The sequence below is a fragment of the Lipophrys pholis genome (genome assembly GCF_963383615.2).
Source record: "Lipophrys pholis genome assembly, chromosome: 7".
Lineage (NCBI taxonomy): Eukaryota > Metazoa > Chordata > Actinopteri > Blenniiformes > Blenniidae > Lipophrys > Lipophrys pholis.
The window spans coordinates 12,556,454-12,828,527 of NC_137638.1; the positions used below are offsets into that span (position 1 = coordinate 12,556,454).

Genomic DNA, 272,074 nt, shown 5'->3' on the forward strand with positions numbered 1-272,074 from the left:
AGACATTTTATCTTCATGAGCAGCTTGTTTTTTATTTATATATTTCTATAAATATTTGCTTGGGTCTCTTTAGAGCTGTGTACTTTATGGAGTTCCCCAGGTTTTTTTTTTAAATTTTTTTTTTTTACTTTACACATTTTCTCAGCATATTCTTTTGAGAGACCTTCCTGAGATGCTTTGTCCTTTAGGCCACCGCTGCCCCTCTCCTGTGACCCTGTCCTTTCATTTTTTATAGAGCTGAGCTTCTGGCTGTGGCCCGTGCTACAGCATGTATGGCCATGACAAGCCACCATGAATTCATTAGAATATCTTTTGGAGACAGCTGATGGCCTTTAGCAGCGCCGCCCTGCTATCTCATCACACTAATCTTCAATTAACTGATGCAGCTGCTGATGCCATTTAATGTGGTTTTCCTTTCTGAAATGGTTGCCCGTGCTGCTTTTTGGTGTTAAGTGTGATACTGTCGATGTCAATTTAATTTCCCCCATGACTTCCAGTTCACACAGTCTTGATATTATGAAAGATTAATCGGCAAAGGACGTTTATAATAAAGAATAAATACAGGCATGAAGTCAGCACTGAAACTATTGTTCAGGCTGAAGTACACAAGCACACACACACACACACACACACACTCCACGCACACACAAATGCACATTGACACTAAGTGCAAAGTGTTTACTTCTCACATGTTAATTCTGAACAGCTTTTGGAAACACATCAACAGCTTTTTGACACATTCCAATCATCTGTATATCGTTTATTTTTTATTTTTTGTTGATCCAGAGTTTAGTCATGAATTCAGTCTTTGTGTCCACTGAGAACGAAGAGGTGACGTTTCCAGGAGCGATGCCTTCAATTCGAAAGAAATGAGACGTCAAATGTTTAAACATTAAACATTTTTCAAACCCTTATCTCCAGAATGGCCGAAGAATATCTGTTCACATAGCAATAGTAGTGTATCCTCTCCCTTATTCTCGTTGTTTCTGTATACATTTGTCCAGATCAGATCTTTCATAACCGCTAATGGTGCGTTCATTTGGAAAAGTCCCACTTCTCTTTGGAAAACGTGCAGCTGAATGCTGCCACAACTGAAAATCTTCCGCTCCGAAGGTAGAAAGTTTCAGTCATTAAAGTTAATGTGACGAACTCTCAACACAACAGCATTTGTGCTTCAGCACAAGAAATGAGCACCCGCTAATGATGCACTGTGTAATTTATAAATCTCATCTATATTATGGTGAAAACGGCCAGATATCTTTAGGCAGATGTAACTATCTACCTACTACAAAATGGCAGTATTTCTATATGTCTATAGCAGGTCTATCACAAAAGCAAGGTTTATATGTAATATTGATATTATAAGCATTCATTGTGTCAAAGTCCATGTTTTGGCTTATATTGGTGATGATAATGTTGTTTGGTTAACTTACTGCAGATTTCTTTATGGGGCACCTTGTTAGCTGTCGCGTGAAACCTCCCAAATTTGGAAATGGGACTTCCCCAACTGGAAACTTTCCAAGGTCCCAGATGCATAAACACACCATCAGTAAATGTACGTTAATGGTACAGGTAGTTAATCCCTACTGAGTCACTGACAAAAGCAACGTGGGAGTCCGTCAGGCTTTACAGTGACGACAGGATTAACCTGATGGACATCATATGAGAAAATACGGGAGAAAATTTATAAACTCTGCAGGATGGAGAGCAGAACACCCTGTATGTTGGCGCCACCAACAGACAGCCTCTCCACAGGAATGCATAGAAAAACACAGTGATGGCAGGACAATGTGAAGAGTCAGTCATGCATTAATTCAGCCCCGTGCCTCTCACCTGATAAAGCACAACGAGGTTTTTGGTTTGCGCCACTGTTCGTGTTCCACCTCCTGATATTTTCTGTCACACAATGCGGCTCATTCCGGAAAGTTTCTTGTGGTAATAGTTCTGACGTTTTTCATCCGTACAAACACTGTCCTGTATATATAATGAACTCCTCCTGCTCTGCACTGCTCTGAAAAAAACGTGTACCTCGAGGGAATGTCAGCTTTCGTCAAAGTACCTCTCAGTCATCCAACGCAATATCAAAAATATCATCTCTTTAAATGTTAAAGTCTCTGTAGAAAAATGCCTGAAATATATTGATATCAAACATGTACATGTATTTTTTCTTGTATACAAAGAAAATTTGATGCAAATTATTACTTCTTTGATTAACCTTTAAAGCTTTAACTCTGCCACACTGTATTTCATCTCTGAACGCAACTGTGAAAAAAAGGAAGAAAATGCAGCCTGCATGGCACCAGTTGAGCAAACACATTTTAGATGCACAAGGAACATAATGTCTGGACACAGATCAGTGACCACATCATCATTCACTTCAGAGCGTGAGTCTTCCCAAAAGTACACTGTGGCGGTGCCATGCGGCACATACTGACATGATGTAATTTTCTCCTTATCTGCTGTCCAGCAGAGCAGGCGGACCTGTTGGGCTCTCCAGACACAAACAATTACAATTCTTAAAAGGCAAATTTCATCGGTTGAGTGGAGCTATTGATTTCCATCTGAGTATGCACACAGCAAAAGTCTGTGTAGACATCAATCAAATACTGGCTGACATCATTTCACCCCATCTTGTACGGCTTCATCTGACCCCACCGCTACACTTTTGACGATGATGACAGGGTTTCAGCTGTGTTCTACGCCGTGATTTAACCTTTTATGTCGACAAAAATATCCAATCCACAGCCATAAACTCATCTACACACAGTGAGTGCCCACCCTGCCTCTCCTCTCCCACAGTAACACAGCTTGGACTGGAGGTTGTTTAGCACTCAAACGTCCACAGACTGAATTGGACGTTGTTGATTGAGAGCCATTAACCCTTTATATAAAACAAGGTTTGGTGCTTGGCCTCTTGCTCGGTCTCCTCCCTCCCCGATCAACCAGGGTCGGTGACTGTGTGAAGCGAGCAACCATTCCACTCGTAGCTCGAGTATCTCAATGGGCCCTGCAGAGGAGAAAGAGGAAACACATTAGCGTGAATATCTAACTGCACAGAGGAGAGCCACTTGACAGTGCAGTCACAGCACCAACAATAGCTTTTCATCGAGCAAAATGAAAATATGCCAAGGTATCATTGCCCAGACACAAGCACCCAGCAACACATACACAAGTCATCAAAGTTAATAGGACTGAACCGTCTGTCACACTTTCCTCCGAGGATTAAAAACCTTTTTGCGAAAACACAATTGCCTACCCTTGCACAGCTTCTTAAATAGCTGCCTTTTTTTTTTTGGTGGTCTATTCACTTCTGCAGCGGTTCAATGAGCAGAGGACCCCATCTGGGCCTCTTAGAGATTTGATGCTGTTGTTGAGATATTGTTTACCTTCCCTAAGTAAGGTGCAGCTGATGCCTCTAACTTTTAACAATCTCCAAAGGAGCATGAAATCCTGAGATTAAGTTTGCTTCACCACCAAAGCTTTCTGAGTTGCACTGAGCCATTTCATGCCCTTTGACTCATTCCTCCACACATGGCTGCATGTACCCATGAGTATCTTTTTGTTCTTTCATATACCTTTAAACACGGGCACATGTCTCTTTTTATTGCTCAAATGTGAGTGTGCGATGCACGCGCGCGTGCCCACTCGCTTTCCCACATCATGACTTTGTCTGAGTCACTGATAAACAAGCGCCACGACGAGCCAGCATTCATGGAGAATGTGCACCAGATTTACCTCGGTAAGCGAGCTGGTGTTTGCCAATGTAGGTCATATCTGCTTTGTATTCCAGTGAACCCTACCTACAGTGTCTCCATTACAGATGTGAGGCGTCTGGCACGCAAGTTTAAAAAACGATGGCGTTTCATTTTGTGTAATGCGTTTCCCTGTGACATGCCGTTCTGACTGATCACAACACAATGTAACTATCTGATTGAGGAAAACAGAAATCAAAGCAAACGACGCACGCAGAATGGGGATGAGCAAACAGACAACTGTGGCTCTTGGCAGACTATCACCACCAACAATCAGACAAAGAAACAACAGCTAATTAATATTCACTGACAAAATGTGTGTCTCACTCTGACACATTTATCCAGTTTTATCGCGCGCCGTGCGCTTGCCAGGTTGGAAAATGGGATTGAGACAGTGCAGTCAGTGGAGGTGCTGAAAGCGCACGTATTACTATTGTGTCGCAGGTAACATGTTTACATTCTCAAATGTGCTGTAACGGCTTCAATCAGGCTTTCACATGCAGCAGATTTTGAAGGAATTATGAAAGCAGCGGGTTTAGTTGTTTTCCTGATCAAATTTGATGTCGCCCAGGTGACGCGAGCGCAGCGTGGTGCTTTTAATCCGCAGCACACAAGGTAAAACTAAAAGAGCAGGGAGAATCTTTTCAGTGGATGTAATGAATATTCTCATCCACGGAAGGTCATTTGTAATTCAAAGGTACAAAGTGGGGGATGCAGAAGTTTTACAGCTCGTAAAAGAAAAAAGAAAAAACAGTAAACTTACTCATTAAGCATGCACAGGGGCATGATGCCAAAGGTGTTTTCTGTGCAGTGTTTCAGATATGTTTTAATAATAGCTGCTTCACCCACATGGACACAGAGGTGCATGTGCATGAAGAGATTGTTATGCATACAGATGCTGGTGAGTGGGAGGGAAGCATCATCCAAAGGGAAAAGGAGCAAAGACATGACGAGAGCGAGAGAGAGAGAGAGAGAGAGAGAGAGAGAGAGCGAGAGAGAGAGAGAGAGAGAGAGAGATGCTGTATGGGCTAGATCTGTGTGCTGTAGGGAGTAGGTCAGTGTGGTTGACTCAGTCCTGACTCACGATGGAGGCGGTGAAGATCCACCTCCTCCCTGCCCATTACAACCTCATCTTGGGCCTGGAGCACTGAAGCTCAGATAGCCTTCACAAGAACAGTGAAAAACTCCTACACCAGTGGTCAGAGGAGCTGCGGCTTGTGTTACAACAACAGCCTGATAATGTACAAAACAGCAAATTGAAAAGTGTCTGCGGCAGGAGCCGGTCAGCAAACTGTGAGGTGTGGCTCAGCGTAATTTCACCACACAGTCATCTCAGGGTGCTTCTACATGGTAAGAGAAACCCCTGACAAGAAATGCAAACTCCAGGAATTTAAAATGAGTTGCAAGATAAGCAATGTGTCAACACCCATGTTTGGAATAATACTTTTTAAAGTTACACATTACTGCCTCTGTCCTGTTCCCTGAGTTGACTGTTACTAGCTTTTATATACAGTAGCTATGATTCAACCCTAACCCTATCAGACTTAAATAAAGATACTGATCAATTCCAACCTAAAAACTGACCAATGTGCACCACTATTTGACTTTCATATTACTTATTTTTTGCTTTTAAACATACACTGGTGAACATTCACTACAAACCAGAGTCAACTTTTATACTTTTTGGCACAGCGCAATTAAGTATGTTACACCATTAAAGAATAATTTGATTCTCAATCTAGTAGAAATCATTTTAACCAAAGTAAACTCTGACATCTTTGATTAAATAAAAAAAAGAAAAAGGAGGCAATAATCATCCAGATGTTGACAAACTATGAAAGTTTTTTTCATTTTATATCGGTCTGGAAAGGCAGACCATCAAGTATCAGAGCAATATCAGCTGTAATTTCTATTACATCACAGTCTACAAATGCTGAAATTATAAATTATATAAAAAAAAGTAACAGTCATGATTTGAAAAATGGCATTTTGATCTGTAAATCTTGTACACCACAGCAAGGTGTTTTGCTTCAGAGGGGTGGTGAATGAAATTACATATTTAAGACTTTAATTAAAAAAGTTATGAAACTAAGTCAGAAAACACTTCGGCTGAGCTCACTGAAGTCTTCCAAAACTGCTGATGCTTTTACTTTTAATAAGTTGTTGTCTTCATCGTATAATGCCAGAATGTGCTGTGTACGGTTTTTTTCTTTGTTTTGGTGAATGTCGCACGGTAACAAAAGCCCTGATCAACTGCATCTATTGCTGACACTTTCAGCACTCGGTTCACTTTTACTCACAACATGGATGTGTGTGGATGGCGGCTGCCAGACTCATGGGCATCCACTGAAAATACAGCGAATGTTCCCCCGCTTAAAAGCAATCATCAAGTGGATAAACACGCGTCTTCAAATGCTTTCACACAGCATCGCAATGCAGTCTCACAAAGAAGCGTCCACTACCTCAGCGTTAGCCTGTTTACTATCGCACTCTCTTCTTATTCCATGTCTGTGCCCTCCATCTGCAACTCACTCGCTCTTTCTTGTTTTTCTCATGGCTGCATATCCACTGACCCTTGATCCAGATGTTGAGATAGATTGTAAAACCTGTGGTCTGAATTTTAGATGGCGCGACATGCCCTGATCGTCTTGGCCTTACCCTTCCACCCTCCACAAACTACGAGTGGCATATATATGAAATGTAATGCTTTTGGAATAAATCTTGCCCCGGAAGCACACATAATAGTTCTTTTTACGCACCTTTACCGTTGTATTTCTTTCATTTTCTCCCGTCTACGTGGCTCTCCCTCACTCTGTTTATTGTAAAGCGGAAAAAAAACAAACGTGTAGAAGCAGTTCAGAGTTGTGTCAAGGCCAATGTTGGTGCAAAGGCTCTCCGAGGCAGAGCTGTTATCTCTTGTAGTCTATTCCAGCTAATTAAGGGCATTGCTTGCAGGAAGGTGCTATTATTCTCATCTGGCTGTGGGGTATGGTGTCTTCCCAAGTCTGCCAAACTGACATGTGCTTTTATAAACTCCTATACAAATACAAGCACGTGTTTTTACGACACTCGCAACTGAGATGAAATAAAATGTCAGATCAGCCTCCTGTGCATGTATTTCTAAAGCACATACAATGAAAACTACTCAAGTGTGCTTCTGTAGAGAAGCTAATAAAGTGAAGACGACAAACTGCTCACATAGGATCATATGATACCATATAATGTCTAATTTATATTCCCCGGAGGAAATAAAGCTTAGCATTTATTGTGCCTGATTCACTCAACCCAAGAGCTGAATTAATCAGCCTGTTGTCCATTTAGTGTCGTAGTAATCATATAGAAGTGGTGCAGATATCCCAGAGGGCGGTAAGAGGATGTCTACTTAAAGCGGGCTTGTATAGCTAAACATGGATTATATAAGAAAGTGAAGTACAGCATTTTTCAATTAGAATTTCGCTGTAAAGACACCCGCTGACACAAATCAAAATGGCAGTGGAGGCAGCTCACACTTCTCCCTTTCCTCAGCCCACAACTCGTCTCTCATTTTCTCTTCTTTCCTCCAATCTGACAGTCTGACACGTCAGCAAAATGGCACTTGGAAGGTGGTGAAGGCAGAGGTAGTATGAGCTCACTTGTCTATCCATCAGGCCTAATTGTTTTTCTAGGCAGGTATGCACAGAGGTATGGCTCTCACCACCTGTCTGCAGTGATCTTGATGTATTAGTATACGCCATAACAGGATCATTCCCATACAGTTATTTGCGTTTGTGTAGGTGTCAAGAGCATGGGAAGATCTTTAGGGGCTTTGGATGAAATCTGAGGCAAGCAGAGATTCGTGTTTCATGAATTAATCAGAGCTTCTCACTGAATAAAAAAATAAATAAATCTGAGGCTCATTAGTACCAGCAGCTTCTCAAAGTACACAATTCAGTTTTGGTGTTGTCAGCCATTTTTTTGGGGAAATGACTTCTTGTGTATTTCTCAGTCCGACGCGGCACAAACTGCACACAATCATCTTCCCATGTACACACATGAATATACATAAACAAATAGACTTGTAGCCAGACAAACTCACAGATATGCATCAGTGCACACATGCAATTGCTCTCTGTTTTCCTTCCTTTGTCTTCCTGACAAACACGCTCATAGTTGCACAAACACTCACCGGTTCTTCTTCATCTGTGCACGTGTCCCGGTGCCCACGGCGGTGCCTTTCTCTCTATTTCCCGCACTTTATCCATCTTTATTGTTTCTCATTCCCCAGCCCGTCCTCCCTGTGTTTGGATAATCCAAAGTTCGACTGGAGCAGAAAGCGCTCCTAAAGTAGAAAACATTATGAATGATTCAAAATGGTTATGTTAGAAAGAACATTGGGGTTCTGTGTCAAACTGTGGTGGTGGTCGATTTGCGTAAGATTGTTTTCTGGGGCTTGAGGGAAGGTGTGTGAGGAGGCACGCAAGGTGGAGAAGTGTGTGTTGTCGGTGGGAAACTGTGGCTGACTGAGAGGCCGCCGTTTTCCAACATTAGTTCATGAGAGAAAACATGAGGAGGAGGAGGAGGAGGAGGGGAGGAGGAAGAGCAGCAGTGCACCGGGCTGAGCCTCAGGTCGTTCAGCTCAGCCTGTAAATGCAGTTCTGTTTCGTCCACATCATATTGGAGGTCACAGTCCGGGCAGTAGCCGTGGTACTGGACCTTTTCGCTGAAACGGACACGCTCGCGAGGCTCCCTGCCGGGGGCCTTGGGGCATTTGTTCTTTTCATGGCGGAGGAGAGGCATAGGCCTGGGCAATGTTGGAACAAGACCTGTCTCAGGGATCCCGCTATCATTAGAAATGAAGCACGGTGTACAAGAGAATAAATCCCTGTTTTGTTTGAGTGGGAAAATACCACCATTCCTTAATAGAGACCCGTTAGCCTTGGATATATTCCCTGATAACACTAACGTCGGATGAGGCAGATTCTTCATGTTGTGATCCTCGGCTCTCAGAGGGGTAAGTCTCGGTGGCGGCAGGGGCGGGTGGGCTTTCTTGAGCACAGTTAGGACTGTAGACGGATTGACGGGAACCGGGGTGAGGGGCGCAGGTGTTTTGAAGATGCAGTCATCAGGGAAGAGCTTCATTTTCTCCAGGCTGGAAGCAGTGGTTGTGGTGGTGGTGGAGCTGGAGCTGGAGTTGAGTGTGTCCGTCTTGGAGCTGTCCGTCATTCCGTCTTCCTCCAGCTGCAGATCGCAGGTCAGGGTGTCAATATCATGAACAACCTGGTGACAAGAAGACAAAGTGTCACTGTGGCAGCTGGGGACAGGGATAATAAATAAATGTGGCACAAGAGTAAGAAGTCTTGGAAAGGAAAAGGACAAGAAGCGAAAGGTTAAAAGCGTTTCAGTCAAAGGGGCTGGTCTTATGATATCTATAGGGAAACCTTTATGAGGACACTGCATTTCAGATTTAGTAGATTTGATATGGATTAGGATATCACAAAGATTGCATCCGTACTGTGGAGAGAATGAATATCACTACAATTTATGAGGTTAGCCATGGACCATCCACATTCTGACCAAAGTGATGTACGAAAACAAGCTAATGCACCAGTAAAACTCAGAGAATTAATAGTGCCAAACATGTCCTGTAAAGCAAGAATCTCATTTAGAATATAAATCCAACGTTAGGAAAGAAAAAAGAGAGCAAAAGATAAAGACAGAGGGGAAAAAAAGATTACAAGTATTAAAAAAGCAGACTATTGGGCTCCTTTAATGTGAAATTTGTATAATAATGTATCCAAATAAGGAAATGAAATGAAAAGTTTACACTGTAGAACAAGATTTTGAAGGGAAAAAAAAGATAATAAAAAAGAAAAATGATATTTTTCCACAGTACAAATAAGGTTTTATTATTACCGATGTATTTATACTACACACTTAGATCCAGAGATACCTTATTTGTTCTCAAAAAGGAAATTTGTTTTCCCGGATATTTGGTTTGTGGGTTTGACTTTGGTTTGACTCGCAATAATCTAAATTGATAAAACACATTCTCAGTGTACAGATATGCACAGATAACTGCAAAACAAAAACCTGTGGTGGGAAATGTTGAATGATACATACACTTCTCCCAGGAGGAGACACAGATTGAGATGTTCTTCACTTGAGTCCGGATACATGGACAACAATGACCTGGTCAACATCAAAAACTCTCTTCACTGGAATAAAAATGAACAAGAACAGATTCGGATTTTATAAAAATAAAAGCTGTCCATTATACCTTGAATGTTGCTCATTTTCTGTTTCACACATATTGCATTTAAGTCATATTTGCTTTGTGGTCAAACTTTATTCTGTTGTCTGTTCAGTCTTTTTTCTTTATTTGCTTGTGATGGGCACCCGACAGAAATGTCACAGCCTCGGTGTTTAGTCCAACGTTTTGTTTTCCCAGAAGTCACTATTCCCAGCTTGATTGCAGTGTTTAGTGAACTTTAATCTTATTTCATCCATTCATCTTCCTAATCTGGATCTATCTGATCTTCTTGTTTCACATAAGTGTGTTTGTGGGCTTGTACTACGTACTTTATTGATTCATTACATCCTTTATGTGACACCTGTGTATCTGTCTTTGTGGCTCTCAGTTTGACTTCAACGTTTCCTTACAGTGCCGGCTTGTATATCCGTTGTTTTAGTTAAGACTTTTTTGTTCTGCGATTAGGTGTTACTTTGCTTGTTCATGTCCGTTGCCATGCCAACTTTTGTGAGTGTTGGTCAAGCAGTTCCCTTTAAATAAAGATTGTTTTTTGTTTCAGTCTCTTTAACAAAAAAAACCCTGATAATTTTTTGAGTGGTATTGTTCCACTGATTTAAAGTTTCAAAAATCCAGATACTTGTTTCACAATACAATATACAGTCGAAACTTTAAAACTGTATGTGAGCACATTGACATTGTGTTCGTTTTGCTACTTCCCACCTTTGGCCGGCACCAATCAATGATTAACAATCAGCTGATAGAAAAACTCAATAGCGATACACTGTGCTACCATCTAAAAATCTGAAGAGCATCTTCTATACAGACAACAGGAACTTGCACTTTCACCAGATACCCGCACTATCCTGTTTATTTAGTTTTTTGTCCATGGTGCATAAACAATACCTCGAGGCTCGAAGGGTTTAAATTACATATACACGATATAAAAAATGTTTGAGGAACTTTTAGCAACGGGGACTGAATATAATTATAGTGCTTAACTCTGTTGGGAACTACCAAATGATTTTCAGTAATATCATGTCTGTGTTCATTGGCCATTTTCAGATCCCTAGTCCAGAAATGGCCCTCTGGAGAATGGCTCCTTCCTTGTTCTCTTCCCTGGCTGGAGTGGTTATTGCTTTGATGGCCAGAACTGGAATAGCGTTTTGCATTTTAATAATGTCTGCCTGATTATTGAGGATCCAGCTCTCAATGGGTCTAAGTTGAGCTGGGAAAGGCTAACGCCATTGTGCCGAGGTTATAATAATGCTAAAATCACCAAGAACAGAAACCTCACCAGAACGGAAAGGCAACATAGTTTTGTTTTTGCAAGATTCATTAAATAGTTACAACAATGACAAAGTGCCTATGTTCATTCCCTGAATTAGTGATGCTCATCTCACAGCACCCCAGCTCACTTGTCTACTTTAAAACACAATTGCTAGTATCTGAGGGTTTAAAATGCTTGTCCAAACAGTGGCTTGAGTAGAAGCTGGGAGAGGAATGAAGAGAGTGATGAGGAGAGGGAGAGGAGGGAAGGAGCAACTGAAAGGCGGGAGTTAAATAGAGAGAGATAGAAGTCTGGAGTGGAGGAGGCAACACAGCTGAAGCCTCCATGCACGCTCTAAATGGATAATTTGTTGGGACACACGCAAGAGGTAATACCAGTATCCCAGTGTGCAGCCCCCGCTGTAGGCCAAGCAGCCTCAGCGGCTGTGCCAAGCATCTGGGCAGGGTCTCTCCTCAGAGCCAGACTCGGCTCCAGCCCTGACTGTGAGTTATAACAGATAACTGCATTTCAAACGGATTATACCCCAAACACTGGCTTTGATAGTAACACCCCCCCAAGGTATGTGTTTAGTGTGTACTGTGTCAGAATAACTGATCCTCTACACAATTTCCTGGAAGCTAAAAAAAAAAAAGAAAGAAAGAAAGAAAGGGGGGGAGAAAAGGAGATAAAGAAAGAGAAAGTGAGCACATTACAAGAAATCACAATAGACAGATTACAATGCCATCTTGTTCTCATTTATCTCTGATGGCTGCTGTGTAGACATTGTGAACTGATGAAAAACACAAAAGAAGTCTAATTTAGCTCAAGTTCAAAAAAAAAAGAAAAAAAAGAAGCAAAGCAACTTGTGCATAGAAGCAAAATGAGACAGCTGCTGTGTGGACGACCCATCCATAATGTAGGAACCAGAGGCTGTACCGAATAGAGATTTATTAGAGTGACAGCTTGTCATGTTAAGGTGAGCAGCGTGGCACAGCAGGGTGGACGCCTGGTGTGTGGTGAGCAGTGCAATGTAATCATAAGGGCAGGCAAGACTGTGGGTTCTCAGAACTGGAGTGGTACCGTGGGATTCGACATTACAATTGTTCACGAAAAGAAGGAAATGTTACAGAGGGACAGATTACATTTATTATAATAACTTGTGGGTATTCAATTATTTAATATCATCTTATAAATCTTGTAAAGAGATCTCCTCCGAGTTACAATCAGCAGCCCTGTCTCTGCATCTGAGATTTAAATGTCCAATCAGACTGCTCAGAGAGTTTTGAGCTTTGGGAGAGCAAACGCAGATGACAAGAGATAAGGCAGGGATGAAGATGGGAGTCTGAGATAAATAGAGCCATGTGGTGCATGATAAGGAGAGACAAAGGGGTGATGAAGATTAGGAAACGGAGATATACCAGAGGAGATTGAGAGAGCAAAAAGCAAAGACCACTTCTCCATTATTTGGAGATAATTCACAGCAAACAACAGTCAGCATTAAGATGATGAAACGCAATGCAAAAAGCGCCTTCCTGGTTGAACCAACTTGTCCATTAAATATTAATCGTGATTAAATTTTTCTCACTTTCATCAAAGCTTGTGAGTCAGGGTGAAGGCGCTGTCCTGTCATTTCACACCCCACATCCTCCTGTGCCAAATGTCTTTCATGTTGGAGATAATGATCACATACATTAGTGGGCAGGGGGAGGAGCACAGTACGTGTGTGAGTGACTATGGGGTGAGAGAGAGTGTATGTTCCTATGTGTGTGTGTGTGTGTGTGTGCACAGCCGTTTCCAGGCCCCAGAGAGCTGGGTGACAGCATCCCATCTCCTCTCAGACAAGAATGCTTAGAAAGAGCATTCCTCAGCACAATCCTGTGGACAGCAGAACACATGGTAAACTCCTATACTCCCTCCACACAGTGTTACCTCTTTCAGCTCTTTGGCTACATCCTTCAGGTCCCCCAGAATGGTTTCCAGATTCTCCACGATTGTCTTGATCTCCTTTTTCACTTTCACTTTGGAGACTACTCCTTCAGCCTCCGCATTTGGTGTCCCTGACATTCTTTAGTTTGTGGCACAAGCTATTTCATGAGGGATCTCGAGTCAAATCCTGCGGGCAGCGCGTCGCCACTTTGCCAGCGCATTTTTTTTATTTTTTATTATTGTTTCTTCTTATTAGTGTCAGTCCTCCGCTCCCTGCACTTTGGCTCCTACATCACGGCCAGGACGGAGCGAAGTGGCGTCGGGCACCATCCAATACCTACCAGCAGGCATGCGCAATAGAGTGTAACACAAAAAATAACGCTTGTGTCCAAATATTGTCTCATACTGACCGGACAAACGGCGCCCGTCTACAGGTTTGTGCACCTTGCGCGTTTATGTCCAACCACAACAGAAAATGACGCGCCACGGATATCCTTCACGTCCACAGAGCGCTAAATTCAACATTTTCAGGGGGAAAAGAGAACGCGTAAAGACAAACGTCCCGACTTCGGTGGCAAATAGAGAAGATATGAGAGAAGCAGCAGAAGAAAGAGGAGAAGGAGGAGGAGAGGAGGAAGAAACAGACGTCTATCCACGCCGTCACGCCGTCGCTCCTTATTGTAAAGGTCCATAATCCTCAGGCATCGATATTATGGTAACGCACTCCTCCTCTTCCCCCCGAAAAGACGCGTCTGGTGACGGTACACCCGCAAAGGACGCCAGGTAACGACACGCCAGAGGCACTTTTCCCCGAAAAAACACCTCGTCGGTTTCATCGTGCCTCCATCGCAGCCTCCTTGGAGAGTCTGAGCATCCACCGTCCGAGCGCAGAGGAGTCTGTCTCTCTGTCTCTCTCTCTCTCTCTCTCTCTCTCTCTCTCTCTCTCTCTCTCTCTCTCTCTCTCTCTCTCTCTCTCTCTCTCTCTCTCTCTCCCTCTCTTACCTTTGCATATGAATTTTGTGGAAGTGCTCGTTGTGCGCAATAACTTGATTACCACTCATTGCCGCCCAATAATTTCATGACAGCCTCAGTATCTGAAGTCAGAGATGGATGAGACCAGATGTACCCACATAATTACCATGCCACGTGATATTTCTACTCCACTTCCTCCTTTGTAATTAAGAGGTGAAATCAGACCCATTTTAATCTATACACTACAACTAATGTCTCAACTGCTTTTGGTCTTAATTCCATCACAGGGCCAGAGCATCGGACATACACACATCTACACCTAACTTGGAGCCATACCGATGAACCTCAAATCTGGGAGGGAAGAGACACTGGTATTCAGAGAAATCCCACATGCAGGGGAGAACATGCAAACTCAACCAAGAAAGGTGTCCAGCTAACTGGTTCTGATCTCAAGTCCACTTCTCTAGTGTCTAGTCTTGGGCACCACTGTCCCATTATATGAATGCTTTAGATTTACTTGCATTTCTTGGCATACAAGGTTCTGTGCTTAGAGGTGCTGGCAAGGAGCAAGACATTTGTGGTATACTGTCTTTCTCAAAGAAACCTAGGCACGTGGTCAGAGTGACATGAAAATGTTCAGACTGCTCTCCTGGGGTTTACAAGATGACCTGTTGTGCCAATTGAGCCATAGCTGCCCCAGATAGGTGACCTGTAAGAATACAGAAATGGCAGCCATCTGGTTGGAGTTTAGAGTACAGCTAAGGATAAAAGAAGATAAAGATTAAAAAAAACAAACAGGAAAATATTCATTAATGTGGACCACTATATAGATGTCAGAGAGGTGGTCCAGTAGGAATTATATGCAATAGTCTCTCTCTCTCTCTCTCTCTCTCTCTCTCTCTCTCTATATATATATATATATATATCTCTCTCTATATATATCTATCTATCTATCTATCTATCTATCTATCTATCTATCTATCTATCTATCTATCTATCTATCTATCTATCTATCTATCTATCTATCTCTCTCTCTCTCTCTATCTATCTATCTATCTATCTATCTATCTATCTATCTATCTATCTATCTATCTATCTATCTATCTATCTATCTATCTATCTATCTATCTATCTATCTATCTATCTATCTATCTATCTATCTATCAATCTATATATATAGAGAGATCTATATATCTATATATATATATCTATATATATCTATATATATACATACATACATATATATAGATAAGATTGGAACTGTGATCCTTGACTCAAAAACCTTACTCCCTACTATGAGTTTTTTTTGTTATTCTGTGTTATTTCACAGAAGAGAAGACCAATTACTGAAATCTCTGTTCCCTATTTTGTTTGAAACATCTTGGAGAACATCTAATACAGCAGACATTTTTTACTCTGAAAATGAAGTATTCTGCTGATTTAAAAAAAAAGAAGCTCCTATTTGGTCTTTGCAAATGTGGGTCAATAGGAGATGGATTTGGAAATTATGTTTTCCACTGAAAAGAAGTGAATATAGAGAAGCAATGACCAAATAGATAGGGTTTCTTTAGTTAGTTCTTGTCAGTACCCAACTTATGGTATTTTGACCTCAGTTTATACCTTTTAAGGATTTGTTTCAATACACAAATGTATAAGTATGTAGCTAAATTTAGTCAGTGAATTTTCTGTGTCTTAAATTAGGTTTTCATTAGGAGTTTTACTATCTAAAAAAAAAACCCCACCATGGCACGGTGGTTAGCACACTTGCCTCATAGCCAGAAAGTCATGGATTCAAATATTGGCCTGGCCTTTCTATGTGGTGTTTGCATGTTCTCCCTGTGTGTGTGGGTTTCCTCCAATAACATGTATGTGAGGTTAAGTGGTGACTCTAAATGGTCCCTAAGTGTGAAGGTAAAAGTGAATGTGTGTAGATGTCTGTCTCTCTGTGTTTGCCCTGTGATGGGCTGGCGACCTGTCCAGCATGTACCCTGCCCTCACCCAAAGAAATTGGCTTTCAGCAGAAGAAGGATGGAAAACCAATGAGATCTCAATTTCCTGGGAGGCTCTGAAATTGATACTTGTTCAACTAGCATTAACTAAAACTGTAAGTCAAAGTAGACTGAGTGATCCTTATTATAATGTATAGCTTTTTCGTTTTACTCTCACATTATTATATTTTTCAAAAAAGTGTTGGTATGTGTTTTAACATGATGTAGATCAATAAATGATTGTGTGTGCAAAGGAGCATATGATGTATTGATAGCAAATAATATGAAAGATAACGTAAAGATGTAGGTTAAAGGGTTAAAACAACATGTAATATTGACATTACGTCACAAAACCCTGGCTTCCGATTGGCTGCTGCCGAGGAGGCGTGCTCGTACACCCGGAAGTGTCACAGTTAACTTCAGACTGCCTCGGAGCTGCTGCAGCCGCTTCGGTGTCTCTTCTGTCTCCTACAAGCAGCGATATCTCCAACAATGTCCTTGTCCTTTGAGGGAAGAGTCGTGCTCGTCACCGGGGCTGGAGGAGGTAGAGGAGCAGTTTTCACGGCTCTCACAAGCCGTTAGCTTTTCTAACTTTAGCTCTTTGTGCTAACCTGCTAGTTGAGAGTTTATGCGATAAAAGTCAGCAAAGAGTGTGATTAAAGACAACGCAGGGTTATTATGTATGTGTTTGTGCAGACTTTTACCTCCAGCGGTTAATGTCACGACTATCTTTGATTCGTTGCACATTTGTAATGTTATCAGGCTTTGTTTAAACCCCACTGGGGGCAAAGTGCAGCCGCTGCAGTGGTTGGAAAGTGTGTGAAAGGGCGCCTGCAACAACATGACAACAGTGCTCGTTTAGAGGCGTGTTTTCTACACTGATGTCCCCCCCCCCTCTCTCTTCTGTCTTCTGTCCACAGGCCTCGGCAGAGAATATGCCCTGGCTTTTGCTGAAAGGGGAGCCTCAGTAATAGGTACAATTATAAATATATCCATCCTGAGATAGAATGTAGATGAGCAGTTTAATAGCAGTACAGTGAAATACCATTTTGATTTGACCTCTGTTTTGAAAGTTGAGTTGTCTTTATTGCCCCTCTTTCTTTGCATTTAACCCATCCTATATTTGACACGCTGCACTTTTTAATTACTGTTCTCTTTTGTGCAATACTGTATATGTTATTCATTTATTCTGTGCAATAATAGCATAATCTGCTATATTTCCAATCACTTCATTACATACATCAACATTATCACGCACAAATGTCAAACATTGTCACTGTTATTGTTTCTTTTTACATTATTGCCACTGTCATTATTGATTTTAATAATGATTATTCATATTATTTTTGCCACTCTTTTATTAGTGTCCAGTTGCTGCTCCATCATTACAAATTTCCATGTCGTGGGACAAAGGATTATATTTTATTAATAGGAAATCTTAACTACACATTCTAGGAGCAGTTGTACTGCCAGAGTGGCCACAGGATTCTCACAGTTTGGACACAATGGCTTACTAATGCTGTTTTAGAAAGCTAGACCTTCCAAGATGTAGGAGATTTATATGGTTACAGAGTATTTTTGCCACTTTAGTTCACTGAGCCTTTTCCTTTGAAGTAACTAACTTCCTAATTTGAGGACTCCTATGCTAAACGATATGCGTGTGACCACTGTATAAAAACAAGTATGCTTCACGCATTAGTGACTTTTAGCTGTGAAACATGAGCTCATAAAAGACTTGCAGATCATCAACAGAATGACACACTGTCACAAATGAATGGTTCAAAACCTTAGATTGAAGTATCGGTACGCAGATCCAATATACCGACACTCATGAACACTTGGTCATCTATGGTCTCATGGTCACTCACATGAGAGAAATGGGGCAATGAACTCCATATAGCGAGGGGCAATAAAAGCTCTGGTATACCCTGCATGGCGGTATAGAAAAATGTTAGTGATACTGAGGGATGATGGATTTGCATCAACTATACCTTAAATGTCTTTAAACATTTCTTATAGTGACATTTATAGGAGGCATGTTGATTTTTACACTGTGTAATTGCAGCTGTCAGCGAGAACATCTACCCACTGCCAAACAATAACTCTGTATGCCGTCCGCCACAAACCTGCTCTTAACTCTGACAAGGATTCAGGCCACACTCATCTTTTAACCTAATCACTCGTGGAGAATTGCAGAACTCACCCCATTATTGCTAATCTTTTCCTTCTCGTTGCAATAAAGTGAATGACCTTGGGGCAGATACTAAAGGGGGTGGAAAGAGTTCTGCAGCCGCTGATAAGGTGGTGGAGGAGATAAGAGCGAAGGGAGGAAAGGCTGTGGCCAACTATGGTGAGAAGTTTGGACTATCTTCTGTCTTGACTCTTCGCCCGCTGTTTCTCTATTTGCTTTTGTTTCACACTTTGTGCCTTGTAATATTTATTTATGTGGTTTATAACGGTCCACTGAAAAACAATATTGATTCTTGTCAGTTCGACACTCTCGCTAATGAGGCTGTTTGTGAGTGTTGAAGACAAATATATCCTGGTTTCTTCTCCCTCATAGCTTCATAGAATGCATAGAGTGCTCAGTAAACACACTTTACATGCACTCGTACTGAGAATGTGAGGGAGTCTTATCGACTTCTGAGTAAAAATGTCTCTGTTCTTTTGTTGATTGTAACGTTTTTGTTACAAAGATCCTGCATGTTGTGTCTGTCTAGCAGTCAAACCCCAACCTGGATCATGTCTATAAATAATCTTAATAGATGCTTTATGGAGCCCTGTTTCATACTATTTAAAATACATTGCTCATCAGATGTTAAAAAAAAAAAAAAAAAAAGATATGTTTGTCCTTGTCACTCACCCACAGATTCTGTAGAAGATGGAGAAAAGCTGATCCAGACTGCGCTGGATTCATTCGGAAGAATAGGTGTGTGATGTACACTCATTCTTATCCAGTGGTCATGAAGGCTTGTACTTTCACTCTGTATGCAAATATTAATCATCCCGATTAGAAGGTGTTTGCAGTGTTATTACTGTGGTTCATTAAATCTGCCCATATGCCTTTTCTTGCAGATGTTCTTGTAAACAATGCCGGGTAAGCCGTTTCACAGCAATAATCACACCTGTTTGTCGTTTGGGTTAATCACACATTCTTTTAGAATGATCATTTGCGTTGCAGTTTCCATATTAATGGGCGAGTGGGCTGCAGTTTTCATGCAAAGGAGAACTCTTAAGTTTTGGCTCTCGCTCTGGAAAAAAAAACTGAAACCCTTTTATGCTCTTCTTTGCCAAGGATACTTCGTGACCGATCGTTTGCCAGGACGAGTGATTTGGATTGGGGTAATTAAATTATGTCTGATCCATACATTCACCTCACCTCACTCTCATTAACGCATCTGTTGGTTCGTTTGGCTCGAGGTTGTGCTGTATGTGGAGGAATATGTTTGTTTTTGGTCAACTATCTTATGTTTGAAAAAGCAGATTGTCTGTGTGGGAGTTGGAAAATTGCACTGCAAACTGGACCTGTTCCACGCTGTTCCAATGTAAAACAAAAAAACAAAAGTGTGTAAGATTTGTGTGTTGGAGTTTACTGTGGTATTCCTCTTCCTCTGCTCTCCAGACCTGATTCAGAGAGTTCACTTGAGAGGCTCCTTCCTGGTGACTCGAGCTGCCTGGAACCACATGAAAAACCAAAAGTTTGGCAGGTGGGAAACACAAACACGTCTCGTCGGAACTATTGACGTGGGTGAAAACTGTGTCAACCTGTTATGACGTGGGTAGGATTTTTATAGATCGAGCAATCTTACCGGACCCAGACGGGCTATTGTTAGACTGTAAAACAAAAAAGATGCATCGGTATCGCATACTGTGTGATAAAGGCTGACTGAGACACAAGAAAAAGTACAGAAAAATGAACATTACATGGTTTCACGAGTTCAGGGATATAGCTAACATCCGTACAATATTCATTTAGTTGCATGTCACTCTTTAATATGTCTTGCTGGACTGGTTTCTTGATATAATATTTGAAAAAAAGAAGACACACTTCTACAGCAACAACTTCTGTGTCAACCACTCTGTTTAAAATGTGTTTTCTGAAATTCTTCACCTCTGGCATCAGAAGCAATGGATCCAATGTACAGACAGTACGTATCGACTTAAAGCAGAGACATAGCCGATACAGTTCAGAACACACGAGCCTGTATACAGTTGCACATTTTGCATAATATGAAAAGCACTGCACATGTGTTACTGCAGGTCGCATGGCGCCCTTTACAAGAGCACGCAAGCCGCTCCACGTGAAAGCTAAACAACAATAGCACATAAACTCTGAAGTGACATCCAGTAGAAAGCTTCATAGTTGCAAAGTCGCTTCTCACCGAGCAGAAAACTGTAGCAAATAGTGCTGTCGGTTTCAAATCAAGGTTTTCGCTGTAAAAATATTACGGTTCATTGTTGAGAGACGTCATTCCAGATTTAGCCATGTGTTTATTTCAGTATTTTGCTGCGCTCATAGGCCGTTTTAAAATTCAATCTCTGTGCGCAGTCACCCCAAACAAAAGTTTATGGTGCATTGAAAGGTAAAGCCGAGGCTTTAGGAAATGAAAAGGCGACAGCGTCACGGCTGGACTCTCTTGCAAAGACATATTCGTCATCTGCATCTGGTCTCTGACGCAACCTTTTATAATGGGATGTAAAACGTGAAAGATTCACTTTTCATAGTGGTGCTTGATTTTCTCAAAGGGGATCTCAGTAATCGAACTGTAGCCGTAAGCTCATAAGTTACCGATTAAATTTTATTTTTATTGATGAAAATATCTCATCACTGCTCCCCTGATGCCTATTGTAGTGTTTCTACTGACTGGTGTGACAGCAAGTTCCACTTTTCTTCGGCCGTTAATGCCATTGATGCTTAACCTCATTACTGTTGTATGAGTGAGATTTCCATAAAATCCGTAAGTGCCAGGCTTTGTGCGTGCTGTGCTTCAGTATGTGTATTTCTATATGGACACACATGCTGATACTCGCACTTGTAACGGTAAAATGTATGGAGAACCTGCCTGTCCATCGTCCTGTAGTTTGCAAATGCATATCCTTTCGTGTGTGCGGTCTGCCTAAGTCTCCATAGCAGTGGATTAAAAAAAACATTTTTTGCCTGGGGTTTTCTGTGGCCAGGATCATCATGACGACTTCAGCCGCGGGCATCTATGGCAACTTCGGCCAGGCCAACTACAGCGCTGCCAAACTGGGCCTGCTCGGGCTGGCCAACACCTTGGCCATAGAGGGTCGCAAGTACAACATATACTGCAACACTGTTGCTCCTGTTGCTGGTTCCCGCCTCACAGAGACCGTCATGCCCCCAGGTAATCACAGTGGGTAAACAAAAGAAACCACACACAGTTTGTCCATACTGGTTTGGAAAGTGGGCCCACAGACGGCAATTTTTTATTTATTTATTTTTTTGAACCAACCCTTCATCCCCCATTTTTTTCTTTTTAATCATAGCTGCATAATGAAATGCCCATGTAATGTTGATTTACAAAATTCGAGACAACAGCACTCCCGTTTGACATGCAAATGTGTCATATAATATTCAAGAGCTGTGTTTTCTTTGCTGTTCCAACAGCCATGATGAAATCGTGCACCCTGTAAGTGCTTTAAAAGTTTTAATGTGTCAGCCTCTGATTTAAACGGGCGGCACTGGCTCCCTTTGTTTCCCTTTAGGTGTTAGCTGAACTTCCAAATATTCACTCAGAATGTTCTGAGTTCACTAATGAAAAATGTTATCTTATATGTTTTTAATGTCAGAAGTATTTCTCATGGCAGACTGTCACGTTGATAACTCGATGCCTGAGATAAAGACGTTATTATCGAACATTCAAGATGATCTCAGTGACCCTAAAAAGTGAAATATTGTCTCTGCCTGCTGGGCTTTGAAAGGGCTTGAGCCAGCACATGACGACTGAATCTTTCTCGAACCCACCAAGCTCGGTATGTGTAAACATCACGAGCATATTGTCACCGCTCTGCGACCGCAGCTCTGTTGACAGGGGGTATTAAGTGACAAATTAAAGGGATGGCTTTGCTGCCCTGCTGTGCTGGTCTACAGTAGCATCTGTCACACCGCACCGCGCCAACTGTCTCAGGAAGGCCTCACCTTAGCAAATGACTCGCTTCCATATGCTGCCTTTCACCGACTGCCACTTTTTTTTAAAAAGACAAACCACAGAACTCCTCTTGCGGTGTGCAGCGGAGTAGAATGGCTCATTCCTTACCACCAGGGTACGGATATTTTCAGCACACATATGGTGCAGGGCGTTAAATCTTTTACAGTTCAATCAAGGATTTAAAAGCTCGCACTGTGTTTGACATCTGACTTCATTCAAACATGTTTAGTAATGTGGTTAAACCTTTATGGACTAAGGGACTGTACTTGGTAATGGCCACGTTTCTTTCTTTTTTTTTTTTTTTCAAATGTGAATCGATAAAAGTCTTAGAATAAAGGAAGAAATGTCTGCGTTAAACATTGAGATGTGTTTAATTCAGGAAATCTTGAGTTATGAGTGTTGGAGAACATTTCAAAGTATTTAAACGAGTGTCCTATAAAGAGTTACTATTTTGAATACTCTTTGGATTTTCTTTCTACAGTTCGTATACATGTCCAACACTATTATGAAGGTGGCTCACTGATGTTTCTCTTGTATAAATCTGTATCTTCGCATATGTTGTACTAACTGTTCTGCCGATGATCATAATTCCATATATCTTCCATCAAGTGGTGCATTTTCCATTTGATTTTGCTGAACGAGGAGCTGCAACATGTTTTCAATGATCAACAAATGAGACGCTACGTGTTATGACGCTACTGTGTGTAAGCTGTGTCGTAGGAGGACAAAATGCTGGAAGCTTGTCAAACATCTCGGGCTTTGTAAATCTCATATTCACATTATGAATGAAACAAACATGGCATCATACACTAACGATCAGCGCTTAGTTGCCCTTCAGTGCAGTTGTAGGACAGATGCAGTGCGGCGACGGCAAGATGCACTCAATTGTCTGTGCCTATGTTGTTTTATTTAGATCTGGTTGCAGCTCTGAAGCCGGAGTACGTTGCTCCTTTGGTCCTCTGGCTTTGTCATGAGCAGTGTCAGGAAAATGGAGGATTGTTTGAGGTATGTAGGGAAAAAAACACACACACTTTTTCTCAGTGAGACGAGTGCAGTCCCGCTCTCATACCCTCACTGTATCTCCCCTCCTCTGTCTTTGTGAGGGGTAACATACTACTGGCATACCCAGTTTCCATGAAGACACAATATTTTTTTTTTTAATATCTGTGTGTTTGCTCGTGTTTCTTCTCCTCTTAGGTCGGTGCTGGCTGGATTGGTAAATGTGAGTTCATTTTTATTTTATTTTTTCCCCCTGAGGAAATGTCTGTGTGCATTTATAATATTCATTAACCTCTGGTTCACTAGTACTGTATGCATGTGTTTGTTTGTTTTTTTTTCCTCTCCCTCCTTTCACTATGCAGTGACCCCTTTTATTTGTGTGTGTGTCCATGTGTGCAGTGCGATGGGAGCGTACTCGAGGCCATACTGTGAGACAAAAGAACAAAGCCGTGACTCCCGAGGCAGTCAGAGACCACTGGGACAAAATATGTGATTTCACTGATGCCACCAGGCCTGCGAGTACACAAGGTCAGTGATGCAAACTACCAACTCAGGCACTCCGTAACCTACAAGTGACATGTGCTAATGTTTATTTATTTATACTTGTATAAATAAAATAAAAATACATGGGCATTGATCAGACTTCTTCTCTTGTTTATGCGTTTGAACCAATGTTCATCATTTTCAACAGTGAACTAAGATATCCATACAAAATACACAGTAAACACCGTTTGTGATTTGAATATGGCTTCATAATTTTCCACACTAATACTTTGTGCCGGGCTAAATGTACCGTGATGCATCTTGGATCACTCGTGGTACTTTCCATCTCCAGCTTGGACCTCACCAGTAGCTTGTAAGCTCTATGAAAGATTCAAAGCGGCGGCAGAAATGTCCCAAATCGTCTATATCGATGATGATCTGCAGTGAAGATGCGTCACTTCTGAAACCCGCGATGTCCAATGTGTAGTCTGCGTGTGGGTCTGTGATTTGTTTTCTGCATTTAGACTTCAATTAAACTTGAACTGAACCTCACCCGAGTTAATTACATGGCCCGAGACTTGCTTTTCATATGGACACGGTTCTCTTGTTTCATCTGCTCCAGGGGTCACACTTCCACAAATAGATTGCGCAAACACAATAATTGTATTTATTAAAATATTAAATTAAAATTAAGATAATAATTGTGTAAAGATTTTTTGTGATATTTTGAATTGTAAATCATCTAAATCCTGATAACCACATGTTTGATTTTGATATGTGATGGCGTCCAGATCGTTTTAGAGAAAACCCCCACAAAGAGTTTAAAGCCACAACTGAGTGGAGCACAGCGTTTGAACTGATTTGAATCATTCTATAGTGATATCAAACAGCCCCATGCACACAATACTGAAGTCCAGTTTATAAAAATAGTTTGATCTTGAATATAAAATCCCACATTGTGTAAGAAGTGGATGGTTTGATTGCTCTGGACTTGACGCTTTCATTGTTACCAAGGACGGTCGACATGGACTAGCCTGCTGTCTCCCCCTACCATGAGGCAGAAGAACTGCCTTCAAACTATTTTATAAATGTAACTCTTTAATTTCTTTGTTTATTGAATATTTTATTCTTTCCCAGATGGCAGGCGAGGCTCTCCCACCCCCTGCTTCTAATGACTTTACGTCACTGTTGCATATAGGATAACTAATGAAGTGGCTGAGTGTATATTATCTACGTATGATCCCAAAAAAGGTGAAATTTTATGCATTTTGCTGTGATTTTTGGAGAACATGGCTATTTCTTCCCAAAGCAGTGACCGCACAACTCCCGCCTGGAGATATGTTACCAAGACTGTTTTCACTCAGATCTTTTATAGTGGCCCGATCACACTTCCCCACTTGTTTGACTTGTTCTTTGTTGAGTCAGAATAATTTCAGCTGCAGATTGTTGCATATCTCCAGTTTGGCCTTTGGCTTTTAAGTAGGCGGATCTGCTGCTGCTCTAAGGGAAGTGTTATCTTTCGTGTTTGAATTGAAACTTTTTCGGTGGAACAGATCTCCAGCTTCTGAACAGGGATATTTATAAAAAATGCAAACAACCCTCGTCTCCTGTGGGTTTCCTAAGTCGAGAAGCTGTAATCGCGTCATGCGAAGAAGCTCGGTGGATAAAGTTGGGTTAAACAGGATATGGAACGTCGCCTTAAAATCGCTCAGTGCAGTTTCCTTACAGAAAGTCTTAAAGCTCCCTACAAATGTGCCAGTTTAGCAGCAGAAGTCAGAGAAGTCCTGCAGTATTGTTAAAAACGTTTTGAGTGTTAAGGACACTTTTGCACAATCAGTAGGCAAGTGACTATTTTGACCTTGTCCTGATTTTTAATTTTTAACCTTTTTAAAAAAAAATATTTTCTGTTTATTAAATTCACTTTAACAGATGAAACTAAATAAATGTGGTTGACCTGACTTTTGCTTAAATGTTCAGGTTTGAACTTTATTACGCTCGAGTGCTGTCGTTAAAAATTACAAATGAATTGTCAAAAATACCAGCTGCTTAATTATTGTGCATACAGTTTATTATTTCTAATCTCTGTCAGTTCCCCCAAATATTTCAAATTATTACCCATTTTAGTGGGTTAATTTTGTCCAGAAATAACAGTTTGTGGTTAACTGGTCTCTCCAAATTGACTGTAGGTGTGAGTGTGTGTTTGTAGGGAAAGATTGGCAACCTGCCTTCGCTGTTACTCAGCTGGGATCAGCTCCAGTCCTCTGCGATCCTGAATTGGCTAAAATGCTATCAAAGATAAATTGACTTGTATGTCCACAAAAAGATGCTGTATTATATTCTATTCCGTACAAAATTGCATGCAATGACCTTTGTGAACGATGCATAAACCTGCTATAGGTACAGCAGTATATTGTATAAAACGCATTGATTGTATTAACTTTAAAGTCAATTATTTTAGTGAGTCCTACCTGTTTTCAAAGTAATCTCAACCTAAAGTGAAAAGAAAAAAAGTCAACCTTTGGGAATGTAGACTAATCTTTTTAAGGGTTTGACAAATGCCAGTTTTAACGTGTTGATGTGTTTCATTGGTAGATTAGAAAAAGAAGATTAGATCGTAAGTCTGTTAGTTGTTATTTCTTAACTTTGTGCAAAGAGTCACTGGTGTGATGAGCTTCTTGGGGGGTGGAGATTATCTGAGCAAAAGAATTGAATATTTGTAAGAGAGACCAAGGCACATGGTCAGGGGTAGTCACCATTTAGTCACGGTCTGACGGAGCTTTTGTGCTGGCGAGAACCTTCTGCATCAACGTGAACTCAGCCTTCAGCCGAATGAGTCCTATTACTATCAGCTCATCTGTATTTACTGTGAGTTCGGTACCAACAAAGAGAGCGGACCAGATGGTGTTAGAGATCAGGCGAGGCAGAAGGGAAGAAAAACAATGACGAGTATAAACAAGTGCAGCTTTGCTCCGGCAAGGTCTCATGCGAATTAATTGGGTGGTAAATATTTATTATTACTTCTCATCGCCTCCTTCAGCTGATGCACGCTGGCTGATCTATATTCGAAGAGAGGGCGACGGTGTTAACATTAACTGTACGGGAGCGACGCTCCCACAGGGTGCTTGCTGGTCTCATTAGCATGGCTTTGTAGTGCCTCTTCATTTGTAGCTTATCACAGAGACTTGTTGCTGCCTCTGTTGAATAACTGCCTGCCACTAAGTGATGGTAATGAGTGGTCGTGGTTTTTCCTCAGTCGGATCCTGTTGCTCACTTGTCCCCTCCTGCCGTCCTCATACGCGCTGGCTGAATCTCTCGAGGCATTCGCTTCTTGTGTCACCTGGGTGAATATAGTTGTTGTCTATTTTTAGGGCTGAGACCGAGAGAACGCAGTGAAAACTCGGGTCTTAAGTATGTAAACAGAAGTAAACAAGAGCAGTGGTCTGTCCTTAACGCACCTGGATCTCGCAGCGGTTTGTTTTGAACAGGGACATGAATCAGCATGCGGTTGGATTAAAGTCTGTACCATATTTCAATGGGATTTTCTCAAAAAAAAGTATTAGGATAATATATTCTAGAGCTGTCATGGAGGGGGGAAAAAAATGCAGGTTTCACTGTCGTCATCTTGACGATTACTCATCACATCGAACCCTGAAAGAACATAGTCGGTTATATGAGACTCTGTCTTTTACAGCCACAAAGAAACCTTAATGTTGGTATAATTTAAGATGACGGCATTCACGTTGCCGTTAAAGTATGGGAGCGGAGGATCATAGTTTAATCTCTGCAATAAAAATCTAGCTCAAGTAATACTTTATATGAAATCCAACCATTGATTCTTAATAACGTGACATTTAAACAACCATTTGTGAGATTTTAAATGGAACAGTTGTACTGTCTCTCATCTAAATTTTGAATTATGTGCTCAGTTTTCCCCACAAAATGTTGGAATCTGACATTCGGAGATATTAAACATTATTCTTTTCAATATCAAGAGCTAAATGACAACATCGATGTGTGTTTCACTCTTGTATTTGAAATGGGCTCCTGACGTCGGCTTCAAATTTCAGAGTGAAAATGACTGTTTCTACAGACGAAACCTGCTAATTAGTCCTCTTCACAAAAAACACCAATAATAGATTTTCTTTTTTTTTCTTTGAGGAATGCAGCTCTCTGCGCTGCGGGCTGCTAATGAGATCTGATTGTAGTTTTGGCTCCACTTTTATCTTCAAATGAGACGTGTGAGAAGATCACAGTGTCGAGGCGTGAAGTTAACTTGCCGAGCATCAGCAGGCTCATGTTAGCTGGCTAACACAGTCCTTAGGTTTGAACTGCTGATCACTGCATGACCTGGAGCATCGTAGACTTGAATGAAGGCACAACATAATTACGGCTCCTGCTTTTATCTCTTTCTCGTGTTCAGAATCTCTGCAGTCAATGATGAGTGTGCTGTCCCAAGTGGAGTCGGATGAAGTCGATGCAAATCCAACGGCGGCAGCAGCCTCTGCAGCCGGAGGATCAACCGTGAATCCTGTGAGTACCGATGGCCGTTTCTCCTCTTTAAGATTAACGATGAGGTGTGGAGGATTTGCACAATGGAGACCGTTTAAAATCTGGATATCATAAACGGTGGAGAAGTTACTGGTATTAAAGGCAGGACGGATCTAAAACGACGAGACGTACTTTAGTTGTACGTGTCGTGTTGGTTTTAAAATATTCTGTCCATTTATGTTTGTATCAGGTTAAATTTAGGACAAAATTTAAATGTGTTCACATACTTCTTTCTGATGTTTTTGTAAATTGTGTTCTGAATTAATGCTGTGCTGTGGAAATGGGCTGAAAGAATTCTAGAGTGCTGGTTTTCTCTCAAGCTGAATGAACAGTAGCTCCAGCAGATACTATGTGTATGACTTGTCAACACTTTCCTACGCATATTTTCAGTTACTTCACATCTATCTGTCCTTTTTTATTTATTTATTTATTTTTTATATCCACCTGATTTTCTTACACTCAGTCATTCCTCCTACGGTGCCTGTAGTGGCGTCTGTAACGGTTGGCTGATGATGACTTTTGAAAGCTCGGAGCTGTAAACTCTGGCTTTTTTTGGAACACGGCAACTCATGACTCTTTCATCCCACCACACTGTGTTTAGTCAGGGACAATAATAACCTCCCATAACGTACATAAGTACATTGATGTCTCCTGTAAATGTGCAGTGGTGACGCACCAAGCAAGTGCCTGCTCAGATTAGCTTTCCGAAGGCAGCGCGGGGAGAGACGTCGGCGCACAACGGCGCTCCGATGGCTCCCAGGATAGGCGCCCCTTCACTTTACTCCGTTTCCCCACCAGCATATCACAGAAAGGGAACTAGTTAGCAGCTCACATATGGCTGAGTTGTTTAAATAAAACATGGAGTCACAAGTAGAATTACATCACATGAAATAGTCATCCTGAGAAAACAGCCATCAGCTTCTGTGAAGCTGCGACAGTCGGGCTACTTTTCCCAGATATTTCCCCCTCTGTTGACCGAAACCGCCCCTGTAAGATTGGGTTGTTGTTGCAAAGCAAACCCTTTGAATCGCACAGCTCAGAAAATGAAGGTTTATTGAGGGGGAAGGGATTGTTTACAGACTGCTGAAATATGACTTTCTGATGATAACTGCATAAAGAAATATCACTAAGCACCGCGCTGATGTCTTAATTAAGCACGTAGGGGTGTCCTGGTGGCCCGTGATTACACTGCACTGTTTAACCAGCAACTTAACCCATTATTAGAAAGACTTAAGCCACCCAAATGTTAAAAGGACCTCCATGTATTCAAGCTTGGTTTTATTTTGATTATGTAATTTAGCTCCTGGGTCACAAGCTTGTCTTGATAAACACTAATATTAAAAAAAAATACACATTTATACTAACATAATATGCTTGGGCCACACGGGAAAAATGCAATAAAGGAAACCCCAAATGTTTTATAGCGCAAACATGCGTAAAATAACGTATGCTGCGGGATAAAATATGTTGGCGTGCGTGTGCATAAAGCAACTCTTCCTTTTCACTTCCCTGGGAGACATTCGCTCGCAAACCTGCTTCTATGATATCATGCTTCAGTACCTACAATGTTAAATGATGTACGCTCACCGCCGGTTATCAGTATCCTCTGTGTGTGTGTGTGTGTGTGTGTGTGTGTGTGTGTGTGTGTGTGTGTGTGTGTGTGTGTGTGTGTGTGTGTGTGTGTGTGTGTGTGTGTGTGTGTGTGTGTGTGTGTGTGTGTGTGTGTGTGTGTGTGTGTGTGTGTGTGTGTGTGTGTGTGTGTGTGTGTGTGTGTGTGTGTGTGTGTGTGTGTGTGTGTTTTCCTGGACAGGAGATTTAGAGCAGAGTCACACTGTAGCCTCCAGACAAACATCACCATTGTGTCCTCGACTGACTCCACTTTGTGGCCTTTGTGTGTGTGTGTACACACACACACACACACACACACACACACACACACACACACACACACACAGTTCATTGGAGTCGTGTCCTCGTCCTTGCTGTGTTATGTGGTGCATGGTATTGCTTAGGTTTTGGCACGCTCTGCTTCTGTGCTTGTATTTATGTCGTGTCGTGCACCTCTCCCAACGCAAAACTGTCCGACATGCCCTGCAAGTAGTTTCACTTCATAGTTCAGCTGAAATGTCACAGGCAACACTTATTATGTAGCAACACAGATTGCACTCGTTGCATCAACACGTCTATGGAAAAATCAATGAGAGAAGGAACATGGTATCTTTTAAAAGAAGCAGTCTTTACTCTCAGCTTGGTTCACCTAATAATAAATGGACAACCCAGAGAGTAGCTCCACCAAAGTCTTATTAAAACACAAAGGTATAAAGTTGCCAGCAGGTTTTGTTTGGATCCATTTAAATGTCATGTGTCTCATTTGAGAATTCAGGATGTATTATTATTATTATTATTATTATTGTTACGAGCAGGAATATATGTCTTTTGAGAACAAATATTAAAAGCAAGAATTGCATGACTAAGCTATCAATTATTTCACTGAAACTAACATTTTATGGCCGTAATAAAATGCACAATGTAGCTTAAACTCTGTCAGGAGACCTGAGGATCCCACACTGGGTGAAACTGAATGAAACTAGTGGTTAATCCCAAATGTTAAAACTTAGTCTAGCGTTTTACATTTTCCCCGCACATATGGCCAAGATGGCTTGTCTTACTGAAATGTCGGGGCTGTGGACTTGTCAAATGTGGAATGGGGGACTAATAACACTTAATAACTAGCTGTTCTTCAATATTATTGTGTTTTGGGGCTGAGAAGAGCTACTTAACTCTGTATGTAGGGTCTCTGAAGCATAAAGAAAAACTTCATACCTTCGCTTACATTCTTCAACGCATCAAACACGATTTACATGCATGAAGTTAAGTCATCCACCAACACAACCCCAGCAGGAAGCCCAAATATGGGACTCATTTATAACTCCAACTTCATTTTCATCCTCCATTTCCTCAGCTCTTTAAGTGACTAACTGCCTCCCACCTACACATTCCACCGCAGAGGTTTCGCTCCTCACTCCGAGCTTTAATCTGTGGCCATATATGAGAGCATTTATTATTAAGTCCTCGCTAAGTGGATGGGTTATAAAAACACTATTAAATGCAGTTTTAATTAAAATAGGCCAACAGAGACCCTGCTTTATGGAGATTTCCGACCAGCTGATGGTTGGTACTTTACGGCGTGTGAATCACGCCGCTCTGCCGGGCAGTATTGTTCTGAACAATATCTCGGCGCTTGTTACGATGAAAAATGAGCCACTGCAGGACGACTGCAACTGCAATCCTGCCACAGACGCGGGTTTATGTCGTACTCTGCAGGGTGTCTTTCAGTAAGTCGTTGCTTGGGTGTAATGATGCTAGTAAACATAAAGGAGCCAGCTGAACTGCAGCTTTCCAGGCATTTCCTGCTTTATTGGATTCATTCTTTTAATGTAGTTCTAGAGCTAGGCGATTCGGCCGAGAAAAAACATCCACAATTTTTCTTTTTTTAAATTCGAGTTTCAATTTTCTTTCTCAATGCACTCAAAAATGACTGCAGGCATCTTGTATATTATCAAAGGTGCAATTTTTTTGCTGTAATTGTCCTCGGAGTTAAAATGCATATAAACAATCCAGTGCTTCCTCAAGGAATTTTTCCATGGGGCGCATTTCCGGATGTAGAGACGTCTCACGGAGATCACCGAGAGGTTCGCGCAGTTTATCACAGAGGATCGTCAGATCTGGCCCTTCACAATAAGATGCATCAGGTTTTATGTCCTCTTTTGGCAAAATATTTTCTTTTTATTTATCTTTAATCATAATAGTTTCAGGATTTTAAATGAGCTTTTATCTAAGATGTATTTGTGCTTAAATCTAATGCTATTTTATCTAAGTGTAAAGCTACTTATATGGATTAGGTATTTATTGCAAAATAAAATCTGGTGTTTTTAAGAGTTTGATTGCTTTCCTAGTGAATTGTTTTAGGGGATAATTATTATTCTAAGTGCAATGCACGCTTCCAGCCACTCATTGGTGGAACCAATTCAAACGTGGCTCAGTTCCTGGCCTGCCCACGCTGGCCACCGCTCAACGTCGGGATCTGGAGTAGTAAAATTGTGCTGATCGCTGAGAACGGGCCGGGCGGTCTGGCCCAGGAGTACAGCAGTTTGTGAACTGCTGATTCTTCCCAAAATCCAGGAGATCCCACCGGTCCTCAAAGTAATGACTCCTCGCAGAATCCGATGTCTGTTCCTGCTCACTCTGAACAGAGGAAGACTTTCCTTCAATACTTTCTGATACAATGTTTTCGCATTGCACGTTTTTTATTCAAAGTTTTTATGTCTCCTCACTGTTGCATCCTTCCATACAGAACAATAAATTAAATATTAATATTACCAATACAACAATACCAATACAAACAACAGTCATGTGCCAACGTGAACAATGAAATGAGCTTTGGCTCCTCTATTAATTTCTCATTTTGATAGTAGCCATAAAATATTTAATGCAAATGGTGAACACTTTAAAAAGAAAAAGAAAAACTGTCAAATCAAGTGTCATTGGATCAAGACCACATTGTTCAGATGAGTAAGCGGTTTCAACATGCCAAAGGGAGTTCATAAAGTCTTTTTTTTTTAAACTGGCTCAAACTATGAAGTTAAAAATTAATGGAGTGTAGAGATGGGCTGCTGGGTGTTGTAGTGGTTCGCCCTCCTTCCTCGGTGAGAATAATCCCGATTCTGGGCTCATTGGCCTGACTGTGAGGAGTTTGCATGTTTTTTTTTCCTGTGCACACGTTGGTGCTTTCCCGGGTAATCTGGATTACGGCCCCTGCTCTCCAGTCTAAAAAGTATCCTTCATTAATTATTCTTTACCACTTTATAATTTATCTGTCTCTCTGTAATTAGAGCTATTTTACCAGATACGATTTAGAGAGCCAATAAAAACAGATGTTGCTTCTAATGCTTTAGGAAAGTCTCATAATTTACTCTCAGCTACTGTAACATGACGTCCTAAAGCATTTTTGTTTAGCTCTTATTTTCATGTTTTTTTTTCTCATTCATCTTGACCTTTTTTCATCTCTATTGTCTATTTTTACACTTTAAACCTGAAGTTTTTTGGGTTTTTTTTTTAAAAGGAAAACCATCTGACTACTTGAAATACCCGGAATTTCTGCCATTGTTGTAGTTATATGCACAAATAAAATTTCCCTGATAGTGTAATGAGGGTTTTTTTTTCCCCCCGATGCACTTGTAGATAATTTGCATGAAAGAACAGCTTCTGGACGATATCCACTGATTAAAATTGGATGGCTGTGATATCACTATCCTCAGCAAAGTCTTTTTTATTACATTTTATGCAAAGAAAGATGGTTGTTTATCCAGCGGTGGGTACTGGAATGATCTATGAGTGCTCTTTTGTTCAGGTGATATTAACAAAATCAAACTTGCATAAGCAGTGATTGAAGTCGTAAACTATTTTAAATACAGGGTTTGTTTTTCGCTCCTCGCTGTGTTTTCTGGGCTCCTAACAAACGGACCCATCTGTAATGTTGCACTATAAAAAGTGTTTTTAGAGTTTGTAAGCCCCTGAGATCGATGGTCTGCCTGTTTGTTTGCAGGATTTTTTTTTATCTGTGTGCGACTAAACATCCTGGTTTATTGTTATGTGCTGTAATTCACTTCAGTTTTCCCTGTTATGCTCAGGCGCTGGCAGTGGGACAAAAAGTATCGACGTCCACGTTTTCCTTCAACCACATTGAGTGCATTCTCTACGCTTTGGGGGTCGGCATGTCCACAAAGGACCCGGACCATCTCAGGTTTGTGTTCGTGGCTTTAAAGAGACGGCTTATGTGCAACTATATTAAATAAGATATACTCGCTGCCTCATTTCTCACTCTGACCTGTTTGGAGCTCAAATGCTGGATTCTCTCCACACTGGCCTGCGCGGCCATCTGTGCCGTTATTTTTTCCGTTGCCTTCGTATGTAAAGTGTCCCCCACGTGCTGCTTCACAGTTCACTAACGCTCACGTTTCCATGTAGGTTCTTGTACGAAAACCATTCAGACTTCAGCTGCCTCCCCACCTTCGGGGTCATTCCCGCCCAGGCGGTCTTGATGGACGGCGGCCTGAGCTCGGTGCCCGGATTGGACGGAAACCTCACCCGGGTTAGAGAACGTTTATGAACTCTGTCGACTTTCACGATAGTGTTTCGTACATATGTTGATGCATATTTGTATCCATATGGTGTATTTCAGTGTTGCATGCAGGCACCCACGCACACACACACACACACACACACACACACACACACACACACACACACACACACACACACACACACACACACACACACACACACACACACACACACACACACACACACACTCTGAGTTAAAGGAGCTTTAAGACCTTGATTCCAATGTTTACCACATCTGTTGTAATGTCTTGTGTCAGGTGTTGCACGGGGAGCACTATCTGGAGCTCTACAAGCCTCTGCCGACTTCAGGTATTTCCTCTCCGATGGAATTGCACAAATAATTTCCGGTATACAAGCGTGGATCAATGTGGACCTTAGGCCTATTTGAATTTAGTAGATATTTTGGGCTATGAACAGATGAGCTCTGCAGGTTTGTTAAAGCATTTTTAGGATGCAGCCAAGAACAGAACCTGAGATATTTGTGGATTTCTGTGTTTATTCTGAATAGAGCACTTTTCTTAACAATGGCGTGATGTGCTCGGTGAAGAATGAGAGCAACGACTGCACAAATGTTACCCAGAATAAATGAAAATATAAATGGTGCTGATGTTACACATACAAAGATCTTCCAGATTGTTAAAAAAAAAAAAAAAAAAGAACGTACATGCCCTCACACAGCAGGTCAAAAGATCAGGGAAATACTCCGAAAATAAGCTGCTGGTTTTTCAGCAGCCTCAGACATGTGGGCCAGGTTGCAGCGGATCATGTGCTGGCTTTATGTTCGAGTTCGTGTTTTTGTTTTTCCCAGATAAATCCCAGACAGTCCATCAGAAAGCCGAGAGGGTGAATGAACTTTGTACTGTTTGTAGAGATATTTCAGAGGCTCCAGTACCCATTTGCATATGATGTGCAGTATTTCGAAAAGATTTCCAACCTACTTTGACTCTCTCTGGAAATATAAAACACAACAACAGGCATCCGACTGACAATTGGGGGGGAAAAAACACATCAGAATTGCAGGTGTTGTAACGGGAACGTGTGGATTATTCACCGCCAGGGAAACACTGACAGGAAAGTATGAAGTACAGTTTAGTAGCTGTGTTGAGACTAAACAGGGTTTCTTTTTTCCTAATTTGTCTTCAGGCACACTCAGGTCTGAAGCCACGGTGGCAGATGTGTTGGACAAAGGCTCTGGAGCTGTTCTCCTCTTGGATGGTGAGAGTTTTTTTTTTTTACTCTTCAAAGTTCACAACTTCCATCGTTCCTTCAGCTTCTGAGGTATTCATTTGTATTCATCACTTTAATGCGTCTTTTCCTGAAAGTTGCCTCTCAGTCTGAATTAATACAAGTTAATTTCCCGTCTGTGTCTGCGGGGGCTGAAGTAATGGACTGAGAACGGCTCGTATTTTTTGTTTGACAATTCCATGGAGACGGATGATATTAGTAGCACTCTGATCTATAATTAATCCAACTTAAAACAAATAACATGGGACCCGAGGTTCCCTGAGCGCCCGCAGATGGGACTTCTATGAAATGTCCTTTGGCTCTGAACCACGTCTGTTAAACGGTGAATACGACGTTCTTTCTGGAATGTGAGGTGGAATTACCTCACATGGCCGACCTGCAGAAGGCCTTCATGTCCACCACAAGCCGAAGAACAATGGACTTTTATTGTGAATTGGATCCGACACCTGCGAAAAGTTCTCCTTGATTTGTCGTCGCGGTGGCGGTTTTGGTCTTCCGGGTTTCTGGCTTCGTGTTATTCTCGCTGTTGGTTGTTACTGTGACGCCGCGGACGCTCTCCAAGCTCATTCATAATAAAACAAAGAAGATGAATCCGCTGCATTTAAACTCGGATGAACTGATTTTATTCAATAAGACGTAGCGGAGTCTGAGTGGACCTCACTGAAAATATTCTTGGATTTCACCAAATTGTTTCTGTTTTTTTTTCTTTTCTTTTACAAAACTACATTTAGGAGACGTATAACACACCTTTTAACTGCAAAACATTTATTACCAGAACAATATGAGATTATGTGGATGAGTCATATTTGCTTCGTCTCTCGACAAAAAAAAAAACATTTTGCAAAAACAGCCTCATTTCTGGAGACTTAAGAACAACCTGAAAATGTTGATTTTTTTTACCTGCTAAAGAGAAATACGTGAGGTGCCAACCTCTCGCTTATTTCATTGAAACACACGTTTTCAGCTCACAGTTGTTTGTAAGTGTAAGAGCAAAACGTTCGAGTCGGGCTGCGGGAGGAACATGTGGCCAAGATGTCTGATTGTGGTCGGCGGTTATTAACTGATCCAACGGAGCGGTTTGAACTTAATCCGACATTGGTTTTGTTTAATGTCTGAAGTCCTTTATCTCCTAAAAGAGAAAGCTTCATGTTTTCCTCCTTGAATTCACTCACTGCAGACGTCATAACAAACTGTTTACGATCAAATTAACCTCATAACCTTTTGCTCCGATTACAATCTCAAACTCCTATTTCACTCTTAGCAGAGCATAAAGGACGGCTCACGTCTGGAAACTCAGACTTTTTCCTGGTTTAATGTAGAATATTTCCCTCCTGGGAGTTTTGCCGCTGTGCACATGCATTTCGAGTTCAAGTAACATTCCGTGTGCGAGACCACACTCGTGAGACGGCATTACTCTGCGAAAGGTGTCTGTGTAGAGCAGGCCGGTTTTTCATTTGTGACGCTCTGCAGTGAACACTTACAGCGGAGACGAGCTGGTGTGCTTCAACCAGTTCTCGGTGTTTGTGGTGGGAGCTGGAGGCTTCGGGGGGAAGAGGACTTCAGAGAAAGCCAAAGTAGGTTTTCTTCTCCGAGCTGCACAAGGACAAGGGCGTCATGGCTGACGGTCGTCTTCTCCTCGGTGACATTTTTGAAATCAAATCAGTGTCTCCCTCCCTCCAGGCCACAGTGCCGCCTCCTGACCGTGCGCCAGATGCTGTGGTGATTGATTCAACCACAAGAGACCAAGTGAGTGTGTGTGTCTGCGGGTTTTGGTGGGGAAGGAATCGGCCACGTCGACGGTGACGCGCGGCTAAAAATAGGACACCTTGTTTTGGACCTGGACGGTGGGATAAAAAAGACGAAGTTTGGGTACAAATGGTGGAGGGGCGGGGAAAGTGTTGAACAAGAATGAAGAAATGCTGACTGACTATGATGCAGCAAAAAAATGGAAAAAGGGGAATTACCAAAAGAAGAGAAGAAATGTCCCCGAAGCAATTTAAATGACTGCAGCTGCTTCACTTCAAAGACATTCTTATTTTAGGTATCTCTTCTATTGCCTTCATAATAATTTAATTCCATCCCCACATCGGTGTAAAGACGTTTCAGGGGTTCATGAATTAGATATTGAGCTAAACAATGTCTGTCTGCCCTGCGGTTCCAGGCTGCCTTGTACCGTCTGAGCGGAGACTGGAACCCGCTTCATATAGACCCCAGCTTCGCAGCCATGGGAGGTCAGAGTCCGTACATCCTCCACCCTCGCCGGAGCTCCGTCCCGTCAGGATAAAATCCTGAGTTCCGGTGTGTCCGGGTTTCGATCTCACTCACACGTGAACTTCCTCTCTGGCCAGGCTTTAAGACTCCCATCCTGCACGGCCTGTGCTCCTTCGGCTTCGCGGCGAGACACGTCCTCAAGCAGTTTGCAGGAAACGACCCCTCCAGATTCAAGGCCATCAAGGTGAGCGCCGCCCGCCGCTTCAGGCTTCATGCTCCTGAATGATCCTCGTCTCATTTTAAATCTCTTCTCCTGAGCTTGTTTCCTCATCTTTTCAAAACAAAAGGCTTTGTGTTCTAAAGTGCATCGATACCCTGTGGTCCGTCTCTCTGATTGGCTGGAGTACCAGCAGCTCAAAGCTAAACTCCTTGAGGTTTTCACAGTTTTGAGACGATCCCAGTTGTTCAAAGCTCCAGTTGCCCAGGAGATCAACGATGTAGGACTTGGTCTGAGTTTCTTAGCGTCTTTTAAAATGGCCACATTTTACTGAGTGAAGCCTGTGAGCTCGGGTCGTCTGAGATGTTTGATCTCCGTCTCAGACGGTCCATTTCTCTTGAGCACGTCCTTAAATAGCAAGTTACTCCCAGAGATGTTGGAGCATCTTGTGTAGTGTTACACAATAATAATGTGGAACACATCCATCATAGCCGACAGGTTTATTGAGCCGCGGTTTGGATCCGCGAGTTCCAGCGGAGGAAACCCGGTCACACGTTCTGGTTCGTCTCTGTTCAGGTTCGTTTTGTGAAGCCGGTGTTGCCGGGTCAGTCGCTGCAGACGGAGATGTGGAAGGAAGGAAACCGAGTTCACCTGCAGTGCAAAGTGAGCGCTGGTTGCAGTCGTCATGAGAAATGAAATGGCTCCTCCTCTTCCTCCTCCTCCTCTTCCTCCTCTCCGGTCCTAAATGGTTTGTGTGTTGCTGCTCGTCCATCAGGTGAAGGAGACGGACGTCGTCGTGCTCGCCGGCGCCTACGTGGATTTACACGGCGCTTCAGACGCGCCGCCGGAAAGCCTCACTCAGGTACTTGGATCTGAAGATACTTCCCAACATCTCCGTCGACAAAACGACCTTTGTCCTCGAGCGTTAAAAGTGGCCAGGTGATGGATGTGTGTGTGTGTGTGTGTGTGTGTGTGTGTGTGTGTGTGTGTGTGTGTGTGTGTGTGTGTGTGTGTGTGTGTGTGTGTGTGTGTGCAGGGAGGCAGCCTGCAGAGCGAGCTGGTCTTCGCTGAGATCGGGCGTCGGATCGAAAGCGTGGGCTCTGAGCTGGTCAGGAAGGTGAACGCCGTGTTCGGCTGGGAGATCACCAAAGACGGCAAGACCACGGCACAGTGGAGTACGTATAGAAAAACGATCCAGGCTCACGTTGCAAGAAGACCGACATTATTGTGCCGGTTCCGTAGACACACCCCCTCCCAAAGTGTGCTGTAGGGTGTCACTAATGTCAAAAACACAAAACATCCAATCAGTCGAGCAGCATGTGCATCTGAAAAAAAATGGTTTCATTAAAAGTTAATAGTTTGAAAGGTTTCATTCATTTTTCTTCATATTTCTGATTATGTCCCAAAAACAACAACACAGACATCAAATGAGTTTTCATATATAAATAATGACATGAACTCATTGATTATATGTGTAGCAGGTGAAACATTGCAGATACACAGATTTCAGTTTGAATTCTGGGGAAATTGACTTTCCCTTCTATTCTGGATATTGAGATCGGTTTGATTTTAGAAGTGAGCGTCAAAATAAAACCAGCCTTGTCGACTAGTCCACGTGATCACGCTGCCGTTTGTCTATCAAACTGAATTCTCGCTGCTGGAGAGTTTCAGGATGTCTTGTGTGTTTTTCAACCACCGAGTGATGAAGCCAAACTCTCTTCTTCTCCTCGTCCTCGTCCAGCCATCGACCTGAAGAACGGGAGCGGCTCCCTGCACAGAGGACCTGGCGGCGGGAAGGCCGACGTGACCATCAGCGTGTCGGATGAGGACTTCATGGAGGTGGTGCAGGGGAAGCTCAACCCTCAGAAGGTGGGGAACGAACCGAATAGACCGCGATCCTGTACGTCGTCCTCGTGTGACGCCGTCGGGGGGGAAATGAAATACGAGCGGAGCGCGTTCTCGTGGTGTTCCTGTTCGGGGGGGGAAGAAGATGGAGCGCGTCTGAGTCTCACTGTGATCATCATGTCATGTCCTGTTGATTTTCTGCGGCTGGAGCTCGTCGCTGCGGTCACTCTGACACCGACACATTTCTCACACTGTCAGAAAATAATCTCACACTGTCGATGGTCACATGGCCTTCATTTTAAGAGCCTGGCTCAGAGAGATGACTCCAATCTCCCGTCTGGAGCCGCCACACTCGCACAGCCTCCTCCATAACACTCCGATTGATCGGCTCTGAATGGATCTGTCATGTGACATTGTGAGTAATTAACCTCTGCTTGAAAACATGCTTTGTGAGTTTCTTCCTGAAAACCTGCCAAAATACTTTCATTTAAATAAAAAAGAAGCCATTTGGTCAAAATCCCGCCATCTGTCCGAGGCGAGCGTCGCCTGGCGTACATAGTAATTAAAGCTAAAGTGCCTCGGAGGGGCCGCTCGGACGGTAACGACTCCCCGCTTGATCTCGTCATGTCACATAAAAGATGGGAGCCATGATCCATCAAGCGCGGCTCAGAAAGCACTCAGGCCCGGTAATCAATCGCCGCTGCTTGTTATGTCTGGAGCATCTCATCTGTCACCGGCAGTGGCCGTCGTCGCGCTGGATTGATACGCTTCCCGCGGCGCCCGGTATTGATCCGAGGCCCGCGTGCGCTGCAGGCGTGCGCTGCAGGCGTGCGCTGGGGCGGGGTCTTCTCCCCGCCACGATGAAAGGAGCTGCCGGAGAAAGATTAGTCGGCGGAGTTGAAAAGTCCGCAGCTAACTTGTCATCGAGGGTCACCTCGCAGCCCCGCCGTGTCATCGATTTCAGACGAGCGCGCTGCCGGTAGTCCGGTTCACCCGCTGAAAGGACTCCATGAATGTGAATTGCGTGTCCATTGTTCCGCCGCCAGAACATCTCGTCGCTTCATGGTTGCGTCTCGTTTCATTTGTATGACGTGTTCGCCGCAGGCGTCGTGGCCCTCCTTCACTCCCGGACTCAAGACGACCGGCGGCGGCGGAGCAGAGGAGTCATCGTGTTTCTTCAGGAGAAAATACTCAACTGTGTCTCTGTTGTCTTTGCAAGGCCTTTTTCTCTGGCAAGCTGAAGATCCGAGGGAACATCATGCTGAGTCAGAAGCTGGAGGTCATCCTGAAGGACCACGCCAAGCTGTGAGCTCCTCAGCCAACCAATCAGACGTCTCCAGGAACTAATCGACCCGTCAGCCCTCGTCTGTCTGCGTTTCTGCTCCTGATTCCCTATCTGTGTGTGTGTACACTTTAAACACTTTACATACCGAGTAAATAAAACGTCTGAATGAATAAGCTGTAATCTTTAGACTCCAGGAAGTCAGAGAGGAAACGGGAAGGTTCTCAGTCTTTAGCAGAACGTTAGTCCTGGTTATTTACTGTTGGTACAGTCCGTCCTAGACAAACATTTACAACGGTTTCAATGTTACATCTTTTAATTGTGACGATTAACCCGCCAATCACAAACCGTTTTGTGTCTCTGATACTGTAATCAGCCGGGAGCAGTCATTAATACAGATTAAAGTCATAAATAACTTTTGATAATCATGAAATTCTAATATTCTTTGAAAATAAAAGTCGTTCAGAAAAACTGACTGGTTTTCTTCTGTTTGAAGCTCGATCGATGCGATAAGGGAGCGAGTGCTCCTTTATTGACGGATGACCTCGACTGTGAGATTGCTTTCATGCAACAGTTCCATCGATACGTCGTCTTCACCGTTTCTCCAGTGGATGAAAAGCAGATTCCACCGTGAACAGCTCAGCAGTGACGTTCACCAACACAACAATTCATCTCGAAACGTTTTATAGAGTAGGAGTGAAGTACAGGATTCAGGAGTCGACTTCCAAAACCCCAAAACTACTGCAGATTTGCAGAAGGTTGTTGGTTTTAATCGATTCATCGTGACACACAAAGGAAATAAAAAAAATAAATAAACGTGCTTTGATGTTACATAACTCTTTTATTACATCAGTACATGTACTTTATATTATACACTGATTTATACAATATCTTCATTATAAAATTAGAATCATCTGATCAAATTCACATTTGCAAGATTGAGGGGAGAAAAGAAAAGAAAAGAAAGCAAGGAACTTTTGGTGTTGTGGATTTTGTTTGACGTGCTCATGCAGCAGCTCGGACCCGAACACCTCGTCCAACTGAAGCCGATCCAGAGTGTTTGATTAAAAACCTTCTCCAGTGTCTGCAGGAGCGCTTCCTGTTTAGCTTTGTACAATGGTTTCCTGGTTTCACGGTTTCCTAACACTTGTGACGAGGGGGATTTAAAAAAAAAAAAAAAGAAAAAAAACCAAACAGTAACCCAACAATCAGACGACATCTGCCTTTTGATCAATCAGTCTAAAATCCTACACACGTATTTCATAAATATACCTGTTTATACACAATATTCTTCATAAAGTGGCTTTCCTTCACCTGCGGCTGATTATTTATGCAGGGAAGCTTCGCCGATGTATTTACAGAACGCCGACAAACCCTGAAATCAAAGCGAATGTTTTCCTCTTTCCTTACACCGCAGCCCGACGAGGGTCAACGGCCGCTGAGCTTAATGGATTACACTCCTCGATAGGATTTTTAATCTAACTTAGATTACATCTTCTGAGCGTGTAGTGATGGCGATTGGATGAAAAGAAAAGTTCTTCCTACAAATGAAGAGAACAGCAGGCCTGCCGCTGAAAAGAGAAAACTACAAGGCAAAGCAAAGCGTCTACGTGGCCGGTGTGTGTGTGTGTGTGTGTGTGTGTGTGGAGTCCATGAGCGGTTGTGGTCGCTGGAATAAAACACTTGAACAAAAGCAGAGCTTCTTTTCAAACCTGCTTCACCCCCCCCCCCCCCAAAGTGTCCTGCTACATCTCAGAATAAAAAGGGACTGATCGCGGAGTCCCACAGGGTTTTGTCAAGTTAAAGCTACTTTGTGCAGCGATACTTCGATGTTAGCGGGGCCGGCGGTTACAGGAAACCGAGTCTGGTTGGCAGAAGTTCAGAGATTTAAGGACACTTAATAATACCGATATACTGTAGTAATAACGCCACTGCTCCAATCTAGGCCGGGAGAAACAAACACTGCACTATAGAGAGGATTAATATCTGATCGGCAGACACTTTTATTGTGGTTCTGCTTGGATCTTTTGTGCATCACACTCGTTTAGCTTCACGGATTTGTGCAAATACACACAGAGAGGTTTGGTGTGTTGAGGCAGTCCGCATGTGGAGAGTCAAAGCTGTGACCAGAGTTTCAGTCTGCAGCAGAAGGTCGAGGAGGAGACCCGACTCCGCTCTGCGGAGGGATTGAATTTAGTAAAAGAAACTTCTAACACAGCAGGTAGAGAGGCGTGTGTGTGTGTGTGTGTGTGTGTGTGTGGGTGAGCTACTTTGAAGTGAACGAACAAATTTCCCCCAAACTGCTGGCAGGATCTGACAGCCGGTAGTTTCCTTCAGCGCGGCGCCTTCTTCCTCCCGCGGGATCCCGGGATGCAGCGGCGGAGGGTAGGAACTGTGTTGTGCTGAGCGAGTTGACCAGAGCTGGACGGTCGACCGACGGGAACCGAAGAGGAGGTGGGATGAAGGAAGAAGCTCGTAGGTCCAGTCTGGCCTCGCCGCCGCTCCGTCTCCAGCTTATTGTGCCAACAAAGAAGGAAAAAGACGGCAGCCTGTGGCGGAGGACCTCCGGCCCGGTTGTTGGGTGGATCCCCGGCCGTCACCCTGTAGAGCGCCCGTTGGGTCTTGGCTCCGCCCTCCCGCGGCGGTTCCATGGTTCCCGTCTATATGAAGAAGCGCACGTCGTTCTTGAGGTTGTTGTTGTTGTTGACGCTGAAGCGGTTGGGGAGGAGCCTCAGCTTCATGGTGCCGTCGGCGCCGCAGGAGAAGATGTGGTTGGCCGGCCCCACCTCGATCTGCATCACGCCGGTGCCCAGGTTCCTGAAGAGCGACTGGCGGGCGTGCTCGTTGGGGAAGGTGTAGAGCGGGCACTGCGTCGCCAGGCTCCAGATCTGTGGACCGGAGGAGACGGAGGACACGTTACAGCCAAGGCAAAAAAACTAAACAAACAACTTATGATTTTAAGAACTAGAAATGCTGCTTATTTATAAAAAGTTTTTTTTTATTAAGCTTGTTAAGCTCCAAGAGTTGTTCCAATAAAATAAATAAATCTACTGTCGCTCTCAACCTTGATGACAACAAAACGTCTATGTTCAGTAAACAACCGTCTTGTTTCGCTGTCCTGCTGGGATCAAGACGTCCAGAGGACAGTGTGGAGCGTCTCTGTGACGCACGACAAGCGAAGGTCAACAGCGACGCTGCGATTCGAGGGGAAAAGGAGTGCAATCCCAACTCCGGATAATGTTGGACTTAATTCATCCTGATCATAATATCCTGGAGAGAAGCATGGAAACCTTCGTCACTGGCGTCTCGTTGTCCCTTTTTTCCTCACAGACCGTCTTCCTCCCATCAACCCTCCACATCGCTTTGAATAACACGATAGAACTCCTGTTCTCGTAACCTTTGCTGAATGCTGCCGGGCTATTTTTAGATGTGCCGGGAGAGCCACGGAGGGACAGCGCTCCCGTCCAGACCGAAACGTCTCCACAACTCCTGGAAAACCTCGCTGCACGCCGCACGGCCTCCGCAGGAGACAGTTTTCCTTCAATACATCCTGCGGCTGCCAGGGCCGCGAGCCTTCTCCTCTACGGTTCTCTTTTATTCAATCTGCTTTGGTTTTCTCTTCATCCGTCCTGGGAAAAGGCCTCCCCTTGACCCCCGTAATGTTCCTGCTGCTCCTGCTCCACCCTGAGCGGAGTCACCGTCACTCGAAACGTCCAGTCGCTCCTTTACGTCTCTGCTCACGTCCCAAACGGAGGTCGACCACCAGTCAGATTGTGTTTTCATGACTGTGGACACTGTAACTCCACAACCGGTGGACCACTCAAACGTCTGGAGCTTTGCCGTGTGGAGAAAAACAAGCTGCTCAAGATTCAAAGCGTCGGCGAATTGATTCGATGTTAAAGGATCAAACAAGAGTTCCAGGTTTGAAGTCCTTGTTTCTTGTGTGCACACAGAAGAAACACGATGAGGAAAGTTCTTAAAAAAAAAAAACAGAACTGAAGCAAAACGCCCCGTAAAGAAAACGTCACACGAGAAGAAACGTCCAGATCCTGAAGTTCACGTTTGATTCCGTCACCAGAGCTCAGTTTCAGTTAACACATTCAGATTTTCTGCATTCAATGAATAAACCCAAAGATTTGAGGTCACATAATAACTTCTATGTATCTGTTTCAGTCTGGTTCAACCTGGGGGCGAAGGATTCCAAAAGGTAAATACGTTTAATCAAATTAAAATTCTATATTGTAGAAACTTGCTGGCTTCACAGGAGGTCAGGTCAGATTTATTTGACCGGCCGCATCAACAAGTTTGGCTTATAGACTATTTATAACACCCAGAAGTTAAAAAAAAAAACCCTCCCAGAAAGCAGAGACGGAGAGCTTTAGGCTCAGATGCTCGTTACTCCACGTTGCACTTGTTCTGATGATTGAAGAGCCTTCAAATCAAATCCATTCTAATCCAGGCCTCTGAGGCTTACTTCTGGTCTTAAGTAGGTTGAAGCACATCAGTCTAAACATTGTACGGTGCACTGGCAGTAAAGTTTTGCATCGTGTGACGTGAACAAGCCCGAGGATGAAGCGGCGGACCGGCGCCGCCGCGTTTGGTTCCTTCACAGGATTTTGCTGACGATGAAGAGGAAAAAATATTGAATATCAGCAACTTGCTCCAGCCGCAGACGAGCGGCGAGGATCCAGCGAAGACGACGACGAGCTCCCAGCGACTTGCATTGTTTGATTTGTATTCCCAGCCTGGGAGCTTTATTATTTGATAAGGCATTTCAGAGACTTAAGTCTGTATATATTAGTTAATCCGACTGTCCTGTGGACTCTCATCAAACACTTCCCAAAGCTTCGGAATGTGCAGCCCAATCATGTTCAAACTCCAGACAGCCAATATACAATTAATGACTTCAGACGAGAAACATCACACGCGGCTTCGCCGGGGATTTTTTTTTTTTTTATTTTTTTTTTTTTGGGTGAGCAATCATCCTGAATGAAAGCGGTTCGACTTTCAAGCAGATGCACCGTTGCGTCTGCGTGCTCGCGACGCGACACTTCATCCTCGCAGTGACGGCTGTGCGATCGGCGCCAACATACTCAAGTGGAGAAGATAAAAGAGCTGCGGTCCGAGGGAATCTATCAGCAGACCAAAACCCTTCAAAAAGCCCTCCCTTTGACTTTCCCGGCGCCACTCTGCGTTCACCTTAAAACCCCCGCTCGCCATCAGTCCGGAGCAGGTGGGTAATCAGAAGTGACGCTGGTTTCCAAGTGACACTGACGGGTCAGTCGAGTGACGGCGGGCGTGGAGGAGAGTCGGGCGCACCTTCACTTCGTGTGCAGGAGACGAGCCAAAGTATCTTTAGGATTACTGTTCCCCACCGAAACGCTCATAGAAAATGGACGACTTTTCTCGAAGAGACTCGCACGTACAACTTAACAAGTCTGTTGGCAAAGCGTCTTGCCCTCCACCAACAAAGTGCTGAGAGTTATTCATGGATTCTGAAGATATTAAGCCCCTCGCCCCACATCAGCAGCATGCCTCTCCAAATGTCATATTTATTCAAGGGAAATGGATTTAACGGGCCAGACGAAGGCCCGGCCAGTCACGATACCTTAATGTTGCCCTCAGCCGAGCCGCTGATGAAGCAGTCCTCGGTGGGATCCACCGCCAGCGCCTTGACCGGTGAGTCATGGGCCTGGAAGCTCTGCCGCTGGTGCCGGTGGGGCAGCTCCAGGATGCTGATCCAGCCCTTCCTCCCGCCCGTGATGAGCAGCTGCTGCCGGGGCGCCATCGCAAGCACGGTGGCGCCGGACTCATGGCAGCAGAAAGCTGAGGAAGAGGAGGGGGTGGAGGAAAGGAAAGGAGGAAGAGGAGAGGGATACATCAGGCAGGGAAAGGACAGTGGGACGCTTTTCATACTGGGGAGGACCCGAGGGAGTATTAAACTACATTTAGAATAAGACACATAAATACTCAGTCAGTAAGACGCGTTCCATTCCTGAGGATTTATTCTGAATAATCAAACCATTCCATAAGTGTGGAGGAGCATGTCGGAGGAGTCCTGCAGCCTCCATACTGAGGCAGTAACGTGACTTGGTGGTGAGGCTGGACGCTAACAAGCTGCTGAGAAGCTTTTTATCCCTTCAATCTCAAAGGCTTGGGGTGGCGGTGAGGAGGATGCAGGACGGGAGGAGCAGGCAGAAATGATTTGTGTAAATAGTGACAAAGCAGGATACTTCTGCTTTAAACTTGTCATCTTCTAAAATAAATACTGATGCATTTTGAAAATATATTCCATTTAGACGACATTTTGAAGCGATGAATCACGAAATAATAAGTAGTATAAGTCAGTTTCACACTTTTCCCACAGATTTAAATAGGAATAAATCGCCAAATATTGTGTTCTATTCTTTTTAAAAAAACGAAGCTGAAATTGACTCTTGTGTACAAACAAGCTTTAAAATATTAAATGTCATGAGCTCACGAAGGGTTAACGTGTTAATCGCTGAATGAATTCGACGAAGCCGGTTTTGGTTGAAGGAAACCTTTGATTGGCGCGGCGTCTTACCGTGGACGAGGCTGTTAGCAGGCGTCACCAGAGTGTCCCACAGACACACGTTCCTGTGGAGCCACAGAAGAAGAAGCACAAGGACATTCATTCCACCACTGTAATCACCGGGCCGGCTGCTGTCGGCTGCAGCGGAGCCGCGACTAATGAGATGTGGCGTCGGACTCGGTGGGGAAGCGGGAACTCTGGGGGGGAAATACCGGCTCGGAGAGCGTCGTACCTGTTGTCGGTGGAAAGGCCTGCAGTCGCGATGAGGGAGGAGGAACCCACAAAGACAAAGTCGTGAGCCGTCTTGTTGTGGCACTGCAAGGTCTGGCGGAGAGAAATAAAGACGGCGGTTGGTAATAGAGACGGCGACACCAGATGACGGGCGAGGAAAAACAAAGGGGAGCCGGGGGGAGGGGCGGGGAGATTGGACTGGATGAGCTGAGACCATCTTACCAGGTACGGTTTGGGTGCATTCCCACTCGTGTTGGTTTGCCAGAGACTCAACGCTCCATCGGCGTCCACGATACCAAACTGAACACACATGCAGGCAGCAGATGTCAGACTTTCCCGCCATCAAGTTAAAGTCTCCCTTGTTTATTTACAGACTGTCGGCTGCTCCCCCGTGTGTTTGCACAAGCACGGAGGACAATCACTTGGTCCCGGTGATCTGGACTGTTCCTAAAATATCCTCCCAAAACACGTCAACGCCCTTTATGAGTCCGAGCACCGCTTACATAACTGAAATCAAGTGAGCCCGCGTGTCTTATCTTCCCTGATTTTGTTCCTCAGAAGCATATTTCACTCTCCTGGCCAGAACCGGCAGATAAGATAGTGCTGGCACAGGAGAGGCACCATCTGAGAAAATGATTAGCTCCAGGCGAGAGCCTGAGTTCAGAGCAGTTGAATCACTCAGCTGAAGAACAATATGTGCTGAAGCCAAACTCCCCACTGTGGTTTGTGCCTGACTGGCAACGCTGCGAGAGGGAGAGCGAAAATCTACTGAATCGGATCACTATGCAGAGCGAAGCGCGGTCCCGCATCAGAACGGTGTTCGACCCCCTGACTATAACAGATATATTCATGTTGTGCCTGCGACCGCCAAACCTTGTTTCCTTGGTGGTTGAATCGTATCCTGGTGACTCTGGAGTTGCCCGGACTTCTGAAGCAGATGATCTGCTGGGAGTGACCCCACTCAAACATCCTCACGCTGCCATCCTGGGCTCCCGTCAGGTCTGACAAACGGGAAAAGAAAAAAGAAAAGAAAAAGAAATTTAAAAAAAACATACAGAATCTGGCAACGGCTCAAGTCTCAATCCCAGCGAGTTCCTGGGGTCTCAACAGGAAGCCCTGGCATGGCCTCGCTCCCAAGATCATCCGTTTCATAATTGATGGAGGGAACCGTTCATCTTGAATCGGTTTGACGGCCGTTTTCACCACCTGCTGGGAATTACTCCACCTAAACACCTCCCAGCTGTTACGCTGCTCTGCAGTTTGACCGGAAAATACAAGGTTGTCGCGAGCGAGCTCACTCAGGCTTTTCTGAAACCGCAGCAGCTCTGGGACCAGGAGAAGAAAACAGCATAGCTGAACATGAGAGAAAGTTTTTGCCGCCGCCGCCGCCGCCGCCGCCGCCCCCCCCCCCCCCCCCCCAAGCCAGTTTTTAACTCAGGCTATGATGACTGAGCAGCAATTTAAGAGGATTCTCCTCTGATCTACCGACAGACGCCACAGTCCTACTTACAGTACGGCAGTGTGGGATGGGAGGTCATTCTTCTCACGTTGTTTATATTTCTCTTGATCATCTGGGAAAAGGAGAGTGAAAGAGAGGAGGAGTACAACTCAGAAGAGTAGAAATAGGACTTCGTGATGGTAAATCTTTTTTTAAAAACAGGTATCCAGTCATGCAATGTCCAAGTTCTAAAGAATATATTCACGGTTTGCCTTTTCAGTCAGTTAAAAAAAAGATTTGGACTCTTTGGGACGTTTACAGACATATTCTAAAGGATATTCATGAATGGCTTCAAGTAAAATGTAAATGTAAACAAGTAAAATGGGCCACAGAGGATAACCTATCTTCTCACTCCCTTAAGAACGTACCAGAATATTTTAGATTTCATGCAGAGCAAAATAGTTGCAACATGACTGTATACTGTCATTTACTTTTCCCTCCCGTGTTAAATGTAGCAGAAAGCTATTTAGTATTTACTTTTGCCATTATATCTCCTCATCCGCACAGCTGTGGTCAGACAGTGAGGTCTGCTGGACGTTTCTTATGCAGCTGAATCGGGTCAGACCAGGTTTGATCTCCGTTCTGGTCCAGAGGAGCCAGATGTGCTCATTTGCAGGTCATTTATTATTCTGCAGATGTTTGAACCTCCTTGAACATCCGCTTTCCTCTTTCAACTAATCCAAGTCCACTGACGTCCAGCTTGGCTGGATTGTAATTTGACACCAGTATCATTGTCTCGCTGCTCTGCAGGAAGTCATCACTTTGACATTGGGACCCAGAATCCCACTCAAACTGTGGACATCGTGGCTGCGAGGGAAATGTCTTTAACAGTTACTCCACCTTGTGTCAATTCTTATCTCCAAAATGGAAAACCTTTCCTCATCGTTATTCACCCAGTTCTGAAAACTGGAGCTCAGCTTAGTTTGACTTCCCGTCTCACCAATTCGTCTGCGGTTAGATCGCAACACCGCCACCTAGCAGGCAAAGATGGGAAACATTTGAACTGTGGCGTTTGTCTTTTCAAATTGAGGCTCTTAATGTAAGACAACACATTCCTACAGTATAATATATCATGAATGCAATAGTCCCATCTCTGCCTTAATATCTAAAGTCCTATAACATTGTAATGCTAGTTTCAGTGTGCGTTTAATCTGGGCTGGTGTCAAATGTGACGAGAGACGGGAACTGAACGAATCACATGAGAAGTCTTTGAAAAGTCGACCAACACAGGTCACAGAAAAGAAGGGACGTCAAAGTGCTCAACCACCGATGTTCAGGTCACATCGGTACAAAGCTGAAGGCAAATTTGTTTTCTTTTTTGACAGCTGAGCAGACGATTTGACTCCTGAACGTCATTAAATGCGATTGGAAGCCGTGGGAACGCGCCTCGTCGTGTGGATAAGCCTTCCTGTGACTTATCGTCTCATCATTTATTTAATAAACTTGATTGCCTTCTAAACCACGAGCTAATAATTAGCAGTCACACGTAACACCGATCTCAAGGGGATTCATTAGTGAACATTTAAAGATGTTTCATCTATTATCATGGGGGAAATAATCACTTTAAAATACTGCCGCTCGGTTACTTTTTGCTGTGCTCTGTTATGACAGTTGGCACACACACACACACACACACACACACACACACACACACACACACACACACACACACACACACACACACACACACACACACACACACACACACACACACACACACACACACACACACACACACACACACACACACACACACACACACACACACACACACACACACACACACACACACACACACACACACACACACACACACACACACACACACACACACACACACACACTAACAGCAAAGTCTGCCAAGTGTTTTATTTACTATTGTCACAGGATCTGTTTTGTTCCAACCTTGAGCAAACGGCTCGGAGAAGTCATTACGATGCCGAGTGGCTCCCACCATCAAGCCAAGGGATCGAACCGGTTATCGTCAACAGACATGACTCATGTCGACTTGATTCAAAGACACTGCTGCAGCCACACTCCAACCAATCTCCCTCCCCGCGGCTAATGCCAAGTTTCTCTGCCGAACAGCTTTCACGCACTTTCGCACAGAATAAACGGGAGATTTAAACTCTGTCGCACAAGCTGCAGCAGCAGACAACATCTTTAGTTTTTTTTTTTTGTAAGTCAATGAGGGGATTTAATGTTAGTAGTCATGTTGCTTTTGGCGAACGGGGCGCAGACAAGGATGAATTATTAATTTAAGTCGTTTAAACTGCTTTGAGGATTTTGCTTTGAATACAAAAGGAGGGCAGATCCAGAGCAACAGACAACATCAATTAATTCCAGAAAAGCAGCAAGGAGCTTTAATAAACACAAAGCTTACAGGCTGTACACACTTTATACCACATCGGGGATTGATCAAGCTCCAAATTTTAAAGCAACAAACTTGCATTGATCTACAATTGATCTACAAATCAGCACATATTGAGTCAGAATGAGATTTTAGTGTCTCTTCTTTTCATCTCATAAACATTTTTCTAAATCTAAAGAAATTGTTGAAGGCAGAGTTTTAAATAAACGTCTATGAATGTGAATCTGCCATTGACGCAAACTTGATTTACAGCGACAGGTATTCTGGGAGTTCAATCTGATTTTAAGATTGAATTGTGTCGTTTGAGACTTTACTACCAGCACTAAATGATTAAAGACTCTTTGTTTGGTTTGTGGAGCTACAAACTTTGATCGTTTAAAAATAACATACAATCTATCAGCAAATAATGCAACCATTGCCACATTGTCTCCCACGTGTTTGAGGTTATTTGATCACTCCAATTTGCCCGTAGGTGGACGTACGTGTGTGTGTGTGTGTGTGTGTGTGTGGTGTGTGTGTGTGTGTGTGTGTGTGTGTGTGTGTGTGTGTGGTTGTCTGTCTTGGACTTTTGACCCATCCAGGATGTGCCTGTAGTCACCTTCACCATTCACCCATTGCCAGTTGGGACTGGCTGTTGCCAGATGATAGATGAATATGAGGAAGCAAACCGTTCGTCTTTTTTTTAGTGACAAACCAAAAAAAAAAAAAAAGAAAACTGAGCATACAACACGAACAGAATCACATGATTTAAACAGAAGCAACACAGAACTTTTTCCACAACTGGTAATTTCTACCTCATAATCAAGTTTTTGTTAGCTGATTAATTAAAAAAGTGGAGCTATTGAACTGTAGCAAAATATTTATATGCGACGTTAGAAGACCTGTGCTGTAACAAAGTCCTCATTCTATCGACGTGTACACAAGCTGTTGCCAGTCTTTGTTGTGAAAAGATTTGCAAATAAAGACCAAGAGGTTTGGTATGACCATTGCGAGAACCTTCACTGGGTTTTGGGGAATTTATTGCATCTGATTTAAAAGCCATCACAAAGAGTCAGGTGTGGAACTCACCACAGACGCCCCTCTGCCCGTCTGCATGCCTCCGAGCCACGGCACATTGATGGGGGTCCCGGGGCTGCTGTGGGTGTACGGCGTCGTACCGTGGAGGGTTGCGAAGTCGTCGCGCGCATGGACCACCAGGAAATCATCCCCGCCGACACTACAGACAGAAACATTAGACACAAAGAGTTGTGCACAAAGCGCCTCAGGAAGCCATTTATATTAAAAGGGACTTCTCTCTGCAGCACGACTGACAAACAAGCGGCGAGAGCTAACTTTAGAACGAGGAAGAACAAGGAGTCCTGCAACAGATGGTGTGGCTCTGATCTTATAAACAAGAAGTCAGTCTGGCATTACATGAAAAGACAATTCACAAAGTGTGTGCAAGTGTGCAGAGTTAAAATTTTTTATTTTTTATACATATATGCATTCTGCACTTATCCTGTAAACCAATAAAATCCTCAAAACATTCTCACTTACTCTCAACGTGCCTGTGACTTCTGCACGGTGCGTTTATTTTAGAGACAGATTCTCGCCGTTTGAATTAGGGAGTGGGAGGTAAAGTTATTATTCTTAGAGGTAAATGTTTGTGCAGTTTTCGAAAAAAGAGATTTCTCCATATTTCACAAAGGAGCTACAAAATACATGCACACATCTTTTACCCCGCAGACACACTGTGCAATACAGCAGCCATGTCGTCGCAGGCGTTCGGGTGAATCGTCGCAACTCCGGCTGAACTCACAGCTGGTGGTCACAAGTACATCCAGTGTATGAAAACGTACACACAAACACAGTGGTTTCCTACCCTTTGACTTCAGCATCATCATCATCGATCCATGTCAGAATCTGTGTGGCCAAGATGGATGACACATCCAACTCCTGAATGTCATGGGTGGAGGCCATGACTAAACAATTGCGGTTTGCCTGAGAGGAGGAAGCAAAGGAAAGGAAAGGAAAGAAAAGAGAGATGGGGGAGTGAAAAACCTGTTCAGTCTTGAGGCGTGTGTAAAATCAGAAATGTTAGAGGGTCCAAGGAGCGAGACAAAGACTTCTTTAAAGTCTTGGCAACCCGTGGAGCACTTTCTCTTTTGAGGATAGCTGAGGAGAAGCCAGTACCGCTGCTTAACTGTGGATAAATGACCAGCCAAGGCTGTCAAAGTCTGAACCTGGCCTTCTATCGAACAAGGAAAACAAACATCACAAAGGCCAGGGCGATGGTGTAAGAGTTGTACCAGCAGCTAAAGGAATTCAAAATGTATCTCGCGGTTAAATTTTGGTGGAGAGTTGTTACCAAGCACAGCTGGGCTAAAACTACGTTAGCATTTAGTTATAATCACCTCGGAACCAACGTTTCAGTCTAAACTGATTGGAGCCACTGCCAGCTCCTATGGGGACCTTATAAAGTAAGTGTATTTTTGGCTGCACCCTTTTTCAAAGACTCACTTAGGAAATCGTTGATCAGAGCAGTTTCAATGGAAAATATGTAAAAGGACGATTTGCAGTTATTACAGACACTGAGGTATGCAGCTTAATAGATAATTGACATTTATCAGTCAACAATACTTCAGTGTTTACTGAGTACAGGCAGTTTGTGCTCATATACCCATGTCCAATAGACAAAATTGTTTTAGCTTGAAATTAACACACTGCCTTTCATAGTAATGACTGAATATCATCAATAAACAAACAGAATCAGACTCATCATATTGAATGGGAACGTCTTTGACGACCAATTAAGTCGTCAGCATTTAATCCGTCTCTCTTCTCTCAGATATTTGGCGTAGTTCAGTCACTTGTAGAGGTTTTTTACCTTGTTGATGGCGAATGCCGTGATAATGTCAGATTCCTTGTGGATGATGCGCGCTTTCCCTCCAGGGCTGCCCAGATCTGACTCAGTCTGCAAACAACAGAAACACCAACGTTACAAAACACGCAGATCGTCACCATGAAGACTCAAAACCATTACAACTTTATCAGACACTTCATGCAGACAAACAACTGCCAGAAATCCCCTTCATGTGAAGGGACTGATGACCCGACAAGATCCATGAGGAGGATTAGGAAATTCAGGAGTCAAAATGAGCCCTCTCAGAGTTTTCTTCACTTTGTTTTTTTGTGTGGTTCACGGTTATGAGCTGTTGTTAACCAGCAACATAAGTTACTGCCATTATGCAGAATTGGGGGGAAAAAAACCCCTCTTGAGTACACACTGTACTATAGAGGCCTTCAGGGATGCTGACGGTAAAGAGGAGAATACTGTATGCTGCTAAGAGATGATGACACCTATTCAAAATGAGAGAAAGATCATTTAAACACGAGTCTGAATTGAAGCCATTGGTGCATTTATTCAAAAGGAAAAGACCATGTCTTTTATGTCGTTTTCTGTCCCGTGGAACGACGTTAAACTCGACTCGCAGAAATCTAAATGCGGTGGTTTGCCATTTACGGCGATCACATAATCCCCGTAGGACGCAGATTCACTGTGACAGCATTGGGCCCCATTAATCAGAAGCTATTCAGCTTCATAGCATGTCCACCGAGAGACTGGGTTAATTAACACTGCGCTAAATGGAGAAAGCTCTAACGTGGCAGCTTGCACAGCGAGAGCCCGAAGATTAGAAAAACCTCCACGAAGCATCCGTGTACAGTGCAATTCAAAATTTATGGCTCACATTCGCATGAATATTTAGACAGCTAAATGTAAGATTAATATCAAAGTGACAGGAGCATTCGGAGTTCGTGGCCCTTAAAGAACTTCTACTGTAATTCTGCCACGATCCCAGTTTAATATTTGAGATTATATATGGCGAATCACATTTACTGCTCTGCTCCAGGAGGCGACTATAAGAAACCTAATGCTGCTCCATTCACATGGCCAACCACTGGTACGACTCCTCCCTCCTGTTGTACAGTACAGTACAGTGCTGAATCTTTCATGAGGTGTCACATGTGCACAACACAGGGGTCTTGTCAAATCAAAAGTTGAACACACATTTTACAAAACACACAACAAAACCTCTGGAAAAAAAAGCCAACCCGAACTGCAGGCATCAAAGAGTTGAATCAAAGCAATGCCGTTGTTTTGCTTGATAATAATGTCTGATGTTTTGAAGGACGATACTCAGATTATACACTGTGATGATAAACTGTGATCAAACAACTTTGAAAAACTACAAAAAACTTTAGCTGGTAATTGTAAACAAATGCAATAAGGAGGAACTTTTCCAGTCGGTTCGTCCGTCAAAACCAGCTCTGCTTGTTTTCCTTTCAGATTAAAAGGTACAATAACAAGCAGAATTTTTATCTCAGTATCTGTGCCAAAGGGAATACTTCTCCTTCAAAGTCTGAAGAATAAGCAAAGGTTGTTAAGATCCAACCCAATCCGTAGTATTATATCTTATTGAAAATCTTCCAATTTGTCAAGCTTTGGAGAAGACACTGAATCCTCTCCCACTCCAATAAGCAGCAATTGATCTGAAGTAGCAGTACCTGATTGTTTCCTGTCTCGTCCATCCCTGAACATTTCATATTGTCAGTCTGGTCCTCGACCGACTTTATATGAGCGGCGAAGTGGCACACGGCGTATACACACACACGCACAAACACATGAAACATACAACAACAAGTGGTAAAACATGCAGACACACAGAGACTGAATTATTGTGGTGTTAATCAAACATGGTGTAATTATATGAATTAAAATGAAATTATCATCATGCAACTGGAGGAAGTCATAATACGCAGGAGTCTGCATGCAGAACAAAAACACCACAAGCGCAACAATAAGGGATGTAAAAGCAATACTGCTGAAGTGTATCTGTGGGTCATTACGTGTATATAGAAAATTTTATTATAACAAAATAGTTGGTGTTATTTTGTGAACACAATGAGCTGGCGACACTTCCTGGAGATGTCTCATGCAGCGAGTGGACGTGGTCGAGACCGCAAAGTACCTGACTTGTGCCGGGTTTCTTAGTGAAGATGTTTCTGATAAAGGTCTCCTGGACTTCTTCCTGCTTGACCAGGAACAGCCATAGACGTTTGACGGGCAGCGCCGAGTGGTGGCTCGTCCTGAAAACAACAACAACACCACAATGCTCCAGGAATTTCGAAATGGATCACAAGTGTCATTTCTGCTTTGAACTGTTTGTGATGACCTGGAAACTTTACATATCTGAAGCTCAAGGCGGGACAAATAAAATATACACAGTTGTTTTTCAAAGAACAGTGAATCCCTGCTGTATGCACTGCACAGGTCTTTTGAAATTCTGCCGGAATAAATCCGAGTGGAAATACATGTGTAGTTTACACAAAGCTTTGTACAATATATTGGAATGAAGGAGAAGTACAGAACTTTTGTTATTGTGTATATATGAACTCATCATGGCAAGAAAGATCTGCTCCACAAAACATTTTAAGGCTTTACAGGCTGATAAATGTAGAAAAATGCTTTCAAAGTTTATGATCCTGAGCTCATTCTGGTACCTGAAGGGCGTGTTGGACGGCTCAAACAGGGCTTTGTGTCTGAGCAGGGCAGGGCCGGTTGTGGCCGTTTCATCCTGGAAATGAGTGGAAATGTACTTTGATGGTGGGCCCCCGAAGATCTCCAGCCTTTTCTGAAGCACCTGCTCCCAGCGCTGCAGCGTCTTCAGCACGGTGTGACACAGTGGAGATCCCACAGGCAGATCTGTGTTCAAAGGCAAAAGCAGACGCACACAAACAAGGAGGCAATGAGGTTAACACTTATCTACATCCTGGACGGTGGTGCGTCAGAGGCTTTGTGGTGTGGGGCAGTGTTTACCTAATAGATCATATCCTGCCATGGGGTAAAAGGACTTTAGGTTGACCAACACCAGCTGGACCATAGCCAGACGCATCAAACACCAACTAGAGAGTGAGACGGCAATTACAATTCAGATTAGAGTTCTGAACAGGAATACTAAAAGTCACCATCAAAGACATGAAAGGCATCAAGCAGTACTCAGACTCAATGTGAAGAGGAGTTCAGAGGCTGCATGAAAGAATAAAGGTGCACAAAAACACACGCCGAGGGTCGAGCGCGGCAGACTGATGATGAGTCACTGGACGCAGCAATATCAACTCAGATTTGTGTCATTACCTGTAGGAGTTGTGATTGGAATGCTCTCTCTGTGGAGAATTGGGGTCAAACACATCTTCATATTCATCCTCTTCATCATATTCATCTTCACTGTCTTGGCTCTCCTCTGAGTCATATTCGATTCTGTTTTCGTAGGGCGGCAGCGAAGGCTAAAATGGAAACAAACAGCAGAGAGACACTTTAAGATAAATGAAAACACCCAATGACAAAAATAATGTTTTTCTTTTAATGCTAGGTGCTATGAAAGTTGAATAAATATTTATTTCACAGTACCATTGTGGGATTAGGAATATCTAACATAAATAACTCCAGATATGGAAAATATTCCAAATAAAAACAATCTATTCAGGACAAACTCCACCGAGAGACCTCAAGGGCACTGGTTTGTCTCAGGGTGTTGGCGTCGGGGGTTACCTTGGTGATGAAGTAGTCCCAGATGCTCAGCTCTGGAGGGACAAATCGCTCTTTAAAGACAGAAGTAGCTTCCTGTTCCACAACAGGACAGTGCCTGGGACTGGAAGGTCCCTCCCTCTCTACCCCAGACTCTTCTTTGGACCCGCCACGTGACGAGAGGAGCTTGAATCGTCTCGACTTCTTGTCGGAGCCACTTGGGGAGGCTGCGTTGTTGATAGATATAGTTAGATGGCTCGCTCAGCTGCCATCAAACACCTACGTACTTGCTAATGTTGACACTGCCTGCAAGAAGCAGCCTGCAAAACCTCAAATAAATTCCTAAAAGATAAACAATACTTTAAAATTCTTGGAATTTTAGCAAATGGTTTCCATCCGATTTTCTCTGCCAGTCATTAGAGAGCAGCACAGACAGTCTGTGAGGCTAACAGCTGTCACACTTCAGGTTAATGACTTCACTGCGGTCTACAGATGGGATTCAACTCAATTTAGCAGGACTAATTTGATTTGGGTCACCTCCAAAAAAAAAAAAAAAAAAAAAAAAGCCATAGCCACAAAACCCCCCGACATAATCTACAATAATCACCTGGTGGGGGGGTTCTTGTCGGACTGTTTGGTTTCGATATGACAGGCGTGCGGGCGCCTCCACCAAACACCGTCACCCAGAGCTTGCTGTTGAGGGGGTGGGCCACGATGCGAAACAGCTCGTTGCTGGAGTGAGTGGCCAATCCGTGAACAAACAAACTGAGGAAAACAGCAGTCAGGATCTCGCACAGCAGCACGGCCAAGCCGGGCTGGCTCTCCTCACCTGCTGAGCTCAACAGGCGGATCAGAGAGGCAATACCTGAGGGGGGTGGGGGTAGTCGATGGGGGGGGGGGGATGAAAGCAAAAGACAGACCTTGGTCATTAAGGAAAGCAGTTAAAGATTTAACATGGAAAGATACTGTAGGACAGTCAAAATATGTAGTTTTTGATCGTACTGTGGTAACATTTTTTTGAGTAGTTCAGAAAAATAATGCCGTCTGTTATTTCATGCTATAAACCGTAAACACACACAAAGACCCACATGATATTACCATGACAACAACCACAGGCAAGATGAATGTTTTGAACCAACCCCACATGCACAATCCGACTGATGTAAAGTCTCTGAAGTGCAGCCGAGGCATAATAATACACAGCAGCCAACATAAACACTTCCCCCACTTTCCTCAAGTTTAATGTTTTGATTTGCAACGTTCCTGCAATAAAATAACTAACATGATTCAGTCTATTATTGGTGCGATGATTACAATCTCTATTTCTGGTACTTTGAGTTTAACTATGTAAAGACCGTGGAACAAGCCACTCTGCTCTTGTTTGTGTTGCAGACTTGTGACAGAGCGTGATTATTCGCTGCCGTCTGATGTGCGTTCTGTCACCAAAGCTGCCCACATAAAGTGCAAATGCACATTTCTCTGAGACGTTTGCCTCCGGGGCCTTCTGCCACATAGAATTATGGTAAGGAAAAGATGACAGGGGCTGAATTTCTGTTAAGAAGGCTTTCTCAGTGGAAGCCCTGAAGGCAGACATTACCCACGTGCCAACTGCACAAGTAAAGACAACAACTCCCATGATGCCCACGCTGTTGCACAACTAACGCCGTCTTTGTTCTGGTTTTGCCCGAGAGGGCCCCGTTGGGATGAAAGTGTGTGTGCACTGTGTGTTTAAACACTATGGTGACATGCCTGTTTAACCCTTTATCAAGGCTGTGACTGTGTCTCGCAGTTTCAGCATTTATTGTTGAGATGCATGTAGGATTTCAAGATTGACAATGACTGATGTTGCCGATTTAATTTTTCATGAAACCATAAACACTGTTGTGTTTTACTCCCACTTGATGTATTTCCTTCATAAAAAAAAAATAAATAAAAATTTGAATAAAATTAAATAGAAAAAAAATTATCTTATAATAAGCCACAAAAATCTATATATGCTGTGCGGATATCAGACAAAATACATGAATATCTCAGATTTTAATCTGTTTCAAACTGGTTTCATGAGATGTAAATGACATATTATTTATTCATGAGTTTAAAAAGTGACATATTAAAGTAACCAAATCTTTAAACATCCATTAAGGTTTTACATTTTCAATATCTAAGGTTGTATGTCCTATAAATATTATGCTCCATTAGTGAGTCTTAACCAGAGCTGCTTGGATTACTTCATGGCCTGCTCCAAAGTGCATGACAAAATCAAACGCCCGGCAAGGAATTTCTACTCCTAATACAGGAAGTCAGTCGTCACAAAAGAAGAAAAAGGTTTTATTTTGGCAATTGACGCAAAGGCAGGCTCATTAAGAATCCCCTTTCATCTTAGACTCGGTACCTGTGATATCGGCAGTGAATGGATGCATATATTAACAAGCAAAAAAGTTTGCTTTGAATTCATTATGACTCAATGTGTGCACTGTGCATATTTAGTATGAACCATAGCGAAATAACAGAGTGCGGTCTTCAGGGACCGGGGACATCTTACAATCGGACCAACACAGTATCTGAAATGATGTTTCCACCTTCAAATGGGCTTTAAACTGAAAACCAAGGGCATACAACTTTTAAGTTGGTGGCGTGGAGAACAAGACGTTCCTTTCAAATAACTGAAAAGTGAACTTGTTTCGGTTGATTTACCTGGCCACTGTGCCGGAGAAGTGTTGGGCTGGACGGACTCGTCCATGCTGACGGTTCGGAGCGGCTGCTTCTGCGAGAGCAACACGCTCTGATACACGGTGCCGGTGAAATGGTTCACGTGGCTGAGGGGGGAAAACGAGCCCCACAGAGTTGGTACGACAACACAGAGCAAAAACATTTATATTAAACATGAAATGGCAGCGCTGAAAAGAGAAATTTTAAAATGTAGGGTAGCCGTAAATACATAATACCACATTGTTTTTCCACTTTAAACTTTTAACTTGGTCGTGAGTTCTGAGCCGTTTCGCAAGGTGGTGAAAAACTGAGGTCGTCTGTCTTAACTATTCTGTTTGGTAATCCGGCTTCCTGATGAAGAAAACATCACTACATCAAGCTCTCACATCAAGTGGCTTTTGGAGAAGAAAAAAAAAAAAAGGATGAACGTAGGGGAGAAACTTAACTTTTTTCTTTTTCTTTTTTTTAAACCGAAAATGTGGAAAGCTTAACCCTCCAGAGAGTTTATTACCTAACACTTAGTAAGACCCTCTTTTCAGCTTCTGTGAAGTAAACCAATTAGATCCTCATCAAAAAGAATTTAAAAGGTAAAGAGAACGTCATTCAGAGGAGGGAGGAGCAATCAGACCCCTAAAGTGATGAAGACACAATTAATACACGAGTGCAAGCAGATAATCCGACGAGCATTTAACAGATCGAGTTGACAGGGTTAGTTGTGCTGTGACGACGGTAGGAACAAAGAGCCAAAGATTAATCAAGACATCGTCGACTTGACAACGCTCCCTTTCTGCAACCGACATCCACAAAATTCTAAATAGAAAATAAATAAATCACACTTACACTTACTCGGGAGAGAGAAAAAAATAAAAATAGAAGAGAAACTTCATCAAACCTCAGTAGCGACACACCAGGAGAGTTTATGTCGTGATTAGCATAAGAAAGACAAAAGTTAAATTAGAAATAGCTCAGTTAATTTAGTTCGACTCCTCTGCTCCAAACAGTGTGTGATGACGGTGTGTGTGTGTATGTGTGTGTGTGTGTGTGCGCTAATGAGAAGATGCAATAGCAATTCCTCACTTAAGAGTTGAGTGAAGTCTGAAATACCAAGGTCAGAGAAGTTGCCCGGAAAGAATGATAAATGTTTTTGCTCCTACTCAGGAAACAAACAAAACAAAAAAATATATAAATAAATAAAAAAGGAAAACTCCTTCCTTTTGTCGAATAATTTAAATGATACAAGCTGTGTCCTCTGACTGCAGCTCTGTGGCTTAAGGTCCCAGTTTGGTGACGCATTAGTTCAAATAATTCGGTACATCATCAAACAATCTGGCAGAGCTATGACAGGAACCCACAGAGCAGCACAGCTGTAAGCCAAATGTGTTCTTCTCAGAAAGAATCCTGTAATCATACACACACAAACACACACACACACATGCGTGCGTTCATTCATCAACCCAAAGTTCGAATCCTACCGGGTTGTTGTCAAAGTGATCGGGAGATATGCTACATGAGAGTCTTAAATAAACAATGTTAGTCCCATCTGTCAAAACTAAAAATCTGATTAAGAATTTACAATAGGAATGACAAACTGCAGCCTGCCAGCTTTCATAATTCATTCCCAACATGATCAAAACAGACAAGTGACTGTCACATTCCTGCTCGGGATACATGCAACACTTCGTTCTTTATGCCTTATGTCGTAAACACTATAGCACATTGCAAAGCCAGAAGTAAGAACAGACCGAGATCATCTCAAAAAAGGGGCTTTCTGCCTTTTGGTGTTACATTTGTTTTCGACCTGAACTTTACGTGGGCATTACCTTCTCATTATTAAGTAGGCTCGAGTACCAGTAGTCGTGTCCCTTCCCTATTATTTCTTATTATTCTGCTCCAATAAGCCTAAGAACCCTGACACACGCACACACACATTGGGGAAGCGGAGGACACCATTAAAATATGTTATTGCGAGCAATTTGGTTTTGACCCGCAAGAAGGAAAAAATAGAAGCCTTAAATTAAATTAGATTTGACAGGTTATTAAATCTGCATTAACAGAAAGTGGTGGAAAATCACCTACAATGAGCTGAAAACATTTTGATTCAGTTCATAGATTTTCTTTTTGAAGATTAAAAAAAAAAAAAAAGAGTTGAAAGATCCCAGAGCTTAAGCTTAAAAAGTCATAACATGGCAGTGTAGTTTGTTACTAACAAACAAACAAACAACCTAATAAATAAATAAATAAATAAATGCAACATTCACCTGTAGGTGTGTCCATCGCACAGACACTGATATATGCAGGCAGACAAGGACGCAGCCAATGTGTGCATCACAGAGATCTGGAAAAAGAATGAAACAATTTAGTTTAATGAGGTTTGTTTTTGTAACAGACAGCAGCTTTGTTCAGCTCGCCAACATTTTTGGATTGACGGCAAAACAGCCTCATGATTTTGTTCACTCATATCAGACTCAACTGAGAAGTTAGGCAGAGGTAAAAGTCGAGTAAATATTCAACTTGTATGAATCTGTTTGATAAACATTTAAGTTACATATCATCTGCAAAACTAGAAACAAAACTGACGAGTTTAATTCCGACCCAAGTGTAAGTGTGTGTACACAACAGTGCAGGCTTTTGATGGACAAACTTGTCTGTGCATGTCGTCTCCATCAACATTGCAGAAGGTCGCCTCGTTTCATTGAGTCCTTGAATGACTCTCCCAATAAAACGAAATCAAAGCTCCTCCAGTGACATAAAAATGTAAATATTTTTGTTCCGATTAGGCCGAAAGCCTGCCTCACCTCGTTGTTCACGAAATCCGGGTGTGGAGGGGAGTCCAGTGCATTGATGGTTTGCAAGATGTCGTGGGTGAGATTGGTGAGGTAGACCATGGGATTGGCCACCACGGTTTTCACGCTGGCTGTACAGGCCATCAGGAGAGGGATGGAGGAGGGCTGAGAGCTCAGTGTCACTGCAGACTGAATGGAGTCATCCTGTGAGCGGAAACCAGAAAGGAGCACGTCGAGATCATTACGGCAGATCGAATGCCGACACATACGCGCAGAGAAAGACACATTCGAAATGTCACACTTGAAAAAGTAAACTTAAAAATAAACGGTGAACTAGTCTACTTTCTTTTTTTAGAGGAAAAAAGAGAGAAAGCTTAAAGAGAGCTGGGAACTGAACGTTACTGCCTCGAATCGCAGAGACAGCAGCCGGTACCCGAGTTGTAATAAAGACAAGATGAGCCAACTGCTGGAAATGTCATGTATGCTTTCTGCATAGGTTTTCCAGCGCGTGCGTGAATGGCAGTTCAAGAGCAACACATTGACAGTGTAGGGGCACCTGGTTTTATGTGTGTTAATCAGATTCCCAAAGATGTCTCTCCGTGGATACCACAGCAGGCTCCTGTTAATCACCTTTGATCAATCACGTTCACTTGTCAGTAACCCCCTTCAAAGTGGATCTACGCACCGACTAAAGTCGAGGCAAAGCGAGATACAGAAATTTCCTCGACAACAACGAAGGAATATGACAGCCCTGGGGGAAAAAATCTGGAACCAAAAAACCCCACAAATATCTATTTTATTTCAAAATCCAAGTGGTTGACTGAAAAAGACTGCCAGTGCCCATCCACCGCGCTAACATTCAAGAGTGCTGCTCCCGTGTCAACTCAATGAGTTGTTTACCTTTTACAATTTGACTTAGTCAGCCCCCCCTTTAAACCTGTCAGTGCATTGCTGCTGAGCAGATAATAGCCAGTGCACATTGTTCTGGGACAGACAACGTGTGTGTCTTGGGAATGGGCTTGCATTAACACAAGCTATTCAAATGGCTTCTTGTTGGCCTCTCATGCATACATTGCTGCTCATCTGCTCCCGATTCTGCCCTTCAAAGAGAATATGAGAGCAGTTAAATAATGTGGAAGCTCCACACGCCAGCACAATCTCACTTTTTTTTTTTCCTTTTTTTGCAGCTAATGGTTATTACATTCCAGTCTTTTCTGTTGCACAAACATTTATTCTGTCCAGGTTGTTTGTGATGTTCTTATTCAAATAGCATCAATCAATATTTTAATCATTAATGTCCCATTTAATTCGTTTTGGCAGATATATTCAGCATCGGATCATTTTTCAGCAATTACCAACAGATATTATAGCAACGCTCATTTATATCGCCACTGTCAAACAAAATGTCTACTTTTCACATCACCGTGACATACAAGGGCACGACAAGTGCTCATTAAAAGTTGAAATAATATTTGAAATCAGGGAGACACTGATTGCAAAACATTGTTGGGAAATAAAGTTGTAAAGACTTCATTAGTAATCTGTCACTTGATAACATTTAATGATTTTGTTTACTTAAAAAAAACCCACTTTTACTGCTATATCAAAGGAAGAAACTACAGTATGAGAAAATTATCCATTTAGCAAGCAGAATTATAATCAAGAATTAATCAACAAATTGCCCAGCAAGTGTCAAAACAATTAAAAACAATGTTTTAATCACTACATCATCAACTTTGTTTAGTTTGTCATTGGGAGCAGCTAGAAAGAGAAGGGTGTCATGCCCTGCTTCTCAGCGGCCCTCGGAGCATGGGTGGGTGGGCGTCAGGGCGCGTTTTAATTACCTGGTGGGATTCCTGAAGCAGCAGTATGAGCTCCATTCGTACCGACGCCAGGCCTCCTCCGTGAGAACCGTGCAAGCTGCAGTAGCTTAAAAACATCCTCAGTAAGGGCTGATTACTCTGCAGCCAGTGTCTCCTTCTCCTCTGGCCTTCACCGTGCGGGCTCCCAGGCTGGGAAAACAGTTTGGTTTTAATCTTTTTATTGAACACTCTATTCTGCCAATCTTACCAATTCAGCACATGTTTAAAGAAAAATGCTAAAAACAACCATTTGTCGGCCGGTAAACTAATTTGGACAGTTCATCTGTTCGCTACTGAATTGAACATGCAGAGCATGATATAATACAGCAGGTTAAAAGGGTTTTTGCACTGCACACGAAAGCAGGTTAAACAAAAGGAAATCCAGGGAAAAAAAGGTTGAAATAACATTTTTCCTCCCAGATATCCTAATTGAACATTGTGCTTTTATTTACTGCTTCATTCAAGAGGGTCACACTAATTTCAGCTTGTACAAGCTCCTGACAAATCTAAAGGCAGCCATCTTCACCCACCTGCTCCTCCTCCACCAACCCAGAAGCCGGCGCATCGCCGTGGACAGAGAGTTCTGGCAGACAAGGCTTATAGCTGCAGCAGTGCTGGAGAGCCACCACCTGGGGGATAAAACACCGAATCTTATCTCAAAATGTATTCATCAAAAGAGAATTTATCATCCGTGAGTGGGAGACGGAGCACAGCATTTTCCCAATCACCAGAGAAGATGAGAAAAGAACAATTGTGTGATGTTTGTATGCACGGACAGTGCACCGAGATGTTTAAACAATGAACATGAAGGCAGCCAAGGTGTGTGGGAGTGATTCAAGTTGGGAAAGTTTTGAGTGGATGCATCTCTGCAGCTGGAATAATTTTCCAAGTACAGAGCAACGCTTACATGCAATTAGCATCGTTCTGAACCCCGAGATGCCCTCTCTGTTTCAACATGACACGTCAGGGTGTATTGCTCACACAGTGGTTGAGAATTTAACCCCGGTTATATTGAGGGTCCCTATTGTGTGGCGTTTGAACGTTCTCACCGTGCACACAATCTTAAGACATGCATGTTTAAATGATGACATTGAATTAGCTGAAAGTGCAGACTGTACAGTGTATCTTATCCTTAAAAAAAAAAAAAATAAATGAAAAAAGATAGATGAATTTGTACCTCTCTTTCTAACCAGTGGTAGAGCTGGTAACGGAGCTTCCCTCCATCGAGCTCATACCCCGTGGACAGCGTCCTGAGCTCATTGGTCATTATCTTTAAGCAGGCTGCAAACTTTAGCTGGGTCACCAAGGCGTCTTCAGAAGGCGCAATAAAGTCGTTGCTGTCTTCGCTGTCCTCTGCAGTCGCAGTTTCCACGGGCTCATGCGTGTCCTGAAACACACTGCTGCTGTCCGCTGTTTTGCCACTCTTGTCATTTTTAGCACCTTCTTCGTCGTCTTCTTCTGCTGCTGCTGCTTCATCACCTTCGTCTTCTTTGTCACTGTCCCACTTCAGCTCCAGGGCCTCATCAGGAAGGGTCAGGGATGGCTGGCTCCAATCAAAACTTAACACAGAGTCTGACTGACTGTTGGACAAGCTGTTCCCATCTGACTCAAAGCCATTGAGAGCCGGCTGTGACCAGTCTGGGTCTGATGTCTGACCACTGAGCTCGGCAGTGATGCCCGTGTCGTCCTGATGGTTGGAATGTTTGCGGACTTTGGGCATCTTGGAGAGGACTTCTAGTGCGAGCATGGGACACCCAGCGTGCAGGTGAGCATAGGCCGCCGTGAAAAACAGTCTCCTCTCATCCAGGCTAATGGAGTCGGCTCTGCGGCCCTCAGCAGTCAGGCCAACTTTGGCCTTGTCAGAAGAGGCAAAATGCCGGCGGAGGAGGAGTGGGTGGGTGCGGAGGTACGTGTAAAAGTTGAAAACTTCGGGGTTACACGTAGACACAGAACCTGTCAAGGACACAAAGAGTCAGAAAATTGTCTTTTGAGAGTGCTAGTAGCAAAGAAAACTGCCACTGTTACTTTGACCACAGCACCTAAAAGGAAAAGCTGTATTACAGGATCAGCAACCCAAACAGAGCTGGAACTAGTCTGAGTGGAGGCCTGTAATTATGAGAGCACTTATAAATGACAAACTGAATTGTGTTGACACTTAATTGTGGAAAATGGTAGGAGCAGGTCGTTCAAAAACTGACACTTATATTTTGAAAGCATGACGGGTAAAAAGCTGAAGGATGAAGTTCAGTCCTGTTTTTTTAAAACTACGGTTTGGAAATGTCGAACAACCTCACAACTCGTAATGAAACTTGAGGTCGTGAAGGTCTGAACATCTTTCTTTGGCAACAACAAAACAGGATTCGCAACTCACTTCTCAACCAGTATACTGAAAACCACAATCTTTTAAACGCTTCCATTTTTTAATTCAAGAATGCTTCATCGAAACTTAATTTCTATGTCCATTGTTAAGGCCTGCCTTATATATTTCCTGATTAAATTATGTTTTCTGTTCAGTGTAATGAGCAAAGCAGTTACCCATACTGTCAAAACAAGACCTGCTCAAACTGTTTAAGGCGATCATGTGTAAACAGTAGTAACTGTTTACACCTGTTGAATTGTATTTGATTACTCTAAATTGTGTGTCTCAGTGTGATTGGCCTTTGATACTTGCCGCCCTGTCTAGGGTGTACTCAGCCTTCACACATAACCAGGTGGAAGTTGTATTTGACTGTGTCCAGGGTATCTAAGTATTTTTAATGAATATTTTATGGAATTAATTTTTTTTTAGTAATTTATAGTAAAACTACCCAAAGCCAATTCTAGCTCAATTCATTTATCATAATATGAAAATTAAACACCCCAAATTATTATAGATATATTTACATAAAAAATTACAAATAACATTTCCATAATAATAAATAATATATGGGGAGTAATGCTTTGCAAAACCAAAAGAGCTCAGTCCTCTCTATACAGTTACTTTCTCAGTGAACCAACAGGAAATCATCATCCTCAAAGAGATGTCACACTCTGGCTTGAGAACTACAATAATCCTGAAGTATATTTTCCAGTAGTATTGAAGCCCATGTTTACTTCACGTTTACTACATTATAATTTAAACTGAAATAATGGCAGCAGTATTTGAAATTTGCAGTGTGCTCATCATCATAGCAAGTATAACTATATTTGGGAAGCAGTAGTTTAAACATTTGATTAAAAAGCTAAACTGAAATAGCAATTAAAACCCTGCAACAGAATTCAAGGAAATAGTAAAAAAAGGCAGAAATGGTTGAAAGATCCTGAGAAAACTGATAAAGAGCATAATAGATCAGCACCAGCTGACGTACTGTCAGATTTGTTTTCCATGAATCCAGAGCTGCTGCCCTTAGAAGAGTGCATGAGCAGAGTGTCCAAAGCTCTGCTGTAGTCCTCCAGGACCCAGTGAGCCATGCTCCGCAGGAACGGGTCCGGGTGGGCCACAATCTGAAATGCATACAAATTACTATGAGCTGGTTTTCTGCAAAACATCAAAATCAAACAATAGTAGATTCAATACTAAATAGAAAAAAATTTAAGTAAAAAAACAACATGAAAATTCAGAAAATATGCAGTTTGTCCCCCCAATGCGGGCAACAAAGAAACAAAAATCTGTGCACCTGTTTGTCATGTCCCAAAACGTGTCTCTGGAGGATCTTTTTGTAGGTGGCCGACGTCTCAAACTCTGACTCATACAATCTGGAGATGACCAAGGCCAGCTGCAGGTCCTGCATTTTCTCTAAACACACCTGAGAAAGGACAAAAAGAATTCACAGTCGATTAGCATTTCATAATGTTCTCTGCTGCTGGAACAGAGCTGAATGGGACACGACATAGTAAGGCAGAATCATGCATATTCTGGATGCACAGTGATCCGGTTGAACATAATCCTCTTAAGTTGCAGCTTTCATGTTTGTTGTGTCTATTAACAGGGAATGGAAAGAGCCAAAAAATACAAGAATAGAAACCTGTGCTTAAGGAAAAGAAAAATGTGTGTGGATAGTTGAAGTTGTTGTGGTTGCTCCAAACTGCAAAGGTGTGAGGGGAATTTCAATGAGACCACCTCGCAGCCAGAGAGGCTGAGCAAAGTCAACGATAGTCCTTTGCCGGGTGACACTCATTTCCATAAACTGCTCTGTTCCAGTTACTCATGCAGATGAAATAAGGTGACTCATTGCTTCAGGGGGTTTCCAAGCAAAAATAACCCTGATGAATGTAAGGTTAAACAATCGAGATGACCAGAAGCACCTCTTCTGATACGGAGTTGTACATTATTATTTCTCGACGTAAGTGTGATAGATTATAGCACAGCGCATTAGGGATGAAGTAGAGTGCTCCTTTTACTTTGATAAAAGCGACATGACACTGGTTTATGAATGTGATGGCACGTAAGTGGAAAGAAATACCACAAAAAAGTAGGAAAGACAGCAGCACCCAGGGGTCAGCTATTCACATCAATAATTCTTCTGTGAACTGAACTAAAAGCTTCTGACAAAGACATTATCTGTGAGAATGAAGGGAATTGTTTTAATAATGAAAAGACAATAGAAATACTGTTGTCGGTCTGTTCTTCTGAATATATGTTCTCTGCTTCGTACTAAATCATGAATCTCTGCCCTTGAATTGACTTGTAAAAAAACAAAAAATGACAAAGATAGTTTGTAAATGAAAATGAGAAGCAGACTAAGAACAAGGTTTCTAATTTGGTGGTAGCAGGTTGGGAAGCGGCAGTGCACTAGAAGGAACGAGTGCTTCTCCGAAATACCGCCTTGTGTCTATTTTCCACTTGCCTCAACAGCATCCTTCAGGGAGCCGGCTAGAAGGAAAAAGGCTGCCGAGTGTTGGAAACGCTGCTTCCCGAGCAGAGAAAAGGCGTTTTTCAGAGCTGCTTTCCTCCACCGGTCTTCGCTGAAGTTGTTGTGGAAGAAATCTGTCATTTTAGCATTCTTCTGAGACCTGCAGAGAAAAATGTTACAGACTCAAAACAACAATCTCAATGTCACTGATCTTCAGTGCTATGGCGGAAGTAAGCGTGGGGCACATATTGTGATAACTGTAGCTACCCAAGCTCTTCAGTATTTCATATGCAAAATATGTCTGCTTACCTGTACAATCCCCAAACCACTGCCTTCTTTTTCAGCGCAAGGTAAAATATAGCTGCATCCAGAGGATCATTGTTTCTCTGAAAAGAAGCCTTGGCAACCTGACAAAACAGAAGGGGAGAAATGCACTCAGCTAACACTACAGCTCCCTCGCCTGTAACGCATTTCCCACAGAACAAGTCGTAGCTTTTCAGAGTTGTTCATGCTTGGTCGAAGTACTGCATTTCGGAACAACCTCTGCAAAAACTGCAATTTCACAAAGGTGAGAACATTTCAATTTGCAATGGCAATCGTATCACCCTCACATTAATCACATGCATACACAAGATGCAGACAGATGCTTGGCGTTTTTACTTTGTCATCATCCGCTTAGCTGTTTGTGCTTTAATCTCAAGAAATCATTCACTGACAAACGACGTCCTTCGAAGCTGCTTACCTTCTCTATACACCGGCGTAGCTTGTTGGTGCTGCGCAGCCACCAGCCCACGCCCATCGAGCGTAGCTCCGGCCAGGTGGGCTCGCCTTTCTGCAGGGCGGGCAGCATGTGCAGGAGCTCCTCCTCCGCCTCAGAGTGGAAGGCCCAGGCGTAATGACAAGTCGAAAGGCCTGCGGAGAGAAATCCGGAACTCCATTGACCCACACGGTGAAATTAAAAACGATTTGACAAGGGCAGTAGGACAAGGCGTCACTATCAAGGGTAAATACAAGTCTCATTGAGGTAAACACTGCAAGCTGTGAGTTTCCTCTAACAGCGATTAGTGTTGTGCAGCTGCTCGTTGAAGAGCTCCAGGAGAGCAGGCATTGCTCAAAGGTAACCTCACTACAGTGGTTAAGGAAGATGAATAGCGTTCAGTTCGATAGCTTTGCTTAATGGCACGGTTATTAATTCCCAACCGAGATCATTGGTAATCTGTCACACACATTATAGGACTCTCAAGAGTTACTGTCCCGTCAAACCAGTGGACGCTACAGGCATCTATTGAGGGGGAACCGGAAATCAAACCTCACAGAACTAGGCAATAAAGTAAGATTTGGATTAGCTGATAAGAACCTGGAGGATGCTACAACTGGGAGGCATTAGTTATGACGCTACCTGTCTCATGTGTGGCAATTATGAAACACCATCAAAACACTTTGCAAACAACAACAGCAGCAGCAGCAGCAGCAGCAGCAGCAGCAGCAGCAGCAGCAGCAGCAGCAGCAGCAGCAGCGTACCTTGGCGCAGCAGCTGTACTCTGTGTGCCGGAGGCAGCGAGGTCGACAGGAAAGTATGAAGTCTGACAGCCAGCAGGAACTTCAAACCACACTCATCCAGCGTTTCTCCCCCTGAAGAGTGAATGACAGTGTGACTATATATATATATCAAGACAGAACAAAAAGCTCACACACATTTTTTAATGTTTGGACTGAGCATGGTTTTTCAGCAGTACCTTTGCTCTTGCCCTGGCTGCCCTTGAGGTCTGTGCTCGTGGTGGCGATGGTGTCAGCCAACGCCATGAGAGACATTTGCTCCATACGAGTTAATCCTGGCAAGCTGGAGTGGAGGAGGTGGCTGGACAGAACCTGGGCATGTTCTGGGCCAAAGTAAGTGGGGCTGTACTGCGACAGGTCAATGACCTACAAAACGCCAATGAGACAGAGACCGTGGATAAAGTTCACAGTGCAAGATGAAAACATTTTTCAACATTACCTTGTCATTCCGGAGCTACAGAGTATTGGGTTTTAAGCTGCAACGTATGCAGCGTTGACCAAAACGATTCAAATCAAACTCAACATTTTTGGATTACAATCATTTTAAGATGCGGGTATGAATGACATCTGACCTTGTTCCCCGTTTCCTCTTGATCACTTCCAAGAGGATCCAGGTCCACTGTGCTGGGTGCGTGAAACAGCTCATCATAAGCATCAGTGTGGCTGGAACCATGCCCACTGTCTCCACTCACACTGCCTACTTTATCTGCAGAGAGGCACACAACAGAGCTAAATTACACAAGACTACAGTATTTTGTAACAAAACCCTAAGAAAAACTCTCCCCTAAAGAGGAGACTGCAGATTAACTCAAAATATCAAAGTGCTGGACACTTTTTACTGTATGCATGTTTTCTGCTTTCATTCTTCTCAACGGTGTAGAAATCCCAAAAGTAGGAAGTGACAGATATTCTTCAATCTTAAGGCGGCGCAGCTAAAAAAAAAGTAACTGCATGTCAAAATACACAAATGTTAAAAAGAGGCCACCTTCAGTCTGAATTCAACAACATCAACTGTACTATGAGTTATTTGATGAGACAGCCAGAAGATGTTTTATGAAGTTATTTGGAGAATCAAATACAATTCATTTTAGTTTTATGTTGTGTAAGGAAGGTTTTTAGATCAGCACGGAAAATCTTTTGAACAAGGGTGAAGATCACAAGTTATTATGGGGGTCAATAAACAAATACAATTCATAAGCAATTCTTTGAGGCCCCACCATTGGATTAGAATGAATGCTCCAAGAGACTTCAGCAATATAATTAAAAATGATAGGAATGTTATTGCAACACTTTGGTAAAGTTTAAGAGAAATCTAAAGAAGCAAAAACAGCCCCGAAATACAAACAAGCAAAATACTCTCCAAGGTCAATACCTTTGTTTTCATGATGAAGACAGATTCACATGATAACTTTTGCAAGAAAGGTAATATTTACAAATATTATTTTAAAAAATGATTTTCAGATTTAAATTTCTGAAAGGAAACATCCTTCATTTTTGTTCAAGTTCAGACAGTTCAGTTTATGCACTCACTTTTTTCAGCACCTTTCTTTGGCCTATAGGTACGACTGAAACAGTACTAATGTTTTATTCAATTCCGGAACTGTTTGTTCTTTCACCACATGCCGTACACCCACCAGGTTTTGGTGTATCCTCATCAGCTGCCAGAAGGGCGTAGAGAGGCATGGGAGGGATGGAGCTTATCTCCGTGTAGTCGGAGCTTGAGTTCTCGGCTTTGCTGAACATCTTTCGGTCCCTGGCTGTGCTGCCTCCAGCACTGATGGTGCGAGAACGCACACGTTTCTCTGGATTGCTGGTGTTGTCTTTGAGGGGCACAATTTCTCCAGCGATGCATTTCACAAGGTGGGAGAGGATAGCCTTGGCACGATGAACCTCAACAAATACGACAGTAATGCAAAATAAATACGGGGCAGGTGAAAATGCAAACAACACAAGCTTTACTTCAGCTTAAGCATTTGTGTGAATAAAAAGCATTGGGTGAAAAAAAAATTTCTCCATGCATGTAAAGAACAGATGTTTACTTTATTTCACTGACCTTTCCTAGGTCCATAAGCTCCAGTAACTGCACGGGGTGGTACTGGGGCAAAGTGGGAAAGAGTTGGTGAGCTGCTTCAAAAAGCCCCGAATCTTCCATTTCAAAAGGGAGATCGTAAACCGTTCTCTTCCCGCTGAGTTTCTGAGCGAGGCTCATCATCGATCTTGTCAGGAGCTTTTTTGGAGGGGCGAGCAGTGAATTGGGTGCCCCGGGGCTCAGACCTTCCTCCTGACACTGTCTGACTGCAGAGATTATAGAGGAAATGCTGCTGCTGATGTCTGTGTCTTGGCCAACCGTGGCAGCGGGTTTGGTTGGTGCGGGCGGCTGCCACTGAGAGTAGACATGCATCTCACAGTCCATCCCCACAACCAGAATCCCATCTCGTACCCAGGAGAGCGAGACAGGGATCGGTAATGACCCTTCAACGGAGGAGACCAGGCTGACTGATCGGAGCAGAACCAGGCGAGACGAGCTTTGTTCTTTGCTGGCATCAGAGGACAGACCCAGTTCTGGAGGCTTCCCAGAGAGGCGGCCGTACATATAAATCTTTGTCCCAATACCAATGGTCAGAACATGAGAACCATCTTCTTGAGAGACCCAGTCCAGGTGAACCAGGCTCTTACTAGTCGAACCCAGACAGTTCTCGTTGGGTATACAGAAGTCTGTGTTACTTGAGATATCTGCACTTTCTGTGGTGGTGTTGCTAACAGCGTAATTAGCTATGGGATCCGGAGTGTCCAAGACTATAGTCTGCTCAAGTATCCACTGAGAACCACCGGTGGACTCGCACTGGAAGATCCCGATGTGGACCAGTGGTTCTCTGCTGCTTGCTGGGAGTACAGGGAGAGATGGGCTCGGCTGTACAGTTAGGGTCGGCATCACACGGGTGTTGGTGCTGTTGTTGTTTGCGTGTGGGGAGGATGCTGAGGTAGGAGGAGAAGTCAGCAGTCCATGAGAGTTTGCCTGAGGTGTTGAGTTGAGAGGCGTGCTCGGCATTTGCCTGTAGGCAACAGCAAAACGTCCAGTGTGGCAGCAGCTCACTTCCACGGGGTGACCTGGCACGCTGACTGCGCTGCTGTTGGGAAACCTCTCCTCCACCAGAAGAGGCCACTCCTCCCACTGGTACACCCAGTTGTCCATGTTGGACGGTTCGGTTGTTGCTACGTTGCACCTCCAGAAACGCACCTTTTCATCAGAACATGAAGTGGCAAGGAGGAAAGGCACCTGGCCAGCTGGCAAAGAACACGATGCACTCAAGTGACCTGAGAGGAGAAACACTAGTGTTAGCATAAAGCTATATTCTCATCACTCTTCTTCTGAAATGTTATTTAAACTGTAGTGTTATGGACAAGTCAGAATTTCACAAAGCTTAATTGTAACTGAGGACTACTTCTTCAGAGATTTCAAAATACCTTCTCACAGCTTAAAAATTCTTTATCCTTCTGAAAAACAAACCTTGATCTCTTCTGTTTCTGCACACGACATTAAAAGATTTAGCCAATCACCAGAAATTTATTTATTTTTTTTCATCATTGGCTAAAAAGTGGCCAAATCTTATAAAATAATGATTGACATGGCAATACGTATATACAACTTTACTGATACAGCTGTCAGTAAATCACACTCTCACGACCTCAGGAAGCACTCTTGTATTGTTATTGTGTGGGTGTGTGCCAGCATGGCTGCTGTCTGTCCTTCACCTGCTGAGGGAGTAACGCTGATGGCTTCCACTCCCGCTGGTAGAGCCAACTCTTGGCTGTAGAGCCGGTGTGTTGTGAGGCTGAGACGACAGGCGCTCTGCAGATTGGAAGTGCAGGGTTTACTCTTCTGGGTTATTGGAGAACTCAGTGTGTCAAAGATGAACTGGGAGGCGTTCAGAGAGGAAGATGAGTTGGTTTCCTTCTGTATTACGGTCTCTTCTGAGAAGACACGATCAAAAAAAAGAGAAACTGTTAAAAGTTTTGACAACTTTGAATTTAGTTAGCTTTTACATTTTTTGTCTCTATTTTACAACACCCTGAACACTGAAAAAAATCCTTATGTTAACATTTTTGTGGATGTTTTTTTCCCCATTTTACAGAAAATTAAGGCATTGAAACCAATACAGTAAATACGTGTGTAAATAAGTGTGACATAGAAAACCAAAAGTATGATCAAAGAGGAAGCAAAAAAGAAAAATAGGCTCTGCATATTGAAATAGTTAAACTGTTGGTATATTAATGTGGAACCACAAAACTGTCCCTTTATGTGCCACTTATTTAACTGGCGAGTACCTCAACAGCTTGTCGGATTCAACTTAAGTATTTACCCATGGTAACAGGACGAGCAGCAAGATGGAGATGCCACATGTGGAGGAATGAGCGACCTGTTGAGGTCCGTTCCACCACCACCAGGAAAAAGCTTGCAGAGAAGGCCGACTCGCTCAAGGCTGCAAGGAAACACACATTGACAAGGAATAATCCATGAAACTCTATTGAACCTAAAAATTGTAAGTATGTTTAAACAAACAGTTACAACAGGAAAGAGATGTCTTACGCTGAGAATCATGTGCTTCCTGAAGGCTCTCCGATCTCTCGCTGCCAAGAATGAGATCCTCCTCAAACACGTGCAGAAGCTGCGTCTCCTTCCCTTGCTGGAAAGAAAAATTATCAAACCAAATCGTATACGCAACATCATGCTTCGTCTACTGTGCAGAACGCACACGGACACAAGATGCGTTAATGTCGGGCACAAACATTCACATGCGCGCACACACACAAAGACTGCCTCAGGGCGTGAAACAAATGGAAGATGTGGTGGTTTTTACGTGGCAGGCCAAGTGTTACCAGAGAATTCTATGTTCAATAGAAAGTCAGAAATTGAACAGTGAGCTTTAATGTAATACAGACATATAAATTATATTTAAGGGGAACATTTCCAAGACAAGAGAGTTTCTGTGCAGTTTTCCTGATCTTCAAAATATCCTTACAAAGTCAGTAATGGCATCCAGCTCTATAATGCAGCCTGGTTTGGCTGTGGACTGCTGACTGATGATGTTGAACACCTCCCCAACATATTTCTGCAAATCAGAGAGTTAAGATAAAACGGATCAATAAAAACATTTAATTAAATCAATGTTATTAAAGATAAATACATTTAAATATCAAATGTCCTCCTTTGCAGTCGTTTAGTCAGTTTGCTGTATAAAAAGATCACAAGAAAGTCCTAACATTTTTGCTGTTACTCAATCGTGTTTCAAAATATGTAACAATGCAGGAAGTGGCAGAGGTGTAACAAAGTGGTTATTACACAGCAGAGAAAACGGCCGGAGACAGCTTTTCAGTCACTTACAGATATCTCAGGATTAGAGAGCTCACTCAGGAGTTTCTTCGCTTCAATAACAGCCTGGTAGAGCCTGAGTGACTGGCCATCATTTGCCACGAAGCAGGCGCTGGGAGAGTTACAGTACGCACCTAGAGAGAGCAACCAAAGCTTCATGTTATCTGTGGTGATGTATACAGAATACTGAAATCAATTACAAGAAAAGTTCCAATCAGAAACAATCCGTATTTTCTCACCTAAACAGCTGCTGGGAATGAGCGTGGGCAGCCAGGCGACATTGGCGAATGCTGATGCATGGAGAGAATTTATTCGAGCCAACTCTGAGACCCCCCCCGACAAAGAAAGTGGGCCGACAGGGTCCACTCTCCATAAAATGAGCTCACTGTAGATAGCATTGGGATCTTGGGAAATCATTCCCAGGGACATCCGGCTGGGTCGTGACCCGCGGTCCAGAGATGTGGAATGTGAGAAGCCAGAGGAGCAAGACTCTGGAGGAGCCAGGATGTTGTCAGCCTCTGGCGTCCTCAAGGCATTGTGGTGAGACGTGGTGAGGAGGAGAGGGAGCAGTGAGTGACAGGCCAGGTCATTGAGGTGGAAGCGGTGGCCACAGTACCGTGACTTGTGAGAGACACTGAGCACAGTGGAGAAAGCGGAGTCCTCCGCGAAGCTGACGGCCCACTGATTCAGAGAGCCGTCGGCGTGTTTGGAGATCATGAGGACGTTGAGGGTGAAAATGCTCAGTCGCAGGCTGCTGCTGGGCGCAACTTTTCCTTGACCTCCGTAGCTTATTAGAGCAGATTTGTTTTGAGGCAACGCGCTCCCAGGCGGCCGCTGTCGGCCATGTTGAATAGCCAGATCAACGTTTTTGTTGCAAGCATACATGACCACACTGTGGCTCAGCGAGATTGCATCACCGGCTGGGAAGGCTACAGGGATCCGGGACACGAACGATACCTAAGAAAGAAAGAGGATCGACGTCAACTAAAAACTGCAAAAACCAACTCCAGTTAAGATCAATTTGATTTTTGAAAAGACCTAACATTAAAAGACCATAATTTTGACTCAACCGAAAGGAAACGTCGGGAATGAAATAGCAAGATTGCTTGATCAGTTGGAAGACAACAAATTTCCATTGAAAATAAAAGTAAAAAGAAAAAAATAAATAGATGCTCATGGGATCCCTTCTTCGTTTGACTGTTCTTGTATGGCATAAAACATGAATGCAGAACGATACATATGCTAGTGATGAAAGCCGTTACTTTTCTGGTTCAACTAACTGAAAGTCCTAACCTCTTTGAATGTCAATGGATCTTCCGCCTCATCTGTCTAACTGACTTACAACTCTGCAATCTCATCCAGTTCTCATTATTTTTTACTGCTAATAAAACTGTACCAAGGCACTTTTGAATTTGATACGAAGCCACACATAATTAGAAAATAACTGTCTCAAAGGCTGGATGAGAGGCCATTAGAGTAGCTATATCATCACAGCTGTCAAAATGATTCACAACCTGACAAATGACAAATAGATGCTTTCCCCAGGAGACACTCATTGAAATTGTGAATACAAAATGATTGCTTGAAAAAGTGACCAGTTAGCGTTCATTCACTTACAGGAATAGAAAGAAATGACCCCTATTAGACATAAACATCGCCGCCTGTGTCTGGGATCATCAAACAACTTGACTTAATGTTAACAATATATCAATGTGGTCTGTAAAATACATCGACAGTGAAGTACCTGAGCCTGTCTGAACATGCCCGGCTGGTATTCGTCTAACCAGTCCACGTGCCAGACTAACAAGGAGCCATCCATGGGATGAATACTGAACAGCATGTCAGCCCCTTTATTCCACTCTTCTAACAGCACGTCCACCTGGTGCTCCATCGCTGCCAAAGGAAGCTCCACAGCATCTAGTCCCCGGGGCTCACTTGGCCTGCTATTGTTATCTTCGTCGTCATCATCATCATCATCATCATCAAAAGTAGGCTCATATTCAGGATCTGGAAAATAATGTGAATCAAGGCAACTGAAAAAATGTGACTTGACTTCCACTTGAGAGCTTCATTCCAGCCCAACATCCACACAAGTAATATGCGATTAAATATTTTCCTGCACCTTCAGTGGAGCATTCGGTCTGCTGCTCCAGACTGCCCCGAAGCTGCTGCAGGAAGACTTCCATGGCTAACGTGAAATGAAGCTCTTTGTTGTTGAGCCAGTGGACAGTGAATGGGCCTCCAGGTTCCTCGTCATCCGCGGCGTTCAGAGAGGAGATGGAGGGCAAAAGAGGAATGTCTAAGAAATATAGGTGCAAAAATAAAAAAAATGTTAATCAATGTATTGCATAAAGAAAAAGGAGAGGCGAAAAAAAAAAAAAAAAAAAACCCTACAAATTTTTATTTAAAACAGACAGGAAAAATGCACCTGTTGGAACAGATTTTCTCTTATACATTTAACTAAGGTCAAACAGACAATTCCTCAGGACCCTAAGGGCTAAAGGCTGAAACAATCTAAAAGATTTTGCCCTCGTTCAGGTCATATTAGGTTAATCCAGAAAACCCGAGATAAACAAAATGAAACGCTCAGTTACTCGGAACGGCTCATGCTGAGCACAAGCTCACTGGGATGTTAAATAAACAACCTCAGGCGATCCACAAATGAATCGTGGTTTTCTTTTTTTTTTTTTTTTGCATTTGAAAAACTGAGGCGGCGCTCTGACCTCTGGCTGTTTTTTATTTAGGCTGAACTCCCTGGCTGTGTGTTTTAGGAATAACTAAAAGCTATTTTATGGGTGGCCTTTTTATGTTTTTTTTTATTTTATTGATGTTGCTTTTTGTCATCTCAAGTTGTTCACCAGATTTTAGGAGCTTGTCTCGATGTTGAACATGAGACTGACTTGGAGGATTATTAACTAGTTCCAGAGAGCAATGTGTGTGTGTGACCAACCTGTGGCAGGGTTGATGCTGGCGGCGATGTGGAAGTGGCAGAGAGCGTTGGCGTGCGGCACGCTGCTGCTACCGCTCCTCTTGTGGCTGTAGTGTCGACTCTGCTGGTGAGGCAGGTGGCCGGTCAGAGACGGCTGCGGCAGGTCCCGATAGAAGGGGGAGCGGCACGGTTCTTGAAAATTCAACTATGGGGGAAAATATTCAGAAATCAAGTTACCGAGATTATTTGATGTAAAATTTATTAAAAAAAAAAACAAAACATTAGTTGCAAAGACTTAATCCATATTCTATAAATGCAGATTGACTCAAGTGGCAAAATGACAGAACATACAAACGTGTAACAGTTGCAACAATGCAGGTGAAACCAGCTTTCAGAACGAAAAGACAATGCTTCAACGCTTTCCTCCCGGTCTGAGCTGAACTGGTGTTTCTCTTTTGGATGGGAAATTAATTTAAAGCAATTGAGGTTTTAACAGCCGTTAAGTTAACGGTCTAATTTGTCTGAGGGAGTGCCGAGCCAGAGGGACACAGGCTGCATGGAGGAGCAGCTGAGTGAAGTAAAGACAGCGATGTGTAAGAGGGGATGATTGAACTAAACCCACTTTACACAACCGAAATAGTAAATTAAGTAGTCAGTATATATAACATGATTGACGGCAAATAATTTGGAAACCTGAGGACAGAATAATTTCCTTCATGCATTTTAACTAGAGTAGAATAGGTATCAGTAATAACAAATTGCAACATCATCATCACACCTGCAAAGACGTATTTTCCAAATGTTGATGAGACATGAACATAAACTTAACAATTGCATTTTAATAAGTTTTAATGGCTTTTTTTTTGTATAAAAAAAAATTCATGTTTGTGATGTGAATCAATTTTACGGTCTGAAGATGTTTTCTCAAAAAAATTAAAAATAAAAGACGTTTTCAGAAAATCTTTACAACTCTGGACATAAAGTAGTAAATCATTTTAATTAGGATAAAAGTCCAAATGAACTTGTTAAAACTAAGTTTAAGCCAGGGCTCCTTCACTACTTTCAATTCATTCAGTTGTGCTTCAGAGGTGATTTTCAGAAAATACGTCTACGCCAACAAAATGGAAAGTGGAAAACAATTTCCAAAGGTTACATTTCCAAGTGTCCAACAAAATAAAGAGGGAAGATTGCCACTGGTGTTTGACTTCAAAATTCACATTTATCAACAACTTCACTCCCTTCAGCTGCTGTCAATTCCAATGGTCAACAACTTTTGTTTTTTATTCTCTGGAAATGTGTCCAAACAAAATGGGGTCAATTTATATTCTTCATCTAATATATCGTCTGGTGTTATGCTGTGTTCTGCATATAAATAGCACAGGGACTCGAGTGTTTGTTTCTGATTGAGTCACTCAATTGTGAGGTTCACGCAATGAAGTCATCTGGTGATCATATTGGCGGATGAGAAGCCAGCTAAATGTGGATATCAATATAACAGTACAGTAACTTTACCGCACCCTGAGGCAACTGAAGGAAATGAAATACAACATTAGAAACACATACTTCTTGCAATGTTTGTGCGGGTGTTTTCCCATTGCAGCCGCTTTTCACCGAGAGGCCGCCGCTCCGCATCGTTTCCCCATGTTGGCTGGAAACGTGGTTGTTATGGTGACCGGAGAGGAGGCTGTCACCTGGCAACAGCGTCTCTGCCCAGAGTCGACACACGCTGTCCTTACAGCAGGTGAGCAGAACATTACACACTGCACCTCTGTTAGGAGAAAGGGGATGGGAGAAGACCAAAGCGTGAGCTTTATTCTGACGACTGGTGATGGGAAGTGATAGTAACACTCAGCAGCAGGTTACAGAAAACCGCATGTGGAGAAACAAATTAAATTGCAGGTAAAACAGTGTAGTTCTGGGAGCAGTGATAAGGAAACTACCGCATTTAATTTTGCCCTGAGCGAAGATTGTATTTATAGCAGATGTATCTACTTGAAAAAATTGTAGTATTGACATAGAGCAGGTTGGAAAAAACCAACTATAGGAAATGCAGTTTGACATTTCGTTTAGACTGACAAATCCAACAAAAAATTTACTTAGCAAAGTAAACACTTGAGGAAATCTATCTCTGCAGTACACCATCTTATTGCTTCAATAACATGTCATTTTGATTGACAAAATAAGTACAGGTGTGTCATTAGCAATTTATCAATCATCATCATCAAACACTGGATGTACAAAAAGAGTAAATAAAAACAAATGCATTACATACTTATAAACACAAAGTACTATAAGTAACCAATGCAAGTTTGATTGTAGTATTCTTATTGCTGTGTGCAAGTGCATGGGCTCAGACCAAAGTGAATGCGGCTGAAGCAGGAACACAGCAGCAGAAAAGCAGGCTGGGTTAATACCGTGGCATGTATTTGCTGGTCTTCCTCCAGGAGAAGCCAGTAACAGAGCGGGGATGGGCCAGGTAGACGAAAGAGAAGGTGAGCTCTCCCTGTACACGCTCAGCGGGTTCTGGAGGCGCGAAGAGTCTGGAAACACCTGACTTCCACTTACTGGTGCTGTACCACACCTTCACCAGGCAGTCATCCTGTAAAGAGGAGAAACAAACAGGGATTTAAACGAATGCTGTGACACATGAGCTTTGTTTACCTTTATTTTTAACATCATCGCTGGGGTTTGCACACTGACGTAGAGGTTAGCAGTTTAGACTTTTCTGTGCTTGTTCACATGCTCTGCCTGTGCATGCACACAAAAGAAAAGCACCATGCACGTGAGGTAATTTGGTGAACCTAAAATTCTGATGGTCTGTCTTTCTGTGTCTGTCCTGTAATAGACGGGTGTCCTGTTGGGGGTTTACTTTGCTTTAAACCTTTTGTCAGCCAGGATCAGTTTCAGCACCACTTAAATGGATAGTGGTAGAGAATATGAACGGATTGTCACCACTATCACTAAAATAAACACCAATATCAGCATCATCATCATGATCAATCCCTCCACCGACACACCCCTTACCTGCCCAGCAGTGGCAAAGAACTCCCCATCAGGGGAGAACTTCATTAAGTTGATCGGAGAGGCGGTCCTACAAAGAAGAAAACAAAATGGCATCAACATCACTATCTAATACTGGTTTATATTGAAATATTAAGATATATACAGCAAGACTGACAGCTGAAGGCTGCAAAGAGAGATTCCAAATTAATAACAAAAAAACCCCAATGAAGTTGTTTTGCATTGTTGTCATATCAAAAACTGTCAGCACAAAAAAATATAGTGAATTAACAGAATTTTGTATTTATTTTTTTTGTTATAAATAATTTACCAAGTGATTATTTTTTTTGAGGGAGCAACAACTCTGTCAAAACAAAGTCCATGGTTTTAAAGGAACAAAACAATAAAGCTTCAGTTGCGGTAGAGGTTAAGATAAGAGTATTTCTTTGTTCTTACTTGCTCTGCCAGATGCACCTCCAGGTTGAGCGAGAATCTCTTATGGTCATATCTGTCTGGTTTCCCCGTTCTGCAGACTCATCTTGTACTCCTTCGGCATTAGACCATAGCTGAAGGCTGCCTGAGCCTGTCAAGAGAGTGCAGCCTGGATAGCGAAGAAAAACCCCCCAAAAAATATTAGTCAGTCTTCCATCAACAGTTTGATGACAAAAATAGAATTCACATATAACAAAGAGTATATATTTATTGCAGATATACTGAGATATACATGTTTTAAGATGTCACACATAGACAGATCTGCATCAGTGTACCTGTTGGGTGCCAGGCCAGGTTCCGTACCATGGACTGTAATACAAATTGACTGGTTTTCTGCCACTGGCAGTTCAGTTTCTGCAAAAGATGGAGAGAAGACAATTATAGGAAGACACAGGAAAAAAAATGTTGGGAGACTTATTTTCTTTGACAATCTCACATGTTAGTAGAATTTGAACTGCTAGAACTTCACAACCAGACCAAACAGAGAGGCTGCATTCATGTGAGTCACATGTGACCAAGCCTCCCAGACAGTAGCAGCAGGAAACCACTGCAGTGAAAGACGTCAGTCCTCTCCATCTCTTATGACTGTTCAGCTTCTGTCACGATAGAAGTCTGCTCTGCACACTGTCAACGGCTGACTATAAAACAGGATTCACGACAGTGACTGCAAAACTTAGAATTAATTAAACCATATTTCAGCAGGAACCTCGATGTGCTTGAAATATTTGCTGGTAACTTTTGCAGCAGCAAACTATTCTCGTGGGTTTTGGAGAAACAATATGCTCCTGTTTCAATTGTCAGAAAGGCTTCAGCAAAAAAGAAAAAGGTTTTGTTTTGCAGGGAAAAATGTGAATATATGCATGACCAGACTGTGACTGGAAGATAATGGAGGCTACTCACAGTCAACGATGTGTCTTTTTGATCTGGATGCTGAACAGGCTCAAAGACACACACAATGCTTCCATAGGAAGCTGCAATCTGAAAAAGGGGAAAACACGACGCATTGAGACATGTTCTGATGTCAAAAAGGGCACCACTTAAACTTTATATCAGCTAAAGTATATTATAACACATGACTGAGTTTTTTTTCTGCATATTTCAGCAACAATTTTTTATTGAAATATGGAAAATAAACATTTATGGCAATTTCAATGATGCATTACGAGTGTAAATCATTGCACATTATACAAACAAAATCAATATGTAACCTACTTAAGAAACCATTACAATTCCTGAAATAGAAATCTAATTATAGTACCCCAAGAACAAACATTAAAAATGTCTCAGTCCAGTGTTAGATAAGCGTTTTGTCTACTAAATACATCTCCAATTCATACCGTGGTCTCTTATGTTTAGGCGCTACTATACCTGGGAGCCACAGTCACAAAGCTAAACTGAGCAACACGCTGACATTTCTACAGTGTCTAATAAAAGCGGTGTCTTTATTGGGTGAACAATCACAGTCAGAATGGGCACACTGAAGGAGCGGGTCACAACACACACACAGACATCAAATTGTGCGCAGGAGAAATTCACACATTGCAGCAGACACACAGAAATCCTACAAGATGCAGAGTGGCTCAGATAAAGGCAAGTGGATGCGTTTGTTTAGGATCTAGGTAAAGTTGTAAGATTATGTAAAAACTCGTTTTCATTTCAATAAAATCAATTTCATTGATTAACACTCATGAGAGTAAAACTCCTTAAGGCATAGTCATTGTTTGGTCGAAGATGTTGAGTGGCACATCACAACAAAACTTTGATTATCAGACAATCCAAACCAGTCCAGGTTGACATATGACAATGATATCCCCCCCAGGCAAGGTGTGCTTAAAATTACTGCAACTTCTTCTGTTTTGCTCTTAAATGTATTAATGGCGAGATATCAATATTGAAACATTCAATATGAAACTAATAAATCACTCATTGTAAGCAATGATTCACTGTGTTTTTCTTTTTACATTATTGGAAGTGCTGCATAAAAAATTTATTTAAAAAAAAAATCACCTTCAAGGATCAAATAATAAAGTTGAACTGCCCCGACAACATTATTAACTCATTCGGTTTGGTGGCACTATGCCAGAGGACATTAAAAAAACACAAACAAAAACCACACCCAGTTTAAAGTTGGAACGAAAACAGACTACGACTAATTAAAAGCATTTTTAGATCCGTCGGTAATAAATAGAAAATATCCCGGCGTTGCAAAAAAAAAAAAAAAAAAGTGGAAAGAATAATAGACAGTAACTATAACTATTATATAACAATAAATAACTATTATTAAATGTTAAATAAAACCACTTTGCAGAAAACCCTATAGAGAAAAAAGAAAACCCTGACTATTCAATTTCTGGAGTTATCTGGTTGATCGAGTGATCATGTAAACAGGTGAATCGGATACCGGCCGAGATCGCTTGATTTCTTCCCAATGTTCTAATGTCTTTGAGCGTGTATATATGCCTTTATCAGTTTCATATCCCTATTCCACTCTGTGTGAAAAATAAACAAAACAAATAAAGTAGAAAATGAAAGTGACAGAGAAGACAGACGTCATGGAGTCACGAGCAGAATCAAAAGACAACTGCTGCGACTTGCATCACGGGAAAGTAATGAAAAGCAACTTTTGCAATAAACAGGTGAGGAAACTGACCAAACTGTGGTCAGTTTTTCCTGTTGAATAATGATCAATCGTCCCATTTCTGAAGTGCACGTAGCCTGGAGAGCTACTTTGCTTTGCTGTGTGAGTTTTCTCTCGCTTGAAAGTATAAGTTCACAAAATGTCCTTTGATGCCTGAGAATGATTGGATTTTCTGCAAAAACAGAAACCGTTAATCTTGAAGCAAACTCTAGCATCTGTGGTGGACTGGCAAACTTTAAAGGAAGTTATTTATCAAGTACGAAAGGATTCATTTTGTGTGACCGGATGGTGCCTCGGTGTTTGATCGTCACGGTGAGATAAAGGAAAAGGGGAAAGAGAAGCGCACATCACTGCTGCTTTATTGGCCACCCAGTGATTGATATTAAATTCGGGCCAAGTGTTTTACTTCTCAACATGAACGTGAAGTTGGAGAAAATGGTCTCGCTGATCCTTTCAAATCGCAGTCAACTTTGTTGAAATCAGAGGGAAATAAAGGTTTGTATGCATAAGTTTGTTTTTGTTTCTATTATATTTTTAGGGATTCCAACTAAAACCAATAATGATTATTGATCGATTATTTCCATAATAAATCAATTGCTTTGTTTATGAAACAAATTGAGTTAATAAAAGAAAAGGTTTTATCTAGCTATACATATATATAAAAAAAATAAAAATAACTGAAATAACAAATTAGGAAAACTAATCTTAAATGTTTTTATTAATACAATTGTATCACATAATTCCCTTTATATAAATTTCTTTCTTTCCAATATACTTTAATAAAAAGTAAAACATGAAAAAGAATTATTAATTAAGATGTATTATGTTGTATTTATTTGCTTGCAATGAAATATCCGACACACTGATCACAGAATACTTTCAAATGTACAGAAACATGGCTTTTCAGATCCGCCTGAAGCTGAACAGCACTTTGTTACTCTTACCTTTCCACCCTGCAGTGAGCAGTCAACACAGCCGACCTGAATGTTGCCATGCTTGGCCCCAGGGATGATCTGCAGTCGCTCAAAATCACTTCCCAAAATCACCACGTCACAACCTGACGCATAGGCCTATCAGGAGACAGTAAGAAACAGCAGGGTGATGAAGATGACGCTCGGAAGCTTCCAGAGAGAATTTAATGAAGGGTCATTTGAACTGTGCTTTGTCCTCGAGACCAGTGTCAATGCATCAGACAAGCCAGAATAAGGCAGGCGCTGGAGGAAAAGCAGATGAGATTAGAATTCTGCGCTCTATTTCCATAGCTCTCGAAAGGACATCCTCACATGAGCTGTGATTCACCGTGACCATGCCTTCCTCGGCAGAGGACATAAGGACACAAATGATTCTCCGACTGATCCGAGTCTTAAATAACACTGAAGTAGTATCGCAGAAAGGTTTCAGATCACAAATTCCAATTAACTTTGACGTACTTCTACAGATCCTAAATCCCAGCGGAGCCATCACGGCACCACCGACAACTTTCAACTGCTTTGAAAGAGGACAAAATAATTATTTGGCTTTTTGTCTTACAACGTTTTACGGCCGTTTTCATTTCTACACCGCAAGTTGTTCTATTTGTGAGGGAGCTCATTACAATGAATAAAAATTCCTTTCTGCTCTGCAGCAAATCTTTCTGGCCATCCTCTCAGAATGAGCGCTCCCATACAGCTGGGAGGGAAATATTTCCAGAGCTTGAAATATCTTACCGTGAATGGCACATTGTTGACGCTCCCGACAGAGAAGCAGTTGTCTCCGGGGTTGACAGCCCCAGTGAGGACTTGATGGAGATTCATGACTCGTGTTTATCATCCACGTGCCTTCCTTCTCCCTGCCCCCTCCTTCATACGACCTTGCCACTCCAGGTGAGATTCATGGGGAACCATGGGAAGGATGTGCTCATCTTCGCCTGTGGAATGCAATTGCACGTCAGGATCTTTTTGGGAGAGAAGGGATCGTTGTTAACTCGATGCATAAAACTGGACGAGCAGATATTTACTGGAAAATGCTTTAAACACTCAAAACTCGGAATGTTACTAAAAGGTTCTTCAACACTGTGCACACAAGGAAGTGTTCACATACTTAATTTGGACTGAAACCTGACTCATAATGGAAACTCATAGCGGTAATAAAGAAAGAGGACACCTCTATTTCATCTATTTTGGTTCATCTCTTCATTTGAAATGCAGGCCATCAATTGTGTCAGCGGTTTCAGAGGTCGTTAGCAAGGGCTCTTTCCCTGTAAAAATAAATATGAGGTAGTGGCATGATTACAAAGTCAGGATGTATTTCATTATGGAAGACAGACAGAAATGAAAGGGAAAGGACTTTTTGAGTGATAATGAGCAAATAACAATATTTCTCCCATTTAATGTTCAAAGCCTGAATGTTAAAATCAGGAATATAATTCAAAACAGCTGGTTATTGGTGCGCATTTGGATGTGCTCCGAGTTGATGAATGCTCCCACCTGCATGTGTGTCTGCATGGTGCTCAGAAAAGTACACGTGGCACGACCGTGCATTGCAATATGTGATGAACTAGGGTAATTGCACGCTCAACAGTGAATATGTTTCCAATGCTCAACCCCATTCTTTTATGAACTAATACAGTTTGCACATATTGTACAATCAACATATCTCAGGCTTCATGCTGAGAATGTTCTCGGTCCGGGTGCAGGTTGGACCTTTCTGTGTGGAGTATACATGTTCTCCCTGTGTGCGGATCTGTTCCCCAGGTATCCTGGTGTCAGCCAATAAGCTAAAATCATGTGTCGCTGTGACTTTAAATTACCTGTAATTGTTAAAATTTGTGTTTCTGTCTCTTGCCAGTAATGGTCTGTAGAACTATCCATGGCGTACCGTCCCTTTGACCATACTCAGCTGTGGTCCGCAGGAATTTGCTCCCCGCTCTACCGCCCAATGTCCTGGAAGTAAAGCATCTTCACTCCCAAATTCACTCCCATGTTTAGCCTTGAATAGCCTTTTTAGGTGAGATCAGCAAATAAACCTCCCATGATGGTCTCAGCACCTACACATGTAATTTTCTCTTCTTCTCTTACCATGCATTTAAATGCCACTGTTACATGTCATTATGTCCTCTATATAAACCCTTTCTCTATGAAACCTCGATAAATTTGCCCATGCAGGGTGATTAAAGTCCTATTCCGGGTATATCGGCTCCAACTTGCCATTTATGTAATCACCTCTTTGCTGATCTTTTTCCTGTTTGAGTTCCTTTCACCCAGACCCGTTGAGGCGGATGGCCACTAACCTTTAGGACTAGTTGTACTGGATTTTTGTTGGTTTGTTTGTCTAGCCTGCTTCTGAATGGTTGCATTGATGTCCTCAAGTGATTTCTGCTGTCATTCGGCTTCATTTGGGTTAAACTGCCTTAAGTTGAATGCATATATTGGATCACAAATAACCCAGAGAGACCTGCAGAAAATTAAACTCCACGACCCTGACACACTTCTGGAGATGATGCGATAATAATGATAATGACATATAGGATTAGTGGGAGGGCAGACTTTCAAGAAGTCCCAGTGCAGGTACAGTATTTCACGTCTGTATGCTGCCAGGAAAGCAAGTACAATACTAAAATACTTTTATCCCAGCGCTGCAGAGCAGGTGAGCCAAGTGGGTCACCATGATGCAAGATTAAACCCCACTACAGCACTGCAGGCCTGGTTAATCCACTTACTTTGGTTCAATGAAACCTCACAGACTTTGCCAGCAAAAATATTAACTACCGATTATCCACAAACCACACTTGAATTGCATGTCAGGCGGCTTGCTACCCCGCAAATGGTACATCTATTGACGAATTAGCGAGATGCCAACAAGACCTGAAGATGGGTACACAAAAAGCTCGAAAATACACTTTCATCAGGTCGGAAACTTGCCTTTATAATGTCAACCTTTGGCCCAAAATTAATGATACAGATCAAATGCAAAAAAAGAAGCAAGGCTGTTTCCTGTGTTGTGACATCTCACGTGATACCGATTATCATGCTATCACATTAAAAGATAGTAGCTGACACATCATCTGACCGACACTGTGTCCCCACTGTCTAAAAAACGTCTGCTTCTACCTGCTCGCCTCCGTCTTTTGAGCTGACATGTCATTAAAGCAGCTGTTTGCTTTCAGTTCATCAGATCAGGGGGGCTAACTTTAGCATGGAAGTTTAGCCACCTCCACGGTCACACGGCAAAGTGACAGGGCACAGTGGCGATCTGCTTACCTCGACCTGCTCCTCCGCAGCCCGTCCTGCAGCCACCGTGTCCACTGTCCGGTCCCCTGTCCCCGCTTGGAGCTGCTGTCTCCGGTCTATGTGTCGTTAGCTCCCAGCGGACTCCTCGGTGAGCTAGCTTTAGCGCGCACTAGCCGTGTTTTAGCTCCGGAGCTACGAGGCTAGCTGCAGATCACTTATGGTGCCCGTGTATCGCTCGACAGTTTCGCTTCAGAGGAGAACGAGCCCCCCTCTGATTTCTCAAAATGCGAACTATGAGTAGGAGGTATCAGTTCCTCAAACCTAGCAAATATATCGCTTACAAAGAGGAAGCTTCTCCTTATGTTGGAGATGTGTCATGATAGCGACTGTGACGCTGCGGTGCATTGTGGGAGTTGTAGTATATCTTTATAGCTTTATCGTTTTATATATAGTGTCAAAGGATTGCACTTTTAAGACCTTTAAATGTTATATGCACTCTGGAACAGCACTACTTGATATGATTTGAACCCGGTTTTAGAAAATACACAGGGAAAGATAGTATTTCCTTGTGCCACTAATGAAAAAACTGGGAATGAGACACAACATCAGAATTTTTGCATGAACTGTCTCATAAAGCTTAAGACAGCTTCCCCGTCCTGCTCTTCCTGCACTTATGGAAACGCTCTTCTTATAGTTCAGTGGTCCTCAAAACGAGAGTATACATACCCAACTGAGTACTTTGCACACTGGATGGCATTACATTGACCTCAAGTACCACCATGAGGCACCTGGGAGTTACTTTGGATCAGGACTTATTTTTTAATTCCCACATTAAACAAGTCTGCAGGGCTGCCTTTTTTTCCCCACTATAGTAATGTCTGTAAATTCAGAAACATGTTGACTCGGTGACACTGAAAAATTAATCCATGCATTTGTTACTTCCAGAGTAGACTGTTAAATTTAGAATATAATGTGAACTCCTTATTTGAACTTTCAAAGGTCTAAACAACCAGGCTCCAACATATCTTGAAGAGCTGTTCGTCCCATTATTCCCAAGCAGAAAGCTTTGTTAGAGTGCTGGCTTACTGGAGGTTCCTAGGTTTTCTAAACGTAGAATGGGAGGCAGAACAATCAAACATGAGGCTCCTCTCACGTGGAACCAGCTTCCAGTTCAGTTAGGGAGGCTGACACAGTCATAAGCCCACTTTTAAGGTGAGGCTTAAGATTTTTCTATTTAATAAAGCTTACCGTTACTGTAAATTGACAAGATGTAGTCACATATAGCCTGAATACAAGTCAACCACAAAGATGACAATGTGAAGATGCTATGAATGCAAAGAAGCAACAGAGAAAAAGTCTTGTGACTTTGTGGATTGTGGAGTGAGTGCTGATTATGACAAGAGCACCACTTTCCTGACAGTAATACCCACTATTGGACGTAGTAACGAGGGAGACATTGCTGTAGTAATTGTGCCTCGTATTATCATTTACTTTTCAGTAATTTTTGCATTTTTTTTATGCATGTTCAAAACAAATTATAATCTGGTTGGCATCCATTTGCAGATAGTGGTGCAATTTTGTAGCCACAAAGTCTCTTATATCTCCACACTAAGAAAGACAGAAAAAGTATTTAAGGATTTCATTGAACTTGCTTTGGTGAAATAATAAACAAAACTTCTTTTTTAAACATGATATTTAGAAATGTTTTAGAATACTGTTTTTACAACAAAAAGCATAACACCTCAGACGAGAATAGTTAAAATAAATCAATCCCTATAAAATCTACTAAATTCATGGTTAATATGTGGTGCAATGGTCTCGATATGAACGAATGTGATTTTTTAAAACTGTATTTATTTATTTTCTAGCTCTGTTCACTTACCTTTTATTGAAAAAAAAATTTTTTTTAAGAGTGATCAATTCAGTTGCTTCTTTACATTCCCAAGATACTTATGTAACTTCAATGTTTGGACACACACACACACACACACACACACACACACACACACACACACACACACACACACACACACACACACACACACACACACACACACACACACACACACACACACACACACAAACTATACTTGGCCCTATAGTGCAGCAAACAACAAGGATATATGGGTAAAGAAAATAACATAAAAAAGGCTGAGAAAGCAGTAGAAAGCTTGAGGCAATTGACAATCAATGAAAGAATGAGGAAACAGAACAAAGCAAGAGTGGATGAGAAAAAAAGACGTCTGCAAGGAAATCAAAATAAGGGAAAAATACACGGAGTAAAAGAAGAGTACAAGGACTGCCTTGACATAGGAGTGAAATCAGGTGTACGCTTGTTCACGCTGCAAAGACATGAATGATCGTATTTCAGGAGGGAAAGAGATCATCTGGCTCCAAAAGCAGTGACTGAAAGTTATTTCTTTAGAAATAAGTTGTGTTATTTGCGTTGGAAATCTACCAGAGTTTTTAGTTTTTTTTTAGCTGTGAGAAACAACTCTCTTTCCTGTTTGGTCCACTTGTGTTAACCTTATAAAAACGGTTGTTCCACACAAACTGGTATAATGGTTGAAAGAACAGGACTTATACACATCCTGCCTTGTGACATGGATTCCTTTTTTATTTGATTTTTATCAATCCCTTTATTTCTTTCATTTTGAGAAAAGCAACGAGAGGTCAGCACTCCAGGTCCTTGTTGGCTCCAGTGTTGGTTTTTAAACACAATAGTCACTTCTCAGAGTGAGTGAAAGCATGAATGTTTTATATATATATATATATATATATAAAAGGTTTCTAACAGCCCTTGCGGTATTTGCAATAGTTTTTCTTTTGAAATAAGAAAATGTGGCGGAATCCTTGACAAGCCCATTGCTGATTAAACACAATGGCTTTTGAAGTCTGTGAACAAATTAGTCAACAATCTGGAGATGGTTAAAGTGACTATTTCAGTGGTCGACTTTTCCCAGAGAAAAATGTGCTGTTTTCACTTCTGTTCTCTCTATTAATGTCAGCTCCCCTGAAACACTTCAAACAGAGAGTGGTGCATTTTGGGTGGATGTAAGTTTAGGTAGGTTAGATGTTGCATTCAGGGTCTGCTGCCGTGTTGAAATTTCTGTAAAAACTTTTCTGAGCCACTGAAAGCTGTTTTGTCTGATCTTCCCACATGACCCAGGTTTCAGACATGCAAGAGTTCCTTTCGGGTCACTGGAGGGTTGCCTTCCGCCAAGCTGAAAAGCTATTTTTACTCATTTATCCACTTTTCTGTTTTTGTTTGCTGAGTTTGGCTGTTTCAGCTCCCTTTAAAAGAAAATTGAGCACTTTTAGCTGTTTCCAGCTTTTTCCAGTAGTTATAGCTGTTAGAGGTGCCTTTGCAAAGCCCATATTCACCACCTGAAGTGAAAAGCACTATGCAGGTGACATAGTGGGATGTTACACACACTTTTATTGGCCTACTATTGAACCACTCTTAAATTAAAATGTCAGTCTGAGTCTTTAGTCTGGTTTACAAATAAAATAAAAATAAAATAAAAAAGTGTTAATATACATATTCCAGCCTACTGTGGGTGAGGGCAGGAAAACACCAATTTTTAAGCTTTTATTTGAAATTCTACAATGAGGATTGCATTGATTGTTGAGAGTTGACTCCAAGAAGTCAGACCTTTCTTGTGCGTGCCACAGCTCCAAGGATTTGTATCGGGCTTCTGATGGCAGGCGACTGTAGACACAGATCATTGCTTTCCCATTGACGGAACTCAAAAACAGCAGAACCAAGAAGGGTCCCTGAGCTGGTTCATGAGCCCCTTGGCCTCGTCAGCTGTTTGCACACTCTGTAGGCAGTTTACATATTAGCAATTCTCAGCTGAGAACCTTAGAGAGTCACCTGGTTGAGTTTGACGTTCATACATGGGACTGAAAAGCATATGTGGCTCAGCTGCGCCAACCAGTTGTTCCAAAAGGAAAAACCTGCCATTCATTAGATACATAAAACTTCGAACCAGACATTTTTTTTCGTTTTGGAAAGTCTAGAAGATGCTGATGAGATACAGTATCTGTGTGCCATGAAATAAAATAGCACAATGATTTGCATAAATTATCGGTATTCATAAATCCTAGTCAACTCTGAATGAAATTGCCAAACATATGAGCACAATGAGCACAATGGATTTACCCAAATAACATGAGGGTTTAACTGGTGAAGTTCACTGAAAAGGCCAAATCCATATTGGAGAAATAAATGTGGGTGAGGACTGCTATATGAACTTTCCACATCAAAGGGATTTCTCATGTGCAGAGATTTTGCAACAGATCTGTCTAATGAAGCACAGACAAACAGGAATAGTTGACGACCACGAATGAATCCCATTTTGAAGGTACATGACGTCTGACAGCCCCATCAGATCAAAGCTGGCAGAAACCAATGTGCAAGAGAGGTTTGGTAAAAAATTGTGTTTATAGAAAACTTGTTGTTGAGGAAAACACTGCAGAAGTCACTGCAGGCCTGGACTCATTCTGCATGAAAACACCACAGCATACGTGTTGAGAAATTACCAGGATGAATATGCTTTACTTCAGCTAAGAACAGTCTGGTCCCTGAAGGGCTACGTGCTACCAGGAGAAAACAGAAAACATGATTGTACTTCCTTATTTTCTGCAAATTTGATCTGAATAAATAGTGTCCTCATAGCTTAGAGCTGCAGGCAGGTTCTTATCAATGTATGCAAAATCATCAGAGACATTTGATTTGTCCCAAATTCATTCTGAAACACGACAATGGCCCCAAACTACGGAACTCATAAAAACTACTGCCAGCACTGCAACAGATGTTACGGCTGCTACAAAACCCACAAAATTGTCATTGTGGAGACAGTCTGGAATGACGTGAAGAGTCAGGCTGCACTGAATGAATACTGCGAAATGACATTAGGTTTGAATAAAGCACATTGGGCATACGACATTCATCAGTACTGTGTAGTGGGTGGATTTCATTACAGTACAGTGAATATAAATGTTTTTAAAATCTGCAGCATTCAAACACATTTTTTACATTCTGATTTTTTTCTTCACATTTCTCATGCTGGGCCACACAGTTTGTGGAGTTCGCGTGTTCCCTCTGTTTCTGTTTGTGTTTTCTTTCTGGTAATCCAGTTCATGTGTGACTCTGTTATTGGCTGTATGCGTGAATGCGTGTAATTGACGACCTGTCCCGGGCGTATCCTGCCTTCCTCTATAGTCAGCTGGGATCCCAGAGATGTGATCCCAGTTAGACAAATCTGTAAGGAAGATGGATAGATGCCCTAAAATGTTTGCCATACTGTATATGCAGTCCTGTTGTTTTAAGTCTGTGCACTGAACCAAAATAACCACAGGGTGTCAATGTTGTTCAGTACACCACTTGCCACTTTACTGCAACCAGTCCAAATACAGTATCCGAACTGGACAAGCATTCCTGCCAATGTGATCCAATATAGTTTTAAATTTATAATCACACATATATCCTATAGTTATTTCGTCTTCATAAAGATGTGTTAAAGATTAGTATGAGCTTGACTGAAAGATGAAACTAATACAGTTTTGAATGAATGCATAACAAAACACAACACACGGTGCCATCTTTTATATCCTACATGATAAATCTCACTGTATGTTCACACATTCAGTTTGAGCTGCACTGTTGTGAGGGAACATGAATGAGGATGGGGGTTGACACCTTCAAATTCAATTACGGCATGTTGAAATAAATGGGACAGACATTCTCCATGACTAATTAAAATGGCTGACATGTTAGCGACATTAAGGAAGGTTGGATACATTCAGTCATGATGAAACTGTTGATTTCCCAGTATGGAAGTAGGTCATGGCATTATCAAGGATGGAGCTTTGTTTTATGGCTGAGTGAAATATCACATTGCTTTTTATTCTGGACACACACATTCATACGGACAATAAAGATCAATATATTTCTTCAATTTCCTTTCATTTACAATGTAAATATATATTAAAAAAAACCATAAATTTTCAATGACATCTGGTCACATCTTCATCCAAACCGTCCATCATCAATCTCGTTGTTGAATAAAGATTATAGCCTGTTAAAGATATTCCTGTTTTCTTCAATTTTGTGTCCAAGTGTCTCATTCCTTATCAACTGCTACTTTGGTGAAGATAACAAAGAAATAAAGTTAAGTACACTTTTTTCATTTTATTTTCGATGGGAAAGGCATTGGAAGTGATGTTTACTTTAGGTTAGTGAGGGAAAAGAATATACTGATGATGATTATCATTTCTGGCCAAAATGATTTTGTTTGTGAAATGTTTGAGTAACTTTCAAACTCAACTGGGGCAGAATTAAAGATTAAAAATGTCATTCATTGTCAATGTGAAATATCTATTTACAGGAATTACTCAAAATATTCAGTGTGGAATAAATGGGCATAATACTTTAGTTTTAAAGCAATATCATTTAAAAAAAAGATCATAGAAAAGACCGAATCTGCACCAGAGCTATCATTTACTTCTCCAATTTAGCTCAAAATACACAAATAACATATATCCATGGTTTTGACAAACGTCTATTTCTGAATAAGTTATTTTTTGTATTGCTTTGCTTGACTGATGATGATGATGATGATGATGATGACGATTGAAATTGTGATCTTTCAACACAGTGAGTTACACCCACAATCATAACTGAATAAAACTAGAAGTCTAATTTGTGGCCTGTAAACTGTGTATTGGGCAACAATGCAGTCTATGCTTGAGGCCAACTTTTTCCCTTGTTTTTATCTGTAACATTTTACAACAAATATTGATGCACGTGCTCAGCAATGGGATAAACAAGCAATCATCTCCATACTTCACATGCTTTGTTGCTCCGGCTGTGGATATGGACCCCCATTACTCATGCTGCCAACATGGTGATTGGTGGGCATAAAGAAATAAACTGATTTTCCAGATCCACAGCTTCCATCACACATCATAAATGCTCACAATGCTCCGTTAATAAAATCTGCACTGTGGTGTTTTCTCGTACCATTGTAGTTGAGACACAATTTCATTGCATGGGGAAATATCATGTCCTTCGATGTGATGATCAATGAGCGACTTCCTCTCTATATCAATGATTTTTCTCTTTTGATAGAGAGGAAAATGTGTCTAAGCAGAAGAAGAAACTATGAAAAGACCAATAATTAGATTCATATCAGACAAAACACAAGATGGCAGTATTGAAGCATACAAATACCTCTGTATTTGCAAGGCTCTCTTAACTGTCAAGGCACAGCAATTTAACCCCTCTGCCTAAATTCACACTTGGCTGCGGCATAATCCTATTGTTACATGTTACATGTGAAATAGGCTCTACATTGTAAATGCAAATGAGCAGGGTGGTTAAAAATACCTCAAATCACCGGCTGTGTCCCGTTTCAACAGACATGTCAAATTTACTTTAAAATCACGCCAACATAAATCTTAACTACAAGTTCGGGGTCCCACTCCAAATATTGCGAACTGAGCCCCAGCTGCTCTGAAAGGTTGAATCAGTCCTTCCTAATGCATAATCCATGAGCTTTTATTTTTCCCTTGAAATGTGAGTTGTCTCTTTGAAGTGCTTTGTGGTATTATTATACAGTGGTTCGACGAGTAATAATGTTGATGTCTTGTATGAGCTGTAATTACTGGATCTAGAGGTAGGAGGGCTATGCCAAAATGGGCTTGAAGTTTCAGTGGGGCCAGGCTTTGATGTTTCCTGGGTGGGGGGGCACGGTTGTGGGGTTGGGAGGGGGGTAAAGAGATGGTGCCTTTCCACAGCAGAGCATACCCACATGTAGCTGAACTTTGCCTGACAGATGGAGACACGAGTAACTAAGCATAATGACACACCATGGCAAATAAAACAAATGTTCTTTTGAAGAGACTAGCTGTTTAGCATTTGACTTCAGTAATCACAAAATGATGAATTGTCTCATCTTTGGGTAATTATGTGTATCCCTTAAACGGCTCTGTAAAGGCAAAGCTTTCATGTGGCTGTAAATGTATAAAACTGTACAGAGAGGGATAATGGGCTTTGTTTGCACTCAGTAAACTGGCTGAACAGCACTGCTTGATAATACTGTTTTTGTTGCTGCCATCTCTGGCAGACTTTCTGTGTTTGTAATCCACCGGCTCTCTGCCCTCTGTTCTATGATTTCAACACTGCCCTTCATTTCCGCGTAATGCGGTGACCTGAGTGAAAGTGTCCTTGGCTCTGAGTGTCGAGTCAACTGGAGTTGTCTGTGCGTGTGTGTATGCGTGTGTGTGCGTGTGTGTGAGTGAGTGTGTGGTTGTTTGCATATGCTTTTTTGGCTGTCAGCATGTACAAAGGCCTGCATGCACATTCATACCTGCGTCCATCTGTGTTTGTGCATGTGTGCATCATTGCTCTAGTTGTTTATGGGTGTATTTCTGCTGCATGTCGTGTTGCTCCTGAGCGCCGCCATCCCGCAGAGGTGACCATGAAATGTTGGGAACACACAGGCCAGCAGAGGAAAAGGGGTTAGCAGGCAGGCGGCAGGATATCCCATCGCATTAGGGCTGCTGCTGCTGCGCCCACTTCCTTCTGCTCTTCCCAGCAGCCGGATTCAGTCAGAGGTCATGAGGGGTCAGGAAAGCTCCTCCCTCTGTCATTATCCTTCCATCACCTGCCGTCCTCTCTGTGCTGACAACACAACTCCTTTAGGCCTTTACCTCTTTATGGCCCTCGCCCTCTTTTTCATCGCGTCTGACTCCGGCCTTTATGATTTTCCCATCTTTTTTCCGTCCATCTGTTCTCCAGTTTTCTTCTTTCTTGGCCTTTTATTTGTGCCTTTTTGCTCTTTTGATAGCTCGCATTACCCCCAATTTCCCTCTGTTATTTTCTCTCTCAGATACAGAGAACATCGAGGCCTCTCTCACTGATGGGCTTTGTTGAGTCTGCAGCTGATCTCTAGAGTGCCACAGAGATGCTACACACCCACTGCTCCTTTCAGATAGATCAGAGATTGAACCAAATTTGTCCAGAGGAAATTCTCAGCTGGGTTTTTAGCAAGTGAGAAGAGGACTGGCTGTGTACCAAGAGAGCCCAGCACAGTCTAATGTGTGTCAAAAATCCGGCTGAAATCTGGGGCAAGAGGTAATGCAATATGGATGTTAAGTCGTCATGAATACTTCATGGCACAAAACAGTGTACTGTCATAGAATACTGCATGGCTATTGACTAAAATGATAAATCGAGGTGATAATTTGATGTCTTCATTTTCTGTCTTGTGCAAATTTGAAACATTCTTGAGCCATCTTAGCAAAACACTCTGGCTGCATCAAAACAGAGGCAACTGGATGTAATTTGCTTCTTATCTAAAACTGAAACTGTCCCACAAAAATCAGATTTTAAGTGGAAAAAGTTGTGCAGGTGTACTCTTGTTACTGTAGAGTTCTCCTCGTTTTCAGCAGCACGTTGCTCTATAGTTCACAGCGTGTTTGAGCTGTATTTGCGTCAATGTGTTTTGACTTTCTTTGAGCTCCAGCCTCTTCATCGTCAGACTCTTTGGCATCATTCTTTGTCTGGCTCCATTCTCCTGTCTGAGAAAATGTGAAGTGAATTCCGTTAATGAGGAAACAAGAATATTTTTACATGATTTAAATAGAGATCACAAAACAGACGTCCAGAACACGTCTCTCTCAAATAACACGCGTCTGAAGAGCAATCAGCTGGTGTGAGAACACTGCAGATGAAAAAGGAAAAAAAAAAAGGGGGGTCTTTTCTTTTCATTTAAAACTTGACTCGGGTGTGTCCAAATTAAGTCCATGTAGAAAGAGAAAAAAGGAGCTGTGTAGTTTGTATCACAGTCTTTTAAATGACCCATCATTGTACCTGTTACTGCTGTTGGTTAAACACAGTTCACTTCATGTGACCTCAAATCAGGAAACACCTCACGTTCAAACCATTAAAACTCTCGGTGTTTTTCTACAACATCAAATTATCTGTTCGCAGTAAAATGTGCAATCCGGCATTCAGTGGCGGTAGCAGATTGTTGAGTTATAGTGGCTGAATATACCTGTAGTGGCTCTGGTTGGGCCATTATCCTCCATGATATCTAGTTATTATCCCTGTCTGATTTATGCTGCTTCTGCCGACCCTCACCCACAGTGACCTACATTCACTTTCATCTCACCCATCAATCATTTAGCAGTTCAAAGACAAGGTCTGTCTGTGGAGGAATGCACAGGGCTTGATCATAATGACATTAATTCTGCCATGACACTGTTAAAAAAAAAAAAAAAAGCTCAATATTTGGTATCTTTGAAGGTGTTTTTGCCCTATCGTTGCGGATAAAGTAGAAATGCAAAATCTACGCAAAGCTGAATGTTTGGACTTTCACCTTCAAGGAAAGGAGTTATCCAGCTGTGGTGGAGGTATTCACAACATGCAAATATTGTGGATATGTCGGGCAAAGTCCAATCCAAGCCAATAGTTTCCCCTCCTACTGTTACCTGCATCCCAAACACTCAACCCCAACCAGTCAAACAACCACAAGTCAATAGAAACAAACCTGTAGTTCTCAACAGGAAACAAGGAAGACTCTGACATTGAAGATACCAGGATATGATTGCAGGAGAAAAAAACTATGCTATGAACGCAGAAACAAAACAGACACAGATGGAGAGACCTGGACAGGCAGACAGTGTGGCAGTGAGATGGAAAGACCAAAATTCCCTTGGCTGAAAAATAGATGAGCACTATGGGTGTGTAAGCACAGGCTGGATGACTTATTCAGTAGGGGCTGTGTGTACATGTCATTAAATGAGCCGCCATACTCAAGGTGAAGATAAAGCTGGAGCTGGGGGAGAACACTGAGACGCTGGAGTCAACTCTGAATCGGGATTTTGATCTGGATGAACGGGCCTCGATAAAGATGGGAATAATAATATGCAATGTCAGGGGAACATCTGTTTCCACTTTGTATGCCATTGTAGTTCTTCAGCGGTGCTGTGCTCTGGAGCATCATTTCTGCATAAAATCAATTTCACTCAACACCTGATATGCATCCGTAGGTGCAACACGGTACACTGTATTGTACACAAATATCCTGCTTGCTCATGTAGACAGAGCAAGGAGACAGAGGTCACCTGCGCTTCCTGTTGTGCTTCAAAATCTTTTTGTCACACAATGTGGCAAATTGTATATTGAGTATAGTTTTATTTGCGATAAACCTAAAGAAGTTTAAGAGGAATGCAAATCAGTACTTCAGTTTACTCAATGACTTCACTAAGACAATAAAAGTAACTGGCCTCTTGGAAAAAGTAAATTGCTCTTTATTTGTTTTTGACTTAACAAATACGGATGGATGGATTTGACTTGATTATTTCATCACCAGTCAGTTGGAAGTAAAAATGGTGGTGCACACATGTTTGAATTAATACGTCATTATCAAAGTCTATTTTTCCCCCAAACTGGACATGCGCTCATGAACTGGATGCGTTTTCTGGCAGTCATGCACAAATCTGCATAACACCTGTTGTAGAAAGAATTTGGATTCCTGAAGTGAAAACAATGGGAGGAAGAACAACAAAACAGCCGAGATAAACCACCAAAATGCACATGGCTCTCACGAAGGTTTGATAATGTTTATATGTGCCAAGAATACTCCACAGCTACTGAGGAGAAACAAAGGCTTTGCGAATGCTGAGGGTAACACATTGGGAGCAGGACACAGGGACACAGCAGCTCCACAGTTGTTCCCATGAATGACAAGCAGGTTCAATTATGGTGCTTGCCAAATTAATTTCTTATTCATTTACTAGTGCATCACTGCCAGACGTATTGGCATTACAATAAGGCTTGACATTATAACGCATTAGCCCCAAAACACTGCAGCTGGTTGGGCCTGTTGTTTCTGCAGTTTGTCTGGTGAAGCTGGTTGTGAGAACACAAGAATTACCATCCTGTGGAAAATCAACTGAACACATACATTTGGAGCGTGCAAAGCATTAGCACTCATGCTCTACAATAAATCTAAATTATGCACGACACAGATTTTGTATACTGGAGACATAAATACGGCCGCTATGCTATGATGTATTAAAGCTGAGGGCTTCACAATACAGTTGCTTGGCTACAACGTGAGCCCCAAACAAACCAGCAAACATGGAAACTGTGGAGTAATCATGGATTATTGGGTGTTAAAAACATTGCTGGAGCCATTAACTTCCATGCATCAGAATAACTTTATTTTACCCCAATTGTCAATTAAAAAGATTGCCCAGTAGCAACACAAACCCAAGTAGAAAGTGGGAATTACTGCCTGCAGGTCAGCCAGCGACCAGAAAACTATGGAGAGCTTGCAGCACCTGTTTTTCCCAGCCGGTCTACCACATAAGTAGTGAAGGGGCCCCACACTGCCTCTCTGTCAAGATCAGACAGATCCATGCCTGCTGAGTGGTATGGCTGGAACTAGATGAAAACATTTAATAGACAACGTACAACAATCAGACTATAATATTTGCGTTTGGACATGGATTTATCACTGATATAATCTTCTTCACGGGAACAGTAATTCTTCTTTAACTGTCCGCTCAAGAAGATTAGGCGGCGTGATAAAACCTAAACATCTATTTTCTGCAAAATGGGATATCAACACAGTTTACAATATCTTATGACAGATAAATATAAATCGACCCAGTAATGATGGTGTCTCATTACCTGATGGCCCGTTTTCAGCCAGAGCAATTCCTCACCTTACAGCTCCCTTTGCAGCTGACGTCAACAACTGCTCTCTCTTTCAGACCTCATCAGCAGCGTGACGTCCATTTGTGAGGTAGATGAAGCAGCGGGGAGGACACATGCAGAAGCACTCAGCCCGCTCCTCATTGCCACATACATGCACACACACTTACCCGCACAAGTACACCCACACAAACCCATCTGAGATTGTAAAGAGCATGCTCTCGAACTGTCACTCCTAGTTACAGACCTATCATGCAGAAATGCTGACTTATTCATGGCTTTCATGCAAACCTGGATGCACACAGGAAACTGAAGCTGGCTGAGGCGAGGCCCAGCAGGCCGTGTGTGTGTGTGTGTGTGTGTGTTTGTGTGTGTTTGTGTGTGTGTGTGTGTGTGTGTGTGTGTGTGTGTGTGTGTGTGTGTGTGTGTGTGTGTGTGTGTGTGTGTGTGTGTGTGTGTGTGTGTGTGTGTGTGTGTGTGTGTGTGTGTGTGCGTGTGTGTATGTCTGTGAAAGTGACAGGTTACCCAATCGTATCATGGAGACACATCTTTCTTAAGGCACCTTCACAATGTAAATCCAAGCATTTTGAGGTGAAAACAGGATTAAAGGTCACGTAAAGGTCAGGCTTATTCAGAGGCTGTCTTCAGAAAACTGGCAATATTGCTTTAGGTTAAGGTACACATGAAATGTATGCATGTCTTTGTAACGTCCTCTGAAGTAAAGGAGACATGACATGGTGTGCAGGGTCTTTCAGGACTTCCTCATTCTGCAGGTCTCAGCTTTTCTTTACAGCGTTTTACCATTACAACTCTGGCATGCACACATGTTTCTGGAACAACATGATTGTTTAGCAGCAATCTATCATCTCTGAATAAAGTACAAAAACAGTGGAAGAGGGAATGCAGACTGACTGTAAAAAAAAAAAATGAAACAGAAGGAAAGGCATCTCCAATTTTCTGTGAGACCAATTAAAATTGTGTGAAAGTGTGACGTGCCAGTTGGATGGTGCTAGAAATGCAGATGCTCTTCCTGTATTGCTGAGTGATTCCCATTTCCTGCAACACTTACTGTTATCTTTCAATTATTCTAATGCCACCAGCTGCACAGTGTTCTTTTGCTAGTTCCGCTCACGTTCGCAGGTACTGTGTGCATTCAGAAATGTTCACGTGCGTGCTCATGTGTGTTGATTTCCACATATACAGATGTCCATAGGAGCACATGTGTGAGCGGCAGTTCACGGTGACAAATAACTGTCAGGCGTCTCAGGATCATTATTCTGCTGCTCAGGGGCAACACTATCACAGTTTCTCTGTTCGGATGCACTTCTGACTTTATGCAGAAACTGACACTCTATCTTCCGGACGCGTTAAATATTGCCCTTGATTTGAGGGATTTGACAGCTTACCTGACAAGCAGAAGCTGGCATATCAGATGTGCAACGCACATAAACACGTTACCAAAAAAAAAAAGAAGCAAGGATGCACAGTTCAAATACATAAAAATACATAAACAAAATGTGCGGAACTTCTGCCAATAAACATTTTTCACCAAATATTGTTCAATATATAATAAAAGTTGTTAGTACGTTGTTGTTTTTTTTTTAAACATGACTCATATTGTGAAATAATGCATTATAAAGTAACTTGTTGCTGTTATGGCAGTAGTTCTGGCTGTAAAGTGTTAATAATGCATTACCACAAACAACATAAATAGCAATGTTACACATCACATTAAACATATCTCCAGCAACAAGAACATAAAAGACATTTAACATGTTTCAAACAGCATCAACACCAACAAAATAAACTGCTAAATACTAAAATCTCTTTAACGTAATTTCCCAAAACCACCTGCCATGTTTCAGATGCTACTGCTCTGCCACTTTATCCCACACAAAATATACAACAAAGCAGAAATTCCTCAGACTTTGATAATATTAGGCTATTTCATCATGGAACAGAAGGTTTTTAAAATAGGCTTGGTTTGAAATGGTTTATGTTGACTGATTGACACAATAAAGCCGAATTGTTGGGATGATCCATCAGCCAAACCTGTTTACGCAACGATTCAAGCTGAGATGCATAATTTTCGCATTTTCTTTTTAGGTAAGTTTTGTGTTTACATGGCAACGTTTTGAAAATGAAGTCCATTTATACAGAAACTGCAGAAACATGTAGTTAACCTGCCAGGCCACGAGTTGGTGCTGTTGTTTTTGTACAGACACCACACAGGTGTGCAGAGAACAATAAACCATAAACATTAAGCGTGAGTGCACAAACATATGGACAAACAATAAAGTTGTATTGCAATTACAGGTGACTCTTAAGTGTCAAACTAAGTCCCGGGAGAATATGGACTTGGAGTCATGAAACTCTGGCCGCCATTATTGCTATTGTCCATCTCCTGGCACATGTGCAGATTAACAATTTACTATGGCTTTGGTGCGCATAAACAGACGGAGAGAAAGTTTTTCATTTTCACTTGAAAACATTATTGTGTAAGAGAGTAAATAAGTCATTGTGCTGATCAACACAGTGCTGACACTGAAATACAACTACGTACAAATAAAGTCACACAAAGGTTTTTTCTTGTCAATCGGACAAAAGACACAAAAGTCAAGTCTACAAGTAGCTTGTGATTTCTTGTTCAAGTAACTAAAAATTAGCTTTACTTAGAAAAGTAACTAATAACTGTTTCCCAAACATATGCTATATCCACCAAAAAGAATTTCTATAGTTTCAAATGAATGTAAAATGTTTTAACTTTTGTTTTTATAATAGTCCGACTGTGATTTATGTTCGAGTTGTTAAAAACACCCAAATGTAAGGTTCAAACGCACGGAAATTTGCTTTAACTTCCTTGAGCTTGAATGTTGTTTGATTCACTTCAGCAAGAAACAAACTCATGGCCTTTAAGAGTAAAAAAAGTACAGTGACAACAACTGAGTAATTTCCCTCCATCAAGGCTAAGTGTTAAATTATAGCTGGGTGTAGACCATTGATCAAAGTGTCTAACAGTCCAACGTGAGCCTGTGTGCTTCATTTTCCTGAGCTCGACACAGTAGGGGCGGATATTTTGGGCTCCTGATTTCAAACAAATGTGTACCTCTGATGAAAAGCGGGTGACTGAGGGTCTGCATATGTAAATATTTAAATGGTATGCTGTAATTGCATCTTATCTATTCTGCAGTTGCTCGCAGTAGCTCAACACCGGGGCTATTTAACAAGCAGCGCTTTTACCTAGTTTTTCCTCAGTGTGCAACTTTGGATGAAACATTTGGGTCATCAGAAAATCTGTTTTTTTTTTTTTTTTATCTGATTTTGTGGAACATTACAAGAAATCAGTCGAACAATTTGCTATTATTATCATGATTTACAGCCGATTCTGTCCCGCGCAGAGAGAATGTGCTGATGCTTCCTGCACAGTCGTATACTGTTTCACCCTTTATTGTAATTACAAAGCAGTTAAAAAGACAGAACTTACAATAATTTGAATACTATTCTGTCAGTGAGCAAATTGTCATTGCAGACTTTGTAAAATGTATCAATACCCGTGTGCGTCTTTCTTTCTTTCTTTCTTTCTTTCTTTCTTTCTTTCTTTCTTTCTTTCTTTCTCCAGGTTTCCTATAACAGTCCAAAAGACCCAGTTTGAGGCTAATTAGTAACTCTAAATTGACTTTCGCTCTGAATTTGATTGTGTATGTGTGTGTGTGATTGATTGTGTCTCTGTGTTTATCCTGTGATGGATTGTTGACCTATTCAGGGCGTAACTTGCCTTCACCCTCAGTCAGTTGGGAACAACTTCAACACCACACAAACCATATAGTGGAGAAAAAAAGTACCAAAGATAGGTCAGTAGATGAAAATATGCATTAGCAATACTATGTTAATCATAATGGAGTCTCTCAGTTTGTAAACGATCACAGTTTGGTTTGTGGGTTTGGCTTTTCCGTGAGGAGTCTGCATATTCTACCTGTGCCTGCTTGGATTTCCACTGTGTGCTCCTCCAGCTTCCACAATCCAAATACACCTGTTCGGTTCATTGGTGACTCTTAAATGCTGGTAGCTTTGCATCCATCGGTAGGTGATTGTTTCCGTCTTGTGATGGACTGCGACCTATCAAAGGTGCATCCTGCTCTTTGGAAAATGTCTACTAGTATAAACTTAAGCCCTGAGACAGTAAATTGGGCAAAGTGGGTTCATAAGATGGACAGATTGAAATCATTGTACGAACTGATACTTCCAGGAAAGAAATTTTATTTTTAAAAGTTATGAAATTGCTTGTTCTCCTGGAAGTCCTGCAAATGCAACCAATGAAATATAAAAAAATTGTATTGAACCTTTGCTATGTTTACAAAAACCAATAATATAACTACCAGGCCTTTAGCTGTTTTACCAGTCAAGACTTTCCCATCTGTTTTCAGCACCGTCCATGATGATCAATTCCAAGCTGACAGAAACAGTGCAACGCTGTGTATGCTGTGAATGCAAATGCAATTCGTTGTGCTCCAAAGGTCACATATGGTGAGGTTTATCAGTAGAGAGTATGTTATTCAAAACCATTTGTAAAGGTGCACACTGTATTTACTACTTTTCACTCTCCACTCCTTGGGGAAACTATTCAAGCAGCAGTGCCCATTAAAGTGCTAAGAGGAGAAGTAGTAGACGGATTCAATGATCAGCTGGGAACAGTATCGTCCCAGATACCTCTGTAAATGGGCTCTGTTTCTTTCTCGGCTGTCTGTATGATCCACAGGTGAGCAGCAGCCATTAGGACTCAGGCACAGAAGCAATGGCAGTTTTGAACAAATGATGCTCCTTCCTGGGTCCAGCGATAAAGCACACGGCTCAGCAGGTTTCAAATGGACATCCCATCACCTATAGCACATTGTCATAAAAAGGTACAACAAAACCCCAGGGACTCGAGCAGACGAAAATATAAAAAAACCGGAGTACTGCGGACCCGCGACAGATTGCTTGTGTGACATGTTGTTTTTTTAACAAGCATTATCATACCAGTCTACTTACTGATGGGGAAGCAGGTGCTTCCAAGTGCATATGTTGAAATATGTCTCACTTGGATTGAAGAAAAAGAGGCCGACATGATGTTCAAACACACAGCATTTAAACCTTTCCACCCAGTGTCCCAGGCCTTTTACCGAACTTTTCCATGTGTACCTCCAGTGAAGATGCATGGATTCATTCTGTTGCTATTTCTTGGGCATATTTAAGGGTTTGTTTTTTATTTTGGTTTTTCAGTCTGATTTGAAACAGTTCATGCTATAATGTAGTTTTTGCTTCACAATTACAGTTTATGATTGCTTGAGTCTGGCCAGTGACAAAGACAGCCCTGTATATCTAAGGTTGTTAACTGTAGCCTCAGTCATTTAGTCACACTCACACTTACAGGCAATAAGAGAATTAACCAAAACATTAATATTTTTAGTTCTATGGGGGAAACCAGAGAAAACCCAGACAGGCGCAGGGGGTAACATGCAAGCTTTATTATTTGTTATCACTGTGAGGTGGGAGTGCTACCCATACACCACCGTGTAGCTGGTTGTTAATAGTTTACATGAACACATTTAGTTATTTATTATACATGGATCTGTTGAATACATATCAGATCTATAAACACATGAATTCATTCATGTAGTGTACTTGCATGCAAGAATTATATACTTTATTTTTGTTATTTTATTAAAGTATTTTGAGGACTATGAATCACAAAAACTTTATTATTACCAAATATATTATTAAGCTAATTATGAATCAGTATTTCGTTATTATACTGCTCTCTCGTAAAGCATTTCATAGAGAGAACTTTTTAATAAACCAAGAACTTTTTAATGCAACAATCAAATTTCACAGTTGTAGTTTTTTGGCACTTTTCAGATTTAGAATCAAGTAAAATGCCGATGAAATACAACAAGCTGCTAGATGTGAAACTGTCTTCCCTGCATTTTGGGCTCATAAAAGTAAGAGTTTAATTGAAGTCCCTTTTGTCATTTCAATGATTTATGAGTTATTTGCTGTTCCACAGGAGTTACCCGCCCCCTTTTAATCCTCAGAATTAACGAGGGACTCTGTGCAGAGCTAGATTTCTAACTTCAGCAGTCATCACAGGACTAAACTATATTGATTTATTGCCAGTGAAAAAGTTTCTGATGGATTTATTCAACAATGTTTACAAAATGAAAATGTAATCTAGATCACTTTCACTCTGTTTTGAATATAGGATGCTTACAAATGCCACCATTGCGTTCAGGCCTACTTTACTTAAACAGAGGTGAGCTCGACCCAAGAGTGATGTGATATGTCTTTTCACATATGATGGGAGAAAAGAGTAGAAAGAAGTAAAGTCCGAGAAGGAGAGAGATTGAAGCAAGTTGTATTCATTTCAAAAATGATGTAATAGTAATATAACAATGTCACACTTGACACAAATAGGATTCTGGTCTACAAGGGATTGTTAATAGCCAGCACAGGGGTGAGAATTAGTTGTAAGTCGACCTGAAGTTTCTAAAAAGATCAGAGAATATCTGTGACAGGAGATGATAAAATTTAGATGAAGTTCCTGAGAATGACAAGACTGGGAGGTATGAATGCTGCAGTAGCAATTTAGTTAGGAGATGTAAAAAAAAAAGAAAAGAAAAGAAAAAAGCCTGAGTATGTGAGCATGAGCTGCGTCCCATAAGACTCAATGCTGTGTGCCTGCTGTCGGTCCCAGTCCGGGGTGTGATGGTTGCTCCATTTCAACTGCCTCTCCTCCACACACACAGAATCCCGATGCGCCCGGGACAACTTTAGCAAGATAAGCGAGATAAGCTCTGACACAAGCATATTTCGAGAGTTCAGACTAACTGGCGTGTATCTTGACATTATTGAGCTTGAATTATACCCGGCCCGCCTCCCACATTTTAGAACACTTCCACTTCAAAGTTTGTGTGACAAGAGAGAAGGCGAGCAATGGAGGGAGAGAGATTAAAGAACCCCAAGACAGCGCTAGTGTGTGAGATGCTCAAAAGTTCCACATACCGTAGTTTGATTTGTTTAGAGGTGTGCAGCGTTTGCATGACTATTGATGTGAGCTGATCAAAATGCTTTTCTCATCTGTGTGTAGTATCCATAATGATTCACCTGCAAGTGTCAACAGCACGCTCAGACTCAAACGCATTTCTCACACAGAATTTTAATGAACTTGAAAGAGCCCGCTGCACATTATACTGTAAGATGAGATGTATGATATATGTATGTATTCCAGGCTGTTAATTGCCAAAGAGGTGCAAGCGTTTGCATATACCTCACATTTCTATCTCGGCTGTCCTATATCAAAAGCATTTTAAAGCAACCCTTGAAACAAAACATTGATCTCCCTGATAGAATGAAGGAAGAGAAAGGTATTTGACTGTGAGTACGTTTCCTTCTTCATCTGGAGAGCACCGTCAAATGGTTCAACTGCATGATGGTAAATGACGTTTGTATTTGTGACAAACTCAATGAGAGCAGATGAGAAAAGGATTGGCAGGCAAGAATGCATTAGTTTACATTAAATAATTAAAGAAGGGAAGACTGTATACAGTGTTTGGCAGAGGGCCTGTGGAGGCAGCGCTGTTACAGTAACAAGACAGCAATAGTGCCTGACAGGCCTCCAGACACGCGCACACACGCGCGCACACACACAGATGTGTGCTGCTGTTCTGCTTTCACAGGTGGCTTGTTATTATATAACGTTAAGCCTAAAGCCTTACACACATTAACATTGTCCCTCCGGAGCTTTTAATATATTTTGAATTTAGATGTCTACATAGGTGTATGCGTGTGTGTGCATGCGCTGGCAGTAGCAATGCTGTGTATCTGAGAGCATGTGCAAGTAGTTATGTTTGCTTTGTGGCAGTCTTGCAGTTTTCAATCTGACAAATTGATGTTGATTTTGGCTTAGTTTGAGGCTGTCTGTGTGCTCCTGTGTGTGTTTAAAAGAGATGGAGAATATGTGGAGCATGCTGACATCAGATTGTAGAACAGCTTTTTGAACTTTGCTGTTGTTTTCCAGACTTTACCTCCATGACCCTTCTGATGAGATCTCAGATAAACACAACCAGGACTCGTTTGTTAAATATCTTATTTACTGCACTTGAGTGCGTTTTTTGTGTGGCGCGCGGTGCTCCAACGAGACCACCAAGGTGGGGTTGGTCCTGAGCTCACAGGCATCAGACAAGAGAGGCTTTGAACCCGATCACATTCCGGTTCTCATAGGCACAAAGTGGGGGTAATGCGGGAGGGGTAAAGACGCACCAGCATCTTTATTGTGTCCTCCAAATTACCACTGACAGTTTGCATGACACAGAGCCAACGGACCAGTCTGCACGTCTACTTAAACGCCACTTCATCGTATTTAAATTCACAGAAAACTCTTGATTTTCCCCTCTACACTTTTTTTTTTTTTGGAATTGTTTCGACACTATTATTAGCGCTCCGAGCTTTCTCCTTCTCGAGCGCGCATTCTTGTGCATTGCCGCTGCGTAAAAATAGAAATAGGCTACAGTTGTCCATAACTGGCATCCATTGACACAATAGCTCCCGTTCCATAGACGTGGCTCCTCCCAACGCATGTGTGTGTGAGAGAGAGAGAGAGTGTGTGTGTGTGTGTGTGTAGCGGGTGGGTGACAGCTGGGATCGCTGCGCTCCGCTCCAGTCTGGTAAGAAGCTTCATCTCCAAATAGGATGACCGTCGGCTTTTGTGGAAGGGACTGCGTTCCGCTCCGTAGCTAGTGCTGCTGGGACACCCGCTTGGTTCCGTCCGTTTTCTCTTTACTTAAGAGGAGTTTAGGGGCATCCAAGTGTTTTTTTTCCACCCCCCCCCCCCCCATCCCATCTCTTGTCTAGTGTGGATTTCTGATGGATATTCCGATTTGAAGAGGTGTGATTTGAGCGCGGCATGTAACAAAAAGCGCAAGAGAAAAGTAGCGCTCGTATTGTTATTCTGAAACGAGCACCGTCTGAACTGCTTTGAGAGACAAATCTGATGGATTACTAAAAGGCAGAGCTGTGTAACCACTCCGAGGCATATCCATTCATGAGCTGAAGGTAAGATTTCTTTGTTTATTTTAAAACTTTATGCTCGTATAGTCGCTATGAGCCTGCCTCCTGCTCCTCCGGAGGTTTGTTTTCTGTACAGCCAGGCGACAAGTGCACCCCGTTTACTTTAGCGACTCACTGAGGTTTTACGTATTTATATTCCATTTTGAACTTACATATTACAAATTGTCCATTTTATTTATTTATTTATTTCTTTTAAAGCTGCCGTGTTTTCTTATAATAGCGAACCTTCTCCGGATATAAACAGCCCATCATTTCATACCTAATCCCTCTTATGCTGTTTACCCATACAGAATAAAGAAGTGTAAGTCTCAGCGGACCTATTTCGGCTCATACTAAGCATAAACACAAGCAACACAATTAACAACGTGTCATTCTACGGAGCAGGTTATTAAACAGGTAATGTGCTTGGGGGAACTTGCACCGGCTCTCGTCCTCCTGACCTGCTGTGTTTTTTTCCCCAACCTCCATCCAGATAAAAACTGATCCCACAAAACAACCCGTAAGAGATTTAAAGTAGAACCAAAATCTCGACAGATACGACTTTATGAAGACAACAATGCCGGGTTTGTTTGTGAACAAGCTTCTCATTACAGTGCATGGTGGGATTTCTCATTTTCCATTTATCCTTGCCTGATTGATATTTCAAAATTGAAACAGCAATTTACTTAATAAACACATTTTAGAGCCTGTATCTACATTGTTTTTTTTCATTCCTGCTTTCACACCTTGGATTGGATGTGCTGTGAATTTTCACTTCATTTGTATTCTTTATTTTTTTTTGTTTCTATGAGAGTTTCTCTACAGGATGTGTTTTATACCCATGCAAAAGCACTGGTTAGGGTGTGTTCAGGGAAATCAGGCTGAGATTCAGCATGGTGGTCACTATTACTCATGTCCTTAAGATCAATCAGATGGTTTTAATTCTGACTAGAGCAACCAGCCTCAGAAGTGGATTTGCCATTAGATGAAGTGCTGCTCCACATTATTTCTTTTAACAAGCTTGGGGAGAAGATAGAGGCCTCTCAAACCACATCCAGCAGTCCGACTGCCAACACCCAGTTGCTCTGTGGTTGCCCCTCTCCTCTCCTCTCCTCTCCTCTCCTCTCCTCTCCTCTCCTCTCCCAGTATGAAAAGAGCCCCCCAGAGGCATCAGAAAAAGCTGGAAAAGGGATTTGCAAACTCTAAATGTAGGTTATAGATTAGGAAGTGTGCAAGAGAGATGATAGAAATTGGTGAATCTAAGCAGTTTTGAATCCACACAACAAAATATGCCTCATGTCAGCTGCTTTTCAGCAACACCACATGGTATTTTGGAAACATAATTCTAGGATCCACCTTGAAAATGTGCGGGGAAATGATAGGAATAGTTCACATTAGCTCTGAGAGGAAAGGGTGTTTTTGTACGTTTGTTTTTCCTGAAACGGCTGGAAATATTTGGTCTTCTTCTACGCATGTTTCTTTATCCCTGACCTTATGTTTTGTGCAGACAGTGGTGTGCTGGGGATTACACACAGACCTTAAATGTGGAATAACAGAATGTTTTAACATTTCACCACCGCTCCTCCTACAACATTAGCCTCAAGGCATTCAGATGTCCTGGAGGCATTTTTTTGAGATGTTGCACAGGCGGTAAATCCCACTGTTTCGTGAGGGCTGCAGCACCAACACAGACCATAGCACTAATCTTACTATTAACACTTTGCACACTGACATGTTGTGCTGCTGATACATGAATTACAGGACGATTACCTTTGTGACTACAGCCTGCCTCTTGTCCTCCTGAGAAAGCAGAACAGAGCAGAACGGCCAGAGTTGTTGCTTGTATTTGGAGCAATGCTCCGTGAAGCGTTTGATCCGCCGATCCCCTAACAATAGCAATGGGGACAGCATTGTGTGTGACTGATGTGAATTTGTCACACTGTATGTGTGTGCATTTGGGGGAGAGAGTCAGTATTTACCTTTACCGTCAAAGGACAGGCAGTGCTTGAACATAGCAGGTCTGAATAATTGATAAATGGTATTTACTCTTGAGCAATGAATTGGCTTTCTATTATAAACAATGAGGGCGGTCAGCTGCTGTTAACCACTGGTCCTCATTCAGTTATTGTCAATACCCAGCATTCAACCCTCTGTCTGTGTATTTCTGCATAATTTATAAAAGCCATGTTTAATTGATGCGGGTCCTCAGTGTGTGGGCTGCTTTTTGAAACAATTAGAGTACAAGAAAGCATCAAACCCGTCTCACTCATCTAAATGTGATTTATTGATGTTTAACCCATTTTCCATTTTCCGCATTATTCTGAATTGCGACTGCTTCAATTACCTTGCCTGAATGATAAAACTCCCCTCAAAGGTGTATCGGTCAGGGTGAAAAAAAAAGAATAATCATGGGTTTGTGCGTGGGTTTGTGTACAACTGGCAGGAGAAATATGGGTCAGCATAATCAGAGAGTCGCTTAATTTTACACTGCACATTTGCTGACTGTTGCTTAGATTAGTAAGTTGGCTCTTTTCAGATCCAGTGGGAGTCTGCCGTGATTCAGATGTGAAAAAAGAAACAGGAAGATCTCCTAACCTGCTGTAACAAATTACACAACTCACTTTCTGTATAAACAGTTTTCTACTTAACTCTGTGCTGCTCCATTTCTCTCATTTTTGTTATGCTTTTCATGAGTCCGTGGACTTGAACCTATGATTTGATTAATTTCTTTTTACTTTATCTAACAAATCATACTGAGAAATGTTACACAAGAGCACAGAGATGATCATCTCCTAAATTTGCATCGTACAGTATGTCTAATTTTCTTAAAAGCCAGAAGTTTATTTGCTCAGTGCTCCATCCTTTCTACTTAGGTTGGAACCATTTATAGGGGATGATAAATGAGATTCAGTGGACTATAGACAACTAAAATATATCACTGTGCAGTCCAGTTCACTATGCTCTGCTCAGAGCATGGCTCACTGAGAATGTAATCATTCACTAATCACTCGTTTCAGTGTGTCACACACAAACACAAACACACACACACACACACACACACAAACAAGCACGCACGTGCGTGGATCCATGGCATTCCAGGTTCCGTGTTCTAAGTGTTGTTCTATCTCGCTGTTTTCTCCCACTTAGCCCAACCCCAGTGGCTCCATAAAAAACATCCTCTGTGCATCCATTGAATCAACCAACCATGTGTTAGACACTCTTCATACTCATTTCATTAGCATAATTGATTGAGCGTGTTGTGTACTGTATGTATGCCAAAAAAGCCAGAAGCACCAAGCAAGCAAGTGCTGGTGTTTTGGCTGTTGGTCCTTGGCATGGCTTCGTTGATTGAAATGAAGTGAATTAGAAACCCATCTAGACAAAGACATTGCTACCATAAATACATAACCCTTTCACAGAAACATTTAAAATCAGCTTACAACATCAGTGGTCTCTTCATGGTCGTTTTTTATTTCACATCTTTTTCATATACTGCATTAACATGTGATAATACCTTTGTCACAGCTGAGTTGGGCTGCCTGTCATTACTGAAATGGAATGGAATGGAAATGCATTTGTCGGGATAATCCAAACGCAGCGGGGCTTTGTGTGATTGCCTGGGAGATGGATGAATGACTGGCCTTGAAAACAGCCAAGTCTCCAGATCAGATGGCGTAAATCCTGGTACCCAGTGTCAAAATATGATGTTCTAGTTCTCGTCCGGTGTTTTGCTTTTACAGGTGAGAGTCGCCAGCTCTGAGTCACAGAAACCACCACAGTCTATTACTACTCATTAGGGTAGCATCCGCAACTGTGGCTTGTGGTTATTTCTGTGGTTAATGTGTGTGTTGGGAGCCAATAAGGAAGTGTGTGTCACATGGATGTTAAGCAACAGGGAAACTCTGCCGCCTCTTCATTTACTCTTTCAACCCAAACGCTGCTGTTAAGGTCGACGTCTGTATGACTGTGTGGTGTGTAAGTCAGAGCCTTTCCCATTTACTGTGTACAGTACCACAAAGCACGGAGGGTGGCTAATGGTGGTGGTGGTGGCGGGGATTTAAGTGTGTACTTAATGCGTGTACTCTCAGTCAGTATGTGTACATGTTTGCGTGGCGTTGTTCGAGTGCATCTGTCCCTCCTCCCCAGGCCCCAGCGATTGGCACTGCATCTCTCATCTATTAATCATAGAGAGCGCTTGCTCTCTCGTTCCGTTGCCATAGTTTCAGGACCTGAGACAGTGTTGGGGTGCCTGGCTGCCTAGAGAGAGGAAAAAGTGAGAGGAAGAAGGAGAAAGGAAAGGAAAGGAAACCAAAAGAAAGGAAAAGAAAGGAAGGGAAGATGGTGTGTGGAGAACGACATGAAAAGTGCAGGCTGAGGAAGGCAGAACAATTGAGGGAGAGCAGTGGAGGAAAAGGGGAAGTGACTGAAAGAGCAATGGCAGGCTAACACGCCGAGCAGGTCCTCACACTGTGGATGAGAGTGCTTCAAGAACCAAAATGGATTCCATTTTTATCTCAGCGGTGAATCTTCTATCTCCTCCTGTGTGTGCATCTCTTCAGTCTCCCCCACACAAACACGTAAACTCTGCACCTCTCTGCTCGCTCCTTCCTAAAGAGAGCAGAAGAATATTGTCACAGTAGGCATGGTCTTGTGAATCGCACGCTCACGGGGCTGGTGCGTCTCCACTGTGTTACAGTACGTTGAATTGCCATTATTTCATGTCGCTTTACAATGGAAAAGCCTTCAACGGAGCCGAGATGGAAGATGCGCTATAGGGCCTCCTGTTTCATGCTCAGTTGGATGTTTTGATGTTTAATCGTGCTGAATTTATGTGTTATTCGATGATGGATTACGACTGAAATTGACTGTTACGGACTTTTCCAAAGATAGGAAAAACGTTTTGCTTTCAAACCATATCTTTCTGTATTTTATCTGCCTGCCCGCCTTTCTTTCTTTCCGTGACTCATTCTTCCTTTTGCCCACTTTCAGTTTTCAGGAATAATGAACACGGGCTGCGACTTTCACAGAAGTGGCTTTTGTTTTGGCTGTAGGCTTTGTACCTCCCATATGACCTCATAATCTCATTTGGGTCTTTTAATGGCTAACCATGCACTAATGTGGTGGCTGTATTATCGCCTTGTCTCATCACATCATACCCTGTGCATGAGTATTTCCAGTGGGAGCTTTTGGAGAGCGTACAACTGACTCCACTGTAATCATGGGATTCTGACTGCATACAACCACCTTTCACTCAAACGCATGTCACACAATTACACATTTACTCACTCAGATACACGTTCAAGTGCACACAATTTCACATGCTGGGACAGTTTCTCACATGTCAGTAAGACTGAGGAAGAAGGAAGAAAGCTCATCATTGTTACGGGAGTGCGTGCAATGGGTGCCAGGGGGCTGAAATCCAAGAGTACCTGATTGTGGAGTACACTGTGTAATTCTCCCTTCACCATGTGTGTACTTTCTGCAGGGGAATTACTATTAGAGGACAGAGGGACAAAGGAAGGAGTGAGAGGTTGTGCTTGCTCTTTGTGCTGATAGCACCAAGGTGGTTTTGTGCCATTTGAAGTGATGGGATTGCAGATGACATCATAGCGGTGGCATTCTCAGGTGCAGCAGGTGAATTAATCCAGGTGGGAGTGGGGCAGTGGTGTATGCATGTGTGCGTGCATCAGTCATCAAAGCGGAGGAAAGCCAGTGTGTAAGTTGATCTGTATGCTCATGGCAGAGCAGCAGTCGTACTCTCCCAGAGGCTATAAGCCCTGCTGAATGTGGAACAAGCAGCTTCTTCTCCGATGCCCCGCCGCTGGTTTTCATGCGCTGGCCAAACAGGGTTAGACAGATTAAGTTGATTATCCTTGTTTCTGGATTTCCTCCACAGCAACATTTCAGTTCAAGTGATCAGTGAGCAGGTGTAAAGTTTTACTTAATTTAACACTTCTTACCACCCTATGGTGCAAACACATTTTAGCTGGCCAAAAGCCTGGACGAACAAGTTCAGCTCAAATGGCTGAGATCCTAGACTGCAGGTAATTTGTACCAGCCTTAGTGAGCTCATCTGACACACTAATGATGAGCAAGGATTTCAAGTAATTGACCCTGGGAGAATATTAATTATTTCCAGGTGACTGCTAAATCTATACAAAGACCCGTGCTTACCGTGGTAAAACAAACACAAGACATATTAAGAAAAGATTTTGGTCTTTCAGCCACATGAAAACAATCAAAAATGTGAGTATTAGTCCTCAAAATCTCCAACCTTACACAACTACCATTATCTTAGTTTATTTTCACTGCTGGTTTATGCTTCATCAGAGTCTGTCTCAGACCTTGTTAAGGAATCAGTCTTCTGCTGGTCACAGTGGCTGGCAGACTACAAGTGATTCCCCGGAGGGTCCTCTATTTCAGAATCCAATCAGACCCAACTCGGAACAATATTACCTCTGTGTGTGTGTGTACATTTATTACATAGTTAATGAACAAATTGCAGCCATGTGGCACGGCCTGGTGGCGTGGCTGGTGAAAATGAGAAGCACACAGACTGCACACCACGCGCACACTCCAGTCCCCAGCCAACGCCTTCCCTCTTCCCCCTTTTTTTTGGACCACAATACACACTCGTGCACGCACACACGCGCTCGCATGCACACACGCCCCAGCCACAAGGCTCCCAGTGTTCTCGATCTGTCTGTCCATCAGCTCATGCAGAGCACTGGGCTGGGAGTACTTATCATCACTCTCCTGAGTGGAGGCCTCACAAAGGCCCACTCACAACACACACACACACACACAGGCACACGCACGCACGCGCGCGCGCGCACACACACACACACACACACACGCACACGCACGCACACGCGCGCACACACACACACACACACACACACACACACACACACACACACACACACACACACACACACACACACACACACACACACACACACACACACACACACACACACACACACAGTTCAGTGAGCATGGGGAGGCTCCTCGGTATCGCTCAGGCTGCAGGAATGATTAAATGTATGGTGTGACAGCAGCCTAAGCTGACACTGGGAGGAGGACAGCCAGATAGGCAAATGAAGGGACTGAGCAGGTAGAGAGACAGGCAGTGAGACAAGCTGCTATCGTCAGTGCCATACATTGAAATACTTTCAATTTGCTTTGGCAAATGCCTTGTGGAAAATATGTAATTGCACCCTAGATTGCTTACCGGTTGTAGCAATGCTTTTGCAATGTGGTGAAGCCAACAACCATATGCAGAAAGTAAACAAAAATGAGGTCAGGGTGAATGGTAAAGCTGACATGAACAACAGAATGCAATGTCTTAATCTGTGTTGTTACGTACAAGTAGCTATCAGTGAGATTAAGAGAATGTGTGGCTTTGTTTTTTTTTATCTTAAATCCTTTAAATCAAATTTCAGTTAAATTTTTTCTCTTTGTCTAAGGCAAAGTTGTATGAATACAACAAAAACAAAGGAAATGTTACAGCTGGAACTATTGTGAAATCCACTTTTTGTTGGTCAGAGAGGGGAAAAAAACCCAGCATCAGTGCAGTATACATGAAACCACATAGCTGAACTTAGTTAAGCACAAATGTTGAAAATGAAAGAAATAGCTGGCCTGGCTCTGGCCCAAGATAACACCATGTAGTTAATCTTTATCAAAACCCAAGTGTTAAAACAACATATTTTGGTTTTGGAATGGTTTCATACCAAAATGTCCATTGACCCCCCCCAAAAATGAAGAATCAATATGCTTTGCATAGAAGTTCAAATAAATAAAGATATAATGGGTGCATATGTGATTTATGCTTCCTGTTTCCATTGTTGTTGAGTTAACTGACTTCTGCAGAATGGAATTATACACATTGACCTAATATTAAGCCACCTATTAAACATCAAACTTCATTTTCCATTGGGTATTTCATACATAACGAAATAGAATGTGACAAATTGAGGTTTCCTCTCCATATGTTTTCAATAGTCTTAGTCTGTCTTAAAAGCAGTGGCATAGAAATGTAATTTAAAGAAGACATTGTGTAATGCAGACTTGTATATAGGTTGGTGTGCTGGGAGCTGGAGACTCACAGAGGTAACTGGGGCATTTAGGGGGACCGGCGGTAAGCAGAAAGACGGCCTGTCAAAGAAGGGCAATAGCTGGGACAGTGAGCAGCGGCAGGCTGAGTAGTGTTGAGCCACATTGGGCAACAAAACTAACTACATCTCCTTTTCAAAATGAATTCCTGTGAAAAGAAATAATATATCCCCCCCGCTACGGCCATCCCGCTTTAATCTGGACAAAAGGGGCTCTGTATGTGGGCAGGTAATCAGGCAAGCAGGTTGATAGGCAGGAAGACAGACAAGCTGTGAGGCAGGAAAAGAGAAGTTGTGCCCTGCATCATAATGTATTCATTCATTCCCCTCTCTGATAATGTTCACAGCATGCTTGGGTTGATTCATTCATCACAGTCTACTGGGGGCCTTTTTACGTTGTTTGTTAAAAACCCTCTTTGCTTTTCTAAACCTGTTAAGGTTTGCTGGCTGGATTATTGGGGAGGGGACTGTTTCTGGGTCTGTGGATGTATTCGAGGCCTCCTGCATGTGTTGGAGCTCGGATCTTGTGGATGTATGTGCTGTTGTATTGGGGTGTGTTGAGCCTGACGTTTCTGCAATGAGAACTATTTTGGTCTGTGAGTGGTTCGGTTTGATTGGACAGTGCAGCTGCTGCATACTGAACTGCTGTGTGTTTTGATCTGCTCTCATTCCCAACGAGTCTGGGACCCTCTCATCTGTTTGACTGATACGTTTTCTATATGTTTTTTTTTTTTCCTTCTCTTGTGGGATCTGATTAATTTCACCCAAATAACCAACAAATCTTCTGTTTATTGATAGTGGAATTATACAGCAATTGAACCCTAGATTATTTAATTAGGTTTGGAATGAATGAGAAGGCATGGCTACGTGCCCAGCTCGTCTAAACAGTTTGATGAGTTGAAACTGGTCAGACATGATCACAGAAAATTCTTACTGTTTTAGGAAGATGATTAAAGTGTGTGTGTGTGTGTGTGTGTGTTGTCTTCAAATCAAATCCTGCTTGTATAAAGGCTTTGAACTACTGATTTGAGCTGTTCAACAGGTAGGAAAAACAGGAGACAGTCAATTCATGAGCCGCCCTCTTCAGATTCCCTCCTCATCCAGAACATCTCCTGTTCCTGCGTGGGTTTGTGTCAAAGTACATGTGAGCTCACCCTGGACAAATTGGATGTAGTAATGCTAGCTAGTCTAGTAATGCAACTCTGGTAACTAGATAGGAACACTGGGGAGGGTGGGGTGAAGCTATCGAGACCCGCTATCTGGGAATCATTTACATCGTTTTGCAAAGTCTTACTAACAAGAACAGGCTCTGTTTACAACTTTACACAACTCATTTTCTTGATTGAAGTTACATTCTGTGCTTTTTTCCCATTTGATATCCACCTCCTGTAATCGAAAGGGTAATTTAGGTACTTAGGGTTTCAAAAATCACAAAGCTTTTGGCTTTTTTTTTTCTTTTCAGGTTTATTACAGAAAGCAGCGTTGTTGTTATCTGCTTCTTTTCAAAGGAAAACTCATGCCTCTATTACCTTTTTTCCATCTTGAGTTTACACTGCAAAATTACAGTATGTTACATCACCACACATGACAGCAGAGAAATCAGAGTCAGACGAGGAGGTGGGATGAGTTGTTTGGAGGTGTAGCTCTGACCTAGATAAGATTGGGAGTTTGAGCTGATCCTGTGATGTAGGCCTATTGTTGTCATTCGGTATGTACCTGACTTTGATCTTCATCCTTCCCCTTGTGTTGTTCGGGATTTGCTTGTCTGTTCAGTCCTGTGAGGTGCAGTCATCTTGGGCCAGCTGCACTCCTCCAAGCAGACTGGTTGACTGTTGCAGACTCTATCGAGAACAAACGGCTTTTCATCCAGCCAGCTGATAACATGGGACATGGCGGTGTGTGCAGTCCGGCGCCACTGCAGCAGGCATTTATTTCACACATTAACAGGTGAAGGGCTTAACGTGCACTCGCAGCAGTGTGTGCGTGCGTGTGTGTGTGTGTGTGTGTGTGGGGGGGGGGGGGGGGGGGGGGGGGGGGGGTCGTCTTGTGTTAGTTAAGCTATCCAACGCTGAGTGACCCAGATTTTTGTAAAAGAACAGTCACAGATAGCGCCGATATTTCATCCCAACACTGTAAAGAATGAGGATATGCTGACCATTAACTGGATGACTTGTTGGATTACCTTGAATTCACAAACGCTACTCAAATGTACATGCTTTCACAAAAGCATGCATAAACAGGCATAAACAAATGAAATAGATAAAGCAAGGTCTACGGTGCTCTGGCTATGCTTGCCTTTGTAGCATGTATGTACAAGGTTATTATTATTATTATTATTATTATTATTATTATTATTATTATTATTATTATTATTATTCATATTTCTTCTTTAATTTTGTCACCTATAGCGTAACTTGTTCATAATTGGCATTTTTAATATGTGGTTCATATCTTATTCCAGTCATAGAATGAAGACCACAAAGGGCAGATAGCGGCTGGGTTTTCTTAATTTTCACTGCCTGTTCAGCATGATTGTCTGTAAAAAAAAAGCAGCATACATGGGCTCAGTTACCTCGGGAGTCAGTTTATTCTTACCTCCAACACTTGCATAATAAGGCGTGACTTTCTATTTGAGTGCGCTCATTGCCCGTCCTACCCTGGAGGCAGTCACATAGTTATTCCTTCAGCACGGTGATTTCCATGCTTGTAACACTGGGCTAATTACTATAGTAAATACAGGTTGGGTTGGGACTACAGCATCAACTAAATGGAAAGGGTGAACACAGGGGAGATGCTTTTAATTAATTAATTGTTATTTGTAGTCCTCTGTGAATGATTGGAATCCGTGTGACACAACAGAGAAAAAAAACGGCTCGCTTTTTACTCAAAGTACAGTGCTGGATGAGAATCCAGTGGGTTTTTCAACATGGATGAATCAGTCTAAAGTGCCCTCTTGTAGTCCGCAAACTTTATATGTATACTAAGATGTAGTGCTGGTGCTTCTGTCAATTTAGGATAATCCATAAAGAGCAGGGTCTCCGTTTCTGTTCTGACTGAACAATTTCTCATCTGCTTTTCATCCTTAATTCCTTGTGCCACTATATTGAGATTAAATAAAGATTGTGGTTGGTGGAGATATTGATTCTAGTGGCTTGAATGTTAGCTGATTCTCAGGAGCTTTTTATAGCCATTAGCAATGGTTATTCACTCCCCGGGATGCATTGTGTTACATCTTAGGCGGGTGTAGAAGCGGATGGCGTGATTGTAATCAATAGAAGCATTAATACTGTTTTTTGCATTGCGTGTCATTCCCCTTCTCACGGATGACCGCTGACTACCTCTTTTAGACAAAACCGCCTCTATCATGAGGTTAACTCATGGTTCAAATGTGCTTGAATACGGTCATCATATGATGCGGTCATAAGAGTGCAGTAAAAAAAAAAAAAAAAAAAACATAATGCAAAGGCAGGTCATAGGAACAGCTTGCTAACTACAGTAGGTCTGCCATATGCTTCAAGTAAACAGATCTAAAAGGAGATATTATTCACTGTGGGATGTAATGAAGAGCTGAATGCAGGGGGAAGGGATGTGACAAGAGAAGAGGCTTTGGTTACCATTTTAACTGATAGCTATCTCTCAAATGGACAGAGAGAGGAGTGCACCTGTATTGCAGCCATTTGTGCAACAGAACAAATGGTGTATTTTATTACCTTGCAGATGAGGGAACTTTATCCACCTCTGAGGGGTTTTTATGGTGAAGTTTGACAAACGAATATGCATTAGCGATAACAAGCTTTTCCACGTGTAATTATAGCAATACAACGGTTATCTGGAAATCAAGCCAGCGTGCATGAATTACACAGAAACACACGCATGTTCTCAGACAAGCATGCGCACACTGGCAAGCATTTTAGATAAAAAAAAAAACCCTGTATCACATGTACATCCACTGACTCACACATGGCTTTTGGTTAAGAGCATGTTGTGCCCGTCTCAGGTATCTGCTGTCAGGGTTTTGGGCTGGATTTTGTGTATCGAGTGTCGATGGGTCAGACATGTGCTCGGAGTCAGATGAAGATCTTTTCCATGAGAAGCTGAAGGCTCTTTTTCAAAGCTTCTTTGTTTTGTTGGCTGGGAAGATATTTGGTCACTTAGGATATACAGAATACAAGTGAGAGGATTAATAGATTCATTTGTTTGGTGATTTGATACAAATGATTTGTCAACCACTTTTGTAAACTTATGCAATTTCTACACCCCAGTGATGACAATGTCATGCTTTTCTTTGTTGTGACAAAGATCACAAGGTCCTCAGACAAGTTTCAGTCTTACATACCACAAAGTATTCAATTGCAACACTTCGTATCATAGGACATTAAAGATGGTATTTTTTCACAAATTCCTGACATGTCATGGGTCAACGCTGGACTTTTCCAGTGTTTATTTATGAATCCATTCATCCATCCATCCATCCATCCATCCATCCATCCATCCATCCATCCATCCATCCATCCATCCATCCATCCATCCATCCATCCATCCATCCATCCATCATCCATCAAACTCACCGGCTCGTAGAAAGGTACTGGTTATGTCTTTGTGATGTAATAGTGCCAACCACTACCCTATAGTGCATGCTGCCAACAGGGGATTTATTTTTGTCCTAAATTATGACGTTCATATAATCTGCTGCGCACCATAAAATAAAAATAATAGCGATTGAGCATTTTATCTATATTGTCTACTCATGGTGCAGCTGTAAAATATAATCAATCAAACGCCTTAGTTGTGATGAGAGTAGCAAACCTCATAAACGTGACACAAATCCTAGATTTCGCCGGCTTTATTGTTTTTGGCGTCATTGTTTTCCACAATTCAACTGGGAGCAGTAAAACAAGGTATGTTACAATATTGCTGCATAATATAACACTTTGTCAGACCATCTGTTGTTTCTACTTTCTTTCAATTACAATATGTTCACGAATGTGAACATCAGAGAGCAGCCAAAAGGAAAAGATTGAGTCATGGTTTGCAGCAGCGCGACTATTACCTCAAATTCAGACTTTGGCTGTGCGATGAATGCCGGATTTTCCCAGTGAAATTACACGCCATTGTGATATGGATCAATGCGATTGCTCTGTGTTTTGTGTTCCCTGTACTGAAAACATACTATGGATCTGATTTGCCATGTTCAAGCTGAGGCGAACATGATTCCATTGAGTGCCACTGAGCGTTCAATCGAACCTATCTGATTGTGTTTCTGCCCACCCATGCCGCAGCCAGGGATGCAAGCTATGAGCTACCGTGGTCTGTCACAAAGAGCCATTCAGTAAAACTTCCTCTCCTAAACAGATCAAATGTTAGATAAGACAAACTAAGTTGTGTTGATTGCCTGAACAAATCATATGATATTTCCGACGTCTCTGTTCCCCATTTCAATGTGGCAGTTTCGTTGTCTGAGACGTTAAGATGTTAAGATGCAGAAGATCATATCACGTTCCTGAACAGTTGATCCACTTGCCTGCAAGTCACTTAGGAAATAATACTCATGTATGAAGGCCCACTTGTACATGTATACCAGATACAGCGGAAAAGCGAAACAATATATATATATATGAGAATTGAGCTGCAGTTTCTGGAGATGAATTAAAAAAAACTGACACGTTTCATTCATTTTCTCTCGGTTATGATTTTGTTATTGCTTTGTTTTGTCTTCTAATTACAGTACGGTGGCTCATGCTAATTACTCTGTGTTCATTCTTGGTACTTTTATAAAACCGAATGCTAAAGCATAAGAGGACATTTTCGAGAAATTGTCAAACTCACTCAGTCTTTCCCAAAAAATTGAATTATGCTAATAAACTGAATTCAGAAGAGCTAGGATCCTGTTGAAGTCTGAAAATCTGTTATGTACTAGAAAGTGGCTGCAAAAACAAAAAAAAAATCCTCAAAATATAGCAAAGAATAAAAGGTATCAGTTTTCTTCTTTAAGATTCCTGTTGTCGACACTGTATGCCGTTGCTGTGAGGAGGAGGAGGATGAAGAGACGAGAGAGGAGAAATAGATCTGCCTTTGGTGGAGGTTGGCCTCTCAAGTGCACAGTGCGGCACCCCTGTAGTTGAAAGTGCGTGCGTGTATTTCAGAGAACATGCGTGCAAATGTGCGTGTGTGTATGTCTCCATCAAAGTTTTTGTTTCATGTTTCATGTTCTCTGTACTTATTCCCACCCCTGCTGCGAGCTTGTGTGTACTTTAGGTGTGCGTGAGCGAGCGTCTCTGCTGCTCCGTTGACCCCCCTCGCCAAGTAAATATTGCAACACTGAGAAAGCAGAGCCGGTAAGCCCGGGCCGGGGCAGGAGAGACGAAACGGGGCAGAAACCTGCACACAGACCCTTCTGTATACCTCATTAATAACACAGCCCTACGAAGGACAGCCTGAGGCCACAGAAGGTCTGTCAAGGTAGTGCATTGTGCGGTAGGAAGTGAGTTGTTCATATGGTAATAGCCGCTGAAGCGGGCTCCTTCAAAGCCCGTTTGTCTTAGTGAAAGTTGTAGTCACTCACTGAGGAGGACTGGATGGAATGTGACAGGGTGCACTGCTGTTTAGTTACTGTAGCTTAATTGACCCTGAGAAAGACGAGTGGGGGCGGGAAGGGGTGGGGGGTGGGGGGTGGGGGGGCAAAAACAGAAAATTGATAGAGACAGAGAGCAAGAAAGAAAAGAAAGAATGCATCATTATGGCAGAAGAAGCCATGCTCTAGAATCTGTTTAGTCGACAGGAAAAGTATTATTGGCCAACGTACTGCACAATGCAAAGGATTCCTCTGAAGTCCTTTTTTTTACTAATGAGCGAACTTGTCCAGAATCATCATCTTTCTAATTATTTACTTCATTTTTATTTATAGTTCCATTTATAGTTTGCCTATTTATTGCATGCTGATTCGCTGCTTTTCTAGGTCAGGGAAAAGCTGAGTCTTGTTTTCTCTCATTAAGTTACATTACAGCAACAGTCAAAAATATATTATAGTGGTTCTGCATGCAAACATATATAACACATAAGATGTCGTCACTTTCATGCCATGATTAGGTTTTGTACAGTCGATGAGAGCAGTGTTATTGGCCCCGAAGAACAAACTTGGCTCACACACAGGAATCAATAATGGCAAATATAGAATTTACAAGTGTGAATAAAAACAACAGTGAATACAAAATATGCAAGGATGCATCTCCAGACTGCTTTGATTCACCCAAGAATACAAAAAGAAAAGCTCTCTAACCTTCACGCTGATAATGTGTTAACCACAAAAATGTTATTTAAATTGTCCTCCTTGCCTTATAAAACGGTGTGTGGTTAAAACTCAGGCATGTCCCTGCAGGGTGAAACCATGAACAAGCAACAGTGGGCGCTTATATTTCTATACACAGCATTGTGGGTGTGTCCATGCGGGTGTGGTCCATCTTCCAATGCCAATTACAGCAGTTCAAACCTCCGTCTTGACCTGTCCATGTCTTAAAGTCAAAGACAAAACATTGAATCCCACTTTGCCCTCAGTGGTGCTCGAGTGAGAGCATGAGTGTGTGGCTGAATGTGTGAATGTGACTGATCATGTTGAGATTGCTGAAGTGGTAAAATGTGCTACATTAGTAGAGTCCATTTACCATTTCTACATCTCCTGATGCATCCATAGCTGGCCACATGCCAAATCACATTTAATCTTAAAAAGAGAACATTTTATAGATTGAATAAATCCTACCTGCCAGTGGCACCTCGAGGGAGCTAAATCCTCTGTCTCGTTGCAGGACAATTAATGACTTGAATATATACTTAAGTAAAAGATTTTCTTTCTGTCATGTCATCACAGTTTTTTTCCCCCTTTTTGGTTAATAGCATACCTGCTGAGATCATTAAACTTTAATCTTATCTTAATGTGTTCTCAGTTTGGGCTTCGTGAGGATTTGTCCCTTCACAAGAGGAGTCGTTGGTAATACTTTATTTGTCAAGGCTTTAATATTCACTGTCAAGCTGTTTCATTTTCTAAAGAGCACAAAGTGTTAAATAGGCAATGATGTGTGTGTGCGTGTGTGTGTGTGTGTGTGTGTGTCTGTGTGCGCCTGCGCGCTTGTATGTGCGTTTGCGCGAATGTGTGTGTGTGAAGTGTGTTTGAGTGCGTGCGCTCTTAAGTGTTTGTTTTAAAGTAAGTGGGTGAATGTTTGACATTCAGCAGCAGTTATTACTTCTAATCTGACAGGTGTGATTGATGACGCTACACGTACATTACACACACGTAGACTTGTTTTGTGTCGGCTTCATCACCGCCTCCTGCTCTGGTCTGGTGCTCGAATTTATACCAAAATGACTTTTTTTTTAAAACGCCACACAATCAGTCCTGTCCAGTCTTTCCCATCTTCTCCGTTCGAAATCTGTCTTTAGTGTCTGCTCCATCCAGAGGTTATGAGCTAATCAGAAATGTAGAGACCTCTGCAGACCTCGGTCAGACTCCCCATTATTTGGGTTAAAGCTGAGCTGCAATCGGTGAAGCTATTTTAAGGCACTGGCTGCTGGTTGCCCTGTACTTCGTATATCTCTCAGGGGGAGCAGGGAGTCATTGATCTATTGCCGAGCCGCCCTCCTGCATGCCCCCCCCCTCTCAGTGAGATCCCACAAAGCATCTTTACCCTGCAGCTTTCACCTTCATATGGCTCACCCGCTATACTGTGAGGTAATAAAAATATCAGTGTGAAAGAAAACCAGCTGAAAATGCTTTAAGTGACACCGTCAGCTTCACATTGCAACACCTCCAGCATTGGTGGAAGGTGATGTTTTCTGTTTGGTACACAGAGGCTGTGGATTGCGGTCTATAAATTATAGACCATGAGACCCTTGCCCTTTCGGAAAATAAAAGTATTCCTCAGGTATGTGAACTAAAACAAAGATAAACTGCTGCCTGACTCTCTAGCCAAGCAGTAAATAGTCTGGAAGAGCACTACTGCTTCTGATGATGAAGAAAGAGGCCATGTGCCTCTGCTGGAAATACATTTTGTGTTCAGAGGAGAGCTTTTTTCATGAGTTCCTTTTTTTTTTTCAATTACCTTTTAAAGCAGATCGTTTAAGTGTGACATTTTTCGTATTCAATACACTTGTGCAGCACATGGGATTAGAGGTTGTTTGTATGGAAATACAACAAACTGAAGTTTTAATTAAAAAAAAAAAAAAAAAAACATCTGATCACAACATCACATAAGATTACATCAAATTCTTGGTGCACTGTGTTTCTGCTTGTGAGTGTTTTTTTTGACCAGTTGTGAGGTCACCGCGCAAGCTTCACCTGTCCTGACTTGTCACATCTTGGTTCAGTGGACGGGAGGATGAGCAGCAGGAGGAGGGGCTGCCCGTGTCCACAAATATCCCACATTCATCTTCCTCTCTGTCTGAACTGAGCCTCACATTTCTTCACTGCTGTGTTCCCTAAGTTGTCGAGCAGTGGTCATTCTCAAAGGGGTGAGAGGTGAAAACGGTCCATTTAATCTTGCGATGTCTGCGCTTGTGCGCGCGTGCACGTGTGTGTGTGTGTGTGTGTGTGTGTGTGTGTGTGTGCGTGCGCATCTGTCAATTAATGAAGGTTAGTGCCAGACTGTCTGTGTTAAAGCTTGGCTGCCTAATCTCTCTATGAAAAGTCAATACAATAAAACTGTTTTTCAAAGAGACAAGGAGACTTAAGGGGTGTTTCAATGTTAGACTAGCTGAACGGCGTGGGCTCAGAAACTCACACAAAAAAATCCTCTTGAACTGGAGTTGTAATGACTGTGGATAATTTTGGCTCATGAAGGCAGTTAGTCAAACTACAGGCAGGGAGAAATGTGCCTTTTCCGTAAATTAAAGGATCGAAATTAATCTTTTCATATCATCGGATGAGCTTTCAAACTCATTTTCTTGCCCTTTAAAAATCATATCCAGTCCTTGGGAGCTGTGGGGGTGGGGAAGGGGCTCGTTGACACAATAATACAACTATTGAGACATCTCGTCGCTGTGACATGTGTTTTGGTTCACCGGCAATCGGCGTTATTCATTCACCAGTTTCCCCCGTGCCTACTCAATCACCACTTTAGTTTACATAGCCTGTGCCTCCTTCTTGGGTTCCTGCTGCCGACTCTCCTGCTATGTCTTTGTTTGTTTTGGTAATGGATTCCAAGTTGCTATTGTTACTTATGTCACTTGGTGATTGATGGGAAAAATTCACCTTCTCAACCCCCCCCCTTCCTCCTCGCCCACCTCCAAAGCCATGCTTGTATGCCTTCCGGGATGAACACACAGGGAGAAGAACAAGTTCCATCCTATTCTCCTGACAAAGTGACTCCCTGGCTTCCGGATGCTCGCTTTTTTGGACCAGCGGGCCGTGCCTTTAAATCAAGAAGACCTCTCTGAAAACAAGCCTGATTCTGTGTGGCTATGACAGTGCAGTCCCCAAATGGGAGGTCGAGATTATATGCGTGGACGGTTTGGGGGTCTCTCCATTCATCGGCCGTGTCACCCCATGGGGGAGGACTAATTGGTGGCCCCAAAGAGCTCGATGTTTTGTCCCTGCTGCTCACAAAGGCATCGGGGTGCGGTCGCTCAGAGGATTGGGGTGGAGGGGAGCGGCAGCAGGGACAGAGAGCAGAGCAGGTTTCCCATAGCGTAGTTGGCTGTGCTGAACCACAGGGGGGGTGGGTGGGGCTTGCGGAGTGCGGGGGGGGGGGGGGGGGGGGGGGGGGGTAAGGCTTGCTACTGGCTAGCAAGGGGACATGACACACTCATTCACTCATCCACTCACTCATTCACACACTCGCATATATACATAGACTCAGTGGGGGATTCTGGTGCCAGTTGCTGGCCTCCTCCTCTACAAATGATCCAAGGCTGACCCACATAGTCAGCCATGTGTGAGGCTTCCCTTTATCCCACAGCCCGGTTGAAACATTGAGTTATGGGTGTTCTCTGGTGCTCCCTGGCTTCTCGGCTGGGACTGCGCTGGGGCCCCATGTGGGACGACATTGTTCACCCCATCCCAAGGACAATGAAGCTGTTGGCTGAGAAGAGAGAGAGGGGAGATAGGAAGAGTGTGTGTGTGTGTGTGTGTGTGTGTGTGTGTGTGTGTGTGTGTGTGTGTGTGTGTGTGTGTGTGTGTGTGTGTGTGTGTGTGTGTGTGTGTGTGTGTGTGCGTGTGCGTGTGTGTGTGAGAGAGAGGAGGGCAAAAATGAGGAAAAGAGAAAATGGAAAGATGCAGACAGAGAAATAGATTGAGATGGACTGTGTGAATAATTGAGGGAGGAAATCAATGGGTGAGAGGTAGAGAGGTGCAGATGGAGATGAAGGAGTTAAAAGAAAGTGTTTGGGGTAAAAGAGAAGGTGAGAGATTGCATCTTTTGCAACACAAGGGGAGGAGATAAGATCCCGAAATGACCGAGGTGAACAGGGGGAAAGAAAGATAGGCAAGAGAGATAAAAAGAAAAGAGTGATGCCCTAAGACAGATGGTGAGATAGCCAGTGAGCACAAGTCTGAGGCCATATGAGAAAGTATTGATTGCAGTGTGCTGGGTGTCTTCAGCTGTCGTAGCTGGATCCAGAGCGAGGTCGTTAGCGTCTGCAAAGCATGGAGCCATGGACATTAGTGGCTCTTTAACAAACTCTGTATTGATTAGGACTTAGAGGAGGACTTACATGTATACCGAGGGATAATGTCCTGTATGTGATTAGCACCATATTGTACCGGACACTGTACAGGGACGTAGGAGCTGGATTAAAGAGGGAAAGCATCATTTATAAAGAGAAATGATTTCTTTAAAAGTAAAAGTAATATCATCATTTCACACTAAGCTGTTCTCATGAGCCTTTTAGCCTTTTCACCCTTAACAATATTCCATCAAGACTGAGGAATTTTCTGCAGCTAAAAGCTGCTGATGAGGTGAATTCCTGCAGTTTATTTTAAAGGCATAAAGAGGATAAATCAGAAAATGGGAGCTTCAGACGTGTCATGGATCATTTAACTCGGTCCCATTTTCTTCTCGCTTTCATCGTTTCTCCCTCTCCATTTGACCATTTGATTGGTGGCTGTACTGGCTCTCAAAACACGCCAATATAAATGACAAATGGCTGTGAAGCTAATCAAGTGATTGTGGTAATGACGACTGATAAAAAGTGTTGCCTCACCTCAAACATTGCAGTCTGAGCACAGTTGAGAAATGTAGAGTTTTAGGCACAATTGTCTGCAGAGAGAAACGTCCCATTTAGGGTTTTTATGTGTGGAGTTTGCATGTTTCCCCTTCGTATGTGTAGTTGTATGTGAGTGTTGTGTTTGTCCTTTGAGCTACTGGTGACTGGTCCATGGTGTACCCTGCCCTTCACACATCGTCGGCTGGGATTGGCTCTAGCACCATGTGACCCGAAGTTGAACAAAGTGGCATACAGCAAAAGATTGATGGATGGATGTCTGCTGCCAGAACGTCCCCAATTTGATTCAGAGAGTTTGTTTTTCTACCTGTGTATTTTCCTCAGGGTGCTCCGGTGTCCTCCCACAGTCCAAGAACATCAGTATTTGGTGAATTGATGTTACTGAATAAACATAAGTGTGAATAAGACAGTTTGACTTGTGATGGACTGGTGACCTGTCCAGGGTGTACTCTTTCTTTGCGCGTATCCAGCTGGGATCATCAAGTTGCATCAGCTGGCCGTCGCACAATGTGATAGATTAGCAGCCATCGACATGCTCGCTCTCGCTACATAAGATGTTTCCGTGAGCCAATACAAACAAATACCGCTGTCAGATCTGTACTTCCCGGAGTAGTCCCTCTGAGCTATTTGTTTTGATATCTCACAGAGTTGGCATCAATAGATACACATGAAAGACGGCGTGGAGTCGTATGATAAAAGCTGCTGTCTTACGGACGGCTGATGTATGTCGTCTTGTCATGTTTTGGTATATCTGCGATGATTAAACACTTGTTCATGTTGGACAGTAAAGACTCTGGAGGTGTCCAACATTATCTGTGGATAAAGCTTCATATCAAAGTCTTTATTGCCGTTTAATTGCTTGTAGCATTACAGAATGCTTGGCTGAGTAGTGATTCACAGACCTTTTTGTGTGCTGCACTCAATGCCAAGCGCTTTTATGTCACTTCATTTAGGTTCTTTTTTTCATTTCTCAGCTTGCATATCTATAATTTTACTCAGTTTACCACCCGACTTAAAAAACAAAACAAAGGATTACACGATTCTGACTTGTATGTTTGTGTGTGTGTATATATGTGTGTGTGTGTGTGTGTGTGTGTGTGTGTGTGTGTGTGTGTGTGTGTGTGTGTGTGTGTGTGTGTGTGTGTGCGTGTGTGCGTGTGTGTTGGGGCTGTCAACGATCAAAAGCCTTTGTATGCACACATAAACATAAACCACACCAAACCAGTAGCGTATCATCAAAAGCCTAGACTTAAGTGCTGCATGTACGCAGTGCGCTCGCTTCTGGAACCCATTTTAGAGAGGGGTAAAGCCACATAAAAGGTCTGCCCCGACTCTTCCATACATACCCCAATCCCTCCATTTTTTTTTTTTTTCCTTTTACCCTGCTTCCTTCCCCCCGCTGTTGTTAGAAGATTAGACAACTTTACTGCATCGTATAATCAGAGATGTCAACCACCGATGAAAATGCCTGGCCAAATGCATTTTGATAGCTCCGAAAAAGAGGGAGACATATGCAGGTCATTACGCTTTTTCCTCAAAGACAGCTGCTGCCTCTGGATCTCAGGACTCCCTGAAAGTCTCTGGCATAAATGGAAGGTAATTACCATATCAGAGATCAAGACTCTGGGCTCTGACACCACTTTTTCAATTACTCAGAAAGGTTGTTAAGATGCAAATTCAACAAAATGGCTGAAGCCCCCAGAGACGGATACAGTTTCACACCCAAAGCTGCTTCTTGAGTTTCTGAGCTCATCACAATTTGAGAGAGAGAGAGAGAGAGAGAGAGAGAGAGAGAGAGAGAGAGAGATTTGTGAGGTGATGCATGAGATCTATAATTCATTTTCCTCGTTAGCATGACGACCAAACATCCCGTCTCAGCAGAAACCTGTATGATTTTTTTTTTCTTCCAGTAGATTTTCATTCAGCGTGCAAAATCACCACATTAACTTTGATTAAGCTCCAATTTTACATTGACATTATTCATGGACTTTGAAATTTTCAATCTGATACATGCTTGTTTCTAATTCAGCAAAGAAAAGTTTGCTTGTCTTCACACTTCTAACTTTATGCATCCTTTAAACTATGTATTTCTCATTGCACATGAAATCCACTGCTTCAGATTCAACCTGCACATTTGCTTTCAGAGTCTTAATATCTTGGACAGTGCTTAGTATTATGGGTGAATAATGCAAATGGAACGTACAGAACACTAATGTATATTTCCTGCTCTACTTATGCAAATGCCTGCTTCTGCCTTTAGCGCATGCTCAGAGGAAATGAGTCACAGTGCATGTAAGGGAAGATGTTGGAAAGACAAATTGAACACAACATGACATGAGAAATGTCAGTATTCCTGGAGAAAGGATTAAAAAAAGACGCACGCTTGCTTCCTTTGTCTGGGGCTGACCGTGGAGCTCACTGGCCATCAATGGCATTTGTAAAAGTTCATGCCTTTGTGATGCTACAAAGACATAAATGCTGCAAGTATTAAGTGGGGCTGACAGTTTGTTTCTGCTCTAGTATCAAAGTACAATAAATCGTTTTTTTTCAATCATGGTTTGCTCGTGACGTAATAGATTAACTGAATGAGCCTTTTTGTACTTTGTTTCTAATAAATTAGTCTGGTGTAAACATCAGTAAAATGAATGTGTAAAGAGAAGAGAGGGGGAGGACCAGATGGAGTGAGTAAAATAAAAAAGTTTCTGACAGTATAATATATTGACCAGTACTGGCATCTTTAAAAACCCAGTGATCTTACTGCCACTGGGTGAGCAAGCTTTGAATGATATGAACACTGAGTGAACCTGGCAGAGTCTGTGTTTAAGCTATTCTCTCACTTCACATTTTATGAATAAAAGCCAAGTTTTTTTTGTTTGTTATTTTCGGTGATATGTCAGACATGTTTGCATAGGAATGAAAAAGATCCTGTCCTTGTGAGATGACAGGATAATGTGTCTTTATTGAGATCTGTGTTTATTTCTTATGGCTGCTTGTGGAATAAATCTCGATAAAAGGAAAGGAATGAAGGGAGAGTAAGAGGAAATCAGCAGGAGCAGCAACTGAAAGATGTGGAGGAGCAGTCTGGTTTGACTGGTGCTGCCAGGAACGCTGGGAACACTTTGTGTGTGTGTGTGTGTGTGTGTGTGTAAGTGCCACGGCCTGGAGGAGGGTAGTCTCTCGCTGAGGTCATGCCATGTCGTCCTCTCCTCTGGGGCCCACCCCGCCTGGCAGCCTCACAAACATGCACACAAATGCACACACTGGGGCCAGTGCCAGGTCGAGACTTGAGGAGACTCTGCGGCTCTGCGGTATGAATGGCTGTCTGTTAACTGTGCGTTCCCCTCGCGGTGATGGCCTCATTATATCGGAGGTGAATTGTGTTGGTATGGGTGCATGTGTGCGTTAAAGTGACTGAAGAAGAAGAGAAACGAGAGATTGAGTGTGAATGACAGATATGGTGACATGAAGGCCTTCATGTGCATTCATGTGATGCGTGTTCATTCAGTGTGTGTGTGTGTGTGGCCACACTGGGAAAAGAGGTTGCTGGAGTGTATCAACAGGATGTTTCTTCTCTGAAAACGCTCATGGTGCAATGTCTTTATTTGTAAAGAAACAAGACTTTGAGTTTTCTAGGAAAGCACTGCGGGGCTTATGTAATAATTCATTAAAACCACATATTATGCACACACATAAAGTTTGCATGCTCCCTATTGTTGCCGCCATGCCCAATGTTTCCCCTGACGGTCTATACTGAGAATTCATGCATTATGCAGCTCACACAAGAGGACAAGTTTGCAGTGCGAAGGGAGATAGGAAACTCCAACTCCATGGTGGATTATTACAATGCACACACGCCTACAACGTATTTGTACATATTCAGAAATAAAAAGCAAGAGAAATGTAATGATTGGAGCAGTGTGGTAGTTTAGTTTTTTTTACCTCTCCCTTGCCTCTCTCACCATCTTTCATGGTCTTTGAGTTAATAAAAACACTTTGGTCGTGAGGTGGGGGGTTTATTTGCATTTCCATGCCATGCTGTTCTGTGCCACTCTTTGTTTCCCTTTAAGTAAACATGAGTGTGTCCCATGTGTAGTGCTCTTTCTCTCCTCACCCCTTCTTTCACAATCCCTCTCTGGGACTCCCTCTCCAGTCTAGCGCTTATCTCTTTACTTCCCTGTGGACATTATTTGTGGCGCCTCCACTTGTAACCCCTCTTCATCCTGCATGCATTGAGAAGAAGTCCTCATATTTCTACACAACTCTGGTACCTCGTGCCCTACTTTTTCCTACGTCTTCTCTCAATTAGTGTCCCCTGTGTCCCTCTCTATATGCGTACTCCCCTTTTCTCGTCACCCGTTTGGGCTATTCCCCACGGGTGGAGCCTTGATGGCCTCGCTGACACCCATTCACTCTGTGACGCCGCTGCTGCAATAGCAGCACGAGCACAATAACTTTTAATCGTCAGTCTTTGCCGCGCACACAGTATTTTCATTATGGCCTTGGCTCCGCTCCCTAAACAGCCAATTCTGATTGTTGCTGGAGCGGCTCAGAGCTTATGCCACTCTCCCACTTGATTAGGAGAAAAGAAATTTTGAACACATACAGAAGGAGACTGAGAGGAGTAAGATAAAGCCACAAACTGAGCAAAAAAAGACATATTTGCTCGGTGAAGAGTACAGCGTGGAGGCAGAGATAAACAATTAGGAGGAGAAACGTGATCTCCCGCCAACTTTGAGTGTGTTGGCAAGCCCACACTGAGAGCCAGCGATAGACGTCACCTTTGCTTTTAAAATAGTTAATCTGCTCCTGGAGGGACAATGACTGCGCTAAGTCGTCTCTCTCTCTCTCTCTCTCTCTCTCTCTCTCTCTCTCTCTCTCTCTCTCTCTCTCTCTCTCTCTCTCTCTCTCTCTCTCTCTCTCTCTCTCTCTCTCTCTCTCGTCTAAGTCCCTCCCCTGAGCTAAACCCCTCCGAGGCACATTGCTGGGATTAGCTTGTGTTGTTGTTGCGCCTCTTCAGCTCTACTGCATCAGCTTGAGTTGAGATGCAAATGCAGCAGCGACACTGTATATATTGGGAAAGCCATGTATACCATGGTAAGATGCTTATCTGTGGATAGAGTAAAGTGATGATTTTATTGGACGCCACATGATCAAATGGCTGTGACATTCACTAAACATACATATTGTCGTGTAACATTTACACATGTTGCTTCAGACTTTCTCTCACTCTTTTTGAGTGAGAGAAAAAAATAATGTTTGGACTCACAGCTGCTTTGTTATAATGTTTGTGAGAACAACCTCACAGGGACTCAAAAAATGTCACTGTTACAAATAAAAGTTGCTGGACTCTCGCCTGGTGATGGTCCCCAGCAGCAGTTTCTATGTCAATTCTCCTAGATGGCTCTTTTGGTGATAATTTCACTCCGACCCATCCGAAAAATAACAAAACAGTAGGTCGAATTCTGATTCACACACATGACTTTCTCTTTCTTTTGCACTGCACAGTATATTGTACAGGCCTAATGTCGGGCGGACCGTATTACTATCTTTATATTAAGAATAAGGAAATGACCCGTACTGACATATCCTGTGATTGAAAGAGAGAGAGAGAGAGCGAGAGAGAGATTATATTTGTACGGACACTCGATAATCCTGCACTTTTGGATTAAAACGATGCTCTTTATCTATTTGAACAATCTTTGTTGTACACTTACAGATGTGTAAATATACTGTAGGGCAGCTCGTCCTCAAGAGGTCCCGATCCAGCCCCTTCAAAAGAAATTACCTTTATGCGGTGCTAATTTATTTTTTTCAATTACATTTCACCCGGTGTGGTTATTGCAGTTGAATTATGTTTCCTGGCAATGTTTTTTTTTTTCTTTCCAGAAGGTATTACGTTTCTGACATAGAGCACATTGTACTTGAAGCCATTTGCAGTACAATTCCTTGCTTCTGTTTTGGGGTGGTTTTGTTAAATCAATGTGAAGGTCTCCACTACTTTCCATTTCTTAAAACCTGTCGCTTTTGACCTCTGCTCCCATTCAGGCAGCCTCCAGATAGTCAGCTGTTTATCCTTGTGGCATGCTCCCTGTTGCTATGGCACGGGGGGATTAGCTGCTCTTGTCTGTTGGCGTTGTCTTGTCCAAACCGCACTCCAGCCGACCGGCAGATAGCAACGCGCTCATAATCGAGCACTTCAGGAGTGCCATTTTACTTCACAGTGGCAGATTTGACAGCACTTCAGTTGTCAGCTCCAGTCTTTTGACAGATGTAGAAATGGTGTCAAAGGCCAAAGCAGATGTCTGCAAACATGTCAGATGCACACATACCTGTGTGGCCGGGATTGATTGCGCAGAAATGCCTCAGATTCAACATGACAACAAAGTACAGATCTGTTTCTTGTTGTCGCACTCCTAAGAGAGAAGCACCATCCAGGAGGCTTTAAATACCGATTCCAGAAGGCTGCAGGCCACAGAACATTTCCATTTACCTCTGCTGCAGATAACATTAGAAGCAAAACCTTTCCAATTTACTCCTAAAATGCAGTACTATACCGTGCTGATTAAATGTATTTAGATATGAATCTTGACCTCCCTGCCAGATCTACCTAAATACCTTCTCTAAATTGCCTCATACCCATCCAGAGTAAATCTCTCCAAACCTGTCAGTGTGTGATTTTAATTTATCACATTAGTAAGCCAGGAGAGAGTGAACCTCGACTGTATCATTTCACAGCTGGCTTATCTTTGCAGAAGAAAAAAATAAATTGAAAAACGAAGTCTACTGGTTTGATGCACTGAATTGGTTCTTTCACAAACTGCCGAACTAAACTGACTGACAATTAGCAACATGAACTGACAAAGAAACAAAGATGGTAAATGATTAGATGCACAGCATATAAATGAGCATAACACATTGCTAATGAATTGTATGCATTAAAGCCGAACTTCTTCTCTGATGAAAACAAGGCGAGAGCATGATTAATGCATGAATGATGCGTCGCTCTAAAGGAGAAAGTTTCATCAGGGCTGTGTGAGTGTAAATTTGAAGCATCAATGTCCTCCTAAAGTCAATTTGCCATACTTGAATACACATTGCAGTTGGTAAATGAGAATATGCAAAGACATTAAAGTTGGCTCATTATGTGTGATTTAAAGTAGACTTTGGAGTAGTTCATATATTCAAAATGTCTCAAAATTGTTATCCAAAATTGGCACATTAGAGAATAACGTTTATCTCAAAACAATTGAACCATATGTTTTCAGAAAATAGAGAAAAACTCAAGGATGCCTATTGTGTGTCACTTGGGCTAATTCCAAGCAAGTCACTGTATCAGCAAGATAGCTAATTATCCCTCTGTTGCAAGGTCCTTCTGTTCCAGATTTAGCCTCCGCAGAGTTTAAAGGTAAAGATAGTAATCCGCAGATCCTTTAACAATGAGACTAGATTATGTGGAGGATCCGCACTGATTCACTTGAGCTTATAAGTCAATTACACAAAGACAATGTTTGCATTCGCAGTGTCCAGCAATTCTTCAAGTTTTGTCTCTGGGGGGAAAAAAACCCCTGAGAAAAAACCCAAAATGTCTTAACTGAATAGAAAAATACACAAATATGTGTCTTTATATGTAACAAAAGGCCTGCAGTAATATTTTTGTTCAGCCAGCTTGATCAAGGTGCGAAACCTCAGCATTGTCTGACAACACAAGTCCTTTGCATTGTTTTCTTTTGAAAAATTGCATGACAGTGGAATTAAATGCAAAAATAGTTAAATGGTTTAAGTTACCGGATGAGCAACTTGATCCTCTTATGTCTTAAGGGGTCCTAACTCTGTCGGTAAAGAACAGATTTCATTGTTGCAGCTAGCAGACTGTTAAAGTGCTGTCTTGCAGGCTTTCTCTGTAATTATGTGCACGTGAAGGTGTGTGTGTGTGTGTGTGTGTGTGTGTGTGTGCGTGCGTGCGTGCGTGCGTGCGTGCGTGCGTGCGTGTGTGTGCGTGCGTGTGTGCGTGTGTGTGTGTGTGCGTGCATGCGTGCGTGTGTGTGTGTGTGTGTGTGTGTGTGTGTGTGTATATACACAGGTTGGTTCTGTGGGTTTGAATTGGATGATATCAGGCTGAAAGGGGGACTGGGGGAAGAGAGGTATGGGTGGGGCAGGCGCCCCGCAGGACTCATCATGAGGAGAGGATATGAGGGAAACAATAAGAGAGGAAAAAAAGAGGAGATTGTCCATCCTCCTTTTTTTTTTTTTGCTCCATGGCCAGTGTGACAGCAGCTGAGGCCTGCTCACTGTTGTTGCCTTTCAGCAAAGTGGATATTTGAACCCTGATCAACCCTCTCCCTCTCTTCCTCTATTTCTTCCTCCCTCTGGCTCCTCCTCGCTCTTTTTCTTGTGTCTCCAATACCATTAAGTGGATTTATGTTATTCCAACAAACTCATTAATCACGTTTCCTCTGGATATAATCTGCTTGTCAATCTAAGCCCTGGTGAGGGTAATGGGAGGGAAAACCCCAAAAAAGAGAAAGAGAACATATGAGGTAAGAAAAAAATAAAGTAGACAGATGGGTTATGTATCACTGGAGGGTCACTTAGACATAAACAGCCAAACTAAGGCAATCCTCAGTGATTGGAGTCATCTTTATAGGTACTCTGTCTGCGTGAGGAGAGCCAGACTCATGTTTATCTCCAGAGCCAGATGGACAGAAGTGAGATAGAGAAAGATAGAGTGTGGGGTAAAGGTAGAGAGGGAAAGCTGAAGATGTGGGAGGGAAGGAAAGAGAAACTCGAAGCAGGAGGGGGGGGGGGGGGGGGGGTAACATGGGATGTGGAGTCGGGGGAGGCTCCAGTCACAGTCTTTTAGTCGATGGTGAAGAATTACTTTGACAGAGACAATCAGGATGAAATGTTAATGCGAGTGCGCCAGAGGATGCAGTCTCAGCCAGACTAAGTCCTCCTATGGGTAAACGAGAGGGTAGAGCACACAAACGCACAGGCAGACTCAGAGAAACGAGCGCATGCTTGCTCAGATATACAGTTGTGCAACAAAGCTCTCATGAAATTGAAGTTATATTTGCTGAACACAAGCTCTTATGTGACTTTAGTGAGAGATAAAATCTATCAAAAAACAACAACAACAACAACAACAAAAAAATGCAACTGCTGCTGTGACCTCAGTATACGGGGAGGTGTGTCTGTGCTCTGTTTGTTTGTGGAGTTAGGATGAGCTCCTCACACATTGTACCAGAAGCTGTGCAGGCTGCTGGGATGGCTCACAAATACACATTTTCAAATCCCAGCGTGTGCTGCCTCACAACTGTTTAGAACTTTTCTGTACAGGACACATCTTGTGCACTCAGCTCTCTGTCATTTTGTCTTCCCAATGTTGGCAGGAGTCTTGCGTCGGACAGATTGGCTTTATTGTAATTCGAACAGTTTAGATTTGATATGAAGAGTTATTTCATGGTTAAAGCTCTTAATAAGCATGAAACGAGTTGTGTTTTCTCATTGCCTTCGGACTTAAACGGCCGGCGACAATACTATCTTATAATAAGAAAAACAGGAAGTCCGGTGTTCAACTATAAAAGACTACTTGGCTTGAGACAAAGTGCGGCGTGAGAAGTCTGATTCAAGCTATGTGAGGGGGACTCATCCTCCCACACATTTAAAAAAAACAAAACAAAAAAAAACACCGGCTGTAGATGATTTAGTTTTGTTTGCTAAAATCAGCCAAGTCATAAATCAAGTGTAAATGGAGGCACTGCAAAATCAAGGTGTACAGACATCAATGCCCCTTTGGCTCTCAATCACTCAGGTTTGCTGAAGCTGCTAATGCGGAACTTTGTTTCTTCACAATATCAAAGTGTGCGAGACACAAAGAGGGACTCTCCCCCACGTCATTCATCAAACTCCTTTGAAAAGTAGCCTAACGTGTAACTCTTCATCCACAAAGTAACGGCTTCGACATGTGTCTGCTTCCCCCACAAACTTTTCCCACCCGTATAAGAGTACACCTTAGCAACACACTTCCCAAACTCTCCTCAAACTGTCTCCACCACAAACAAGAAAAGTTTATAATTACTTGGTTTTCGTGATTGTATTGTGGGCTTGTAGTCTGGCAGCCAGACAGGCTGACGAAGCGAAAGACAAAGAGATCAACCAGATGGTGAAACTACCTGAAGTGTTTCGATTGAAAGGGATCGTTAATCTTGGCGATATTCAGCGTCACTCTGAGTGGGTTCTACTGGCTCAGGGTCCCTCTGTGTTACCGCGGTGTAAAGCTCGGGAGCTGCAGGTAGGCGCACGCCCACCATCTGACCGACTGACTGTAACACAACACTTGCGAGGGCGAGCACATAACCACGTTGCACAAAACGACCGGCGACAGCCCATCACTCCAGGCCCCGGTCGTCGTGCTTCTTCACACTTCATCCTTCATTATCGCTCAGCCTGAGAACAATAGTTCAAGGCTGAGAGTCTTGGCACTTTCAGTGTGGCTTCGCTCACTTTTATCCCCCCCCCCCCCCCCCCCAGCTCTTATGATGAGAGGAAGTCGTAAAGCCAGATCTTTAGATGTCGCCGAGTGGGGCAACGGAAAAGGGCGGAAGATTAGAGATGAAAAGCAGAGGAACTAGTTGAGCTTTGTGAGCAGAGACGTGTGTGTGTGTGTGTGTGTGTGTGTGTGTGTGTGTGTGTGTGTGTGTGTGTGTGTGTGTGTGTGTGTGTGTGTGTGTGTGTGTGTGTGTGTGTGTGTGTGTGTGTGTGTGTGTGTGTGTGTGTGTGTGAGTGTGTGTGTGTGTGTCTGTGTGTCTGTGTGTGTGAGTGACGTTTTCCTATAAAGGCTGTGCCTGCTGTCTGCCTGAAATAAAAATAAGTTTCAACCAAAATGAAGTAATCAGGATTTGGAGGTGTGAAATGGTAGGCTGTTACAGCCTTTATCACTTGCGAGGAACGACACTTAGTAAGTTATTGTGTGAAAATAGATAGAATATAAAGAAGGAGTAATTGCTTCCTGCACCTCCCAGATTGCAAGTTTTTTGGAAATTATGCAGCGTTATTATAAACAGCAAAGGTTTTTTCTTTTTTTCTTTTTTTTTCTTTCAGCCGCACTGCTCATTTGTATGCTGGAAATTATTCTGTTTATATTTTTGTGTCTTTGAATATTTTGAATGGATTTTTTGAAGCCTGTTTTATTTTCCGCATATTTTTTCAGTTGTTGCTTTTTTCCATGTTTGCAGTTGGAGTCCGGCAGAATATAGAAAAGCAGTTTAGTTTAAGCATGATGACACTTTTTTTTTTTTTTAACTCTAATGATAAGGGTAAAATAAAAGTGCAATCAAGTCTTCACAATATTAGTTGGGGAAAAAAAAATCTTCTATCTATATGTTCTTTTTGGATATGAATAATAAGACAATCAACCCAGTTCCATAAAAGCCGCACAACTGGCGAACCCAGCCTGGTCTGGAGCAGCTCTCACAGGGGAAATCTACAGCCATGATGTATGGTCCTGGCCACTGAATTAATGCAACATTTCCATTAGAAAAATTGCTTGACACGGCTGATATAAGAAGTTAGCGATCACAAAGACGCTGTTGCACAGCATGGAAAATTGCTTATCGGGGAACCGTCATCTGCACTTCGCTGAAATTTGTGACGGAAGGCAGAGACAGAGTCCAGACAATGTACGCGCCTCTGAAAGGGCAAGGATGCTGGGAAGGATCTTGTAGCTTGTAAACCCCTCAATGTTAAGACATAAAACTAAATTTAAACGTAAATGTCAATTAGATTGTGCGTCTTGTAACACTTACAGAATTGAAAGAGAGGCAATTTGGACGTAATTTCATACTGTTTCCACAAGTCAGGACACGACGTTAAAGTGAATGAAGTACAGGCAGTGTTCAGTGTAAAGCGTACACTGTAATTATGGCATAATTACTGTGCATATGAGAAACAGTGACGTGCGTGTTGAGTGAAACAGCTGTAGAACAAATGCAAGGTCATATTCTCTTTGTTTTCTCGGCACATTATCCCGCAAATCCTATTTCTGTCTGCTTTTTCTTTTTTCGCAACAAACACTTTTTTGTGGGTTGTCGTGTGGGTTCCACATGCGCTTCAAAATGACTTGTACTTTCACTTGTCAAGCATTGTTATGTCTGCAGTTAGCATGTACACTTTTCACTCGTGCTTTCTTCTTACAATGCAGCCGGTTGAGTGGACCACGACTGAAGGGACATGGCGTATTTCTATTTCCCATACTGATCGCACAACATTTTAACACAGTTCACTGTTATCCGTGGGCTTTCTTTTTCATAATGCTGCATAAATGAACTTGTGGAGCGGCAGAACTCGGTATTGATTTTGCGGTCTCATTACGAAGAGCACGTCTCTCTTGAGGCACCAGCATTCAGACTTCTCTTCACATGATGCTGGCGTTCAGTGTTTATTAACTTTTCAGTGCCTGTCATGCATACTCACTCTGTTTCGTAATGGCGTTCCCATTAAAAAAGCATAATATCCTATTTATAACTCCAGTGTTGCAATTTTAATCTCGGATGATCTTATTTGAAACCACAAATCTTTTATGCGCAGCAGCCAAAAGCACATCTTAAGCAAACAGAGGTAAACTAGTAATCCAACCGTATCTGGGTAGATGAAGGCGCGCCTGCTATACATCACATTGGTAATTATTGATACAGTTTAAATCTTTCATGGTTAATGGATTTTATCAGCATTTCCATGTGACTTGACTGCAACATAGATTCTTTGTTCACTCGAAGAACAGGCCTCTGGCTTATGAATTGGCAATGTTTTGCAATAAACATATACTTCTTTGATGAACTGAAACAGAATGTTTACTTCACACACTCAGAAAATAATAGAGAGATATCCTCGATCAGAAAGGTGCATGTCCGGGCGCTGGCTCATACAGGAGATTTGCTTGTAGCAACGCTTGCTGTCATGAGAGGCTTCTTACGGCCAGCGAGCACGGACATACTAGTCAACAGCTCTCTCTGTGTGTGTAGTGACACACTAATTGTGTTGATCGGCTTGCCTCTAATCACATTTAGTGACAAAGACGTTGGTTTCCTGAAGGATTATGTCCTTAAATGACTCATCCTGCGTATCTTTGAAGGTATCTTTGTCTTTTCTCATGGTTTCTTTCTTCTATCATTTCATGTTTATTCATATTTACTCTCCGGGGTGTGTTTCTTGAGCAACAGAATGCAGACCAAAATAAAGGAAACCACTTTCAGTCGTCTTCTATATGTCGGAGATGATCTCAGACCTTGTCATGTGGTCTTGCCTCACCTTGTGACATAATAGTCATGGTAATGACAGTCACCGCTCTGCTGCGGGACTGACAGTTATTTGCAAATAGCTGTCCAGCATTGTGTAATACGCTACATTTATTTTACATATATTTCATCTAGCACACCAATGCGACGTCTCAATGATCTGCCAGCCTGAGCATTGTCATCTCGTTCGTTAGTTCAGCCTTGGATGCACACGGCGTCCCTCCTACAATGTGGTTTATGGAGATAACAACATTCAGGCAGATTCATTCTGTACACTGGCAATTCTACAGCTACTGTGGTAGAATGCCTTGTCAGCTACTGACTGTGGCTTCATGCAGCAGCAGGATTGAATGTCTTGGTTTATCATAGATGATTCATAATGCTATTGGATATGATGCACTAACCGAAAACAAGATACTGGGTTATCAGTATCACAATATCACGGGCTAACACAGACCGTAATTGTGTTTCGTTTTTTTTCCATTCTCCATTATAAATATATGTTTCCTGTCATAAAGGAAAATGGAGCGAAAGTGGGTCTGTGGGATGAGGTTTTATTCTATTCGGAAGATGCATTTGGTGTTTAGTTGCGTGACCATCAGCCCACACGAGGAAGGTAAGATATAGAAGGGAAAGACAATAAGAAACCCTAATGTCGTGACTGACAAGGTCTAAGTGAATAAGAAGAACCAGAGACAGACAATAGGAGAACGGCGAAGAAAGTGTGTGCCAGTGGCGAGCTCCATGGCCACCTTAATGGAGATTAGCATCATGCTCAGTCAGATCTGATAGGCCTGTTGCTGTGGAACGGAAGGGCCAGCGAGCCAGTTATCAGCGAGGACAGACTCAGTCACTTAGCATAATGGAACCTGCATCAAATGAACTGGGAGCTCCACACGAAAAATGTCATTAACCGAGGTGAAATGAATTTCTGTGATGGTAAAATACAGCAAATTAAATCACGGTACATTTGCAGACTTTACGACCAAAACAGATGCACTTGATGCGTTATCCAGCCTGCCTTATTTACAAGGTAACATGACAGTTTAATGGCCTTTACTCTTTCCCTTTGGTCACCAGGAAACATAACTGATGATATGTAGACGTCGGTGTCTCTGCATGTTTCCCTCTGCTCACAGCACCGCACTGCAAATCTGTGCATTTTCTAAATAAACGCTTGGGTTGAACGTTGAAAAATGGCCGAAAGTTTTAAAGCCAGGCGAGCGGCGACATTATGATGACTGCATTATGTGCGCAACGAGGCACCGACAGAGACTGCATCACACCTTGTAAAACTCTGAAGCGCACCTATTATGAAGAGGCAGGAGGCTGTGAGATGTGAAAACTGCACCAGATGGATACAGCACCAGAAAACCATCACACCTCTCATTCAGTCCCTGCAGGCCACCCGCTCATATCCGGTGTCTGCTTTTGCACTTTACTCACATGAAGGGGAAAAGACCACAACACACAACCAAAACAGCTGCGAGGTTGATTTTTAAAGCATATGTACTGTATAGGTAGAAAATATTGTCATTGTTAAGGACATTACTTAAAGGTGTTTTTTTTGTTGTTTTTTTACAATTCCAATCGATCATGTTACCCAGAAAGAGTGGGATCTGGTTTCAACTGCTGTTTTGCGCTGTTATTTTTTTAAATTTTTATTCTTAAATTACCTTCAGCTTTTGTCCAATTGTTTGCCAACAAAGATGCCGCTAATATTTAAACTTTTTTACTTACTCATCATTGATTTCAACTTTGTGTCTGTTTAGTCAAGGTCCACCAAGGGTAAAAAAATAAAATAAAATCAGTTTCTTTCCTCCAAATCTCCTTGAGCCTTTTATATCCATAGTAAAAACCACTTAGTGAGCCGCCGTTGAATATTGACTGAGACTTTTCTCATTTACAGCCCAGGCCTGTCGAGGAAAAGGGGCTTGCAACTATCCAGCTTTCGGGACAGAATTACAGCTATTGTTTTATTGATTGCTCATCCGCATTTATTTGTGGGAAGAACTACCCCAGGAACACAGCGTCCCTCAGCTGCTTCTCCCAGACTCCTCTAAATACCCACAGTAATTTCTGCTGTGACTCAAAGAACTTATGCATGAATTGCTGCAAGTCTATCAAGCTTTCCCTTCTTCCTTCTTGTGATCCATTTTTCCCCCGCCTGTCTAGAAATGACATCAAAAATCATTTTAGGGCTCATGCATTTTGGATTTATAAATGCTTAGCCGGAGACCCACAGAAATAGATTTTTCTGTTACGCTTCCCCCCCACAGATGGCTTTGCTGATGTTTACCAAAGACGAGAGCCGGCGAGAGAGATTACATTCGGTTCCACCTGTATCGGGCAGACATTTTTAAAACATATTGTCATATGTTTTCAACCCCAGGCAGCCTAATTTAAAGCATTACTTGACTCACCAACCTTACAGGCTGGAAGTCCCAGGTCTGTATCATGACTAAGCATGGCATGAAATGGTGCAGCGTTGCCTGAAGGCACCCTGCAGTCGGCCTTCGTAAAGTGAGTTTCCAAGTTAAATGTGCATTATGCCGTGTGACAGTTTCAACACCCCAATCGCTGCTCCACAGGGCACTGCTTCAGTCATCCCAGCATCTGTCTCTGCGGAGTTAATGTGGCATTTAGCTCAGTGACATTCTGACGTTTTCATTTTTTTTTTCACACAGCTATTTTTTGTCTTCTCAGGAGAACCACAGAGTCTCACTTTGTGTCCCTCAGCTGCTTCTGCCCTTTTGACATGGGCCAAACTGCACCTTAGATGCAGGGAACATGTTCAAAATCAGCAACTTATTTATGAACTGACCAAAATGTGTCTTGATATACAAAGAGTAAATGTATAAACAAGGGGTGATGTCCAACAATAAGGAAGGCTGGCAGAGCAGTGTCAGTCCGAGGGAGATAATTGGATCAAAAGGGAGACAGAGAAGGCCATGTGCTACCAAGCATATCCTTATCAGCAGCAATTTTCTCTGCTCTGCCCACACAGCTCTGTATCAGCTGTTTGAAGATTGATTAGGCAGCCCCGCTACTATCATCACCCGCCATGATGGACAGGTCTGGTAAAGGTTCTGATATTTAAATGTGAACCCTTATTCTTTTTTTTCAAGGTCAATCTCTTAAGCACCAGTTATACATGTCTGTCTGTGTGTTTGGGTGTGTGTGTGTGTGTGTGTGTGTGGGGGGGGGGGGGGGGGGTCTTTTGTTAGTGTGTGTGGTTCAATGTGTGTCACAGAGTGGGGGCTTATTTTAATTCATAAATGCTTTTTTTTCCAGACAAAGCAAAGAAGCAGTCTGTACTGACAGTTAAGAGGATGAAGTTAGTTTAAAGATGGGAGAAATATTGGTGATAGCATAACAATGGCTTTCCCCAATGATGGGAATTTATTTTGTTGTTAGCAGAAAAGTTGTCGATCAACAATATTTTCTTCATCCTCCGAGAAATTTGGCCCAAAGGTTGTTGAGCTGTTAAAAATATAATTTATTATTTATTTATTTGAATCAACTTTTTGTGTTTTATCCTCAGTGTATCATGGGAAACACATCCATCTTTGCTTGGCATCTTTAGTAATTTAAGCAAAAATAATCCCACTTTCAATACAAGCACAGATTTGATTTTGTCTTCTTCTCCTCAGCCTGTGATAGCTCGTTTCTTTGTCTCTTTCTCAAAGCAACAGCGCCCATTTCCTAAAGGGTACATGCATGAACCTCTCTTCAAAGTGAGCTGACATCTAGAGCCTCTACTGTTTTTAACCAAAAGCAAACATATTTTAGCTGAACACACTGATAATGAAACAGTAACCAAAAGACAGGTGTGACTGGAATGATTCAGGGAGTCTTTCATTGGCGGTCCGTTTATCTCATGTCAGTATGCTGCCAACGGTCAGGAGAATTTAGTGCATTCATTAATTCGAAAACAATCACAAATGGGAGCGAAACATATACAGCACTTGAAAAAATGTTGATAAAAATCTTTTTTTTTTCAACAAATTAATAATGCATACATTGTCAAGCAACTGGAACTGGAGCCCCATCTGGCCTGCTACGTGGAGAAGCTTTATGAGGCATTACGAGGATTTATTCCAGAGTATTTTGTAAGTATAAATAAACAGAATTTACATTTTTTAATATGCTGTATATCCATCTTCCACACCCTCTTTTTGGTAATGTTTCCGCTTAACCTCAGATATTTTTAGTCTAAGGATAAACCTTTAGCTCTTTGAGGTTTTTCGGAGTAATTCTGGGAGCTAATTTCAGCTCCAGTAGCCCAACTAGTTCTTGACCTACTTTTAAAAACAATGTTGTGAGTGGTAGCTATCGCCTCTCGTCTCTCCCAACGGCTGATTTCGGCCGGTGGCGAAGTTGGTGCGATGTCAGTTTACTTTGGATCGTTCACAGATCTCCTCTTCCTGTCGCTGCTTTATCTTTTTCTTTCCTTTCCTTCGCTTGTCACTCTATACATTTGTTTTGCTTAACGTTCATTGTTCTAGGTATTTTTGTGTCAACATGCAGTCATTTGTGTCCTTGATGCATTCTGATAAAAGCATACTCATTGCTTTGCAAATGAAAGTCATTTTTTTTCAATGTTTTAGTGTCACAGAGGCATGTTCATGGCTAATGATTTTTCGAATCACAGAGGCAGTGTTATAAAGATAGCAGCTTATCGACAGTCTCTGAATGTCTTTGTTGGGTTACTCTTGTTCCAAGTTGGCGCTTTGCCTCTACTCCTTTGCTATTAGTCTGACGTTCTTTCCCTCTCTTCCTCCTCTGGTCTTTTTGACTCGTCTTTGGCCTGCCTCCAGAATCAATCCGTCACCTCTCCAAAGGGAGACGTTCTTGCATTTGGGCTTCTGTTTTAATAAAGGGCCTACAGCGACAGGGTGCCTCATTCATGTCCACTCCATTGTCTTTTAATAATCAAACCATGATGGATTACCTCCATACAGATATTCATATGAAAGCAACATCTAAAGGATGAGAAACGGGGGAGGAAATGGAAAACACCAGTATGCTTTTTGATAGCTCAAGGGCCATTTGCAGCAATATGTATGCAAGTGTGTGTATGTGTGTGTTTATACTGGATGCTTCTCTGCCTCTTGTTCTCAGAAAGACAGGCGGGTTCCTCCCTTTAGCTCCCTCTCCATCCCCTCCTGTTATCGTGGCCTCATGGGTTCAGGCAGACAGCTCCTCCTGTCTTTTTCCTCTGATTTATCTGGCCAGGACTGACAAGTGTAAACACCTGCCAGGGTATCCTCCCCAATTGGGAGCCCGAGGTGGTTGGATGTGTTCCATTTTTTATCCCTATATGGTGGATCAACGCATTATTCTCACCCACCTGTCTTTTTTAGCCTCCTCTGCGCACTCTAATTCTCTTTCTACTTTCACACCTCTCTTCAAACGTCGTTTCCTCCGGCGTTCTTGTGAACAGGTGTCACTATATGGACGCTGGTCGCAAATGCCGTGAGGCTCAGCAATATGGTATTTATGTGGCCACATTGTAAAAGTGCCTGGTTTTAGTGTGGTCTGGTGGTGTGATGGGTGTAGTGTTCACACCAGCATGCGAGGCCAGTTTCTGCTCAGTAACACTGTCACACACCAGATACTTTTGAAGTTGGTGGAACTGCCCTGCTGTCACTCTTTCACCTGTAAAATCCCTTTAGCTGTCATTCAGTTCATGGCAACCATGAAAAAGACAAACGGCAAAGTCCCTTTCTCTCTCAGGCATGATATTTGATGTACTCATTAATGTTTAAAGGATTAGTTATCACTAGGTAGTGTAATATCTGGCCAAAAGGTGGTCACCATCTAATTTTCAACTTTTTTTTGGTTCCCCGGATGGAAGAGTGCAATCACACATAGTTTACGACTTCTTTTTTTTTTCAACATTTTGTTACCCAAATTTAACAGATTACTATTGCAAAAACACATCATCAGTAGGGTAAAACTAACCTGTCTCACGACGGCTTAAGCCCAGCTCACGTTCCCTATTAGTGGGTGAACAATCCAACGCTTGGTGAATTCTGCTTCACAATGATAGGAAGAGCCGACATTGAAGGATCAAAAAGCGGCGTTGCTATGAACGCTCGGCCGCCACAAGGATTCTTCTGTCATGATTTGTTATGTTCTTCAGCAGTATTTCATGCATATAGCGATAGTTTCTTTGGGTTCCAGTGAGTCACCACGCTTTAGTTGTGGGTCTTGGGTTGGGAATACATGGTAACCCCTGGTGTTCAGTCATGCACTTACTTTAGATTCGACTTGAACAAGTTTTGAACTCATTGAGTGACTCACAGGGTTACGAAAACCCTAAAAGCATCAATATTATATTATACCATGTGTAAATAGTCAAAACAAAAAGAGTCTGTTGGCGTATAATATGACTAGCAAAGGCAAACATGTTTCTTTGGACATTTTGACTATCAGTTAATATTGCTAATATGATACAATTTTACAAATAACAGCATGTCCTCCAAATGTGGTGACTGGCCATAATTACAGACACATAACAGCCTATTGCCCGTAACTCTACCCCCTTGTCTTTGGCACTCCTGTCATCTATAAAACCTTCAGCACCAATCTGCGGACATTGCCCAGACAGCCAAATATAAACACAGGCAGGCTGTGCTTGTATGAAAGCTGTCAGGCAGCATACACAAGAAGCTGCTACTTTAAAAGCTTCATATGTAGCATCTCCTTCTGATCTCCACAAAATATCTTACTCACCATTGACCAATCTAATCACAACAGAGTTGAGACTCCACTCATAAAGCAAGTATTCATGGTGTAAAACCCCTTATAAGTAGAGACCATTCAGCATAAGGGACAAAGTCACAAGTCCAGACTGATGGCCCTGAAGCAAGTAGTGAAGAATGCACAAGCAAACACAAGAAGCCCTCCAAGCCACTTCAAACGTTACAGCACAATAACCTATTAAACTATGTTTTGACTTTATTGTGACGTCAATGCTTTCCAAAGTGATTATAAATTACAATTTCAAAAATCTGAGTCTTTTCTGATCTCAACCCATAATACTTCATGTTTGGTGAGGTTTTGGTCAGAGCAGGAGTTTGGTTTGGGTTGAGTTCAGCTTGATGTGATGGTTTATGCCCCCTGGTTGCCATGGTTTCAATAACACAAGCATGGTCGCGATTGAAAGTAGTGACTACGAAAAATGTGAATTGAAAAACAAACTTTTTTTTGCAGTTGACTCATCAATCTACAGACATCACTTTCATATATTGGGAATTTGTGGTTGTATAACAACGTCACAAAATGTCCTATATTTCTGATAATGAGGCGACCAGAACGCTTTATCACGTGATGGTGAACATTTTGGCTTTTAGTTAACTTATTTTTGCTGTTTTGTTTTTGTCTTGTAAACACTTTTAGTAGCAACAGTCTATCATCAACAGGCTTGTTCAGATGTAATCAAGTGGCAGTCTCTCACTCGATCGCACCCTTAGTCTGGCACAGTGGGGGATTCGGAAGGTGAACAGCTGGGACTTTCTCAAGACTAAGTACAACAAACGAACGAACGAACGAATGTGTGTGTGTGTGTGTGTGTGTGTGTGTGTGTGTGTGTGTGTGTGTGTGTGTGTGTGTGTGTGTGTGTGTGTGTGGACACACACTTAATGTATCTCAATATATGCCTTCAGTTTGTGAGTTTAACTTAACTGACAAATAAACTTTGTGCTAAATGGTGAGAAACATTTCCTCCCCTGAATCCCACTGTGACTCACCTCGTCGCAATAATAAATGTATGTTATTGTGTATATGTTGACCTACCAAGCATCCATTCCTAATGGTGATGCAACGGCCACAAAAACATCATTAGGTCTGATAATGTGTTTATTGTTAAAGGTAATGCTGTTCAGGCCAACTGCCCTCAAGGATGGCTGCGTGTTTATTTGTCCGTGCATTTGTGAATGCTTGTCTCCGTTGAGTCGTATGAGTTTCTCTGTTGCTAATACAGTTTGAATTTATGTGTGTGTGTGTGTGTGTGCTTTTTTTTAAGCTTTCCGCTTCTCGCTGCGTATGGTACAAGGGTCCGGAGTGTGTGAATGAATGTGCATGCTTGGTGTGTGTGAAGTTATTCATAAGGCGGTGCGGTATGTAGAGGGATTCTGGGGGGTCCTTGTGTTTTTATTACCTGCTGGTGGCCTCCCGCCAGCATCCAGCTTGATTAACTCTCTAGCACAGACACACACACACACACACACACACACACACACACACACACACACACACACACACACACACACACACACACACACACACACACACACACACACACACACACGCACTTACACAATAGCAGCTACTTTATCACTGTGAGTGTGCAGGAGGTGTGAGAGAATAGCAGCTAAGGTTCTCAAAATGTTATTATCTATTAAAAGCCTGAGGAGGAGGCACAGGGATCCACTGTTACTCTTTATGTCCTCACTTTGGTTATTTTTCAAGGAGAGCTTTTACAAGTGAGGAAATCCACACAATACACCTGTACAAGTGTGGTTTTTGGGAGCGTGAAATTTATTAACTGCGATGAAAAAGTTCAGACACTCCACCCATAAAAAAAGAGCCGTACCTTATTCAGATGGAGCTGACACCTCACTCAAGTCACCTCTTGCTGCATTATACGGCGCCCAGCAGCGCCATGATATAAATCAACGTCTATTCATCAACTGTGTTGAAGTTCATCTCCTTCAAATTGTCAAAATGGCAACACACCAATTGTCATTTTAAAAATGAAGACAGTCATTGAGAAGCAACACGGTTTAAAGCAACATAATTTTTTCCACGGACAGGCAGGAGTGTGTATGCGGTCATATATAGAATTTCATTATTACACATATAATGTAAATATAATCATGATTTCATATTATGCACTTTCATTTCTATTATTACATTGTAATTTCAGTAATATAACACTGACTCACCGTCACACAGGCTCAGTGGAAACCCTGAGTTTGAGACCCCTGGTGTAGAGGACGGAAGGCATTGATCATATTGTTGAAACTTAACTGCACTTGTTTGCTCACGATTGCAATTTGAAGCCACATTTCAAGCTGTTGGTGTGCGCACCTTGGTGTGCTATTGAAGTGTGGACAGGTTGACCTGGTGGAGGAAATTCACTGCGTGAAACTTGAAAATACTGAGGAAAACGTGGAGGCTTGGAGGGTTTTTCACAGCAGATATTTTTGTTTGGTCTCAAGGTTGAAGCCCTAAATAGGCGTGTTGAAACGCAGACACACCAAAAACCACCTCGGCCGTCTGGGACCAGGCGTACCTCCCTCTGCCACTTCTTCATTCCACTGATTATCTTCACCATAGTAATAATCAGGTCATTTGAACCTGGTTATGGAGATCTTTAGCAGATGATGCCACTGCTGCAGTTATATAGCCTGGTGCATACATAAGGTAACCATGTTGGACTCTGGTTTTTTGGGTTGTTTTTTGCGATACAAAGCATCTTGGAACTTTTTGACCCCACAAGGTGTTGTAGAAGTTTCAGCACATGTTTGAGGTTTCTAAACCCTGGTATACTCACTTTGTGCGTGAGTGCTTGCGTATTTGGACACGTTGGCAATGCTTTGCCAAAGCAACATTTTAGATCAAGGCTTTACGCACACACACACAGTAACACACTCACACACACGGAAGCAATTTGCTCTTCCACAGAACGAGCGTAATTCGGTAAACGCAGATTGTCTCTCGTTCCCTCCTGTTACTCATGTGTGGCAGCTGGTAATGAAAGGGCCACTGAAAGGCTTAGGGGTTTCACTTAAGTCATTTTGTGCTCAATTTATTTTGTGTATCACAAGAGGCAGTGTGAGATGGTTTGGCTAACAGTGTTTAGCGTCCTATTACAACACTCTGATATGGATGGATGATGTATCTTACCTTCAGGAGCCATTGATTAGAGTGAAAAATGTCTTGGTATGCTTAATCCCCTGAGATTACAAACAATACAGCACAGAATCAACGTTCATATTGAAAAGGCAGCCGTCATCGATTCATAGGTAATTCGGACATAATCAAGTCCAATCCAAAGATAAAGTTACAGTTTCCCCTTTTGTTTTGTTAGACTGTACAGGGTGAGATCACATCTCGTTTTCTTTGTCCAAGCAGTGTCCATCCATCATTCACAGTGTTAGCTCCCTTAAGGCTGTCTTTTTTGTCTTATGCCACTTGCTTCTCATCAATCAGTCAATTACTGGAGGACTTCCGACTGAACGTCCAGGAGCAAACAGGCATTTAGCCCTGTTGCTTGGCTTTAAGGAAAAGCCCATTTTTGTTTCTAATTTGGTCAAAGTTTGGAGCAAATGGAGCCTCAGTCGGCCTTCACAGCAGGATGCAGATGCAGGGTGAAGGAAAATCAATTTTTGTATTTTTCCCCTTCATAAAATATAGAATTTGGTACAAAAAACAGTGTAAGGATAAGAGGAGTAGGCCAAGGAGTGAGAAAAGAGGGAGGGGAATAGAACAGCTTGTGAGATCAAGGTCGTATCCAGGCTTTAGTATTGGTATTCTCCTCGGTGTTAAAATGATTCTCCCAGTGAATAGTGTTTTCATTCCTCTCCTGAATGAGATTCACAGGAGCATGGAGAGAGGGTGAAGGGGAGAGGGGAAGAGAAGGAGAGAGAGAGAGAGAGAGAGAGAGAGAGAGAGAGAGAGAGAGAGAGAGAGAGAGAGAGAGAGAGAGAGAGAGAGAGACATGACAAAGAAAAGGGAAAGTAATCCCCCCTTCTCTCTTCTTCTCCCCCTCCTTCCTCCCTCTCGTTTGCGCTCCCCGTGGACATACAATGGCAAATGAAAATACAGCGTGGGATAAACAACTTTTATCAGACGAGAGCAAATGAAATAGACTATTTTATTCAATTCTTCATCCCTGAAGCATCCCCTGCCATATCTCCTCAACAGCATCTCACCCCTGCAGCTTCAGCTGAGAAAAGAGAAGGCGCTTATGCAAATTAAATGCTTTATTCCTGATTAGATTACAGACGCAATAATTGTCTTGGATGATTTATGGGAGTAATTGGATGTCACAAACTGCAGTAAGAAAATCTCAGTTGCCATGGCTTGGTGCTATGAAAACATTACATCAACACAATGTAGGGAACCCGCCATAAAAATTCACTTTAGTTGGCACATATAAGTTGCATTAGAGAATTAGCTCGCTGAGTATATTGAGTTTTCCAGGGTTTAATAAATGAAAACTCAAGAAAAAAAACAAACATGCAGGGTTTTCTTTTTTTTTTTTCTCCTCTGGAAGCGTGCAGCTGTCACACTCACTGAATGAAAACAGTGAGTCAACATTTAGTATTTAAGGTAGCAACCGAGAGAGAAGTGCAATGAGGAGGAAGAAAAGGGAAACACAAACCTCCAGGTGGCTCTTGAACCACTGCTGTGGTAAAATGGAGTGTTTATTAGCCATACTGATGCACAGACATGGCCCGGGGTAGTCATCAAACCTGTAGGAGTGAGAGCGTGGGATGGCCACTCTGGTAAGAGAGCGGCAAGTGGGAAATTAGGTGCCTGCCATGCTATCCTGCCCCATCTCAAGGCACTGCCGATACTTTACAGCAGGCTAATCTCAACAAGAGCTCTCCCACTTCACTAAGACCCTGTCACACACGGAGAGGGGGGAGAGGAAGGGAGAAGCGGAGAGATCTTCCCTGCCTGACACCGATCTATGACGCATATTACAGCCTAATCCAATTAATTCTGTTTCGCTTTGCAATGCCGCTTATTTGAGTCATCGAAAAATGCATACGTAAATATCTCCCACTGCAACGGTTCGTGCAAAATGCAAAAACACGCTAACTCAGGTGGACTCGAGTTTGTTTGGCAAAGTCCCTTTTTTCGTGTCCCTCCCCACACGCCGGTATTTCTTTGTTTCACACCAGGAATGCAAAAAACAGAGAGGGATTGTAATTGATAAGGCGGCCAGGGGACATAGATGTTTGACAAACTGTTTTTTTTCCCCCCTCCTTTCTTCTTCCTTCTGCTTCTTTTCCCCTCTCCTCCTGTTCTCACGCTGTACAGGCTGAGGCAAATCTGTAGCAGAGGAACATCGGCAGCAGCAGCAGCAGTGTTGGTGCGACCATGAGGTCAGAGGCCTTGTTACTCTACTTCACGCTACTGCAAATAGCCGGGGCGGGCTTCCCCGAAGACAGTGAGCCCATTAGCATCTCACACGGCAACTGTAAGTATATTGTTTCCTTTTTTGTTTTTTGGGGAGCTTCCCTTTTCTTTTCTCAAGATCTTCCATCCCCTCCTCCCATTACAAGTAGAAACTCTCAGCCGACACTTATTTTCCTTTTTTCTTTTGTCTTCTACTTCACAAATCCCACCTCTCGCTATTTGTCTCACTTGTTCTATCCTTTGGCTCCTCTCTATCCCTCTCAACCCCTTGCTTCCTCTCCAGCCCCCACCATCCCTTACACCAAAATGCATTCTCAAGGCATGGAGTGTAATTTGGTGCCCAAGGATAGGCCCTCGACACGCACGCGCACGCACACACACACACACACACACACACACACACACACACACACACACACACACACACACACACACACACACACACACACACACACACACACACACTGAAATAAAGGACTTAAGGCAGCATTTGAAACAGAGCCCACCCCACATCAAAGGATAATCCGCTATTTTTCTGTTGGGCTCCTAATGCTTTGTGTGATAGTGTAAATGCTGTGGCAGGCCACGAAGATATGGTCATTGTTTCCTCTGTGTCTGTCTGTGTTATTCCCACTGTCCTGTCTCGTTCAGCTCTCTCCGAGCGTCATGTAGTATCTCCTGGCCAGGAGAGCCGAGGCACACGCCAGCCAGCAGCCTCACTCCGACCTGCACTCCTCTATCACACTGTTTATTCAAACCGAGCGCTTTCATCCAAAGCCACCAGCAGTAGCCCGATTGCACGGTGCAGTGCAGCATATTTTTAGCCTGCAATTTATGGTTGCAGGCTGAACTCAACTAACAATTGTGGCGGCGTTTTCCCTACCCAGCTCAGACACATGGGTCGAAGTTTGACCCGAAGTCCCTTGGGCATCTGACAAGAGCAAATTCATAAAATTCCAAAAGCCACTGCTACAGTTACTACAGTTACTAACATATGGTTAACACATGCAGTGATTAACTTGTGTGTGTGTGTGTGTCCCCCCCCCCCTCGCCTGTTTCACAGACACAAAGCAGTATCCAGCCTTTGTGGGCCACAAACCTGGAAGGAACAACACGCAGCGGCACAAACTGGACATCCAGCTCATCATGATCATGAACAGGACGTTATACATCGCTGCCAGGTGAGTGATAAATTTACTTTTAATGTCCATCTTAATTATCAGTGCTATTTTGAGCACAGAGAAAGAGAAATACATTCAGCTTTCACCAATTTGTTTCACTGAATAGGGGCGCTGTCTAATATAGATTTGGATTAATTGTCCTGAGCAAGTGTGGTTTCAACAGGATTATTGAATCCTTCATCATCCCCTCTCTTATTACAGCTGCTTTGTGCACATGTGATCCCGTTTTAACTCAATAATGACTGCAGGCGGGGAAATGTGCAGCAGTTTGGCCATCAGGCTGAACTTTGCAGTCCCGCTTTACTTTTTTCTTTTAAAGTTCTGGAAGTCAGTAGGGACTAATTCAGAGCAAAATGCTGAGACTTTAAATCACTTTGCAGCCTGGACTTTTTTCTTTCATTACCTCTGTGTTGTTTTTCTATTTTGAGCGACCAGACTGCCAAAACCCCTTTTACTTTGTGTGATACGTTTCCCTAAAGACTTCGGCCCTGCTTTTTTTTGTCTTTCTTTGAACATCCAAGCTGACATATAAATGCTCTCAAACACATGTTCACACAGACGAAACCAACAAATGAGGTAAAAGGTAATCTGATAGAAATTTCCACTTTTGTTTCTAGAATGACTATAATCCCCATATGTTTTGGTCCAAAAGCACCAAGCTTCACAGTCTTGTCAATAAATCAGGATGAACACTGTTTTTATTCCCCCTCAATTGGTTGACTAGTAGTTCTCACGAATCGATTTGTAAAAAGTCGTCATTGTCTGATGGCTTTCCCCCCCCCCCCCCTTTTCTGTCACCTGCTTTTATTGCTCTCTGTCTTTCTGCCAATGTGTGTTTTTCACCTGTGCATCTGTATTTTTGTGTGACTCACCTTTTCTGAGATGATTTAGCTCAATTACTCCTTGTGGAGCCTTGAAAAAAAAAAATAATCTCTATCGATTTTGTCTTCTCTCTCATCGTCAGTATTTCAGCACTTTTCCCGTTTCTTTACCACATGATAAAGAAAGTGATCTGAAAAACAATCAAGTCTATTGTCAAAGCATCAGCAGGTGGATTGGCTTCAGTCTGAGTTTTTTAATGTGCAGTGAAAAATAAATGAAGTCGCACAGAACAGTTATTAATAAAATGGGAGCCACCTCCTATGCTGGCTCTTTGCCGTTCATGGTTAATTGAATGGCAGGCTTGATTGGACTCTGTTCAAAGCCACAATGGGGGTCTGTCTTTGTTTTCCTCCAACCATGTCAAATTAAGTGGCTGAGCGAGGCTGCTGCTTTAACTGACAGAGCTCTTTAACATATCTGTGGTCATTAAGAAGAGGTGTGTGGAGTCTGAGAAAGGAAACAGATCGAAAAAGAGAGATAGGGTGTGTGTGTGTGCGTGTGTGTGTGTGTGTGTGCGTGCGTGTGTGTGTGTGTGTGCCTCTCAGAGACTCTGGTCTGCCTGTCGCCCACCTGCTCGACATGGCGGCAGGAGCCTGAGGGTTAAAAGAGGGAAATGAGACACAGAGGATTTATTGAAGGGGTGTGTGGAGTATGTGCATGTGCAAGTGAACGACAGAGGGTGTGTGGTTCCTAAATTAGTAAGTTGGCCAGTTGTCGTATGCATTTAAAAGGGATTTCTTGGGTGCAACGCGCGTCCATATGTGTGTATGTGACATGTGCGTTAGGGTTGGTAAACGTGTGGGTCTGCAAGCTGCATGTATGTGTTGGTGCGGGCACGCGTGAGGTCACCTGGTGCGTTGGTCCCACACTTGCATACTTGCTCAAAGCAGACGGGAATGCTGACACATGGCGGAGGTATGTGACCCTTGAATAAGTGGAATGATCTCCTCAGATTAGGCCGAGTTGAATGACCGTCATTGATCCTGACAAAGAAGAGAATGTTAGAGTCGATAACATGGGCACACAAATGACGGACCTTCTGCAAATGCCTATTTTCTCCAACGGGGTATCGATAAAGACATGCAGAAGTTGAATGACAATAACAGTTTAAGGCAAACTGCGGAGGCAATTGCCACTTTAGAAATCAATGTGAAAGTGAGCCAACAGTCAACCCAGCAAGACTCAAGCAACAACACAACGCACAATGCTGCAGAAAAGAAACGATAGGCAACATCAATAGTTGCTTTTATGGTGGTTGTCCAGTCAAATGGCTTGTTTATTCTGGGGCCAGCTTCACACAGCTTTGCCTCGAGACCAGTGAGCCTCAGTTCTGGGTGTGCAGCAGCTTGCAGATGGCCGCTGTGAACAGAGTCCAAAGCCCAACACTGTTTCAGGCTGTTTTTTTGAATGACTGCTCAGTGTATTAAATCCCTTTGGCTCCTCTTGTGGTGCTGGCAAATAAATCACAAGATTTTTTTAAGCTGTGAGATGCATACAAACATAGCAACTGATGAAATTGTAAATAGACAAAAGTGGCTTAATCCATAGAGGGAAAGAGTCAAGTCATTGGCAACGGAGAAACTCAGCAACAGATGAAGCAATTGATAATTTTTCCTGTTTCGAGCCTTGAATGAAACGTATTGATGTTCATCTTGCAGTCGTGTTTAAGCTATTATATTTGGGCAAGTATTAAAGAAAATGGCCTTTGGTGATGAGGCCATAAGGCTTTTTCAGTATGTGTAAAATATCATTAGCCATCTAGGACTCGTGCACATTCAGTGCTGATCATGAATTCACTTCACGGCTGGTTCAGTGCCTTAATATTCTGAGTCTTATTCCATGGCTGGGTTTTCATCAAGTGCATTATCCAGAGGGACAGCTTGATAAGATACCAGACTGCTGTATTCTCATACGCAGGCTATCAGAAACCCTCTTGTTTGTTTAATTATTAAAGCATTTGACATTGGGCTGACTATAATGTTGATTTCTCTGATTCTCCCCAAAGATCTGCAAATAACAAGAGGAATGCATCACAGATTTCCTTCTCAAAACAGAAAACAACGACTCATGAGTCATGGGTTAGTTGTTTGTGAAATCACAATGATCAACATGAAGTCAAGCTTTGCATTAAGCTGCTTTAATTTTTTTTTTGATATGGCAATTGTATTTATGAGATTCATAATAAACTGGAGACATGATAGATGTAAAAGTAAAAGTAATGAGCATAAAAACTTTTTTATGGACAAGCTCAGTGTTTTATATGTCTCAACTGCCATGTGTGTGTAATGTGTTTAGCAGCAGAGTCACGTTTTGCAAAAGCAATAAACTGTTCTATAGGACATGGACTAGGGATGACTCCTATCCAGAGGTCCATATTTCATGGTCAGGGAACACTATGTACAGCATTCAGAATTCATCGCAGTGCAACTGGGAGATTTATCATTTTCATCTCTGCAGAAAATATCGGTGTGTGCATAAATATGCCTCTGTGGGTGTGTCTGGGCATGTGTGCAGCTGTAAGTGGAAGTAAACCATGTAACGGTGGCTGTTCTTTAAGGGACATGTGCGATGTCACAGGCAGATAAACATCCTAGTTCTTTAATGTAAAGCTATACGCAGCGTTGGAAATGAATCCTCGGATATCTATCTATGCTGGGAATTATTCATGTGTGGCTTGAATAAATAAATAAGTCTGTTTTTTGCAGAAATGTATTGGTGGTTCTGCAAAGGTAGTGCAACCTCCTCATTAGATCCGTCAGGTAAATCTGAATTAAATTATCTGCGATACTAACTGCATTGTATCAGTCACATCATACTTAACAGTAGTTGTATAGACGACTCCGAATGTTTCCATTGGACTGTGTGTTCTTACATTTTATATTTTTTTATAACTTGAAAGAACAAGTGTAAAATCATTGAGAGGAGCGAGTAAAGGTAGTTGTAGTGTCTGATTAGGCTGGCCTAGAGGTCTATAAGGCACACTAAAATGGGTGGAGGCCCGGGAGTCAGCCCAGGACACGCTGGAGAGATTATGTGTCTGGATTGGTCTGGGAGCAGATTAGGATACCTGGGAAAGGGATAGGGACGTCCCATGTGGACTGAGAGTTATAACTGGTAGATGGATGCAAAATGTAGAATTTGTGTAGTTGTCGAATGAGCTTTGCTTTTTCCCCCATGTGGCAACTTTTCTTCCGAAAAATAATGAAGGAAAACCAGACTGTAAAAAATGTCAGCCTTTTTTTTTATAGGTTAGCGTAACGTTTGACGATATGACGAGTAAGTCATGTGAACAATGCGACAGATGGTCCGTGCATGCTTGCGTCTGAGTATGTGTGAAAGTGTTACTGTATACTCCGCTCAGTGAGGATGTCTTAGGTCTCTCCACATGCAGGACATAGCCGCCATTCTCGGGCCTCAGTCAGCCTTTACCATGGAAACAGCAGCCACACTCTGTTTACACCCCTCTATGAGGCGTGGAAGCATGGGAATCAAGAGAGAGAATGTGTGTGTGTGTGTGTGATAGGACCAAAATTTGTAGTTGCCATTAGCAGTCACGCAGAGACACACACATACACTCAAATATCCTGATTACCTTCTCTCAGCTGAGTCCTTTGGAACAGTTGAGCTTCTGTGGCTGCTGCTCTTCCCTGTTGGGTCTCTTTGGGTCTCGCAGTAGAGGCCACTAGAGTCTCCATTATTGTAGCCCCACCAAATCCTGTTAAAACCCACTAATGACTGAGATTACACGGTTGCCTCCTCTCCCTCGCCTCACAGCGCCAACGACGTACAACCACATCACATCATGAAACAAAGCTTGAAGCTTCAGTAATCATAATCACCTGAATTTGAAGTGGGAAAAAAGTTCCCATTAAAGTCAAGTGCAGAAAATTACTTTCTGTCTCCTTCTAAAATATATTCACAGCGGGTTATTCGGCAAAAACTTACCAACCCTCTATCTTCTCTCGGTGAAAGAGAAGCTTCCACAGTGTTAACAGCGAGCCACAGATTTGACATGTTAACTCAAATAAATTCCCAGTCATTCTTATTTAAATTTTTCAGTTGTCTCCTTGAAACTTGTTTTTATAGACCATTGTTAATGTATTTTTCCATATTGAGCGTTTCTCTAATCTGCTGACCGCACCATCACGCGGCTTCACAATAATGTCTCATGCAACAGCAGATCTAATCTCAATGAGCACATCGAGTTGAAACATTTTTGCTTCAGTCTTGACTAGAAATTTGCTAATGCAAGAATACCGAGCTCTGAAAAAGAACCTCTGCAGTGTTACTTTAACCATATGTTCAAACATTAGCAACCGTGCTTCATGGTGTTTGTAATTCCTTTACTTGTTGGATTTCCCACAAGATGTGGCTCATACTTTGAAATTACAGGATGAAATCCCATCTATAAAAAACAAAGATAAATCACATCTTTTATGCAGTTATTATGCATACCTGCTTAATTACACTTTCTGTGCAACCCCCCCGCGCGTGCACACACACACACACACACACACACACACACACACACACACACACACACACACACACACACACACACACACACACACACACACACACACACACACACACACACACACACACACACACACACACACACACACACACACACACACACACACACACACACACAATGGGAAATGTGGAGAGAATGTAGAAAATCATGATGAGAACTTAAACCTTTGAAAAGAACAACCTGCCTCAGCTTGGGGGTGAGTGAACCCTGGCTTTTTGTATTTCATGCCGGCACATCACCGAGGGCCCTCGGCCCATTCAAGACTTCAACAACTCCCTTCACGGCCCAAAGGTGCATGCTGACTCCACCAGTTCCCTCCCATCCACTTTGTGGAGAGGATTTAAACTAGTGAAAGCCAATAGAATGGACAATGGCCCTCCTCTACCTCCCATGATCCGGTTATGGAGAGAGAGAGGAATATGGATGAAGAGGGGGACGAGAGAGAGAGAGAAAGGGTGGGAGGTAGACAGGAGGGTGGATGTGCAGGCATTTAGTTTGCGGAAAGCGGGGTGGTGGCATAAGGTGTGGGGTGCATGCTAATCACATTCCCCTCTATTCTGCTGCTGAAGTGTGAGATAGTTGTACAAAGGCCCAGCAGATGGACCGAGCGGGCCTGCGGTCACCCCAGAAGAAATGCGCTGTTATGAAAACGACATTCTTCCACACAAAGACCCTGTGTTTCCGTGGCCATGCATGGCTACATGTCCGATGGAGACCCTCTGTGTCACTCTGTTGCACTCAATCTCACACTCTTGCCCCTGCTCAGTTGGTCCACTGTTACGACTCCATCATTCATCTCTCCGGGGGTACCAATCCTTTTACAGTCCCTCCATCTTTTTGCCTAAGAGGATATTTACATACCTTCCATCCGGCTCATACATTTCTGTTATTAGAGTTTCGGGAAATGCGATGCCCACGCCAAGTGATTCACATTGACACCCAATGTTCTGGGCTCATCTGCTCTCAAAGGCTTCTGTTCTTGCCTTTCCTCAAAATCTTGTGGTGTTTAGGATTTCGTCATCAGCATAGATAACCCACTGCAGGACCTTATGTTTTATGTAGCAGATCTGTGTCATCCTCAGACTTCTGATTGACGTTGAGGCAGGAGGCTGAAGGTGGCAGAGATGAAGATTCTGAGATTAGACCGAATTAAAAATGATTGAGACAGCTAAGGTTACACATTTTAGACATAATTCTGAGAGAGTCTTGGCTGAGAAGGTTTGGCCATGTACAGAGAAGAGATAGTTGATATATTGGACAAAGTATGTCAGAGAAGACCAAGACCTCAGAGAAGCTTCATGGACGTAATCAACAAGGACATTGAGATGGCTGGTGTAGTAGAGGAGGCAGGGGATGGGATGACATTGAGGCAAATGATTGTCTGAGGTGACCCTTGAAGGGGGAAGACTTTTCTGGTTAGATAACTACAGAAAAGCACATGAAAACGCCTCCAGGTGGATGTTAGTCAATAGAGATTTTGTCAGTTTGGACAAAGTTTCACAAGAGTCTTAGATTGAAACTGAGATTGAAGTGAAATAAATGTAACGAAAGTGGTGAGCATGAATCTCATACTGTAAAATGCAACTACAACTTCTTTTGTGCATTTGTACTAATAAGGTTGTATCTCAATAGCCAGACTTACATGCAGACATACATGATGTACGTTGTGTGACAGTTTCCTGTCTGACATATAACAGGACTGCATCCATGAAATACCTGAGACATTATTTCTAAAAGTGACACAGAGAACCAAGGAAATCTCTGTAAATCATCGGGTATTTTATTTTTCCAGTTTTCTCTGTATCAAAAGTAATCCAGCCATAGTCTGTTCATCTGCAGGAAAATTGCAAGGATCAGCTGCTCGCAGCTAATTCATCACAATTTTAATGATGCTGGTTTGACACAGCGTAAACAAATATAGGCCAACAAACAGGTTCAAGCTGTAGCCCACAGTAGTTGTAAACTTTCTGCTTACATCCCACAAACATCATAAAAATGTAGTGAGAATGTGGCTATTCCCCAAACACAAAACACAAAACACGGTAAGCAGGCTCAGGAAATAATGAGGCTTAGAGCTTCCCATTAACATAGTTTGTGTTGTCCTGGAACTTCCTCATCCACAGAGAGAAAGTTAAACCCACGCTGAGGAAGATAAGAACAAATGAACTGATACAGGAACTGCTTTTACGGAAGACTTTTCATTTGCACAGTGGAAACTTAAGGAGAGATAAGATTTATTAAGACTTCATCCTCTGCTCTTTTAAATTATGACAAAAAAAATGTGTTTGAAGGATTTATGTTTGATCTAAAATGCCTGTATGGGTCCACATGCTGTATGGAAATGAAGTTGAAAACCACCTTTAAAACATTTTCTTTTTTTATACTCGGAAATATCTTAAAGTAAAATGTGCGCATCAGGATTGTAAATGGGATCTATTCTGGGAAACAACGAACAATGAAAGCTCCTATTTTTGTATTCACAGTGAACTCCTCAATGCAAATGAAAACGCGATGTGCCATAATAAAATTAGGCTGTGAGACGGGACTTTGCCACAGATTTGCCCCAACAGGACAGCAGCTTTTTTTTTTTTTTACAAACAATAGTTTGTTTAGTCTGAACTGGGCTCAGCAGGCGAGAACGGGCTCAGAATCAGACACGGGTTTTGGCTGTTGCGTCAGAAGGAAGAATGGCTTCTTTTTGAGGGTTTAATCGCTCACAAGAGTTTGGACCAAGTGCCGATATCTCATCAGAGCCATGTTGAGAGTCTGCTACTTTTCTGTTTGTACGCAACTGAAGGGTTTTGGATTCCTCTCACTTGCAAGCAATTATTTAAAAATCCACAAATAATTTGGTGAATTTTGCAAGAAGAGAACGCAAACGTTTTATTATTTTCACATGTAAATATTTGATGATTTTCTGCATCGTATAAGGGCGGAGGATTTCGGAGAAACATTTAAAGATAGCATGCTGCAATTCTGCTCTTATAATTATCAAACAACTGATCATTATAAATGTGAATTTGAGTCGTAAATGTCAATGTGACCTGAAATAAAGATAATGAAATGTCCATGGCTGCATGCAAAGTAGGAATTCATTCTTAAAGCTTCAGGTTATTTCTTTAAAATGATGTGCACTTTTAAATAGAAGATGGCTAGATGTGTAGATCGCTTCTGGTTGACAACAAACAATATTGTGTCACTGGGCCTTTCTCTCTTCGTCGACCTATACAGGCCGCTGGACGTGACTAATGCACCAGAAGGATGTGAATATGTTGCAGTGTGAGTTCAGGTGCAGTGCCGAAGAGGGGAATGGGTGCAAGGGTGTTTTTTTGTGACTGTGGTGTGGTAAAATGAGGGGGGTGGGGTAGGAGGCCCGCTGCACATGTGTGTTTGGAAAGCTGGTGTTGACACAGACACAGCCGCCCCATTGTCCTCCTCCATCTCCAGTCAGGATGTTGGAGGGACGCCTCATCACTTTGCTCCCTCTAATCTCTGCTGGAACCAAAAAGACCCCGCGGCTGGAGGGTCTCGGCCCTCGAGGACGCTGTCAGCGGCAGGACAAGAGGGGAGCGAGGAGAGTGGGGGGATAGCGAGAAGGTTACTATCGAAAATTATGCAGCAGTCAATTACAGATTACCCATGAGCTGTTTTAAAATTGCAGGCAGTAAAATAACCCAAGGGATTACAATAAATCCGCCAAGTAATCCTCTGATTTAATAGCTTTAAAATTTCGCTTTGTCTTTTTTAATACAAAGTTTGAATTTTAAGACAATGTTATAAATGAAGTCAAATCGAAAAACTCATACTTCAGGACACATATCTGAAAATTACAGCCATATCATCTGTCATGGTGATTATACATCTTTTTGATTTGAAATGTTTTTTTTGTGAGGGTCTACATACAGCTACTTTGGATGAATATATGCAAAAATGCTTTGGTGAAAGTCTTTATTGTGTGTCCCGTTACACTAAAAGTAAGGCAAAAGAAACACTGAAACATTCCTTTGCAGGACCCCGGGATATTCAGCCCAGACCAATTAGGACAAAGAAGTGCAATGGTAGTGCAACCAGCAGGCCGTAATGAAAAACACTATCCAGTGGAGTTTGCGGTTTTGGCTTGAAATGCTCAATTTTTAATCATGGCAGACTGAACAGTGACTTTTCAGCATCTGGCATTTACTTTAGCAAGTGAACTTGGGAGGAAGGGCATGGGATGCTTCTCAGTGACCCGAAGTCGACTTTGCTCTTTGCTTTATTATGAAACTGTTTTTCCTTTTAATTGGAGCGGATTTTTTTTAAAGAGCACTCACAGAATTGTGTTAAAGGGTAAGTGAGATAAGGTGAACCTGAAACTGACTTCGTAATCAGTTTGGTTCTGCGAACTAGTTAACATAGAAGAATGAACAATCAAGTGTTTAGAAAATGAGGTTTATTGAATTTCAGACCCTTAAAAATAAGGATGTATGGCAATATATGCATAGGATTTATGGGATAAAAACACTGAATTGCATTATTTATTTTAGATTTGGCATACTAACATGATGTGACATGAGATATGACAGAGATGACATCAACTTTTACACAATTATCGATGGCGTCACCGGAAACAAGTCCCCTTTAGAGAATGCCCGAACTGTTTTTGTAATTTGAGCTGCTCTTAAAGATTAATTATTCAATTTAGGCGTTGTGGCAGATGATGTACAGTAGACTTGGTTTTATCCTCGAGGAGACTGCGCTGGCCCCCAGGAAAGCGATATAAGTGGATTCATTTCAAGATGCCTGTTCCTCCAAAGACTTTATTAGATTTAGTTAATGAGAGAGCAAGGCAGGCTGGCTGGCTGAGAGCAGGTTGGGGAGCTGGAACGTAATTAAGCCGTGAGTCTGACGACGCCACTGTTACACACTTTGATTAAAAACACGTTCTACAGCTAATCTCCAACAAATTAAAGCAGTTACATCGTTTGGCATGGTCACCTTTGGTTCGAGATAAATCCCCCCCTTTTCTCCGCCCTCCTCCTATCGCACCACCCCTCACACCTACTGCCCTCCGTCTCTCTGTCTGCACCCTAATTCTCCACGGTTAGTAGGTGTAGCTACATGCCTGGTCAACCAGCCGGTCCATCTGCCCGCGATGTAGTTAACCCTTGTAAGCTTTATGTCTTCCATATGCCCTGCTGGGGCCTTTATGGCTGGACTGTGTAATACAGGAGAAGTCTGTATATTTCCAGGCCAACACACATAAGTCTTCTTGTCTGGGCTATAATGAGTGTTAGTATAGATTTCCTGTGGCTCAAACACTAGGCTTAATTGACCTGAACAGCTCTGAGTGACTTGGCACCTCCCGTCTCAACCTTCCCTCCTCCCTCACCCCCCATCAAGACCTTTATGTGGGACAAAGAGGCTTTTGTCCCCAGGCCTGCGCCACCGCGCTCTAAACCTTTGTTGACTGTTTCTGTCTGACAGAGCAAATAGCTCTGGCCTCCTTTTGTTTATTGTCATTTTTTGAAGTTTGAACAAAGTTTATACAAAGCCCCATTTTCTGACGTTGTTTGCTGCCTGCAGGGAGAAAACATAGCGGGGAGAAAAGAAATGGGCTCATTGTTTGTTGAATTTTTGACTGTCTGCTGCCGTCTGACCTCTTATCTTCTCATCTCTCTCTGCCTTCTTTCAATCCCCCTCTCCCCCTCTCTCTCGCCGTCCCCCGATCGCTCGCAGGGATCACATATACACGGTGGACACAGACACTGCCAACAGTGAGGAGATCTTTTTCAGTAAGGTGAGTGAGACGTCTGTCTCTTCGAGGAAGCCTTGTTCTCGGCGTGCTGTGATTGACAATCTTCTCTTAATAACCTCCCTCCAAGTGCCACTGTGAGCGTGGGCGTACGCATGCGTGCCTGCCAGCAGTCTCACTCACCCACTCGCCCGTGTGAACTTGTCGTGCTCGCCATGGTGACCCCGTTAAGAAGATTATCCAATCAATCAGCTAGCAAACCACCTGCGTCATCCACACTCATCAGTGGGACAGCGGAAGGTCTGATGGGTGTGTAAGAGAGGCTGAGAGGACATTAAAAACAGGAAGAAGAGCAGGATGGGTAGTTGGAGATAAGCAAGAAACAGAGAAAATAGAGTGAAACCAGAGTGAACCGAATTGCAGCAGGGTGAGGAAGACGAGGCGGTTACAAAGAAGAAACACTCCATTGTGAGTTTTCGGATTATTCTAAGAGCCCATAGGCCTATTGGCAGTAATGAACCCTGTCCACTCCTTTTTCGCCACTCATCATCACTTGCCCTCAACGTAATAGATGCAAACAGGATTCAAACAAGGCCGTTCTCATGTATACAACAACCCGCCATCGCTCCACCTCATCCACTTCAATGCCAAAGCAAGGCGAGTGGGTCTTAATGAGAGCAGGCTGCAGATGAAAGGCTGTTGGGAGACGCACCGATTGATTGATGACTGAGGGTCTTTAATCAGGGGCTGAGCTCCAAACATGTTGTACATCAGTGGCGGGTACGCAGCCGTCTCAACATGTGGCTCAGGACTGACCCCCGGGCCACGCAGGGCAGGGCCACGAGTGCGGTGTACGTGTGTTAATGTGTGTGTTGCCTGGCTGGACAGCCAATATAACTGAGCATTGACTGATAAGTATGTGTGACAGTGAAATAGGTCAAATAGGTTTATGTGCTTGTAGCTGACTGGCAGGTAGGGGTTATTTCTGACCCTCGAGGCCAAGGCAGTGCATGTGTGTCTGTTCATGTGTGCACAGGGATGGCCAACCAATCAATCCACAAAAAAAAAAAAAAAAAAGAAAATGCAGCTCTATTCTGAGGTGAGATCTGTCCTTGGACAGACTGTGTAAGGGATCGTATTTCCTCCTCTCTGGCAGAGAATTAGATGTTCAGGGAGGTAAACTGAGATCCAAACAGTACTTAGAATAAAGTTCACCTCGGAGCAGGTGCCTCATGAGGGAAATCAATAATGGAGAATCTCAGATGATGATTATTGATCGCTGTATAGATGGGTTATTGAGCTGTATAATGTCATTCGTTGTTTTCTCCTGCTTCACAGTCTAGCCTCTTTGCTCTCTGACTTTCTTCCCTCTCCTTTATATCCATCTTTTTTCTTCAGAAAATGACATGGAAGTCCAAACAGGCAGATGTGGACACTTGCAGAATGAAAGGGAAGCATAAGGTAAAGAAAATACACAAGCACTGTAGCCACCTCAGTGTGTGCAGCCTTCAAGCTCATTTATAAATGGCACTTATTATAGAAAGCAGACAACCTGTTACTGATGTAAGTGCTCCCAGTCTGTTTCTTTGTCTGGCCCAAATTTACTGAGACAAGACCCCGAAGGTGCAATAACACACTGTCTGCAGTTCATAACATTCTGCTGTGATAATTGATAGGGCACATCAGTGGGAATCTTCACATTCATGAGCAGTATATTTTTTTTCCTCTTTAAATATAATATTATAATAATAAAATCAATGAACGAGGCATTGAAATGGGGTCTAATGGTTCTTAACGCACTATAGGGAAATGACACATTTTATGTTTGTTAAAAACATCTCCACCTCCCTTCAACAATGCACCTAAGAGGAGAATAATCAAAAGCCCCTTGTTTTAAAAGCCAAAGTGTAAAAGTGTCCATCATAAGATCAACACATGTCACCATGGATGTGCTTTCTTTCTTCTCTTTGCTTTCATGTCTTCCCCTGCGCTCCCTGAAGGACGAATGTCACAATTTCATCAAAGTCCTCTTGCAGCAGAATGACGACACCTTGTTTGTTTGTGGAACAAACGCTTTCAACCCCTCCTGTCGAACCTACAAGGTAAGGATTCAAACAAACCTAAGCAGGCACGTTTAAATACCTTGGCATGGTGTTGTCAGCCCTTTTGACCTCAGTGACTGGCATTCATCACGCACACACTGTACTTACAGAATTACTTGAAACTCCTCTCCACTTTGTCTTCCTGCTCACACCACAAAACTCACTCGGGGATGTGTTTCAACCCGAGCCTCGTGAATGTTTAGAGGCGGTGAGCTATGGACATAGATGGATGACTTTCACAACTCAACGGGCTCGCCTCCTATGTCTTTATCTCCAGGTGTATTTTGACACGCTCGATTTAGAAGCAGAGAAACCTAACAGTATTTCATGAGCACTGTCAGAAGCAAGTGAGGGCACAATCCTGAAATCTGATTCGACCTCCTCCTATAAACACTCGCCTGGTGATTTTCATGTGGGAATATCAGGAACAAATCTGGAAAACTAAAGGTGTTAAAGGAAAAGATGCATGTTATTGGTGAATGTGGATAACCAGAGCACGTAGATGGATTGACTCGGTGGATGAAAAGAGAAATTCCAATGAAAAGTGGCCACAACAAGAAGAAGAAAGCCTGGGATACGGGAAAGCAGATGGACAAACACAAAAAGCAGATGGGCTGCCTTCAAAGTGCTGCTGAAAATGCCCTAATTTTTTTACTTCCCTGGTGACATAAATCAGACTTCTTCTGTTTGTGCTTTAGTATAAAGAGCGAGCAGAATTGCCGTCACAAAGACTCATTTCAGATCATTCACAAGACCGCTGCATCGACAGTGGATCACTGTGGAAACAACAAAACTGTTGCTCTTTCAAGAAATCGGGATTTTAATGGTGATTTTCAAACTTCAAGGCAAGTTGGTGTGCCTAAAATCTTGTCAAAGCTCATTAAAGATTAATGACAGAAATGTAAATTACAGGACAACTTTTTTCTTCCGGAGAAATTACATGAAAAACATTGAGGAGGCAAAGACACAAAGAAAGGGGCAGAAACAGCCACATGGAGACGCAGACCGAGAGAATGACAGGGGGACACAGCAGCGGCCCTGTCCTGAAGGATGTTATTGTTTGGTTTGTTAGGACGTGATGGGATGGTCACAGCACACGAAGAGGTTATCTTGGTGGCCTGTGGGGAAAACTCTCCCTGCTTTGGTTCACTAGATCTGTTTACCAGAAAAACAAGACATCTCCGCTCCGTTGCCTTTGTGGTTCGGCATGCTAAGCACACAGAGTAAATGTCTTTCAATTCACTGACTCCTCCTGCAGTGAGAGTGGAACTTATGTCTCTGCATTCATCAGGCGTGGTTAGCTTTTATAGCGCCTCTGGTTATGGTCTCAAGGTTTGTGTTTTAGCTGTTACTGCACCGATATTGCTATGGCTGCTGGGGTAAAGGGGAAGGGAGGACAAGTGGTCTACAACGTGCTACTTGCTCAGGCTGTGTCCTAATTTTGTGAAAAGATAAACGTCTGTCCTTAAAAATGTAGCAAATTGCATTGCTTTTGAAAGTGTGCATGCTGATGTTGGTCAGTAAATTTCACCCTGGTACACTTAATCAGTTTTCCTGTTCTAACCCGAGGCTACATTTGCATCCATCTCCTTTATAATTGCAATGATGTGTCCCCGTAGAGGCAGATGAGACATGACGTCACCACGTCTGCTGATTACAAAGCATTTAATTGGTCACAGACCTTTACGACGCTCCCATTTTAGAAACATGTTTACATGAAGAGCCATGTTTGACCTGCCTTAAGCCTTAATGGATCAGAAATCTAATTCTTTTACACAGGAATACAATGCATTTTTAATAATAAGTCATTTTATTTATAACGATCTTTCTATAAATCTCCAAAACTTTGCAGTTTAATACATAAAAAAAGCTAGCAAAAAAAAAAACAAGCACAGAGATGAAATCATTCGTTTATAGATTTGACTATTTTTCTGAACATGTCTGCATTCAATATATGGTTTTATGATATGAGGAAATGATGAAGTGAAGGCTATCACAAAGTAAACGTGGGCATCATTCACATAAAAATATGAACATGCATAAATTGAAAAATGTGGAGGCAAAGCTTCTTTTTTTTTTCTTCTTTTTTTTTACAGAGCACACATACATACACACACTCTTGCCCACACTTGCACACAGACTGTACTGCGAGCAGGCTGGCAGGCTCTCTGAGCAGATACCAGGCCTTTGATGGCGTGCTGGGCTCATCCCCTCTGCTTGGTCAAAAGTGTGCGCTGTGTGTGTATGTGTGTGTGTGTGTTTGTGGTTAAATCCACCTTGGCCACAGTTTGCCTCTCCATCTCCCCAGTGTGACAGCACTGAAAAGAGCTTCTGTTTCGGGGCCAGCCTCATCCCACATTAATCAACAAGGCTGCAAGGGCAAGCGGGAGGGATTGGGAGGCAAGGAAGGCGAGTGGAGGTGGAGGGGGAAAGCAAGGGGAGACAGTGGGGGCACCGAGGGCACCCGCCCTAAATCAGCAACACAACATGCTTTTTTTTTTTTTTTTAACGTTCTGACATGTTCTGTCTGGTAATCTCTTTGATTTTCTACATTTCTCAGATTACCTCTTTCTTTTTGAACAAATCATTTTTTCCCCTCATCATTAGCTTTTTCTCCTGCTCCTTATCTTGTTTTGGCAGTCAACACGAACCCAAACAATGACACACAAATCCGCGCATACAGAAAAAGCAGAGACACCTTGGCAGCATGGCAGAGTCTTCTCCCTCTACAAAACTTAGCACCCAGCTCTTTCTTTTCTTTTATTCATCCTCACTCCTATCTCTCCTCCTCCTTCTCCTCCACCTCCTCCACTTCTCTCCTCTGCTCCTGACAGCCCTAATTCCTCTCCCACTCCATTGCTCCCACCACTCCCGCCATCTTTCCCTCTGTTGCTTTCTCCCTCTGTCACTCCCTCGCTGTGTTGTAATAATAAACACCCCATCCAGCTGGGCTGATATATGGCTGGAGTCAGTTCCATCGCCTGTTGCCGGGTGAAGCAGGGGGAACCGGTGGGGAGTCTGGGAGCCAGTAACTCCCAGGTGATGCATTTTTGACTTGGTGCTGCTGGACTGAGGTGTGCTGGGAATTTTCATCCGTTCCAAGTCTTTGTATTTGAAATGATTCACGTACACCAAGGGATTTACTGTAATCGGCGCGGTGAACATACATCCACTCCTATCTTTTTAACTGCAGCATTTCCACAAGCTGCACTGCTAATTACAAGACAATGGGAGAGTTAAAAAAAAAAAAAAAAAGGTCATAATTACATAACCACGTAACATATTAAAGTAATGTTTTCTATGATAGAGTGTGGGTTATAGGTGAGTTATTTTAAAATGTGAAGGGTTTCATGGATGAATTGTTCCTTGTGTTGCCTGAACTAACATATTTCTTTCAACAACTGCAAATACTTCAGCTTCCTGCTCTGGACTAAAAGGTGGCCAGGGAGAGCTATCATCCCTTGATGCTCAGAAGACAGGTTGCACGGAATTGGGCCAAAACTATGAATCTCCCAGAGAGATCTGTCCTTGTTTAGTTTACACAGCCACTCCCGGCCCAGGTGTGAACTTGCACACTTGACCTTTCTAGCATTGAGAGGGTTGCTGCAGGTGGAAATATGGATTGCATACAGAAAAATGTGGTGGGACTTCACACCAGCTGTAAACGTAAAATCACTGAACGAAACATTATCACCGCGCCGGGTTGAAGAAAAGCTTTCATTGGGTGCATTTTTGGACATCGGGGCATACTCATGAAATACCAGAAGTTTTCAAAACAACATATCTGCACAAATATGGGTCTCTTTGATTGTGGCCTCTACTTAATTTATTTAAAACAAAAATCCAACATGTCACATTTTAGGGAAGCTGTTTTAAGCGAACAGTTAATAAGCGGTACGCTGGCTTATAGTTTACCCTATGTTTGTCCTCAGTAAGATTTCCCAAATCCCTCAGCAATGATAAATAAAGCTCATAAAAGAGTCCTCATGAAAACAACAGAGGCAAAGAAATTCTGAACGTGTCCCTCACCCTGAATATTGAAGCTGATGCTGAACCAATTATAACACTCCTGATGGGCATGTTTTGGATCTACATTGTGTTTGCCTAATTAATTAGCATATAGCCTATGGAAAACACCAATGAGCCGCTGTAGTAATTAATTCATCCAGATACACAGTACCCCAAGCCAAGGTTACTGTACATTCATTGGCTACGCTGGAGTGGATGGCTAAAGAAGTGTGTTGTTAAGGCAGTGCTGATGAAGTCTGACAGTGTTACTGTTCCTTCCCATTACTTTGAATTGTGTTTCAACAAAGCTGCAGCACTTCTTTCTTTTCAGCAGCGAGTGGAGTTGACAGCATAATAACGTTTCCCTGGTAAACAAGGTAAAAAAAAACAAAAGTAATAGAAAAACCCATCTGGCTGTTTAAACATCAGATTTCTTTATGAGGATATTTAAAAATGTGGTAGTTCAGTGTGGCAGTTTGATGGATGTCTATTGCACCTTTTCCAAAGGCTGGATATTGCTTCAGACAAGGCTAACGACATGGAAGTGAGTGCTCGGCTGCTGTTTTTTTTCCCAAACATGCCAACTTGACAGAAGCAGTATCTGTGGCCCGGCTGGGAGTGTCTTCCGCCGTTTAAACGGCAGGAGTAGATTAATGACAGCTGGCCAAGCCCAGGAGACAGAGGTCACTACCTTCGTGAAATCAACTGAAGAGATGGAGTGGTGATGGGGTGGGAGGGATGGGAGGGGGGGGGGTTTGCTGCAGCATGCGAGATACACCATTGCATGTTTGTGATGTGTCAGAGGAAGGGGGAATGTTTGTGTTCGGTGGATGACACAGAACCTGCTGACGTTTCAAGCTTCGCCGACTTCCCTTGTGCACTGTGATTCAGTGGATACACCTGACCTTCAGCCACTCACATCTCTTATGATTAACTCAGTCTAATCTACAATTACTGTCTCTCATGTCTAATAACCATATATGCACGGCGTGCCTCTATATATTAAGCTCCCATAATTTCTGAAGAAACAGAAGGAATCGCGAAATGCCCGGTCGCTGGTGGTTCTCTTGTTTGTTGTAAAAGGTCACTTGTAATTTTCTCTGCCAAATCAGCCTCAACAATTTCTCTGGCAAGCTTTTCCAGCATTGCGCTGGAGTGTGTGTGACCTTTTTAGTGGGCAGATGATAACTGTTTCCGCCGAGACAGGAATAGAAAACAAAATGACCTGTTTAGAGACCAGAAAGGGCGGCGTAAGCAGTTTGCAGCCTTGGCAGGCTACGTTCCTCTTTGTGAAGAGAAAAAGAGAAAGTGAAGATGTAAAACAAATGAGAGAGATAGAAATGGAGATAGGGAAGAAAAATTACTACCTATTGTGTGCTTGGTAGGCAACCTGTGTACAAAGACATCTTGTCTGACCTCAGCCCCTGGTCAGTGCAGTACGGCTTCTCTTCTCTGCTCTCATGTGTTCATGTTTGTGCATGTCCTTGGTCTTTTGGCCCTAGTGAAAGCGTCCTGAGGCATGCTGAATAAGACAAGCCAACCTGTGGTGGGGTGACAGTGACCTCTCACCCCGCATCTGATCTTTCATCAGGCCAGTGCATTACAACTGAACTGAATGGAAAACTGAAAGAAATTGCCGAAACTTTCTATTCACCAAGTTTGTCCAGCTGAGGCCTTCTTAGTCTATGGGAAATTCTACAGAACAGCTCAGAGAAATGGGACTGCCGAGAGGGAAAAAAAATAAAACATCTAAAAACTGGATCAACTGCACCCCCAACGACTCTAAGATTGTGTACGTGCAGAGTTAAAATCAGAATCTCAGTAGAACTACACACAAGCAGAGAACAAATCTTGCCTAAGGAAAAGCTACCAGTACCCAGACAAAATTGAGGGTGCAAAATAAGACAAAATAATGACTACTGTTTGATCTACTATTTAAAAACTATCATGGTTAAGTAAAAAACTTCTCACGCTCCCAGCTCAGGGCTGTGTGTTAGCCCATTTTTTTGTGTGCCCTTTTTTCCCCTCCTCCCAGAGAAAGCAAGACATTTTGAAATCAGGGCAAGAAAAGTACTGCAGTAAACTGGCTGAATATGTGTCTTGAGGGTTGTTAAAGCCCTTCTTCAACACCAGCAGAGCTGAAGGATAAAAGATGGCAGGAGGAGGCAAACCACATTCAACCTATATTGTGAAACGCGTTGCAGTGGAAAGTCTCTCTTTCTTTCTATCTCCCTTCATGACAGTTTCGAAGATATCCAAAGATACGCTGCTTTGACAACCCTCAGTGGGACACCAGAGTGGCATCCGAGGGATATTAGTTTAGGTCAGAGTTAGACAGAAATGCTCCTGAGCTGGTAGCGCGTCTTTTGGTAATACCACATGCCTGCACACTTGTCATTGTCCTGACATTTAAACACATTTCATGTTTTCCTCTGCCATATCCCACCAACTGGGAACCCGTACTTCCTTAGTCTTATTTCAAGCCCATTGTTTTACTTTGACACTATACTCTGCATTGTTTTGACCTTCTCTTGACCCTTCGCCTCTTCTCTGACCCTAGATGGACTCCCTGGAGGCTCTGGGAGAGGAGATCAGTGGGATGGCGCGCTGTCCATATGATGCCAAGCACGCCAATGTTGCCCTCTTTGCTGGTAAGATGAAATACACTACGCGTGTCCGACTGACAGCAATGTAATGTAATCACGTTTATCATCAGTGAAATGATCAAACTTTGGTCGCTGCTCTGTGGTGTAACTCAAAAGGAAACATCCATTTGCAGGGGGTTAAACTCGTTTAGCTTTGTGTGATAGCTCCAGTGTTCATTGTCTGCCGTGAGGCAAAGACATTAATCTCACTTTTTGACTATCTAAAGTCATTAAATGTTGGAACATGTCTGAGCTTGATGGGAAAGTTGAGTGTGTTTGAGTGGAGGATTAGTTGCACTTGTATTTAATATTGTTCTTAATACCCTGCGGTTTATTCTAATGGCAGTACTCTGACAACATGTCAAAAGCGAAAGCCAATCTGTGTTGCATGCACTCGAGCAAACCATCATACTTGGGGCGAAATTTGCTCTTTGTTAGGAATTTGCTTCCTATTGGATCAACTTCGGAGACACATCAATAACATTAGGCCAGCACAAAAAACAGAGTCATCCGTCATTGTCATTTATTGTACTTTTCTGTCATTCTCACTGTCTCTCATTTACTTTCTGTCAAAATGTGTACGATTATAAATAAGTCACAACGGATGAGGCCAGAGTGAGTCAGCTTTCCGTTGGCGGGGTGCGATTCCTGTGATGCAACAGAGCCACAAGCTGCTAAAGACATCCAGTGCACATTCACATTTGCTGTGAGCCGATTTATGGCGGTATTGATGAGCTGTCCCTGCCAGCTTAAAGCGGGGGACGAGAGTAAATGCCCAGCTTGACCAGTTAATGTGTAGCAAGGCTGCCTGAAAAGAGCTGGAAGCACTGAGTAATCAAGAGGGTTCCTCTGACTGCTCTCCTTTCAATTATGTAGTTTGAGTTTCCACTGTGGTTATAGCCCAGGCAGGCTGAGGTCATCCTGGTGTATTGGATTTGCATGTGTGTGTGCGTGTGCGTGTGTGTGTGCGTGTGCGGTTGCGGGTGTGTGTGTGTGTGTGTGTGTGTGCAGGACTTCATTGTTTGTGCTTGCGAAGAGTGTTTGCAAGACTGAGCAATTACAAATGTGCAACATGTTTGAGGGTGTATGTACAGCCTGTTTGTTGTCCTTCAAATCATCCCCCTGGTTTCTCCGAGTCCCGCATTTTCCAGGTCCCAAGCCATCTGAAACATGTTTATCCAGCAACAGAGAGGAATCTGTGAGCGGCTTTATGTGCTCCTCTCCTGATTTAATGTCACTGTTTTCACCTTTTTCTCACTTTTTATGGCTCTTTCTGCCTCTCTCTCTCTCTGTCTTTACTTGTCGCCACTCTTTGTCGCCATCCCTCCTCCTTATTGCTCTTTCTGTCTCCGTGTTCCCTCTCCAGATGGCAAGCTGTACTCGGCCACCGTAACAGACTTCCTAGCGATCGATGCGGTCATCTATCGTAGCCTTGGAGACAGCCCGACTCTGCGCACTGTCAAACACGACTCCAAATGGCTGAAAGGTGAGTGTGGGACACACAAACAAACTCTGGGTTGGCTGCAGAGCACCAAGCTGACGGACAAGTTGCCAGACAAACTCACGCATGCTTGACCACGTGTGAGTGCTTTAAGTGATTTATGATTTATGTGCAAACATCCCTTTGTGTATGAATAAAGATACAAAGCACAGAGCACTTATGCTAATGCGGCACGCTCTGCTTGATCCAGTCATTTTGCCAACCTGCTCGAGTAGAGTTGAAATTGCTCTGCCCTGGGGGGGTAAGCGAGCGCCAGTCCGGCCTGTAAAAGCTCAATGGAGAGATTCATCTTTTCTCACATGCAAATTGTTTCGCTGATATGATGGATGATAGATTGAGGCTCGCGAGGCTCACAGGCAGTGGATTTCTGCATAATATGACAGATATTCTGTATGTTTAGAGTGAAATACGGTGTCAAAACTGTTTTGTCACAGTAAAACCTCATTTTCGCTCATATTTTCTTTTATTTCGTCTCTTCCTCCCGCAGAGCCCTATTTCATCCAGGCAGTCGATTATGGGGACTTCATCTACTTCTTCTTTCGGGAAATTGCCATGGAATACAACACAATGGGAAAGGTAAGCACAGACCCCATTCATCTGCTATTGTTTGAACCCTAATCAGAGGTGACTTCCTATTTACACAGAGAATTGGGAAGTGCCTAAGGAAACTAACAGGATATGGGTGTGTCACACAAATGGAAGAAGGCTTTCAGGAGCTGAAAAGTGGCCAAAAGAATTTTTCAACCACAGATAAACACCGGGCAGGATACAGAGCCTAAAATAGAATCAACAAGGAACTCCATGGATATCTGGACATCCCATCGTCCAGCCTAAATATAGCACCTGAATTGCACGTTCGCATAGTTCCCCCAATGCACCAGTTGACCTATCATCTCAATGCTTCCCATGAGAAAATCCACCCATGTGTTTGAGAAATGAAACAACCTGTAAGAATAAAGGTTAAACAAGAAATGGGCTTTCCTTAAAGTATTACACCACTGGGAAAGAATCCCTTTTTTTTTCTCTTTCTTGAATTAATCACATCCTACACTGAGATTTTTTTTAAAAGGGGATAGCAGGTAGATCAAAACGTCTTATAGAAATCATTCACTCAATGTACACTTTGTAGAAAATAAAAAAGAACAGACACTCAAAACATGAGAGAGGGAGAGAAAGAGAGGTGTGACCAGATGAGGACCGAGCAGAGGTAACAAAAAACACAGCAATAATGGATTTACTGCCAGAAGTGACAGCCATGTGTTGTGCAGAGCATGAATACAGATCAGGCCTCTCAATCTGTTCAGTGTTTTGAAAGCTATGTCAGTATAATTATGCATGTGGCGGTAGAGCTGATTGCACGGAGAGCAATTTAACATTTAGTGACTGATATCTCTTCATTATTACACAGCTCAATGGCCTCCGCTGACAATGTAAACAGCCGCCTGTGCTTTATGGTCAGCTGATAAATCCGCTGTGGCAGGTTTTCACTTGCTTTAGCTTTAATGTTGAGTGCTCACATTGTTATCAGTAAACTATAAACTGATGAATATTTCATGTGTATTATCAAGGCTCAACTGAAGTATTCGTTCTGTATAAACCGATTTGTTTAAAGTATGTGTGAAGATTTGCACCGGTTGTTTGCCTGTGTGTGTCTAGTTGTGCCCAAGGAACACACAGATAAGCCGGTGTAGAAATGTGCCACCGAGCTGAAGAGAGTAAGCTGTGACATAATTCAACACTCAAGTGGAGGTGACAGTCTCACCTGCTCTGCCTCATACATTCCCCTTAATATCAGCACTCTGCAACTTTATTGTGAGCAGACTTGTTTGCTGTTCGCGTGCGTGCGTGCGTGCGTGCGTGCGTGCGTGCGTGCGTGCGTGCGTGCGTGCGTGCGTGCGTGCGTGCGTGCGTGCGTGCGTGTGTGTGTGTGTGTGTGTGTTGTAATTCAAAGTAGAAATCATTGCATTTCAAAATTTATAATTGCATGTCGCTCAAAGGTAAAGGGGAGGATTGTTGGCGTATGCATGGGTGAGGGTGTGTGTGCGGTTGCATGTGGGTGTGTGTGTGTCTGCAGGGATCCAGTTTAAATGCACGTTCGCTCCCATTCACACCGTCAATTTCAGGTCAGATTTAGATTTATAGCTGTTAAGTATAGTGTGACAACAACTAATTACAATACTGGCTACATGATCTTACGGCGGAGTTATAATTACAGCACTGGTTCTGATCTGAAGCCGTATAGTTTAAACCTTCTGTTGCCAGGTGCTGCCTCTTTAACAGCATATCAAACACGTTGAATTACACCTCTTTCTTTAATTTGCTGTAAAGTGATGAAATATTAGATTTAGGAGTCTCGGGAAGATCGTGAGCCAAACAGGGCCTATAGTCACCGTTGTGGGTAAAGTTTTTCTTCTAAACTTTCTAAACCCTTCAGAGTTTGTCATGAGTGTGGAAACACAAGCCGAGAAAAACATTCTCACCTTCCCATTTTCACTCCTCATGAAACGTAGTCTGCACAATTCGCATTGAAATGTGAAATGTGTGTTCTTCACATTTATTCTGGGTACTTTATAGACTCATGCCATTTGAAGATGTTAACCCTTTAAGTTGACTGAGACGACAGCCCATTAAATCTGCTGGACGAGCTCATTTATTAATTGAAAGATCGAAAATTTATCTACAACTGACGTGAGTCACAAAAACACAAGTTGTTCCCAGGAAACCTTCAGATCTTGGAATTATCTGACACAAGGTGCTGTGGACTCTTTTGTGGCCAACATAACCTGAATGTGATCAATGTCACAGTCTTGACCCTGATATCTGCTGATATCTGAGTCAGTTAAGAAGAATGTTTTGGGTGAAACTCTGCCAAAAGGGGGCAGACTTAGGATAAATTAATCAAACAAAAGAAAAGTTGTTACTCTGCAACTTTCACGGCCTCACCTCAAGGCAATTGCTACAAGACGCTCCATCTCAGTTAATATTAATTACCAGCCCAACAGCTTGAGGCCCAGCTCACTGTCTGTCTGCGTATTTCTATTTCACGAGGCTCATTACAGCCTTTTTGCTTGATCGCTCTTTATTTCACAAACATCCATGTTTTCTTCAAAAACCACTTCCGTGATGTTCTCATTGAGGGGTCCGATTTACAAAGGTCCTGCGTAAAGATTGTTAGATTGCATGCTCACACAAAAAAAATGTGTCTATATTTTGCAGGTGTTCAACTAAGAATAATGACTTGAGTAAGAAAACATGGGAATTTAAATGAGGATTTTGGGTTTATCATAGAGCGATTGGATGGAGGGCCGATTCCCCACAAGCACGTGATATTTTGAAGTGTTATCAGAAAAGGTGATCAAACATATTGGAGTTGCTAAAAAATAAAATGCAATATGGAAGATGATCTGTCACTGCAACAACAGCAGTCTCTCAACACAAACATTTTCTGACATTGTAAAACATATTGCACGATTTAAATGATCTATTAGAATTTGTTTGTGTCTGTTTGTAAACATTTAATAGATCAGAGAGTTCACGATCTCAGACGTTCTGGTTGTGTGTGGCATTATGGAATCAATTAAAAAACATTGAATGATGCTTCCGTAAAGAAAAGTCCCTCCTTCCATCCATTTAGATTTTTTTGGACAAAACTGTATGTAACAAAAAATCTTATCAAATATCATAAAATATGATGAATTGCATCACCAAGTGCTTCTTCATGTCGGATAAATTAGGATCCGTTTTGTTAAAGTTCTCATCAAGAGTGTGACAATGATAGATGGGCGGCTTCTTTGGAATCGGGCAGTGAGATTGTGACTGTCGATAAGAAACACGTCATGCAGCTGGAGCGTAACCTTTCACCTGTGTTCAACACCATCAGGTGGTGTTTCCTCGGGTGGCGAGGGTTTGCAAGAACGACCGAGGCGGCTCGCCGCGCGTCCTGGAGAAGCAGTGGACCTCATTTCTCAAGTCCCGCCTGAACTGCTCCATCCCCGGCGACTCCCACTTCTACTTTAACATCCTGCAGGCTGTGACAGACGTCCTTCACATCAACGGGAGAGATGTGGTGATGGCAACTTTTTCCACGCCTTATAACAGGTACCCTTCAAAGTTATATAAAAAAAAAAAAAGTGATTTGAAACTTTTTTTTAAGACACTGGAATTTAACCTTAAACATTGTTTTTGTGACACATTCTCTCTGCCTCCTGTTGCTTTGCAATTTGCACGTCATTATTAACCCGATTATCTTTCGCGGCTTGAAATACTTTTTTTTTTTTAAAAATGCCCTTAATTCATTAACACGATGACAATCTGACCTTTGGTAACATGGGAAGCGCCTGCCCCTGCTGTGCCTCTTGGCGACATGCACGCTCTGTCTACCGGGTCAACATTTACACCCTTGATCAAACCGCTGAGTTGCCATTTTGACACGCAGGTGTTTAATCTTATTTTGTCTTTCTGTCACTCTCATTCTGAAGTGATTTTCATATTAGCAAGCAAATGAAGTTTTTATCTAAATTGAAAATTACCACAAAGCCACAGAGCTTGGCCGATTGCTCACACATATTGTAATTTTCCATTTTATGGCTGCTTTTTAGCAGATAAGACAATTGCTTGTGACAACGCAATTGAGCATGGTTAATGGACATTAAAACCCAACGAAGCAATGCCTCAGAAGAATTTCTATAAGCGACGCTTTTGATCCTGGTATTAATTTTCCATTTCATAGTCAGGGGTCGAAATTAGAGGGAGCCAACTCCGGCAGAAGGCAGCTCCGGGTTTCTCGGGATATTTGCCTGATTCGCCGCATTCGCTCTGTCACTGGTCGACTTGTTTCCCCACCGAGCTGCTTTGTTAGCGTCTGATAAAAACAGACATACGACTGTCTAACTTTCTGTGCATATCCACTGCAGAGGATAATTACTGTAATTTATTAGCTAAGCCAAGAATTAACAGCTCTCTGACCTTGCTCTCGATAATACTGCCCTTGTGTGTGCCGTCTCCCTGATGTCTCCATGATGAGTTTAACCCATGATGCAACTCCAGGAAAATCTAGCCAGCTGAGAAAAAGAGAAAAGAATTTCCCTCTCTTTGTAAACAGTTCACAGTTTTTTATATCTCTGTGCCTCCAAAATAGAAAAGTGAGTCAGTCATCTGGTACGCGGTGATTTCACACAGACAGAAAGATGTCAGAGGCTCGGCTTGTCACCACAAGATCGGCGCTTTTCCCCTTAAAATGAAATGCAATAATAAGATAATCTGTTGTTCATATCTGGAGCCCAACAGTGGACGAAATTTTGATGCCTCCAGGCTTTTGGGGAAACCCAGTCTGGGAGAGATGAGCAAGGGAATGTGTGTCCTCATGAGGGTCAGTGTGCACAGACGATACAGTGACCCATTGATTACTGCATGGAGTGACTCTACAGTGTATGCACAGATACAGATACAAAAACAGTATTAAACACATTACGTGTGAAGTAAGAAATGTGAAAAATGTTGTCTGTATCTTGATAGGCTGCTTCAATGCTTCAAGTTGGTGGAAACCACTCCAAAGAGAATCTTTTTTTTTATCTCGATGGAGGCTCGGCAGCCTGCACCGTCTGTACTTCACTGTCACCTTTATTGTCCATGTGCTCAATAACTTTGAAGCAATGTCCCCATCTCCACTCCCAACAGAGGTGCTTTGACATTTTTGTCCGACCTCCTGTATGAATTCTGGCCAAAGCAAAGGGACTAAAGGCTCAGAAATGTGTTGTGCACTGGGGAATTTCAGGTGTTGACTGTGGCACAGGAACGAAGAATTAAATGGAATTCACACAGCTGAGTAACGGTTTGATTAGTAGCTATGATGTGATTGCTAAATGACTGATTTACCCCAGAATTCCATGGGATTGCAATAAACAACAGAAACCAACACTGTATTGCGCTGAAGCCCTCGTCTCAGTGGGCTAAGACTAATTGCAGACGGATATCGCAAAGAGGTTTTCCCCCAAAAAATATCTTGAAACATCTGCAAAGCTTCACAAACATATCATTTAGGTTTTAGACATGTTCAAAGATTGGCACAACTATACTTTGTGCAAAAGAGCTTCATAGTTGTCGCTCCAACACTCGTGGTAGTGTAGTTTCAAGGCATCAGAGAGTGACAGTAATGTCTGGTCTTCATCAAGCAGCTTCTGCACTTCCTTTAGGAGCTTCACTCTGCTTAATGTGGGAACTGGCAAGAGACCATGTGTTGATCTGGAGCAAGAATCCTGAATTGTCTCGCACAGCTATCCTGTTGTAGATTTGTTCGTCACAAGACAGTCTAATGTCTAATGTAAGAGGGAGTATTGAACAACATGCGTGCGAACTCAACGTGGATTTCAAACAATAGTTTGTGCAAAATATGCAAATAGGATGTTTTCTTGCTTTTTGTGCCTCCAGTTAATCGTAGCCTTGTGAGATGGTGGAATAATGGGAATGACTGTGTCCAGAATTAAAAGAGTTTTCGCTATCAAATGGGACTTTGGTGTCAAAAGAAAAGAAAAAAAATATGGATAAAGAATTTGATGCCACTCTTCTTCTTTTCTTTTTTTTTTTACCTTTTTTAAATGTCTGGCAAAACCTTGACAGCTTTCAAAGTTTGACGGTGTCACCCAGTGTAAACATGCAACAGCTAAAATAAGCCGTCCTCAAGGGATTTAACCCTTCTGAACGGGAATTGTAACTCTTGTTTTTCTGTCTCCTGGTGATAGTCCAGAATTGGCAAGGTGTTTCTTTGATATGTTCTGTGAAGAGGGTTGTTTATGTAGTTTCTGTGTGTGTGTGTGTGTGTGTGTGTGTGTGTGTGTGTGTGTGTGTGTGTGTGTGTGTGTGTGTGTGTGTGTGTGTGTGTGTGTGTGTGTGTGTGTGTGTGTGTGTGTGTGTGTGTGTGTGTGTGTGGTGGCAGTATTCCAGGTTCTGCAGTGTGTGCCTATGACATGGCGGAGGTGGCCAACACGTTCACAGGGCGTTTCAAAGAGCAGAAATCCCCAGACTCCACCTGGACTCCCTTTCCTGAAGAGAAGGTTCCCAAGCCAAGGTACAACAGCAGTTAATTAACAAGAGCACACACACACACACACACACACACACCCACATGAGCACTCATGGGATTAAACACTTACACTAATTTGCAGTCTCTTGCTCTCTCTCTCTCTCTCTCTCGGTCTCTCTCTCGGTCTCGGTCTCGGTCTCTCTCTCTCTGTCTGTCCCTTTCTTCCTACCTACTTGTGGTGTGTATGCTCTCCTACCCTGGCCCTCTAATTAATGCATACGACATGTTGAATCATAATTTGATGATATCGCCACAGCTTTAACTCATGTTGCATCATTTATCCGTGCATCCCCACCTTATTTTACATACTCCATTATAGTTATTGCGTACCCGATGGTACATTCCCTCCCACCCACACATCGCATGCACAGATACCCTCACCCATTACCTCACTCCCCCTACTTAAGTATCAACAAATGAAGCATGACATCATTTTGCAGATGGCTGGCTAATTCCATAAATGAACCAACCTGATCAATCTCCCCATCTATTGCATACCAATTAGTGCGCCATGAGCTACTCTGCTACCCCCAAGAATTTTTTTATTTTTTTTTTAATGATTTACTACAAAGATCTGTGCCAGGATATGTTGGTACCCCCCCCCCCCCCCCCCCCCCCCCCCATATATCCACTTATAATATAATGTTGGCATTCAGCAATGCGAGGTCAGACGTTGCAGTTATCCAGATCTACCTGCCGTTGTTCTTGTTGTAATTGATGTGATTGATTTCATTTCCGTCCTGTGGTGTGTTCAGACCTTTTATCTGCTGAGAAACAGACGGGGAGTTGTAACAAAGCCACCCAGGTCCGGCCCCACAGCAGACTGTTCCTCCATGTGTTACAATCTCGTTCTGAATCATTTACAGATTTTCCTATTTAAAAGATGTCTGTTTCCATTCTGCTGGCCATATGTGCGCAGGCAAAAAATGTAGCTACCGCAAAGAATTTCTTTTTATTGAAAAAACGATTATTGTCACATTTTCTTTAGAGTGATGACTGGCTTTTCATATCCTGGTGGTTAATTACCAATATAGAGGTCAACATTAGCAGCACTCAGCTGTAATATGCTTTCTTAAGTATTATTTCAGGTTAGTAAAAGCTCTACCTTGCTTGAGTAAAAAAATGAAATAGAAATATGACTGTGTTAGTATGTGCTATGTTTTCACTTGAGTGCTCCAGCACTTTCACAAGAATAAATTATTTTTTACACAATCTGTCCTGTCCTGCTTAAAAATTTTATGAAGTCATGATAGAGATGCGTGGCTTGTCTTTATTTCTTGACACGACAAATACAAATCACTTCATTTCTAAAATAAATGTACACATTTCTTGAGTTTGGCCCTCATGTATTGATATGGTCTGATATTAAGCTGGCTAATATCTCTCGGACCTGCTGTGGATTGTGTGCTGTGGCAGGGTATCAAAGAGCACGCAGTAAAGAGCTTTTACAAGCTCTCCGAGGTGAGATGCCTGCAAAGGGGATATGCTATCAAAAGCAGCTTCCCTTTTACAAGAAGCTCACCAACTCCTTGTAAAAGGATCAGATAGATGGGATGTCTCAGTGCCTCACCCTGAAGCCATGGAAAAGAAGACATCTTCCGTCCTCCTATTTGACCAGAGCCTTTCAGAGCGAAAGTCTCGTCATTTAAAGCTGCTCGGTCATTGATTTTTTTTTGCAAAGTTAAACTTTCTGTCCCCCACGGGGACTCGCAGTGTGAAAAATTGTTCATTTCCTCGACAGTAAATGCCATGGTTTTTCATCTGTACTTTGTTACTCTTTCCCCTCACCTTTTCTCCCCTCTCCCATTATCTCTCTTCCTCGTCCTCCTCCTCATCCTCCTCCTCCTCGTTTGCAGGCCTGGCAACTGTGCTGCCACTCCATCCATGGAGAGGTACAAGGTTTCCAATGAGTTCCCAGACGACACGCTCAACTTCATCAAAATGCATCCTCTGATGGACGAGGCCGTGCCCTCCATTGCTAACAGGCCGTGGTTTCTCAAGACCATGGTCCGGTAAGTATTACACACTCGAAACGCTCGTCGACATCTGAGGACTCTGAGCTGCTTCAGCCCAGGACAATAATTACATGAAGTGCCGCTTAGAGTACGGGGCTCATTAAAAGACAGTAATACCACATCACAAACCAGCGGCTGACCTATTTCTGTTATAGCAAAAGAAACACCGGTCTCCAACTGTACTACTAACGTTCTCCCTGAGTGGCGGCGTGGAGATGTGACGAAGACGGAGGAAACAATTTGAGTTGCCAGTGATCTTTATGCAGAAATGTGTTTGTTTTAGAAAGGCAAACACAGGGAAAAAAAAAAGAAGCTATTACTAAAAACATGAAGACAACCTGTCGCTTGTTCAAGTTATTCGAGGATATTTCAAAGAGAGGACACTGGACTTCTCTGATTGGCTTTTCTCTTGAGATTCTGCGTTTGAGCCCATTTCCCATAAGTCAAAGCGCAGCGGCTGATGCTGTTTGATCATAAAGGTCTGTGTGGCTTTCACTTACACTTCACACAAGCGTTTACCACCAGCCTCTGGGGGAATATGACAGCGCACCACCGTCCCTTCAGCGTGGCAGAACTCGCTGACAGAGCATTTGGTTGCGAGTAAAAGAAAAAGTTGACTTTATAATTTGGACTCGGTTCTGGATTGCAGCTGCTCAGGATTTAAGGTTAGGACAGCCTGCCAGAGCCTTGACAAGCCTCAGTGGTGGTAACATGACTTTAAAGATCAGCTGCATAAAGAATTCTTCATAGGTTTTTAAGTTATTTGCATGGTATCACATCTTGCTGCTCCTTTGCTGAGGTCTGACCTACATACTGTAGTTTTTCTGCCTTTGAACATGACGAGCTTTCATTGCGGTTCTCCCCATAGGTCTCTGTATTCATTAGTACTGTATCATATGACTACATTATGAATGACACAGTGTTTCTATCCTCACGTTATCAGCTACAGTATTGGATTTGATTTGAAAACCTTGTCACAGTGTGTGGCGTGCGAGTCAAAGGCAGTAGGTTGCAAGTTTTACTGTAAAAACTCAAAAAGCAATGTGAAAGCCTGTGGAGAGGAGGAGTGAGGCCTTTTATACCAGTCAGTTACAGTGTGGAATAGTATTCTCACACTGAAGTCAATTGGAAATGAAATCAGTAATTGGGTTTGATCCTTGCCGCACCCCAGAGAGGACACCCCAATACCCAACAAGAGGTTGTTTTTTTTCTTCTGATTTGAAAAGGCTGGAGAGTTTCTGTGCAGTGGCACAGGCCTCAGCTGGCAGGACATAATGGATCACACAGAAGGGGGGAAACACTCCGTAGAACCCCCCCCCCCCCCCCCCTTTTGTGATATTTATTACCCCGAATAGAAAAGACCGTGAATGCCTCATTCCTCGAGATTGTATTATTTCGCAGGGATCCGATCCCATTGACACGGTCCTCGGCAGCTCGCGCTACGACTGAAAAGGTGGAAACCACATCAGACCTTCAGATTGTTGTTAATGTTTATTGAATAAAAAAATAAAAAAAGTGTCACACAGCATTTTAGCACGCATTCAAAGAAAATGGGAATGGTGAAGAGAATAAGAGGCTGTGTCCTTGTTTTTTCCCCCGGATTTTCAACAGGCTCTCGGTATGAATGCCAAGCTCTCAAAGGGTAAAATTTTTGGTCATTGCCTCTTGAGAAATTTTATTTTAGACTGTGTACTTCTCTTCCCCTGCTTTCATACTGGGAACATTCAGTAAACATTAATGAGGGGAAAAGTTGAAATTTCGAGATTTTTGAATATGCTTTCATCTTTAATCTTTAAATCCCATCTCCTTCAATTAAAAAAAGGAAAAAAAAAAATCATGAAATCATGAAAGCAAAGATTTGCATAACACTCTCTGATGTGCCAGGAGCTACCCTTAGTGATAATATCAACTGTGCATTGGTCCTGAAAAGAAAGATGCTGAGAATACCAGCTTAAATCACAAACAGCCTCAAGAGGTATTTCTTAGAACCACTTCTTTTTATTTGATCTAAGTCAATTTCTGGTGTGACGCCCACCAGCACAGTAGGGCACCAAACTTGAAACTCTGTGACTGGCAGGTGTCTAATTTGCTAACCTCAATCTATTTGGAGTTTCATGTACAGCCAACTAGTGCTGAGTTAAACAGCTGTCAGTTAGTGAGGGAAAAAAACACATCACTTGTTACTGCCTGAGCAACTTTTCTGTGGTATTTTTCTTTTAGGAAGTAGCTGACAGGCCCTGTGGCAATCTGTAAATCTCTAATGATGTCGCAATCAATTAATGAGATTAATAGGGGTCCCCCTGCTGTTTCTTATACCCTTTTAGACATCTGACGTTCATCTGACGGAAGGAGCAATAATTGATTGATTGACTCACATAATTATCTTGGAAATTACATCTACCTAATTTAGTCGATATTTTTTTCTTTTCTTGACGTCTTAGTTTTTTTTGGGGCAAATCTAATCTCTCTCTGAATACGATGCAGTGGAAAAGTGTTGCACTTGGATAGAGTTCAGAGCATTCACATTGCAGTTGTGCTAGTGATTTTTATCACCATCTGTTCATCACCATCAAACATGTTTTTTTTCCCCTGGTCAGAAACTGAATGATTTCTTTTTTCTTTCCAGATATCGTCTGACACGCATTGTGGTGGACAGTGAAGCGGGTCCCCATAAGAATCAAACAGTTGTGTTCCTGGGGTCAGAGAAAGGCATAATCCTAAAATTCTTGGCTAAAATGAACAGTGGGTTCCTAAATGACAGTCTTTTCCTGGAGGAGCTCAACGTCTACAACCCTGACAAGTACGTGACTCTGCTTGTACAGTATGTGTGCATGTGTGTGTGTGTGTGTGTGTGTGTGTATGAGAGATGGATGGAAATAGAGAAGCACATGGATACAGTTGCTACAAACCAAAGAAAGGCCAGTTGATGCATGCATCTGTGTGTGTGTGTGTGTGGGTGTGTGTGTGTGTGTGTGTGTGTGTGTGTGTGTGTGTGTGTGTGTGTGTGTGTGTGTGTGTGTGTGTGTGTCTTACTGAGAGAAAATGTGTTTCATTTTGCATGTTTCCACATTTATCGACCCTGCCAACCCACCAACCCACCAGCTCCATCACTACCAGTCAGCTCCCCTGACCCAAGCCATATAGTGAAGTCAGCCAACCAGATGGCTACTCTATCATTTAAAAGAGTTTTATCAGGTTACACTCTGCCCAACCACAGCTACTAAATTAAAGACACGGACCCTGAGGCTCTGGATAACGTAGTACTGTGGTTCCCCCGACCACAGCGGAGCCCAGCTCCTCCAGAATGTTAGCTGATTAAAGGAAACACACACACACACACACCGAGGCCTGTGTTTGTCTTCAGAGCCAGCCTGGGATCTTTCACTAATACATTACACTTCTAGTGGGGTATGCATTGATGTGTGCGTGCGTGCGTGCGTGCGTGCGTGTATGTTCTTTATCCTAATACAGACGTTTTGGTTGAGAATTGTTGTGGATTTGGAGTGTAAGTGAATAAGGAAAAATCAGCCACAGACTGATCCTGCCAAAACAAATATTTATCTGAGAAGTAATGGATGAGGGGGAACAAAAGGCAGCACAAATTCAAGAAAGAAAGAAAGAGAACAGTGGCAGGACCAGCGTGGAGAAATTGGAAGAAGCAGAGTACAGACAACATTATTGGGTTAGACAGCCCAGGAGAAGAAGTGAGGACAGTCAGGACTTGATGGGAGGGCTTTCAAGGTTACCGCTGTTTGTTGTCCAACATGCTGTGTCCATGTGACGAGCCGTATGTAGGGGATGAAGAGCAGGCCTTCACTCCTGTCCTCTCCCTGCACTGTTTCTCCTTCTTCGCGTCCCTTTTCTCCTCTTGTGTGTCTCTCTGGCTGAGGCCAAGCCTTCATCGGCTGCTGGCCATCTGGCTTTACTCGCATACAGTAAGTGACTTTGCCCGCCTGCATCCCTGCTTGGCTGGCTGGATCAGCACGGGCTTGACTGTCATGCATTACCCAGTGTAGATGGACTCTAAGCCCTAATTGAGAGCGCTAATGCAGGACCAGAGCACGGCAGAGGGGAGATTATGTCCCAGGAGCTGGATGGCGGGATGAAGAGAGGAATGGAGGGAGAGAAGGGATAGAAAGATGCTTGGCACGCCCCAAAGGGATTAGAGTTGTGCTCCTGTGGGGGCCGGAGAGACAATGACGACGAGCAGGGATGGAGGAATGACGGTGGGTGTGGAGGGCGGAGGGGTTTGAGGTAGTGTTAGTGGATTTTACAGTTAAGTGCTGCGTTATTGCTGACTGCTCACTGTGTCCATCTGTCTGTTTATCTGTTGTATCTGTATCACCCCTTTCTTTATCTCTCTTTATCTCCCACTCTGCTCTTGACCCCATGTTCTCAAGTCCAGCATTATCTCTGTTCACCCCAACCGCACAGTTCGTCTTTCTGCCAGATCTTGATCTTGCCTTTTCCTTTAAATGGGCTGTGAAATCTCATCTTTCAGAGCAAGTTTTTCGCTAGACCTGGGTGTAAATTATAACATGAAAAAGAGACATAACGTTACCCTTTCCTCTGTTTCCTGTAGGTGCAGCATAGATGGCGTGGAAGACAAACGCATCATCGGTATGCAGATAGACAGCAGGGGTCATGCTCTGTGGGTCGCTTTCACCTCCTGTGTCGTTAAAGTGCCGCTCTCTCGCTGTGAAAGACACGGGCGGTGCAAGAAGTAAGTTAGTTGCTATCCTCTGTCCTTCCTTCTCTTGTATTTTGGATCCCCTCTGGGGGAGCAAAACAGTGCACAGCATAACAGTGGGTATAATGTCCTGCAGGTCCTGTATAGCCTCCAGAGACCCGTACTGTGGTTGGGTATCAGAGGGAGCCTGCAGACAGGTGGTTGGAAACATCAAGTAAGTAAAGTACATTCACAAGTTAGAAATAGCTGAAACTTTTCTGGGCCTCCAGTTCTTGTAAAATTGTTCTGAAAGTATCAGAATGTTGTCTTCTGAAAAGTTGAACATTATATCCAGGAGCATGGGAATGAATAAAATAAAAACTTAACTTCCCATAAAATTCCGTTGTGCACACTGGTAATATAGACAGAAAGAAATCATACTTAAATGATCTTCCTGTGGAAAAATTGTGTCTGCATTTAACCCATTTTATTTGTGTTTCACCTTAACTACACATAATAGGAATAAAGGTCTTGCAGCACTGCAGTGCTTTGGAAGCCGCCTTGCTCAGTGCTCCACAGTCAGTAGTAGGATGTCAACCTGTGAACCAAACACAAGCTTGCCTGTCTAACCTGTAGCCCACCACTGCCCAAGACAGTGTTTAGACTTGTGTATAACATTTTGTTGTAAAAATGCTCGTTTGAACCCTGTTAAATATTCACTATTTCTAATGTATACCTATAACCATAGCTTTGTCTCTCAATTTGTCATACCTATGATCTTTGCAAGTTTACCGTGTGATAGCGCAATTTCCTTCAGCCAAACGGGCTATTGGAAGGATGAATGGAAGGAAAGCGCTGTTTGCCCCAGGCTTGGGGTTGGGTATGCTCTGTTGGGGAAAGCTTGACGGTCGCGGTAACTATAATTTGTGGCTGTAGTTATGACACAGAACCCGATTATGCTTTCTGAACAAACAGCATATGGAGTTTTGTGGTGGGAAAAAACATTTTACAGATGAAGTCATAACAAAACGACCAGTGCGCCACTGGACATTTGATGATGAATGAATTTGATCGCCCTACTGCAAAATGATTGGTCTGACGTGCCAAATGCACCAAAAGGCACATGCACCCACATGCTCACACAAAAACTGCGCTGCAAAAACACAACCGCTTGCCCATCCTATTATTATTCTGCAAAGCCGAAGCGGTGGACTGTTCTGATTGAGTTTCCACTTTGGAGCAAGAGCCGACACAGAGGCATTAAGAGGGCAGATGACCTCGCTTCTTTACTGTACAATATTTCTAAGTGAGCGAGGGAGGGGATTAGGTCTGGCAGGATCTGCTGGTCTGTGGCGAGCTACTCAAAACATTTGCCAGACTGGACAGGAGAGGGGCTGGAGTGAGGGAAGGGACTTTTTTTTCCCAAAAGGTTTGCTCATATAAGCATGTCTTTTTTCTCTAACATCTGTCTTTCCTTTCTGTTATCGTCATCACATTGAAAATGCACCATCCTTTTGTTTTTTTCTTGTATCTACATCACCACATTTCTATTTTCTTACCTGCGTATGTCTATCACTATCTATCTATTTTTATCCATCCTTCTTTTCTCTCTCTCCTCTGACATGTTGTTTCTCTCTTGCAAGCCACCCCTTCTTTCTTCTTCCATCTGGCTCTGATGCGAGCATGCCAGCTTTCCCATGTGGAGTAATGCCTCTTATACCTACTGACTAAAAACAGCTTGCACTCTGCTCTCCTGCAGTATGGTCTTTGGTCGCCCCCCTGTTTATGCATGTTATTGCATATGATTCTGGATGAGGGTCTTTTCTAAATAACATACACTGTTGGGTTTTTGCTCATGATCAACATGTCTGTTCAGCATGTTAACACTAGATGATTATTTAATAATCTCTGAAACACCAAGCACGACCTTTCTCTGAAAGAAAATGTGCCCACAGGCTGGCTGGTCACCTGGTGAGCCGCCTGCTCCTTTTAAAATCCAAACCATTCAACAGAATGAATGGGCGACATTGAGAAAACCTCGACTATATGTACAGTGTATTAAGTCCCTCTTTTCCCATTCTTGTTTGACATAATTTATTAATGGCATTATGCTTGACCTGTATTTCACCAGCCAAGAGCTGTCTGTGCAACCAGCACATCTCCTATGATAATCACATATGAGGCAAAGATGATAGAAAAGTAGCCCCAGTTATGTACTGTGCAGATTGTAGTTCATTTAAATATGCATCACATGGGTGCAGTGGGATCTTAACCCTGAGCTGAACCGTCTGGAGTGTCACATTCGAACAGACTGCACTTCTGTTGCTAAAATGCAGCCACTGCAGGACATGGACACTTCGGCTGAGGGTTCACAGTGTGTTTCATTCACTGTCATATGTCAAGACATTGAATCTGTAGTGTGACTGCTCATTGTTAATTCATCTCCAGTCCAATGGGATTTCAACCTTATAATATTCCTATCGGAACAATCTCACCTCAGTCTGTAATGTTATTATCAACCTTTATTGGAAACCACTACCAGGAGGTTGAGAGGGTGTTGGTGTTGTCAAAGGAGCCAAACATTATTTCACGGCATGGCGGACCGAAGTGAGTTTGTCTGAGGAAAATCCAGTGGATGTCAGGAGTTCTTGAACTGTATTCATGCTTAGACAGGTTCAATTGTGCAACTCTGCGTCTGCATTGCGATTATGACTGTGTAGATAAGCAAATCAGATAAGCCGATTAACTGAACCCCCAGATATGAAAAGCGGATGCAGCTTTTGTTGTTGTGAGGCTGTTTTTGTGCTTGATTTTGAAGGGGAATTGGTTATCAAGAGGGGAAAATTCACCATCTCCGTTCCAATTAAGGCGCTGTCAAACGGGGGGTGGGGAGGTGGGGTGGGGTGGGGGGGTGTAAATGTAAATGAATGCCGGATATTTTTCAATCAGCCCCAGCATGTACACAAAGCATTGTTTGGCCTTGAGAGCTGCACAACAAAAATCCAGTTGAATTACCTTCCTGAAGTCTGCTGTTCCTGTCAGGTTCAAATGTTTGACTCTGATCAAGGAACAAAGGGTGGGCAGTGCTGTTTTGGAAAATCATCCTTCTTCATGCTATAATTGTGACCAGTGGAGGGTGAGGAAGATGAGACGCGGGTGGACAGGCAGGAGGAGGAGTAGTGGGGGGGCAGTAGAGATGAGGAGGACTGTGAAAAGCTGTCATGCGTGACTGTGATCCTGGTTGACAGTTGGTCCGCTCTGTTTCACAGATCTCCTTACTGCTTACTGGTCTTTCAGGGAGAAAACAGGTCTCGGTGCAGATTGCATCAGAAAACAACATCTCCCTAAAACTCTCACCCCCTCGGTCATATGATGGCCCTCAAGCATGGTTACCCCGCGCTGCTTTGGTCCTGGCCCATGTGATTTTTAACTAGACGCTAAGATCTGCAAGAAGATGTCAGAAAATGCGTAAAAGGAGGAAGAATAACGATCCACAGTGAAGTTTGCAGGAAAACAAAAAACAACAACTTTTAAACACCATTTTTTGACTGTTTTGAGTTGATGATAAAAATCTAAGCCAAACGTAGTAACAGGTAAACATGGCACAAATACTGGAATGGCAGGATATAACTTGTCTGGCACTGTTTCATCTCATCTGACTACCTGCACCTCTGAAATGATAACATTTCACTGGTCTCATCTCTCTACAAAGCATATACATGACCATTAACTATTTTATATAAAGAAATTGTGGCTTCCAGCAGCAACTTTCTAAAGTCTGACCTTGATCAACAAACAAACAAACAAACAAGATATGCTAAACAGTCATGGTAAATACTTCTAATAAGCTTCACATTTTCCTTAAAGACACAAAAGTGTCAATTGAATCTGAAGAATAATCATACACAGTGCTTTGCTCCATTCTGAATGTATAGAACATATGCTTGTTGTTTCTTTGCAGCCAAATAAATTATAAATCTATTTTTATCAGCAGTCAGCAGGTCCTGTGCCAGCTTTGGATTTACTAGCCTGCCTGCCTCCTTCATAACCACTGATTTTAGGCCTCCAGGGCACCTGCTAGGTGTTCTTTGATTTTCGTCCAGCACAGGGCCTTCTGCTGCTTGCCCTGTGTGCCCGTATAGGATATGCTGCGTTCGTTGATGTTTTTGCCGTAGCCTTCTTATAGCTTCATTACTTTGTTAGGTGTGGAGCGCCTGCGTGTCCTGGCCCGTTTTCCTCTGCTGACCATGATGTCTCTGTTCCCGCAGATCAGCTTTTGAGCAGGACGTGGAGCATGGCAACACAGATGGCCTGGGAGACTGCCAAAGTAAGCAGGCCTTCTTCGCTCTTATCTTTCCTCTTCTATTCTGTACCCCCCACCGCCAACCCAAGTCCCACCACCACCACGACCACCATCGTCATCACTCTCACCCATGTTAACTGTGTCCCCCTTTTCGCTCAGCCCTCCGTTTCCTGCTTCGCTGCTGTCACCTTTTTCTCCCTCCGTCTGTTCCACCATCACAATCCTCTCTTTCAGCCTCTTCCATCCATCTGTCCCTTTCGGCTCTCCTCCTCTTCTGTCCTTTCCCTGCTTTCTCTCGTCCCCTGGTCAATAGGGTGTTGTGGCCCATTGGGCAAACACCGAGTTCCTTCTTGCAAATCGCTTTGAAAACACAAGGCAAACATTGAGCGACACACAGGGAAGGGATTGGACTTGGGCGCAGTCTTAGGGTTCAACACAAAACAAGACAGGGCTCTCAACCAAGTCAGGCTCTAGAAATCTTGAAAGGTCTCTTTTTCACTCCACAGCAGAGGGAACAACACACATTGAGACTGTATATTTGATCTTTTTATATGCACACAGTGTTTGGATACGTCAAATGTGATACCCTGTTGATACTAGACTGGGCTGCTCAGTTTGCAAAAGAACCTTCAAAACAATTTGACATTGAATCATTCATCGTGGTCCGTTTCATCTCAATTCTGATTGTTTACTGAGCGTAAAAGCGGCCAGTGTATCTCCCTTTAAGATTCTTCAGTATGTTTAGTGAAGGGAACTAACAGTGTTGGACTTTCATTAGCTCAGAGGTCATACAGATCACCTCTGATTAGAAGTTAAAAGAATATCGAGCAGTTAGTCAATTTGGCATTAGTTGAATAGTCATGGCCTTTGATCATGTTAAAGCATAAGCTCCCTTTACTGGAAGCAATAACAAGTTTCTCCTTATTTCTTTTTTCCAGACACATTTGTGGCGCTGAATGGTAAGTATCTTGCCCCTACCACACGGGCAATCTAATAAAAGATAGAAACTGCATTTCATCTCCCCTTGACTTTTAAACTTCAGCCACACCTCTTCATCTAGTCAGTCAATCATCCCCTCTCAAGGAAATGAAATCTCCTCCCACACGTGTAAAGACGGGTTATTAATGACTCGAGGTTTTAACTGAATTGATTTTGCTTCTTCTTTTTTTGATAGACATCCCTTCCAGTTACGAAGGTAATGAAACATTAAAGCACGGTCGGTCACTTTCGCTGCCCTTAGTATTCCTCCCCATTCAGCCCCTTTGGTGTTCAGCATCAACGTTTTAGAGTTAGAAATAAGAATTAGAAATCTTTAATGCTGATTTTGATTGTATTAGTCCTTTTAGACCCTCTGTCTGTCCTTGTTCCCACTGCCCCAATCCCTGTATCCCCAGTACAAGAGCATCGATTAGCCATGACCTTTGCTTCACTAATTGGATGGATCTGGTAGTTCGTGGTTTAAGGCCCTGATGGTGAAGAAATGCCTCTGTGTGCAAATTAAACGGGACATGTGTCGACAGAAAGAGAGAGAGAGAGAGAGAGAGAGAGAGAGAGAGAGAGAGAGAGAGATGTAACCAGCATGTTTAGAGTTAGCAAACGCACTTCTGCCAGCCGCACAGACTCTTTGCACAGTCAAAGATGCCTAATTCCAAAGATCTAATGTAAACATGCAGGCACAGATTTAACTGCTGCCTTCATCACCACAGATATGTTTACTCTTCCAATCACACAGCGCAATTCCACAATCACACTTCTGTGCTATCTGATTGATACCATTTTCCCTCACTCAAATCATTTAAAAAATGGTAAATAGGTATGATTAATAGCAAAGTCAGTCTTATAGCAGTGACACCTACAGTCACACAGACCTGAGTTTATTTTAATTGGTGAGAGCTCTAGCATCTCTCTCTCTCTCTCTCTCTCTCTCTCTCTCTCTCTCTCTCTCTCTCTCTCTCTCTCTCTCTCTCTCTCTCTCTCTCTCTCTCTCTCTCTCTCTCTCTCTCTCTCTCTCTCTCTCTTCTCTCTCTCTCTCTCTCTCTCTCTCTCTCTCTCTCTCTCTCTCTCTCTCTCTCTCTCTCTCTCTCTCTCTCTCTCTCTCTCCTCTCTCTCTCTCTCTCTCTCTCTCTCATAGACACACACACACACACATACACACCTCGCAGCTGCCAGATCAAAACAGTGAGATCCATACAGAATGACAAGAATAGATATTTTGAAGTCGTTCCAGAAAGCCCAGCTCTCTCTCGCTCTCTCCCCCCTGTGGCTGTACCCCCATTGTGATTCTCTCTCCTTTCTGGAGATCCAGGGTCATGGAAAAAGCATCTGTGTTTTCTCTGCACCCCTATAGTGCTGAATATGCTCCCACAGGCGTGGTTGTGTGTTTTCAGCTACGCACACACCGGCAGCACCCAGTATACAGCCTCCCACCACACCCCCTCAAAGACTCAGCCCCTCCATCTACTGTATCTGTTGGTGGTTGATATGGATTTGGAGATAAATAAATGCCCCCACTCCATTCTCCTCTTTCCTTCTCCAGACTAGACATTCAAGCCACTCTTTTAATCTGTAGAATGAGAGAAAGGCACATCCATCGGCAGTTTAGAGCCAGCCCCCCCACCCCCCCACCCCGATCCATGGAGGAGCTCTGAGGCTCCAAGCTTTCTCTATGTGTGTCATCTGCCTGAATTGCACTTCCCCTGGCGGTGGGGGAATGAATTATAAAATAGGCCTGTCACACTAATCTCTCAGCCTTGGGCCAATAGTTAAATAAATCATTTTAATGATTGCCATGCCTCACAGAGGGGGAGGCGGAGGCTCTGGGTGGTGTTGGTGTGTGTCTGTTGTGCGTCGTCTACCAGCCGCACCAGCATTAGCTCTCTGAAACGCTTCCCCATCCTCAAACACAGGCATAAACCCATATTGAAAAGGAACTCGCACATCCCCAAACAAGCGCGCGCACACACACACACACACACACACACACACACACACACACACACACACACACACACACACACACACACACACACACACACACACACACACACACACACACACACACACACACACACTCTGCTGTCACCTCCGCCGTGGAGAGAGCACTTCAAAATGTTAACTGGGGGTTGAGCTCCACAAGAGGCTGCTGATAAAAGTGTTGTCAGCCTTCATCTAGAAAAGATGTTTTTCCCCAAACAAGTGGCTTAAATACATTCTATGAAACACAATATATGGATTTTGCAAAACTGTGTCGGGTGCCTCAAATGTTAGCATGTGGGATGTTAATGTGATTTGCATGGTTCAAAAATAAACAGACAGACAAAGCCTTATGCACGAATTCAGTCCAAGAATGAAAAAGAGACAAATGCGACAAGCAGATACAGGAAAACAGATCATTTGCACAAAGTGCACATATAGACAGAGAGGAGGTAGGACGTTATGATCTCACGTCAACAAATGTAATAGCTTTTGTTGCAGTTGTACTTTAAATGAATTCATTCCCAAAGAGGAACACTTATTATGTGTTTATCAATTAGGAGCTGTATTATTTCATTCAGTAAAATGTCAGAAAAAGTTGAATTTCCCAAGATAACATTAATAAGTTGAACTTCTGTGGCAAACATTGCAAAACAAAATTATTTTCTGTAAATGTCACATGAGATGAATAGATTAGGAAAACCAGACATCATGAAAGGCTTTGTCGTATCATTATCCCTTTTTTTCCCCTAGCAACTTTTTGTTTCGCCTCTGTGCCAAACTGTCATTTAAAAGGAAAAAGTACCCACATACAACTGAATGAATTCAGGGTTGTTTGAGAACTGATTGAAAAGTTCAATTTGAAGATCGAGAAAGGTAACAGGAGGAACATGAACAAAGATCGAAGCACTTCGCAGCTGAGGAAAAAAGTTACAGGCTGACAGGAACGCTGGAAAGAAAGTTTGTCTCTTGTCCTTCATATCAAAGGTAGGCACCCTATGGTGAATGTGGAGAAATACAATGGTTCTCTGCTCTGCTCTGACAGGCCCAGCAGAGCTTTGACATGTCAGACAGAACGCAAGGGGAAAGAGCGAGAGCAACAGAGAAACGCAGAGAATGACAGAAAAAAAAAAGGAACACACGGCGATCCTGAGAAACACACTCAGACACAATTACTAATGAGTTGCCCATGGTCACAGAGGAGAAACACTTTGTTGCCTCACCCAGCCAGGCAGCTGTCCTCTTGTGTGTGTGTGTGTGTGTGTGTGTGTGTGTGTGTGTGTGTGTGTGTGTGTGTGTGTGTGTGTGTGTGTGTGTGTGTGTGTGTGTGTACTTCAAAGGAGACAATCCATAGTTATGGGAATATGCACACCCCTGCTGACCGGTGCCTGACTGCACTATAGCCTGTCCCTGTCGACCTGGAGTCAGTTCATTAACCTGTGTTGTGTCCGGCAGGCCAGCATCACCACCACCATCACCACACCCTCTCACTTCCCACCTCTGCCCTCCCCGAGGCTGCCGAGGGCCCCCTGGGGCGGAAGGAGGTCCCCATGAGTTCAGACAAAGGGGAGGAGCCCTACCTGGCTGTGCCCTCTCAGACTCAGCCCGAAGCCAATGGTAAGCCTTGGAACGCAACAGCTAACAGTCAATTGGGTCCATTGTCACCTGTGGCAAGAGAGGGGGAAGGGAGGGATGGGGGGGGGTTCTGGTAATTGAGATTTACGGCTGCCCTGGCTGCTTCCAGCTGACACAATGTAGAGATAGTGGATTGCCTTCTCTCTAGGGGACAAATTGCTTCACACTGTGCACGAGCCCCCCCAACCCCCAACCGCACAAAGAAACCTGCACAAACACAACCGTGCAACACACACATAAGCAGGCGTGTACCCATTCGGTTCTCATTAATACACATACACACTCACAGTCATTCGTACACAGACTACGGCGGATGGATTTATTACCCATGGACTGTAATGTCCCACAGGAGATGTAATATCCACACCATTACACACTGAAAAAGGAAGATGGCGATGTATTTATTTCCCGAAGAAGATGGCCCGGTTACCCGACTCTGTCATGCTTTGCGACACAGTGACATGACATTGAACGCCCTTTTCTCATGTGTTAACAACCTGCCTAATGCTGTAGCGCCTCAAGGACGACTCGTTTTTATAAATGAGACGAAGAGGGAAGGAGAGAAAAGGAGGGGACGGGAGGGACAAAGCACATCAGGGAGGGGGAGGAGAAAAAGGTTGCTGCCTATCCATGTTATGTCCTGTAATAAAAGAGACAGACCTATAACAGATCCCATCGAAACATGCAACATGTACCAGCTCCATTCAGTATGCATCCATACAATTAGAGGCAGTATCACCCGGCCTTGAAGGTATATGGATTAAAATTATCATGATGAGCAGCAAGCCAGATACTTTCTGTGGACATACAGGAGTTTGTTGCAGATAAAAGCTTCTTTTAAAGGCAGACAGGATTAAATCGTTTGTAAATTATTCACAGATGGGAAGGTAGAAGACAGTGAAACAGATAAATAAAAGGTCTTGTCACTCAAGGTTATGTTTTAAAAAGACAAAAATATAAGTATAAATACAGTTGTGACCTCGGAAGGAACAAACAGAATACACGTTTTTCATTCTTATGATTATGGTCTTTGAAGACTCACATGGTGAGAAGTCAGACTGATATGTTGGGTTAGGGTTAGGGTTAGGGTTAGGGTTAGGGTTAGGGTTAGGGCTCCACAATAACACCTGTCAGCATCGCCCATCTCGGGAATAAACAGAGGCGCAGCAGTGACTGCAGCGTGTCAGCTGGAAGCAGTGCAGTACCCGTGGGTAGATCCAGGCACAATGGTGGCAGAGACTTCAGACAGCATGCCTACAGCCAGCGTCACAACATGCTGTCGCTCCCCTCGTTGCTTTTACCTGAGCAGGTGTACCGCTACTTTAGCCGCATGATAAATGCAGGGGGATGATGAGAATCAAACATAGGCAAAAGCCAAAATCTGCCTGACAGTATTAATATGTTTTTCAGAACAATTTTTCCACGTTTAAAGGGGTAAATGTGGGTTTTTCCACGCTCAGGTAACTGCAACGAGGTTTCACATTTCAAAATGCTTCCTGCTGTTTTTATTTTTGTTGGGTTTTTTTCTCCCTGTAAGATCATTATTGTTATTATTATCATTTTTATGAGACACTTTTGCAGCTTGTTTCACTATTTATCGGTTGAAATTTCAGCTCTACGGTCTTTTCTTTTTACTTTTCTCTGTAAGTCAGCTCTGATGAGATTGCTTTGATTTTCTTGATTTCCGTGGTTTCTTGCGAGCGGCTCTTGTGATATTTTGCATGGCTTGGTCTCAGACTATGTAATTTTTTCCCCCCTTTTGATTTGCTATTTATAAATTGGCTTTTTTTTTTTCCTGTGTTGATTGCTTTGATGGTATTAAGCACAGTTTTGCCTTCATACAGCTTAATGCTTTTTCAGCATGGCAAATTGAGCACCACAGTCAACAGTACTCATTTCCCGCTCCACCCATCCTGCCTCCTCTTCCTTCCTGTCGCCCTCAGTATTACTGGCTTCAGGTGTCAACTGTACTGTGAAAACTTTGCAAACTGCTGGAGTGAAAGCAAAAATGGAAAAAAAGAATATATATATATAAGGAATGATCACAGGCAGAAAGCAAGTAAATAAGTTCTTTTAATTGCATTTTAATGGCACCCTGATAAATTCATGCATACCGTTTTACTGAAGAAATAGGAGATAGACATTTTGCTATACTATCAATCTGAAGTTAATGTTTGAGTGAAAAATGTATGAGCTCATATCCGAATCTGTTTGAAAGCTTGCTCATGATTTAAAAGAAATTACAATTACTGCCTAACTTTTTCATTTGCAGTCGAGACACTGTAGAAGCTTATCTGCTTATGAATATTACAGTGCTGCCAATATGTATTAGCCCATCACCACCAGTAGTAATTAGAAATGCAGCAAAGTGATGGAGCATTCGCACACTGATGATATTTAGCACCCGGCATCATCGTGGTGTGGCGTTCCAGTGGGGGCCCTCGCAGTAGCCAGGTGGCCGCTTGTGTTTCACAGTACATTTGAGCCCTCCGTTCCGTCTGTCTGTCCAGGCCTCATCTGTCTCTGTTATATTTTCACCTACTTCTGTCATACTACCACACATACCTCTTCCCCTCTTGCTCACCCTGCCTCCCCGAGCCCTTCCTCCCTCCTCCCATCTGCCCCCAAAACGCACCAGCCCCGCGACTCTCCACCATCTGCTGCCATTGTGATCAGTCTCCCTTCCACAGGACCGCTCATCTGACTGGGATGGCATGTTCCAAGGCTATACCTTACCTCGTGCAAATGAATTCCTCAACCAATTTATGGCGCATCGTTTCCCCCGGTGCCCCTCCCCCTTCTCTTTTTCTCGTCCATCTCAGCACCCTCCTCTTCCTCTGTCTCCCCCTTGTAGTCTGTCTCTTCTCCAACAGGAGTCATATCTCTTCCCTGTCTGCAGGAATGAATCCTCCTCCCCCCCTCTCCCTTTTCTCTCTCTCCTCTGTTCTACCTGTCTCCCCCTTATTCTGTCAGGCTCAGCTCTGTTCACTCAACACCCCCCACCCACATCCCCCCTACATCCCACCTCCCCCCTAAACCCCGACCTGTAGCCACCGCTGTGTTGCTCCAATTTATGGGTTCATTACAGAAGCTATCCAGAGTAGAACAAGAGGGGAGAGGTGGAAAGATAGAGAGATGGTGAGATGGTGAGAGACAACAGAGAGGGAGGTGTGGGAAATGAGGGGATAGAGGCACACATGATAAAGATTTATTAAACAGAACAAGACAATAATGGAGCAGTGAAGGTTATAAGAAAAAGATAAAGCGATAGCAGGTAGAGACACTATCTGAAACACTTAGACAAGATGGGAAAAAAGAGAATCACAACACAGGATATAAAATTTGGTGAGATACTGGAGATCAGCATTGCGAATGACTTTTTTCTCAATACCTTTATGTCATGTGTTTTCGGAGTGGGCCCCAATTCTGACACTCAACAACATTATCCGTATTTCTTGTTTATCTATCTAACAGAGGGAATCATTCAGCTCCTTCAGCTAAGTTAATGAAAACGGGTGAATGTCGACAGAATCTCTAGTACAACCTCCATATGCAAAATGAGCAACGGACTCATTCCACCAAAGTGCACAACAGAGCGCCTCTGGAGATCCTTCATTCCTGTGGCAATAAGACTCTACAACTCCTCCTTGTAAATAGTGTGTGTTGTGTTGCTTGTTAAGCTCACTCTGCTCTGCCGCTCCATCACTGCCGAGCTTAACTTTGGTTATATGGGCAGTTAAATTAATATTTCTTATTCAACTTTACTTAAACTATCCGTTTCATTCTATGTTGAGCTATGTCAAATTTCCCCAAGAGATTAATAAAGTGATTCTGATTCTTGTCCTGATTTCCTTGAAATTACAATCATATATCATTAAGGCGCTGCAGCAGATTTATTCTGGAGGAAATTTGATGCTTCTTAGATTGCATTAATCAACATGATCATGTTAATTAACTAGCAAATTGCCAAATTGTCTCTAAAAATATTAGATGTCCTCCTACCTTATTTGAGCATAGCAACAAAAGCATGGCGTAGTTTTCATCTTGAAGGTTACGTTCAAGCTTTGGGTTATGTTCGGCACCCAAAGCTGAGACATCATGTATTTGCGTTATTAATAACAACAGGTGAATTGAGATTTCTGAAACAGTTTCAACTAGACAGGAACCTTTCAACCTCTTCAAAGCTTTATTGTACTATTGGAAATATTAACTTTTATTGTTGTTGTGCCTAATAAACAGGCAGCTCGTAGTAGAGAGGTGGGCACTCCGGGTATTGGAGGGTCACAGTCCTGCCATAGTTTTCAACATTTCAACAGACCTGATTATTGAATGGTTTGTTATCAGACTTTCTGCACAGCTTCATCGATGGTACTCACATTAAAATCATGTTTGTTGGAGCAGGAAGACATTAAAATATGTACCTATGTGCACTGATGAGGTTTTAATGGAAAAAGAAGCGTCTTTTTCTCATAATCAAAACATTTGTTACCACAATACATTTGGAAATGTGTTTCTGAAAATGCAATTCTTTGTTTACTCATGTCACACCACAGCAGATTTACTAAGTCAATGTTTACAAGATCCATTTCGCCACTGAGGAAGAAGATGAAGGGTTTTCATTTTGATCATTACAAGCTTGAGCTTAATTATATACTAAGGAACAAAGTGGTTTTTTTAAAAAATTGTTGTTGTTTTTAGTTTTTTGTTTCTAAAATCAGCACTACGTTTTGGTGGAATTGATTTTCCATTACACAAGAACTACTACATTTCTTTGGAGGTATGATTTTGCTCCGTGCCAGGATTTCACAGTAATACCAACTGTCAACTGACAGCTGCTCTGCAAGGGTTATTTTCAGCTGCAGGCAGCTCTCTGACACCTATGTGCCAATGTGAGGCGGGAATGAGAGAAGGAGAGTCTGACCCTGTTCAGACAGGGATGCAGCTTTTCTTTTTTCTTTTTTCTTTTTTTCTTCATGTCAAAGTCTGCAAATTTTCCTTCATCTCGATTTCCGGGGAAAGGTTGAAGGAACATTTCCCCATCGTTACTGGTGGATGCCATGTCAGTCGTTAATGTTACCTGTAGTTACAGCAGGGGCAAACTGTCAAACATGTCAAGTGTTTGGAGAGACAATCATTTGATTTTGTTTCGTCAGCAGTCAGATTCTGCCTTCAAACTTTAATGCGTTTGAGCATGCTGTGGTTACCATTCTGTCCTGTTTAATTAAACTGTTCAAAAAAAAAAAAAAAGGTTTAAAAAAAACAATAACTTAGAAGTTTGAGTTCCTCACATATCCGCTTTGAAAATGGAGCCAAAATGACAACATGTAAAACAAACCACTATGAAACGCTCACAAATTACAGCGACATTTCACTCGCCACTAGTGTGGGAAACAAAGAGAGGAGGGATTTCCTGGTTGTCTGATTATTATGGAGACAACTCTTCTTTCAATTGCCCCTTCTCGGGAGGTAAACTCACAAGATTAAAGGTAATAGAGACCCGGGATTAGTTTACCTTGAACTCTGCTCATCGTCAAACAATGCGTTTGACTGGTGAACTTTGTAAGAAGTCTGCGAGGCTGAGAGCGCATTGGGAAATTTAATGTTCCTCGTTTCATGTCTCCTTGCAGTTGAATGATAGGATTTGGTTTAATCCTATAAAACAGGATGATAGGCTTTAGGTCAAAAGTTGGTGGAGTGGGCCTTTAAGGCACCGAGACAAATGCAGTTCAGAGAAGAAACTATATATTTTTCTTTATATGATACTATAACTCATCATCCTGTCATTTTAACACCCTCATTCTTCTATCAAGTGCAGCATTTTGGTCTCGGGTTTCTTTGTGGCCCATGTTTGTAATGGGCCATTGTGAGGTAGCTGAATTATTCGCAGCTCATTGTGAATCATAATAGAAACAGTGGACTGGATGTTTTCCCGGCATTACGCACTTCCCTGACTGACGTCAAGTCATAAGCCATAATTTCCTCCACTGATTAGCTTATTGTTTCTTCTAACCGCTTTTGTTTTCGACATGCATTTACTGCTTACTTTTCCATTTTTGTGTTTTGGTTATGCTTTTCAGTAAGACCCCTCACCGTCGCAGGCTCACACAAAGCTCCGCTTTGTCTTTCGGCCATGTGAGACTGAATCTCATATCACGGCAGCTCATCCTTTTGTGCTTCTGACGCTTGTCTAACCCACATTCAGCTGTCATTATTTGACTTTGAACTGAATTTAAGCTGCCACGTTCACCATGTCCATGAGTGAGCTGCTCATCGAGTAGATACAAGCCCAGTCTTTGTTCACGGGCAGCACTTCACGGTGTTTGTTGTGTACTGAAATATTACTGAACAATCACCAATGCCTACATTGGAATTACAATGAGTATCAGCACACACACCACAGCACTTTAGTCAAGTCAGAGGCTTGGAATTTTCACATTGTGGTGAAATACACTTCAGCAGGTCACCATCTGCATAACCGCGATTCATCAAGCTCGAATGCTAATTAACAGGAGTCACAACTATTGAAAGAAAAACAGCACATGCTTTTTCCTCAGAAAAAAAAAGTATGAGGTGTGATTTGTTCTTTAATAGCTGTAGTAAAACTATGCTGTTAGAAAGGATCTTTGTTCAACTTGTGAGGGTACTGAAATTCAGACAGAACCGATTCAACGGTTTTAAGGTGCGTTATTCATGCTGAGCAGTGTATTAGAAGTAATCTATCACGCAGTAAGGCAAACAACGAGGCGTCAATTTACGGTATCAAACAACTGCTGAAAAATGTTCCCAGGGATGTTTAATTTAGGTTGATTTCCTATTGTGACTATTAAACACTGCCGTTTGTGTGCAGGGAGTTAGCTAGGTTAGTGCATCAGTGTTAATACCTGAGGTGCAGAATGATATAATTAGGGGGTTAATTATATCTTAACTGGATCATCAGTATACACTGCACTGACTCGGGATTGTCTGATGAATGCTTTAATATTGAATAACACCATTAATGCAAGGGCCTCTTCAACACAAACATACCCAAGACTTAATGGGATAATATCCTAACGGGGGATTAAATAGAATTTAATGAATTGCTGTCACCATCTAAACAGCAGTGTCCTCACAAGCTGACAACAAGCAAAGCCCCAACATTAAGCGGTTTCTAACTCTCTCACTACAGTGAGAGGCAATGCAAACATCAGCCAATAGACATTTTCAGCTTTTCCCCCTCCTCGTCTTTTTCCCCGCTCCGTTCTGTAGTCGTCAAGGTCCACCGTCTTTCAACAAGTGACACCTCAGTGCACGCAGTTAAAACTGACTACGATTCCTATCTTTCTGCCGACAATGTCTTTGAGTAACGGCCTGCAGTCAAAGGTTGGGGCCCTTTCCCTCACCCCTCTGTGATGTTTAACTGCCTTTGAAGTTTTCCCAACACCAACACAAAGACAAGCTCTGTGGGCTTAAGTCAGCTGGTGCCTCTGAAGAGATTAAAAGAGTGTAAGAGTGTCTATGTGTGTCAGGCAGATAGAGAGAGAGCATTCACAAGTTCCAGTCACAGCAGATTACAATGGTTGTGATTTACAAGTGGATGTTGCCGACCCGGCCTGTTTTGACAGCAAGAAATATCTGAGTATCTGAGATATGTGTTTAATATCTGAATGTTGAGGCCCGAGGCAGTGTGAAATTCAAATCAATTCAAGCGCTGAGAAGTGTTGAACTGCAGGATGCCTCGCGATACATTCTGGGGGCGAGGCAAGAGTTGAAACCAGAAGATTATAAGTCACTGTATAGTCAGAACCTCCACAAGACGCGACTAAAGCAGAAAATCTGTGGGTTTTCGCTGCACTTTGATACTTCTCAAGGTCACGCGGTGGAAGTTTTACAAAAGTTTCACCAGGATCACAAACAGCCATCGAGGAGTGAGTGACATAGCCACCTTGATACGAAACCCCGAAGTCCTGTGATTCATCTGAGACAGCTCCGGTGTCCTCTGTGGCAACTCTCCTTCACTTTGATGTCAGGATGAGAAACAATTCCTCACATGAAAGATGGAAGTCTTCAAAGTTCCCTCTTTCTCCTCCTTTTGTAATGTACCCAAGTCCTTGGGCTAAGTACTTCTGGAAGTGTGTGTGTGTGTGTGTGTGTGTGTGTGTGTGTGTGTGTGTGTGTGTGTGTGTGTGTGTGTGTGTGTGTGAGAGAGAGAGAGAGAGAGAGAGAGAGAGAGAGAGAGAGACATGAGTGATGGATGGAGGGGGAAGAAAAATTAAAAAGGAGTGAAGGGATTTTTTTTTTAAATCACAAGGAGTCATGCAGTGCAGGTTAAATAGAGCTTTAACCTCAGCTCCCACACCTGCAATAGAAGACAAAGATCCAGCTCCACAGTCCACCTCTCCACCAGAATGGACAGCAGTTTGGCTCCACTGCCCCGCAGCTTTGTTATTCAATGTGAAAGTGAAATGCCTGGCCGAAAAAAAAGTTAACCTTTCACTGAAAGAAATTGACTGTCATGAAAATTCTGAACAAATGTGACTTGCTCTTCCGGCGTGTAAGTACCATAGACAAAGACGGCCGGAGATATTTATGATTTAAAGTATTTGTTTATGCTTGCACTTTCATTTTCCTAAATGTGTAGCTTCTGGAGCTTTCCACAACTGCCCACCTCAGGTAAAGCTCAGTTCTGCCTCCATCTGTCTCGACTTTGTTCACAGAAACATTTAACCCAGCAGCTCCCAGTCTGCACTTGTCGTTTCTGCCAGAGGATGATAAGTCACAAAGACCACAGGGTTGTAATTACAGGCTTCCCAGTTTCCGCTGAATGGAACACTTACCATATGGAAGCTGAAGAGTGTGAAAGAAAACACTCTGAAACAAGAAGAAAGTCACACAAATGATTCATAGTTTCTGTAAAGTGGAGAAGTAGCAGAAAACTGGGGGGGGGATCTGAGTGAGGACAGAGGAAAGTCAACAGAGTGAAAGATAGCAGTGAAGAAAAGTATCTCTCTCGCTCTTAGATGTTACAGTACAAGATGGGAAGCAGATGTTTCGTCAGACAGGCAGGCCGTTTGGTCACACGAGTCAGCGGCGCAACACTTGTCAAACCCCAGCGCCTTGCTGCAGATAAGACTAGTCACTTCTCACACGGTCTACACAGCTGGGCACCTCCCTGATAAGAAATGATTCCGGCCAAAAGTGAAGTTTTTAAACCTTTTGTTTAACTCCAAATGAGCTATGGCTGAGCTGCATGTCATCAGCACTCTGCTCCAGAGGGAGAGAGGGAGGTTTTGTTTTTACAATGAATGAGGAATGATCACAGTAAATGTGGCTGGTCTTTTTTTTTTTTTTATATATATATATATCCAGGTTGAGCTTTAAAGTCCATGCAGACACTTATGCACAGCTCAGTGCTTTATTTTAACTAGGAAAATGGGTTTTAAGTCATGTTGTTGGACTAATGAAGTATGACTGCAGCGAGTGAGGATTATGGATGTTAGTTTAAGAGAGTCTGGATTTCAGTTCCATGTGAACAGATTACGGAGCAGCCTCTCTGTCTATGTTATGTCTTGCTGAGGAGTCACAGAAAGAAAAAAAATCCTCCAAGTACATCCACGGTGACACAGCCGAGCTGAAAAGCCAAACATGATTACCCGGCCCCTTCAGGATTTTAGAGAGTTATTGCAACTAACACTTTGTTATGTGGCGTCGTCTTCCGAAAAAGTCCCAGAGCAAAGTGTCATGATTATATAAATACAAATAACAAAGAAGAATGTGACTTTTGGATTTCCCTGTACTAACAAAAATCATGTTTAAAGCTCAAATAAATGTTATTTCCATATGATGTTACATGATGATGTATGAAGTATCACTCCTCGCCTAACAGCGAGTGTATCTTTGTTCATGTTTTTTTTTTTTCTACGGTTGAAATTAATTGGTGACTCCTAATAAGGAGTGTGTAGTTGTCTGTCTGGTTTGCCCTCTCACTCACTGGTGACCGGTCCAGGGGTCCTTGGCTTTCACCAAGAGTAAGCTGGGATTGACTACAACCAACACAATATGACCCTGAGTTGGTTAAAGCAGTTGAAAAGCTGAATGGACAGACTGCACAATGATTTCAGTGTCGGAGTCATCAAACTGTGTGGAGTTTGCATCTTCTCCCTGTTCGTGTGTTATTGTTCTGATGTTACATAAGCTTCCTCCCACAATGCAATGATTTTTCCTTTATGGTCGAAAGGTCTATGATTTTCTGTCTTTCTGTGTTGGCCCTGGGTGACTTGTCCACAGCATCCAATCGACTTTTCCATTATGTTTGTTTGAAGGCAAAAATTTGATCTCCGTGTCCATGCTGCTGTTGATCCAAGGGTAGGGTAATGGGACACAGGAGCCGAGCCCGGCTATATGAGTGAAGGCAGGGTACATCCTGGACAGGTCGCCAGCCCATCAAAAGGACAAACACAGACATCGACAACAGAGGAACAACATCCACACTTCAGAAAGGTCTCCAAGCTGAGCCAGACTCAAACTGAGGACGTTCTTGCCACGAACCACTGTGCGGCTTAAAAGTCAAATCAAGATCATATTTTTTTTGTCTTTAGGTAAAAAGCTGTCTGGTTTTAGAGAGCTGGTATATCAGTGATATCACCTACCTTCAGCTCACTGAGGACCAAGCATTCACTATAAGCATGCTGGATGGAATAATGGATCATAAAATCCTAGGAATTCATAAATATGGATACCTGCTTAAATTCCTTCAATATGTCATCCAGCCTTCCTTTTTTTTTTTTTTTTTTTTCCTGAGGTTGTCAGGTATTTATTACGTCCTTTGGAGACAAGTTGTGTGCACAGGGTTTTTAAAAGAATATTTCACATGTGAGTACTGGACTGTGAGGAATATAGACACCGTGATATGAGACAATTGGCCCCGTCCACCGCGCATCTGAGTCATACTATTGAAATGAGCTATGGGAGCATTTTTAACATGATAGAGCCCACCTGCCTAATCCTCTGTCTGCTGTAACTGATCTGCGTTAGTCACAGGTCATGTGTGAACACATTATAAATCTCTCCACTGTGGACCGGTATGTTCAACCCATGGACCAGTGCTCTGCATTAGATGTCTACATTCATCTACAGACTGGAGTCTATCATCGAGGAGTGTGTGTGGGACGTGCACGCGTGCACACCCGGCTTTGTGCACGCAGATTACTGTTGACCCCGTTTTATTACACACAACCTGCTGCTCCCACTCTGCCGCCGTTAAACTACTTCATAGCCGCTTTTATTGAATTATCTTTTATTTGGCCCTATCGTATGGCGTCTCTGTCAGTCTTTGAAAATGGCGCTTCCATAAGACACTGATGACACAGCTCATTGGATTTAGCGCCTAATCAGTGGCTTTTTAATGTATTCTCTGCGATTCATGAGATTGGATCCAAGCTTTATGAAAAGTCTCCCATTTGCATCGACGAGAAGAAAGGGTTCGGGTATTTCAGGCTCCTTTATCTGTGCTCACATCTTTGCTCATTTCAGCAGAAGGTTTTATCTGGGGTTTAAAATGTGAATCATAATCACCTATTCACAACACATATTCAGTCTAAGATTGGATTTTTGGGAAATATTGAATGTTGCTACTTCACACTCCCATTTGTGTCTGTTGTGAATAGATGTTCCTCAAGATGGGATAAATCCTTCTGCATTTGCATGTTTTTCATGATTTTCTTTAAACCTCTAATCTTTTTGCCCTGAATATATCTTTTAATTATTGTAATTGAGTATTGTTTTTTTTTCTCATTTGGTTGGTCTAATAATACGCACCTTTATTCTAACAGCTTTTCTTAGAAACAAGTTCCTTCAAAACAGCCTACGGCATTGGTGTCATCTTTCCTTTCACTCTGCCAGTCTCAATGTCATCTCTTCATCTCTCCACAGGTGTGATCCGCGAGAGTTACCAGAAGGGTCGCGACCAGCTGGTTCCCGTGACCCTGCTGGCTATCGCTGTCATCCTGGCATTTGCCATGGGCGCCATCTTCTCCGGCATCATTGTTTACTGCGTGTGTGACCACCGGCGCCGGGACATAGACCTGACGGGCCGGAAGGAAAAGGACAGCCACCACCTTCACTCTCGACGCGGATCCATGAACAGTGTGACCAAGCTGACCGGCCTGTTTGAGACACAGGCCAAAGATGGCCGCCCCGAGGCAATCCTCACGCCGCTGATGCACAATGGGAGACTGACACCAAATGGTAAGATGTTGATAAAAGCAGACCAGCACCACCTGGACCTCGCTGCCCTCCCAACGCCTGAATCCACCCCAATGCAACCACGTCGGAAGCCGAGCCGGGGAAGTCGAGAGTGGGAAAGAAATCAGAACCTCATCAATGCCTGCACCAAGGACATGCCACCCATGGGTTCCCCTGTTATCTCGACAGACCTTCCCCTCAGGGCCTCACCGGGACACATCCCCAGCGTGGTCGTCTTACCCCTGCCGCAGCATCAGCATCAGCTTCAACCTCATTTGCAGCAGCATCAGTCCTACCAGCATGAGTACGTCGAGCAGCCCCATCACAGCGATTTGAGCATGAGCCATGGTGTCATGGACGACCAGGGCGCCACCCTGGAGTACAAGACAGTGAAGAGCCCATGTCACAACCTCAACATGGGGGATTCAGATGCGGTGCTTCCTCCTCGTGTTCCCCAACGGGAAGCGTCTCTCACCGTCCCTCCTGCTGTCCCGCAGATGGGAAAACGACTGGAGGTTCACTCCTCAGTGTACGGGCTCCGGAAAGGGTCGGCGTCTGCTGCTTGCGGGTCCTCCGCCCTAAAGAAACACAACACCAACTCATCCAACTCCTCTCATTTGGCAAGACATCACAGCTTCAACCGTGTGGAGACTCCTCCGCCTGCACCCCAGAGGGTGGACTCCATACAAATGACAGCACAGGGCATATCTCTGTCACGGCAGCCTGGAATAAGCTCCTACGGTTCACTGCCTCGAACAGGCATCAAATATCTGAAGCCCGATGTCCCTCCCAAGCCTTCCGTAGTGTCACTCTCAACAAAAGTCAAGTCAAGTGACTCTGGCACATAGTCATCTTGTTGACCCGTCAGTCCAATGTGAAAAGACAGTGGTGAAAGAGGTTTTCTGAATGAACAAGAGTAAAAAACAGGGATTACTGTACAACTTGCATCTCCTTTTAGTGTTTGTTTGTTTTTGTTGTACAGTACAGTGGAACATGCAACACGTTTTTTAAAAAAAAAAAAAAAAAAAACACTTTGTTTTTATATAAATATGTAAATAATATACAATGGTTGTTGTCAGTTGTTGCCGTCATCGAGCTCACGCTCTGGCTGGCTCCCAGTTCCTCTGTTCACTCACATGGGAACATGTGCTACTGAAAAAGAAGAAACTCGTCCTGAATATTTCCTCCATCGGCACCCTGTAGCATTCAAGACAGTGGCTCTCTTGTATGTGGTGTCTTTGGCCACCAGGACTTGACTTGATACTTTATCATGCTGGTAAAAGCACAGAAGAAGACAACAGGGGAAGGGTGAGGTAGTGTTTTGGAGAGCAATTGTCGTACAGTATCTGAGGACGGGAGAATTTGAGCGATCGAGCACTCAGACAGATCGAGTTTGGACTGAAAGGACAGACAGCTGCTCTGAGTTCTGTCGGAAACTGTGAAAAGCCTCTCAGTGTTACAGCAATCAAGTCCCACCTGGCTTTGACTTGAAGCCGGGGGCCAGAAGAATCTTCTACTGTACTGGTTACTGAATAACACACGACTGTTAATACTAATAGCTTGTTGTATTTATTTTTATTAAGTGCTTTTGGAAAACAAAACAGAAAACAGACTGACTTTCTAGGCTTGGAGAGAGAGAGAGGACAAAGAAGAGATCTTTTAATATTAATTAATCAATTGTGAGATAAAAAAATAAAAAAATATTTAAAGTCATTAAACTGGAGCCAGTAGAACTATCTTCAAGACTTAAGGTCCACTCGGTCTTACTGTGTGCTCTGTGAGACCGGCAGCTTGAGATATACATAACCTCTGTAACCAGGAGGAGATATTTATTTAAACTGTGCCAGACTGGGACTTTAACCTTTGTGGACCAGAATTTCCATTGTTTTAGACCAATCATTTAAAAAAAAAAAAAAAAAAAAAAAAAAAAGACTACCTGTATCTCACCCTTTCACTCCTCCAGTGAGCATCCCCGTCCCAATCAGCACTGTGGTTTTGTGTGAGTCAGAAACATTCGTCCTGATTGGTCGCTGGCTTACCGGTGCCATCCAAGCTCACTGTTGCATGTTGCAAATACAAGCTGCAGCAACAATGTGGGAATCTGCATACACACATACAGAAAAGAAGCTGTACGTGAGGCTGCAGGCGAGCGGAGTGACGCCTCCACGGCGGAGCGCGTCCTGCTTTCTCGCGGCGTCGCACGGATGAGCAGGCGAAGAAAAAGAAAACTATAAAAACATCTGTGTTGCCTGCTTCTCTTTCCACATGTAAATTTGTGCCTTACACCCTAAAGTAGTGACAATGTTTTCTTTGATAGCTGTTAACTTTGTCTCCTTGTTGTATTTTTTTTAATTATTTTTCTTACGTCATGACATTTCCCTGGTTTGATAAGATGCAATTAATGAATGTAGGTGTTATCGTTGTAATGTTTGTCCCTAGACATGACACACTTACAGTCCTGAGGAAAGGGAGGAAGGAGTGTCCCCGTTCTCCTCTCACTCTTTCTCTCCAACACACACACACACACACACACACACACACACACGCACACACACACACACACACACACACACACACACACACACACACACACACACACACACACACACACACACACACACACACACATATTTGTGGTTCATTTCAGATTGTGCCATTAATGCGCTTAAAGCAGCCCTTTATGTTGTGTTGGCATTGTCGATGAAGACGTTGTGAGTATTTTTGATTTTCTCTTTTATACAATTTCAGAGTCCTGGTATTTGTTTTTACTTGTTTTTGCTGTCTGTTTGGAGTGATGGTTAATTGACTGATGAACTGAAAAATTAATATTTGTTACTTGAGAAGGCCAATGTATGTGCGTCTTTCTGGTGCACTGCAATAATGATGCAAATACAACAACACAGCAGACGTACAGTATGAGACACACACGAGCACCAGGTCTGGTCACACAGTTGCAGGCTTGTGTGCATCCTATCATTCATTTCGTTGGCAGTTAGTTGCATAAACAGGCTGGTTCCTGTGAAGAAAGTTGACCTTTTAAAACAACAATATTAAAAACTTATATTTTAACCCTTTTTTTTGTAAGAGAAAAACGTTTTTTTTTGCTTCACTAACTCTTGTTATCAAGGCCTTATGATTGGCTGAGAGTTTGACTAATCCGACCTTTTCACTTTCAATTCCTTTTTACTTGAGCATTTTTTTATTGATTACGCCCCACCCCCGCCCTGAGCACCTAAACCATTGGAGCACTCCCTTAGTGTTGTATGTGTAGATAGGTAAAAGTTTTCTTGATATCAAGCAATTTTCTGTTTCTCTATGGAGAAAAGCCAACTGCGTCTCAATCCACAGCTAAAATCAGAAGGATGTGTAGGATGTGGGACCTGACTTAACGTGTACATGGACACCTGCTGGGTTTTCTGGTTGCAAATGACAGGGTCACGGGAAACAAATCGAGGTCAAGTCGGGAGGAAGGTGTCCAGTCCAAAGCATGACTCAGGGTCAGCTGACACAAGCATCCCTGTATTTATGATCCTCAAATTGCAACTAACCCAGGATTAACATGAAGATGTGTGCTCAGTCCAAACTTCAGAACGCCACTGTGTTGCAATGTGGTGACTGGGCACAAAACCCAGGCCCTGTTTACACCCTCCGGTGTGCTGAGTGCATGAACCAGCAGCTTTTTCCCAGGCCTGAAATAACGCTGATGTACAACTAAATATTTCTTGTTCAGTTGGTGTTGTCTCTCTCCTGGGATGTCCGCACAGCGTGTGAACAACAAAACTTGTCTTGGTCAGAAGGTTGAATGTCCACTCTCTGTGTAGACAAGTGAATTGTAGCTGCGGGTGCATTTGAGATTCAGCAACGTCAAACATTTTTTGACACCAGAGCAAAGGCTTGAGCATTTTTCCAAAAGCTGGATTAGGTTTGACTGTGAAGGCTGCTGTGGACAGTGAGGTTCTTTGGTGTGTGCCTTGTTGTCTTTCACCCTTGTTATGATACACTGCTATTAGATGCAAATCGACATCTCTTCTCAACTTCTCAAACTTTTGAACTTTGTAAGCTTGTAAGATATTGTGACGTCACAAAGTTTTTTGCCCTACTCTCTCCACTTCCTTAACATCTGATTCACAGCTTAATGTATGTTGTAAAGAAAAAAAACTCTTTAATTTAATGCAAAATGTAATTAAAAAAAAATAAAAAAAATAAAATTCTTGTCATGAAGACTGTAACATGTCCTTGATTTTTTTATTTTATTATTTTCATTCATGCTTTTGTTGCTTTTTTTACACCGGGATTGTGAATTCTTGAATTTTGTACAACACTGGGGAAAAGTGGATCTGCACAGAAATTTAAAGGATCCTTTTGATGAAGACTGCTTTTGAAGGCAATACTGTACTTCTTTAACCTAACCTTCTTTAAAAAATGTTTGTGTGTAGACAGTAGAAGTCTGAGCTCTATTACAATATTGATCCTGTCCATTCAGTGAAGCAAAACGTTTGATGGAGACAAACTGGCAAATTTACTTTTATCAGATTAGCGTGAGAGACGCTCAACATCAACAATGTAGTTGTAGTTTATTGTGAGCATTAGAGGCTCCGGTGTAGTGCAGTTTTGCCGTAATACATTTATGTTTAATACAAGATGTTTATTTTAACACACAGTTACATGACAGCATCTATGAGAAGACAGTAACCGGAGGCACAGGGTTGTAGTAGGTTGCACTCTCCTCATTGTGAGAAATTTCCTGGTTCAAGTCTGGACTTTTCTATGTTGCGGTTCAATGTTCTGCCTGTTTGTGAGTGGGTTTTCTTCAGGTACTTCAGGTACACAGTCCAAAAACACACATTTGAGAAGTTGGTAACTTGCACTGGGATGAGTCGTTGTCATGACCAATGTGTACCCCACCTTCACCACCCGCCTCCCACCCACTTCACTAAGTTGGATAAAACAGTTCAGAAGATCTATGAAAGTACTTTATATGTAGTTTGGACCTGATGTTTCTGTTACACTCTTGGTTTCGCCCTGTAGTCTGGATCATTATTTTTAATACATTCACAATAGATGTCAAATATTTAGATTTTTTAAATTAGTTAAGCAAATAAAGTATTTATACTGTATGTATATGTTTTTCTATTGACGCTCTACATTCTGAAAACCACAGTTTCATCTAGTAAAATTAAGTCATGCTTTGTTCCTACTTTGAAGATGAAATTAAACCAAACCCTAAAATGTTTGAAGAGGAACATTAAACTCCTCCGACACAAACTTGAAACACTTGATTGTGAAACTGCCATCTTGAGTCACTCCTGTTTGACCTGACACCTCCCAATGAACCTTTCATCATGTACCAGTCTCACATATCTTAACAACAAATCCCTTCATCCATCGAAGATCACTGCTGACTAACGCTGACCGGTGCGGCTCCCGTTTCAAATTAGTGTCTCCTCCTTCGAATGTAAGCACATCTTCGGTCAAATCTTGCCTTGAATTGTGGCTTTGGCAGGTAGTTTGACACCCCTTCCTTTGATGCGGAGGTGAGTCATAAGTTACAATCATCGGTACGAGTCTGACGACTGCCGGGAGATCAGATAACTGGGATGTGGTGCAGCTAATGAGGCTTGTCGCTGCCTCCACAATGCCGCTTTGTGCAGGTCCCATTCAGGCACCCGTGTGTTGTTGCCTGTTCAGAGATCAAAATCAAGATATTTACCATCAAGCCTTTTTTCAGCATGACAAGCACACAATTGTTCCTAATGATGACTGGTGTGAGCTGGTATGATCGCCGAGATAGTTTGAGGCCTTCAAAGGTTAGTTATTAAGAGGCCAGAGCAGGGGGGGATGGGAGGAGGGGATTGATTGGCAGAGATAAAGATGTGTCAGATTTCAGGACAGAAAAAAAGAAAAAAAACAGAAAGTAGGAGAAAGTTGACGTCACTCAGCCTGGCTGCTGTTTGAAAAATGCATTTTTTGGGGGGTTTTATTCAAGAGGTCAAGAGCATACCTTAAAATGAAAGGTTTGTGTGATCTGTAGGTGTCCAATAATGACTGGATGGAATTTGGTGGGACTTTGTATTATGTAAAAAAAAATTTCTCCTAAACCCAGTTTTTAAGTGCTGCAATAAGCAATTATTGTTAAAGCAGCCACATTCATAATAAATGTGTGACATTAAAACTGTTTTCAGTGTATCCACTACACTCTTTTTATTTAAAAATAAATTATCCAAATTCTGGAGAAGTATAGTTTGAAATATTCTGTCTTGTAAAAAGACCCCACCCCAAAACTCCTTTGATATTATTCGACTTACTTCATGGAAATAGTCATCTTTCCTCATTTAGCTGATGTGGCACAATAATTAAGTTGTAATTTATGTGTGCAGTGATGTTTGCCAAGTTGTCTGATAATGAAGTTATTGAATGTTTCAGATTGCCCCTTTTATTTTACCCGGTTTGCTTATTGACGGCCTCTGTGCTGTTTTAGTGCTTCTGACAGTGTATAGAGACCAATACGGGAGATATAACCCAAAGAAAAGCCTTTTTTTTAGCCAGTTGTTTACTTTACGAAGACATGAGATCTGTCTTTGGCCATTTCATGCACTCAGGTTTTACAGACAATTGTTCTGGGAAGTGAGAATCTGCCAACTTTATTGTATTGAGCTGAGCTCCTCCTGTCTCTCACTGCTTCTGACTGCGCGGTGGAAACAGGTCAAACCAGTCAGGCTGAGCACAGAGCTGTGGGCGTTCACGACATGGGATATCAGATCTATGTTATTTATTCATTTTCTTTTCTCTATCTTGAGGAAATGGAAACTTAAATCAAGAGTTAGATTTGCTTGCAGCTTTACTCACACACTAAACAGACTAGAATCAAATTATAGTATGTAAGCGTATATAATGTTTGGCCGTGGCCCAGCACCATTGCTCATCAAAACAAATTAAACAAAGTGAACTATTTGGAAAAAAAGTGGATTCGATGGATATAATTGTTGGTCATTTGTTTGGAGAATAAATTCACTTTAACTTGCTTGTTGTATTAAGCTGGATATTACGGTGAATGAGGCGGCGCTGCTGAAAGCAGCCATGATGCTTCTTCATTTGGAAACGGGCCCTTCCCAAATGGTAACTACCCCAAGTCTCAGCTGCATTAATGCAGCAGATGAATAGATTGTTGATTAGCGGTTGAGGTTAAAATCCCATATGATGCCAATTTTTTGCCGGGATGATTAGTAGGAATCACTAAAATCTAGTTCGTGACCTCACATTATGTCATGTCAGTCAGCGAGATCATGCTCTTCCCCCGAAAGCAAAAGAGGGCAGTCAGACCAGCAAACCAGCTAGTCAGTCAGCTGTTTAACCCCGCAGCCAGCAAGCCTTAAAGTCCACCATCCAATCATCCGTGCAGCCAACAGGCACCCCGCCCCCACCAATGGCTCACTACTCTAATCCACCTTGGCCCTGGCAATGCTCATTTTGAGTGCCACGCAATCTGTGGTCACAACAAGCTTATCTGCGTGCTAATCCGCGCTGCCCCGTCCAGCAATCATTATCCTCTCACTGATACCGTCTACATCCGTCGCTGCCTTTAATGGAACACATCCTACCATCTTTTTTTTAATGCGTTTTTCCACCCCCAAATAGTTGCTCACGTTATAATGGCTCAGGCACAAAAGAAATAGACGCAAAAGGCACATGAAGTAGATGAAAAGCTGAAGAAGGGACAATTATCTGTCCAGTGGACTATAGCCAGTTGATATTTAAATAAAGTCAAAATAGACAGAGAACCAGACAGACACACAAAAATATTCAAGCGCATACATAATCGTGAATAATATGTCTCCTGTGAATTAATGAGTCATTAATAAGGGTCATTCCTCCCTTTAATGACCATCCTCTGTGTGTGTGTGTGTGTGTGTGTGTGTGTGTGTGTGTGTGTGTGTGTGTGTGTGTGTGTGTGTGTGTGTGTGTGTGTTTTAATGCTTGGTAGCATACAGCATAGTGAAATAATAATAATGTAAATAGTTTCGACCTTTATTATATAGTTATTATATTGTTTTCTGAAGAATAAATAAATAATGAATTTGTTATTTCTGAACAAGTTCATTCATGACTGTGGGTCTACACTTGATTGGAAGATGGGAAAAATGTATATTCCTGTAACATGTACTAGATCAATCAACACAAGAATGGCTGTTGGCTGTGGTACAGTGTATTGTCCTCCAATTCCGCTCTCAACGGTTCGATCCTTATCTCTGGTCCATGCGTTGAGTAAAGGCTGCAGTTAACCAATGGTCCAAGCATAGGCGTGGCCAGTTTTTCAAGTTTTGGATTCCTCCATACACCATACAAGTAAAGCACGGGAGCATTCAGGAGGTTTTGAGAGTAGATTCCTTAGAAAGCTTCTACTACATCAACAGCACAAGGGAACGCTAAAATATATTTTTTTTAAAAAGAGGTTGAAATAAGTATTTATCTGCTTTCGCAAACTGTAAATGGTTTTCTTGCTCATTCTGTGAGCATTTAAATTCCCATTCATCGCAAGCAAAAAGCATTTCTTTCAATTAAATGAGCTGTCATTTGAAAATAACCACTCATAACCACATTTATTTCAATTGTTTATGGCCGAGGAGAAAACATATAAAACCTGCGAAATAGGGCTACCGCGGGAACCAATGTGAGAAACAATGTGCATCTCCGTACAATCTTGCCCATTTCTAATCCAGACACTTAGGATAAACAATCTTAGCGGGGCTACACACAGCATGTTGAGACTCATTTGTAAACCAGCCTAATGGAGATGCTTCACAACAGTAAATAGAAAAACACTTATTAATTTGACCGGCGTTACTGTATCTGCACTTCAAGAACTGGAAAGACGCACAACGCCAAACAAATTATTAGTTGTCTGTAGCAGCTAAATACTAACGATAAAGATTTTTAAAAAGTCAAGTGGTCATAAAGCATCAGTCATAATCTCCACTTTGCTGAGGATCTCTGTGAGTTAATGGCTGGCAACAATATTTCGCGGCACTTTATGAGTTGTGCACTGAACAATATCTGCTTCATTTCTTATTATGCTGATTAGGTCTTGCAGCACTCTGGATGCGGGCCAAAATCCGAGTGTGGAGTAGACATTATTGCCTTGTCGAATACATAAAAGCACACAGGAGACATTTTACCCTTGTAGGAAGCACATTAACACATCTCAAGCACTCGAAATGGCAATAAACGTAGCTTAAGCCATTTAGGTGGTCTTGTTGTGAAGTCGAGAGACATGGAGGGGTGCACACAATAAAATAGCCTTTTCATGCTGCTGCCGCTATTGTTGCTTTTGAATTGTGAAGCTTGGCAGTTACAAAAAGCAAAATTGAACGTGTAATTCAAACAATAAAATTCTATCATTGTCATGTACAAAATGAAAGTGGGTGAATGAAATAAAATACAGAAGAGTATTACTGATAGCAGAGTTTTTTCAGATTATGCAAGTGTGTCTTTGTTCGTTCCCCAGAGAAAAAATGATGTCCACATTCATGCAAAATTCAAAATGTGTGTCATTTTGAGTTTTCCATTAGCAGTAAAGCTGCACTTGCTCCATGAACCTTAACCAGGACTCCATTAAAAATGCTTTGAAGGGACTCATGATACGATGGTTCACTGAGAAAGCAAGACGTGCTGAAGAGATGGGGAGCTGTCGTGGTGATAACAGCCTATTCTTGTATGATCTACAGCGCATTAAAGCATGCATCATTCAAACTTCTCAGAACCCTCCCCAAAAAAAAATCCAACCGAAGAATCTCAGTAAGGATTCGCAGGAACAAGGGCGAGAGCAACTGTCTCTCACGCTTTGGAAAAAAAAAAGCCTGAGGCTGTAAAGAACCAGCAAGGAGGAGTATACCTCAGAGAGTTCTGATGGCAGAGTGAGCAGGGAAAAGAGCCAGGCCTTGTTCTGCCGTTATAAGCCCTACACTGCACACACCGACGAACAAGCAAGGGAGAAATTGGCAGTGGGAATAAGGGCAAGATGGTGTAAATTTGGAGCACAAAAGGCTTACGGGGGCACTGCGCATTCATCCCTGTGGCCACACACACACACACGCGCACACGCACGCACGCACGCACGCACGCACGCACGCACGCACACACGCACACTATGCACGGGGCTTAAGCGGTGGCCGTGGAGAATGGCTGGTGAGGAGATCAAAACAAAACCCATGGGTGATGTTGGAGGGGAGCTCTGGGATGGAGGTCTGCTCCTCATCCACTGGTCATATGCACAATCGGACGTGCCCACACTCGCACAGTTATTCACCAAGTCTGGGAGCGAGAATGACCATGACCAGAGAGGGAGAGATAACCCAAAATTCACACCACCAGAATACAGAAACCAAAACTCATCACACACACACACACACACACACACACACACACACACACACACACACACACACACACACACACACACACACACACACACACACACACACACACACACACACACACACACACACACACACACACACACACACACACACACACACACACACACACACACACACACACACACACACACAGAGCTGAAGGCTCTCAATAGCTGATATTGCCAGGAGTGCAAGGATAATCCTGTGAAACTGTGTTTGTGTGGAGAAACTTGGTTTCTGTGTCCAGGAGAAGGCATCCTCCAAATGCAGTGAGGCGATGCCAATCAACTTTTTGCCACTAAAATCTGTGAATTCTTTTTTTTTTTTTTCAGGGCCGTCAGCCTATTTGATGGGTGAAAATAACAGCAACACACCAACTACATCCAATTATTAACTTTCATGGCAAAGCACATGTTCTGGGTACTCAATCAGTTACTGCAAAGCATCCAGTGTGAACGCTGTATGTGTACAATGAAAGAAATACAGTGAGTTATAGTTGCAACACGGATGATTGTGAGTCAGTCTTGCTTGAACTGCAGGTGTTGTGGGTGGAAGGAAAATGCTGTGATAATTCAGCAAGAACCAAAATGTCAGCATTTACAGGACTGATGCTCCTATTAATGGTGTCAACCTGAGCGAGCTCAGAGTCACAACTGAGGCGACAACAATGGAAAAGGGAAATGTCATTTGATTTATGGCTTTGCATACGTTGTTAATTTAGCATGAGGACAGACTAATCAGTGAGTCTGGGTATAAACAACTGCACTGCTGAAGCTGTGAACCGGAGCAGCTCGGCTGTTTACTGAGCTGCGTGCATCTTGAATAACCGTGAGTGTGGACTGACAGTCGCAAATCTTTTTTTTTGCAAATTATTGAGTGGCTTTCAGTACCTGAATAAGATGTAACAAAAAGGAATGACACTTTGTTTGCAAACCGCATCTATATTTCCACATGTTTGTACTTTATATTTGCTGTTGATGTAAGGAGGGAACTTCATTAAACAACTTTCTGAATCTAACAGTTCAATGTTCACACTATTTATGTGGTGATTAGCAGGTGATCAGAACAGAGAAAAGAAGTTCTCTTGGATTTTCACACTCTTACCTCTGTTACTTTCTGCATAATCAGGTGGAGCACTACGCATGCTTTTGATCAAATATTTTTTTTTTTTTTATGTGTTTACCTTTATTTCCTTTTATTCAATCATTAATAAGTAGAAATAATGAATGCCTTTGAATGTGGTCTGAACAGCCGTAACCACTTTGACCTTCATGTGTGAATAATCCGATTTCATTACTGACTTCAGCTATCCTGTTATTTTTAAATAACACTTTACTCTTCATTGTACAATTTCAATCATTTGACTCTCGTCACTTTAATTCTGAATTATTTCATAAAGTTATTGTGAGGGTTTATAGTGAGGTTAGCACAGGAAAATATATCTGAATTGAATCCAGGCTTGGGGGGGCTATGTGGAGTTTTTCCAGTCTCCTCCTGGTAGTTTTTCGAAGTAATCCAGTTTTCCTCCACAGTCCCAAAACATGCATATTAGATGTATTGGTGTTCTCATATTGACTGTAGGTGATGTGTGTGTGTGCATGTGTGTGCTTCTGTTTTAACCCTTCCTTCACCCGTAGTCAGCTGGGATGGAATCAGAAGCAAATGTGTCACATGTCTTACAAGTTTGCAATATTTCAGTCATGCACAGCATTCAGTAGTTCTAATGCACTTCAACTGTAATCAATGTGTTGATGTATAGTATCCATACATAAATGACTGGAATTGTCCTTATAGTCCTTGACCCAAAACCAGCTTCCGTGCCTCTGCAGTGGTCATGAATGTGAGAAAAAGAGGCTTTAAGAGTGGAGTGTGTTGAAAGTCTCACCTCCTTCCCACCCACCCGGGCCACTGCGACAGGGGACAGGAGTGAAAACATGCCTGCATGAAAGCTGACACATACTTGCTAATCCGTGAACATCCATCAACTCTGAATAAAGTAACACTGTTTGTCATCTTGCCTGCCATGTTAGAGTCTTTAGACATGTAATCAAACATCTTGTCTTCATTCCAGTATTAGAAACTTTGAATCCTGCAGGATGATGTTAACTTAGTCAACCCTATTAAAACTCTTGCGCACATGAAAAGTTAGAAGAATATACGTGTGCTCTTTGGAAGAAAAAAAATAAATAAATCTCCAAATAAACTTGACATCTTTAGCTATTTTTTTTCTATGTATTCACTGGTAAACTGATCCCCACAGACTTGATAAACGGCAACATTAAGAAATTCTTCGTATTGCACACAGCTTCATATTGTTTGTGTTTACAATATTTGCCAACAATACATATATAATTATTATCAGTAGTTGAAGCCATAAGTGCATTATAAATGTTAATTTATCGAGATATTGAAATTGGGTTTCTTCCGTCTTTACAAGAGCAAACAAGATAATAATCATTTAAAAAAAAAAAAAAAAGTTTCTTATTTGAGTAGAATTCCCTCTGCTTTGGCTGTATTTATGACCTAAACTGATTGGATATGGTCATGAAAATGAGCATAATTTCCCTCAAAGTGCTTTACCTCTGCTTTTAATGATAAGAAAGAGCACATTTCAGTTTCGACAGTTCTTTTATTATTTGTTTTTATAGTCTTTCAAATTCTATTTAATGTTGCAGAAGCTCTGCCCTGGCATTGCCCTCACAGTTGCATCACTGATTTCTTTAAAAAAAAAAAAAAAAAAAAAAGCCTTCAGAAAAACACTGGTCTGGAAAATTAATGAGCATGTCATCAGCAAGAGCGATTCATGGAGATTCATGACTGTTTACATTATCCTCGTCTCTCTGACTCCTGCTTATTAGGAAGAGAAGATGTTAATGACGAGGTGAAATGGAAAGGCAAAGAAAGGATGAAAAGGGGGAGTGGGTTCATAACATTTGGTAGACCAAATGGTGTCTGCAAAATGGATGTTTGATTTGGTATATTTTTAAACTGTTTAAAGAAAATATCTTTCAAAAAAATAAGTGATATTCTTGTTAAGAGAATCTTTTCCTTGGTGTCTTAAGGATACCAGCAGGGGGTTGATGCTTTGCTATACTGATGCATTAATCCACATACTTAAGTGAACATCCCAATGGTCATCCAAAAAAAAGGGAGAGGGGAGGTAATATGTTGACAAGGGTATACGCTCTAACGCAAAAACCCAATGAAATGAAAAGTGTGTAGTACTGTCTCTGTTATCCAGTCAGCTACAACTTTAGATGGTGTCACTCACTGTGTGTTGTACTGTGCCCGCGTGGTTCAACACTTTGCAAGAAGGAAAACATGAGCAGGTCAGCAGGTTCTTGTACTAGCTTTTAAAAGTAAATGAAAACATTCCCTCTATTACGCCGTAACTTCAAAACCCAAAGTCAAAAAGCTGGATGAACGAGTCATTGGTTAAAAATAACCTGGAAGCGCCATAGAAACGGCACTAATGGACTGTTTAAGTTACACGCTATGCTGTCCATTGCCAAGTTTCGAACAGGAAAGTCCTTGCTACTCCAAAAACAACTTGGAATTCCGATTTGCCGGCCGTGGTTCAGCTGGTAGAGCATGTTGCAGGTTCGATCCCCCATTTACCTGTCCTGATGCCAGAATGTCCTTGAACTGAACCCACAATTGCTCCTAATGTATGGATCGAGTGTCTTTCAAGGCAGCCGTCTCCAATGGCGTGTGAATGCAAAGAGCTGTTGAATCAGTGGAAAAGTACTACATAAGTGAAATCCATGTGCTTAAATTCCTTTGATAATAATGTGAAAAATTTGATCGTTGTGGTAGTTTTACAATAAGTTCCGCCATTTCTTCTTCCTGAAAATATATCAAATGCTTGATGCCTCCGAGATATTTTCAGTTTCCTACCAAACACAATTCTTTTATTGACTTTCTTTCCTGCTCTGCCTCCATATCTTTAGATGTTGACCTTTGCCCTGAGGCCAATCATGCCTTCAGCTAATTAGCTGATGTGTGTCCACACTGAACTGTTGTTTACTACTCACGCGCTATTTTTCAAACAGAAAATGGGTGGAATTTATTCATTTTAAAGAAAGTGGCCTGTGGGTGAACTGCTGGTTATGTGACAAGTGTCTCTGTGTGTGTGTGTGTGTGTGTGTGTGTGTGTGTGTGTGTGTGTGTGTGTGTGTGTGTGTGTTTTCTTTTTCTTTTCTTTTAGCGTACTCCCTCCGCAACGTGGAAACCACAGGACTCTCTAGCCACCTTTTTCTGTCAAAAAAGTTTCTTTTATTTTACACCTTCCTAACATGAAGTGACAACTTGAATTTCTCTTGTCAGCGACTATGTCATGCTCACCAGCAGGCTAAAACAATATTCAATTACACGGTGGCAAAACATACAAAAAAACAAAAAGTACAAAATATATAAAGGCAACATCCCAGCTTTTAAAAAAAAAAAAAGATATTCTATTTTTATTCACAAAATATATTACATTAATTCAAAACACAGTGCACTGGGATAGGGAAAATACAGTGATCATAAATAATAATATAATAATATAATAAAAATAACAGTCACATGTTTAGTCTACCAACCAGTGCTGGCAGAGGGTGCAACAAATAGATATTGAACGTGAATTCAATTCAAAAGCATTTCTTTCAGTAATTTCTGGAAAACTTATTGCACTGAGCAGAAATTTGAATTGAAAAAAATTCAACTCATTCTTCTGGAAACATGTCATCACTACAAAAAGATGTCTGCTCATAGAGAAAAAAAAAATCAATTCACCACAGTTATAAAAATTTCCTCTCCTGAAAACCACGACTCTCTTCACAAAATACTCTTGATGATAATTCTGGGAAATTCTGTTGGACTAAATGAAAGGAGGTGCGCTCCTGCAGTCATGTCATGAACATCGCCAATATTTTATTTTTCTGCTTTTGGAAGACCGTTTGAATTCAAAGGAGTCCGGTAATACAAGGGACGTCATGTTGTTTTTCATACACTAAACTAAAAGTCCAAACATCTTTCCTGATGAGTGAGTGTTTCCTCATTTTCAGCAGTCACACCCTCTATCCATCATTCGTAGCTGCTGTACCTGCTGTCTAACTTTGGCTGATGGGAGGACTGGAGATGACATCGAGCAAAAACCAACATTTACGTCTTTTGGAGGAATTCAATAAAGTCAATTAAAGGCTGTTTTCTCAATGAAATGATTCCATTACGTTGGTTCTAGTGAGGACGATAAGTCTCCTATGGCTGATTAAGTTAGCGTATATACTCGGAAGGGAATCTGTGTGAACTAATAACACCTGACAGCCGTTGTCTGGGGAGAAAGTAACTCAGCCACATTAGGCTGCATCAGATGAAAAGAAGTGACAGGCATGGTGTGATAATCACTTCTTTGTGCTTGAATTTCACCAAACCGTTCCATTTTTGAACTTGAAAAGGACAAACTTGAGAAGAACTGATACTTTATCTAAATGACATTGGGAGCAGGTGGCTTTGGCTTGCTTGTGAAAGAGTCAAAGATGTAATGTCTCGCAGAGTTCAAACTGGAGCATCCTCCCAGTATTATAGCCAGAGCAACAGAAAAATTAACTGCACACTCTTGACGGAGGATTTCTTTGTAGCCCATATTAGGCCAAATGTGTCCTCAACAGCTCATATGGAATTAGACCAAATGGAGGAGACAAGGAGTTCATCGCCTGTATCACAAGTGCAGCACTAGAGAGAAAAATATTGCAGTACGTGGGAAGCACGGAGGCTTGTGTAACGTCTTTGGCTCTGACACAGCCGAGAGTAGTCATCCTCGGCCTGAGGACCTGAGATATGCTTAAACACACCCACAAGACGGTACTTGCTTTAGTGCATAAAGACGAGGGGAAAGGTCGTTGGATGTTATCTTACTCTGAGGTAGTCAAACGCAAAAGGTGGGTGATATTCTGTAAACAGGTGTATATTGGTGCACAATGCACAGACAAGTACAGACAGAAGGCTATGAAAGTACACCAAATGGGAAGACAAATACGACACAATCATCAACAACAAGGAAGAAAATAGGAGGATTTTATTATGTCCATCCATCCATCTTCTGTACCGCTTTAGTTTTGATTATTGTCTTCATCCATACACCATCACTCCTCTGCTTTCTCCAACTAACGATATCAATATCAAGGACCAAGATACCATTCCTGCCTGTGACATGCAAATGTGCTTTGATAGAACTAGGAAGATGTGACAGAGATAATCATGGCTTGAGAAGAGACGCCAACTTCTGATGTCAATTGTGCAAAAAGAGCTGCTGCAATGAGGGTCGCTGGGGATGAAAGCTGTGCAATGTCTCGAGTCAACGTCATGGGATCTCCGACACTTTCAGAGAATTCTAGCAGGTTGTTGGTGGATTCACTGCAGTTTGCACAAGACCACAGATCTTAATCTACTACGACGGATATCATAAATGACGATCTTCCGTCTGAGACAACCAGAATCCCAGAGAGTGCAGTTGCCATCAGCGTCGCAGGGTACTGGAGCCGAGTAAAGGGAGGGTACACCTTCAACAGGCAAACAGTCCATCACAGAGCAAACACAATGAGACAGACAACCACTGACGTTCATAGTCATGCCTACAGGCAAGTTCAGTCATCAATTAACCTTGTACGCATGTTTTGGGGCTATGGGAGGAAACTAGAGTTCATTGAGAAAAACCCACACAGGCACACAAGGAATATCCTATCTCCACTCTGAGGGACTTGGATCAGGTGTATTCTTGTATTAGATAACAGTACTAACCACTCCACCGCTGTGCAGTTAAGAGTTATTGTCTTCATATAGAAAAATATAAACATCTTCAGGAGATCGCACACTGTTAACGGTGTCATTTTCCATTTTCCATAGAGGACAGTTTTAGTTTGTGTCATATTTCTTAAGAACGGGCTCTCGGGGTTCTTGCAGGGTATTATTTTCTAAAACGTGTTCCGAGGAAAGATATACAAAAACAGTTTTCTTGAATCACGGGCCTGTGTAAGCAGTTCCCTTCTGCCAGATGAGCCACCTCCATATCTTCACACATTACAGACTGTCTGTGGTATCAGCCCAGCTCTCAGTGAGCGGCTGCAGATGTAGCTGTGTGTAGTTGTGGCTGTCGTCCCAAACTGCAGTACTGATATGAAAAAAAAAAGGGATATTATACTGAGGCACAGATGTGGTTGCTGAAAGCAGTCTCTGTGCTCCCTGGAGGAATAGTTCCATAAAATCCCACAGAAGTCCTTTAGCACGGAGAAATGCAAGGAGAAGGTGGCCAAGTCATTGATAGTGGGTGTGAAGATTTCCTGTTTTCATAGAAGGGCACAATTAAAAGACTAGTTAATTATATTTTTGAGTCGACGCCAAGCTCAGTGGGACTATAAATTAAGATAAGTAACAAAGTCTGTGGTTGTGTGACACTTAGAGCGCCTATATCATTTTATGACAAAATCTTTGTGGTGTGAAACGGCTGACTGATTAAAGTTAACACTTGAGCCATGTTAGCTGCTGTTTGAAGGTGATATTTTCACACTCACACTCTACAGATACTGATGTCATTGTCAGATTTGACTTTTCCCTTTAAAGATTTTTTTGTCCTGAATTGCAGTAAGTTTCCAACTTTCCGTCTTGTAGTTATTTTGAAGTTCACTGGCATTTTTCATTCTCCTCGGAGCAGTCCACACTATCTTACTTGACATATCCATTTCCCCTACCACTCCATGATTTTCTTCCTTCTTTCTTTCGTTTGTTTTCTCTTCTTGCCGATGAGCTGCCTTTCTGCCCCAGTCGCATGCCTCGTCTTCTTGATTTCATGTCAGCCTTCTGGCTCATATTGTTGATGGAATCGGTGTAAAATGAAGGCCAGACACCCACTGGCCTTCTATATGTGAGCAATCAATGTAAAAGGAAATAAGTTACACCTGTCAGTCAACTGTGGACTTCCTCTAAACTCCCTGAAAGTAGACGCCATCAATGCAACGCTGCTGCTGTTGTGTGAACAACAAAACGTGTGTGTGCATTTAAACAAATGACTGCTTTTTATCCCACATTAACATTTGATTTCAAGGTCTAGGATTGTAGGATAGGAATGCATGTTGTTAGTAGTTGTCAGATTCAGAAGCCTCTCAGAAAGACCATGATGACTGAACCCCTCCACCCCATAATATTTGGCTGTCGAGTTGTAGTGTGTGCATCGTGTCTGTCACTGTCAGCGTTGTGTACAATCCATCAGCTCACAGCTGTGACTTACTGCCTGTTGGTCGGTCAAGGTCGCCCCGAGAAAAATACACACAGCCGATGGCACACAAACATATACAAACAGAAACACACACTACCCTTTGCACAGACATGTGCGTGACACACAGTATGTCTGTGGGAAATTGCACATCACTGGAACATGACTTGCCCAAACCAAACGCGACTCGCAAATGATTCCTTGCAACAGAAACAAATTGTGCTCACGAGAATCCGTGGAACAATCTAACAAGTGAATTATACTTCATTTGTTTCTTTCCCTGTGTGCACTATGTCTAGTCAATCACCACCGGGGGCGACCATCAGCTTATTTTCCTGATCCCGGAGTTGCTCGGCGTGCAACTGGCTCAACAGCCGCAGAAGGTCGAACAGTTTCAAGTACAACTAGCCACGGAGCTGATTGTCGACCGCCGTTCACCCAGTCAGAGTCCACCGCTGTTCCTGAGTTGGCTGGGCCTGGTTCGAAGATGCCCCCAGTCTGAACAAATTGATTTCTTGTCATAATGTCTGTCCAATTAATTTACTTTCTGCAGCTGAGGCTTTGTGGAGGGGTCGGCTAATTGCTGCCATCTCGGTCTGAGTCATCGCTGCCGTTTGCAGGGGAGGTAACCAAACACTGTATAGGAGGAAGTGTGTGCACTTCAGTCAGGAGGCATTTTGCTATGAGAGAAGTGAGGGAAGGTTTTCAACGACAATTGCAGACAATCCAGAAAGAGGTGGAATATATATTCTTCTGTTCCTCCGGCAAATCACACTATGACTCGAGTTTTGTTTGTGTTGACGTTGATATGAAGACGGCCCATCCACTCCCTTTATCATAAACAGATGACAGAAACAAGTCAGGCCAAATTCCTCTGTTGAAAACGACCAAATCGCTGAACAATTTTTATGTACAACTGTACTGTTGGCTGTACTGCTGTAAACAAAAGAGCTGAACTGAAGACAATGAAAAGGTTCACTTCATCTTTCCATAAATCCTCTGATTTATGAGAACTGCTCTAATGTCTTTTGTGGGGCAGAAGCGAATTAGTGATGATATTCCATAACACAAGAACATGTGTGATGGTGGGTTTTATTAAACAATTACACAACCTCCAATTATTGGTTGACAAAATATATCAATTTGTCTCTGAACTAATTACATATTTGTTCTGCCAGGACGAACTCTCTTACCACACATTATTCAATTCAATTCAATTTTAGCCGTATAGCGCCAAGTACAAAACAATCATTTCAAGGCACTTTTACATAGAAAAACCCAACAATTCCTCATGAACGAGCATAGGCAACTGTGGAAAAGGAAAACTCTACTTTAACAGGACGAAACCTTTGTAGAACCAGGTGGTTCTTTCTGCTGTCCAGGTTGGGGTGAGGGGATAGAAGGAGAAAAAAGGATAAGACAGACAGACAAATTGTGGGAAAGGATTCAAACCCAGGTTCGGGTAGAGGGTAGGGGTTCAAAGGAAGTTCCAAAAATAAAACCATTTTCCATTATGTGTGCGCTTTCACTTTTATTCCCGCCCATGCTGATGCTGTGTGGCCTCCTTTTGAGAGAGAGAGAGACACACACACACACACACACACACACACACACACACACACACACACACACACACACACACACACACACACACACACACACACACACACACACACACACACACACACACACACACACACACACACACACACACACACACACACACGTCATATTGTTGTTGCCATCATGGTGCTGCGTGTCTATATTTAATTCGGACCACACAGCTCAGTGTTGGTAATAATTGCATGGATTACCTGGAGCCAGAATCACATGATGTGTGACGAGGAGAAGGTAAAACACAGGCCATCTGGTCTGCCTGGGTGCAGTTGAGAACGCGAGTGCACACACACACATCACACACACACAGATTGTATGCATACAGGCCAGAAGGCTGCATACAGCCTGAAAGGAGGAACGCATATCTAAAGAATGCACAAAGTCTTTTCTTCACAGATTTATTATGCCCTGATATTCACATTTATACACAATTCAAACAGCATACACATAATTAATCCACAATTTGGTCTTGCTATAGAATTCAATTGAAGATTCATTTAATTGTATTGATATGGAACCTTACATGAGCAAACATAGGTATTGCAGGAGAGGAAGAAATAATGACTTACTGCTTGCACCAGCTGGGGGATAGTGAGAGAGAGAAAACGATAGGACAGAGAACAAAAAACTAAAATATGATTGACTTTAACAAACAAGTTCACAATTAGTTAACAGTTAAGAAAAGTATTACATGTGGTCCCAAAAAAAAGACTGTTCATTAGCAAAAAGTGTGATTGATTGATTAATGTTATGTTTTACATTTTCAGCCCTGAGAAATTCACCACCTATTCAGCATTCCACATTGAGACGTCTCTAAGTGTTGTACAATGTACCTGTGAAGTGCTTGGATTGTCTCAGATTTAGGTAAAAGTACAAGAGCTACCCAATCCAAAACCCAAACTTTCCAAACGCTAAAAGATGAATCTCAGTGCAAACACACTTACGCAACATTCATCTATCCATCTTCTCCTCCGCTTTATCCAGTATGGGGTTGAGGGGTGCTCGAGCCAATCCCAGAGCGAGAACATAAGAATAATATCCAAAAAGGCCTCCAACCTCGACTTGAACTGCTTATTTTCTCACTGTGAGTTGACAGTGCGAAACCACGACACCACTGAGCAGCGTAATATATGTCCTCTCAGTTTTCGTCCTTCCATTATCTTTCATGTGATTGACCCCCTCATCGGTAACAAAATCTATTGTTTCTTCCTCTCTTCTCGCCCTCCCCCTCCAATGTTGCATCATGTTTCCTTCTCCACCCCACTATCACATCGCTACAATTCTCTCTCCTCCTGTCCATCAGCTTGGCCACCACCCTGTCACTGAAAAACTCTCAGCTATGGGACGCAGCTGCCAGACCTCTGTAACCCCTATGCATATACACACGCAACCATAATCACACACTCACACACACACACACAGGTTGACAAGCAGGCGTTCACATGTGATTGTCCCCTGCTGCCTCGCTGGACTATAATCAGTGGGGTCTCAGCTGCAGGTCTGGCCATCTTTTCTCAGAGGGCTGGAGAGATCAGTCATCCCTCCAGGGGGATGACAGTGTGTGTGTGTGTGTGTGTGTGTGTGTGTGTGTGTGTGTGTGTGTGTGTGTGACATTTTCGCAAGGTGCGCATGTGTGTGTTGAATTTTCTTTCTGCCTGTTGGGAGCAAATTTAGAGTTTGAACCAGTTGACAGGAGTAGGCTTTTCTGATTTGAACCAAAATTGCCGTCCCTAATGTGTGTTAATGAGCGCTACATTCAGTGCACGCTAAAATAATTTCAGCGCTTGAGTCGTCTGAGGCACATGAACCAAAACATTTTTTACAGGGTGTCCTGTTGATTGATCCAGAGTCGCTCTCATTAGATTCTGTGTGGCTGATTGTAAATCCACTGCATTTCATAACTACGCAAGCTTTGCAAGTAACTATTTATTGAAAATTATTCATTCAATGTTAAAACACACACACACACACACACATATGATTACTGTGAATATTTCCCATTAGAAACAAAAATAAATGAGCAAAAAGTACAAAAACCCTCAAACTGCAGAGGTGATAATTCTTCATGGGATCATTAGCATTGTCTTCAAAGGGGTCTTTTGTGGAGATCGGTGATATCCACATTGACAGTGAATAAAAAATAAGCTGTGTGCGTAATAAATCTGTCACATTGTGAAAAGAAAGCCATCGGGGTTGATTGATCTCATTTCTTGAGGCGCTCTTCTACTTATACACTGTGTTTATGCAGTGGTTAGATCTCCAAGGAATGAATTCATGAGTCAATGTATTGCCCCCGAAGGAGATTTAAACCAACAATATGGGCAACAATAGGTGTGTGTGTGTGCGTGTGCGTGTGCATGTGTGTGTGTTATACCTGTGCGTTGTGCCATATGTGTGAACAGTACATGTGGCAGCTGCTGTATTTATGTCAGCAGGAGTGTGTGTGTGTGTGTGTGTGTGTGTGTGTGGGGGGGGGGGGGGGGTAGGGGGGGTTCTCCAGACCCTGAAGGTCAACGCGGTGAGTTGATTATACATCAGCTACATCCAGGTTTGCAGCACAAATGGCTGCACTTCCACATTGATTTCCTGTCAGTCCAGATGGAAATTCATACTGTACACCAGATTGGACCCCCCCCCCACCATCCCCACCCCCACCCCAACCTCTCACTATAAAACATGCATACACACACACACACACACACACACACACACACATGCAGAAGCACACAGATGTAGACTAAATACACCCAAGCTGATGAATGGTTTCAAAGGTGGCGGTTGAAAGGTGAGGGATCAGGCTCGGTTTCTGACAGGTCACTGATGGTTTTTCGTAGCTGCTGCAAATATATTCTCTCGGATCTGGACGAACTGTCAAATGAGGTTATAGGAAAAAGGTTTCATCTGGAATTTTAATTCTCATATTTAAAGTGGCTGACATGTTATTGAAATTCAAATGACCGCCTCCCCAGTATTTCTCAATCTTACCACATGAATATGAATGGAGTGATGGTCTCCCATCTCATTCTTCTTTAATATGCATGGGAGAAGGACACTTGATGAATTGCCCAAATCTGTGTACTGATCTCCATTTGAGATTATTGGACCAAGAAGCCGATTGTTCTATAATGAGAAGCGTTTTACGCCTGCTCTCGATGGACATTTAATGTTATTTGGGTTCCATCCTGACCTGGCCTTCTTACACGGGGGGTCAAGGGTCACGCATCTTGTGAAGGGAGCATCCGTCACACTTGGCATTTCAAATTGACCTCTGTGTGGAAGTCACGAGGGCGGGGTAAGCTGCTGACAGTTCATCAGCAGCGGTGCAACGAATGAAAACGCACATAAATACAACAGGAGAAGCGTGGTATCTCCGCACACCAGCTCCTGTTTCACACTGCACATCCCCCAAGCCCACACCCACACCCACACCCACACACGCACACGCACACACACACATACACACACGTTCCAAAAGCTTTTCATTTCATCATTTCAAGCGGTGATTGTGGACATCTTTTTGTGAATGGGGACCACCATTACGGTTGGTTGACTGATGTGCTAACAGCCCTGCTCTTAATGACAGGTCGGGGCTGAGTAAGTGGAGCCACATGACTGATGACATCAATGCCTCATTATTATGCAAAAAGCTGAGCCGCATATAAAAAAATAAAAAATAAGAAAAAAAAAAACCCATCATTTAATGTCACACCATGTAATAGCTTTCAGTTTTCAGCATTTGACTCAGACTGCAATTTCTTTTTCTTTTTTCTTTCTGGGCCACTTTATGATTCTTTGAATCTTGACAAGTGGCTCAGCAATTTAGATTTAAGAGTCTTTTCTTGAACGTAAAATTGGAGGTGGAAATTATATTTCTGTGCAGCTTTTTGTGTTTTAGCGCTGCGACCCGATCAACCGCAGTGGGGTTACCTGGGGAAACTTTTTTCGCATGTGAGAAACACCGGATGACCCCGAGATCCTGAAATGACTGAAATGTTGTTTTGAATTATCCATTGATCTTCTCTACTGCTCCGTCCACCTGAGGGTCACAGGGCGATGCAGCTGATTGGAAAATATTGGAGTTTAATTAGAATATTGGCAGGGTAATAATAATTTATCTACCATTTTAGTAGGAGTGACACAACAGACCTACAGTGAAGCTTGTGGCAATGTTTAAGCAATTACCGACTAAACAAGGGGATGAGTTGCAAATTATAAGCTGCAACACTTTTACAACCCCAGCCAGCGCTGCCACCCAAAATAAACCCTGACTGATATCTGCTAATAACAGTAGATTGAAAGTGCATTCGATGAAATTGATTTGTAAAAGTTGAAAAGTCTTGGAAAGAAATCTACTCTTGAATCAAAAGATTAGGCCTTGTCTTGTTTAGGTTGTTTTGTTTTTTTTATATTATTTGAGCTAGAGCATTTTCTTATAACATCGAACTACAATACATATTATTATTTTTCTTCATAGAATATCCATGCATGACTATTTAGTCAACTACTACCAATCACTTTAATCTGATTGGGCACAATGTGGCAGTAGAATTCATTTCACCTTCTTTACAGAGAAAGAATTAAGATGAAGTTAGTATGCCAGGCCACGGGAGGGCACTGTTGCTTGTTTTTGTAATGAAACCGCACGGACATGTGCAGAGAAACCACAAATGTAACAACAGTAACTGCTCTTCATAACTTATTGACTGGGGATTGCAGTTTCGCGGATATAAAACAACAGCTCATTAATACAGAGGCAAATGGGAGCTACCTGATAGAGGAAGTAGCATTGCATTTGAATTGTAAAAACAAAATGGCACAAATGGAGGACAATGCAAGTTGCACCTGAAAGAGTTAACAGTGTGGAAGCTGCTCATATTTTTCTTTAAAAGGATCAACTGGTTACGGTGTTATACAACGCTTAAATCGCACCGTGGCTCCTTGAGCAAGGTCCTTATCGTGGAATTTGTTTCTATATTGATGATACCAGAAGATCAATATTTCCCAACCACATATATCTGTGTTTGAACTGATTCCCCTGTTGGAGTATCAATAATTTAATTCATATTTCCGGCTGGTTGGCATGACAACTTCTTGTTACGCGTGATTAGTGATAATATGGCGGGAGCTCAAGATCATCATGTCAGAGGCTGAGTTGTGCTCAGGTGCTGCTGACTGCAATCATCCTTAACTGAGAGAGAAGCAACAACACTGTGTGGTATATTTGGTATTACCGTCACAAACTGCAGAAACACTGCGAACTTTACTTTGTGTTAAAGGTGAAACCATCACACAAGATGTCAGGAGGTGTGGGGGCGGCGAGTTGGATGAAATAAAAGTCCTTCTATGACTCTTTTGATTGTGACAGACAGCATCCAGGTACGTCGAGAGTGGAATGATGACATTTCTCCCTGAGGCACTTATATCCTCACGAAATCATGATAAAAAATGTTTTTGAATGTTAACAAGTTGCTGTTGCCCCAAACTCGGATAAATATAGACTCTGTTAATTTAATTGTGATGGCAATAAACATTTGTTGAGGCCAATGAGCACAAAGAAATGTCCTCCCAATCATTTGTATTGTTTTCCATTTCACAGTATTGCACCATTTCACTATATCAGAATATAGTTATTTATGCATTTGTCGCAACATTTTTGCTTTGATTTTTGAATATGTATTTTATGGGCATATCTGTTATTTCAGTGTGATTAACCGAGTTCAAAGAACTAAGAAAGGGTGTTGTTTGCCTTGATGTTTTTCTAACAGCTCCAGTGTGGAAGAAAATACATTTAGATAGTTTCTTACTACATTAATTTGGGCTCAGCCTCATACATACTCTAGTATCAAGTTGGCCAACAGAAATCAGTGGTGTCACATACAAGAGTGAAAACTTGCCAAACTTGCCAAATAAAGCATGTAGATTGCATGTTCTGATAAATAATACAGGACAGCTAAAGAGATATTAGTGGCAAGCTTTATTTTGTCACTTTATTATGCCGTGTCCATATAGAATATTCTGAATCAGTCCCTGCTGAGGATTAGTTTAAGGTTAAGGATTCCTATGAAATCGTCGAGGTTCTTCCACGGTATAGTAAAATATCACTCTAAAAGTTATAAGAACCCACAATATGGTCAATTTTGAACGCTCTATGTGTTACTTTTAATAGTCAAGGCCAGCCAATGTGTGTGTCTGCTGGTTTGTCCCCCGTGCACTATCCTGTTGGATGCCCGATTGTTGAAATTTACGCAGTGTTAATAAACAAGCAAACAACACGCCAGATTTAAACTATCACTGAAATAAAGCTAGTTTACCACTTACACGCTCAGAATGATCAAATAAGAAGCCCAGTTCTCATCCGTATGGAAAAAAGAAAAGAAAAAAGAAGAAGGTGGGTTCCAAAGTGTATTTAATTTCATAATTCCTTTCATACTCACATCACATTTTGCCGCATCATTACATTGTATATTTGGCAAATGTTTTAAATTGTGCCGCAAATGGAATATTTCCCATTCAAATCATGCATGGGTTCAGATTAATGGGAGTGTTTGTGGCGAGTTACTGGTGAAGGGTTGGGCAGAAACATCATCCAGGGCGTTTGTAGGAGTGTGTTCATCTCTTTTTCTCCTTCACACACACACACACACACACACACACACACACACACACACACACACACACACACACACACACACACACACACACACACACACACACACACACACACACACACACACACACACACACACACACACACACACACACACACACACACACACACACACACACACACACACACACACACACACACACACACAGTCCATAATTGATGTGGGAGATGGGGCTCCCCAGGGGTCATCTCCTCTCTCTTCATCCCTCCTGATTTCCCCAGCTGTTCTTGGCTGTCTCCCACTCACCTTCCCCTCTCTTCTCCTTCCTCCTCCTCTTCTTTACATTTCGCCCTCTTCATCCCCTGCCTTTCATCTCGCCCATCCATTTACATGCCTGCTGGCTTTTACTCATTTAATGCGCTGACGATGCTGGAGGTTACCGGTTTGGTTCCAGAAAACCTCTCATAGCAACACGTCTTCCTTCTTCACCTCTTTTCTTTGTGTATCTATATCGATATCTGTATCTGCGTATAAACTCTCACCCCCCCCCCCTCCCCCCCCCCAAATTTGCACAAATGCCTCACTTTGCAATTTGCACAGATACACATACACATCATGTGTTTGCAGCCTCGCTCTCTCTCTCTCTCTCTCTCTCTGGCTCCCACCCCACAGAGGCTTTTTATCGCACCGTACCTGGGTCTCTCTCCAGATGTTAAGTGTCTCCCTGGCTGGTGGAGATAGTAAGGAGAAGGGAAGCATCTGGAAAGGCACACACGCACACTCGATAGAGATATACAGCAAGGGAAAAACTAATTTACAGTACGTCTATGAGCACCACTTAATAGAACAGACACACATACTTGCACTCCCACTAAGACACACGTTCACATTAATTTAGACCTCACTCGTCACCCTACTGTAATCTTTTATTCTAATATACAACTCAGACAGTATATCTTTCCCAACATAATGAATTTATGTACGGCGTGTCTTATTTTATCAAACATGACACTCATACTCCCGTTCTAGGTAATTGTGGCACAATGTGACTTTATGTTGCAATAAATTCATCTTTATTGAATTTATTATAGTGGGTACTGAACCGGAGCGTGTTTTATGAAAAATAAAAACGCGAAGTATGGAGGGAGGGGATCTTTTTTTTGTTAAACTTTAGTGTCATTAAATGAAAATAGGCCCTGATTGCATGGCAGACAGAAAGCTCTGTTTCAAAGTGCATAAGGCAAAACATTATTCATGTAAAAATATTCTGATGTCACACGTGAAATTAAGCAGAAGAACCTTATGAGTAAGTTTTGCTCAGCCACTCATTTGCCACATTTTGGACACAAACACACTAAAATTACTCCACAGATTATGAAACTCACAAAATAGGTTGTATGGACACTGGGAACAGGATAAAAACTCTAAATATAGAGATATTCTAAATGTTATATTATAATAAAACCAATAATTAAAATAATATATAGTTAGTCAACAATTAAGAAAATACTCACAAAAAAGTTTTAGGGAAAACATCGTTCCACATTCAATTGAAGCCAGATGTGAAAGACTTAGATTTTGCTTTTTAATATCAACACTCAGCTTTTCATTGGGGCTGATCCAGAGATATCCATAGCTGTAAAATGATACCTCACTCTTTGTTCTTGTTCTAACTTAAGGGATGATTAAAAGTCTCTAATCAAATATCCCAAATTTTCCCAATAACAAATTGAACCTGAACAATGAAATTGGACAATCATGGGATAGAAAACAAAAGGAAACATTCCGATTATCAGGACAATTTTAATATTTACTTAACTGATTGAACGTTTTTTTGTTTTGTTTTTATTCTGCATGAATAACAAGTGCAGTAGTAAATCTCAGATTACAGTCGGAGGCTGGTTTTTAAATAATAGTGCCTGAGTCTGTCACAGGTCCCACTGCAGCCTGAGGAGGCTGTCTGGAGACTCTGTCTGGTTGAGGTGCCTCGCAGGCAGGCCCGGAGCCCAGAGATGGCCCCCGCTCCCAGGAGACTCTCTGACCATCTTCCAATCACTGAACCGGCAGATGGTGAAGGACCATGAACTGCTCTCTGAAATGTACTCGTAGAACAACAGCAATACAAGTGAAAACACGGCCACGCAGAGCAGCCGCCATGAATAAAACATAGGGCGATGACTCCTATTTGACTCCTCCATGTTGACATTTTTGCTATTAGAAAAAAAAAAAAAAGACACTGAGCTCTGCAGCTCAGGAATCAAGGAGAGATTGGAAGGATTTACATGCAGTCGACACACTAAACTGAATTTATGTGGCAAGAGAGACAGACTATTATGAGACGTCCCTGCAGGGGGAAGAGAGTGACAGGGAAGTTGGGCAGAGGGAGACATGAGACAAAGTCTTTAAACTCGAATTCAACCGACAGTATCCGGGTATACATGTACACAGGAAAATATGATGTCGGCGCCATCAAAAAGGCCTCGGCTGGAGAAGAAGTTTTCCCTTCAGAAAGTTGTAGGCGCCTGAATTTTATATCCGAATGTCAAAGTGTTTAATGTGATGTGTCATAACAATAAATCCGTGCAGTCTTGATTGTGTTTGTTTGTTTTATGTGAATTATCGACACAGCTGGAGGAAACTGAGGATTGAAAAGTTCAAGAAGAGGTAAGAGATTTGATCAATATGAATATTCAATCACTTCTAAATGCCCGAATGAATGGGATGGAACTGATTTCAGAGATGGAATATTTGTGTTCCACTCTTTTTTACTTTTTTTTTTTTGTTGTTGTTGCATTTTTTGATTAACCCTGTCCTCCAGGTATTCAGGCTCCATTCATGTGTAATTTAGCTCTGCAAATTATGTTCAGCTGTGCCCATTTGAACACTATTATACTCATCGCGGGCACAAACATGGTAGCTTTCTCCAGGATTTTAAAATAAATTGAAACGATGAACACAAAAATCTAAACTACAACGGGAAATTTTTTTGCTATTTTTCTTGATAAATAACAACAATAGATAATAAGAATTACCCATACACACATTTTAAGACACAAAAACTGAGGAAAGACATGTCTGGTAGATGATTACTTTTTTTTGTAACAATGTGCATTGGCAATAAAAACCTGCTGACCCCTGTGGCAGATGTGTTTGCATAGTCTACTCGAGAACATCAGCTCTATTATGTGTGTTTTCCCATTTTTTTCTACTGTTGTTTACTAGACATATGCAATATGCTGCTACGTTACCACAGACTGCTGGACAACAGCAAAGCAGACGTAGGTTTTGAATTCTCTATGCCACTGTAGCTTCAAGCCACTGTTCACTCCCACCACCACCACCGCCCCAGGGAGGACTCTGAAGCAGCGTGCTGAGGTGAGCCAGCTTACCCCAGGAGAGTGCAGGCAGAGCCAACCAACGAAGACAAACTGGACCAGCTAAAAGCTAAGATCACACCACAGTGGGAAATAAGAGAATGCTGCGCTCCTATTTTACAGAGACCTGGCTTTTACAAGCACAGACTGTGTACACTTGACTTGCACCCTACTCCATGTGACTGGCAGGCTTCTGTCGGTTAGGACTGGAAATAAGACGCCTGCATCACCATGAACATGGGCGGAATACATTATTGTGTATAGTGTATATGTCTCCATATATATATATGTGTGTGTATGAGAATAAATGTACGTATATGTGTATTATTCAAGATCTGAAGTGAGGTCTGGGTTGTATACTTCAAATGAAAAATATTCAAAAGAAATGTTCTTTCAGTCTGTAAAGAACCAGTGTGTGTGTGCGTGCATAGAATGTTTCCTTCTGTACATACATTGTAAGGCATTCACTACAAACTGCAAAAATAAGACTTTATCAGTACAAGAAATGCATGTTTCCAACTGTACACATGATAATCAAGACTTTGGACGTTTGGACCTGGAAAGACTAAAGTGTTCCAGAAACATGCATTTGTGACATGAGCAGCAGGGTTCATATCGAAAAGTCTCTGGTCTCTTCTACTGTGGACTCTTGTTTGGGTTGCTTTGGGGATTAGATGATTGATGCCTCGAGTAAACAATAAAACCTGGCAATTTGCCAATTTACTCACTAACAAACAGCCTCTGTCTTGTTTGTCGGGAAATGTTAATGTGTTGGTCACGCTGATACAAACAAAACAACCAAAACTATCATATGAAGAAAAAGAGGTCCAGATTGCTGGCAGGTCATGAATACTATAAAACCTAAAAACATACGTCAATAGCAACAGAGGAAGGTTGGCATTTCACATTCGAAGCTCTGCTTGTGTATTTTGATTTTACTGATGTTGAAGACTGATGTCGAGTCCAAAATAATCGCAGATGAACATTAAACACCCAGGTTTATCTGAAAAAAATGGCAAATAGGTTCTGAGATACTAGATGTGGTTGAATTTCACAATCATCTGTTAGCACCATAATAGAATTATCTGTAATATGTATAATCAGGATACCAGCAAAGCTTCCCAAAAAGTTATGGTTTTTTTTAAATCAGTTGTCTTGTTTTCATGTTGTTGTCCTCTATGTATGATTTGTAGTTGTTTAATTCACATCTTCCTTTTCTTTTGGTGTTTATGTGCTTCTGTGTTTCTCTCCTTTGTTTCCCATTTCACATCCCTGATTGTTGTCAGCTGTGTTTCATTGTCTCCCAACTCACAATGTGTATATAAGAACCTTTTCCAGGCTGTTTTACCTCCTATTTGGCTTCACTGCTGTTTTGACAGCCATCCTGTGAACTCTGCCTGCTTCACTTCTCCGATGTTTCATGTCTCTTTATGTTTATTGGTGTTCCCTCTGAAATTTCGTGATTTTGAAAGTCTTTTTGGTTTTGGTGTAACCGCCTCATTAAGGACAATATTTTTTTTTCTTTCTTCCAGTTGTCTGTCTGAATCTTAAGTCCTTCCTACATTAAGCACAACAACACATCTTGCATTTATATAATTGTCGATTGTGATATGATTTTCAAAGTGAGTGACACAAGTTGCTAAGTTGTTCAAGTTATTGATAGAAAATAAAAACAAGTTAGCTTGTAGGGACTTCAGGAGTTAATAAGGACCCTTGTCTGGAGAACAATCAGGTTTATATAACACAACCACCAAAGACCAGTTCAAGGTATTGCCATTCGAAAAACATATTCAATTTAAAAGTTAAAATTTGCTTTGTTTTCTGCGTCACATAGTTTTAATGTACGAATGCATCGTTGGAACTCCTGTTGTTGTTTTCCACCCATGTGTTGGAGCATGTGAGCGCATATGGCTGGAAGCTCTTTACCACGATACACAGCTGACGGTGGAAGCTGACGTTTGTCAATGTATACCGGTGCGCCAGCACGCGCTCCCCTTGGGGTTCACACATGGCTCCTGCACATGCTGCACATTAGTCATCGGATCGCACGATTACAGTAGTTTAACGGGTAGTAACCATGCATGTTGCAAAGGGCTTTTCGCCACTGTGTTGTTTGCATGGCACACAGCTGCTGAGCCTCAGAGAACAAATGGCTGTGTCGGAAATATTCGATCAGGCACGCACATCTAACAGACGCACACGCGGCGTCGGAGCGAGACTCAGTTATGTTTACTCCACGGAGACAAGCTCATTTACAGCGAGCGCAGAGCAGCCTCTACCATCTCTCGCACAGCTCGTGAGCGCCTAAATATTGTGACAGGTGTATGAAGAGGATCACAGCACGGTAGCTGATGGATGGGGTGAGGCTCTGAGGATCCCACTTCCTCAAATTTGATTAAGGCGCACACAAACGCAGCTTCTCCAACACCTGAATGGTCCCTACACGTGTGATAAATCTGTACCAGCCAAATGCAAAGCAAGTGATGACTTGATTATATCTGACACCAGCGAGCGTTGCTCTGATCTGATGATGGAGAGGTAAAATCTGCTTGATGCAATTTAGTTCAAACAGCCGTTTATATTCCTCAATTTACCACCGGCTACCTGTGAAGTTTCTGTGCCTCCATCGCAGCTGCCATGCACCCAGTAATTAATTTTCCAAAGGTCGATGAAATGTTTTAGTATCAACACTTCAACAAGTCAGTATGCTAAACTGCGTGTGTATGTGTGTGTGTGTGTCTGTGTGTGCGTGCGTCACATTGTTCCTCAGGGTTGAGATATTTTTGAGCTCCGGTCATACCTACAGGATTATATCATGATGAAAACTGTTGCTTTCATTTTAATCTGGGACCTCTGTTTGAAGCAGGTTAAGGAAGGTCAGACAGGAGGTTAATGAAGGATGTGCTTGCGCACGCACGCACACACGCGCACACACACACACACGCGCGCACACACACACACACACTTCTTAAAGTTCAATGCATGGCCCTTGCTTTCTCTTTATCTCGGTTCTAAACGCTTTTACACCCTTTGAGCAGTTTTTTTTATTTTTTTTATTAATGCATTCATTTGAATCACAACATATTTTTGTCAATAGAAATTATAAAAGAAATGAAAACTAGGTTCAGTTATTTGTCATCCTTTTGCTGAACGAAATGACCTTCTGATGATGTTGTACAAGGCAAACATTCTGTATTAGCAACAAGACCTGGAATCATTCATGTTACCACCAAGTAACTGAAATATATACTGACTATATACGCAGTAAAATGTGCATGGTGGCACAGCGGTTGCTGTTCTCCCCTCACAGTGAGAATGTCGTGGGTTCAAATACGAGCCAGGTTTTTCTGTGTAGAGTTTGCATGTGTGCATGGGTTTCCTCCCGGTACTCCAGCTTCCTCCCACTGTGTGTGAAAGTTACTTGGTGACCCTAATGGCCCCTACGTGTTGATGTGTGTGTGTGTGGGGGTCTCTGTATTTACCCTGTGACAGACTGGCCACGTGTCCAGATCTTACTCTATACATAGTTAGCTGGAATTGGCTGCCCGCGAGCTTGCACAGAATAAAGTTGTATAAAAAATGGACGGATGGATGCGTTTAACTAACAAAGGTCTGACATATCTTAACATTTCTGGCACATAAAATAACAGGATTTCCCGAGGAGACTGTCTACACACTGTTGAACACTATTGTTAAACCACGTTATACATATACTATAAAACAAATACTGTAACTCTGACTTATGAGTTATTAGACATATAAATATTTAAGAATGGCCATGCAGTCACATGCACTCGTGTTTGTCTCCCTCAATTAGGATGTCCTAATAATGTCCGCGTAGTCGTATTGCAGTAGTGTGACAAACTAGCTGAGCTGTCAGCGATGTGTGGGTCACTTTAATGACTCATGAACTTCTGCTGAAGTTACATGAGTTAGTTGGGAGCACACACAATACATTGGTCTGTTTGAGTGAATCACGCAGAACTCAGCATAACACACAATTATGAAAGAACTGATGACAACAAGAAGAAGCAGCAATGAAACTGCTCGAATCCATTGCAGCCACATTAAGACCTATGTGCAGGGCTGCTTCAAGTCATAAACAGGGGAAAAAATGAGGAGCCACCAAAAGCAAGATCCCGACTGGATGATGTTAAATCTATCACACTTTCACAGGAAGTGGTACGACTTTACTATTTTGTTAAATATTTGTCCGAAATTTACATCATCGTTGGTGTGAAGAGATTTTATGCAAAAATATTTGGAAAATGCAAAAGTGTTTTGCCTTTTTGTATGTGAAGGTGTCTCGTAAAGAAAAGACCAATCAAAGTGTCCTCAATCCAAAGGTGGAAAACTTAAAGTGGTTCCCACAAAGGCAGGGACACAAGTGCACATCAGTTACAAGCACACTTTCAGGGGGAAGAATAAATGTGAGAGGGATTGCTCTCATTTATCAAAAAGCTTGTTTTGTTGTCGTTGTTTTTTTTTTTTTTGTTGTTCCCATTCCTTTTTACAGAATTTGGGACGGTCCAAATACAGATGAGAGATTCTTCGGTTCACACTTCAGTCATTACACTGTTCTCACAAAATATTTCTAGCTTTACAAGCACTTAGTGAGTCATAGGAGGACCTTTTCACCCAGGATTTTATCTTCCAGGAGACATACAGAATACGAAGCAGTCAGTAGGAACAGGTGCAGACATGAGCACACACGAACATGAATACCTCAGCAGCTAGTCAGACGTACACAGAGAGACAGATGGTGTGAGCACACAATGAAACATGCAACCTTGCTCAGTTCCCATGATGCTACTAAGGCACTTACAGGTATCCAGTTGAACAGAGAGCACGGTTTATCAACCATATTCTCTCTCACACACACACACTCACTCTCACACACACGCAGTAACGCCACAACTTGCCATCAGTTTAATTATACAATAAGTCGTACGGATTGAATAGAGGTGATCTGACGGCCTGCCCTCTCCACTTACTTAGTAACAAGCACTTGAGTTGCTCAAGAAAGAATACACCCTCATGAATTCTTAACTAAAACTCTATCAATAAGCAAACAGAGCAATAAATAAACCACTAAGTTAGTTACAGAGCGGCAGGCATGCAGGCAGGCCGAGAAGGACAAAAACTAAACAAAACACAAGTGTCCCATTTGTCTGTGTGTTTTTCTTTGTGTCTGCATGAGATGGTCTGCACAACAATGTATACAATAATAAACTCGAGACACTGTTGATTATGAAGGGAGCGCAGGGATTTGGAGGGTGATTTACAGGAGGAAACATGGGGAAGGCAGGCTGGAGGGAGACAAAGGCAGTCTGGAGGATGGTGGATTCCTGTATGCTGAAGCATATGGAGAAATGTGCAGCGCCAATAGGATTTTCTCAGTGGAGTCCAAGGTACTGGGATTTGGGAAACAGGATTAGCCACTGTGTAATAATGTGGATGTGATGGGGGCAGCATGCTCAAGAGTCAGCCCAGTGTGTTTGTGCGTGTGTGTGTGTTTGTGCATGGAGTGAGGGGTTGAAGAGAGCAGTCAAAGGGATTAGGACGAATGAAATGCTCTTCTTCCGTTTCCTCTTCTCCGAGTTTAAAGATTTGATGCAACCGTCCCAAATTTTAGGGCTGCGCGTTGTAATGAATCATGAATGATGTCGGCTGGGTGAGCAGGTGTGAGACCTCGCTCGTGCTATCACATTCATGCACACACACACACAAACACGGGCGCCACCGCAGACAGATATAATCCTGAGGAGAACAAATCCCCGGTGCGGTTTCCTGGTCCGAACCAAAGCCAGAGCGAGAAGAAATTACATTCCAGTCTAAGCGCTTGGTGTTTACATTGGTGTATATTTAACAATGAACCATTTAGACATCCTGCTTATCTCTTGCAACAATTTCCTCACCTCCACAATGGTGCTGTGTGCTGAGCTAAATGCACTTTGTGTGATAATCATGATCCTCAGCTGAGAACTCAAGATTGTTTTCAAAATTTGCAATTATAATTTCAAAAAAGGTGAGGACGAGGTGCAAAATGAAGCTAGAATAGGGTGCAATGATTTTCAGAGTATGCTATTCCATTTAGAAAAAATAAATATATAACCTCAATTTAATTTTGCTGGGTGTGACACGTCCCAAAAACACAAGTAATAATGAAAGCAACGCAAGAAGCACTTTTGTTTTGCAACCAAATAGGTCTGATGGCAAGTGAGGAAGATTCTTCATGTTAGAGTGGCAGAGTATTTCATGAGCGTATATGGGAACATCTGGGCAATTACATCTAATAATTGTTGAACAATGTTGGAAAAGTCCTTTTTCTTAATGTAAAAGTGCAAATACTTTAAAGGTCCAATGCTCTACATCATCAGATGGTACAAAGAAACTGAGAAACTATTGTTTCATGTTTTGTTTTGGAAATATTCATATCAGGTAAAAAAAAAAAAGAAAAGGCAAAGCAGGAATGCCTCTATTACAAACACACCCACAAACAATCGGAGACTAAGGAGGTGGCAGATCCAAAGGTCACACCGTGTGTTTACAAATCTCCAGTTCGTGCTGCTCAAATGTCGATTGAATCACACCGGATGTGTGCTTAGCGGTGGTCCCTGACCCACTCCGCACACGGTACCTGCACGCTCGTTTGTTGCACAGCGGGGTTCGGATGGGAGCCTTTGTACTCCCACTAATGAATCGTAATCAAAATATTTATTTCTTAAGCACCAACCAGGCAACCTGAGGATCAAAGTCCTTTCTCAGTGGGGTTCACGGAGAGGCAAAAAAAAAAAAAAAAAAAAATCCAATCAAAAACCTGCGGCTCTTTCTGGGATTCGATAAAAGACCACATCTCAGAAGAAAGCGTTACAGCTCAGCTGCACTGCTTGTCTTGTCATACTCCATTACCACCTGAGCCGTTGCGGTTCCTGCTGTCTTCACTGCTGGAACGCTCAGAAACTTAAAAGAAACAACTGTTGTTGGGATTCCTCGCAGCTTTCTGTTAATAATGTGTATTTATGTCACTATATGACTGTCTGTTTTTTTTGTTTGTTTGTTTTTTTTAAAAATGGGAAATCCAAGATGTCTTGTCGATTGATTCCGATCAGTGGTGAGCTGATGACTGACTGCCGGTTATGAAGGCATCAAGTTTTGACAAAGAAGACATGAACAGGCAAGACGTGTGATTTGGCTGCATTGCATCTTTCGGGGAACAAGTGAGCGGTTTACTTTGTTAGGGAGCCATGTTTACAGTCTCGGAGGCAAAAGTTTCCCGTCCAACTCGAAAACACCAATTAAACATGAAAAATGTTAAACTGCAGAGACAATACAGCACTGGAATGCTTTTTTTTCTAACTATGAGGCCAATTAGGAAAAAAAAAGAAGCTATTTCTGGTTAAACTAATTTTTTTAAACACAAACTGAAAAACTGTACAATTTAAATACGGTTGAGGAATGATTGAAGACCTTTTTTTTGTGTCTATTTGCATATCTGTTGTACAGATCGCTGCATGTTTTCTAACTTTTGTAAAAAATAAATGTTATATTTAAAGGGTAAGAATGTGGTTCTAATTTTCTTTCACTTCGTTTTGCTTTATTATATGAGCAGCGCAACAGACTATAATATTCCACATGAATAATTGAAGGCCTGAATTCTTTGCCCAGAAGACACACACCAAAGGGGAGTTGAACTGAAAAACTCCATGTAGGAAGTCATGGTTGGACTGAGATTTGTGGAAACTAATAATGAGGATGTGAAATGTCTGGTTCTTGACCTTTACATGTTCCTGCTTCTCTGCCCGCAACGTCCTTTCTCCTCGGACAGTAATGTAATAAAAATGAAAGAGGAATCACAATACTAGAATATCATCTGTGCCTCTCTTTGTTCACTCTTGTGTTTACTCCCGCCTCCGCTCTGAACCAAATGAATTAAAATGAGAAGACTGCTGAAGATGGAATTTAATATTACAGCATTTTCACCTCATGATACCTGGAGATAAACAAATATGAGGGAAATAAAAGTAGGTGAATGTGTGGGAACAGAGAAAATGTGTGCCAGCTTGGCAGATATAATAGAAACATGGTTCTCCCTGGGTCCATCCACTGTTCTTGTCGGTGTTTCATTTAATATCACTTCTGGAAAAAAAAAAGAAAATAAAAAATTGACATCAAAGAAATCGCAGAGTTTTTTTTTCTTCTTTTTTCCCCGCAGACAGTACAGTTTGGGAGCTGAAGCATTGCAGGGCTGCAGCAGCTCACTGCACAACACAGATCTGCAGTGACAGGTTAAGAAGTGAATAGTTCCCCCGTCGTTGCTTACAGCAGTGACCTCTGATCTGTCAGCTCATATCTACGGTCGGTCGGCTTCGGTGGCCGGACAAACCAACTCCTGCTCCAGATCACAGTGTTCATCTCTCGCCTGAGCAGCCAGTGAATATTTCAACTTTTCTGAATGACGTTGTGACTGAGAAAAAAAAAAAAACAGGTCCTCTTTGTGAAACAAAAAATGTAGCAAGCAATGGTTTGCTTATTTCATGGTTTTAATTTATTTTACAAATCAGTCAGTTCTAGAGAAATGTGTCTTTTAATGAAATAAATACTAAATTACTACATGTACATGTACATATGAATACATTTAATCTATTGTGATAGGTCTTCAAATCCACTGTTTCACAGTGATACAAATTAAATAATCAAAAGCAGGGGAAGTCATCAGCCACCATTGTCTGTTGATTGTAAGCTTTGAAGGGCAAGTATCTTCCCATACGGAAAGGATTAGTTCTGATGTGATAAATCAACTTGAGTGTGGGTCGGACAGTGTTGAATCTCAATAACGTTACTGATGATGTCGTAGCAGATATGAGTTCAAATAAGAAAGAGTCACTTGAATGATCTTGTGAAAACCTCTTTTCTTTGCTTTTCACCTTTGTTTGGAACAAGTGTTGATGATCTAAATACCGGACGGGAGTACATCGGCTTCTTCCTTCATCCCTGGTCTTATTGAACAGTGGGTCCAAGAAAAATTAACAATAGAGTGATATTTGTTTCATTATTGTGCAAATGTGATGTGAGACACTGACGTACCTGTTTTAATGTGTTACAATAAAAAAATAGGAAAAATGTTTACGTTTTAGGCATTACATCTACCTTTCTACGTTGGACTCCTGGAAATGAAGCTTTATTTCTTCCACTGAAATCCCCCTGACAGCCAAAACAGTATTAACACATATTATATGAGTGAGGAAAATCATGAAATCATCCAAAAAAGAATGGCTTGATCAATTAAATAATAATTTGACTGCTCTTTTCAAGACTTCAACATAGGATTAACGGCAGCTCCTTATATTTTCTATTCAAATATAATATCTAAATTATATTAATTCACTTCAATACACAAAGGTAGTGTGTGCAATGAAGTCCCTTTGTCTTCCCTGATTAAGTAACAAAAACATTTGGATGATACATAATATGCATCTCACCTTGGAGAATAGATATAGTCCTGGAGGCGTTAGGCATGTCCAGACGATTTGTGATTGATGATTTACATAGATACGTAAATGATTTTATTCTTTCCATTCGTCTCAACTGGAGTCTCACCAATCAAACATTTGTCTTGACTTCCTCTCATCAGAATAGACAAGTTTAGACAGAAATGAGGGAATCATTTCACAGGATCTTAATTCCCGGTCCTTTACTCTGGGATACTTGTGTTGAATTGATTTGTTAACACACCATGCTCCCTCAGTCGGTAGCAGAACTTCCCCCATCAGGTCCAACACAAGACCAGCTACAAACTACCCAGAAGGCTGGAACAGTCAGTCATCTCTTTGGCCTACTTTCCCTCTTTTCATCCTCCTCCTCCTCTCATATCTTCCCGCCCTCTAACTTCATCCCTCCACTTCACTCCCCCCCCCCCCCCCCCCATCACAGAAAGGGAATAGCAGCGCTGGTCTGATTGCTTTAGAGTGCCGTCGATAAAAATAAAACCACCACTCTCTGTATGTTTGTGGAAAAAGTCTTGCAGAAAACTGTGAACTGTTTTGGCAAGTTCACGTCTGTGGATCCAGGAAACAACATTTACCCTGGACAGGTTCATGTGAGGAACAGAATTTATTTAAAAAAAAAATTATTTATGAAATTTTCAGAGCCAAAATGTTATTTAATAATTGAAAATGCAAAGTGAAATGAAATATCAAACTTGTGCAAAGGATGACCAAACAGAATGTGAAGGAAGCCTCCTAGAATTGATAGATCTGTGGGCGGGCATGCCACAGAGCCAAACAAGCTTCCACTTTTTCCACATTTTGTCATCTCATTTTCCCGTTACTGTGACCCACAGACTGTCTGTGAGGATATGCTCCACAGAGCGAGAAGTGCAGGGAAGCCAATAAGGTAGAGAGTGCAAAGGCCTGCAAGGTATGAAACTAGTAATTACACATATTGAAGATTCCAGTTTGGTAATGCAATTTCTTTAATGAGATTTCTTCTCAAAATGGACATTCAGCACATGGGACCGTTATAGTGGAATTCTGGCCGAGGAGACCAGGTGAGGGATTCAATACAACTACACTCATCAAATATGCACTGAAGGACCAAAGTTTGTTTGCATACTTAATGCTCATAAAAACTAAAGCATGGAAACTCTTTGTAATGGGGAACATTTAGACACTTGAGTACTTGGTAAGGTTTGTGGAATGTTTGCCGTCTTGATTAAATATTCAAGGAGGCTGCAGCTTTTTTTCCGAAGCACCACGCACAATGTGTTTACTTTTTAAACGTGTTAATTAAACACGGTATCACTATGACCTTAACCAAAGACCTTTTGCTGGCGACACTCAGCCACACGTTGGGCGTATCCAATCCCTGGTCTCTGTTGCCAGTGCTGCGGAGTACTGGACTTTCAGCAGCCACAGCTTTTGTCTTAATTGTTTCTTTTCTTAAACCTCCTGTTTCATGAGAGAGGAGTGCCTCATTGATCCCGGTCCAACTTGGTCCTCCTGAGAGCAACTTGAAAGCAGTCTGACTGTACATCGCATTAGCATGTATCCTCAGCAGCAGTGATATATGCGTGGCCCTAAATGAACCTCAGCTCGACTTTATGGGAGCCACGTGGGGCTGTTTCAATGTTGGTAGTCTTTCTCACCTCTTTTTTGTTGCTGCCTCTTTTCATCATCATCACCACCACAAATAAACCTGTTTCCTAAGTTTCTACACGCCTGTTGAAAAGCGCATCTTCATCACATGTGCATGTTGACAATACCCAGACTTTGAAAATGACTCAAGCAGACCAACACATTGACTTTCAGCTCACTGATGTAACTCCAGCTGAGCTTAAAAAGAGACTGACTCATTAGACCCACACAGTGTTGACAGCTCATCTGATAATAAATTACACAACATTTTTGGGATGTCCTAAATAACAGTGATGGAGTTATTTCAGCTGTTTTTACAAACTGACTAGTCACCAAAATGAAGTCCTTGCACATCACTGGATATAAGTATAAGCCACCAGATTGACTGTTTATGCTGCAAACTGCTTTAAAATTGCTGGCACTTTTATCTCTCTGGGGTGCGATGTTCTCCTCATGAGTTAAAATGAAAGCTATAACCTAAGAATGTTAAATACGAGATGTTGTAAAGAAAGTTATCCTCTCGTGTGGTGGGGATGGAATGGCACACAAATACAGGAAGAGTGAAGCACAGACGGACTAAAGGAAACAGAGTCACTGACACTGACAAATGCATAAGTCAGAGCGAAACGAGAGAAACGAGAGAAACTGAGGAGGATGGTGAGCTCCCCCGGCTGTGAACCTGCCATCCTGCACCATCTGTGTTGTGACTGCTTGCGTAACACACCTCTGCTGCAGACACCCCACAGATACACACCCCGTACCACCTCGCCAAGGACATCACAAGGCAGGGTGGTGCCATGCTTTACCTCGCAAGGGATTGAAACCTGAACAAAAATAACAACTGCAGCAAAGTGCAACGATGGGATAAATCTGAAAATGAAAATGAAATAACACAATAATATAAAATGAGATTTTAAGCTGTGTGCTTTGGGCCTTTGAGCCTTGTTTTGTGTTGTGGCCTTGTTTCTTCACACACTTTAGAGTCCTTGTCTTCATTCTCACTGCTATGCACTGTAATGTTGTGCGCAGTTATCGCCTCAACTTTTTGTGAACTTTACTGACTCCCTGACCTCAGAGCTTGTCCTTTCCGTATTAACAACTTTCATGCTCTTCAGTATATATGTGGTCGTGTGTTCCTCACCTCTTGTTGTTTAGCCCTGACCCTGGTTGTGCCTGCTGTATAAGTCTGAAGCTGCTTCACAGTCCTCAGCTTGTTTTCATAAATAAAATAAAATAAAATAAAGGTGGAAAAGAACAGAGAACTGTGGTCATTTCCTTGAGGTAAATGGTTAATAGACTTTTACTTTCGTGGCACATTTTATCACTCGAGCAGTCTCAACAGATTTTATATTATGTTACATTCGCCCCTCCATTCACACACACCAATGGTAAAGGCTTCCATGCAAGGGGCTCGCACACTTTGGGAGCAACTGGGGTTTCAGGATCTTTCTTAAACACTCTTGGACACATGAACATGGTAAGCTGGATGATGAATGGAACCCATAACTGGAAGCCAACCTGCTTTATCAGCTGAGTCACTGCTCTGGTAACAAGAACAAAAACAACGTTTGGATCAGACATTTCATATTCAAGTGCGGAACAAATGGGAATAAATTGGAAAAAAGAGTGAACGTGGGTGGCATGTCCACTTTTTTTACATTAAGCCCACTTCTGTAGGCTGTGGAAAGACCATGATTGTTTTCTAACAGCTCTGGGAGGCGAGAAAAAAGGTTTTATCTGTTCTTGCAGAGTAGCCTATGTATAACCTTTTACAGTCCTACTGTCTTTATCCATCTTCATCATTCCCGTCATTGCCAGACAGTGCTTGTCTCTTTCATTATTTGAATAGCTTGGTTTTAGCTGTTACTTTTTGAGATGTTTGAACATTCCCGTTTTTATGTATAAATCCACAATAAATGACCCTTTCTGTTCCTCCATCTTGCACCGTGGCACAATGAATGCTTGGCCCTAATTAAAAGATGCAAAAGAAGAAAAAACAGCAGAGCCAACAACAGTTAGACATTCGAGCATTTTAGTGCCATCGCTTGTAACCCTGCAACACAATGTGACCCTAAATGGCAGTGACAGGCATGGGCAGTGGTCTGTCATTAGGCCAAGAATCACATGCAAACACTAACCAGAGCAGTTCTGAATTCATCAGAACTGTAAACAGTGAGCCTCGACACAGCGGCCACATTTATCTGCCACTGTGAAACACTGACAACAAAGAGACAAGAGAGCCAGAAAGAAAAAGAACAAACAACAGAAGTGATGTCACACATATTGTCGGAGACGGCAAGACGTGTGGAGGCCTGTGAGGAGGGAGGCAAACGAGTGAGAGGCAAAGTCGCGGGACAAGAGAGATTATAAGAGGGCCATGGAGGAATGACCTGGGAGGCGAGGAGTGCCCCCAGCGCAATGACAGTGATGTCGTATCTTGGCGGTGCCAGCCGAGACTCTCGAGATGTCTTCGGCAAGCACTGCCCAGGACGTGAAACTCTTTGTGTGCAGCAAGCGCACAGCGAGAGTCCTCGGAACTGCGGCGGAAACTATGTCGGTTGGGAGATAAAGTCATGAGGTTTTATATTTTTCAATAAAGACAACTTTTGACCTTTCCGAAAAGCCCCTGTCCCAAATGACTATTTATCTAAAAGTTATGAATAATTCATAGGTATGCTGTACCAACTGTGCAAACACATATATGCAATATTCATACAAATTGAAGTAAGTGAAAAGGGGAAGAGGCTTATTCACCTATTAGAAAAAAAACCCCATCATAATAGAAGATAAAAAAAAGCCATACTGTAAATGCAGCACTACATCCACACAACATGAGCGCAGAAGTCCAAACTAAATTTAGCTCTCCTCTGAAGTCAAGGTTTGTACTTGAGACATACATATAGTACATCAAAACGGAGACATGACAGTAAGAAAAATAAACATTCCGTGTGCCACAGTCTCAAACTTGCTTGATTCGGGCCAGGTGCACCTGCCCGCGCCAAGGTCGACTCAATAATATCGTATAGCAAGATCAAAACGGCGACTTGTTTATTGGAAAATCTGCCCATCTGGCGAAGCATCACGGCTGGCAGCAAGATGAAAAGATGACTCACAGAAATAATGTTGGGGAACGAGGGGAAAGCAAACGATGTGAATCATGAGTAAGGCCTGGCAGGTCCCGGTTGGCTCGATAATGGAGGCCAGACTACGCCGAGCGAGACTAGGCTGGGTGCCCAGCGTTGCCACCTAGGGCAGTGGACCAACAGAGAGGCGCTCGCTGAATGAGTATGCCTATTCATTTTGCCAACTGTGCAGCCAGCAAGGCAAAGCATGGAAGCAGAAACGAGAGAGAGAGCGAGAGAGAGAGAGAGAGAGAGAGAGAGAGAGAGAGAGAGAGAGAGAGCGAGACGATCGCTTGAGGAAGACATCATGGTCATAGCTGGAAGGGTTTGGAAGAGCAAAGACTGAAAAAAAGACATATGGAAAGGAGGACAGGAAGTTGGTTTTGAAAGAAATAATGATGTATTTGCTTTGAACAATGTGGACAGCAGGACGGCAACGGCGCTCTGACCTCTGAGTGAAGCCGCTTTAGTGCTGCAGGGACCGGTGCTGTGCTTCTGAGTTAGAAAAGTTTCACACAGTATCACACAGACTGCTCTGCACACTTTTGCCCTTTTAGTTATATACCTCCGTTTCTGATCAGTAGCCATGGAGTTCAATATGAAGATATTCATATATTTCTATGATCCCTGTACAAATAAAGGCAAACCTTTACTTCTGTGAAACTGTTGAACAACACATCCAAAAGTTACACATTAAATATCAGAAAGGAAAAACACACACGCACACAATCACAGTATTGGGTGAACTCAGTGAAGTTTAGACGAGAGGTTCTCACATTTTTTACCCTCTTTAAAAAAACTTTTTAGCTCCTTGTCAATGCAAACCATTTGGCTTTTAAAAAGAGGTACAGCCACATGTTGTGTTGAAGAGCATTTGGCTTATTTAGATGCAACCTTATATAAAAATGAACAAATCCTCAATAAACTCGTAAAGGGTTCTTTTTCTTTATGCCTATTCAGCAGTTTTAAAGGTATTGTGGTTGATTTTTATTTGAGGAAGATTCACTCACTTTAGCTTGTTGCAATTACCTTCTGTAAAGTTGCATTGATTGTATTAATTTCCTGTATAATCATTCATATTTGCATCTCAGATTCATTAGTGAACGTGAACTACTGTACCCACAGTGCATCACATTCGTTGATTCTTGAAACCTCTAAGAAATGCAGGATTCATTGAGTGACGCCTTTCCGGTTCTGATCTTGAGCGTCGAGCTTTAAGAGCAGCCCTGACGAATATTTGTGCCGCCGCAACATTGATCTTCGGCAAGAAAGTAAAGATGACTCATTGCCAGCTGTGATAGAGCATATGTCAGTTTTCAGCATCTATACGACCAGTTTCAGGTTTACTATCATATGTGATATAAACGGCTCAAAGCAGGGTATCAGCAGGCGTTTGTCTTGGGGGATGGTTGTCAGACACCTGAAGTAAATGTGGTTTAAAGCAAATGGCCTAAAACATGTATACCTTCTTTTTTTCTCCACATTCTCTTCCTCTTCTTCTGAGTGTACTGCATTTTCTTTCCTCATATGAACTGCATGTATGGCCTCTTTAAATCACACAGATATAAACTCTATCAACCTCATCTCTTTCACTCTCCCTAAAAACCGTCCCAACATCCATGCATCTTTCATACCACGCAGATGTCAGCGGATTATGGAGAAAACCAACAAATATACCTAAGAGAAACAATCAAGCATCTAGACACTCATACCTACGGATAGTTTGCGATCAAGTCCGATCCAGACTTGAACCAGAGACATTCTCCACACCACCGTGTGGGCCTTCCTCTCATGTACTCTTCTTAATCCTGCCCCTTCTGTTCCCTCCCGGTGAAAACCTGGAACGTCGGTGCCAAACCAAAACCGAACACCATCGCTGCTCTCACTACCTTCCTGTGGAGCCAAGCAACTTCTTGCATGTTACAGTGACTTTAGGGAAATCAACTTTAGTTTGAGTGAAAGTGCATTCGCGCTCCCGCAACTGCAGCTCATCAGTGGACGGACACAGAGCTCCTGGAGCAGAGAAAACAAAGCTGTGGGCTAATTTTAGACTCACAACAGCTCAAAGCCAAATGTCACAGAAAATCAGAAGCAGGTGTCCGCTTCCAGAGAGGACAACTGGTGCTGCTGATGCCTTTTGTGATTCAGTGAAATCAGATTGGGTGGTGCCGGCAGGTGTCTCCTGCAGTGACGTCTCAGGTAAGTCAAGCGATCAAAGCGAAAAGACAAAACGAAACGTGATCCGTCGGGTCAGTTTAGTGTCTGGTAGCATTTGAAGACTGCTGAGTAGAACATTGAGGGTCACTTTAAAGGGAGGACAGTGCGAGTACAGAGGACAGAGGCAAAAGTAGTGATAATAACGCGCTGTCCAAAGGAGCACTTTGGTGCTGAAGATATGGGGCAGAAAAGAAGCTTTCAAAGGGCCGGGGGTAAAATGTCTTTATCTCAGCAGGAAGTGGACACTGCTGGGTCAAGCAGGGCTCGTGGCTGGGCAAGAGCGATAATGAGGTTCGAAAGTTGTTGGAGAGGGTTGGCAGGATCACTTCAGGAACACTTGAGGGTGGAAAAAAAAATCTTTTTTAAAAAGAAAGAAGGAAAAATTAGGTGGGAAGCCAGGTGTCCCATTTCATTAAAAAAAAAAAAAAAAAAGATGAAATCTGATTCAATCCCACAACTTGTATGTAAACATGCAGCGAGTACACGAGGGTTATGACGGTTTCTGTCTGAGCCCTGCAGCAGAGACGCAAGCTCTATAAGGATGATAACACAGAGGGGGGAAAAAGAAACGGAGAAACATAATTGCAAGGAGTTTGGTTTTAGAATAGAAAGATGAAAAAAAAAATAACCAACATAATTTGCAAAACATGTGTTTGCATGGCGGCTGACCACAGGTGTGTTATTGGAGCTCAAAGCTGGATGGTCCTTGGGAAAGGAAAGCAAATAGAGAGCAGTACTGAATATTTGATGTGGCTATTCTTGTGGAAATAAACACTGGCAAAGAAAGAAATTGAAGGGTTGTTTTTTTTGTTTTTTTTTTTGTGTGTTTTCTGAAAATTAAAAAAAGGGCTCTATCCAAACTGTTCCAGCTCAACAAAGTCTGCTCTACAGCTGAGGGGGGATTTGCACTACAAGGTTTTCCATTAATCAAAACTGTTAATTATTTGGAAGATGCTCTTTTAAAAATAATGAATCTGTGACATTAAAGTTGTTTGTTGTTCCAACATTTTCAAAACAACAACCAAGGCAAGTTAGAGGAAATTAAGACGCTGTTATAATTTACTTCTGAAAGTGTTGTGGAGTTTTCTAAAAAGTAATGGAAAATGAAATGGGAGTTATAAAGTAGCTTGCGTGGTAATCTTATGGGAAATTTCTCACCCAGTTTGGCTGTGTAATAATCTGCAATAGTTGTATTATGTAGTGTTGTCGTGACACATTAGCTGAGCTGTCTGAACGGTATGTAAAGGGTCTCAAAGTGTGGAAGGATGACCCCCCCCATCACCAGGCTAGAGGATTAGAGCCACACTATACCCAAAGCAAAGTAGTAAAATACAGCTGAATGTTGGACTTCCTCATTTTTTATACTTGTTAATTAAAAGACATGCTATTAAATATAAATCCAGTAAGTCTTTAAACACAGAATGCCACTGCTGTTACACTCATAGTTTTCTATTCTATCATTTTATTAATAGAATGAGTACTGTTTTTGCACTCCTCCACTTTCTATCATGCTTTCTTCTTTAATATTAAAAGGGGGGGGGGAAAAAATCGTACTTTTCAAAGACCCTGACCCCCAGACTTTTTCTGCTGCTGCTCCCTCCTCTGAAACTCTCTGGCGCCTCCCAGAGGAGACGCGCCCAACAATTTGAGAACCACTGGTCTAATGATTCACTTATTAAGTTACTTCAGTCAGTTAGATGGAGGAACTCACAGGTTAGTTTGGACTGTTGACTCAATCCTTCATTAATACGGCAGTGAAGTGCTTTCCTGCACACACTCCTGTATCTTTCTATAGCAATGCAGCAGTCAGCATTGGTATTGAAATATGCAGTTTAATGGACTAAAGTCAAGCAGCAACAAAACAGCGGAGACAAACACTCACAGTAACAGACTCGTCTTCTAAATACAAACAAGCTTCCATTTAAGTGTGGTGATACAGGCTCATTTTAATGTCACTTATAATCACTTGTAATGGCATTTAATGGATGGTCACTGGTACATTACTGCACAAATGACTGTTTGTTGTATTATTATTACTATTTTTATCGCGTCATTGGAGTGTACCACTCTCAGCCGTCTTCTGAAAAGGTAGGACTGCCGGGACCTTCAGGAAAGGGGTGAAGGAAGGGTTAATTTTCACACAGCCCGGGCGTGTGAACACACTTTTGCATGCAGTGCCAAATGTACAGCTATAGCTGCAGAGGCAGTGTGACGGGAGGTGTGCATGATGTGGAATTAAAAGAGAGGCAGAGTGTCACAGAGTTTAAGACTGCAGAGTTTACAAAAGCAGCGGCGGTGAGCGATGTGAGAGGTTCAAAAGGAAAGAGATTTCATGAAAAGCTATCAACTTGCACTTTAAAAAGCAGCAGTGTGGGTGTATCTTTCAAGTCGAGCATTGAGAAAAGTGGGGTGCCGCTGCTCTAACGACGAGACTTTCGTACACAAAGTGAATGCCGGCGAAGCCACAAAGACTGTTTGCTTTTCACAAACAGGTGTTGGGAAGGCAGACTTTATTATTGTCGCGGAAATATGGTAGCTGTTTTAGTCGCTCTCTTGGAATAAAAAGAGGGGAGAAATGAGCACACGGGCACGATAAACCATGACGGCTGCTGCGGTGTCGTTACTGAAACAAGAAGTCACCTGACTCCTAATGCGCTGTCAAACATATGGTCCACGTCCCGAAACTAAACCACTATGGACTTTGCAAAGTGGGAAGACGACAAAGAAAACATACACTTTTCATTAAAAATTAAGTTCGGTTACTAATTTATCAATTGGGAATTGCACCGATTGCTTATTGCTCGTGGGCCAGCATCAGTATCAGAGCCACACCGCATGCCTGCTAACGGCTGAGTCTGAGAGGCAACAGCCCCCCCCCATTTGCCTGAAGGATAACTCTGTGGATGACAGCGTTTCAGATATTTGGGCAGATTTTTAGGAATAATGAAGCACAGCATCAAGCAATTTGTTGCATTCTGGGTCGCACCAAAACCCAAAGAGAAAATACAAACAGCAATTTGGGGAGATGATTTGTGGGGAAACTTGACAGTATCGTACACCTTGAGAGATTGGTTAAAATGATGTGATTCTGTAAGTACACTTGCTTTTCAGTATAATTTATCTCACACATATTCAATTAAATGTAGACTTTTCTATCATTCTTTTCTCCTTCTTTCGCTGTAAAACAGAGGTTCACACTTGGAGGAGTTGTTGTTATTCTAATGATAATACTGTACGCCATAATTTCACAGGCCCGGCCCTCTCGAGTTCAAACGAGATTGTATGGTGCTTAAACTAAAATGACTTTGACACCCCGGGTCTAAAAGAAGCTCACACTCATTAGCCAGTGAGCATCTTAGGATTCCATGTTTGTCTCAAAGTCTTATAATAATCTACTGATTTAAATCTCTGCTGTGGATTAATATTCATCACATTCTGATCCATGCCAGTTGGGCAGGGACCTCAATACATCTCTGTTGGTAAGAAATGACAACAGGCCCATAAATTGCATCACCAAAGTGCTTCAAAATGTGGCACAAATAGGCTGCAGGGACAGGATGACATGACTCAGCTTTGTGGATGACAGGAAAACTGCAGCCCACTTCGACGTTATTACTTATTTATTTCAAGGTTGGTATCCCAATTTCTGACTCCGGTGATTGCGCCAAACCATTTCCACATCTCCTCGGGACAGGGCTGGAAATCAAAATAAGTCAAAAAGCGAATCCAAGGCATCTCCACATTTGAATAATTTAGTCAACCAGTTAGAAAGACGTTTTTCACATAGATAACACGGGGGGGAAATGGTCAATCCGATCTGGTGATCTCGAATTTGTACTTGAAAATTTTTATGTGAACACATATCTAAATAGAAGAGCCATATAAAAAGGGCAGACAGACCATTGATGCGACTCAATGTTTCTTTTTTTACTGAATGAGAGATGCTGCTGATGGTCATCATAAAGTCCATCAAGTCCTTGGAGCTTCAGGTTTTGCACTTGCACTGATCTCAGTGTTTAGTAGATGCTGCTCTGTTTTATTTGCTGGTGAGGTATCATTGAGCAGTTTATTTTTTGCTTCAGACTTGTTGCTTTTGTATGAAACACGGGCAAGTTTTAAAAGCCACACCTGAGAACAAGAGTGAAGAAACAAATCAGATAAGGTTTTCAGAAAAAAGCCTTCAATTAATAGGTACAACTACTGGGCCCTTTTCAAGGTTTTGAGAAATCAATGCAAAACGTATCGACATTAATTGGATAAATCCTTCGGTGTTACTGTATTAAGTTTAGTGGCTTTAGTGAATTTGAGTATTAAGTGATTAAACATGCCAAATCAAACTGGATCCAAGATACGTTTGCAAAGCAGACCTTCATAAAAGTTTTTAAAAATAAAGGACTGCACTGTTATTTCTCTTTTTTCCCCCCCAAAAGCCTGTTTTAACAATTTTCTGTTCCTTGGTAATAAGAAGTAATGCTGGTTTTCTTCCCATCGACAGCTCTCATGTCTGTCATTGTTTCTAATTTCTCTTTACGAAGCAGGACTCGGTCCTGATATGTGTGACACTTTGTGTGATACCTCCTTCCTGTCACCTCTCTGCTTTCTACACGGACGTGGTTTTCCCTTCTGCTTTCCAGTGGAACGGTTGTGTTCTTCTCCAGTGAACCCTTTAATAATTTGTTTCTGTGCTGTCACCTTTCATCCAATATCCAGTCTGAAATGAGAGCTTTTCATTTGAAGGGACGCTGGAAATCACTTGGAGAAACACACAGACTTAAATATGCGATCCTGTTAAAATCAAGTCAGAAGAAAGTGATTTGAAAGGTTGTAGAAGTAGAAAGCACCTTAAAATCCACGAGGTGGGTTGGAGATTGAAAATTGGTGTTACAAGTCATTTGCAGGTGAATTTGCTCAACAGCAGTAACGTGTCGTACAGTACCTGAAAATGTATTAAATGATTATATTATTGCCGTCAGCATTTAAATGCAATCTTCATTTTGCTGCATCATGCCTTAATACGCCTCAGAAAACTCACATCCCCAACCCCCCAAAAAAACTTACTCAGACATTTTTCTGCCTCCACTGTAAAACTGTCAATTCTCTAGTCAACCGGTCTCGATCTTGTAAAGCTTACAACACTAATCTTAGATCTGCACTGCAACATACCAACCTCCAAACCGAAGTTAATCTCTTCAATCGGTGTGGCAACAATTGAGGCGGTAAAGCAGGAAGGATGAGAGATGTGGGGCAGATTGTGTTGATCGAGATAAACAAACTCTCAACCCTCAGGTCGGCCGACTTCTAGTTCAGAAATGGGATGAATGAAATGATATATTGATTGGCAAATGGTGCATATCTTTATATTTTACCACTGAAACTGTGACCTCTTTGACACTCTGAACAACTTTATTTAAATTTGACCGACAATTATAAGGTTTGCTGTCAGCAATAACCATGAATCCTGGTGAGTATGAACTCAGCTGTCAAACAAGCCGATGGACTGGGAATACCGGTGGAAATTGGGTTCCTTGGCTGCCTACAAACCATAAAAATTATTGAAATTACTGTTGCTGCAATCTGGTTATTCACAGTAAAAATGTATATTAAAAAATGACTGAGTGATGAAAATTGGGAGCAGGTTGTGATAACTTTAGGAGGAAGGGCATTTATCTTTTTCTTTTTTTTTTTCTTCTTCCCCTTCAGTTGGTGATGTGGATACTTACTGCAGGAGTGAGCAGTGTTAAATATTTTAACAAGCGGGCTCAGCTAGGAAAGGAGGCCTTGCAACACAGATTGTTCCTGACACAACGCAGATTTAGTGTGACCTCCTCTCGCCTATTGTTCACTTTTTATTAGCTGCACATGGCTCGCTTGTCCACTGTAAAAGGCTTCTCCTCACCAGAAGACTGGCGCCATCTACACCGCTTGATACTGTGAAACTTTCAGCTGTTCTACTTCTCTCACAGACGACACTGATGATGATGATGACTCCTTTGTCACTGAAAGCAGTGGCCTCGGAGCAGGCCAGCGACCTCACTGGAGGACACGGACACTTGAATATATTGCTTCTTTGTCTAAAACAAGTCATTGACGATAAAGGTTTAAACTTTTGCACCAGAATTGTTACCGAGCCATCCACCTGACATCCGGTCCAAATCTACTTCAACTGGCTCCTCTTGATGTGAACCGGCTGCAGCTCTTACGATCCCTGATGGACAAACCTTTTAACCAACAAGTGGGAACGAAAGAAAACTTCTATCTAATGACCATGGGAGGATTTCACCCTGAGAGCTTTGCTTCACTGCTCAGCTCCTTCATCACAACAGTCCGGTGCAGTGACCCCTGACCCTGTGGCCGACATCTCGATCCATGGCCCCCATCACTCATGATCTGTTATCTACTTTTAGAATACTACTTTTAATTGTAAGGCACAGTGAGTAATTTTCCCGTTAAAAAAAAATGAGAATGCAGAGCTACTGTTTATGTAGAGTGCTTAAAAGCAAACTTTGTCTTTTACAGCACAGAAAAAGCTTGAACGTACCACTAACAGCCTCTGAAATGTGCACTTACCGGTTTGACTTAAAGTGGTGCAATGTCTTGGAACAAAGAAACATTGTTTTGGGGTTTTTTTCCTTCTTTTCGCTTCGGAAACCCGTGATACATATGAGACAAAAACCCCGGGATGACTGACAGTGACCGGCAGATGAACGTCATCACCATGCTTGGTGCTAGCTTTCAGTCAAAGCAGCTCGACATCAACCCACTTCAATGGAATCCTTTTGAATGGCTGTATTTGACAGTGGAGAGCCGCGTGGGGGCCTTCAGATGACGATCAGCATATTTGTCACATGCGAAGTTGCACTGGTGACCGGTCACCAGCACCAGCAGTGCCTCCCAACCAAGAGGACTGCGGAGTCCGAAATTGAGACAGCCACCAACTATTTACGATCCTGTTCTCCTGAATATTAGGGGCATGACCCAAAACCTTTGCGTCTTTATCAATTGTGCACTAAACTAAAATACCTTTGATGGTCAGCTTGGTTTCCGCTTGGCTTAACAACAACATTAATCGCTGGGGGTTTTTATTTGAAGAGCCTCCCTATCTGCAGTCAGTCACAGGGGGTTTATGAAGTCAGTACTGAATGTTGGAAAACACCCACTTAAGCCATGCCTACGTAAGAAATAAAGATGTAAATTGGTCCAGCTTTGAGGTCAGCAAAAAAAAAATAAAAAAAACTGGGCATCAAGTGTTTGTGAGCTTTTGTGTATCCTAGAAGGCAGCCATCAGTGTCTGTCATCTGTGGCCCAGCACTGTAAGCCCAACAGGAGCACAGCCACATACTGAGCTCAGTCCATTAGAGACTTATTAAAGCTAGAAAAGCACAACACCCCCTGACTGGCTGGTCTGCAAAGAAAAACCGCGTCGATGCCCGCGTGGTGTCCAGGCAGACTTAGTTTGCCTCATAACCCACACCATAGCACGTAAACAGCTTTGACAAGAACACGCAGAGACTCCACTCTGCAGACACACACACACACACACACACACACACACACACACACACACACACACACACACACACACACACACACACACACACACACACTATTGCTCTCACTGGGACTGTGTGTGCTGTGTTCTGCCGGATCTCAGTGTGAGTCTTTTTTTTTTTTTTTTTCCCGTCTTCATGCAGCCATCTCTGCTCGGCCTTGCCATCTGTTCTCCGTGCTGTGGAACACGGCGCTCCCTCTGGCTGCAGGCGCTTTCACATTGATGGCAAAAATTGTCAATTGGAGTTAAAAAAAAAAAGAAAGAAAGAAAGAAAAAAATAAAAGAAAGCAGGGGACAGAGGTGCAGTGTCCCAGTCAAGTCTCCACGATGAGTCAGTTCCTCATTTCAGCATTGTTGTCGTGTCATTTTTGTTTAAATGTGAATTATAGTCATGTGGGTATGGCTTAATTTTTTTTCCATTCAAAATATTGCCACAAGTGTGGAATACTGGGAGCTGACTGCAGCCACTCTCTCCTGGTGAGTTACACCTTAAAAAGTTCTGGCATCTCCGAGGGTGGCAGCCTTAAGCGCGGTTCCCATCGTAAAGTTAATTCTTTTTACAAGGGGGAAGTGGGTTTGATTTTGTTGTTTGGTTTAGTGCGTATTTATGTTTTTATGTTCTCTCGATGTGCCAATTATCCTGTTAGCACAGCTTGCCACCTGTTAAGGTTTGATGCAAACAGCGGTAAAACCACATGAGAAGTTCTGACTGAAGAACAACTTCTTAAAGTAAATCCAAATCTGTGAACAATTTTAAAGATCCTACAGCAATGACTCTGGCAGGAGAGAGAGGAGAGCTGTACTTAAATTACACAAGAGAATTAAATCACCGCATCTTTCTGCCACTTATCAATCGACATGTATGTGGGTCTGTGAGGTTTTTTTGGAGGTTAGGAACAGCAGCCTGAATAAACGTCTTTGTAACATTCACTTCTTTTTTGAGGGATCTCATTGTATTGAATGTTTTTTGCTTTATCGTGCTTTGTGAATGTGTCCATGTAGGATTGGACAGGTGTATCCCCGAAAAGAAGTAACCTGATTTAACGTTCAACCATGTTCAGCTTCCCCTTTCTCAAAGAGAAATTAACAAATATCAGACAGACAGGAAATTTTGGTGACATTTACATGTGCGCTCTGGTCAAATACAAAGTGGTGGTTAACCCTTTAAGAATTTCCATGTTTCTCCATTTGGAATGAGAAAATGTGCCCGCTTCAAACAATGGCTTCACTCGAACCCAACACCCCTGAATGTATTTTACCTGTGACATACAGGAATTCTAGGGCACCGTTTACACGACAACAAATACGAGTGCATCCGCAAAACTTTCTTCACTTTTGGAGGATCCACTGTATCCGCCAAGTTTTAAATCCCTCTCTCAAGGTGGAAAGATTCTTTCAGAATGCAGAGACTGCCCGGAGGCTACAGAAGCTTCCCCACTCCCTCCTGCTCGTCCGGTTGTAAACAAACATGGCGGCCGCGTAGTGGCACGACTCGCGGCCTGTATTCTAGTTTTATCGTCCATATTAATAGTTGAGACTCACCCCTGATAGCATCCGATGCGTCATCAGTCCGTCCGGACGTCGGGTGCGCTCCATTTTCTTCACGTGTATTAGTGTATTGTTCTCTGCACACACGTCTGTGTAGTTTCATTACTAAATCAAGCAACAGCGCCCTCGTGTGGCCCGGCATACTAACTACATAGTGGTCTCTGTGTCCGCCTCTGCAGTGTAAAGGCACTCCTTTTTTTTTTTTTTTTTTTAACAGATTAGGTGTTGTCATGTGAAACGTTGTAGTGTAAACG

General features: G+C 42.4%; 4 protein-coding genes across 7 annotated transcripts; 2 read left to right on the top strand and 2 right to left on the bottom strand.

Annotated features, from left to right (window-relative positions):
- Nucleotides 1-8,135: 8,135 nt before the first annotated feature.
- Nucleotides 8,136-13,312, bottom strand: prr16 (proline rich 16; the record flags this gene model as incomplete). The annotated part of the gene is made up of 2 exons (XM_080466646.1): nt 8,136-9,008; nt 13,178-13,312. 2 exons carry the CDS (start codon nt 13,310-13,312, stop codon nt 8,136-8,138), a joined length of 1,008 nt encoding a protein of 335 aa, XP_080322772.1.
- Nucleotides 13,313-16,520: 3,208 nt separating this feature from the next.
- On the top strand, nt 16,521-41,791 carry hsd17b4 (hydroxysteroid (17-beta) dehydrogenase 4). Its single transcript, XM_080468150.1, has 25 exons — nt 16,521-16,678; nt 17,055-17,108; nt 18,377-18,484; nt 19,004-19,063; nt 19,210-19,231; nt 19,430-19,476; nt 19,757-19,841; nt 21,313-21,500; nt 23,218-23,309; nt 23,502-23,526; nt 23,703-23,831; nt 28,207-28,316; nt 34,025-34,137; nt 34,362-34,485; nt 34,775-34,826; nt 35,661-35,732; nt 37,233-37,336; nt 37,443-37,508; nt 37,924-37,993; nt 38,111-38,217; nt 38,767-38,853; nt 38,966-39,052; nt 39,227-39,365; nt 39,932-40,059; nt 41,255-41,791. Exons 1-25 carry the CDS (start codon nt 16,627-16,629, stop codon nt 41,342-41,344), a joined length of 2,211 nt encoding a protein of 736 aa, XP_080324276.1. The 5' UTR covers nt 16,521-16,626; the 3' UTR covers nt 41,345-41,791.
- A 251-nt stretch (nt 41,792-42,042) lies between these two features.
- dmxl1 (Dmx like 1) lies at nt 42,043-91,073 on the bottom strand. Its single transcript, XM_080468151.1, has 51 exons — nt 90,947-91,073; nt 88,415-88,614; nt 87,653-87,778; nt 84,971-85,048; nt 84,346-84,424; nt 84,035-84,179; nt 83,603-83,669; nt 82,993-83,177; nt 82,142-82,346; nt 80,600-80,783; nt 79,772-79,948; nt 79,394-79,656; nt 77,889-78,606; nt 77,662-77,783; nt 77,300-77,389; nt 76,867-76,963; nt 76,640-76,759; nt 76,032-76,250; nt 74,332-75,593; nt 73,913-74,168; nt 72,851-72,984; nt 72,458-72,644; nt 72,243-72,353; nt 71,464-71,633; nt 71,031-71,128; nt 70,716-70,881; nt 69,546-69,674; nt 69,237-69,372; nt 67,067-67,842; nt 66,420-66,518; nt 65,872-66,039; nt 64,040-64,231; nt 63,503-63,579; nt 61,230-61,351; nt 59,143-59,400; nt 58,560-58,762; nt 58,146-58,294; nt 57,828-57,913; nt 57,512-57,713; nt 56,980-57,097; nt 56,516-56,578; nt 54,837-54,923; nt 53,832-53,950; nt 53,039-53,186; nt 49,612-49,672; nt 48,975-49,102; nt 48,324-48,401; nt 48,103-48,194; nt 47,883-47,935; nt 46,926-47,143; nt 42,043-44,205 (listed from the first exon to the last, which is right to left on the bottom strand). The coding sequence occupies exons 2-51, from the start codon at nt 88,499-88,501 to the stop codon at nt 43,978-43,980; spliced, it is 9,336 nt and encodes a 3,111-aa protein (XP_080324277.1). The 5' UTR covers nt 88,502-88,614; nt 90,947-91,073; the 3' UTR covers nt 42,043-43,977.
- A 21,206-nt stretch (nt 91,074-112,279) lies between these two features.
- On the top strand, nt 112,280-217,886 carry sema6a (sema domain, transmembrane domain (TM), and cytoplasmic domain, (semaphorin) 6A). 4 transcript variants are annotated; one of them, XM_080468270.1, is made up of 20 exons: nt 112,288-112,736; nt 158,410-158,569; nt 159,572-159,689; nt 170,824-170,884; nt 172,238-172,300; nt 172,840-172,941; nt 179,510-179,600; nt 180,961-181,080; nt 181,583-181,671; nt 184,976-185,193; nt 188,027-188,158; nt 190,030-190,185; nt 192,815-192,988; nt 194,771-194,911; nt 195,015-195,092; nt 199,126-199,184; nt 200,099-200,119; nt 200,335-200,355; nt 203,589-203,750; nt 215,679-217,886. In XM_080468270.1, the coding sequence occupies exons 2-20, from the start codon at nt 158,470-158,472 to the stop codon at nt 216,836-216,838; spliced, it is 3,066 nt and encodes a 1,021-aa protein (XP_080324396.1). In that variant the 5' UTR covers nt 112,288-112,736; nt 158,410-158,469; the 3' UTR covers nt 216,839-217,886. The 4 variants fall into 4 exon arrangements, with proteins under 4 accessions (XP_080324398.1, XP_080324396.1, XP_080324397.1 ...); XM_080468271.1 differs by lacking the exon at nt 200,335-200,355; XM_080468272.1 differs by lacking the exons at nt 200,335-200,355; nt 203,589-203,750 and having other exon boundaries at nt 112,280-112,736.
- Nucleotides 217,887-272,074: the final 54,188 nt, after the last annotated feature.

Excerpts from the sequence above, each read along its gene's own strand:
- dmxl1 (XM_080468151.1), bottom strand. The coding sequence starts at position 88,501 with ATGAATCTCCATCAAGTCCTCACTGGGGCTGTCAACCCCGGAGACAAC. Across the intron at positions 84,180-84,345 it reads CCTGGCCTGGCACCCAACAG|GCTGCACTCTCTTGACAGGC; the intron begins GTACACTGATGC and ends TTCGCTATCCAG. Across the intron at positions 57,914-58,145 it reads TCCAATCACAACTCCTACAG|TTGGTGTTTGATGCGTCTGG; the intron begins GTAATGACACAA and ends CTCACTCTCTAG.
- sema6a (XM_080468270.1), top strand. The coding sequence starts at position 158,470 with ATGAGGTCAGAGGCCTTGTTACTCTACTTCACGCTACTGCAAATAGCC. Across the intron at positions 159,690-170,823 it reads ACGTTATACATCGCTGCCAG|GGATCACATATACACGGTGG; the intron begins GTGAGTGATAAA and ends GATCGCTCGCAG. Across the intron at positions 195,093-199,125 it reads CAGGTGGTTGGAAACATCAA|ATCAGCTTTTGAGCAGGACG; the intron begins GTAAGTAAAGTA and ends CTGTTCCCGCAG.
- hsd17b4 (XM_080468150.1), top strand. The coding sequence starts at position 16,627 with ATGTCCTTGTCCTTTGAGGGAAGAGTCGTGCTCGTCACCGGGGCTGGA. Across the intron at positions 37,994-38,110 it reads CAGCTTCGCAGCCATGGGAG|GCTTTAAGACTCCCATCCTG; the intron begins GTCAGAGTCCGT and ends CTCTCTGGCCAG. Across the intron at positions 38,854-38,965 it reads GAGTTCACCTGCAGTGCAAA|GTGAAGGAGACGGACGTCGT; the intron begins GTGAGCGCTGGT and ends CTCGTCCATCAG.